The 281,160-nt window shown below is 52.0% G+C and overlaps 9 protein-coding genes and 1 long non-coding RNA gene across 25 annotated transcripts in view; 4 read left to right on the top strand and 6 right to left on the bottom strand.

Moving 5' to 3' along the window:
- The window catches only part of SERPINA10 (serpin family A member 10), a 9,090-nt gene extending 6,611 nt beyond the window's left edge, over positions 1 to 2,479 (top strand). For both annotated transcript variants that reach the window (XM_045823107.1, XM_045823106.1), the window contains exons 4-5: positions 1 to 14; positions 1,165 to 2,479. The exon at positions 1 to 14 is cut by the window's left edge and continues 137 nt beyond it. In XM_045823107.1, the coding sequence (XP_045679063.1) occupies positions 1 to 14; positions 1,165 to 1,356 (206 nt within the window). In that variant the 3' untranslated portion in view covers positions 1,357 to 2,479. The remainder of the gene's footprint in view (positions 15 to 1,164) is intronic.
- A 5,121-nt stretch (positions 2,480 to 7,600) lies between these two features.
- On the bottom strand, positions 7,601 to 91,390 carry PPP4R4 (protein phosphatase 4 regulatory subunit 4). 3 transcript variants are annotated; one of them, XM_045822901.1, is made up of 25 exons: positions 91,144 to 91,390; positions 89,526 to 89,599; positions 65,260 to 65,362; positions 49,062 to 49,209; positions 48,281 to 48,354; positions 46,163 to 46,269; positions 45,045 to 45,152; positions 42,552 to 42,673; positions 39,654 to 39,776; positions 38,235 to 38,404; positions 37,785 to 37,904; positions 35,277 to 35,354; positions 34,310 to 34,393; positions 33,530 to 33,712; positions 30,874 to 30,979; positions 28,456 to 28,603; positions 24,486 to 24,630; positions 21,863 to 21,904; positions 21,691 to 21,765; positions 20,382 to 20,451; positions 19,865 to 19,948; positions 19,474 to 19,567; positions 16,783 to 16,853; positions 11,112 to 11,259; positions 7,601 to 8,695 (listed from the first exon to the last, which is right to left on the bottom strand). In XM_045822901.1, exons 1-25 carry the CDS (start codon positions 91,264 to 91,266, stop codon positions 8,671 to 8,673), a joined length of 2,625 nt encoding a protein of 874 aa, XP_045678857.1. In that variant the 5' UTR covers positions 91,267 to 91,390; the 3' UTR covers positions 7,601 to 8,670. The 3 variants fall into 3 exon arrangements, with proteins under 3 accessions (XP_045678857.1, XP_045678858.1, XP_045678859.1); XM_045822902.1 differs by lacking the exon at positions 65,260 to 65,362 and having other exon boundaries at positions 91,144 to 91,183; XM_045822903.1 differs by lacking the exons at positions 65,260 to 65,362; positions 89,526 to 89,599; positions 91,144 to 91,390 and adding an exon at positions 83,256 to 83,296.
- A 32,457-nt stretch (positions 91,391 to 123,847) lies between these two features.
- On the top strand, positions 123,848 to 125,683 carry LOC123808445 (interferon alpha-inducible protein 27-like protein 2). The gene is made up of 4 exons (XM_045823094.1): positions 123,848 to 123,989; positions 124,165 to 124,194; positions 124,715 to 124,876; positions 125,466 to 125,683. The coding sequence occupies exons 1-4, from the start codon at positions 123,983 to 123,985 to the stop codon at positions 125,663 to 125,665; spliced, it is 399 nt and encodes a 132-aa protein (XP_045679050.1). The 5' UTR covers positions 123,848 to 123,982; the 3' UTR covers positions 125,666 to 125,683.
- Positions 125,684 to 133,929: 8,246 nt separating this feature from the next.
- LOC123808533 (interferon alpha-inducible protein 27-like protein 2) lies at positions 133,930 to 148,682 on the bottom strand. Of its 6 annotated transcripts, none has more exons than XM_045823240.1 (6): positions 148,544 to 148,682; positions 142,791 to 142,932; positions 142,227 to 142,370; positions 135,763 to 135,792; positions 134,686 to 134,847; positions 133,930 to 134,150 (listed from the first exon to the last, which is right to left on the bottom strand). In XM_045823240.1, the coding sequence occupies exons 2-6, from the start codon at positions 142,861 to 142,863 to the stop codon at positions 133,951 to 133,953; spliced, it is 609 nt and encodes a 202-aa protein (XP_045679196.1). In that variant the 5' UTR covers positions 142,864 to 142,932; positions 148,544 to 148,682; the 3' UTR covers positions 133,930 to 133,950. The 6 variants fall into 6 exon arrangements, with proteins under 6 accessions (XP_045679196.1, XP_045679197.1, XP_045679200.1 ...); XM_045823241.1 differs by having other exon boundaries at positions 142,791 to 142,947; positions 148,544 to 148,668; XM_045823244.1 differs by having other exon boundaries at positions 142,791 to 142,884; positions 148,544 to 148,629.
- A 125-nt stretch (positions 148,683 to 148,807) lies between these two features.
- On the top strand, positions 148,808 to 164,310 carry DDX24 (DEAD-box helicase 24). 2 transcript variants are annotated; one of them, XM_045823446.1, is made up of 9 exons: positions 148,808 to 148,905; positions 150,331 to 151,050; positions 154,368 to 154,901; positions 155,889 to 156,042; positions 156,571 to 157,086; positions 159,001 to 159,076; positions 160,534 to 160,722; positions 161,945 to 162,074; positions 163,763 to 164,310. In XM_045823446.1, exons 2-9 carry the CDS (start codon positions 150,336 to 150,338, stop codon positions 164,005 to 164,007), a joined length of 2,559 nt encoding a protein of 852 aa, XP_045679402.1. In that variant the 5' UTR covers positions 148,808 to 148,905; positions 150,331 to 150,335; the 3' UTR covers positions 164,008 to 164,310. The 2 variants fall into 2 exon arrangements, with proteins under 2 accessions (XP_045679402.1, XP_045679403.1); XM_045823447.1 differs by having other exon boundaries at positions 148,809 to 148,859.
- Positions 164,311 to 166,172: 1,862 nt separating this feature from the next.
- On the bottom strand, positions 166,173 to 182,681 carry OTUB2 (OTU deubiquitinase, ubiquitin aldehyde binding 2). Of its 2 annotated transcripts, none has more exons than XM_045823785.1 (6): positions 182,479 to 182,681; positions 174,027 to 174,122; positions 172,585 to 172,703; positions 169,807 to 169,891; positions 169,015 to 169,209; positions 166,173 to 168,471 (listed from the first exon to the last, which is right to left on the bottom strand). In XM_045823785.1, exons 1-6 carry the CDS (start codon positions 182,479 to 182,481, stop codon positions 168,262 to 168,264), a joined length of 708 nt encoding a protein of 235 aa, XP_045679741.1. In that variant the 5' UTR covers positions 182,482 to 182,681; the 3' UTR covers positions 166,173 to 168,261. The 2 variants fall into 2 exon arrangements, with proteins under 2 accessions (XP_045679741.1, XP_045679740.1); XM_045823784.1 differs by lacking the exon at positions 182,479 to 182,681 and adding an exon at positions 177,682 to 177,879 and having other exon boundaries at positions 166,175 to 168,471.
- An 8,271-nt stretch (positions 182,682 to 190,952) lies between these two features.
- CCDC197 (coiled-coil domain containing 197) lies at positions 190,953 to 200,083 on the bottom strand. The gene is made up of 7 exons (XM_045823565.1): positions 199,989 to 200,083; positions 198,671 to 198,753; positions 196,928 to 197,118; positions 195,319 to 195,429; positions 194,379 to 194,498; positions 193,997 to 194,113; positions 190,953 to 191,151 (listed from the first exon to the last, which is right to left on the bottom strand). Exons 1-7 carry the CDS (start codon positions 200,081 to 200,083, stop codon positions 191,005 to 191,007), a joined length of 864 nt encoding a protein of 287 aa, XP_045679521.1. The 3' UTR covers positions 190,953 to 191,004.
- A 14,295-nt stretch (positions 200,084 to 214,378) lies between these two features.
- Positions 214,379 to 251,564, top strand: ASB2 (ankyrin repeat and SOCS box containing 2). 3 transcript variants are annotated; one of them, XM_045822748.1, is made up of 10 exons: positions 214,379 to 214,762; positions 225,166 to 225,444; positions 233,048 to 233,146; positions 236,215 to 236,381; positions 237,204 to 237,359; positions 239,386 to 239,631; positions 242,551 to 242,722; positions 246,506 to 247,070; positions 248,146 to 248,299; positions 250,927 to 251,564. In XM_045822748.1, the coding sequence occupies exons 2-10, from the start codon at positions 225,239 to 225,241 to the stop codon at positions 251,061 to 251,063; spliced, it is 1,902 nt and encodes a 633-aa protein (XP_045678704.1). In that variant the 5' UTR covers positions 214,379 to 214,762; positions 225,166 to 225,238; the 3' UTR covers positions 251,064 to 251,564. The 3 variants fall into 3 exon arrangements, with proteins under 3 accessions (XP_045678704.1, XP_045678705.1, XP_045678703.1); XM_045822749.1 differs by lacking the exon at positions 214,379 to 214,762 and adding an exon at positions 215,776 to 216,019 and having other exon boundaries at positions 248,146 to 248,295; XM_045822747.1 differs by lacking the exon at positions 214,379 to 214,762 and adding an exon at positions 215,776 to 216,019.
- LOC123808232 lies at positions 229,605 to 234,503 on the bottom strand. 4 transcript variants are annotated; one of them, XR_006783775.1, is made up of 4 exons: positions 234,285 to 234,503; positions 231,447 to 231,610; positions 230,748 to 230,864; positions 229,605 to 229,970 (listed from the first exon to the last, which is right to left on the bottom strand). It is a non-coding gene; the product is annotated as an uncharacterized LOC123808232 (long non-coding RNA). The 4 variants fall into 4 exon arrangements; XR_006783774.1 differs by lacking the exon at positions 234,285 to 234,503 and adding an exon at positions 234,118 to 234,266; XR_006783776.1 differs by lacking the exon at positions 231,447 to 231,610 and having other exon boundaries at positions 230,748 to 230,839.
- Positions 251,565 to 255,053: 3,489 nt separating the features above from the next.
- On the bottom strand, positions 255,054 to 256,933 carry FAM181A (family with sequence similarity 181 member A). Its single transcript, XM_045823484.1, has 2 exons — positions 256,871 to 256,933; positions 255,054 to 256,137 (listed from the first exon to the last, which is right to left on the bottom strand). Exon 2 carries the CDS (start codon positions 256,049 to 256,051, stop codon positions 255,173 to 255,175), a length of 879 nt encoding a protein of 292 aa, XP_045679440.1. The 5' UTR covers positions 256,052 to 256,137; positions 256,871 to 256,933; the 3' UTR covers positions 255,054 to 255,172.
- Between the last annotated feature and the right edge of the window lie 24,227 nt (positions 256,934 to 281,160).

The following is a 281,160-nucleotide window of genomic DNA, read 5'->3' as shown; positions in this document are numbered from 1 at the left end:
TGAAAGTAACTAAGGTAAGTCCCAGCCCTTCCACGGGACCCAGCGCGAAGTAGGAATGGGACCAAAACCAACAAATATTTTTGCAAATCGCTCTGATGTTGATAAAATACCACGTTGTAGCAGAAATCTAGATTTCAATTCCCAAGACTTGAAACAGCACCCAGGTTGGATGTTTTTTGGGTTTTGAACTACTTTATTGAAGCGTGAGTTCAACTGATTTATTTTCCCTTCGGTAGAGCCTCCCCTCTTCTCTCCCAAATGCTCAAGGGGAAATGTACCCCTGAAAGGGAACAGATTCATTTAAAATGATGAAGTTACACCACTTGCAAGACGAAAGAAACCCCCAGAAGTCACCTGCCCGACTTCCCGGCCCATGTTGGAATCCCCTCTATAATAACCCTACAAATATCCCCTAGTTGGTTGGGTCCTTCCCTCCCTCCCTCCCTCCCCTCCCTCCTTCCCTCCCTCCCTTTCTCTTACTGCTTCCAGTGACGGGGAAGTCAACGCTTCTTTGAAAAGCATCCCAATGCACAAGCAGCTAACATGTATGTGGGTTTGGGACCCACAAGCAGCTAACATGTATGTGCGTTGGGGACCTGTAACTCCTCCCCGACTCATCCTCTCTGACCCTTGTTCAGCCTCTAAAGCTACAAAGAGCTTAGCCACCGCCCCCGCCCCCAAGGAGCCCCTTCAGATCGTGGGGTCTCGGGGGAAGCCCTGCTGGTCTGGGGTCGCGCACTGTCCGTTGTGCGGAGCAGCTCTGGGCCTCGCAGGCAGCCGGTCAGCATTCCGGGGCGGCTCATGACCGCCAGCAGCGAGCCCCCAGCCATGCTCACGGCAGAGAACATGCCCCGAAAATGCCATTTTCCAAATGGCAGCTGCACCTGTGCTTTGTGCCGCTGATTCCTGAGCAGAGCGGGTGTTGCGTGTTTCAGGTTTGGGTGTCCGGGGTCTCCTGGTATTAGTTCCGGGGCTTCTAAGGCGAGCCCCTGGCGCACCGCCAGACCACTCCAGTCAGCACAGAGGAGCCTCGCACCACCCACGCTGAGCCTGGCCCTGGGGGCAGGACCACAGCAAAAAAAAAAAATGTCATGGGTGGGGCTCAATGAACTGCCTCCTGTCCACTGGCACCCAAACGGTCTTCCACATTATCTCCTTTCCCAGGTTTTACAGAAATCAGTGATCGAGGTCAACGAGAAGGGCACCGAGGCCATGGCGGGCACGCTGTCAGAAATCATCGCCTACGCCTTGCCCCCCCTCATCAAGGTGAACCGGCCATTCCACTTCATGATCTATGAAGAAGCTTCCAGACTGCTTCTCTTTCTGGGCAGGGTGGTGAACCCCACTCTGCTGTGAGGGATGACGCGCCCGCGTTCGACGTGCACAGCGGGTGCGGAGTGCGAGCCGTGGGAACCCACACACGACACCGGCTCCGGGCGGCGGAAGAGAGGGGCCCGGGTCCTCTGCGGGTCCGAGCCGCTCCTAGGTAAACCCGCATAGTACATGCAAACTTACCTGAAGGGGATGTTCGGACCACCTGCTTGGTATTTTAAGCCTGTTCCTAAGGACTAGCCTGGTGGAGTGTCTTTACCTTTCTCTGTTTCTCACGCATCTGGACTCCAAACATGGTAGACAAGGACACTGTTCCCAGAGGAAGCCTCTGGGAGGAAGAGTCGTCCACACGCTCCATGAGTCACGCGCTCGACTCTTTACTTCCCTCTGGTGCACAGTGTTTTCTCGTAATCTGGGGTAGAATCATTTCTTGCTGACTAAAATCGTGGAGAGCAGGACCAATACAATGTCACTGGTCAGACCAAAAGAGCATAAAGTATAGAAACCAAAGTGGAGTCACTCGTGTTAACCAAGAGGGCTGCCAGTCAGCCATGACACTTTGGCTCAAGAGGGAAAACACCTAAGTCAGCGCAGACACATCTGGCAAGGAGACCCACCTAAGGTATCTGTCTGCACATGTGGTCAGAACGGCCGTGTCTGCAGAGCGGGACCGCCCCCAGATGGGCTCCTGGGGAAGGTCTGTACTTGCCATCAGGGGTGCCAAGACCCTTATCAAAGGACCCAGAAGCGTGGAGTGCGCCACTTTCAAGGGCATAACCGAGGCAGGCCCCAGACCACTGCCGAGACACCAGAGGGCTGCTCCACGCCACGCTGGTCTCCCCTGGCACCGGCCACCGGAGGCTCTGCCCTGCTGGACTGAGGACTTCGCCTGCCCTGCTGCCCGCCCGGCTCCAGAGACCCTTCCTTACAAGACGCCGACGACTCCCTTGTTCCCGTGCTGCCTCCCCGACCTGCAGACCGAGACTCGGGGACTCGGGTTCGTGATCCCCCACTGATTGCTGTGTGTGTGTGTGTGTGTGTGCGTGTGTGTGCACACGTGTGCGATATTTCTCCTGGATCGTTAGTGTGGGCCGGATATTAACGTGTATTGATGAATCTGCCTTCAATAAAAGCTGAGTGAACGGCATAGTTACCATGTGCGACTCTGGTCTGGCCCTCGGTGCCCGGCTGCTCAGCGGGCGGCGAGCCGAGCAGCTGCCCAGCTGACTTACAGGAGAGACTGGATGGTGAACACACGCCCGTGACAGGAATTAGAAAAACACGGCTGTCATCTGTCCTGATCGCAGCGTCTGTCTCAGTGTGGCCTGGCCCACTCCATGACGCACTCGGTCATTTGGCAGAGACCTTAACGGAGCCACAGGTCCCCTCGTCCAGCGCCTTCATTTCACAAAGGACGCAAGTGGGGAACCAGAGGCAGGGTTACATGATGACTCTCACGGGCCCAGGCACTTCTGGGGTCTATCCTCCATAAAAGGCATACACGTGTATTAAACATTATATGTTATGACTGCATAGGTATAATAATGAATATATATGCACACACACAGCTATTATGGATTGTATTTCTCTTTATATCAAGGCAGTCAAAGTGTCACGGCCACCGGCCTGCAGTGACCGTGGAACGCTGCAGATGGCTCGTCGAAACTAGAGAAACACACACAGAGACAACCAGGTCCTGTGGGAAAAGGGACGGAACGGCCACTCTCTCTAGTGGGGATCACCATGGTCACCATCCCCAGGGGAGAGCGCCCCTAAGGGAGAGCACCCCATTCTCCCACCCAAGCAGGCTTTTTATTGGGTTCATTTGCATAAGAATTCAGGTAAAGCTCATTAATCATTGCCGGGAAGTAAGGATCAAATAACAAGGAACTCTGAGGGCCTATTTTGAGTCAGGATCAGATATCTAAAGAGTTGTAAAACTTTGAGGAGCAAACTTACTTCTTCCTTGGACCCTTATCATTTAATTGAGAGCATTCTAAACAAAGCAGGTTTCACAGAATTTTCCATATTCTTCCTTAGGCCTGATCACCCAGGGAACCCGCCCTTTCCAGCACAGAGCTGCACCACCCTCTGTCATTGTTTCAGGCTTAGGTGGAGCAAGGGAAGTAAGGCAGCCAAGAGATTAGGAGATTTTCTCCCAGATGATGAGGACTCAGGCTATGTCAAAGCCAAGGGGCGAGGATCCATCACCCCCTTTTGCTGTAGCCCCCAAAGTCCTTCCTTGGGGGCCTCCCATGTGATCGTGCCTGTCTTAAGTCGTCCCCCCCCTTGGGGAATCTTACCCGTCATTGGCTAACCGACCAAGCGTTGGGGGCCAGTTATGGATGAAGTAGCAGAAGCAGCGCTCCTGCCAGGGAGATAATAAACCTGTCTCCTTGGTGGCTTACGGTCCAAGGTCAGCCTTAGCCTTGGCGGGGGTTACAACTCCTGATACCAGGCAGGGCAGTTCCCAACAGTCAAAGTACATAACTTGCTTCACTGCAAGAAGTGAAACATCCTTATGGGCCCCACGAAGCATCACGGACCTGAGGCACGGGGCCTGCCGCATCGAGTGGATGAGTCACACGGGACCCCTCAGGGGAAGGTGCCCAGGGCAGCAACGGCAGGGTCGCCGGGCTCCAGCCCCAGGCCCATCGCACTTTCCCTCCTTTTGGTCTAGACCAGCCGGCGAGGCCCACCCACACAGGCCGAGGCCCACCCACACAGGCCGCACGCGCTGCCCCCTCGGGTCCCCACTGTGGTGGAATGGAATGTAAGTGCGGACTCTGTCTATGCCGGGATTGGAAGGGAAATAGAAAATACCCCCGAAACTTTTTGTAACCAGTCATGTTCTGTGACAGAGACAAGAAAATACTTTAGGAGTAAATTCTGAGACCCATCAATAGACCTAATCTTGAAGCGTCAACTAAATGCCTAATTGGATTTCTATCTGTTTGATACCCAATTTTATACCTCAAATCAATCTGTTGATGAGTCCCTTTAACTAACATGAATCAGAGTAATGTGTGTGTCCTATCAGTGTGAACAGGTACCAATAACCAGCAGCAGGATCAAGACTGACTTTTCATCCTTCTAAACCCCGGATACTCATGCATTCCTCGGTTCCCCCCGGGGCACCCGTGGACAACTGCAAGGGCAGGGCAACTCTCGGGCCTAAAAAGACAGGCAGAAATAGAGGGCTAACTCCAAGGGGCATTCCTCAGTGACTTGTCAGTGTTCAGTTTTCATGGAGAAATACTAGAAAGAAAAATAAAAGAGGGTTTGATCAAATGACCTACTTTCAAGAGATGAAATTTAGAGAAAAAATGTCTACAAAAACAACACCCTCCGACATAAATGTGGCCAAACTGAGTTCTGGGAAGTTTCATTCTCATTAAGGGATCCGCAGAACACACAGGCATATCCCCTGGTCCCCCACACGCACAGTAGCGGCATCACGACTCCAGCCAACACGCTGCTCTTCAAGGCGGGAAATGGCTGATCCCATTTTTAAAAATATTTTTAATATCCCCCACATATGCTTGGAGAAGCTCCTAAAACACTAGGTTTCAGACTTTCCAAGTATATTCGTACATGCACGGTGGAGAAATGCATGTTACAGGGTGCAGCCAAGAGGGGGGACCCCAAATGGGCATTTGAAATGGGGTCCAGAACTAAGGTATCCAGGAGATTTTAAGATGTCTCCATCCCCCCCCCCCCAACCCAGGGTGTGGGTTGGGGGAAGGGACAAATGGAGCAGGGCCATTGAGATCTGTTTTGCATAGCAACAGCCTTGCAGCTACTCTCTGGTGTGGTCATTTAACATATCTATAGCCTTTGGCTGGTTGCATGGATATGTTAAATAGCTGTGATCATCTCTGAGCCAGGGGAATAGAAGTAACTTCCCCACCAACACGTGACTGGGGGCAGATTCCCCCAAGCTACAGCGCCTGCGTGGGAGCTCGGAGAAGATTGGCTCCAGGACATGGGGCCACACCTGCCCAGACTCATGATGGCAGCCCAGTAAAGCTGGAAGGGTATGAATTCTGGCAAGTGAAGCCGAGTGTGGGAGGAGTCGGAAATGAGGCTGCAGAGGAAGATTGGCCGCGGGGATTTAAAACCCAGACTTGGCGGCCATTCGGAGGGAGAACCACGCGGCTTTGACGGAGTAGAAACTCCTGCATCCCAGAGAGAACCGTGCTGCTTTAGGAGAGAGAACCACGCGGCTTTGGCAGAGTGGGGACTCTCCCCTTCCCGCAGCCCTGAGAGGGAGAACCACGAGGCCTGGACAGGGCGGGGACCCCCACAGCTTTAGAAGGGGAACCACCACCTGGTTTTAGCAGAGATCCCGGCGACTCAGCTGAGGGTGCCGGGAACCCAGGGAGGTCTCCCAGTCGAGATAGAGGACTAACGAAGAACCAGAGGACTGTCTGAGCCATGGACTTCATTTTCCTTTCCTGAGATACGGTACTCTGGACTGGGCAAAGGGGGAAGGAAGGAAGGACTGTCTGTTTGTGGGTGCTTTAAGGGACTTTAGGATTTTTGATAAAGACATTAGGTCATTACTTTAAGTTTGTATAGCATTAAATAAACATTTCCTTTCCTTTTCACAAATCTCTGGCATTGAGAAACGTCTTTCCTAGGGCGGCGGACAAAACGGACCCGGGGCCTTCTTTCAATAATAGTATATCGTCCCAGGCACCCCCCTTGTTGTGTTCTGTAACATGCAGACCAATGAAAAGTGTCATTAATGATACAAAAAAACACATCAAGGTCTCTACTGAGGGGGAAAAATCTGCACATTATAACAAGGTGTCTCTATTTGTAAGTGCGAGGTTTTAAAAACTTCCTACACAGACACCCACACAGTCACTCCCACATGCTGTAAAAATTAAGAACAGATTATTTAACTAAGCTAATTCCTTTTTCCTCACTGTAAAACTCCTAAGTAAGCTAACTGCCTGTTCATTTCAGTTCAAATATTTCGTGTTTGCCAACTAACCGCAAGGCAAAACGGGCCCGTCCCTTCCAGAGTAAGGTGCCTGAGTGCAGGAAGTCAAATAATGGAAATGATTTCCAAATACATGTGAGGTTGTGGAAGAAATTTTCTATGTGCTCCATAAATTTCTGTTTTACCACAATGAAGTAGAACCCTTCTCAGCTCTCCATTTCTGCCAGTAAAACTGAGGTCCGCACATCTGTTTTTCACTTGTAATGCTGACCCGTGAAATTCGAGAACCTACCCTTAAACATGTAAGTCTCCACAATTCACGCACAAATGAGGCGATGCCCCTATGTCCCCGCAGTCACAGATGGAGGAGATCTTTCTTTGCCCTACAAGCAGTTTAAAGGAACTATCTGGTATGTCGTTAAACTAAGGCTTTTTACAGGAGTATCAGTCTCATTTCCAGTGTGGATATACATAACTGTCACCGAATTGTTTTTTTATTGTGTTATATATCTATTTTTGGAAATTATATAATTTTAACAAATGTTTCAACAGTTTTAGAAATGATCGTGATCTGCAAAAAATAAAAAGGAAGAAAAACTTCTGAGCATAATTTTTATTGACTGTCTTCGTTGACGACACGGTACCCGTGGAGGAAGACTGCAGCCGACCTCTGCGAACCCCCGGATTCTGTAAGTGGTAGAGATGTTTCTCTGTCCAATCACCTTCTTCTTCTCTCACATGCAAAAAGGAAGTAAAAGCTCCTAACTGCCAAACGGATTACTGAACAAATTAACTGAAATTCTCCATTTATTTAAAACAGCAGAGTCGATGCTGATTACGAATCAAAGCGCTGGGGAAACTGGTGTCACTCTGAGTCCCATGCGCGCACCATAAAAACTCTCTCCCAGATCACAGAGCTCAAGTGCACGTTAGTGACGCTGATAGGAGACCTCATGACAACAGTTCAGTGAAATCCGCAAAGAATGTACTGAGGTAGCCTGAGTATATGGTCAGGCTTCTGGCGCCTACTCAGTTTCTGAGTACTGACAAGTGGGTAGTTGAACAATTCCATTAACCTATCCTTAAAGGAGACATACTAAGAATCACTAAAAATAGCCCCCCAAAAGAGCCAGCTGTGAGGAAACGGGGGCGAGAAATGGCATCAAAGTTCCACACTGAGTGCCTGTCCCTGAGTAATTTGTAGCTGGTGTTGGTATGCTTCTGTCACTCATTACTTAAAAATGAGCTGTCTTACTCTTTAATTGTGGAATAAAAACTGCAGAAGAGTATTTAAAACTTTTTTCACAAACACAGGTATCTCGTTAACCTATGTTTTATTTTGAGTAAATTCACTATTCATTATTTTACATTATAAAAAGTAACCACACACGCATATGCATTCACAAATTAGATCATCTTTATCATACATCAATATATTAAAAAAAACAAATATTTCCTAATATCAATATAGTTATATGCTGATTGCATTTTGAAATAGAGAAGCTGACAATAGCTTCATACAGTATATCTCAAGAACTGACATTTTAAAATTAATAATCATATATATTCCACAGGCAAATTTCGATGGAAATATTAGCATTAGTACAAATAAATGCTGTTGACATAGCTTAAGCATGATAGCTTGGAATAACAACTGATTTAAACTAGATTCATCATTTTTAATTAAGTAAGGACAAATACAATCTAAAATGTAAACAAAGTATGTATAAAATAAATCTTTCTAGGAAATAAAGGAAATCATCAATCTATTATTTTGAAGGTACTTGTGGCTAAAAGGTATCAGAAAACTTTGTGGAATTTTCATTGCCAAATTTAAACTTCAGAATACCCTACGGCACACTGTCACCACTATCGGACTGACAAAATTGCGGACAGCTAGCTATTGGTGCCCTTTTCGGTGGGACTTTTCAACTGCGCTTGGAGATTCTTGAGAAATGAATGTCTTGTCTTTCTAACTCCCACGTCCCCCTCCAAGCAATTCTCCAGCTAGGGCCGTTTCAGCTGATACAGGCTTCCATGTAATTTTTAAATGCTGAAGCTCTAGGTCAAGTAAATAGATGGTTCCCTGCATGAATACACGCAGACTTGTCTCTTCTGCAGCAGTAGTTAAAGCGATACTAAAGTTGTTTTTCATTACACTCACTATAACGGTGGAATTCCGTAACCACGTTAGTATTTAAGAAATATATATTATACCTCCTAGGGAATCTAATTTCAGATATGGAACTTTAGCAACACCAGCTGCCATAATGTAGCTCTTCCCATTCGTTTGAAAAAAAGAAGCCCCAGCCACTGCGTTAGCTTTTGTCCACCAATTGTATTGTCTCCACTGGTCTTTGTTTTGCTTCCTTCACCAAGCGGATGATTTAAGGATTGGATTTCCTGGATTTTCTTTGTCAGGAAGGAAGGAAGAGAAAGAGAGAGGGAGGAAGAGAAGAAGGAAGGGAAGGGACGGATGGAAAGAGGGAAGGGAGAGGGAGAAAGAAAGAGAGAAAGAAGAGAGAGAAAAAAACAAAACATGAAAAATGTTATCCATATAGTGTGTACAAAGTAAATGAATGTAAGTAGAATCAACATTGAATAAACCTAATACATGAGAATTCTGATTAAGTGAAAAAATACACATTAAATATTACTTGGAATTACCTTTAATCACCAAATCCTGTGACCACAGCATTTGATTCAATTCATCCTTTTCCTACATTCTTTTATTTTGTGCACAACTATAACAGAAGTTAATGCAGCTTAAATATATCAATCATCTGCCTTGAGAGACTTAAGACCTGGTGCGCTCCCATGCCTCCTCTAAGACCTGGTATCCCAGCTACCGGAGCTGCGGGTCATCTCTGTGACACTCAGAAGTCAGAGAGTGGACTGCACAGAACGTTGCTGAGCAACAAAAACAGGTAGTATCTTCTGAAATCACTTCCGAGGCTCATTTTAAGTGGGAAGGATCTATTTTCATTCGGACACGGCAGGGTGCCGAGCCGTGGCCAGCACTCCCCAAAAGGCAGTGGAGCCCACTGAGCGCCCGTTCCAGCGGCTACGCACGGTGCGGGGGCGGGGGAGGAGGCTTGACAAAGCCCAGAGAGCAGCACGTTCCCCGGAGACACAGTCACAGACGGGAGACCTGGGCGCGTGGTTAAAAAGCAGCTGTTGTGCCAACACCCCCTCCTTCAGCGTATTCCGAACAGAAGAGACAAGTGATGTGACTTGTTAGCAGAGTGTTTGTTTCTAGATTCCCTTTTCAAACAACCAATTAAGGATGTAACTGATTGTATAATTATTAGTACAATTATACATCTGTTGAAGAAGAGAAAGTCAGTGTATAAATAGGAAAAACATGCTCAACAATGGGAGAACAGATGAAGACAGTAATCTGAAATAAAGAAGAGCTGATACGAATATACGAAGTTTCGATGGTCTTTATGTTTGAAGAGTGCCCGTGGGGCTGAGAAAAACAAGCGGAGAAGAGAATGAATGGCCGTCTGATGAACTCTAGGGCCGTCTTCCGAGAGGAAGAGGGCGGAGAGTGACAGGGCGATCTCGGGTCCCAGAACAGGAAGGCACCTCAGAGGACACGCCCATAGGCAGCCCTGTCACTTCGCTGATGGGGTGATGAGGCCCAGAGTGCCGCGTGGAGGCGTGGAGCGTCTGCAGCTCTCTGGCTGCCACTGGACCCAGGGCACAGGGCTCCAGCTCCGTGCCCTCTACACACCGTGGCCCTGTCCTGGCTCCGCCCGCACGGCCCGTAAGTGTCCTGTCCACAGTGTAATCACCAGAGCGACTGTATCGAGCAGCCTTCTCTGCAAATGAGAGGACCCTCTGTAGCAGCACTACTGATCTGCGATAGCAAGATTATTCCCTTCTACTTCCCACTGCTTTTCCCATGATACTTAGTGCTACCCTTTCCTGAGCCCCTTTCCATAAATTTGTGTCTAAGTTCTGAATGAATCTTAAATACGTCTATATTTGTGCATGCTGATGGCCAATAAACACCGAGAGTAAGCTACAGGATGGTTCAGCTCCTCAAAGGGACACCACTAAAAAACGCATGTCAGAGCCCTTCCTGGAAAACATTCATGAGTGCGTCTAAGAGAGATCTGAGCCCTGTTTAGAGCCTGCGCTCATCAGGAGAGCAAACCTGCAAGCACCGCCGAGGCAGCCGGGGAGGATCACTCCTACGTGACGGGCTCTCTCCTACGTGACGGGCTCTCTCCTCATGCCGACTCTCGCGGGACTACCCCCTTCGATGTTTAAAGTAAACGAAACAAAGGCTCCGGCTGCCCAAACAAGGCGCTGAGGGCACAGGAACAGGAGCCCGGGGAGTGGAGAACGGAGGCCCTCCAATCCACAACCTCGCCTGTAAGGATGCACGCACGCAGCGGGTAGGAGTCTCCAGCTCACTGCCCCACGACTCTGGGCTCCGCGCTGCAGCGACAGTCAAGTGGGCGCGGGCATGCCTGTGTTCTGAGCCCTGGGCGACGAAACACTGTCCACTGAAGCTGGCCCCTCAGAGGGCTGCAACTGTCCTCTCAGATCGAGTCCCTGAAGGCACACCTTTCACAGGACAGTTTGGAAAGATCTCGGATATTGGTGGGAGCCGTTTCAAGTTTCGTGCTGATTCCCTACAGATCTCCTTATGGAGAGTATTAACGTTACAGAGGCACGTGCGACAACCGCCCTTTCCCTTGGAACACGTCCTCCCTGCGGACGCTTCCCGTCCTCTGGAAACTGAGCGGGAGGAAAGCATGCCCAGAAACAGAGGAGGGTGCCGCACTCAGCGGTTCGCCCCCGGGGTACTTACAGGGTGGCCTTGCGTGGCGGCGTGTCCTTGCTCCCACTGCTCTTGGGATCAGCCGAGCTCCCCGCCCCACGGGAGGTGCTCGGGAGGGGCGCCCCGGGAGAAAAGGACGCCGGCAGGCTACTGGCGTTGCGCGTCCGGAACGAGTCGTCTGCAAGTGACACGTGCACAGTCAGACACAGGGAACACACTGAGGCAAGAAAGGTCAATGGTAGCTGACATTTCTTCTTCTTAATCTTTAGGGTGTAACTTATACACAGCAAGCTGCACAAATGGAAGGTTTTCACATGTGTGCGCTCGGACCATCGCTGCGATCAACAGCTAGCACACCCGTCTCGACCACACGCGGCCTCCTTGAGAACCCCCCCTGCTCCCCACTCACAGGTAACCACGGATCTGCCTCCCGAGAGTCACTAGAGATCAGTTTGCATTTTCTAGAATTTACATAAGTGGAAGCATACGATATGTCCTTTTTTTTTTTCGGTCTGGCTTCATTCAGCACAATCATGCTGCCGGTTCCCCACGTCGTCGTGTGTGTCGCTGTCTCACTGCGTTGTATTGCTGACTGGCATTCCACTGTGTGGGCGCGTCCACGTTTGTCTGTCCGTTCTCCTACCGACAGACGTCTGGGTTTTTCTGGTTTTTGACTGTTAGGAACAAAGCGCTACGGATGATCATGTACCAGTCAGTGTGTGGATACAGGTTTCAATTTCCCTTCAGTAAAAGCCCAGGAGTGGAACGGCTGGATCACACAGTAAGTGTATATTTAACTTCCTTAGAAACCACCTCATTCCGTCCGAGGTAGCCGAACCACTGACCTGCAGCCGCAGTGTCCGGGAGTTCCGGAGAGTGGCTCCGCGTCCTCCTGCACGCCTGACATCGCGAGCCTCCTTAACCGAGACTTTCCAGTGCACGTGAAGTGGCTTCTCCTCGTGTTTTTTCTCACCGCTTTTAATCTGCATTTCTCTGATGAGTACTAGTAAGTATCTCTCTGTGTACTTATTGTGAAATGTATATTCAGATTTTTTTGCCATTTTAAAACTAGTTGACTAATTACTTTTAAAGATTTCTTTGTATATTCTGGATACAAGTCTTTTGTCAGGCACGTGTAATATGAATATTTTCTTCCAATCTGTGTCCTGCCGTTTATTTTTTATGATTTATATCAAAGCACAGAAGTTTTAAATTTTGATGAAGTCTAACATGTTAATTTCTTCTTTTGTGATTTGGAGAAACCTTTGTCTATTCCAAAAATTACAAAGACTTCTGCCTGTATTTTCTTCAGAAATATCATACTTTTAACTTTTATGCTTAAGTTTATAAAACATTTTGAGTTAATTTTGTATATAGTGCAAGAATTGAAGTTCAGGGTTTTAAAAAAATATTTTATTTATTTATTTTTAGAGAGGGAAGGGAGGAAGATAGAGAGAGAGAGAGAAACATCAATGTGCGCTTGCTGGGGGTCATGGCCTGCAACCCAGGCATGTGCCCTCACTGGGAATCGAACCTGCCATACTTTGGATTGCGCGCAGCTGCGCGCAATCCACTGAGCTACGCCAGCCAGGGCTTGAAGTTAAGTTTTTTTTTTTAAATATAGACACCCAGTAATTCTAGCATCCCTTTAAAACATGCTCCCCCCTCACCACTGACTTTCTTTGGAGCACTTGCTGAAACCCAGTTGGCCACACAGGTCTGCGTAGGCCGCATGGTCTTGGTTACCAGAGCTTTGCAGAGAGTGTAAAAATCAAATGGTTTAAGCTCTCCAGTTCTTCTTTTCAAAATGGTTTTGGCTATACTCATTTCTGTGCGTTTCACTGTAGACTTTAGAATCAGCTTGTGAATTTCTACAAAAAGGCTGCTAGGATCAGCTGCTTCTGATCAGGATTGCACTGAATTTCTGGGTCAATTTTATAAAACCAACATCATAACAACATGAAATTTTTCAACCCATAAACATGGCACGTCTCTCAGAACGCCCTACAACGGCGCACTGATTACTTTGAATCAGTTACCTGGACAGCAGCCACTGCCGGAAGGGCACCCCGACCCTCTGGTTGTCTTGCGTGCAGGAACACATATGCCACGTGAAAAGCTCCCTCCCCGCACCTGGAGACACCCTGCACCACTGACAGGAAACCACTCTGGCCAGAGGCTCCGTACAAGCAAGACGTGCCGCCCCTTTTCTCATTCCCTGTGTTGTTGGACCCCCCACCGACAGACACCCAGACCTTGCCTGTCCTCCTTTCTGGTGAGCACGGCCTTTTTCCCCTCTGTCCTGTCCATTTCTTCACAAATTTACTGTTTCTTTGTCTAAAAAGTGTTAAGGCCTGGCTGGCGTAGCTCAGTGGATTGAGTGCGGGCTGCAAACCAAAGCATTGCAGGTTCGATTCCCAGTCAGGGCACATGCCTGGGTTGCAGGCCATGGCCCCCAGCAACCGCACATTGATGTTTCTCTATCTCCTTTTCTTTCCCTTCCCTCTCTGAAAGTAAATAAATAAAATCTTAAAAAAATATATTAAAAGGCACTTGGATGGATCATTCTTTGAACCTCATTTTGTGATCTGAGTATCATACTGTAATTATCCCATGTGTGCATATTAAATTGTTTTTTCTCCTGTTAATCTAGTCTTGTGCCAATTTTATTATTTTATTATTAACCCAGCTATAAGAACTTCTTAAAGGAAGGGAGATTCTTCCCCTACTCAACACCACATTTTTTAGGTCTTCCTTAATTTCTTCCAGCAACATTTTAAAGTTTTTAGTGTACACTTAGCATGTATTTTTAAAAATTAATCCCTGAGAATTTAATGTTTTTGAAGTTGTTGTAAATGTCATTTTTAAAATAGACTTTTTTTTTAGTTTTACATTTTCAGGAATATTGAAAAGACAGCACTAAGATTTCCCATTTATCTCCTCACCCAGTTTCCCTCGTATTAAAAGCACTTCACATTATTATGCTAAACTTGTTGACAATGGAGGAGCCAACAGTGATACATGATAAAGTAAAATCCACGCCGTGTTCAGATTTCCTTAGTTTTTACCTGGTAACATCTGTCTCGGGATTCTATTCAGTGTACCACATTACTCGTTCTTGGCTCTCCTTGGCTGTGACAGATTTTCAGCTTTTCCTCGTTTTTGATGACCTTAACAGTGTTGAAGGGCACTGGCCAAATACTCAACAGGACGCTCCACTACTGCAATCTGACGCCTTTCTTACATTAGACCGGGGTTGGAGGGAGGATGACAGAGGTAACGTGCCATCTCCATCACATCGTATCAAGGATACACACTGGGGCATATTTTTATCACATTTTATTTTAGTGCTTCCTGACAGTTCACTAGAAATGGGATTTTTTTGAGTCATGGGGTCCTTTTTAAATCTAGGGTTCTTGATGAGCTTTACCAAACTGCTTGCTAACACAGCCCCATTGCTTCCCACAGCCACTAACAGTGGACACGTGGCGTTTTCCCCTGAACCCTCCCCGGCATCCCTTCCGCACCTCCCCAGGTCTGACGCGCCCACGTGATGCGCCTTGGCGCGCTGAAACTGGAGACAGGGAGAAGTCACCGCACAGTTAAGGATGGGCTCACGTCAAGCACAAAGCATTCAATCCGACCTTCCAAGCTATGACTCCGATCCTTCCTTTCAGCTTCATTGAACTCTGCTTCCCCTTCCACGCGCTCCACGCGCCGGACTGGCCCACCGCCGCTCCCTGGAGACACGGCCCCCGCTGCCGTTCAGGGCGGGAACTCTGCGCGGGGCGTCACTCCGCACCCACCTCTGCCTGCCAGAGCCCGGGCGCACCTTGGGGCCCACCTCACAGGACACAGTCATCTTAAAGGCTGTGTCTCGAGTCCCACACACAGATAAAATCTCTTCTCTACGTGAACACCTGGCACATTTTTTAAAATTTTTTTTATTTTAATTGTTGTTCAAGTACAGACATTTTGCTTCCATTTTCTCTTTCCACCTCATGTGTAACCGTATAGTGACTTTTTCCTCAGTCTGCACTTCACTAAGTAATCGATATGTAATAAGCACATTTTTCTAACAAAGAAAACCAGATATTTCATTAAAACTATATTCCATCTCTCCAAGACAATATTGAACACTTAAGACAGATTATTTTTCAAATATTTTAATAAAAGATTACCCTTATAAATATGTGCTTTTATTTAAGTTTGTGGACGTTAAGTTTTAGGGTCTGTCTATATATACTCTCCTGATTCTCAAGATAACTTAGGAACTAGCAAAATAAAAACTGAAGAAACTAATGCACATAATTAAAACTTTTAAGAACCAGTTCAGCCCTGGCCAGGGAGCTCAGCTGGTGAGAGAGTCATCCCAATACACCAAGGTTGCCAGTTTGATGCCCGGTCAGGGCACATACAAAAATCGACCAATAAATGCATAGGTAAGTGGAACAACAAATCTCTCTCTCTCTCTCTCTAAAAATATAAACAAACACACAAACAGTTCAGAGTCCATATTCTTAATGATTTAGGCAAAGAAATTTCGGGGCAAGAACTGTTACAAGTTCCTGAGTAAAAGTCTTCGTTCACAGCTGGGTGAAGCTAACTCCGAGAGGCCGGCAGGGACCCACCCGAGTCGGAAGGACCCCTTGTGGAAGCTGTGAGCATCTGCACCGTTAGCTCCGAGTTGTCTTTCTATACAAACTTGCAACTTACAGCAAGTAAGGTCTTCGGGATTGTTGCGGTGCCTGTGGTACAGCTTGTGGAGCCAGCCTACATACTGTGTGTGAATGTAAAGCTTTAGCGTCAGAAAGGTCTTCTGCTCTGGCAAATGAACACACACTGTGTACGGAATAGTCAGTGAGTGTGTATGTATTCTCCGTGAGACTATAAAGAACACAGTCAGAGGCAAGAGAAAGACAGACCACTCAAAACACAACCTAAACGGGAAACATAATGACTAAAAATTTCAGAACTTCAATTTACACTAAAAAGTTGCCATAGGTCAATATTACAATTTTCGACGGATATTTCCAGAGCAAAAAATCTGCGTTCTATTCCCTACGCCGGAAGCCAGCAAACTGCGGCTCGTGGCTGGATCTGCCTGCCGCACGTTTCCGCGGGCAGTTTCCCTGGAACTTTCCCTGGAACACGGCCACCCTCGTTCCTTGCGTGTGTCCCCGGCTCCTTTCACTCCACGGTGGCAGAGCTGAGTGATGCGACAGAGGCCAGAGTGGCCGACAAGGCCTCAAATGTCTACTCTCTGGCCCTTCCCGTAAACAGTTTTCTGACTCCTGGTATAGTGTCACATAGGTAATACTGCAAATGTTTAGCTGCACGTCATCTGCACAAAAACATTAGCAAAGCCCTAATGTTTTTAACTAACTTAAAAATACTACAAAAAAATTCAGTCTATGCCTCAGCAGGTCTCAGGCTATGGTAAAACCTATCCTATCACTGTCACTGTGTCCTTTTTCTCTTTTAAAAGTAGTAAACTCCAAGTCTTGACACAGAGTGAGAACGGAATAGTACAGTCAAATGTGTTCTCAATTGCTAGGGAAAAGTTTAATTTCTTAGGTATTTGATAAAGATATACATTTAGGGAAAATCCTGTATCTAGAAATTTAAAAAGCCGGTCATTTAGAGAAAATCGTATTTTATTACATGCAACAATATCTTGAGCAGCTCAGAGTTTACTCACCGGCGAGGGAAATCACAGACGTCTTCGCGAAGCCTGAGACAGAGGTCGTGTATGCTGCTGCAGAGCTTTTACTGGAAAAGAACAAAATCAAGTTGCAAACACAAGAGCGTGTGTGTTTCAACCCCACTCATCTAGCACCTGGCCCTTTTTAATCTTTGATTTTAAATGCTTTCCCTACTTGTAATAAAACATGCTTGCTATTTTTACTTCTCATGTATTTTTTCTATTCCACGCATCACAGCAACTACTTTGTCTAAAACTTAGAAGCATTTCCTTAAACTTTTGCTGAATTGGAATAACAGTTAGTCTTTTGATGATCAGCAAAGACGGGTAATATGATGACATTTTCTTGCTAACAACCCATCTTCACTTCTAATCCCTTTTGTCCAAACAGAGATCCCACTATTGGCTAGGAACTCTACATAGACCTATTGATAAGGTCCTAACATAGAGCTTAAACTCTGACTAAGCTAGTCTTAATAAAAGAAACACATGTTTCTCCATAACATATTTTTGATAGATAAATAAATACTTTAAAAAATACTTTTAAAGACTTTATGCCTTCTTAAAATCACTTTGCTTGTTGGTTGATGTGCAGCTGTTATACTACATGTCTGTAACAAAATCTCATGTTCATTTAATTTATTGATTCTCTCCTAGTCTTAACTGTTTATACTTTTGTCTGCTGAGCCGAGGGGGAAACTGGACACTCTTTTGCTGCCAGAACTCTGCTGTGGTCAGTGCGCCACAGAGATGCATCGGCGGCCTCTCACAGCCAGAAACAACAGTACGAAGAGCAAACACATGCCCACAGCCGTTCAGCGGACGGGGCCCGTCCGCACCCACGTGGAAGCTGTCTGGCACATGGGACACAGGGCCACCTTCCTCATGAAGCAAGACAGGGGCTCTGGGAGGCCACTCCACGGCTGTCCCGCCGTGGTCGCCCAGACCACCAGGACACCTGTTCCGAAGCAAACTGGTAGACTGCTATTTTCTAACAAAGTCTTTAGAGAAGAAACCTAAAAAATGATTGACCTATAAAAAACCCCAAATTAATGCTGATTTTATAATACTGTAAGTACTTCACATACATAAAGATGCGAGACTATAAAATAAAAGTTGAAACGTGAACAGCTACTTCCGGACAAGATGAAGGTGTAGGTGGAGCCACCATACCTCCTCGCACAACCAAGATAGGGACAACAACAATTTATAAACAGAATAACAACCAGAACTGATAGAAAACTGAAATGTAAGGAAGTCAGACAGCCAAGAAGTTAAAACAGACCCGTTCATCTAGACCGGTAGGAGGGGCGGAGTTGGACACCCAGGTGCGGGTCGCAGTGGGAGGGCAGAGAGCGTAGGACCAGGCACGCAAGGCATCTGGGGCGCACAAGACCGCAGCGGGTGGACCCTGGGCGTGCAAGCAGCAGCTGGCAGACTCCCGTGAGGGGTGGCAACCGGCAGACCCAGCGAGGCCACAATTATGAAGCAAGGCAGTGTGCGCAACCCAGGGTCCCAGCGCTGAGAAACAGAGCCTCGGGACACTGACTGAGGACACCTGTGGGGGTTGAGGCGCAGGGAGAGACTCCCAGCCTCCCAGGAGAGGTCCTTGGAGGGTCGCACAAGGAACCAATAGTGATGGGAAGGAAACTGGGACTCAAAACAATAGAGTGGACCAGAAGGAAGAAAGAAACAACCAAACAGAAAAGAATGGAGAAATAAGAATTCAAAAAAATGAGGAGAAACTTAGGAACCTCCAGGACATCTTTAAATGTTCCAACATCCGAATTATAGAGGTACCAGAAGGAGAAGAGTAAGAGCAACCAGTGGAAAACTTATTTGAACAAATAATAAAGGAGAACTTCTCCATTCTGGCAAAGGAAATAGACTTCCAGGAAGTCTAGGAAGCTCAGAGACTCCCAAAGAAGTTGGACCCAAGAAGGAACACACCAAGGCACATCATAATTACATTAGTCAAAGTAAAAATGGAGAGAATTCTAGAAACAGCAAGAGATAAAGGGACAGTAACCTACAAAGGAGTTCCCATCAGACTGTCAGCTGATTTCTCAAGAGACCTTACAGGCAAGAATGGGCTGGAAAGAAATATTCCAAGTCATGAAAGGCAAGGACCTACATCCCAGATTGCTCTATCCAGCAAAGCTTTCATTTAGAATGCAAGGGCAGATAAAGTGCTTCTCAGATAAGGTCAAGTTAAAAGAGTTCATCATTACCAAGCCCTTATTATACAAAATATTAAAGGCACTTGTCTAAAAAAAAGAAGATAAAACATGTATAGTAAAATGACAGCAAACTCACAATGATTAACAACCACACCTAAAACAAAACAAAACAAAAAACAACTAAGCAAACAACTAGAACAGGAACAGAACCACAGAAATGGAGATCACATGGAGGGTTAGCAACAGGGGAGTGGGAGGAGGAGAGAGGGTATGGAGAATAAGTAGCATAGACTGTAGGTAGAAAATAGGGGGAGGACAAGAATAGTATGGGAAATGTAGAATTTAGAGAACTTATGACACATGGACATGAACTGAAGGGGGGGAATGTGGGTGGGAGAGGGTGTGCAGGGTGGAGGGGAATGAAGGGCGGTAATGGGACAATGTAATAGCATAACCAATACAATATATTAAAAAAAAGAAATGTGAATAGCTGACAGATCATACATACCTAGTACACTTGTCTAAGTTGCCATATTTTGCATGAAAAGTTTGATTATTAATAGACTGGCTCCGAATCAGTTTGGATTTCTTGATTTCTTTGCCTAGGGTAACAAGCAGGAAAAAAACGTGACTGTTCACTTCATCGTTAGATGCCCGACCCCACGCCCTCTCCAAGCCCCAGCGTTTTCAGAGAAACACGGAGGGGGGTGTCCAGCTTCCTTTCCTTAGCTGGGGCTCCTGGAGCGCTCTCATGCCAGCTGCCCACGGAGAACCACCGAAACAAACTCTAACGAAGGAAGAGTGGTGCTCGGGCATAGTGGACCTCATCCGAGAGTGACTTTCCCCCGTAAAGAACTTTGATAAAAGGAAAGAAGGAAACCCAGGAAGTTGTCTCTTACTTGTCGATGGGGCGCTGGAAGAGGGCCCGGGAGCAGAAGTGGGGGTGCTCTTGGGCAGCGTTGTTGGTGTCTTGGCGTCTCTACCTAAAACAAACTCTGGGTGAAGCACCACTCTTTCCCGCGGGCTCCGATCCATCTACACACACACACACACACACACACAAGACGACCCAGGGAAAAGGAAACACTACCCCTCGTGAAGCCGCGCACTTTCCCAAATACTGTTACTTTGCATATTTACATATTTCAATCTTAATTATTCAGTGACAATTTCATAACTTTATTGCTGTTATCGCTTTCCTTTGAAGGAACTAAAGCTCCACAGGATTCTCATCATTTATTCATGTATTCTTAACAGCTATGCAACATTACACAGCCAGTTTTGAAAATGACTTTTAAAAGCAAAAGAAAGGCAACTTTTCATATAAAATTCATCACTCAGCATGGTCTTTCGGCACTGCCAGGATTAAACATCGATTGTGTGACTGAGCGGTGAAGACATAAGAAAACTACTTACGTTTCTTTTCGTAGGTTTTCTCACTCATGGGCCTTCCCTCACTTTGCTGCTTCTCCTTCTCTAGTTGTTCCTGTCAGTGAAACAGCATCTTAAGCATTCAAGGTGAGCGTAAACAAACTTAGAAAAATGTCCTAATGAGAAATTACCCCAAGCTTTAGAAATATAAATCTTGTTCACAAAAATTGCTGAAAAAAGTACTTTTATTTTCCAAATTAGTGCCTAAAGAAGTCCAGTTTCTTTCACATTTGTGTTCTTCTAACATCTACAGAATTGTGCCTTTGGGGATTTGTTAAGCTATTTTAAAAAAAGGAGTTTCGTATCATTGTGGTAATGGGCCTTTATTTTCTTGAAGGTATTTACCGATTTTCATTAGCACAAAAAATTTGTTACTATTGGCCATTTTCATTTCTGATTTGTGAATAGCAAAATAATGTCTTTCTTTAAAAGACTGTGAGAAAAGGCAATGATCTTTGGGACATTTTAAAAATGTTTATTGAGATATAATATACATAGAGAAAGTGCAAAAATTCTAAGCGTACAGCTCAGTGACTCTTCCCAAAAAGGAGCACGCTGACACAGCCACGCCGGCTCCCAGATCAGGGTACGGAGCACTGCCCAGCCCCGGTCAGTGCGGCCCAGTGGTTGGCGAGTGGTCTCGCAGATCCGAAGATCGGTCACGGGGTCGATTCTGGGCAGGGCACACATCCGGACTGCGGGTTCAATCCACAGTCAGTGCGCACACGGGAAGGCAACCAACTGATGTTTCTATCTCACGTCAGTGTTTCTCTTCCTTCCTCTCTCTCTCTGTCATTTCTCTTTGTCATGAAGCATGACAAAAAGATCAGGCAATATATTATTAAACTGATATAAATTCTAGTCACAAACTACTCCGTAGTGACAGAGACTAGGTCAGTGGCTTCTGGGCGCTGGAGGAGGAGATGTGAATCATCCAGGTGCAGAAGGAAACCTTCAAGGGAATGAGAATGTTGGGTGTTTTGACTGGTAAACGTTTGGTGGTGATGGTTTCACAGTTATGCCCATATGTCAAAATTCATCAAACTGCACACTTAAAATGTTCATTGAATGTCAATAATACTTCAATAAAAACAGGCTTTTTAAAACCTCTCAAGTGTAGTTTTCCCTGCAGTTCATAAAATAACAGCTTTCAAATAATCAGGATTCCAATTTAGTTGTTTAAGAAGAAAAAAAGTAGCGTGACACTGAAATGATTTATTAGGCTTAATAGCAAAGCACAGGTAATACTGGTCAGGAAAAAAAGTGTGTGTTTGCGCATGGGAAAACAACATACCATTTCCAAAAGAAGTAGTTCTTCTCTCTCTTTCTCTTGATCCAACAAATCTTTTTCATAAAACTTTTTCTGAAACTAAGTGTAAAGTTTAGAATGAAATTGTGAAACACCCGTGACGAGTCTGTGCCAACTTCAAACACCCCTCCCGCACAGGCAAAGAGCAGGCACTCACAGCGTCCATGGACATCTCCATCCGGTCCAGCTCCAGCACCGTCTGGAAGGAAAGCGTTCGAGGTTACTCAACAGCAGTGAGGTCAACCATTATCTTAGCAAACGGACTCCTTTCTGCTAAATTAGAAAACTTTTAAAGTTCTTCCCAATTCTACCTTTTATTAATCAGCTTCTATAGGTTAATGCCAGGTAATGCCAGGATCTATTCAAAATTTTAAAAGTTTTTTACTTTAAGAAGAGCAAGTCTAGAGAAATATTTTAAATTCTAAACATATGCAATTTAACTAATTTCTAATCACTCACTCCCAGTGCCGCTTTTCTGAATTTTCAGAAATACAGTAAAATTTTTAATTAAAAAAATCTGTTGCCCTGGCTGGTGTGACTCTGGTGTGGCTTTTGGGCCTGCGAACCAAAGGGTCATCGGTTCGATTCCCAGTCAGGGCACATGCCTGGGTTGCTGGCCAGGTCAGGTCCCCAGAAGGGGGTGCGCAAGAGGCAACCACACTTGGATGTTTCTCTCCCTCTCTTTCTCCTCCCTTCCCCTCTCTCTAAAAATAAATAAATAAAACCTTAAAAAATATTTCAGCTAAATACATATGAAGCAATCATTTGGCTTAAAATTCTTAATTCCTTTCTGTTCCACAGAAACTTCTGATCGTATGACACCCTAACCAATAGAAAGGGTCTTAATCTCAAAGCATTCTTTCAATTTAGTGCTTGTCTTTCAGAACACATTACCATGAGACAAATTATTTCACTCCAACAACAGTCCAAGTGCCCCACAGTCCTGTCTCTGACAGAGAACAGCACTTCTCTGCAGAAGTGACTCAAATGGCCAAAAGGAGGTACACCTATACAGGGTCTGGCACCAGTAACACCCCTGGTTTATTACAGGCTCTTTTACTGCAAAGTCATAAGCATGTAATTCTGTGACATAACGATATCACACACACACAGAATGACATTTTAGGTGAAATGTTCAAATTTAAACTATGAATTATTACACCCACGTTATTACCCTGCCAACCACACTCAAGCAGGTGCTACTTCTGCCGGACCCAGTGCATGCTCATCTGCCAAAGCTATCCATTGCAAACATAATATTTATTTAAAGCTTTATTTTTATGCTGAAACTTATAAAAATTTGAAAATTTATGCCATGAAATACCGCTTTTAAATAAAATTACTTCCCATGTTACAAAAATGACCAGAGTCAGCAAGTCCATTTTCATCCAGAAGCGTTGTGCGGCTTCTCTGGAAGGGGCCCACGCTGACACCCAGTGCGATAACATTGCACTACGGAGTCGTCATGGGAAAGACGGACTTCGTACTTAAAGTAAGAGCTGTACTCCGGAATAATCCATGGTAGGTTAGTAACCCATTAATTTAATTAATGATAGCATTTCTGTAGCTATTTATGGGGTTTGCTTATATTATCTCAAAGCAATTCAGAAAAGTAACTAACTCTCTCATGTGTGTTATTTTGACATGTTAACTTCATCAGCTAAACTTCTGTAATTAAATGCAAGGTCAGAAATATCTGGTAGAAACCACGGTGTGTGTATGTGTCTGTATATGTGTATACACATATGTGTGTTTTAAAAATGTAGACACATGTCCAGACTCTGGGTATTTCTGATTATTTTAGTTGATGAAGAATTCACATTTCAGTAAAATAAAATTATACTAATAAATACTAGGCTATCAATCACTTTATTTAAAAAGTTCCTCATGTAACATCTGGCAATGATTTCTAGGGGGGAAAAAGCAAAGAATTCTTTTTTCCCCTCATATCAATGCTGTTATTTAAGACATTAATAAATTAATTTCTCTCACTACAAATAAATTCTCAAAGACTATGTGTCCTGGAGTTCACATCCAGATTCATAAAAGCAACCACTTTAAATTGACTTAATCTTATAAAAACATTAGTTATACTCGCATATTGAGCAAAAAAAGTTCTTGAAGACTAAACTACTTTAAGGTTTGACTTCACAAATCTATATTGTTTTAGTTTTCCAACATTCCCAAATAATCCATATCATAAAACTACATACTAAAACGAAACAAAATAAAACAAAAACCATACGACAGTGATACACTACTGAAAAAAGAATGCATTTAAGGTAAGAGATCTATATTCTAGTCTTATTTCTGTCATTTACTAACAAGACCTTGAGCAGACACGTAGTATTTCTGGGTCTAGACTTTCTCTGATGTCAAACAGATGCTGCGTTCACTCGGGGGGCCCCTCCACGGCTAAGTTCCCGTCCAATGTGACTTTCCCAATTTTACCAACAGAGCGCTCCCAGATTATAAATTGCTTGTAAATAAAGTCTGATAGCAAAGTGTCCATTATTAGTTGAACAGTGTTGACTGAGCACCTAAAAGGTGCCAGGCTCTCTCTTGTGGAGTGTCTATTACTAGCAACAAAAGTTAATGTCTAAGTGTTTCCATATCCGATTGTAGAACACATCGACCAAATCAGTCACTAAGTCTTATTAATCTAGCAAGGATATAAATATTGTAACATAGTGCCATCCCATCAACCTAAAACAGCGAAGATATAATGAAGACTGTCTTGATGCGAGAAATGCCAATGCTGCGGCAAGTGTGACACTTACTCTTTTCACAATAGCCAGGACATCTTTATCTTTCTCTTGACACAGAAGTTTCCTCACACACATCTCTAACTGCTGAAGGAGATGCTTATCTGCCGGCATCTTCAGAGTGGACTTCACTTTGGGTAACAAGTGGCAAAGTTTCATTCTGTAACAAATGAAATACTATTCACTTCTGAGTAAATTGTGACTTAGATTTAATAACTGATAATAGCAACATAACACTGAAAGAATATTCAAACTGTGGAAAGCCTGAGCATTCATTTATTATGCAGCAAATGTTTATGGAATGCCTATGATGGTCCAGCATTTCTTGTTCTGGACGCTAAGATACAATGGTGAATAAGGGCAACAAGATCCTCTGCTGTCCTGGAGCTTACATGCTAGTGTGGGTGCAGGGAGAGAGAATGAGCTAAGTGAAATGACTGTTAGGTAGTGGTAGGCGCTGTAAAGGAGAATAACATGGAGAAAGAGGAGAGGCAATACTAGAGGAGGGGGCGTTCCAATTTTAAAACAGGCGGTGAGAGAGGGTTTCAGAGAAGATTTCACTGAAAAGATAACATTTAAGCAAAGACCTGAAAAAAATGAGGGACTAGGCCCCACGAATGTCAGATCATTACAGGCAGCAGCTGCAGTAAGAGCCTATGCCCTCTAGGGGCAGGTAGCCTAGGTGTGGTTCCAAACTGGAAAAATCAGCTACAGTGGCTAGAAGGGGGCAAAGGTAAAATTAGCAGATCTCTGAGCAGTAAGTAGTAGGAGACCGGCTTTTAAGTGCAATGAAGGCCATGGAGGATTTGAGTGGGGGTGGGGGGCGGGCAGTGAAATGATCGGACTTATGGTTCTGCAAGTATCATCTGGCTACTGTGTTGAGATTAGACTGCGGGCAGTCAGGACAGAGGAAAGGAAACAACGGGGGAGGCACTTCCGATAATTCAGGCAGGACTGATGGTTGTCTGAGCCAGAAGGCAGCAGCTGAGGTGGTGAGAAAGTGGCTGGACTCTTGAGTGTGAGAGATGGGGGTGGAATGCCAGGTAGGAATTAAGGTTTTGACCTGAGCAAAAGGAAGGATGCAATGGTTGCTCCCTGAGATGAAGACCTCAGGAGCAAGATGCAGGGGTATTTCTGGACAGATTTCAGAGGTGACTATTAGAAGTGCAAAGTGGGCGGTCAGCTCAATGAGCCTTCTGTTCAGGGTGGATGTCCCTGCAGGAGGCACCGAGTCGGGAACCTTCAGCAAACACAGGATTTGTAAGCCAGGGTGCAGCAGAGAGGAGGAGATAAAAGGACAGAGTCTAGGGCACAGCCACAGTCTAGAGCGAGCTGATAAGGAAGCAATGAGCAGCCTGAAGACTGCCGAGAGGCGTGAGGAAATGCAGGGAAGAGCAGCAAACCTTCCTAAGAGGAGGCGCTTCAGAGGAACGTTCTGCCTGGCTAAGCTCAGACAAACTCAGCTGCTTTGCTGGAGCTGGCCGTTTCAGAGAGGGACGCCAGGCTGCTGTTTCCACTCATTCACCTGAGTGCTCTCCAGATGTCGTTATTTTTATTTCTGCGCCAAACCCTGTGACAGCCAAGTCCCATGCCTACAGATTTCAGGATGCTTTGTCAGCTGAGCCTTCACTTAAAGATTCTTCTCGTACGACAAAATGTGCTTTTTATTCAACCAAAAGAGGACAGCTCCTCCTCTAGAATGTTCAGCTCTGCAAATAGCTGTCATGGCCTCAAACTCATGCAGAGCTCACCACGGGTACTGCAAGCCTGCTGATGCATTAACTAAGGCGTCCCAGTCCCGCAAAGAGAATTTTTTTCACTTTTCACAGCTCAGGAGAAGGCTTCTTTGAATACCAGTAATACTTTTTCCAGCCTTGATACTGTCTAGACTCCATGAATTTAAATTTTAAACACTCACTTAACAAAAGACAAAAACAACAATCTATGCACACTTCATTCTTTATCACCGAAGTCAGGTCTAGGAAACATACACTCAGCAGAAGCTATACAAACTATAGTAATGAAATTTATCTCTAGGAGACCCCTAGGCCCATGAAATTATAAAGATTTTGAGATTAGGAATGACACCTTTCTGGTAAATGAACTCTGTGTACAGTATCTCTGGTTTATTTCTCAGAAGCACAGGGAGGTTCTGTAACTTGTCCAAAGACACACAGCAAGTGCAAAGCTGGAAATCAGCTGAGGTAGTGGCTTCGGAAACTCTCCGCCTGACTTGCAGGATCCTTGCAAGGACCCTTGCCTGGGACAGCTCCTCTTCTATCTGCCCGTCTCTAAAGCACCAAGCAAAGGCTTTAGGACCCAAAAGCCAGCTAGTATATGGTGCTGCTCGACCCATTTTTGGGGTGCAGCAGCTGCCTAGGCAGGAAGTGGGAACCAAGACAAACTGCCATACAATGATCTCTCACCCAAAGGCATCACCCAAATCCACAGAGCAACATCCAATCAATCTTCATTCGGTTTCGCGCTAGCAGGCTGCTTTGTCTTAGAGCCAGCGTCACATTGTTAGTCACCCGGCCCAGAGTGGAGGAGGTTCCATTTCCTTTCAAATGGTTTTTGTCAACTGCTTGGCAACTGACAATTCACCACATTGAAAGCCACTTTTCTAGAATCACAACTTCAGTTTGCAAAATGGCAACAACATGCTCAGATCCATCACTTACTTAGCAAGAGCTAAGTTCTGAAGAATTATCAACAGGTTCTTTAAATGCACGTTAAACCTCAAGTCAAGGAAACCTCACCTCTCATTCACGCAGCACAGACAGGACGCACAAAATACCGAAGCCAGCGCGATCGTGCTTTCTGTGTCTTCTCACGCTAATGACAGAACACAGAGGCCAATCTCTGGGTCTGGTCACCTTAAGCAATGCTCACAAAGCTCACAGATTGAACTTTTCAGTGTTTTTTTGACAATTCTGGTATATTTTCTCTCAACAGCAACACTGTCGGTCTACACATATTGCCTTGGCTGTTCTCCCTGTTGATAAGTATTAGGATGCGCGACACGCTGACCACAACTCATGCCGGCCGGTTATAAAAGAGGCACACACGTCACACAGCATCAAGCCAGGGGTGGGGGGCATGCGAAAACTCAGCAGGGAGCTCCAGAGCTCTCTTCCGGGAAATCTTGGCCACCTGACTTTGCCTCTCTCCCTCCTACAGACCGGAGGTCCTCAAGTTCAGAACAGAGACATGAGCACAGAACACAGAAATCTAATGGCTAAGCGGTTAAAATCCTCCTCAACTCATTATGCAATGCACTAATAACTCTCACAGAACAGTATGTACGTACTAAATGCCACTGAACTGTTCTCTTAAATTAGCAGATTTTATGTTACACATTTTCACCACAATTAAGGAGAAGAAATAACATGCTTATTTGGGGAGGAAAAAAAGGCAAAATATATTTATCCCCCCCTCCCCCAATTTCCAAGCAAGGCATTTTCAGGCCTGCTCCATCTAATCGAACAGTTTCTTAGCCAACTGCAATGAACACCTACTGGACTTCAAAAATGTAAGACAGCTGAGCACTGGGAAAGGCCAGAAAAAGACTTCAAAGCAGCCATATTTCTATGAATAAACAGGGCACTAAAAGTGGACAGATTCTCTCCAATTCAATTCTGAACTACTTTTTCTTTGTCTTAGAGGATAAATAAATTACGCATATCTGCTCAATCATTTCGTGAAGCCTACGTGTGTGACCAAGCGGCCAGAGAAGGCTACGGCTCTGGCTCTGACTAACTGCTCTCTCACACACATAAATAAGACTCAAGACGGTGTTAAAAATTGTGCTTCCCAGTCCAACTGAAGCTCAGCCATTGAGACCACTAAGAGTTTCAAAGCAAATATAAATCCTTTACTTGATTTTGTAATTGACTAAGAAAAAGATTTTGCATATATTCATTATAGCGCATACATTAAAATGTCATTTTTTTTCCCAAATATTTTCTTGGATTGATAACCATACCTCACATTTGCTACTGGATCATGTATCAGTTCAATAGCAGGTAGAAAGAAATATTTACAGAAAAATGATTTGGAAAAGATCTCTATAATAAATTCACAGGTATCCAAAAATCGAAGTCTATTCCAGTAGCTTTTTCCTTGGCCCAGTTCTAGAAACAACAAACAAAAATTATCATAAGTTTAACTTTTCCTCCATGAAACTACGTGACAGAATCAGACATACAATCCATGTCTTTTCTTTATACCTGTAATTGTTTAGCAAATACAAGAGATAAGAGAAAAATTGTATTGTGTTACCCCAGGTTTGTAGACCCCCCAAATTAATGATACCTCAGAAAACAGAAAAAAAATTATTAAACATTGCATTCAATCCCATTAGCATTTAGTACAAATTGAATGACTATATTTACTACTTTTGATCACCAACTATGTGCTAAGTACTCATGCAATACAATGGGATAAGCACATAACTTTCCCTCCTAAAAGATAAAGGTACTGAAATTCAGCGACATTAAAGTCACAGAGCAGGTAAATGCAGAGCTAGAATTCAAATGCATATATGTACCGTATTTTGGCGTGTATAATGTGCACCCACATTGTGTGCATTATACACGGGATCATTATGCCCATGGTATGTAATCATTATACCCATGTATAATGCACATCCTTATTTTCCCTCAAAAATTTGGACAACAAAAGTGCACAATCATACACAACAAAATAAGGTAGTAGTATAACTTCAAAATCTTTTAGCAGTCAAATTAACTATTTTCTTTCTCTTGTTTCCTTTAAAAATGCCTTGAAGTGGAAGTCATATATTAACATGGGATTATTAAAATAATATAGATTGTATCAAGAAGATAATTTTCTCCCTCATTATATAAATGTTCCAAAGCAAAATTCTTCATATTTATAACCAAGTAAAATCTTCTTTCAAACCAAAATATTTTAAATGTAAGGTCAGCCCTGGCTGATGTGGCTCAGTGGACTGAGAGCCAGCCTGCGAACCAAAGGGTGGCCGGTTTGACTCCCAATCAGGGCACATGCTTGTGTTGTGGGGCAGGTTCCCAGTAGGGGGTGCACAGGAAGCAACCACACAACCATGTTTCTCCCCTGCTCTCTCTCCCTCCCTTCTCCTCTCTAAAAATAAATAAATAAAATCGAAGAAAAATAAATAAACGTAAGATCTTACCATTGAAAAATAAAAATTTAATTTAAAAAGACTAAAAAAGAAAGATTAAAGTACACTAAGTATAATTTTTCTTAAATAAAATTTTACATACTCTAATTTTTTTTTTGAAAAGCAGCAATCTATACTTAAACTGGTAAACTCCAATAACCAGAAACCCCATTACCCATCTATGCTGGGTAACAGTTTAATAAAAGCTTTAAGACATTGTGGCCAAAGCAAGTAGATATAGTTGTAGGCCACTATTTTTAGAATTAACACTTTCACTAAAAGTTTTTGTCTTGATTTTGATCCTTAGCAAATTAAAATAAATTTGCATTTGTTAATTGACCTAATTTTAAAAAAAGATTTTATTTATTAATTTTAGAGAGGGAAGGGAGGGAGATAGAGAGAGAGAAACATCGATGTGCGGTTGCTGGGGGTCATGGCCTGCAACCCAGGCATGTACCCTGACTGGGAATCGAACCTGCAACACTTTGGTTCTCAGTCCGTGCTCAATCCACTGAGCTATGCCAGCCAGGGCAAATTTGCATTTGTTAATTGGCCTAATTTTTTAAAAGACATTAAGACATAGCCCTGGCCAGGTGGCTCAGTTGGTTAGAGCGTCATCCCATACACCAAAATGTTGCAGGTTTGATTCCCGGTCAGGGTACATACCTAGGTTGAAGGTTTGATTCCCAGGAGGTAATCGATCAATGTTTGGTTCTCTCTTACACTGATCTCTCTCTCTCTCTGCAATCACAATATATCCTCTGTTGAGGATTTTAAAAAAAGACATTACAAACTACTTAGGTTCACCAGATTCACATTTATGTGTACTATCAACTCTATTCAAGAAAAAAATAAAACCTCACTGTTAATATTTAAGATAGAAACATAAATACATGCTTAGATTCATGGACATTCTGTTTACATTTTAGTTTCAAATTCTATTTCATTAGGGGAAAAACTAGGCTTTCAACAGATATATATATATATTTTTTAATTTCTCAAGTATAGAAATTCACCAAAAAAAAAAAGGCCCACAGTAATTATTACTTCCACCATCACAGATCTAATCCTATCATAAGGTTTCTAAAACAAACCAAAAACTTAACCCATAAAACTCAAATATGAACACTCTCTGGGTATTCACCAACATCAGCCTAATTATTCATAGCAAATGATATAACTAAGGCCAACCACTTTGTTTACTTCCTTGTTTCAAAGTAAGTGTTTACAGTTACTTACGTTCGATCAATTTCTGAATGACCTCATGTCTCTGTTCTTGTTTACGGTTATAGCGCAGAAAAATGCACAGAGTTCGTGAAGCTGCCTTTTGGACAGGTAAGACATTCTTGAAGAAATAAGAAAGGCAATTAAACTAGTCAGTTAGTATACAGTCTGAATAATTTGGCCCCACGAATCTAGGTTATTGAGTAAAAAGTAGGAGCAGTGTTATCTGCTTCTCAAATCACTGTGCTTCTGGCCCTCTGGAAGTGTCTTCATAATCTAATGTTAATATAATTCAGGCAAGTCAACTAATACATCACATTACAAAGTTATTTTAATTTGGCACAGTCATTTAAATCACCCAGACTTGATTCATATTTAACTGTCATTTCCTTGCCACTTCATCGTAAGTGACAATCTCCCAAAACACACCTTGGCCACCCATTCTCTTAGCCAGTCCCTGGACCTTGTCACCCACTTATCCAACGAGCTTTTGCTAGACCCTTCCCTGCATCAAGTACATCACCACACATGTTCCACTTCTAAAGTGTAAATTTAGAGATCCCATGGCTTGGTATCCTCCTCAATCCTCCTGGTTCACTTCTAGCTCTTCAGCCTCAATGTTATTCAATGAGGCTCCCGGTCCATGACACAGATAAAGCTTAGAATCAAAGGACACCACGTCAGTCTTACAGTGTTTGAAACACTGTTGTCCTTTGAATTTCTGTCATACCAGTGGGAACAGCTTTAACTCTAAATGAGTTCAACCATCCATTTCCACTGGGTTTGGATGCAAGGTATTTATTAGAGGAAAATTCTTAGCCAGACATACTGTTGTGTCCAGTGTAAGTTCATGTTCAGCATCTTGACTTACATATACATATTATAATATTCAATTCCTGAAGATTCAGATGTTACAATGGGGAACTTTGAAAACTCAAGCAGAATAAAACATTACATTGCTGAGAGAATACTGCCTGCTCCCTCGTCCCATTATTTTACACAAGCTGTTTGCATTGTCTGGGGTACTATTCTGTGTGGTGTTTTTAATGTACTGAATGTCAAAAGAAAATGTTCTCTACGAGTAAGCACAGGAAATTTAAGAAATACACGTAAACAGAAATACCACTGGAATTTAAAAAAACGAATTTTGGATAAAAGCATGGTGTTCTATTATTTCATTTTGTGTCTACAACAGAACTTCAAATATATTCTAGTCATATGAAAATGCATATGTTTTGTATCTTGCAGTATATAGGATGTTATAAAAAGTAAATTATCTTCGGGGCCAGAAATCAAAGATAAATGCCATCATCTCAAAAGCACACAGAAGTCAGCTTGAAGCTTTTGGGACAATCCGAGGGCACAAAAGATGGCCGCCACCAATGAAAACATCACTCCATATAAAACATGAGTCAAAAAGACGAAACCGAAAATAAAACCCATCTGTCATACAGAAAGTGACTTCACCAACTCCTAGCTCTGAAAATCAATAGGGGAAAATCAGGAAGAATTCATCCTGTGTTTTTAACATTTCAAACTAAATCCAATTTGGGTTTTTGAGATGGCTGCTAGATTTCATTCTCTCCTTTTTATTGAGAACAATGTGAATTTAAAGTACTTTTTAACAGTTTCTAAAATGTACACATTAGGTGGAAGTTGTGATACTTCAGAAAACGGCAGCAGGACACCAGGACACCATATTAAATGTACAGTGAACTGTGGGCTAAATAATCCTCTCCGGGAATTCTCATGAGCAAGGCAGACAACTTATTCTACGGGGGAGTTTGAGTACAGCTCTTCCCCCACCTGCCACTGCTTTTGACTCTAATTTTAAAGTTATCCCTCGTGGGGCACCATGTCTTTAGTATAAACGTCATCCGTCACAGAGCCACTCTTTATAAAAGTGACCAAACTAGTGTCAGGGGGACGACGGCAGGCCTTGGCGAAGCGGCACAGCAGAAGCAGGCCCTGGGGCCACAGCACGTAAATGGCGAGCGTCAGAGCAAAAGGCACACGTAGCAGTGGGGACCTTGAACTCTGGCGAGCCTCCCCCCACCAGAGAAGAGCTGCACCAGGTGCGAGGTGAGTCTGCCGACCCTCTCCCTGGACCCTCTCCCTGGCAGTGCACAAACTCGGGGTCAGCGCGGGCGCCACCAGTTCATTCCTCCCTCCCGCTGGGCAGAGGATGGTCAAGGGGAAACCCAGGGGAAAGCAAAGGGAAACGTGAGTTCCCTTCTAGGGACCTGGGAAGAAAACATCCTTCTGGGCAGAACGGAGTGAACTGAGTTTGTTGTAGTGTGGAAGGAAAAGAAACCTGCTCTCTGTAACACTTGCAATTAGGTAAGGTGCCGTCACCAAGGCAACGGCTGGTTATCTCAAGGCCACTGACCTTGCTCCTGCTTCTGAATGCTTGCTTTCAGCAGCTGGTTCCCCCTCCCTTTCTGCCTGTGTAACTGGTATATAAAAGGACTCCCAACCCAGCCTTTTCGGCTCAGAATTTGGGGATTTAACCCTCTGGGCCCCCCGGGTAATAAAGTTTGTGCTTCATCATCTTCCCCGCGTGTGAGTGACTTTTCCGCAACAGTAGGAGTTCAAGAACGTAAAAGATTTGGTGGTAACTCCAAACTGAGGTGTGAGTTCCAGAGAACAAGATCAAAGGGTTTGGGCTCACGTTTGTCATCATGATTGTGAACATTCTTTGTAGGAACCGGTAATAAATCTGATCACTTGACATGACGTGCGGCAGACAGGCGTATTTCTGGAGCAGCTTCTCGTGCGTTCTCCATTTTAAAGAGGCCGCAGCTCGCTGCTCAGCAGCCGTGAGGGCTGGAATCAAGTCGGGCAGAGAGGACAACTGGAAAAGAAAACGCACCGAGAGAACCAGGCAGAAACACGTCAGGCGCCGGGGTCAGTCAAATCATTCCGCTGACAACACACTGGGGAAGGAAAGGCTCTCGTTCGTGTCACAACGCGGGGGCATCTCAGTTGTTACAGAGAGATAAAAATGGGATTAAACCAAATGCTTCTTAAAAATCTCCAAGTAAAACTTATGAATTACTGGAAACCAAATTATGAAATACAGACTGGGACTCTCACAACCCTTCCAATTAAAGTAAAATCCATTCTATTTCACTGTCAGCAAACTTTGACCTTCTACATTCCTGCCGTTTTGTCCTCACCAGTTGTTATTCTTGGAATAATAATTAATGTGAATAAAAACTGAGAATAATAACGTAAACTCCAAGGACAGCGAGAGGAGTCACGGCAGGATAAGAACCGCAGAGGAAACTCAAGCTGTGCCAGCCCCAGCAGACATTCCCCGAGCGCCGACTAGGCGGCACGCTGGCTTTCAGAGTTTCCCCAGCACCCCCTCATCCTTCCTCACGGCAACTCGGTAGAGGACAGGCAATGTTTTACAACGTTCAGAAACTTTTTGATATTTGGGGTTTACCTTATTTTCTTGAATATTGCTTTCTCCACCGGCAGACATAAGTTCCAAGATTTCTGGAAGATGGTCTATAAGAGCATCTAGTACCTTTTAATAGAGATATTGATTACTCTTAGGACAATTACAATGTTTTTTTTAATGTTAGGTCAGTTAACTTCACATGTCAGCTCCTACACGGAAACAGTGTTATTTACCCAACAACACTTTGGAGGTTTCTGTTTTCTTACATCCTCTTGCTGGAGGGTCTTAGAAACATGATCGACTGCCCTGGTCAAAGCACCTACCCCTATCAAACTATCAAACTATCAAAAGAGATTAGTGTACCTGCCTCTTGATTTTATTCAAACAGTCTAGATCTGAGATAGCTACTCCTACACAGCCAACACGCTCAAACTCTTTTAAAACGCAGAGTGTGAGCCAGACAACACCGCAGTGACGTCCAGGTGCTGAGAGTTGCACTTGAGCAGGCTAGTAGTCATTTAGGTGACTGGAATACACTAACTATGGCACCAAAATTAAGTATTTCAAAGCCTTCACAAGTATACTCCCCAAACAATGTTAAGAAGAAAAAATGATGTAAAATGTGATATAACATACGATTACAATTATGTAAAATAAAAATCCTTATATAGAAAAATAGAAAATGAACAAAATATAACGAAACAGTAACAGTGATTGGAACTAAAGATACTTGCTCTTTTAAAAGTCTGTCTATTTTTTGGGATTTCCAAAATTCCTGAACAAATATACATATATATTTTAAAACTAAATGTATCTTTAAACCTAATCTGTTTAAAAGACCTTCCCAGCTTCAGCCTGTGATACAGTGGTACACTGACCTAAGGCTTCTGGGCTGGTCAGCGGAAAGAGTTCATGCAATTCCCCAGAAGGGGAGGGGGCGGGGGGGAAGGATTGGGGTATTCAGATTTAACATAAAAGAAGTAAAAACCAAAGAGTAAGAAGATATTACCTCCAGTGATTCATCTTGTAATAATGTTATTAATTCTTTATGAATTAAATATACGCCAGAATTCAGAAGTTTAGACACCTAAAATGTAGAAGTGTAGAAATGTAATAAAGTCTCTCAGATTTGAAGACTACTAGACATACAAAGGTTATAATAATAATTTTTAAAAATACACTCCTGTTAATTACCTCTTCTAAAATAAGACCAGGTTAAAGCACAAACATAAAATTAGATTCCTAGAAAAATTACTTGCATACATAACAAGCTTTTCAGTCTGCTTCACAGCACGCTGAATTGTGTATCGATATGAGGGACAGGAAATGAACACACAGCACTGAACGTGCAGAGAAAGGGACTCATCGGTCAGGACTTCGGCATCACGAGCAGTCACAGGCCTGCAGATGCCTGAGCTCACAGGGGGAAGGCTGACAGCAAGCAGCCACCGGGGTGGGACAGGGTATCTCAGGCTCTGAGTGTTCATCCCCGCTCAGAGCTTCTGAAGGAGGCAAGTTCTCCCGAAGGCCCACGGTGACAGGAATAGAGAGAACGCCTAAGCAAGCAAAACACGGAAGGCTTTTCCCATCCGAGACTACGGTCCGCCCCGGCTGGTGTGGCTCAGCAGACTGAGCACCGGCCCGAGAACCGGAAAGTTGCTGGCTGGGGCGTGTGAGAGGCAACTGATCAATGTGTCTCTTGCATATTGATGTTTCTCTCCTTCTTTCTCCCTCCCTTCTGCTCTCTCTAAAAAAAAAAAAAGTAAATAAATAAAATATTTAAAAAATAAAAATAGACTGCAATCAGCATGAAAGGAGAGAGAGTCTAGACTAATCCAGCTCCTTTGTGAACAGGTATTGTTTTCCCCTCCAGCCAAACACAATGGTAGATACACTGGTTTGCACTTACTTACTTACTTACTTATTTGTTTGTTTGTTTATTTTTACTATTGGGCCTCTAAATAAAGTTTAATTTCAAAAAAGCGGTTCCTGATTAAAAAAAAGGTTTTAGAACCTTTGTTCTATAGGGTTGCTCTTGGCTTGTCGAAAATATTTTCAAAATAAACACAAGAACAAAGTTAAAGCATACTAAAGTAAATCAATGGAACCTAGAAATAATACTGCTAGGAAAGTTTAAATCCACCAGTATAGATCAGAATATCACTATTAGCCCACTTACTCGGTATGATTGGGAGAGTACAGAAACTAGCTACCCAGCAAATAACCATATCAATAATTTCCAAACTCATTTCTATCAGTGGAATATTTTTGTGTACACATCTCCACATATTTATTTTTATGGTGTTAACATATTATGTCTACTTTAAAACACAAATAAAAATGAAATATTAAAGGAATGAGGTAAAAATAAATAATTAGACACTCTCATATTGCATAAATATTGCATTCTCAGACTCTAATTTCATGCAATCATCTCTGGAAACCACTAGAAAAATACAAGCATGCATGATAACCACACCTAAATACCCCCTCAGTGCATATGAGAGACAATATTTCACTCAGCTGGCCCGTGCCTTCTGCCCTCCTCCTCTAAAAGCATATTTCTGTATGTATATTTACAAAGATGATTTAACTGTGCAACAGTGAAATTACCTAGTTAATTATGCGATTTAAAGGGAATATTTCCTAGATTTTGCACAATGAACATTTATTTCATTCATATCAGGAAAAAAATGTTACTCAAAAGAAGTTAATCTAACGATGCTTTGACGCAGGAACACAGTGCAAGGAAGGGTGTGAAGTATTCACACCGAGGATAAGAAAACTTGTTTCACCTCTTACAAAGAAAGGAAATCATTCCTTGTGCCACTTATAAAGAGATTCCTATGCCACAGGTGTTAAGCTGACAAGTCACCGTGCACACACACGTGTTCCCCGCAGCCACAGCTCACACATACTCGCTGCACTCACTCAAGAAACACGCCCCACATTTCAAGCTCGGCAGTTAAAAAATTAGTTAGAGCCATCAGAAAAGCTTTAATTCACTTTTGTTTTCATATTATGGAGAGTTGTTATAATAGCTGAATGTGAAAGAGAGTTGTTATAATGGCTGTATTCGTGAAACATGATACATTTGCAGTAAAAACAATACATTTAAATAATTAATCTCAATTTCCCACGTGTTCTCAAGTTCTTAAGTTTAGGTACAAAGTTAAATGTAAATGCTATAAAGCATATAAAAACTGATTTTATTTCCAACTCTGCAACACCCACATTATACCACAATGTGAGCTTAAAGTAAGCACTTGGTATAAATACTCATATACTGAATGAATGGATTAATATATAATAAAAATATATTTATGTAAATGAACTCTATAAACATTCTAAGAAGAGAATTATGAAAATTTTAAAATGAGACTTAGGACTAGACTGTGGAAGAGATACCGAGCCTGTATTTTACAAGCATCTGCAAACGGAAGTGCACAAACACCAGATAATCACCGAGTGCACACGGACAGAATTAACAACAAATGTATCACTTCTTCGGTCTTACCTCATAAAAGCAAATGGCGATCGTGTATCTGACGGGTACTTCGGGGTCGTGACAAAGGCAGAAGAACGTGGAATAGAGTTCCATGTGGAAGTTTTTAGGATCGACAAAAACAATCATGGCCTGGCGGAGGTGGGAGGGAGAAGGTGAGTGGGAAGGAGGGAAAAACGTGCACCGATTCCTAATACTACAATCCTTTCACTTAAACTGAAATCGTGTCCTCTGAATCAGAATTTAGTTAGAAATCACATTAGGAAGATCCAAATAGATGCCTATGATTGTAATTTATACATAGAAGTCAACATAAATTTCACCAATATTTACTAGGTATCCACTGTATATTCCAGACATAATGCTAAACAAGTGTCAAATATGGCAATATTTTTAATGCTGTCCACATAATTTTAAGTAATAATCAAAATGTTTAATCAACACAAATATATATTTTATTACCGGAAAGTTGTAAGCACAGTTCTTCCGTACTGAAATATATTTCTTCTCCTGCTCTAGGATCTGGGGTGGAATCTGGTTTTCATTGTGTCCATTTTCTTGTTGCAAACCTAATGTACAAAGTTTCTTATAAAACTCCAAAAATCTCAAGTGTTGATCTGGAGTAAAAATCCCTACAAAAAAATTAAAACATTTGTTCAACATATTAATTGAAAACAAAAATTGAAAAGATAAAAGCAGACACAATAAAAACATATCTCGAACCAAATATTTAAATAAATGGTTAGAGTTCATAAAAAAACAGCAAAAAGGAGGAAAGAATAACTGCTATAAAGAAATCTAAAGGTTCTTCTGCTTCACCTGAGGTTAATTTTTAATAGTGTTTTTTTAAAGATTTTATTTATTTATTTTTAGAGAGAGGGGAGGGAGGGAGAAAGAGAGGGAGAGAAATATTGAGTGGTTGCCTCTTGCACGTCCCCTATTGGAGACCTGGCCCGCAACCCAGGCATGTGCCCTAACTGGGAATCGAACCAGCGACCCTTTGGTTCATAGACCCACGCTCAATCCACTGAGCTACACCATCCAGGGCCTAATTTTAATAGTGTTTTAATTTTAACAGTACACATCATGCGATGGCAGAATTACACCTGCACTAGTTTCTGCAGCACACGTCACACTGCAGACTTGACAAGTCAGTATAACAATAGTGTGGCCACTATTGCTATTTACTTATGGTAAGTATTCTAAAGTGCTGGCAGAAAAGACAGGCATACGTGTCTTAGGGGAGCTTAAAAATTGAATCTGAAAGATGGCAAAGTAAACTCAAAATATTTTTGGTCAACAGACTGGTTCCACATTCATCAACTATCTTAGGGAGCTGGGAACTCGTTATGAATTCCAATACATTTTCAGTCACCCATTAAAAGCCTACAATCCACATAAAATTATTTTACTATGCTAGATGGTTATAACTTAATTGATGCTTACATTATTATAGTAAGCTAAGAACTGAGTAATATATTCAAAATGCCAAGAGTTATGGGTGTTATTCTACATTCTAAGCTAAATCTCTTATGTTATATATTAATTATTCAACAAATGATTAATAAGGGTATTCTTACTATGTACCAATAGTTTAATATATCTGAGCCACTTTTATTATATACCAACTAACACATAAAATATTCAGAAATTTAAAGGGTTACCCTACTTTGCTCTGTCATTGTTCTTTCAAACAGCTTCCTATTAGTGAAAAAGTTATCCCTAAATGTTTTCCTAAATTATCCTACTAAAATTCTAAGATCTCTTAAGATTTTACGCACTTAAAGGATAGGTTTTATAACTGAATAGCTGAAGTTCGGTGACTAAGGTAGGAAAAAAGGGAATTATCCGTAATCTTGAAATTCTTAGGGTACATCATACCGTATAGTCCATGGCATAGCTTTCCTAAGTGGAAAGATAAGGAAATAAGAATGGATTCATCAGCTTTGAAAGATTTTTCACAAAATGATTTCACTAAGGGAAGTATAGTTTGACTTCTGTCATCTGGGAAAAAAAAACAAAAACAAAATAAAACACACTTTAGATCCACTGTCCACACTATGCACTTAAAATTAATACAGACCCACAAATACCAGAAAGAACCATTAAGATGTCAGCCACACAGTAACAGGAAACCTCTGAAAACAATGATGATGCAGGTGTACAGTGAAGAAGGGGTCAGAAGAGGGTTAAAATGATCAAAAACTTTAATACCAGGTTGAGGAGGCTGGGCTTTATATTGTGGGGCATAGGTAACACAGGGCACATAAAGTGATTACAAATTAAAAAGAACACACGCACCCCTATGTTCACGGCAGCGTTATTTACAATAGCCAAGGTATGGGAACAGCCCAAGTGCCCATCAGCAGATAAAAAAGCTGCAGTACATTTACACAAGGAAATTCTACACAGCTGTAAACAAGCAGGAACCCCCGACCCTTGCGACAGCACGGATGGACCTGGAGAATATTGTGCTGAGCGAATAAGCCAGCCAGAGAAAGACAAATGCCATATGATCTCACTCGTCTGTGGAATCTAAGGAACAAAATAAACAGACGGACAACATAAAGCCAGAGGCGCGGATGCAGGGGAAACGGACTGCCAGATCTCACTGGGTGGGGGGGGGGGGGTGAGCCGAGAAGAGAGTAGCCAGAGAACAGACACGCACGTGTGCACAGCCCACGGCCACAGACTACAACGTGGGGAAGGGAGCTGGGGCGGGGGCTTGGTGGAGGGGGCAGGGGGGAGAAATGAGGAACAAATGCAATAGTGTCAATTAGAAAATTTTCAAAAGAACAAAAAAAAAAGCTAAACGATTGAGGTTTTGAGTCTGAATAACTGAAAGAAATCTACCACCACTAATACCAACAGATGAGGAAGCGGCACAGAGAACTCGTCTTACTCTCCCTTGCATCCATCTCCTACCGTTCTGCAGCTTGTTAACTGAAATTAAGTTAGTTCACAATACGCTCCATACAGCGAATTTCTTTACTTTTACTTCTTAGATAACTCCTGTGATCACTTTTTAAGTGTGTCTGCGTAAGTCAGAAGTTTCTGATATGTTAGTAATATTTGTCTTGATTCTAAATATACTGAGTTTCCTATGGTTCTCTTAAACTTTCAGAAGTGAATCAGTGTTTTATTAAGGGTCTGACAATACTAAGTAAAGTGCTGTAGTAGTAGTATTAGTATTATTAGTATTATTATTAGGCTTATTAGTATTATTGTTATTATGGTTATTATGATCACATTTCAGAACTACATCTGTTTTAACTAAATGACATTCTTTCGAGAAACATTCATTGAATTTTTATAGAACCGTATACTAAGTAGAAAGATGAATCATAAATGATCACTGAACTTGAGAAACTCAGAGCAGAAAAGAAGCCAAAACAAAAAAATACCATAAAGCAATGTGACTGGCCGCCCTCTTTGTAAACTTCCTAGGCTTTGCAGTTCATGTGTCAAAACCACTCCACTCTGCCACTGAGCAGAAGAACAGCCATGACAGCACATCGAAAAGAGGGTACGGCTGTTCCATGAGACTTCACTTACAAAACCAGGTGGCGGCGGGACTCGGCCTGTAGGCCATCGTTTGCCGACACCGGTATAAAGGATTTGGAAAGATGTCAGAGAGGAAAACGTATTAGAACTGGACACTGAAAGAGAAGAAGTAGCTAGGAGAAAAACAGAGGGAAGGGAGAAAAAGCAAGAAGAGAAAGAGCATGTGGAGAGGCTGAAGGTGTGGAGAACTTGGGGTGTCGGGTGATGGCAAGTGGGCCGGAGCAGCGGGAACCACGGAGTGGGGAGGAATGGGAGGCAACGAAGCCACGAACACAGGCGAGGCCCGAGCTGCAGATAACCACGCGCAGGGCGGAGAGGGGGAAGAGATCAAGGACGACACCGAGTTTCTAGTCTGGACGCCTGGGGGCGCCCCATCATTAGGCCAGGGAGACCCACTTCTTCAGTCATTCACGGTGCATCACGGGCTGTTACGCCGCTGGCTCACCGCGCAGCCTAAATGATTATTCCATAACATTCACACATAATTACTGTCCACATCGCAATCATCTTTGAGAGGCTCTCATCGTTCAGATAAAATGTTGTTAACCCAAGTCAATGTAACCCTACAATTAATTACACAACAGTTTCCCACCTGAGTGCCTGACATTTAGCCCTCCAAATTTCATCCTGTCAATATGGCTCATCTTTACTGAAAAACTGAAGTCCAGCATTAGTCCAGAGCCTAGTCATACACTCAGGAGAGAAGCTAATTGCCCCCGTGATTTAATTTGCATGACAGAGTGAAGTACCTCCTTACCCATTCCCATTTAAATGCCCCCTCCCAAATATCTCCTGTGGGCCATGAGATTTCTAGCATTAAAACAGGAAAGAGCGGAAACTAATTTAAATATTGGTTTTTTAAATTTTTATTTTAATCATTGTTCAAGTACAGTTTTCTCCCAATTTAAATATTGCTTTAATCAAGATCTTTCTTAGGGTCAATTAGCCGAGCAAGTGAAAGACTAATGCATGCCCACGCTAAATTTCCAGGCCTACGTACACGTCAGTCAAACCGTGACGAGAAGAGAGGTGCAGGGCGAGGAGCAAGGGCGGGCGTTGTCAGGGCCGAAGGGGCAGCCGAGAGGAAGGACAATCAAGAGAGAGATGGGAAGGGAGGTGTGACAGCCGTCATGAAACCTAAGAAACTCTGTCCTGCCCCCACCTTCACCCTTCAGTAGCCACGCAGAAGCAAAGCCGTGCCCACGGGAAGGTTACCTGTATCGAACACGTCAAGCAGATTAACCAACGTCTCAAACGCCGCCAGACGCACACTGCAGCCTTCGTCCCTAGAGAGTTCTATCAGTTCGGGGAGCACCACGCTTCTTGTCAGGTCTGTCCTGCACAGCAAGCAACGGGGGGGAATGAAGCGAGTCAAAGGATCTGCAGCAAGAACTTAACTGAAACAAGGCACTGGGTTAGAAGTAAAATAAAAAAAAAATCATGAAGCTACAGCTCCTGCTTTACGGAGACTTGCAGTCTGGTTGGGAAAGCTTGACATGAACATAAGAAACGTTAATAGTAAATGCAAAACTATTTAAATCAACTTCAGTTCCCCTGACGCAATATTATTGCCTACAGAGACCTTAAAACTGGTTTACATTAAACTACGAATTATAATATAGTTTTCCACTTTTAAGCAACTTCAGCACGGCAGGTCCACGATTGCCTTTGCCGGGGCAGGCTGCAGAATTTAGATTTGACGGGGCCGATGGCTGGTTCTTGTCCCCGGTCCGTGCTTTTGTCTTCTGTCCGACTGGAAGGCTGCTGATGGAAGGGAGCCACTCAGGAGAGGCTTGAGTGAGAACACGGGAGGCAACTTCATCTCGTGAAGAGAAAGACGGAGATGACTGGGTCCCCGGCATTTCTCCAGGCCCAGTCTCCTTAGAGCAGGCCGACGGAAAAGAAACAAACAAATGAGAAAGAAGGTTTCTCGAAATGCTGGTGCTCTTCTGCTGTCTTGGCCCACCTCGAACGCAGGATCATCTTCATCAGCATTTCAGCCGGAGCAGACAGCTGACCCTCAGGTGACCGCAAATCCACAGCCAGCACCTGGGTGGACTTACATCACTCAGCCAGACCCCGGAGTTCCTGGCCGGCCGTCTGGGCAGGCTTGCGTGTTTCCTTCATCTCCTTATCCCTGACCGTGTATCTTACTCCCTTGTGACATCTTGGAGGGTTAGACTGTAACTACTAGCATCTAGACTGACAAAACCGGACTTCTACAGAGGTAATGGGATCAGGACATCCTCAGAGTTCTATGGCATACACTTAAATGAGAGATGATGGGTTTTTAGTAGAAAGGATTATAATCTAGAATTCTGCCCCAGCCATGGTGCAATTTACATGTGAAGGCAAGAGAAAGATACTCTCATAACACACTTCTTCCTGAAAAACGTCACTCAGCGACAACCCAGTGTGCTCAGAACTAAAGCAGGAGGGAAATGCTTGCATCCCATCTGTGTAGGTCTGCCCATGATGCCTCATTTCCCCTCGACTTTTACAATGTGACAAAGGGGCAAAGCCAATGACCATCTACTTTATAAAGAAGAAATACAAGTGGCTAATAACCATACATTCAACCTCATTAGTTGTCAGAGAAGTAGATTCACTTACTGAATATGCATGGGCAACGGCCTTACGGATGCACTGGATTACATATGTGCGCCTAACAATAAAAACGGTATCATCCTGTCTCCCCGGTGCTTCAAGTTCAGAAAAAGATACAGTCAGGTAGGCAGACAGTTATTGAATACTCTATTTGCAAAACCAATAGTGAAATGCTGCTTTTGCCAATGAAATTGGAAAAGTTAATGATAAATCCGCATTGCTGGTAAAGGTGCAGGGAACATTTTCGTGTCCTACTGGGAGATGCATAAACTTAGTCTTTTTGAGTTATACAAAATACATAAACTTTTTGCTTGCTTTTTACCTATATTATTCTAGTTTTACAGATAAGTCTAACAAATTAGTTGTCTATATAAGAATTTATGAAATAATAATAGGAGTAAACACTTAGCTAGTGTTTATGAGGTGTTAGACATTACTCAAAGCACTCTATGTAAGTAGATTCTTTCGAGTTTTGCTTTTATAAATTAATCCTTAAGCAATAATCCCAAATTAATTTCCATAACACTAATTTGAACACACAATGACCTGTCCAATTTTAACAGTAGCCAAATATCAGGTGACAAAAAACAGAATACAAAAAACTCCCAACGACAACAGTGTACTCTCGGAATAGGTTTTGACCCTGGTTAAAAGGCACCGATCTGCAGGAGACTGAACTAATAACTGTGGCTTGCAATGACCCAGAGTCCGCCTAGACTTACAAGACCTATCACAAAAGGCTGGTTCTCAGGTCAAAACCAGAGAATTGGTGATTCGTAAGTACAAGTGCACACACAGTTTATACTGGTGCCTTTTCCCTCCCTAGATTTAGGCATTTGGAATGATAAATAAGTTCGTAAGTTCTCACTTATGGTGAGAAGGAAAGGAATTAACATTGATTGAATGCCTATCACATTGCTAAGCGTTTTCACTTTTATTTCTTTCAATCCAGACTCATCAGGAGGTACTTGTTACAGTCATTCTTACAGATAATATCACGTGTAGCCTTTTCATAGCATGTTTCTATGGAATACGGGACTGAACATGCGTGTCTGACTGCAGAAATTAGAATATGACATAAGAAATGGAAAGTGTACTTACCCAATGCCCTGAGCTATATTTTCTAATTGCCGACACATACAAGATCGAACTTCATATTCTACATCTTGACAGAGTGATTTTACCAAGGGAAGTATTTCTCTTTTAATGCTTAGAAAGAAGGAAAGGAACATGCAAATAGATGAGTGTTTTAGAATAATTAATATTTTCAAACTATGATCAAAATCTTAGCCTAATAACAAATTTACTTTAATATAAAGCTTTATATTTTCCAGCATATTTTTACATAAGTGATTACATTTGGATATCATCAGCTACTTGTAAATTATGTGTGTGACTGAGTGTCTTTAAAAGAATGGTTAATTTTGGCCCTGGCTGGTGTGGCTCAGTGGATTGAGCAGTGGCCTGCAAACTGCAAGGTCACTGGTTCAATTCCCAGTCAGGACACATGCCTGAGTTATGGGCCTGGTTGATGTATCTCTCAGACAATGATATATCTCTCCCTCTCTTCCTCCCTCCCTCTCTAAAAATAAATAAAATCTTTTAAAATTTTTCTAAAAGAAAATAATGGTTAATTTGCATTGACAGTTAAACGTTTAGCTAAGATAAAAAGCTGTAGGCAAGTGGACTAATTCTAGCAACCATCAACCAAAATATCCTTCAATTTTACATTTATTCTTGTGTCATAATTGCACACCATTGCATCTCTCCATTTGGCATTTATCCCTTGGGCAGAGGATAGCATGCAAACTATAAATGTTCTCTATAAAACCTCAAAAATAAGATGCATTGTTCAAAATAACAGATTCATAACAATAATGGAAGAAAAGAGAAGATCTATCTTTATGTCATATTTTACCAAGTTTTGAAGTCTATAGAATAATGCCATTTTAACCTCAGCACCACACTGGGTATGGATAGGAGAGATTAAGATGGGAAATAGAAGAAAAGTTAACCTTATTGATTTTGAAAAGCCATGAGATCAAGAAGAAACACATCTGAACAAGTAGACTTCCAAGAATTCTATAAAGTTAAAACAGCTAAATTTGTAGGCAGTATAGAATAATACAAATCGAATGTAATTATTAGTCACACAGTTATTACCCACTTTAATCAATTTAATGTAGTGAAGTAGACAAAAAGGTAATGCAGATACTCACGTATGGGCATCAAATTTGTTGGTCAATTTTCCTAAAATTTTACAACTAACTAAGCGAGACTGGACTGTCTGGGAAAGTTGTGCCTTGGAAACAAGTGGATTCAAAATCTGAGGAGAAAGATCCAGAGAACAAATTCACAATGTTTCATATATTCTTAACACTACTATCAGCTATGTTCTTCAAAGAACATCTCACTGGTCTGAATGTTTTTAAAGAATCTGAATGACAACAGGAGGTGTGTGGCTGTCACAGCCTAGACCGCCTTGTCTGTCTTCTCGTTTATTGTCTATTCGGTAAGGATGATGATAAGTCATGTAATTGAAAGAGGATTATGCACAAAAAAGACTGAATTAAAGCTCATGGTGAACTCTGCCATGATCTGTGAGTACAGAAAGTATAACTGTGAAACACACATTTTGAAAAGGAAAAAAGCAAATTAATTGCCAGTTATCCTTAAGTTTATTTTTATTCCACACAGATTTTTGCATTTATCCTAATGAGATGCAAAACATTATAAATTTTAGCTTCAAATACATTCTAGTAAGAAATTCTGTCATTTGAATATAGTGACCTAAGCCTTATACTGTATCATGTATATGCTAAGCACTGAAAACCGCAGCAGCAGGATAGACTGTGGAGAACTATGAAGATCAAGTCCCGATTCTAGTCCCAGCTCTTTCATTGGTCCGAGCCAGCTTGCTGTTTCTCATCCCGAGGTTTCTCACTTACTTAAAATGGAAATCAGCATATGTCATACTAAGATCCCTCCAAGTTCTAAAGTTCTATGGCTCTAATAAAAACGTCCACTGGTTTTATTCCTCTCAACAAAGTAGCCAGAATTACTGAATGCATCATGTGAAATATAATTTGAAAGTGAGATATTTAAAATAAAATAAAATGCATACATAAAATCTTAAAAATCATGTGAAACGACAGAAGGCATTCTAGAGTAAAACCTGCATTCTACCACCTATCACTCTTCACGAAACCATAGATAACCCACGTCAACGCTACAGTCAACATTCAACGCGGGCCCTCGGCTGGACGTTGCGCATCAAGCACCCCAGCGTCCTTAGAGCTGGGTCGGCCTTCCCATTTCCAAGCAAGTACTTTGCCCTTGAGAAAGGACCCTAAACTGTATGAGGGCAAAGGACAAAGACACTTCACAAAATCCACAGGGGGCCTTTTACTGACAGACAACTGCTTTTTTCAACCATGACACATTTGAAAAGAAGGATATATAGGGTTAATGTTCACAAGACGAAAAATCTTTTCATTACAGAAAAAAAATTTTCTAATTTGCCTATTCTCTCATCTTAATTTACTAAAACTTTTTGAGAAGGGTGTATGGAACAATGCTGAAAAATGAAAACTGAGTAACAAATTGGCAACATAATAAAGGACTGGCAACCTTGATCGATAACGAGCACAGACAAGTAGTGATTCATGATACTGTTAGGTAATTCTGAAAGAATAAATGAAATCGATATAATCATAGTATATGAGAAAATATACAATAGCCTCATAATTTTTAAAATTCCAATTAAAATGTAATTCCATTTTTTGGCTAATCAGATTAAATTGAAACACTATTGCTGATAAAAGTCCAGGGAAAAGGGCATTTTCACATATTGCTAGTTAATATCCTTAAGGATATTAATGCCCACTGACCCAGTAATTCTACTTCTTTAGAAGCTGTAGTTAAGGAAATCATCTGAAAAACAGGAAAAGCTTTACAGAGATGTTCAGTACTGCCTTGTGTTGATAATAAAATTCTTAAAACAGGCTTAAATGTCCAACAAGTAAAATATTTTGTAGCTGCTACTCCATGAGTTTAAAATAACATGGGAAAATAATGCTATACACGATCACTATTATGGCCAAACAGCAAACACACATAGGCAGACAAATCTGCAATGGAAATATATCAGAATGTTAAAGTGACTAAGCACAAAATTATGACTTAAGTACTCATTTCTGTATTACTCAGATTTTCTATAATGAGCCTGTGTTGCTTTCAGAGTAGGAAATAACTTTACCATTTTTATTTAAAAAAAAAAACCCAAAATCTTAAAAGTGACTTATGACTATTTACCGAAAAAAAAAAAAGGGGATTACCTCATGCCTTAGGGTCTCTTTGGGCAAGACTTCAATCACAGACAGAAGCGTCTCCAGCCATGCGTTGCTGACACCTGCAACACGCCAAATTAAATGTCTCACAAGTTTAGTTTCAACTCAGCCATTAATAGTTGTAGTGTTTAATAATAAAATGGAATACTTATTTTACTAATAGTGTCAAGTTTCTCTGTTTTTCATCTTAGCCAACATCTAGAAAGCATTTATCTTTAAAAATAGTACTGGGAGGCGGGGGGGCGGGGTGGATCCTGGCCAATGTGGCTCAGTTGGTTGGACATCGCCCTCCAAAACAGCGACCATTCATTCCATTCCCAGTCAGGGCACATGCCTGGGCCCTGGGTTCGGTCCCAAGTGAGGGCACACAGGAAAGGCAACCAATCAATGTTTCTCTCTCTCTCTTTCTCCCTCCCTCCCTCCTCCTCTCTCAAAAATAAATAACTAAAATCTTTAAAAAATAATATTCGGGAGATACCTTTAATTGTGCATTTTTGCTCATATTATAATATCATAAACACAGACATTGTAAAATGTTTAAAAATCTAAGAAGTATAGAACGTAAGACAAACTAACAGATCTTCAGCTGTCAGGGACATGGCATCCTGTAAGGAAACAGCCAGGGCTATTTTCGGTCCCCCTGAAGATGAAGTCCTGGGCGACAGGGCCTGGTTCGGCGGGCCGCACCAGACTCACAGACGCACGGGGCACCGCGACCGCGCACGGGCAGCAGTGAGGAAGCACACAGAGAAGCGTGCCGGGCCCTGACCTGCATCCCTGTGCTCCAGGTGCAGAAGGATGACTTGGAGGAAGGAGTGGGCGTAGGTGTGAACTGACACCGACTCTTCCTGGAGGATGGTCAGAAACGACCCTGCAGCCGTCAGCTGCATGTCCACGCCTGCGACGTGCAGGGCGTCCTGTGCAAGCAGAGAGAGGCAGCCATTACACGGATGAGGGACCACAAAGGCCAAATTCTAAACACCCAAGGTCAGAGAAAACACAGTCACATCCCACAGATGACTGCATATGGCTTTTAAGAATATGTAGGATTGCTTTATTTAAGAAAACTATATTATTAATTAACCTGCTCCTGATCACTGAAGTCATTAGGCCACATAAAGTTTAAATGCCTTGGGAAGTTATAAATAAAATAACATTCTATTGCTTTATGAATGAAAATTACAAAAGTACATAAACCTTTAATTAATAGAATAGGCATTTTTATAAGATTTCAATTTACATTTTGCTATTTGTATTGTACGGTTTGCCATCATACCTAGAACAATAATGTCAAAGCTCAATCACATGCTTTCATTACTTGCAATTCTGTTGCAAAAAAATAAACATTATACATTTTACTATAAAAAGAAATACACTTAATATTGTACAAATGTATTTCCCCTTTAAACAACTGACAAGAACATAAATTACTATAAGTAAACTACTTTTAAAAGTAGAAATTATAAGATATAGGAATGTTTCTTAAAAGTAATTATATTCATCGCTATCTCCATTCAAAATTTAAAATTTCTTAAATGTATATTCAAAGTTGAAGCCTACGTGAGAATTTTAAGTTTCAACACACCTAAAAGTAAAAAGAAAAAAAAAAACCTTACACACAAACCTCATCAAAGATATTAGCTATTCTCCAGAAGAGAGAAAGAGTATGTGCCATGTCAAGGTAGCTAAGAGAAATACTGGACGTTGTCTAACCAATTATGGTAATGATAAAATTGAATGCCTACTTTATAACTAACATAATAAAGTCAGCAGAACAATGTGGAACTTGCAGCCACAAAACAAAGTTTCATACCTGGAATCTTAAGAAAATTAATCTTTCTGCACCTTTCCTAATTTATAAAATGCAAATTACGATGCTATCTTCTCAGAGATTTAAACCACTTCAGTGGAACCTTTGTGACTTACCACTTTGTGCGAACTGAGCAGTAAACAATGACCGCTGCACTGCACGTCCATCCCCCCACTCCCTCTCTGCCCGAGGCCGTCTCCCAGGACCTCATCTTGTCCACACCTGAGACGCTGCCCTCCCAAAACGTCCTCCTCCAGTTTTCAGTAAACAGCACACAACAACTCTGCCCTTCCAGCTGTCAGGCCAAACACTTTGTGGCGATCCTTAACACCTTAGTCCCTCCCACACCACAATCCAGTGGCCAGCCAATCCTGGCCCAGAATCTGACCATTTATCACCTCCTCCGCTCCACGCGGATCCAGGCCACCATCGTTTCCAGCCTGAATTACTCCGATCGCCTGCTGACTAGTCCCTGATCCCATCACTACACAGCGGCGGCCAGAGACATTCTCATAAGTCAGATCAGGTCACTTCCCTGCTCAGAACTCCCCAATGGCTCCACATCCCACCTACAGGCAAAGTCAAAGCCCATTCGAAGACTTACAAGATCTGTTCCTCAGGTCTCCCCTTTTCCCAGATTTCCACGTGGTTGGCTCCCTGGTCTCTTTCAAGCCTCTGTTCAAATAGCACCTCTTCAATGAGCCCGAATTTAACCTGAAAGCTACTCCCTTGCCCCGGCTCCCACAACCCCCTTTACAGGGGCATTATCCCCATCACCTAACACAGTCCTTTGCGCGTGGTCTGTCTCCCACATCTGGAACGCAAGCTTCCTGGCTGCGAGGATCTGTGTCTCTTTTGTTGACTCTCTTGACCCCTAGCCCTCGCACACAGGTGTTTGGTGTCAACAGCTGGATGACAGAACATCTCCTCCCCTGTCACCTCAACTATCTACTCTTGATGCTCTCTCCCTTCACACACATTATCGACACCTCCTAAAAGGTAACTTCAAGAGATTTTTGAATCTTCAAGAGATTTTTTGAGTCCTCAAGATTAGGGATTGGTAGAACTAGACACAAGGCAAAACAACAATGGGTCTCATAGAAATGCATCCTCAATCCTTACTATCATAGAAATGCATCCTCAATCCTTACTATCGTGTCAATGCGGAGGGGTTCCTGGCATCTCCCTCCCCAGCATCTCCGTAACCACGATGTAGACCATGGGCCCAGTCTCCGTGACTCAGCAGGACTGGACCACCGCCAGTCGCTGTGCTAGAAGACGTTCTGCAGAATGTCATTCCACGGCACGACAAGCAACTTCAGATCCTCAAGTATCGTGCTGAAGGCCAGCGAGTCAGTAACCGGCAGTTCGAAGACTTAACCCTTGTCTGCCTGATGCCAAGTCCAAGCACCGAGCTCTTCCTTACGGATTCTGCACGTCCGCCCGTCACTTACTAAGGCCCGGCTTCCACCAGCGCCAAGCCCTCCGGGGGGCGCACAGGACACCGGGCAGTGGCTGCTGTGGCGTGTGTTTATGTGGTCTGGCTCGTTCCCAGAAAACCTGTGTCACCTATGGGTGGCTCAGTTTCGTTTTGTTTTGTTTTAAACTTCTGTATCACATGCACAAACATTACTTTCCAAGTTTTTTCAACCAATAGTCAACTATGCATCTTGGGTAAAAGAAAGAGAAGAAATGATAAGGCGTAAAGCAGAAGCAGCAATTGGCCTCTGAAATCAGACCCTCCGATATCTTCTGGTTTTACTGCTTTCAGAACAGACATTGATCCACACTCATAATGCTGGATTTGGAAAACACTTTTAAGAGGCTTGATGTGGCCAGTCTACATTGCTTACAGGTTTCAGAAGGCACCGCTTTTATTTAGAAACAGAAAGTACTTTGAGAAGACGTATTAAAATAAAGGGTGCTACAATGTACACTCCGGGTCACGTGAGTCTGCTGTTTTAAGTTCCAAGAGAGGTAATTCTGCCTGCTCTCAGACAGTCACCACAGTCCTGGGCTGCACGTACGCAGCCTACACGCAAAAGAAGGCCAGGAGAAGCCCTCCAACTTCTCATCTTCTTTCTGTGCTACTTAGCCTTGACTCCCACAGAAACATCTGCCCCGACTATTTTGCATTTAATTTTCCAAAAATCCTCAAGTCTCATCAGGATTCGGGTTTTTCTCTTGTGCTGACTTCAACATCTGGGACTGTGCACTGTTAAGAAACCAGCACAGACTAAGAGATTTTATCACTGCTAAAAATCATCTGATTTCTAAACATATTTTTCTGAAACATGATACGGTAAGAGTCTGACACTTACCCATAAGCACTCCCCTCCACCCAGTCACACCTCCTGGACAAACACAGGGAGGTCCATACTCTCTGGGGAAACAAGTGTGCATCCTCATGGACCTGGGAAGACACTGAAAAGTAAACTCTTCTATTGCTTAAGTGCATGCCTTAATGCCAGTTCCCCTTCCTCTTAAATACTACTGGATGGCTGGCATTCCAACCTGAATCCTCCGAAAGGAAGTGAGATAGTTTATAACCTGAGTTCAAGGTACATGTCCAAATTTCAAAATCTATTCCAGTTCAAGGATGGAAACATACTAGACACTTCGGTGTTTAATTCACTCTTCAGTTAGCATGAATGGCGGGAGAAAGCATTTTGGAAAACGACGTAACTCAGTCCTTGCAGCGGGAAATTGCTCCATTGCTCTCCCTCCAATAAACCCGCTTACGTGCACCAAGAAGAGATTTCTCTTTACACTGCACAACGTGGAGAACCAGGAAATACGTCACTGGCTTATTTCAAAAGAGCAAATATTTAAGATTCACACATTTGGAAACTAAACTTACTGAACAAAACTGGTAAACACATTCACCGTAAGTGGTTCTGGTTAAAGGTAAGAAAAAGCCCTGAAATTACAAAGTATCCTTGTATACTTTTAGAAATAACATCACTGACTTTTTTTGAAGTTAGATAATGGAGATTTAAACATGAAAATAATGAAGATCTAGGACATACGAAACATCGGGTTCTGAGGGTCACAAATGTGGAAAGTGTTAGCAACAATAATATTGAACAGCTCTTTTACTATAAAATGGTAACATGTATGAAAGACCGTACAACTGGGTTAAACATGAATAATTGGAGCATGGCGACTCCAAGGCATTCTAACAATGAACTACCATATCTTAACCTTTTTCCTGTCACTGACTGCCACGTTCCCCACTGAGATAAAGGGCAGGGGAAAGGAGTCAACAGCCCTGAAACTCAAACTGTGAGAGGGAAAAGGAAGTGGAGACAGGAATCAAGGGGCGTGTTTTACTGTTCTGTAAACCTGCATTCCAGTGCTCTGCAAGGTTCATGAGGAGGTGCACATAAAAATACCCCACAGGCCTCTTCCCACTGAAGAAACACCAGCACCAGCAGGACTATCGTATCACCAGGTAAGCGTGCAATGCGGCATCCTGCCGCGCAAAATCGGGACCACACCGAACACATCAACACGCTCCAAGGCAGTGGTTTGGAAACTGAACTGCTAGCTAGACTTAGTCTGCCACGCCATTTTAACACACAGTGAGCTGGAGTCATGTGTTTCATGATTTCGACTTAAAATGTAAATAAGCAACTTGCGTTACGAAGATGTGCATGTCAAAGGAATATCTATTTATTGCATCCAACAGCAATGAGCAACCATTTCACATGATCCATTGTAGCTCTATTTCATTAAATTTTTTTAAGTATGAACTGTGCCGTAGGGGGTTGGGGGCAGTAACGGAAAGTGTGGCAGACTTCCATGAGCAAGAGGAAGCAGGGCTTCCTTCCCAGCCAGTCAGGGCAGCGTGCTGCTCCCTCCTATCCTGATCTCCCTCTGAAGCAGCCCAGGGAAAGTCTACGTCTGATAACATGATTCTAATTTCATCTACAGCTATTTATTAAGTGCCGGAATCCTACAAAGAGCTCCGGGGAACTGGAGGAAAGTCAAAGACAGGATTGCCTACCTTTGAGGGACTACCATTGCTTGTGTTTAAATATCCAACAAATATTTATTGAGTCGCATTCAGGGCACGGCGTAGGGGCTGCAGACGGAGCGACGAACAGGACTAGCCCTGAGCCCGTGACTGCCGTAATTAGAGCTGGACAAGAGCTCCGGGCGAGAAGTGCCAGGTGACATAAGAACGTCTAATGAGTGACCTGATCCCTTCGAGGAGGGGCATCATGGAGAAGTAACAACTGGCTCATGTAAAGAGAAAGAAATAACTAGACAAAAGCTGGCACAGGGAGGCAAGAAAGCAGGAAGAGCGAGAACGAACGGATTCCCGGCCCTGAGACGGGTGGGGCCCGGAAGCAGGTTCAGGAGGGGACAGGGGGTGAGAGTGCCTGCAGCACGGTCGTCGGGCAGGGGCTCCAGCTGGTGAGACAGACGGAGCCCACATTACCCAGGGCCTTGGGTCAGCATTCACCCAAGCAGGAGAATATTCACACTGTAGCCATCAATGCTCTGAAATATCATGCTGATGATAGGGATAAAAATGAAATCGGAAAGTAGTGAGGTGGGGTGGGGTGAGAGGGAGGGAGGAGTGGGCAAGGACCACCTGAGAAGCTATTCCCTTCTCTGAGCAAACCCTCAGAGTAGCTTGGACGAGGGCGGAGGTAGTGTCGTTGGAGAGAGGTGGATGGATTCAGAAAATATGTAAGATATAAAGTAAGAGGATTGCCTAAGCAAGTAGCAAAAGAACAAATGCTATCTAGGATGACTCCCAAAATCCTGGCTTGAAAAATCAGATGAATAACACTGTTACCCATTAGGATAGGAGACACTGGGGGAAGCCCGAGGTAGCATAGGAGACACTGGAGGAAGCCCAATGTCAAGGGGAAGTACCAGAAGCTCAATTTTAGACGTGTTAACTTGGAGATGCCTTTGAGGCATCCCAGTAGAGATTACAAACAGGAAATTGTATTTACTGATCTGATACTCTGAAAAGATCCGATATAAATAAGAGAATTTATATAAAATAGGCAGAAACTATATGGATGATTCTTAAAGGCTTGGGTGTAGATGGCATTGCCTACAAAGAAAACATAGGCTATAAGTGGATTATCTCTACTGCAGACATAATTTCACCTCAATAAAATAAGGACGTTGAAGAACTCAAAGTTTAAATACAAAGTTCTAGTGGAATATTTAAGTTCTGGGCTATTGCTAGCACAGTGTTAGAACACAACCCACTGGTTTGTGCAGGGCGAGGGTGATAACGGTGTGGCGAGAGGCGGGGGGTTGTATGCAGGTGTGCATACAGAAACATTTGGGGTTAATATTGTTTTGATATTAACTCAAGAAGAAAAATAAAAAGGAATGGGAACTCCTCTTTCAGTAATGGCAGACTAGGTCATTCTAATCAGCTCTCCTGATGAGGATCATTTAAAAAGCTGGTAAAAATCATCTGCGTACAAGCATATGGAAACTAACAAGATTACTCATCCAAAAGTAAAAAATTACCCATCCTACGTTACCCATTACTAGAAAAATTACCCACCCAGGATCTAACAGATAATGGAATTCCAGAAAGGTGAGCATGCAATTTGGAGCCTGTTTTTTTCTCTGAGGACATTTGCTGATTCTAGAAAAGGCTCCCGAGTGGCCAAGAGCTTACGTGACTTTTTTGACAGCCTTGCAGAGGCCCTGGTAAGCCCCCCGGGACAGGAAAGGGCAGTCCTGCAGCAGACTGACCTTTGCAGGGAGAACAGCCCAGCCTCCAATCATCCAATACCTACAACGGACTAAGTGAGACTTGACCGCCTCCGCGGTTCAGTGACTGCCAGTAGACTGTATATTCCTTTCCAGAGGAAGATGGCATCCTGGGCCTCAAACTACTTCTACAGATAATTATGAGATCAAACACACAACCAATGATATTCAGGCGCATGAAGAGATACAATAATTAGAGCAATAACCAGCATAAGCAACAGAAACTTACAATGCACCAAAAGGAGCTCCAGGTATATTGGTGTTATCCGATACACGCCTGGGTCAAGGTGATAGAAGGCACAATTGAAAAATTCAACAGAAAATTCTAAGATGTAAAAGAAAGGATGTGGCAGACCTTCAAAAGAGCTAAACAAAAATTCTATGCCAGAAAAATATAATAAAATCAATAACAATGAATCACAAACAGAAAAGGATGAAAAAGATAAAAACATGTAAGATACCATGGAAAGGTCTAATATGTATGAACTTGGGAGTCCTAGAAGGAGAGCAGAGAGAAGATTAGACAGAAGCAAATCTGAAAAATGTCTAAAAAGATAATTGTCGTTTCTTTAGTACAGATATTCTAACAGGTGTATGGATGTATTTGCATTTATCTAATGACTATGCATGCTAAATACCTTTTCTTATGATTACTGGCCATCCACAAATCATCTGTGGTGAAGTATCTGTTCAAACTTTTGCCTGTTTTTAAGAACTGGGTTTTTTTTTTATTATTGAGTTTTGAGAGTTCTGTATGCAGCCTGAACACATATCCTTTATCAGATACATAATTTATAAGTATTTACTCCCATTCCATGACTTGTCTTTTCATTCTCTTAACAGTGTTTTCTGAAGAGTAGAAGCTTGTATTCTTTATTTTAAGGAATTTAATCATGCTGCGTGTGTGTGTGTGTGTGTGTGTGTGTGTGTGTGTGTGTGTGTTTATCTTCTTTGGGATCCCCTGGGCTTCTTGGATCTTTGCTTTGTTGTCATTCACTAATTTCAGAAAAGTCTTGGCCACTATTTCTTCAAATAGTTCTTTCCTGATCTCTCTTCGGGGACTCCAATTGCACATGTATCAGTTCACTTTACACTGTCTCAACGCCGTTTAATGCTCTCTCTCTGCTTTTTTAAGATTCTTTGATTCATTTTGAGAGGGGGGTAAGGGAAGGAGAAAGAGAGGGAGAAAAAAACATCAACTGGTTGACTTTCACATGCCCCCAACGGGGGACCTGGCCCACAACCCAGGCCTGTGTCCTGACCACGAATCAAACAAGCGACCTTTCAGTTCGAAAAACGACGCCCATTCCACCGAGCTGCACCAGTCAGGGCTCTCCTCTATTTTTTTTTTCACTTTTTTCATCTTTGTGTTTCAGTTTGGATAGTTTCTACCTTCAAGTTCACCGATCCTTTCCCCAGCTGTGCCCAGCAGCGTCCAAACTGCTGCTAGGCCCATCGGAGGAATGTTTTGTCTCTGACAGTACCCTTTTTATTGGATCATTTCATAGTTTCCATCCCTGCTGAAATTCCCTATCCGTCCGTGCTCACAGCTCCCAATACGTGGGCAGTGCTGTGTTCCTGGCCCCCGGCAGCAGCCAATCACTGCCACGCCTGCACTGGCAAGGCGGACTCTCTCCGGTCCCCCGCGTGCGAGGAGTGCACGCTTCCCTGGTTCCTGGAGCTCCAGGTTGTCGTAAACTGAGATGCTACCCTGCAGTCAGCCTATAGAAACCTATCACCATGCTCACTAACTGTCTTCTAACAGTCCTTTGTGGTAGACACTCCTTCCTCCCGTATCTGTTAAAGACAGCGTCCCTGAGTCCCCTCCTTCCTCAGAGCAGCTGTTGCTCTTTCTAATTCAGTTCACCTGGTTGTCTTATAACCACCTCTGACAGGCTCCAGAAAAATCACAATTGTATGGATTTTGTAAATAACCCACCGTTGCTAAAATGAGAGGGGTGTTTTTATGAGTATCCCTGCATCCTCAGTAGAAGTGGAACGGGCTGATTTGTATTCGAGCCCTAAATAAAGCTTGTAAACTGTTACAAACTTAACTATTCATTTAAAAGAATGCTTATTGAACTTTATCTCATTTCCATATGTTCTAATTTGGGAAAATTTTCTAGGATATTTAGCTCACCACACTGCCAAAATGTTAGTTAATCCACAAAGTTTTAAGTCAAACATTATAGACCTTTATTACAGTAGAGAATGTTAATAACTTCTTTGTTTCATAATTTTGCAAGGATTGTAAAAAAAATACCTATAAATGATCCTTTGTATCACTCAAATGCCTAAAGTCAGAAACAATATTCAAGTAGTAACAGTGAAGTGGCCCCATTATCATGGAAATAAAAGAATTTTGATTTAAGAATTTCAGAGGCTCCGGTTCATCTTTATTATAAGCAAGGCAAAAGTAACAAATGTCTGAATGATTAAGAAGCACACGTGAGAATACTGGTCTCCAGCAGAATTTATTAAAAGGCAGTATCCCTAGGTCTATTAGAAATATTAGCAAGTGTAACATTTTATATATGCCCCCCAAAACTATTTACTCAGCAAATGTTTCCCTTAAATTTAATTATTATTGTAAAATAATTAATGGTGTTACTCTGTTTTGCCCTTAAACACAAATAGATCTACATAAAAAAGAAAAAGGCATAACAGACATTATTTTCAAAATGCGTTGTAGTCAATGTGCTTTTTTTTTGAGCTGTAAACAACAGAAGAAAGTAATTTGTATCATCTGTTCATGCTCTGTAATTCCTTTGGTTAATACTACCTCTTTTTTCTTTTTCCTAGTTAGTGAACTAGAAAAACAGTTATTTCATTTTATGCTTCCTAGCCCACAGAAATCTCCCACTACGGTCAATTCTGACCCTAATGATTGTTTTTCATCAACGTACATCATGGAAAATATTTCACCTTCTTCCCCACCTTCCTTCACAGCGGGCAGTCCCTAAATGCTTAGCCTGTGGTAGAGTACTCTTCTCAGCTGTGGGCTTTTATGGTAGGGCGTCTGGAACACCATGTTCTGCCTATTATGTACAAATGTGTGGCTTTCACAAAAATCTTTTTGCTTTTCTCAGAACTTTTAACTTGAAAAACATCACCTACAGTGAAGAAGGCAGGTACTTTTATTTACGAGCTGTAAACAAAAAAAAAAGAAAAGCAATTTGTGTCATCGGTTTATGCTATTTAATTCTTTTAGTTGAGGAAATTTCTTTCTTGGGGAACTGTAAGAATACATCATAAAATTTCATGTTTTCTGGAACAAAATACCCACAGTCAAGCACTGAACTTGTTAGGTCTAGATTTTCTCAGCTGTAAAGTAAGAGTGTAAACACATCACGTGGGACGGTTACAAGGCGTTGAAAAGGGTGCGTCCGAAGCACTGAGCAGGGCCCCTGGCCCACGTAAGGGCTCCTCACGTTGCTCTCATCTGTCCACACGTCTGTGCCACTTCAAATAGGACTGAAAGGCCCAGAAAAGTTAGGCTTTGTATCCACAAATATCTTTATGTGCCCAGTCATGGCTTTCTATAAAAATCTGAAAATAAGACCATTTTTAAAAATAGCTGTATCACCAGTAGATATGAAATACTCTAATAAAAAAAAATCATCACACTGGAAGAAACCTATGTAATTTTTTTCCTATTATTCCCATAAGTGAAAGTAAAGTAACACAAGATTAGTAAAAGTAGAATGAATCTTTTCAGAATCAGAAGATTGGTACACCGTATTTACTAATCTCCAATGATCAAATGTCATGTTGATTGTATCTCTTTTGTCCCTTTCTTGCTATGTTTTCTCCCACTCCCCCAGCCGGAAAGGTCTCTCTAGGAGCACACATCAGCACTGTGTCACTCCACCGAGACCCTGTTTATACTTCTGGTCCCAGAATGCCGGCAGTGGATCAGGCCAGTGGGCCACTGCCCTTTCAGGTGGAGACACTGTCTCAGAATACTCAGCTTAATTCACGCTCACTTTTGTACTATTTTTGAGTGCCTACTATTTTGCCAAGCACCGTTCTAGGTTCTGGGGACGCTGCGATAAACCAGACTGACAAAGAGCCCGCACTTCTGTCAGACAGGAAAAAGAACGGTCGAGATGAGGTGAGAAAGCTAGACGGGCGCCTTTAAGGGTACGGCAGAAAGCTTTGTTCGATCTGAAATGGAAAGCCACTTACGTTAATTTCGTGTGACTGCCAGAAACTGAGTGCCCTGTAACATCAGAGATTTGTTTCCCCAAGTTCTAGATGCCATAAGTCTAAATCAGTATCACGCAGCCAAAATCACAGTGTGGGCAAGGCCACAGCCCCTCCGGAGACACGAGGGTAGAGCCTGCTCTTTGCCTTTTCCAGCTCCGGCAGCTGCTGGTGGTTCTGACCTGTGGCTGCACCGCTCCAATCTCCGCCACCGCGGCTTCCCGTGGCCTTCTCCCCTGTGCCCGCTCCGCCTGCCTCTGCTCTCCTCCGGTGAGGATGCTGGCATCCAGGGCCCGCCCAGATAATCCAGGATAATTTCTTTGTCTCAGAATCCTTAACCACACTGTCCAAATAATGTAACATTTATAGGTTCCAGGAATTAAGACCTCGTATCTTAGGGGGGGCAAACATAATTCCCAGGACCACATCACTGAAGCAATTTATAGGAAAAAGATACGACTAATGCTTTTAAAAGATCTCTCAGAAGAAAAACACAAGGAATTATGTAAAATGATAGATGTATATATTAATTGTGGTAATCATTTCACAATGTATACATATATTCAATTATGGTGTACACTTTACACAATTCTGTCAAAAAATTTGCCGGTTGTTCCCATACAAATAAATAAATAATAAGTAAACTCGCTCTCTGCTGGCAGAGCAGGCTCTGGGGCAAAGCAGAAGCAACAGGCCCAGGGAGGAGGCTGCTGCGGTGACCAGACGAGAGACGGCTGGGCTGGAGAAGTAAAACCGCACACTGTACATCTGTAACCGCCATGACTGGCTCAGGAAGAGCTTGCACTGCAGTCAGAAAAAGCGGGAGTCAGACGCCCTGTGCAAACTAAGTGCACCACCTGCCAGCTTTGTGACTTTGGGCAACTCACTCAACTCAGCTGTTTCTTCCTCTGCCAAGGGGCCCTTAGGGAACTGCTACGAGCATTCGCAGAGACAAAAACGTGTAAGATGTTTGATCAAGTGCAGCACCTGACACGCAGTAAGACCTGAATAAATGTCAGCTACAGTTATTTTTGTCTGTTGCCGACATTGCACGTTTTTCTTACTTTTTTATTGTTGTTTAATCACAGTTGTCCCCATTTTCCACCATTCCTCTCCCCTCTCCTACCCACCCCTCATCTCCCATATTTTCTACTATATAGTTTTATACCATATATCTTAATTTGCAAAATAAGTTTTTAAAAAAGGGATTCAATAACTCAACAGGTACGAACGTTTTTTGCTCTCCGTTACAAAGGAGTCACCAATATTATATGGTGTAATTATATCATTACCACTTTAAATTTTATAAAAGACCACAATACTTCAAGAAATTTATCTTGACAATCAAATTCTTTCACTTTACATAACTAAAAGTTCAAATCAAACATTGAAATCTAACATCTAAGACTTCAATTTAATATAGTGTGGAAAAGAATTCAAACTTAATAAAGACAACAGAAAAAATGTGTCATAGATAACCTAGGATTAAAATCATATAACATGGATATATTATAACAACTATATTTAAAAGTGTCTCCATACCTAGGAAATTTAGAATAAAGTTCAAAATATTTCCTTTCTGGATTCTTCTTTAAATTTAACCTTGAGACATGTGACCTAATTACATTATCATCCACTGCCCCCTTCAGATAAAAGTCAGAAAGTAAACCTATAGAAATTGCATGGCTTAGCTCAGTTCTAATCCTGACTCGGTTTCTGCCAGTTCATTTTTAACCTTAAATTCCTTCATCTCTAAAACAGTGAAAATTGTGCCTTATTTATTTATTTATTTTAATCCTCACCCAAGAACATGTTTACTGATTTGAGAGAGAGAGGAAGGGAGAGAGAAAGAGAAGGAAAGATCTATCAGTTCTCTCCCGTACACGCCCCGAACAGGGATCAAACCCAAACCTAGCCATGTGCCCTGACCAGGAATCAAACCTACAACCATTTGGTGTATGGGATGATGCTCCAACCAACTGAGTCACCTAGCCAGGCAACATAGTAACCTATTTTAAAAACCATTTTTCTCTTAACACCTTATTGTAAGCATGAAACACAAATGCAATAAAACAAAAAAGTAAAATATCATTGGTGAAATTTCATCTGGTGTTCTTTAAGGTAAAGGGTGAGTTCTAAAAGCTGCTTATACTACTGTTATAGACATGATAAGAATCTTGGGAATGATTAGCTTCTTACATAAAATGCTTATTGTTCCTATCATTCACAGAATGATCAGTATTGGTAAGTACTCGAACTATTCTTCTCCACGGGTTTAACAAACCAGTAACAAAATACTCAGAATCAGCAGAACCGTACAGATGCTCCGAGCCTGGGCTCTGGAAGTCAGCGCTCACTTCCCACATCCCATCCACTGGGAAGTTTTGTTCATGCCACCTCGATAAATGCATCCCAGATGAATCCCGCTGCTCTCGCTGTCTCAAATTAGCTGCCCTAATCCAAGCCACCTTCAGACATCACAAAGACCAGTGCTGCGGTTTCCTAGTTCTCCCACTCCAATCCACTCGGCACACAATTATCAAAAACGAACGCAAACGGGAAGGAAAGGTCACGGCTCCGCTTAAGCCTTCAGAGGTTTCCCACCACCCTAGAAAAGGGCAGCTCTTGCTTGCTCTGTCACCGACCATCGCTCTAACGTCTTTGAAAGCCACGCCCTCCCCAGATGCACGGGCTCCAACCAAACAGGCGTCTTTCAATTCTACAAAGCTCTTTCAATTTAGGGCCGCTCTGCTGCTCTCTCCGCCTCCACGCTCACTCCTGACCCTTCAAATGTCTGCTTCCTCCTCGCCTGTCAGTTTCTAGCTCCACAAAAAGGCTTCCCTTGCCCTTCCAGTGTTCCCCCTGTCACTTATCCTGATCTTTACACTCACTCACTTGTTTTCTGTCTATTTCCCCTCCGGACTGTCACGTCCTTGAGCACAAGTTCTCTATTTTGATCGCTCTATTTTCTCGGCGCCCAGAGCAGTGCTCGGAACTGGGAGGTATTCAGCAAACATTTACATATAGATGAAAATGCCGTTATTACTAAATGCTCACTTGTACTACAAGATTTTGTTTTTATAAAATTAACTAAGAAATTATGACTGTGGCAAAAGTGAATACAGTGGCTATGTGTGACTTTTGTCATCGTATTTATCTTTGAAAATAACCACTCACAGAAGGAAGGCAGAATTGGAGAAGGTGCTGACTGTAAGTACAAAGACATCTTAACAATGTATGAACACAATGATTTAAAAATGATTTGCACATAATACAGGTTTTATAATTTGACACGGGGTTGTTTACATGTATAGCTGCCTACATTATATAGCGAACCCTCTACAAAAAATCATCATTATTGCCTCCACAAAGTCTCACCGAGTTGCTTAATCCTTCGGCATGTTTACATAAAGTCAGAATCACAAGACTCCTATGTCTGTTCTTCAATTGTTTCCTGTAGGTTTTAGGCCTGCCTGGCATGGAATCGAATCTGGGACTCAGTTTCATCTTTTTCGTATGCTTGATGATTAACTCAAGAAATGAATGAAATCATTTCATCTAATAAAGGTTTTTCTTAGTACATATTCATTAGTACACATTTTCTTTATAGTATTGTAACTCTTCATTCCATTAATTTTCTATATTATGGATTAATTTTTATTACTTAAAGGTTATTAAAATCATCTTTATAACTCAGTTATAAAGCACATACAGTATTTTACTGTATATTATTGCTTACACATTCTCATGAAATTAGGATTTGGGGGGGCATTATTATTTAATAAACTTTATTGAAACCTCATTAGCAAAAGAATTTTTCAAAATAATTTTGAGACCTAAAGGTCATTGTCTCTATCCTTCATCTTTTATTTTTACTTTATAAAACTTTGGACATTCAGTATGCTATCTGTGGACCAGACTTAGTCTGCTCAGCACATGTGTGTATAGCACACGCAGTACTTTTAGCTTTAAATCTAATTCCCTGGCACAGAATAACTCTTAATCAAGATGACCTAACTACTTGTTGCCTTCTAATGCTAACTGGCACTTGGAGGTGCTAATGCTGACAAGCTAGGTCAGCTAACATCACTGAAGTTGAATGTAAAATTAAAAATCTAGACTGTATATACCTAATTCCATTTAAATTACAGCATGAATCTGGGACAATAGATGTGAAAAAGTTTGATTCACTTTTGAATCACACACAATGCTAAAATAAACACCTCAATTCACCATTGCAACTAGCAAAAAAAAAGAAGAAGAAAACCCACATATTGCCTGCATAGACGTGGCTGTCTTGTAAAAACAACATAATACTACATCACAGTAACTGAAACCATGCTATAGGTGCCTAAAAATAAAACTCAAGGACACACTAATAATTACAGCATCTTAAACACATACTAATCTAAAAGTTATGAAAAAGTTATAACCAAACAGAAAGCCAAAGAAAAGTACACAAAACTTTTAGCAAACATAATCCCCATTAGTAGGCAAGTTCCCTAAGGACACGGACTGATGTCTGTTTTGTTCATTCAAGTTCTTAAAAACACTGCTTTGCACACAGGTACAAATAAATAATAAATACTATGTATTCAATATTTAACATTATATATTAATAATCAAATACTAAATAGAGGAAAGAATGTTCTAGAAGATCAAATATTTTTGCTTATGGCAAGAAAACTAATTCTGAAGAACCTAGGAAGTAATAAAATAAATATGAAACTAAAATTGTGATCGCTACAATTCAAACTTTAGTTGATGATTCTTTAGACATCACACCACAGGGCGATTATTAGGCATGTAAGTAAAATTGAATATTATCAATGTTGTAGAATACTATTCATATAAATTTAAGTCAACAGAACACCAAATAAGATAGCTAGCTATGGTTTTGTAAGACTATTTAAGAGTCTTTTGAGCTACTGAAAAGCTAACTTTATTAAAAACTCTCTGCTCAGAAAATGACTAAAGAAATCTTTACAATTTGAGGTCTGGATTTCTCCATTTCCATCAGCCAATGTCTTTAAACATTTTCATCACAGTTTAAAGTGTGAACCAAAATCCTTCCTCCTCTCAGTGAGCAAGTACAAAAGATCAGCCATCAAAAGCTCGGAAGTTTTCTCCTGATGATAACATGCTACTGGAGGAAAGAAAAGGTAAATTCAAATCTTATTTTGCACCAACTTACTCTAACTTTTGGCAAGACTCTCCGAAGTGTTTCAGCAGGATTCTGTCGCATCAAAAATGGAAGATTTGCAATCACACTTGTTCCCTGGATATCTTGACCAGCACTTACAAAGAAAAGACAAATTTGAAATGTGTAATTATAAGCTGAATTCCTGGTTTATGACTATAAAAGTAGAGATTCATTTGAAAACAACTGCTTTTAATGACAAACACTCAAACTCTGAAAAAGTGGTAAACTTTAAAGATATCATTTAGATATAAAAATAAAGCCAGAACTGAAATTTCATTAGGCAAATCTTACAAGTGCATGAAGATATTAATTATGCTAATTACTAAAAACAAGATTATCTACATACATGTCTTAAGTCTAAAAGTCTTTAAGATTATTAAATACTTACTTTAACATTCTACCTCATTTTTTCCTGGGACCTGTTAATTTGCTGTATTTTATAAAAATATACACGGCAAATTTTCATTCCAGTAAACTATTAATAATCATAACAATGGCAGGGACAGCGACAAAATCCACTGTAACAGAATCACACAACCACTTGCTTCTGGTATGATGAAGTGACCTGCGGCTCTAAACAGGCTCAGTGAGTTGCCAAAAACTTCTTCAAGCAATACTCAATATTCTTAAAGGTCAGTAGGGCACATTTAAATAGTGCTTCTTGACATACTATTCATTAGGTCACTAAAGCTTTACCAGAATAACCTCAGTGATACTCTAGTGGTCTAAATACCTTAGAAAAGGTGTTCAGATTCTTCTGGAAAAAACTGTTCTATACAAAAGTTCTTTGTTTTTAATACACAAGCTAAGTGACATAAGAAGTCCAAGCACTTGAGATATATATATATATATATAAAAGATGCTAGTGAATGTAGCATTGGTATTTGGACACCAATTTAAATGCTAATCACTGATGCCATGTTTATTTATCTTAATTAAAATAATGTTTAGTTAGCTCTTCAAATGGAACTATTGTTATTATATATGTAAGACTTTAATATGGTTTTTAAAGATTTTTTTAACATTACATTTATTTGCTTCAGCTTTCTAAGTTCCGGTAGGAAGAAGCATGTTCCAACCCTCAGCAGAGCTGCCCTGCTATGGAGAAAGGTGCTTCCCCTGTTGCAGTAAGCAGGCTGTGAACTCCAGGCCAGAACAACATCCCACCAGTATCACCGCTCTCTCAGCAAATACTTTAAAAGGCGAATCAAGAAAGAAAGGAACTGAAATAATGGACACATGCCAAGATGGGGAGGAGATCAAGAAAAGGGAATTAAAGTTGCACATAAAATTACTACTTCTAGTAGGTCGAATGGTGCCCCTGCTACCCCATAAAATACGTCTATGCCCTAAGCCTAGAACCTGTGGTGTTATCTTAATTTGAAAAAGGACCTTGCGATGCACAGATCACTGTGGATTACCCAAGTAGGCTGTAAGCCCAGGAAGAAGTGTCCTTAGAAGAGACTCAGAGGAGCAGGCAGACGGAAGGGAAGGCACTCTCACCGCAGAGCGGAGACTGGGGTGACGCCGCCACCGGCCGAGACTGCTGACCGCGGCAGTAGCGGGAAGAGGCCAGGAAAAGGTGCTCCCTGAGAGCCCTGCTGACAACCCGGCTCTCACTCAGTGACACAAGCTCAGAGTTCTGCCCTCCAGAACTGTGCGAGAATAAATTTCTGTTGTTTTAAGCCATGCGGTTTATGGTAATGTGCTCTAGCGGCCACAGGGAACAAATACACTAGCAGAGAACTGAAAGAGAACAGCAGTGTCTGCAAAACTAATGCTCATATGACAACTTCGGGGCCAGAGCAGAGGTTCAGTAAATGTATCTGGAAAGGATGAACGATTGGATGGCTCACTGGGTGAATTTGTTACCTTGATATTCAACTGATTATTAATGGGAAACAGGAGCAAAGGAATTTAGACATTGAGTTTAATAAATGGGGAAGCATAAGCCCGTTTGCTTCACCAGGAAGCTACGGTTTTTCGCACTCCAGGGGACCACAGCATTGCTCCACCAAGGGGAGTAACGCGCCTGCGCTCCCTCCTCCAGAGCCAGACCGCTGGGGGACACGGGTGGTGCTGGACCACAGAGGTCTGTCCGTCTAACTAGGGGGTGTAAACCCATCCAAAGCCCGTGAAAGCTTAGGAAGTTGATTGGTTCTTTTGAAAAAGCACCCAAGCCCTGACCAGTGTGGCTCTCGGTTGGGCACTGTTCCTCAAAGCATAAGGTCACAGGTTCAATTCCTGGTTGGGGCACATGCCTGGGTGACATGCTTTCTTCCCAGTTGGGGCACATGTGAGAGGCAACTGGTCAGTGTTTCTCTTCCTCTCTTTCTCCCTCCATTTCCCTCTCCCTAAAAAAATAAATACATGGGATCGTTCTTTAAAAAACGCCAACTATACTTAAAAAAAGAAAAAAGAAATAGCAACTGGCCCATCCCAAGCCCAAGCTGATTGTATCCCAAGGGAACAAAGGAGAGCTCGCTCTCTCTCTCTCTTCTCCGCCCCCCCCCCCCGATGATGCACTCCCCAGGTCATTCATGCACTCTCTTGCCTGGGAACACATGACCGTGAGGGTCTAGCAGCTACCCTGCCTGCAGCAGATGGTGCCAGCTCCAAAAGGACTAAGCTCTCTCTCGTGCTCAGGACCCGCACCTGCACGGTGCATGTGCCTGTTCTCTTCATGACCATGTGGCCCTAGCAATCGCAGAGCCCATGGCCATGGGATTCCACATACAGGCTAGAGGAGCCTGCATACCGCAGTAGAGCAGTGGATGGAAACACATGCTAAGCGAGCCAGATGCCGGACTGGGCTGGACTTTAATATGGTACAGAACCTCTGGACACTGGCTTTTGTCTTGGCCTTGGTGAGGACACAGTTGGACTTTTTCCACGGCCAGATGGACAGAGATAGGGCATTGGGAAGTCAGGAGGGAAACCCTCTTAATATCAATACCCTCTTACAGTATCAATAAACCATCCGTCGGAGCCCCACCCTCCCGTGTGGGTCTCAGGACATTCTCTTCTTCAAGGCATGGCAAGAACTCGTTTTCCACTGATAACAAATTGAAGTCAGTAAAATTTAGCACTGAACATTCAGTGAATTTTATTCACTAACTTTGCAGTTAAAAAAATATACAAGAAGAGGGAACCCAGAAATCGGCCTCCACAAATATACCCGACTGATATTTGACAGTCGGGAAGGCAATTCAAGGAAGGAAAGACAGCCTTTTCAGCAAACGATGCTGGAGCAACTGGACACCCAGAGGCAAAAAAAAGAACAAATAAAACACCTTGACCTAAGCCTCATTACTTCAAAATGAATCACAGCCTTATGTTTTACTGAAATGTAATCTATAAAACTTTTAGAAAAAAACATAGGAGAAAATCTTTTAGATTTTAGGGCTAGGCAAGGAGTTCTTGACACCAGAAGCATAAAGAAAAGAAAAAAACTGATAAATTGGACTTCATCGAAATTAAAAACTTCTGCATTGTGAAAAGCCTGGTAAGAGGATGAAAAAGAAGCCATGGATCAGGAAAAAATGTTTGCAAACCACATGTTTGACGAAGGACTAGTATTTAGAATATTTTTTCCAAACCCAATAGCAAAAAAGCATGCAATCCAGTTAGAAAATGGGCAAAAGATATTTCACCTTAGGCGATCACCATTGCAAATAAGCACATGAAAAGATGTCCAACATCGTTAACCATTAGGTACACGTCAGGTAAAGTCACAATGGAATATCACTACACGCTTATCAGAATGGTTGAGATAAAAAACAATGGTACCACCAAATGCAAAGAGACTGGAGCACTCATTCATCACTGGTGGAAATGGAGGCAGGGACAGACACTCTAGAAAACAATTTGGCAGCCTGTTAAAACTCAACGTGCAACACATACAACCAAGAAATTGCACTCTTGGGCATTTATCCTGAAGACATTAAAGCATATATTCATGCAAAAACCAATGGATAAATGTTCATAGCAGATTTATTTGATCCAAAAAAAATTATAAACCACCTATATATCTTAAATGGGCAAACGGTTAAACACACTGTGGTACGTCCACGCCACGGAATGCTACTCGGCCGTGAAGAGGAGCAGAGTATCGACAGATGCAGTGACCTGATGGATCTCCACAGAAGTACACGGAGTGAAAAAGCCGAGCCCAAAAGGTTACATATGTATGATTCCACTTACACGGTGTGGGGCAAAGTAGGTTTACAGTTGTTCATATAGAAAATAATACAGTGATTAATAAACAACAACACAAAATAAACTCTGTGTCTCGTGTACTCACAACTGCAAACCTGCTTTTGCCCACCCTGTATAACGTTCTTGAAATGTCAAAATTATACAAATGGGGAAGAGAATGATTTCCAGGGGTTAAGATGGATGGATGTCGGTGGGGGAGAAGGGGAATAGATGTGACTATAATGATGTAACCTGGGTAGTGATTAACTACCTTGACTGTCTTGATTGTATCAATGTCAGTAAACTGGTTGTGATATTGTACTACAGTTTTTTTAAAAATTTACTATAATAGGAAACTGGGTAAAGAGAACATGGGTGTCTACATGGGGGGGATGCAGAAAAACCGGAATTATCTTCTGGAGGGCGGGTCCATTATAGTATGGGCTTCTCCCGCTAGGTGAGTGTTCTAGGAGCCCATCTTTATCAGTGTACTAGCTGGTGTTGTTGTGAGAGGCTGCGTTTGGATTCACCGGGTTTTTTTAAAGACTTGAATTTCAATTCATTTGCCCATTTCCTTTTTTTTTTAAAGATTTTATTTATTTATTTTTAGAGAGGGAAGGGAGGGAGATAGAGAGAGAGAGAAACATCAATGTGCGGTTGCTGGGGGCTGTGGCCTGCAACCCATGCATGTACCCTGGCTGGGAATTGAATCTGCGACACTTTGGTTCGCAGCCCGTGCTCAATCCACTGAGCTATGCCAGCCAGGCTTCATTTGCCCATTTCATGACGGGTGATTTACAAGCGCACCTGCCCACACTGCATGCATGCTTTTGACCAAAAACAGCATGACCCCTGTGCCCCACCTGTTCTCACCCCGAGTGATGTTTTTTTGTTTTCCCAGATGAAAGAAAGTCCTCAAGAGAAACATTTTGCCCACGTGAAAGAGGCGAAACAAACAATGGCAGAAGCACTAAAAGGCATCAAAATCGACGAGTTCAAAAATTGTTTTGAGCAGAGGAAAAAACATCTCCATAGATGTACTGCATCAAATGGAGAATACTCGGAAGGTGACTGAAGTTTAAACATATAAGAATAAATACACAATTTTTTAACAAATAAATTCTGAGTGTTTTGTGTCTCCCCTCATATTATTTCTTAAAAGTGTATGTGAATCTATAATTCTCTCAAAATACAGAGTTTAATTTTTTTTTAAAAAATCAATATGGCAGACTTTTAAAAAAACACACATGAACATCTCAACCAATGAAGCAATCTGACAAATCCAACACTCATCGTGATTTAAAACTATCAGCAAACTAGAAATAGAAGGGAACTTCTTCAACCAGATAAAAGGCACCTCTGAAAAACGTAGAGCTAACATCACACTAATGGTGAGAGAATGAATGCTTCCCCCCGATCATGAGCAAGGCAAGGGCGTTCACTGTTACCACGTGCACGCACACAAAATGAACAAGCAGGACAGAGACAGACTCAGAGCGACAGAGGACATCTGACGGCCGCCAGAGGGGACTGGGTGAAGGAGGTGATGAAATTAAGAAGTACAAATCGGTGGTTACGAAACAGTCACAGGGATGTAAGTACAGCGCAGGGAATATAGTCAATAATATTGTAATAACTATGTGTGGTGCCAGGTGGGTACTGGGAATACCAGGGGATCACTTTGTAAAGTATTTCTAACTGCTATGCTGTATACCTAAAACCAATACAAAGTGATATTGAAAGGAAACTGCAACTGAAAAATAATTTTTTTTAAATCTTACTTTAATTAGTATGATCAATTCATGTCTGGCCCTTTTCCCACTCAGAGAAAAAAGCAGATGCATTTGGGTGGTACCCGGGGAATCAGGGCTCAGGAGGGGAAGCAGCGAGGTCAGCTAGTGGTTCTCCGCTGGAGTGCCGCGCGCCGCGCCCCGCCCCCTCCCCCACCAGGGCGCACGTGACAACACCTGGAGACATTTTTGATCACCACCATTTAGAATCCAAGGGACGCTGCTAAACACCCTGCAAGGCACAGGCCAGCTGCCCCTAACAGAGAATGTCAACGATGCACCAAGGAAACGTTTAAGAAATCCTGGTTTGCACAAAGTAACTATTAGTTGAACCATACAAAATTGCCAACCTGAGAAAATTATTGACCTAAAACAATGGCAATCTCCTATTTCCAACCCATGCACCCAGCTTAGTGGGAATACATTGCCAGACTTCAAGGAAAGGTATGCACGTTGGTAAGCACAGTCGGCTACAGTGGGGTTGCCAAACTGCAACGTGAATCGGAATCCCCCCGGGAGCACCGGTTAAAGCTGCGCCTCGCCCCAGAGATTCCGGGTCAGTGGGTTTCGGTGGCGCCTGAGAACTTTCTCTCTAACAGGTTCCCAGGTGACGCTGAGGCTGCTGCTCTACAGACCACACTCTGAGGCCCACCACGACAGAAGAAGAGTGGGAAAAAAATGGAGGCGCCTGCAAGTTCCCCCCGGTTTCAGACCCCGGGAGCGAGCGAGCCAAGGGCGCAGTCGCAGTGTGTCCGAACGAAGCAGAAGGGCCGTCTGACACGGACTGCGTGCGTTCACTCCTTCTGTTTGTCCTGGCAACGGGGCTCCTCTTCAGGATTACCGTGTTAACAGTGACACGGCAGAAATCAGCCAGCAGAGGCGGAGAGCGCGCACCAGAGGACAGGATGCGCAGGAGCTTGGCCCCGGGTGGTGCGTCAGACAAAAACAGACACGCACAAGAGTAGACTTGGCTACCCAGCACGCTCGCATGCCCGGGAACCCCTTGGGCGCTGTGGACCTACTGTTACCTCCTGCTGACTCTGATTGCAATCAGGAGAAATAAACCAAATATGTGTGAATCTATGCCACTAATCACTTCATGGAAGGAACCCAAAAACAATCAGCAGAGGTTTCAGCCAACAGTAAAAAATTTACTTTATTGCTATTCCATATGGTACATGTCATTTTAAAAGAAATGTTTAATAAGTATTTTATTTATATTTTTAATTTTTATTTTAATTTAATATGATTTATTATTTTTTTTTTTTACAAAATAAGCTGCCTGGACTTCAAAACTTAGAACTTGCAACTGAAAGGCAAAGGGATTAATCATCCTGGCTACACCACAAACTATTCCTTTTCGCCCTAATTGTTCCGTGGGATATGTTCCTTTTTAGGGTACTCACGCAAAAAAGGCACAAGCCCACTCAGCAAGCCATCCCTCTAAAACTAAAGAGAACTGGGTTAATCATCTAATCTGTGCGCCGGTGGCTAAAAAGGAAAGAGGAAGGGACTAGTTAGATCAATGAATTTAGGACAGCTATCATTTGAATTCTAAATTAATGTTACTAATTATTTTATTCCCATTGGGAGATGCGCCTATTTAAGGAGCCATTTATAGTGGTATCTTAAGCCAATGGCAAACAAGTCAACCCGCTCAAGCACTTTCTGCGACAATGAAAAGTCCCGCACGCTTCGCTGTCATCTCAGCTGCGGCCGCTGCCACGCTCACTTCGTCGTCCCCGTGAATGACGCATGACGCCTGGCTGGTTCCTGACCCCCTCTAACCCAATGACCTTCTGTCCAGATTTCACATTCTGCAATGCCTAGCACAGTACCTAGCACACAGTAAAGGTTCTATACATTTTTTATTTACAAGGAATTTGTCTCCCCATCAACAACCATTGTCTAAAGCTGGACAACCGTTACTGGAAATGCTCCATTTCTAGAATCTCAAGTTCTGATCTCACTTGCTGACTATAAACGCTCATCTTTCTATTTTATTCATTGCTAAATTCATTTTTTTACCCTCATCCCATTGCTAATCCCTCAATTCCCTCTTATTCTCCAGGTTCTGATATTCCTCCTACTTTTACTTTCTTACTGGCCAGCCTGAACCTCCTGACTATTACTTCAATTATGGTCCCACCAATGGCCTTCCTTTTTCAATCTCCCTCCTCCTAATAACAATAAAAGTCGTACCTAATACACTACATACTAGGCATGCTGATAATAAACACCTTATCTGCAGTCATCTTGTTGATTCTCACAGTAATCTTATGAGGTAGATTAGATGTCGTGGCTAGCTCCATTTTACAGATGAGCAAATTAGGACTTGGAGAGCCGAAGGTATTTGCCCAGAGTCACCCAGTCTGGACGACTCCAAAGCCCACGCACTGGCCATTACGCACGCCGCCTCTCTTCCAAACGGCGCACCCAGCCAACGCCAAACCCTCCCATCTGCTTTTTCCACCGCACTCCCGATCCGGGGCCATGTAGCACCGCTAGAGAAAAATGTGTGACTGTGCTGCTTAATGCTTTTAAAAACATAATTCCAAAAAGAAAGCTGGTTCTCAGTGATGCTGAAAGGAAACAAAATGACAACCAATTTGTGAGAAACAAACAAAAAAAAAGGACCAGAGACACTTAGTGTATCGTATCGCCCAAAGCACTTCCAGAAACATTATCCTGGTCTCTAGAAACAAGGCAATCTGTGCTGGTTTATGAAGCCCCGCGCCCTTCCCCACAAAAAGGGTAAGCTGCATGGTAGGCCAGGTCTAGACAGACACTGACAGCACTGTCTTTCTCTGTCCTTATGCCTTGCTTCTAAGAACTCAAAATCTAATGAGAAAAACAGATTCACACACTAAAAATCCCGACTGTAGAGCAAAAGGCCCTTCTCTTTTCCTAGCCAGACACACTCATAGTTTACTGAATCCTAAAACAAGAAAAGGGAGAGGGGGAGGAGCATACGCTACCCACAAATGACAACATAATGTAGTCAGAGAAATTAATCCGAGAATTCTAGTTTGCTGCTGCTCACGGACGTGCAGGATGTGAAATGATTTGTGTGTGCAGAGCCTGCGATCCTAATTCTAGCAGCTTTCATTTCAAAACCCAGAATATAACACGTTAAGCTGCTGACACGGCTCGAATTTAGAACAATGAAGCAGATGCCGCACACGCCTAGCCATGGGTCTGCAAGGAAAACTCAGCTTTAAATAGTCGATACTTAATCATTTCTTTACTCCAAGTAGATTATTAAGCAGTATATTTTAATGAATAGAATAAAATTAGTCAAATAACTAGCTTAGAGAATTACACTTCCAAGAAAGACAAAAAATTTCTTTTAAGACACAGATGACTCAGGAATAATAAGCAGAAGTTACTGAATACCAACCCAAAATGTCAGTAATTTTGCAAATGTGGCTTATTTTCATATCAGCACTGCAAAATTGAATCCTTAATAATGTTAAATCTTCAAAACATCGCCTTTAAGAGGTTTGCGCACTTAGAGAAGCATTCAACTCTGCTTCTCTAAGTAGATATCATGCTGAGCATCACAGAGAAACAAATTACATTTTTAATAGCACCAAAGAAAGAAAAAAGAAAAATGAAGATTTAAGGGCCTACTATGTATGTGCCTGGCAAGGCACTTGATACACATTTATTTTCACATTCATCTTGACTTTACATATATATCCTATCCGTTACAGTTGAGGAAACTACGTCCCAGGAAAATAACATGAGATTTACCCAAAGCCATCCAAGTACTGAAGGTGAGAGCCAGGATTCTAACCTACAATTCTAAGTTCATGACCGAGGCTACCACAGAACCCACGGTGACAGTCCCATCATAAGAAGTGGCTAAACTACGGGCCTAAGAATGTCTTCTAGCCCTGACCAGTGTGGCTCAGGTGGCTGAGTTCCACAGAGCAAAGGGTCACCAGTTTGATTCCTGGTCAGGGCACGTGCCTGGGTGCAGGCCTGTCCCCAGATGGGGTGCATACGAGAGACAACCGATCCATGTCTCTCTCTCACTACAAGGTTTCTCTCCTTCTCTTTTTTCTTCCCTTCCCCAACCTCTAAAAATAAATAAGTAAAACCTTTAAAAACTGTCTCTAGTTTAATAACTTAGCAAGAGAAGTTTCCACGTGAATTACTTAGTAATGTTCACACTATGATAAATGCTTTTACTAATAATTTCCTCTATATATCTTTTGCTATCCTAATTCCATGTCAACTTAGTATGTAGAGGTTCCGTGGTCATTGTGAAGAAGATACAAACGCCTCTTTTCATGAAACCAGCATCACCAGTTACAGAGAGGGCATTTCCTTCTGAATGGCTCTTCAACTTCCTATAGCAAAAATTGAGCTCACTTTCCTCCTCCCTCTTTTCACCAAGAGAGGTACAAACAGCCCTATGATTCTCCAGGACACATCTCAGAACTGCATCACCCTCTTTCTTCTCCTCACAGCCCACCTCCAATCTCGCGAGAGCATGTGAGACGAACACTAACTATGCTTACTGGCTCTGGAGCGGAACAAGCCTATTAAGGGGCAGACACACCTGTTGCATGAATAAATCTTTCCTTTAGTTTTTGTACTGCTTATTTGGGATTTTTCCATGTTCTACTTCAACATTAAGATTATATTTGTTGTTAACGTCCGTGTTTTTAATTGATTATACCCAGAAGGATAATTATCAACAATTAGTGTCAGTTATACATACTAGTACACATACACAAACACGTGTATATTCAGGTCACAATTTCAAATGTATTCCTTATGCTAAGCACATGCTAGAGTCATGCTAAAAACATTTGAAAACCATATTTCTACAGTATTTTGCAAAGAATTAAAGGAAATATTACAAGAATATTGAAAGGTACATAAATCACCAGTTCAGGAATAACTACATACATTCGGAAGATGTCTGGAAACACTGTAACCTCTCCCATTATTTTTTTAAAACCAGCCTTTCTATTTCCCCATGAACACACAGCAGTAAACATCATTTTAAAAACACATTAAAAATACAGGAATATAGAACACAGCAGGGGCAAGGAATCGCTAAGAAGACTGGGTTTACAGAGCAGCTAACCTGGGAAACGAGGAGCCCGGGAGGGAGAACAGAACAGTAACCGACAGCTGCATAAAAAAGAGACGAGATCAGGCCAAATCCCTGGAACCCGCGGGAAGAAAGGATGGTGAACAGCTATGATAGGAAGGGGACGGGACTACCAACTGCCTAACCTGTGGAGGACAGGTGGGCTGAGATTCAGGTAGGCTTTGTTCAGGACCTGCTGCCTGCCAAGCACTGGTCTGGATTCTCTGGTAACGCTTTATGCCTAGCCACAGAATTTGTCAGGCAACAAATATTGACCAAGTGCTTATTACCTATTAGGCACTGAGCTAAGCCCTGAGCAGGGACGTGGTGGTACACACAGATAAGGCCCTGCCCTATTAAGAGCTTCGCAGTCAGGGAAGACACATATTAAACAACAACAAAAATCAATTAAACCATCCTAAGTGTGCAAAGACCTATAAAGGAACAGTACATAGCACTATCCAGAACATCACCCACTTTGAAGGTCAAGGGGAGACTTCTCTGAAGAACTGAGGTTTGAAAAATAAGTAGGAATCGGTGAAAACAAAGTGTGGAAGGCACAGTATAGGTGGGATTTATTCAATCATTTCATCAACATCTACTGAACAGTTATGAATTGCCAGTCACTGAGCTCTGGAAATAGAAAGAAAATAATAAAAGCAAAGCCCTCTGCTCTGTGTATCTGAATTAGAATCGAAAGGAAGAAATGGCATCTTGCAGAAATAAAATCAATAGGACTCGATACAAAACTAATTTCTGAAAGAAAAAAACATAATGCAAAGTTATTCCTAGATTTCCCTCCAGTGTAATTTAAAGGGATAGATAATCAGGCTTCCACACTGAGTGGGGACACATTTAGATTTAAAATGAGGAATTCAAGTTCAGGCACGTGGAGTTTGGAAAGCCCATGAGGCATCATGGTGATGCCACCCAGCAAAGCAGCTCTGGACCAAAGTCGGGGAGCAAAGCCCAAGGCCATAGCCACGGATTTGGAAATTATGTCCTGGAGACAAAACTGAAATCTAGGAGTGGCTATCTGACCCAGAAAGAGAGTCCCTAACAATGTGCTGTGGCTCCTCTCTGCTCGCTTGACTATTTCACACTATTACTGTGACTGGGCCACTGAATCAGAAGAAACACAATACTGTACACGAACAAATCAATACTAAAATTTCAGTGTTCATCAGTCAAACAAAAGTCAGTCTTGTAAAAGCTGTGTGAAACGATGATTCTTTTTCTCTGGCGCTAAAGATACGCTAGGAGGGGAAGCTGGAGTTGAAGAAGGCCTCAGGCCTGCAATTCACCTCCTCACATCATGACAGTGAAGAGGCCAAATGATGAGACCAAGGTCACACCGATTCTAGTGGCTCTGCTCCACATTTCTTAGCTACAGATCTAAAAAACAAAACAAAACAAAACAAAAAACCCCAGAACATACATTATATAGCTCTCACTGCCTAATAAAAGGAAATATGAAATTAGTCTACAAACTGATTATAATACACATATTTCTTAATAGTGAGTAAGAGACTAGAGCTGCAAATGAAATATATGCCACTTTGGAACATTAGGAAAGGAGGCCACATGGATTTGCCCACTCGTGTATCAAAAGAAATGAGCGTTCTCCAAAGTAAAAACACTATACATTTGACCCTCCAGCAGGTTTCTGCTAAGCAAAGGTTGCAAATCATCTTGACTAAACCAATGTGGGTTTTTTTTTAATGTACAGCAGAATACAGAAACCCTGTGAATGATTCTATTTTGTACAAGAAAGATGTAATCTGTTTAAGTAGCAGAGATGAGAAACAGGCGAGAGTGAGGATACGCCCAGGTTTGTAAGCAGTGACAGTAAGCAGTACGTGGCGGTGCCACTTATCAGAGACAAGCTTGAATAAAGATCAGAGCGAAATGATAGCGCCAGCCAATGTAAGTGTCTGAGGAAACATTAAAAGCAGCGGGAACAGTAAGTACAAAAGCCCTGAGGTCGTTGCGCACTCGGCATGTTTCCCCAACAGCAAGGCTGGCTGCAGTGCACCCCCAGGGAAGAAGGGAACAGGAAGAGATGAAATCGGAGCTGCATGGGGAAGGAGGAGGGAGTCAGACACCAGACGAAGCACATTCTCAAACCATGATGGAACCAGAGATAAGTAACCAAAAAATCTGGAAAATCCCCAGATTTGGAAATTATACAACACACTTCCTAAATGACTCATAAGTTAAAGAAGTCCCAAGAGAAAATTTTTTAATTTTTTAAATTAAATGATAAGGGCATAACGTATTAAAATGGGTGGGATGCAGCTAAAGCAGTGCCTAGAGGGAAACTTATATTATAATGCATTTATTAGAAGATCTACAATCAATAACCTAAGCTTTTACCTTAAGAAACTAGAGAAAGAAAAGAAAATTAAATGCAAAGCAAGCAGAAGAAATAATACATGTTAGCATGAAAATCAATGAAATGGGAAACAAAAACATTAGAGAAAAATAATGAGGCCAAAAGCTGGTTCTTTGGAAAGATCAGTAAACTTGATAAACCTCCAGCCATGTTAAACGGGAAAAAAAGGAAGAAGATGAAAATTACCAATACCACAAATTAAAGAGGGGCTATCACTACTGATCCCACAAACATTAAAAGGGAAGACTAGCATAGCACGACTGGATGCCCAAGAATTCAGTAACGGAGACGGAACACCGGCATACCTAGCGTACAGCGCAGGCGCAGTTCCAGACCACTGCAGTAAAGCAAGCCACAAACTTTTGGCTGGAGGAGGGTCTTGCCTTCAGTTTGTAAAAAAAGCAACACATATAAAGCACAATAAAATGAGTGTGCCTATACCTGAAAGACAAAAACTACCAACACTCACTCAAGAGGAAATATCTGATGGGGCCCTGGCCAATGTGGCTCAGTTGGTTGGGTGTCATCCTGCAAACCAAAGAGTCATGGGTTCAGTTCCGGTCAGGGCACATGCCTGGGTTGCAGGTCCTCAGGTGAGGATTAAAAATAAGTAAGCAAGCCCTGGCTGGCGTAGCTCAGTGGATTGAGCGCCGGCTGTGAACCAAAGTGTCGCAGGTTCAGTTCCGGTCAGGGCACATGCCTGGGTTGCAGGTCCTCAGGTGAGGATTAAAAATAAGTAAGCAAGCCCTGGCTGGCGTAGCTCAGTGGATTGAGCGCCGGCTGTGAACCAAAGTGTCGCAGGTTCGATTCCCAGTCAGGGTACATGCCTGGGTTGCAGGCCATGACCCCCAGCAACTGCACATTGATGTTTCTCTCTCTCTCTTTCTCTCTCTCTCCCTCCCTTCCCTCTCTAAAAATAAATAAATAAAATCTTTTAAAAAAATAAAAAATAAGTAAATAAATAAATAAGTAAATAAATAGCTCTCTTTTAAAAGACATAAATACATGACTGAAATAGCCCTATATGTATTAAATAATTGAATTTTAGTTAAAAACCCTTCCAAAAATATTCAGGCCCAAATGGTTTAACTGGTAAGTTCTATCTCACACTTAAGAAATACCTATTCTACAGAATCTCTTCCAGAAAATTGAAAGCCACATTCCAAGTCATTTCATAAGCATTCCCCTAAAACCAAAACTGGCAATGATATTACAAGAAAATAAGAATGCAGACTGACATCTCTCATTAAGATGAATGCAAAAATCCTCAAAAATATAGCAACAAATGGAGTCTAGAAACATATAAAATGACACATACATCAAAACCAAGTAGATTTTACCCCAAGAACGCAAGGCCAGGTCATTTGAAAAATGATTGGTGTAATTCACTATATTTAAAAGTTGAAATAAGGAAAGGCATATATCATATGAATAAACTCAGGAAAAAGAGCGGTTGACAAGATTCAATATCTATTCAAGACATTTAAAAAAGCTGTCAGCAAATATTAATAGAGGGAACTTTGTTAACTTAATGGTCTCTATGAAAACCTACAGCCAGCATCATACTTACTGGTGAAAGACGGAAGGCTTTGCTTTCCCCCCAAGACTAAGACCAAGGTTAGGGGGTCCTCTCTCACCATTCACACAGAGGAAGAACCTGGCCGATACTGCTCTAACCCCGCAATCAAGATTAAGATCACCAGTGATAAGTCATGCTGACAGCATGTACCCCCTAAAATGATGGGATAATAAAGGCCACTTCAAGTGTATGACAGTCTTTCCAACAACCCATAATCCCAATCTAATTAGTAAGAAAATATTAGACAAACACAAGTTGAGGGATATTCTACAAAATACCTGACCAGTATTCTTCAAAATTATCAAGATCATGAAAAGCAAGGAAATACTAAGAAATTGTCACAGCCAATAGCAAACTAAGGAGCCATGACAATTAAATGCAATGTGGTATTCTGGATTAGATGCTGAAACAGGAAAAAAAAACGGGCACTAGTTTAAAAACTGGTGAAATCCAAATAAAGTCTCGAGTTTAGTCAATAGTGATGTAACAATGTTAACCTCTTAAGTTTTGACAAATGTCCCACAGATATGTAAGAATTTAGCTTTAGCCCTGGCCAGTGTGGCTCAGCTGGTTGGAGTGTTGTCCCATAAACCAAAAGGTCATGGGTTCGATTCCCAGTCAGTACATATGCCTAGGTTGTGCATTCGGCCCGCAGTTGGGGTGCATATGAGAGGCAATCGATCAATGTTTTTCTCTCACATCAATGTTTCTCTCCTTCTCTCTCTCCCTCCCTGTCCCTCTCTCTAAAAATCAATAAGCATGTCCTTGGATAAGGATTAAAAAAAGAATTTAGCTTTACGGTAAGCTGGTGAAAGGCATACAGGAACACTGTGAACTATCTTTGCAACTTTTCAGGAAATGTAAAATAATTCCAAAATAAAATTTAATTTTTTTAAAAAAGTAAATTGGTCTGAAAAGATATACTATGTAAATACTAACCAAAAGAAGGCTGAAGTGAGTATATTAATATCAGATAAACTTCAAAACAAACAATATTTCTAGGGGCAACATCACATAACTATAAAGGGATCAATTCACCAAGAAAACATGATAATCCACTAGAATGGCTTAAACTCTACATGTACCTAACTACAGATATCAAAAATATATGAACCACTAGTAAAAATGATAGATTTAAAAGAAGGAGTAGCCCTGGCTGGCGTAGCTCAGTGGATTGAGCGCGGGCTGCGAACCAAAGTGTCACAGGTTCGATTCCCAGTCAGGGTACATGCCTGGGTTACAGGCCATGACCCCTAGCAACCACACATTGATGTTTCTCTCTCTCTCTTTCTCCCTCCCTTCCCTCTCTAAAAATAAATAAATAAAAAATCTTATTAAAAAAGGAGTAAACAAATCCACAATTACAATTCAGAGACGGCACTATTCCACTCTCAGTAGTCAATAGAACAAGCAGACAGAGAGCACCCTTAGAGATACAGAAAGTCTGAAAATACCATCGACCAACTTGACCTACTTGACATATAAAACATTACACATGACAGCAGAATGCACATTCTTTTCCAAGGTACATGGAACACTCACCAGAGTGACATGTTCTGGCCAAAAAAACAAACCTTAGCAAGTTTAAAAGAACTGAAGTCAAGCAAAGTATGTTCTGTGACCATTTACAGAATTAAACCAAGAGCCAATTTAACAGAAAGACATCTGGAAAAAATTCGCCAAATAATTAGAAAGTTGTATGAGATAACATTTTTCACCCAGAAGTTATTCACATCAAATCGACAGTGTGCAGAACTCTTTAAATATTGTTCAACTCTGATATATTTTAGTTCAGCAAAATGAACAGTATTTGTGGTTTGATTATAAGATTATGGCATCCAATCCTTGCACTTTCAAATTAGGAATATCTACCTTACAAGTGACCCTTTTTTAAAAAGCTCTGAAACCGTTCACTACTCAAGGACTTCCTGCCCTTCAGGGACGTCCATTAGCATCTCCTAGCGGATGAACTAAGAAACGGGGGTTCAGTATCTCCTTCCTTTCTTAGACTCGAGGATAGCCTGCTGAAGCGACATGGAAGCTTACTTTCCATTGGACCCAACCCATCATATCATGTGGAGGGAAGTGCAGAAAACAGAGCCTGAACAGCTTAAGGGACTTGAATGTGATCACAGAGACAGGCGCCAGGCACCCTGGTTTTTACAGCAGCAAACTGGCCCTTCCTGCTGCACAATACAGCCACGTGGGGGCAGGGAGGGTTAACCTCAACACTGCACACAAAATTTAACTGGAGACAGATCACGGATCTAAAATTACGAGATAAACCTTAAACCTTCTAGAGGGAAATGGAGAAAATATCTTAGTGATCTAGGACTTGGCAAAAATTTCTTAAATACAATATTAAAAAGTACTAACTATAAAGAGAAAAGCAATCCATTAGACCACAGAAAAGCACAAAAAAGAAAAGCATAAAATAAAAAACCTGCCCTGGCTGGCGTAGCTCAGTGGATTGAGCACTGGCTGCGAACCAAAGCATCACAGGTTCGATTCCCAGTCAGGTCACATACCTGGGTTGCAGGCCACGGCCCCCAGCAACCGCACATTGATGTTTCTCTCTCTCTCTCTTTCTCCCTCCCTTCCCTCTCTAAAAATAAATAAATAAAATTAAAAAAAAAATAAAAATAGAAAACCTTTGCTCTTTAAAAGATACGACACTCTTTATAGATATGAAAACGTAAGCCACAGACTGGGAGAAAATATTCACAAAGCATACATCCAACACAAGGGCGACAGACCTCACCAAACATGCTACGTGGCAGGCACATAAACACATGTAAAGATGCTCGACATCCATTGGTCATCTTGGAAACTCAATTACAAATACAATGAAATACTGGTGCACTAGACCATTAGAAATACCACCAGAATGGCTTAAACAAAAAAGTCTGATCATACCAAGTGTCAGCGAGCACATGCAGCAACTCAATCTCTCCCTCACTGCCGGCGGAAACATAAAATTGCACAATCACTTTGGAGACAGGTTAGCAGTTTCTTAAAAATGTAAACATACACCTACGACATGACCCAGCCATTCCACTCCTAGCTGTTTACCAGAGAGGGATGGAAAGCACGTGTTCACACAAAGATGTGTACGTGAATGTGGAGAGCCATTTGGTTGTGTAATAGCCCAAAACTGGAAATTACCCAAACGCCCATCAACTGATGAATGGACAGCCGAAATGTATTATAGCCTTAAAATGGAATAATTATCAATAATAAGAAGGAATACACAATTGACACATGCAACATCATGAATGAACTCCAAAATAGTTACGTTGAGTAAAGAGGCCAGACAAAAGGGTAGCTCTTACACGGTTCATTTGTATAATATTCTAGAAAGTGCAAACTAATCTATAGTGACAGGAGGCAGGTCGGCATTTGCCTGAAGTGGAGGAAGGGATCAGAGAAAGGGGAGAGGACATTGCAAAAGGGCACAAAGTGACTTTTGGGGGTGATAGATATGTTCACTATCGTAATTGTTATGATGGTTTTATGGGTGTGTCTATATGTCAAAATTCATCAAACTGTACAGTTTAAATATGTGCAGTTTCTTGGGTATCCATTATACCTAAATAAAACTGTAAAAACTAAACATAAATAAATAAATATGTATACACATACACACTCACCAGAGAACCCAGCATTCTATTCTTATACATTTACCCATGAGATACGAAAATGCATGTCTACATCCTAGACAGGAAACAGTAATCCACCGTGACAAAAGGCAGATCACTGGTTAGCTTGGGTCAGGGTGGAGGAGTAACTGCAAAGAGGCACCACTGGAGAGAAAACTTTATGACCACATGAAGTTTCTGGATGGGGATTTTCCTGTACATCCAAAGTAAAAGAGGTTCTGAATTGCAAGCAGATGATTTAGAAGGCAGGTCCTAACCATCCCCTGCTGAACACAACTCTGCACCAAGCGCTGTGCCCTCTCCGTAATTTCCTCCACCCCTCCTAGCAGTCCTATAATGTAGGTACTACCACTCCCAGTTTAGATTAGGAGGCCTGGACTCAGGAAAGATAAGGAACTTACCCAAGTAAGTCTCTCAGTGAGTAAACGAGCAAGACTCGGCCCCAGGAATCAATCTGGATGTGTCTTAACATTTCTGACACAGAATACGCCTTCTCAATGCCCAACACACTCGGTAATTGGGGGTGAATTCTATACTATTGAAATTTAAGAAAAATACATTTGCTTTCTTAAATGAGTGCTTCCTTGAACACAAGTATCTGCTGGTACAATGCCATTCACTCTCCCCAGAGATGCCTAACAAATAGTAGGTACTCAACAAGTTGGTATCATTCTAAAGTAACTGTTCATTGAGAAACCAATAGCTCGCATTATTAACATCTCTGATCTGGATGAAAAGTCACCCTGTAAGTCACATGCACACATGAAGCTGTGACAGATTTTGCCATTATTTCTGACATGATTACCACGTACCAAAGGATAAAACCAAAAGCGGTGCCTGTGGAAAACTAAGTCCTGACCCTTTCTCCACGCCTCCCACATCTTCAAGGGTTGAATACCCTTCAGGGAACCCTAATTCTAAGAAAGTGAGGATTGTTACTGCTTGATACAGTCAGACCCTTACTTGTGTTTATTTCCAGGTTCGGCTGTGGAATTCTCGCTCTGCGATAGCACTAGGGGGAGCACATACTCCTTACAAAAATAAAATAGGAAGAGAAAGAAAAGGGAAAAAGTTCTAAAGATGCACTTTCACCCAGACCGTCCCTGGACAGTCAAGTGCAAAATGTTTTCAAATTCACAGTGCAAAGTGAAGAACAGTTTCAAAGTGACGAGTGACTGCAAATGCAGGCAACATAAATGTCAGGTTTGGTATGGTAACCAGCCAACACGTTTAACACATAATGTGCATAGCAAATATTAAGGTCAAAAAAGTCTGCAACACAATCTGACCTTAATTCTAACTCAAATTATAGCAGTTTAAAATGCTATAATTTGTGAAGATTCTGGTTTCTGATAAATACCACTAGCAAAGAAACTTAATAGACATTTATCACAAACTTCAGCTCATATACCCGTCACCTTGTTACTTTATTAAATTATTGGAAGGTAAAATTAATACTGTTATGCTCTTTTGAAGTTTGAAATTTACTTCGAGCACTTAAGTGGTAAGGAAGCAGGGAAAGGTGACAAAGGGAATTAACACTAATTAGGGACCTAATCTGTGGCAGGGGCTCTACACATGTTGTGACAACCTCAAGGGACAGAAATGATTTCCATTTACAGACGAGAAAACAAGGGCTTAACAACCCTAAGTAACTTGCCCATAGTCACGCAGATGGTAAAAGGCAGAATAGGGTATAACTTAGAAAATCCGTCTGATTCTACCGCATATGATACAAAAACCTCAGAAGTTGCTTAACCGGCCTGGCATTTTGGTCATCTTCATACAAACACATTATATTCTACCAAAAGGTACATATTTCTATCATAGCAAAGAACAAGAAAGAACCAGAATGGCAATAATATAAAACATGGTTTGTCCTCCAAGAGCTTGCAGTCTGTTAAGGAAAATATATACCACACACTCACACACGTTAAGGAATCCAAAATAATAATTAATTAATTGAGGGATATAGCCAGTAAGTGATATGGGAGCTCAAAGAAACCCAGGATCCGTGTGGTTTCAGCAGTCGAGAAAGGCCTTATGAAAGATGCAAGATTACAGCCGGATCCCGGGGATGGAAACTGTTGGAGAGGTACAATACAAGGGTAGTCTGGGATGGGGATGGGCGGAGGTAAGGACGAGCACAATGTATCTAAGCGTCAGAGAAGCGGCCAGCACAGCTGTTGCAGAAAGGGAAGGGCTGGGAGGAGACAACCGGAGTCTCCACCAGCTGATGAATGAATGAATAACAAAATGGATGGATATACCTACGCAGCAGAACACTGCTCACCAATAAAAAGGAATAAAGTACTGATTCTTCTTGCTACACCACAGATGAAACTTAAAAGCATGCCAAGTGAAAGAAGTCAGTCACAAAAGGCCACATGTGATTGAATTTACATGAAAGGTTCAAAACAGGCAAATTGATAGACGCAGAAAGTAGACTAGTGGTTCCCAAAGGCTGGGAAGGTCGGGAAGAAGTACAGGGCTACTGCTCACAGGTACAGGGTTTGTTACTGGGGCAATAAAGATGTTCTCAAGTTGACTGTGGCGATGGTTACACTATTCTGAATATACTAAAAACCACTGAACATTAGACTTTCAATGGGCAAACCGTATGGTATTCGAACTACATCTCAGTCGAGCAGCTAAAATAAAGTGAGGACCTGGTGGGACACCACACTGCACAGCTAAGATGGAGTCACTTATGCCAAGTTTACAAGTCTGAAATGATTTATCTTATGCAACTAGAGATATGAGTAAAGATATACCTCGTGAAAGCACAGCATATGTACATACCTCTAACAAAGTAATTCAAATGTTTTAAGTACATTCCTAAAATACATGCCAAAATTACAAATAAGACAGAGAACAGGGAAAAGATGTTGTGGTATGGTTTTGACTAATCCACAAGCTGTGACTATTAGGAAAGTCGTTTTGCTTCAGCGCTAAATGCCACAGATGAGTATATCAGCATCATATTTATGCAAAACCACAAACTCATCCGTGTCAAATCTTTAAATACCATAATGTTCTACACTTAATTGTGAAAACAGCATTAATAATTGATCTGCCATACTTCAGGGTAAGATAACGAACAGTGTCATTTGTTTTTCCTTGGATGACAGTGCTCTCTCTATGTTTTTTTAAATACCAGATTCAATTGAAATGCTATCAGAATCTCCATCAATATAAAGTATTTCCTACTGATGCTGACACATTCGACTAAATACTAATTTAACATAATACTCCAAAATAGTTTTAATATACAAAATAAGAGAGCTAGAGAAACAAATCTGATATTCAAAAGCAAAGAGAAAAAGAAATCTGGATATTACAGATCGAAAATCAACCTGAAAATCACAGAGAGAGGAAACAATACAAAACAGGACTCAGTATTAGAGTCCACAGCACTGGGGAGTGCAACTTTTTTAAAAAGGAAAAACTTGCATTTAAAATAGCAGGCTCATTAAAAGGCCCACTGGCTGTGAGCAGACGAGGTTCTAACAGGCAAAGTTTGGAAAACGCCTACAGACAACCCCACGGCCTCCCCCTGAGTCCCAGGGAAGAAAGAGCCTTTCAGGCAGTCTTGGGGTTATCCCTGCAGAATCTGGCCCCGAGGTGAAACCCCGCTTTCCCCCAGGAGGTGGTGAGATGTTGGGCATACAAAAGACGCACTCGGCTGGAGACCCAGACACAAGCAAACCAGTGTTCGCCTTCTCAGTCACCTTGCAAACCTCCTTCAAGGTAGATGAGCCACAAGAAACTAAAGGAGATACCGGATCTCTTTAAAATTCTCTCGTCTGAGAATGAGAGGACACATCTGTCTCTATCGCGGCTTTGTCAGTTGCAGGACTGGATGAAACTCATGTTCTGTGGCTGAGAAATACTGACAACTCAGAAGGCCGGGTTCGCTAACAAACAATGAAAGTAAAATAGAAAACAAATAAGCTATCCTAAAAGAGCAGCCTTGTCGCTGATATCTAGAATAAGGTATCTGCTGTCGCAAGTTAAGTAGAGCAAGACTCTCCATTTCCTAATTGTAAGCCAGCGTTTATACAAAGAAAAGAATTCAGTAGGAGTAAGCAGGAACTTATGTCAAATCATTAATGGCTGTATGTTAAAATACACTTATCCAAACTTGCACATTGTCTACCTACCAATCCAAAGAACTGCGGGAAAAGACAGATGCTTGTAACTACTGTTCACCATGTTGGACATGTTAATTATTAAGGAATAAAGTACTTTGAATATAACAATAAAATATCAACATAGGTTAAATGTCGAGTTATTCTCTATGTAAACACCAAAACAGATACTGTTGATTTATACAGCAATAATACAGTTCTCTTTTAAATAAATAGGTGAAAATGATGAGAGTGTGCTAACAATAACAACAGAAGGTCCGAGATCCAGAAACCCTTTAAAGTGACAGAATTATTAGAGAAGACAGTCTAAATTGTAAGCATGCTGAAATTCTGATTAAACTAAGAACAGAGCCCCAAGATGCCACTATAGGCTAAAGAATCATTTTTATAATGGGTGTCAGAGACAGGGGATTTTTTTTACAGCACCCTTGGATGAATAACACAGGATAAGAAACATGATCTATAGACAAGAAAGAAGAACAAGTAACCTGCCAGCTCCTGAAACAGGTAAAGCAGACCTAGGCTGAGCCAACAAGGATGACAAGCATCCCGGGGGAGGGGGGGAAATAATACCACTTTTCAAAATCTGGTTCTGAAAAACAAAAGTGAAAACTAATCGGCTAAAACAGGGAAAACATACTGTTCAAGTTAAAGAAAAAATTTAAAACCAAGGTATGCAAAAAACCTTAGGAAATTTTCTGTTTCTGAAGTATTTTCATAGACATGTTCATTAATGTTTGTCGTATTAGCTTTTAAGAAACTAACCCCACAATTTTTTAAATCATGGAGAGAAATCTTGTATTTGCAATAAACATTTGCCTTCAGCAATTCTATAGAGCTTGGGAGATGAAGCTTAAATGAGAGTAGATGCAATTACATTTTAAGATCTCTCAAGCATTATTATAAAGCTCACACAGCAAAAGTAATATGAGCAGTATATTCTGAGCAACAAATTGAACTGGTGGAATTTTTTCTATATAGTAAATAGTATATAAGGTTCACACTCTACGATTAACTTAAATTAATCCCTAGATATCCTTCAGTCTCATCTAAACTTATTGGATGTTACTGGAGGACCACCAAAGCTGGAAAATAAAAAAAGAATGAGATTCAACTCAAACCATGAACTCTATTCCTCCCCTTCCAAGCAATATTCTTTAAGTCAGGTATCTTATCTGATTTCAGTTCTCAAATGTATAAGCCCATACATTTGGGGTCTTAATTTGTAACATGACGAAGGGCTATGCATGCAAAAACGCCCTTGTTCAAACGGCTAGGTAAACCTGAACAGAACTGAACATGACATTTCAGGAGGCGTTCATCTGTGCAGCCGCAGGCAAAGGGCAGCAATTTCACAAAAGGACATTCGGAAATACCTGAGCAGATAAACAGCCCTTTCAATATCACTGAGGTCTTCATCAACTGTCAGTCTTTCTATTTCTTCTGGTGTCTGTCAAGTGTAAAACAGAAAGTATGCACACGACATCCGTCAGTTTCGCCTCCCCCCTCCCAAGGCTGCCCCCGGGGCCCTTATACATATAACTACTACCGACGGACGAAAAAGTTTCCCCATTGATTCAAGCGTTACCACTGAAAACTAAGCAAGGGTCTGAGGACTCTAGGTGACTACGCCAACCAAGGGGGTCTCTCTAATTGTCTCTAATTGTTGAGTTCGGGTTGTGGAGGTTTGGGGTTTGGTTTTTGTTTGTTTCTTCTCTCTCTCTCTCTCTCTCTCTCCCTCTCTTCTAGCTTCTAGATTGAAGCTTGAGAATCACATCGTGACTTCGGAACATTGCTGAAATCAATTGTATATGCATATATAGAATTTATACATACTTTTTCTCCCTAATACCCCAAGGCTGTTTCTCCACCCAGGAAACGCTCAAAGGGTGATGGATGAGGACTGCAGCCCAGTGGGAATGAAAAAAAAAAAACTAAATCTGTGGGGCTGGGGGGCGGGAGAGGGAATAAAATCTGGGGCTGGAAGGAAATCAAAGACTCGAGATATTGCGGCAGGTGGGAGTAGGAAGAGCTGAGGGAGCTATTAAGAGGATGGCTGGGGGCGGGGGGTCCGTAAACTAGGTTTGCCGGCAGCGAGGGTTGGGGCCTCTGGGAGGCTGGGGAGGAGGAGGACTTCGCCGGGTGGGGAGCCGGTGGGGGTGGGGGGAGCCAGTGAAGGTTGACTCCCTCGAGGGGGGTGGGGAGCAGGGTCCTGACTGGAATCGTGGAGGGGCAGGGAGGGAAGGAGGGGAAGGACCCGTGGTGACTCAGGATGAAGACGGGAAAGGCCGACGGAGCTTTGAAGATCGGTAGCAGGACGGCCCCGGGCTGGGTGCCGGTCGGGAGGGGAAGGGAGGCCCGGGACGACTCGGGGGCAGGGGGACCTAGGCTCGTTCTGATGGGGAGAAAGGGGGATGAGATCTGGGGTGTCTCAAGGAGAGTGGGGGGCGCGCAATCGCGGCTGTGTTCACTGAGGAGTGTGGGACTGGGGCCAGAACCGCGGCAGCACCAGGGGACCGGGAGGGGCACCCCGGAGAGGACCCAGGAGAAGCCGGCTGCGGCCCCGAGGAGGAGCTCCTGCAGGGGCGGGAGGAAGGGGGCCGCCCCTTAGGGGCCGCGGCAGCCCGAGAGGGGCGGCGAGGGGCCGGGGAGACGCGGGCTGGTCCGAAGGACCGGCTCCGCCGGCCGTTCCTGGGGCAGGTTGGGGACGGGCATTGGGGAGCCGCGGGTGCCCTGGAGCCGCGGGGCCGGCCCGGGTCAGGGGAGAAAGCCAGCGGCCCGTCCCTCGAGGATGGGGGTCCAGGCTGGGAGAACTGGGGATGCGTCGAAGAAGGGGCCCCGGGAAGGGCCGGTTTCGTGTGACACGGCGACCGGAGGAGCACCGAGGGGCCCGCCGAACACCGAGAGGGGGCCGCCTCGGGACAGGACGGGGGTCGGGGCCGGGGCCAGCCTCCGGGCGCCCTGCGGGCAGGTCTGCCTCCCCGGGACGCGCACCTTGAGGCTCCGGCGGACCGGCCTCTCGATGATGGTGAGCTCCTGCAGGTCCTCCATGTAGCCGAACAGGCTGTTCTGACTGAAATCCATCGCAGCGGCGGCGGCGGGCGGCGGCGGATGCATGGACCGCCGGGCCCCCTCGCCGCCCGGGCCGGAGCGGCCCCGGGATGCCGGACGCGCGCAGCCCCGCGGGCGCCCGGCAGCAGGACTTTCTCCCGCTCTCGGCCGCGGGAACCCGGCGGGCGGCGAGCGGCGAGCCAGCAGCTAGAGCAGGAGCGCGGCCGCCGAGGGGGCGGGGCGGGCTCGGCGAGGGGGCGGGGCGGGCTCGCGGGCGGCCTGAGGGGGCGGGGCTAGGGGCGGGGTGTGCCTCGGCTCCCGCTTCAGTCCCGCCCCCTCCCCGGAGCCTCGCGCTCGCGGGTCGGACGCAACCGCCTCACAACTTGGCGGCCTGGGCCCCCACCGTTCGTCTGTACTCGCAGCCCTCCGCCGAGCGCGCCCCAGCCCGCCGCGCGTGCGCAGAGCCTTCCACTTTCCCTAACCGGCGGAGGCCAGACTGGGGGCGTGTAGTGGGCGGGCTGGGGGCGGGGTACTGGGGCCAGGTTGGAGGCGTGTAGGGGCCGGCTGGGGGCAGGCGGTGAAGTTGAACCGTTGAAAGGGGAAGCGAAGGAGAGGGGAGGTGGGCGGGGGTCTAGTTTAACCAGCTAGACTGGAGTAACCTACCAGTTATTCCTGGGACCTCTCATCGCCCCGGGGATAGTTCAGCGCTAGCCCTGGGGGAGGGATGTAAACCCAAAATAAGCAGTTGCACCGAGGCTTGCACGGGGGTGATGGGGAAGGGGGTATGGAAATGAGGTCCTGAAGAGGCTGGCATTTGGGAAAGCGCAGCAGGCAGGAAAGGACTTCTGGAGGGGAGACACTTAAACTGAAACTTAAACGATCAATAGGATTTTTCCAGGAGAAATAAACAATAAGTCTAAAACGACTGCGGACTGAAGCCTGGACGTGTTGTGGTTGTGGGACTTCCGATCAGAGCAGAACTTGGAGTGCCTGTGGTGCTGGGAAGCCAATGCTTGGCAAATGAATGGAAGGGAGGCAAGTTCTTTATGCAGAGAGGCCCTACTCTGGGCAGCCACGTTGAGTCACTTGCATTTGATTCTATTAAGAACTGGAAGGGATGACAGAACGACTAGGGCGAGTGTTTGCACCTGGTTGATACACTCTTCAGCTCACAAGGGTTAGCAAGGCTTGCGCGCTCTCTATTTTTTGTTTTCCGCTCATTCTCTCTCCATAGGTCCATTTTCTCTACCACCCATTTGCACCCTCCCAGTTTATGTTTATGTCCCAGTACAAGTATATATCCTGGAAAGATACTGGTTTTAGTTAATGTATCTATTTTTTTAATCCTCACCTGAGAATATGTTTACTGATTTTAGAGAGAGAGGAAGAGAGAGAAACATCCATCAGTCGCCTCCTGTAGGCACCCATACTGGGGATTAAACCTGAAACCTAAGTATGTGCTCCGACTGGGGAGTGAACCTGCAACCTTTGTGTGCACAGTAAGATGCTCCAACTAAATGAGTCACCTGGCCAGGGCTATGTATCTATTTTTTAATATAAATGAATGGTCTTGTTCCTAGAACTCACTGTTTCTTGTTTTTCCTCAGCACAATGCTTTAGGGATCTATTCATGGGGCTCATGGATAGTTCATTAATTCCTATCATTGATGGAATTGTATTTGTGCATCTAACATATTTTACATATCAGTTCCTGAAATAATGGACAGTTATGTTGCCAGCAGTTCCTTGGTACCACAGATAGTTCTGGGATGGGACACGTCTCTTATGGACCACAAGAAAAATGGAATCGCTGGGTCACAGAGTCTACAAGTGCTTAGTCTCACTCTGCCACGTGTTGCTCTCCAGAATGGCTTTGTCGTGTTGCACATTTTGACACATAAAGGTAGGAAGATTCCTGTTTCCCCACTCTATACAGTAACATTTGGTATTACCTGATGTCCCTATTGATATCAATTTGACATTGGTAGAGTAATATCACATTGTAATTTTCATGTGTATTTCTTTGATTAGTGATGGCAATCATTTTTCCGTATATTCTTAAGAATCCTTGAGATTTTTTTTCCTTCTGTGAAGTATCTCTGGACATTCTTTGCCTATTTTTCTACTGGATTTCCTATTATTTTTTGAATGAATTGAAAGACTTATTATATATTCTAAATATTAATCCCTTATCAGGCTTGGGCATTACAAAATCTCCCAATATTTCATGCATCCTATTAACTTGGGTTTTGCTATCTTACAGACAGGGGAAATCCTTAATTTCGGTGTAGCCAAATGCATCCAATTTTAGCCTTGTGGAATATGCTTTGGGGTGTTGTTTAAGGATCTTTTCCACCCACGGTCGCAAAATATTCTCCTACATTTTCCCCTATTTAACTTCTTACTCTTGCCTGTCACCGTTAGGTCTGATACTGAATAATGTTTGCAAACCTTACCCTGTTTCAGCTAAAAGGTATTATTTTATATTTGGGCTTTGTAACAGCATCATCTGAGGTTCCGTGAAATCCTTAACTACAGGTGATCGGACCCATAGAAACATGGCTTTGACGCCGGCTGTTCCGGCGCAGGGGGCGGGTGACGGAGAACGTGCCCTTGGACGACTGCGATCTCTACCTGCTGCAGTTACCACCCCGTGGTGGAAATGGCCCACCCTCGCCTGGCTGCGGGGAAACCTGAGTCCCGGTCCTGCCTCTGCCAGCAACACACAGTGGAACAATCTGGGAGCCTGCTTTCCTTATCTGAACGGCTTCCTTAAGACTTGTCTCAGCATGCCCTAGACGCAGCCCTGTGATGCACGGAAGACATGCACAACTAATCCAGTTCTACAGGTAATGAAAGTGAGGCTCAGAGAAATGACATGACTTAGGCTGTGCCACACACCTAACGGAAACTAAATGTATTCACTTGATTAGTTCATTCAGCAATAGCGTGATTATTAAGCACACGGAATTTGGAGCCCAACTCCACATTCCTGGGGGGTTTGCCACTGCCTACTATGAGCAAGGAACTTAACCACTCTGTCCCTCACTTTACTCGTCTCTAAGGCAAGACTATAAGTAGCATGGAGCACCAAGGCGTGTTGTAAGAATTAAATGAGATAATATGTGTACAATGCTTAGAGAAAGTCCTGGCACAAAGTCAGCACTCTGGTGGTGAGGACACCCCGGGGCCAGTGTCCTCCCCTCACACCCAGCTTCGGAAAAGATCTAATAAAGTGTGCTGAATCGATTGATTTTTGTAAGAGACCGAATAATGGTCTCCCAAAGATGTGCGCATGGTCACCCCTTGAACCTGTGACTGTGTTAATGTGTATGGCAGAAGAGACTTCGAAGATGTCACTGACTGAACAATCCTGAAGCAGGACAGACTATCTTGGATTATCTGGGTGAGCCCGATGTAACCACCAGGGTGCTGATGCGTGAAAGGGGAAGGCAGGAGGGTTCGTGTCAGAGAGGCGAGGCGAGAGAAAAGGGACTGGCCACCTCTGGCTTGGAGGACACGGGGGCCCCGAGCGCGCAGCCCCTACAATCTGGACAAAGAGAAAACCGAAAACTCCACACCCCTGAGAGCCCCCAGATGGAAATGCAGCCCTGCCAACGCCTTGATGTCAGTCCAGTGGAACCCAGTTCTCACTGCCAGAACTGTAAGATGATACATTTGTCTTGTTTTAAGCCCCTAGATCGATGGTGAATTGATACAGCAGCGATCGGAAACTAATGCAATTTTCCATGTGAGAAAAATATTTGAATTCGATTTCTGCCTCAGACCAAACACAAAAATCCATTTCAGGTGAATAAAAAAACTAAACACAAAAGACAAATCTTTCGACCTTTCGGAAGAAAATATAGGAGAATCATTTTATGACATCAGAATATGGAGAGTTTTCTTAAATAAAACAAAAAGCACATACTAGACAATAAAAGAATGATAAATCTAACTACCTCCAAATTAAGAACTTACATTCATCAAAAGACACCACACAAACAGTGACAAGACAAACCATAGACTGGGGAAAAGATATTTATAAGAAATTAATCAAACAAGGATTGCCGTCCAGAATCAGGAACTGCAACAAATCAGTAAGAAAATAACTAAAGAGAAAAATGGGCAAAACATACAAACAACCAAAATACAGAAGAGGAGTCACCAATAAACTTAGGAAAAGAAGCTCAACGTCATCAATAATCAAAGAAAAGTCAATGCACACATTCATCAAATAGGCAAAAGAGCGACAACAGAGAGACCAGGTGGGAAGTGACGGTAGCTTGGACTGGCGTCGTAGCGACAGAGATGGAGCAATGTGACCAGGTTGGAGACATTCTGGAGGAACTGGGGACGTGTGCCAGGAGGCAGAGGTAGCCAGAGGTCAGGGAGGCAGAGGCATGAGGATGATTTCCAGGGTTTTGGCTTTTGCAGCCGGATGAACACTTCACCCACCCGCACTCATTCTGGGCTTTCTTTAGTGTCTGAGTAGATGGCAGCTGGGGACAGTTGTCACAGAGCTCCATCTACAGCCCCAAGTGGACCTCCCGAAGTCTGCCTCCACGTCAGCAACTGCTCCCAGCAGCTCTGCTGCCTTCAGCTTAAGTCTGGGCAAACAGATGAGGTTCCTGGTGGGCCACGTCTGTGGAATCTCCCAGGCACTTAGTAAGGGTTCTGTCGATGTTTATTGAGAAAGTAGAGCCTTGGCTGGTGTGGCTCAGTGGATTGAGTGCTGGCCTCAAACCAAAGGGTCACCGGTTCAATTCCCAGTCAGGGTACATGTGGGGGCATGTGGAAGGCAACCACACATTGATGTTTCTTTCCTTCTCTTTGTCTTTCCCTTCCCCTCTCTAAAAATAAATAAATAAAATCTTTTTTTTTAAAGAGAAAGTGGAGAGAGAAAGAGGGAAGAGGCAGGAAGGGTAGAACAGGGAGCCCTGAATTGCAGAGTAGATCTTCTACCCCCGTGGTCTGAGTCGTCACCATTTCTCACCTGAATTAACAGAGCCTCCGCTTCTGCTCTGCCACTTTTAAAGTTGCTTCCGACACAACCAGGCAGGTCCTGTTAACACAAAAGTCAGGCCCAACCACCTTAGGCAGTAAACCAGGGCTTCCCAACCTTGTTACTGTGTGGGCTGCTGTGCTTCTTCGTTGGCAAGGAGGGGAGACCTTGCCCTGGAGGGTATTGAGCCCCATTCTGGCCTCCACCCACTGGATGTCAGTACCCTCTCCTGACCTCTCCTCACTCCCCACCCCCTCGCCCCGTTGCGACCATGGCTAATGGCTGCAGGCATTGCCAAATGGGACATCTAGGGACAAAGTCCCCCTTTCCATCCCAGCTGAGAGCCGCTGCTATAAACCCTACCGTAGCTCCCCATCTCGCGCAGAGCACGTCTTCCCACACCGTCTCTGACTCCGTATCTCCCGTTTCCTCCCCGACTCACTCTGCTTTCTGCCTCGTCGCCCTCCGGCAGCGTGATCCCGGTCAGAGGGTCAGAGGCAAGGTGCCCACCGGCCCCTCCGCCAGGGGGCGCTCTGCCATGGCACTTGCTGATGGCTCGCTCCATCGCATCCTTCCGGGGGTTCCTCCAACGGCACCTTCCGGGTGAGACCGGCTCAGGATACCTTCTACGAAATTAAAACCCGGCTGCGTTAGTTTGCTAAGTCCTTCTTAACAGAACACCACAGGCTGGGTGGCTTAAACAACAGACATTCGTTATCTCACGGTTCTGGAGGCTAAAAGTCAAAGATCCAGGTGCTGGCAGGGTTGGTTTCTCCCGAGGTTCACAGATGGCCCGCCACCTGCTGGGGTCTTCTCTGCGTGCAGAGGCGCCCCTGAGTGTCTCTCTGTGTGTCCGGATGCAGAGGCACCCTGGTGTCCCTTTGTGTGACTGGATTTCCCCTTCTTGCAAGGACACCGGTCCGATTGGGTTAGGGCCCGCCCTAATGACCTCATTTTCACTCAGCCGCCTCTTGGATGTCTCTGTCTCCAAACACAGTCACGTTCTCAGACACTGGGTTTCGGACCTCCACGTGTGCATCTTTGAGGACACAGTTCAGCCCGTAACACCCACCCACCACCAGCACTCAGCAGCCTAACATTCTGCATGTGTTACTTATTCATCTCCTATACAGGCTTTTTTTTTCCTCCTATAATCCCCCTCTCAAATGTTGTGTTTCATAAAAGCAGGAGTTCTGAGCCCTGGCTGGCATAGCTCAGTGGATTGAGCACGAGCTGCGAACCGAAGTGTCGCAGGTTCGATTCCCAGTCAGGGTACATGCCTGGGTTGCAGGCCATGGCCCCCAGCAACCGCACATTGATGTTTCTCTCTCTCTCTCTATCTCTATCTCCCTCCCTTCCCTCTCTAAAAATAAATAAAATCTTAAAAAAAAAGCAGGGGTTCTGTCCATTTTATTCACCACTACATTCCCAATGACTAGAATAATGCCCGGCACACAGTAGGTGCACATTAGTTATTCGTTCGAGTAATGAATGGCCACAGCTTTTCCACTAACTAGAAGCCCCTTAATTCCTTGGGGCCTCCGCTCCTCTGTCAAATGAGGGGATTAGGCTAGAGAACACAGCAGCAGAATTCTGTTCTGTCTGAGTCGAGGTGCTGATTTAGACCAGACACCCTGGAAAACAGTTGGGGGCCAAGCTTAAGTGCTAACCCTTCCTTGGGACCTGCAGCCCCGGGGAGGCCAGAGAGAAGGGAGGCGGGGCAGGATGGCAAGCAAATCCCTGCACTGGCTGCGGCAGGGGCCCCCAGTGCGTGAAGAGGCTCAGCCGGGGGCGTGGCCACACAGGACATCTCCAGACTGGCCGTGCAGAAGCCCAGGCCTGGGAACTCTCCGGGGGAACGGGGCAGGCAAGGCCCCTCTGGCCTTCTGCTTCCCGCTGGTCAAAGTTGGCTCCTTGGGGAGTGAACCCGCTTGTGCTTGAATGGTCCCTGGAGAAGCCAGATCCCAGTCCTGCAGGAGGCAGGCTGGAGGGGCTGGCCTTCCACTGCAAGGACGGAGAAAGGAGGGTATTCAACACAGCAATCCCTGGTCCCCAGGGCTGAGCACGGAAGTGGCTCAGAGCCTAGGAGATAGGTGAGAGCCAGAGAATCTGACACGGCCTCAGATGTGTCCAGGATGGGGGATGAGGGATGAGGGAAGGACTAGGTGAGGAGGGACGCGGCTGGGGTGTGGGGGACAGAGGTCGGGATACAGCTGGTGGAAGGCACTGATGGGCTGCCCCAGTTGAGGAAGGAGCTCAGACCAGCAGGCGGGGCACTTGGGTGGCCCCTGGGCCTGCCGAGCTGGATGGAGTTGGCTTTTCTGAAGTCCTGACGGGGACCCCATGGCCCTAGCAGCCTGGCCTCCTGACACTGTGTTGGTGGGGTCCCTGAAGAGGGCGCCCAGCCTCCCCACCTGCGTGGTCAGACTCCAGGTGTCCGCAGTGACGGGAGCCCTTGGGTTTGCAGCCAGGGAGCTGCTTTGTCTCCCCGGTCCCCCTCCCTGTTGGCTGCCTCAGCCCTTCTTCCGATGTCTCTCTGCAAACTCTTCCTCGACTCCAGCCGCCCCCTCAGCTGTCTCTGGAGGGAGAGAGGACGTTCACTGCCGTGGCCCCCCTCCTCCCAGAGGGTGTGGTTTTCCCCCACGTGGGCCGTGGGTTGTGTTGTGCCCCAACTCGAGGGCAGATTCCGCCCCCCCCCCCCCCACCGAGGTGACGATACACGCGGAGAGCAGATTGCACATTTGTCTCCCGGGAGGCTGTGGGCGAGGGAGGCAAACACGGTGCGTGAGCATGGGGAGGAGGTGTCTGCAGAGCCGTGATGGGGGGGGGGGGGTGAGCCCAAGGAGCAGGGGGCTGTCTGACTGTCGCCGTTGCCTGCGTGCAGAGGCCACGGGAGGCTGATTATAGGCCTGGGTCCGAGGCCGTGGATGTGGGTGCAAGGAGCTGGGTATGCACTTGACTGTCAAGGTGGGGGTGATGGTTACCCTGGTGACCGGGCTAGGAAGTGGGTTGGCCTTGTAGGCAAAAAATGCTGGAAAGAAAATAGAATAAGCGCTGGATAAAGCTTCTCTCTCCCTCTTCTCTTTTTCTTCAGTGGAACGCCAGCGTGACGGAGCCTTGTCATCATGCATGAAGGACCACTTCCAGTAGTTGGGCTCAGCGGGTCCTGTTCTGGTTCCCGGTGAACACTCCTCGCCACACCTCTGGGCCCCTAAGCTGGCGTAGACCTGGCTCCCGGTCCTAACTAAGCCTGGGACCGGGGCAGGCCACTTCCCCTCTCTAGGCCTCACTCAGACCAACAACCTCCAAGATGCCTTTATACTCTGATTCCACGGCCCCCACCCAAGACATTCTGGTTCAGCAGACCTGGACCTGCACTGAGGAACCTGCATTCCGGTCACCCCCCCCCCCCAACACACCCCCAGGGACACTGTCACTGCGGTTCGGAACCACCGCCACTGGGCCTTGAGAGCAGACTGCCGGCCACACAGTGTTATCGTCAGAATCAGCCGAGATGCCGCAGCAGCAATGCACAGCACAGTGCCGGGCGTGTGAGGAGGGTCCAGTGACTGTTACACTTTTTAGCTTATCATTCTGTTTGAATCTGTAACATCTCTACTGTGCTCTTCCCTTCCCAGCAGCTCCCTTCTTTCTGCTCCTGCTGCTGCCCAGTCCCTTACCCTGGAAAATTATCTCTGCAATGAGCAAGGAGTCATCAGGCGGAGGAGGAGAGGACAGGGCAGCAGTGCTCACAGCTGGGGCCCTCACGCCCAGTTCCAACTTTGTTTAATCTGTTGCCATGACGACTCCTCGCTTACCATCTTCTGTGGAGTAAAATGACTTCCTCCGGCATCCGGGCATTCTGGATGCGAGTGGTCATTTTCCCAAGGCACCAGGAGATGGGAGGGCTCCGTGCCCCAACGCAACCACCACGATTTTATTTCAGGATAAACTGGGGGCTTTTCTAGCATGAGGACTCAGTTGAATTTCACTTCGAAGCCCCAGCACCTGATGCAGTGCCTGGCATACAGTAGGCACTCAAGAAATGCCGGTTGTGGATAAACAAACGTGGCGTACAGCTGATTTTCTTGACTCCATCAACAGTGAGCTTCATGGGAAACTGCAGTCCAGCCTCTTCTGATGGCCATTGTATTCACCTTGACCTCAACACGTGAATGCAAGGGAAAGCCCAAGGCATGCAGCTACAACTCACCCCTGCCCCCCGCCCCCAGAGTTCTGAAGTAGTGTTGCCTCAACAAATTTGTTCATCTAAGCTCTTCTGAACCAGAGTGGTTATTAATGTATCAAATTCTACACACCATGAAAATTCATCTTTCCTTGGCAGGGACTCGCCTCCCCCAACCATGAATCTTTCATGCCCTGTGGACTTGCACCCTCCTCTCTCTCAAGGACTGCCTCTCTAGCAAACAACAGAACTGATGGGACTCAGATCCATTCAGGATAGCAGCTGATTAACACATGTCAGAAAGAGAAAGAGATTAAACACTCTCGGCTCAGAAGTTTTAAAAAAATGATGAGAGATTAATACGTGCATATATCTATTCTGCCTGCCATTAGTAGACAACTGTGAAATAATAAATACATATATATATATATATATAGGTCTCTGCCCCTGGTTCCCAGCACAGTGCTCCTAAAATCATTGTCATTTCCTAAGTGATGAGAACACCAGGTGCATCCCTTGTTGTAATATTTGTCTTTGAAGACAAAGACCATATGGTTTTGCTTATCTGTGGAATATAAAAAATAAAGTAAATGAACAAACAAAACAGAAACAAACTCACAGAAACAGAGAACAGATTGCTGGTTGTGGAAGGGGGGGGATGCCAGAGGGACGGGTGAAAGGGCATTGAGAAGTGGTTACACACTCGTGGAGATGTAAAGCACAGCATGGGGAGTGCCGTCGATAATGTTGTAATAACCGTGTATGGTGTCAGGTGGGTACTAGGTTCTTGCAGTTATTTTGTAAGTTGTATAAATGTCTAGCCACTATGTTATACACCTGAAACTGATATATGTCAACTATAATTGGAAAAAATAATTTCTTAAAATTATAAAATTAAATCTATATTACACACACACACACTCACACGCACACACACACACGGCCTGCCCGGAAAATTGTGAATATAGTGAGAACGGTTTGCGTGACATCGATGGAACCTGGCAGCCAGAGAGAGTGGACTGGAATGCGCATGTGTGAACAATGACGACATCACTGCACTAGTCAGTGGGGGAGGTAGAGGCTGTTGAGCAAGCACGTGTACTGTGTGGCTGTCGCATTCAAAAGGACTGAGGGAATAGAGCAATGAACCTGCACTCAATTTTGCGTTAAGCTTGCAGATTCCTCCGTGGAAACTATTGGGATGATTCAAAAGGCTTTGGCAAGCAATGCAGTGAGTGCAGTGCAAATACAAGCGTGGCACAAATGCTTCGAAGACGGTCAAGAACCTGTTGACAGTGACCCACGTCCTGGAAGCCCTGCAACAAGCAGAACACCTGAGAATGCTGAACGTGTACGGGCTGCAGTCAACAAAGATCGGCTACTGACAGTGCGAGAACTAGAAGCTGATCTGTGGATTCCAAAATCTACTGTATCCAAGATTTTGATGCAGGATCTTGGCATGAAACGTGTTGTGACAAAATTCGTTTCGCAGCTTCTGCTGCCGGAGCAGAAGGAACATGGAGCTGCACTTGCTAATGACTTGATTCAAACCGCTACCAACGAACCAGACTTCCTCAAGAAGGTCCTAACTTTGAAGGAGACGGAGGCATTATCATTGTCCGGTGTTTCTTGTATCTTCTTCAGTAAACATCTTTTTTTTTTTTTTTTCAGTGTGTGGCTGGATACTTTCAGGACAGGCGATGCCCACGCACACGCACACACACGTAATCTCTGACCCCGTCTTTGACAACGGGCTCCTAAATCTTCTGCGATTTCCTAAGCGATAAGAGCACTAGGACCATCTTTTGTTCTAATGGGGTGATGCTCGGTGGGCCCTGGCTGGGGGCTGGGCCCCACAACGACCAAGCCCTGGTGAGAAGCTGAGCATTCTCAGCCCACTGCCACCCTCCGGAGAGGGGAGAGGGTGGGAATGGAGTTCATCCCTGATCACACCCGTGTGAGGAAGCCTCCGGGTTCGGAGCGCCTCCAGGCTGGTGACCGGCGAAGGGTCAGGAAGCGCGGCGCACCCGGACAGGCGCGGAGGCTGGGCACTTCCTCCCGTGCGCCTCACCCTGCCCATCGCTTCCGTTTGGCTGCTGGTCTGTATCCGTTTATAATAAACCAGTTAATGTAAGTCAACTCTTTTCCTGAGTTCGGTGGGGTGCTCTAGCAAATTAACCAAACCCAAAGAGGAGGTCATGGGAAGTCCTGATTTACCGTCGATTGGTCAGAAACCCCAGGTGACAGACCTGGGTGAGCAATTGGCCTCTGCAGTGGGGGCAGTCCCGTGGCACTGAGCCCTTGCCCTGCGGGATCGGATGCTCCCCCCGGGCAGACAGCGTCAGAATGAGATACATGTAGGCCGCTCATGGAGCACTGCTCTTGGTGACGTGTGGAGGAAATGCCCCCACATGATAACTGGGTCAAATGCCCCCACATGATAACTGGGTCCTAGAGCCGTTTCAACAACTGAGCTTTTTTTTTTTCCTGGTTTGAAGATAATTTATTGTTGGTGGTGTTTTTTTTTACCCTCTTCCACTCCCACCCCCTCTCCTCCCACAGCTGAGCTTTGGTTCACGGGGCCTGTGCTTGCGAAGCAGCGCTTCTTTACTCATTAACCAAACATGTACCACGTGCCAGGTGGGGCCCGCTCCACGGGCTTGCAGCCCGGACAGGCGCACGGGGAGGGCCTGGCGCGCGGAAGGGCCCCGCGCTTCAGGTTTAACGCTTTCTTGTCCCATCTTAGCGACTTTACCTTGGGCCTTGTGTTTCATCAGTGAAGTCCGGTGGGACGCCAGAGTGGGCTCCTGAGCGGGACATGAGCACAGCACGTGTCGGAAGGCGAGCTCCGCTGGTCCGGGGGTTTCTCAGGCCAGGGTCCCCATGCCCGTTCGCCGGGAAGCACGTGGTTTTGTTTGCAAGGTGGGTTTCCAAGCTCAGAAGGAAAGGATGCCGCCCGGCTGCCACCAGCTTCACTACTTTCTGTTGGCCCGTCCCTGGCCACATCACACATTTGTTGTTTGTCCGTGTGTTTTTTATTTATTTTTATGTCTGTTATTGCCTGTGATTCGGTCATCAGTTCCTTCCACAAGCAGAGCTGAAAGCTGCTGTTGGTCCCTGGCCTGCCAGCTCAGCTCTGCTGCCTAAAGAAAGCGACTCCTTTGTTCGAACCCAATGTGAAAAACGTGTTTGATCGAACAGCAATATTTATAAAGCATTATTCCCCTTGCTGTGCACCACGCTCTGGGCTGAGAAAGAACAAAGGGGGTGGGGGGTGTGAGGGAGAGGCAGACCCTGCCCACAGGAGCTGATGATCAAAAAGGAGAAACAAGCCTGGTGGAACGTTTGACCCCGCCCAAACTTCCAGAGAGACTTGGGGTCCACGCTGACCCATCCGCCTGGCCCCACGTGCCAAGACCAGCTAGGCTTCTGGGGCAAGAAGGGTTATTATTGGCCATATAGACACAGCACGATTATCGGACCAATAAAAAACATGATGATATTCATCCTGCAAACCAAAAGCATGCATAAACGTTATGAGCTCCTCAAACCCAGGGATGTTTTCCGAGCATAGGTGTTTTGGATGGGACCATTCGGCACGGCCCGAATGTGTTCACGGGTGTTTTGGACAGATCCACACTTCGGAGTCCTTACGGCACGGCCCAAACGTCTCCGTGGATGTTTGCACAGGGCCAGAGATCCACTAACCAAAACAACATAAACAATTAACGAGTGCAGCTTCATACAACAACCATATAAGTGTTTTAAAACCAACACTGATTGTAGTTACTCAAAAGTGACTTTTAAGCCCAAGCAGGGGATGAGGTATGGAGGAGAAAAGGTGTGATATAATTCATGTTCTTTTGTCTGTGAGTAAGTTACATTTTTTAACTACTCCTTCCCCTGGAAAAGAGGTAGAAGAGGGAGCAAGACCTAGGATGGAGGCTCACTGTTTGAGCAGATTGCACCAGTGAATCTTTAGCCATCGGAGGCGTTCCTGAGCCACGTGGCAGTCAGGAATCAAAGTCTCCTCCCCGGAGAAAAGGAGGGAGAGGAGAGGGCACAAACCCTGAGCAATGGAGGAGCGGGGAGACTTCGAAACACATGTCGAATATTCAATATTAAGTGGTCGGCATTGCTGCGTTTGAAAGGCTCCTCCTTTGCCAGTAAATTTTCAGTAAAACCTGAGCCACAAAGACACCACGTCCTGCGAGTAGGGCTTCCCGGCCCTGAGGAATGACATTCATTTCACATCTCCCGGTTTATCTGGCTCTTGGCAAGACAGTGATGAGCATTCGTCCTAAGAGAGCAAACAGAAGAAGTGCTTCACAGAGAGACACAAATGAGAACACGAAGGAGGGTCCGCTCACACGGGGTTTCTCTAGCCCTCCCATTCGGGGACCGCGAGGAGATCCGGAACGCGCAGCCAGGTGCTGGCAGCGGCCGTGGGCTGGACGAGGGGATGAGGCAGAGCTTTGTTCGTCTATATTTGCAGGCCTGGCTATAAATAGATGCCTTGGCCCAAAAGACTCAAAGCACCTCGGAAGGAAGGCTATATCAGAATGGCCCACATTCGGGATGAAACGAGCGGGTATCAAATGCTTCCGCACGGCGTCTCAGCAAGGCAGAGCAGGGACCTCGGCGGGCGCCGTGCGCTGCGGCCGAGTTCGCCTTGGCAAGCGGAGCCCCAGGCGGTCCGTTGCCACCTGTTCTGCCGCAACACCTGCTAACGCTCCCTCCTGACTCAAGCTGGCTCACTGTTTCATAAGAGGGGGGCAGCTCCGCTTCTCTCCCCATCTCTACAGTTATCAAGAGCAATAATTTGAACAACGCGAACTTATAATCCTTTTCTAACATGCCTAAGTACTGTCCTTTGCAGCAAAATAATCTCCTGAGTATTGGGTGATGGGAACCATTATGTTCTGCTTCCGTTGGCATGGCAGGGGTAAACCTTGGCTGTGAGTGCAATTAGAATCACTCACTCATTCTTTCCTTCATTCATTCATTCAGCACATACTAATAGGATACCTGTGACGTGGCAGGAAGTGTACCCCATGGAGCCTAGAATCTGGCTTTGTTCCACACCTTGATCCAGAGGAAGGCCGCGCCCAGAACAATAACCATTTGATGCTGGGCCCTAGGCAGGTGATAACCTGCCTCACAGACACCCAAAGACACTCTGACTACCGTTTTTAAGAAGACACTGTGTGAGGTCGCCACGCAAACCAGAAACCTCCTCGACATCCCACAGACAGGACACGGGACCCGCATCCCAGCCCTGCCTCTCGCTAGCTGAGAGACCGAGGCCACGTTTCCTCTCCTCTCTGAACCTCTGCCGCAGGAGGTGAAATAGAAATAAAGTATCCTGAGATCATTTGAGCAACAGAAAAAGGAGGGGCTGATGGATTTAGAAACTAAAGCAGATCTTTAAAATAAATAGTCTATGCTACTCCAAACAAGTTGCTGTGACTCAAAGCGTAGCACACATGAAGTGATTGCATGAACAGATAAGATGCTTCTTTAAAATGAGCTCCAGCCCTGGCTGGTGTGGCTCAGTGGATTGAGTGTTGGCCTGCAAACCAAAGGGTCACCGGTACGATTCCCAGTCAGGGCACATGTCTGGGTTGCAGGCCAGGTCCCCAGTGGGGGACATGCAAGAGGCAACCACACACTGATGTTTCTCTCCCTCTCTTTCTCTCTCCCTTCCCTGCTCTCTAAAAATAAATAAAAATCTTTTAAAAAACAAAAATTTAAACAATTTAAAAAACATTAGCTCCAGACTCTTAAAACAATTTCAAGAATGCTACAGCCTTTCAAACTCTTTGCACTAGAATCTGGACAAGAAATCACTGTGCATCCACCTTCAACCGTGATGACAGCTCTTGATACATGTGAACTTAGACACAAACAGGACTTACTTCACACAGTTTCTGGTTTGTTGCTAAGAAACCACGGCTGCCTGGCATGAGTGTGACCACTCTGTCTTGTGTCAACTCATTATGCTAACATAATTAGAGAGAGCCTCATGCTGGAGAAGGAAACGCAGGCTCGTGTTTTTCATCACCTAAACAGGCAGTCTATTATTGTCCGCGGGCCCGAAGGCCGTTTCCCAGGGCCGGGTGGGAGAACAGAGAGGTCAAGGAAGAATTGAGATCACGTGGAGGGAGGGAGGAAACTTGATTCTTTACATGACTGCCCCATAAAGGCCCCCACTGGGTGACAACCATTCATCTTCTGTCCCGTATTTCTTTCCAGTATGGCACTGTCACATCGGTCAAGCATGGACAGCTAGGCCCTGATGTCGTGATACAAGCAGAAGAGTGAGGGCCAATGTTTCCACAGTTAATGGTCGTCATCACCACCCTAAGCCACTTCTCTATCCCGTTGTCGGTGAACAAAGGCTGGTGGGCACCTGGCTGCCTTCTCCTCCCCAGGAGTGAGAGGGTCAAAGGTGACGGGCATTTCTTCCTAGTGGCTCAGCCCCACCGTCCAGCCTGTCCCCAGTGGCTGGGCATCCATCTGCCTGTCGGCGGCTGCAGTTTCTCAGAATTCCACAGTCACCCTGGAGCCCAGAAATGGTCTCAAGATAACTCAAAGTTATCCATTCACCTCCTCTGAGGGATTGAAATTCCCTTACCCCGTTTCACTGGTTGATCAATTTTTTTAAAACATCAATCCAAGCAATGCCACACTAGCCCTGGAGAGAGCGCCGGGGACCGTTAAGTTAGCAAGTGACGATTCAGTGCGGGGAGCACAGACTCTGGGAGCTTTGGGCCCCCTGGTGAGGCGGCTATTCCTGAACCAGGTGGTGTGTGTGTGAGTGTGTGAGTGAGTGTGTGAGTGTGTGTGTGTGTGTGTGCGCGCGCGCACGTGCGCCAGAGAAGGGTCCCTGACGAGGCGGTGTCTGGGAACTTTCATCTGTGGCCTCCGTGGTCTTTGCCTCTACCCAGTGCCTAGCACAGAGCCTCACACTTGGTGGTTGTGCCATGACCATGCCCTTGAACTACCGCTTCCTCAGGCACCTCAGATGACCCCTTCCAATCGCAGCCCTGGGCTTTCTCTTTCTCTAGCTTGCTCCTTCCCTAACCCCTTGGTTAAGTCCATGTATGTCGGTTTAACTTGGATTTGGGAATTCCATAAAGAGCAGCTCAGAGCACCTTCTAGGCTCTCGCCATGTCTGGGGAGAGGAGCTCTTCCACTCTGGGTCTGAGCGGAGCCTGGCACGCTGGGCCCATCGGGCATCACCACCCCGAGGCCCCGCAAGCAGGCCCCCCTTGTCAGCCCCTGCGGACGGCTCAGCGCAGTCGGGGGCCGATGGCAGGGCCGGCTCCTGGTGCCCGCCACCCTGCACTGCCAAAGCAACAGGGCTCCCCCCTCCACTGCTGCGTGGGCACGCACACGCTCGCGGGTTTTGTTTGGGGGCAGCGGTTTTCCAGGAAAGTAATACAAGTGTCAGTTCAACTCATTAAGCCAGAAAAAGGAAAAAAACACCTACTTTATACGTTAGCCACATTTTGAATGACAGCCCTTTTTAAAACATGACAATGTGTTTAAAAGCCACTTATTGTCAATACCTAATTTACAGAGCTGTGTGGCAGGCATTCGTCCACGTTTTGACTGTGGGGGTCACTGGGTACCTCGGATGTTAATCTTCCTGAATCTCTGCTTTCATCGTGTTACTTTTCCGTTTAAGAGCCTGACCTCATGTCTCAGTCCCATTGCAGCTAGTCCAGAGTCTCGGCCCCCATAGTTTTTTGCAGCGAAGTCCTGCCCCCCGCCCCCAGCAGAGCCTCCAGCTCTCCCCGGCATTGCTGCCCCTGCGTGCGCTGTAAACCACCCTCTCGGGCGCCCCCCTACGCCCGGTGAAGGTGTCCCCGCTGTGAACACTCTGTCCTTGTTCTCCACGAAGAGTAGTAATTCCCCTTGCCTTCAAAAGTTAAACTTATGTTTGCTGTCCTCCAGGAACTGTCTTGGATGATCTTGACCCTTGACTCCTCCGTCCAGATGCCCCGTCGTGCACACGCATGGTCTGCTCCAGCCTCCTGCGCTCCGTGTGCTTGCTGTCTGCGTTGCAGCTGGGGGAGGCACCACGGTGCCCTGGGAAGCTCATTGGGTTTGGAATTGAGCCTCAGCTCTGTCACCTGTTACCTGTGTGACCTTGGGCAACTTACTTAACCTCTCTGGATCTCAGTTTCTTTGTCTATTAAAAAAAGACAGTACTATCTACTTTGTAGGACAGTGTTAACTATTAGAGGCAATGCATAGAAGCACAGATAATGATGGCCGCCGTTGGTGTTGATGATCTCCAAGGCCTCCTTCTTCTGGCCTGGGTGTTTTCTTGAAGGACATGGTTGGAGGGACCTAGCTGGCTGCTGCAGGGGCAGGAAGGCTTGACTTCTTCCTCATCCCAATCTTGCCTGGACACGCAAACCCCTCCTCCCTCCTTCCTCCCCTCCCCCCTCCCCCACCTGGCACCACACACAGAATGCCCTTGTTGACTCTGGGATAAATTGTGCATTTCGATCCGGGAGTGTTGGCTGCTCCTCCTTGTGCCTCCATATGGGGAGTTCACCTGCAGGCGTCCTCCCGCAGCCACCCCACCCCCACCCCCACCCCACCCCCACCCCCACCCCCGGAAGGCCCAGCTCAAACCCACCTCCTTTCTCATCTCTTCCATCCAAAGCTGCTTGGAGTGCCTCCGAGTCCTCACCCAGCTTCCTCCGTTCTTTGCTCACAGCCCCCCGAGGATTACACAAGGCAGCCCAGGAAGGGCCCTTAGATAGAGTAATCCCCGACTGAGAGCAGTCACCGTGCAAGTGTTCGCTGCTGCACCTGTCATCCTCGTCCCCTGTCACCTACCGTGCTGTGGGCCCCTCCAGACCCCGGCTGTCCACCCGGAGGCTGACTCCCAGGCTCCTGGCCTCTGCTTCCTGTTGGGCGAGGCTTATCCAGGAGCCCCGAGGAGGCAGAGGAGGAGGGAGGCGAGTGTTGTCAGGGTGCGGTCGTCTTCTCTGTGGCTGCGGACAGCTGGGGCCACAGAAGCCCCCCTCTCCCCAGCTCTCTTCCAGTCCAGATTCTGACAATGGCTTCCTCCCTTCACCCCCTCGGGCTCCCTGGGGTTACTAGCCCCAAATCTCCATCTGGCCCCTTTATTCAATTCTCCTCAAATTACCCATATTGGCTAGGTCACCTGTTTCTTGCCAGGACCCTGATTGAGACACCTACCTTATATAACCATGTTTGGTTTAGTAAAATGTCATAGGTCAGTCAGGTTCCTGGAGGCTCTTTTGAAGTTGTTTTTTTTTTTTTTTTTAAACTATCGTATTCCCTGACCTGTGTGGCTCAGTTGGTTTGGCATGACCCCTCAAAGCAAAGGTTGCAGGTTCGATTCCCGGTGAGCGCACATGCCTGGGTTGTGGGTTCAGGCCTGGTCGGGGCACATTCAAGAGCCAACCGGATGATAGATGTTTCCCTCTCTCTAAAAATAAAAAAAAAAGTCGCCCTGGCTGAGCACTGGCCTGTGGACCAGAAGGTTGCTGTTTCTGTTCCCCGTCAGGGCGCATGCCTGGGTTTTGGGCGGGTCCTCAGTTGGGGGACTGCGAGAGGCAACCGATTGATGTTTCTCTCCCTCCCTTTCTTCCTCCTTTCCCCTGTCTCTAAAAATAAATAAAATCTTTTAAAAAATAAAATAAAATAAAATCTTTTTTTGAAAGTATTGTAAATACATATGTATTTTTAGGACTGTTTAAAAACTTGACCTTGAGGCTCCCTGAGACTGTGCCAGGGACTGCTGGGATCTAGAGGGCTCTTTGAGAAACCCAGCAGTGCCCTCATGGCCCTGGATGAGAGTGGCTGAGGGATGCTAGGAGGCCATTCTACGAAGGCCAGAGCTGGAGTCCTGAGGCTGAGCTTCCTGAGGCTGAGGCCCCAGGAAAGGCTACTTCCTGTCCCCTCCTCAGAGCCACGGGGCCCCTCAGGGAACAAAGCAGCGCCCCCACCCCATCCACAGCCCTGAGTGGCAGAGGGCCCCTCCCCACGCTGCTCTGAGCTGCACAACCTGGGTGTGCTAGAGAGAGCCCCACAGAACGACCAAGGGTCAGCCTGTCCCCGTCCTTGATAAAGGCAGCTCTGAGCCAGGGTGGACTGGTTTTTAAAAATAAGGAAATGGGACATTTCTTGAGCCTCAATGTTGTGGCAGAGACGGTGATTGTCACCCCTCTTATTTCGGGGAGAGGCTCCAGACAGTGGCCCTGCAGAACAAAGGCCTGATTTCCCAGAATCCCTTGCAGTTAGGTGTGAGCAGTATGTCCACAGTCTGCCCGTAAGGAAAGGGGCATGATGATAGGAGTTTGTTCTCACTCCGCTAGCTCTGTGCAGCCCCCGCGGGTCCATGCTCCTTCTATCCCTAGGACATCGCCTTCATCTGCAGGGGCTGCAAGGGCTTCCCGGTAGAGGAAGGAGGCGGCTATAAAGGAGGAGCAGGAGGACATTAATTGGGATGAAGGACCTGTGATGGATCTCAATTATAATGAGGGTCACACAAACCTACAAACATGTTAAAATGCATAGAACTATGCACCAAAGGGGGTGAAAAGTAAATTTTACTGCATAATTTATTGATTGTTTTTGTTTTTGTTTTAGATTTTATTTTTTATTTTCAGAGAGGGAAGGGAGGGAGAAAGAGAGAGAGAGAGAAACATCAATGTGCGGTTGCTGGGGTCATGGCCTGCAACCCAGGCATGTGCCCTGACTGGGAATCGAACCTGCGACAGTTTGGTTCGCAGCCCGCACACAATCCACTGAGCTACACCAGCCAGGGCTACTGCATAATTTAAAGAATGGAATTAATACACATACATACATGTATGTGGGGGGCACATACACTATTTATACACGTAGTGTTGAGTTGTGCGCCCGATGCACAGAAAGTGCTACTCAACGTGTGCGATGCAGACCAGCAGCCACAATTATCGCGAGGGTCCTTACAGGGCCTCTTGCTGGAAAAGCAATCAGCTGCTTTGCTAAGCCCATGCTTTAGGCTGTAGCCAACTTTTCTTGTTGAAAGGAAGACTTTCTCAGTGAACAGTGGGTTGATTTATGTTCCGATGCAAGCTCCTTCTGTAGAAGCAGATAGGCCCTTTGAGTAGCACTGCTCTAGAACGTGTACTATGCTAATATCCATGTTATTGACATACGACCATGACACTGATCTCTGGGTGGCCCGTGCAGGGCACAGGACCTGGCTGGCAGACAGGAGATGTCAAATCGTGTTTGTCGGAGAAGCAAACAAGGCCCTGAAAGGAGAAAGACTTTCACACACACAGCTCTCTCATTCATTCCACTGATGAGTTTATCGAGGGGCAGACAGATAAACAATATACTCGAACACGGGGCCTACAGAAATGCCAGCTGAATAATGGCCCGGGGAAAAGTCCTGCACAAGGACCCAAAGGGGTGACAACCTGTCTAAACGTATATCTTTCCCCGATGCCAGAAATGTTGCCTTTTTCCTTGTGCGTCCCCAGGATGAGTCCTTCTCTCCAAGGCTCTACAGTGTGCTGCCCTGCGGCCCCCTGTGTAAAATCCAGAGCCCCTTGTCCTGCTCGAGAAAAGGCAGACAAGACCTGGCCCATGAGAAGGCAAAGGGGTGAAGCAGGGGAGAGACTACAGCTCACCAGCCAGCACCCCGGCCCCGCTGCCACCCACAGCAAGCAGGCTGCCCTCGGGCAGGAGTCCCGGTCTAAACGCCTCTGTTTCCCCGGCTGCCTGGCCGATGAGCTGGGCCCTCAGACTTCCTCACCTTCACCCCTCCTACCCCACTGTCTCAGATTCCTTGGGGCTGACATTGTCACTCGTTGATTAGACCCTTTTCGTCCTTCTTTCCCTGCCCTGGATCTGCAGCGTTGAGTATACTGGTTCTTTGCAAAAAGGCCATCAAAGCTTGGACCACAGAGAAGAAAGAGCACGTGTCCCTGCTGATAGGAAATCCAGACGCCGAACGCCTAGCCTCAACTTCGCCTCCCTTTCTGAGTTCTCTCAGTGCCCTTGGCACAGCCCCCAGTCCCCGGGCCAAGAAGTCCGTCATCTCTACCATCACGGCCCTTCTGGCGGATTGCAGCAGCCTCTGTTATTTCAATGTATTATTTATACGGCCCATTTCCACGGCCAAGGACAGCCCGCGAAGCACATTTGATCCCGCACACGGAAACCACAAGCTCTGCCCTCTGAGACATGCGTGCTCTCCACCTACGTCCACACGCAATGCCACTGAAGTCTTTTGCTTTCCTGAGGCACCTCACTAGGCCAGGAACAATGGGATGTCGGAATAATAGCACAGTCCCTGCAGTTTCAAGGCTGCTCCGAGGCAGCGGCGTGGGCGACATGAAACACACAGGGTGGTTTGCAGCTGCTGCCAAGTTGTACCTGGCAGGCTGGAGCCCACGGCTTCATGCTGCTACATCTTAGAGTCGGCAGCGTGGCGAACCCAGCATCAGGTTCCCAACCAGGAGCCTGAGTCCCAGTTCCTTGCCGCTGCCTGCTACCCAGAAGGCTCCAGGCTTGTCAGGCCAACCCCCTGGATGCAGCCTGCTCACCTGTAAAATATAAGTGTACCAGCTCCGCCCTGCCAGCATCACAGGGTTGCAGCAAGGGCCAAGAGGGACAGTGGAAGTGTAGACGTTCACTGCAAGACACTCTACTCCGGCTACTCAGTGTGGTCCCTGGATCAGCAGCATCAGCATTACCTGGGAACCTGTTAGAAACGCAGGATCCCAGGCCCCGGTCCAGACCTGCTGAACCAGAATGTTTCTTTACCAAGGCACCCAGGCGATTTGTGTGGGAAGCACACCGTATGCAAACACAGATGTGCTTGGGGGCAGGGGCGGGGGCGGGGTGTGCAGTGTAGAGCTGGGAGCTCTGAGTTCAAACCCAGCTCCGCCACTGACTGCCTCCGCGGCCTTGGGGAAGCCGCTGGGGCCTCGGCTCCTCAGCTAGAAGACACTGTCAGGACGCTGTAGCACAAGAACGTGGGATGCGGAAGAGAGCGGGCAGAGGGCAGAGCACCCCGTGTCCCCGGCGGGGCACAGGGACAGTAAGGGGTCATGGAGGAGCGCTGCAGCCTGATGGGAAATGGAGAAGATAAGACGATGGAGATGAGCCGGAAACAGATCAGTGCTTCCTCCGCCTGCCCTGTGTCATCTCTGCCTGGTCTCTTTTTCCATCACCAAAGCCACTTGACATGGATCCTCAAGGTAGCTATTGACCAAAGGAGCTGGAGAGTGGACAGCTCGCACTTGCTGCTGTCGGATTGCCAAGGGGACAACCGCTGCAGATGGAAAGGAAAGGCCCCAGCCTGCAGGAGTCCCCAGTTTCTCCAGGAGGGCTGGCGGATCTTCAGCCTGCCCCCAGGCCACGGAGCATCTCCTATGTGGCACCTGGAGACCCAACACTGAGGTCAGCAAGTGACTGGAGGGTGAGGAAACCACGGAGCAGACCCACCCTCCAGGTGGCAAAGGGCACAGCCAGGGGGGTCTTACAAGCTGTCTCAGAGGCATTGCCTGTACATTTAGTGAGCGACGTTCTTTTTGCTCTGAATTTTCTATTGAGCGAACTGGACGCAACTGGACACTGAGCGTACTTGACCTGTGCCTCAAAATTTTCCAGCAATGCTGGGAAATGGACCGCGTCATGCTCGACAAAATGCCATCCAAGTAATTACCCCGGGAGGGGTATTAGCATCGCACAGATGCAAGCGCTCCCTTCGGCGGGGTTAAAAATACCCATGTCCAGAGCTGCGGCAAGCTTTCAGGGAGATAACGCACGGGCCGCTGTTGGAGAAAGCTCCTTATTAGTCTCTTCCCCGAAGTCTGGCGAGTGAACTGAAAGCTTCCCTCTGGCCCAGAGGCCTCGTGCTTGGCCCCAGTCCTGGCAGCAGCACTTTAATGGCTCTGCTAATCAATGTTCCCGGCCCACGGGGATGGAGTCCCAGGCCCTGGTCCTAAAAGCCCCCGACTCATTGCTGGTGGAGTGTTTTTGGTGGTTGGCATTTGTTTTCGGAAAAAGCTCCTCAATTTTTTTTTTTCAAGGCCACAAGCAGCAGGCTCCTCTGTGCTCTCTGCCACCAGAACAGATCCCTTGAGGAGATCAGGTCAAAGAAATCCTCACAGTCGTCAGTAGTTTGAAATGCCCCTGAGTGCTCCTCCCAAACCTACAGAATGTCCAGGTCAGCATGAGGGTCAGAGAGACAGGTACGCCCCAAGCACTGACCAGGTGTGGGAGATGGAATGGCTACCCCCAGTTCTTCACCCCTGCCTGGGTTCACACTCTTGCCCCGGCCTCCTTTTGGGCAGGGCAACTCCACACTCCTTGATCTGGGGCTTGACCATGTGGCTTGCTCTGGACAATGAAATGGAAGGCCAGATTCAAGCCTAGGCCCTAAGAAGCCTCCTATGTTTTCTGCCTTTGCCATAAAAGAACTGCCCCTGGGTAGCTGCTGCCCTACCAGTCTGCCACCAGAGGGTGCTCACGACCCAGAATGGAATTCTCCCAAAATCCTGTCCTCAGAATTGGGGCTGCAGTAGGCCCAGCCAGGTTAGCTGCCCGCATTCTGAAAGGCAGACTGAGGCTATGAGAGGCTGGAATCCAGATCCCAGCATCCGTGGCCTGCTGCCCAGCGCTGAATCTCATCTATTTAACATTTAAGGAACGCTTATTTTTTTCAGGTTTTCTATTTCTTCTCAAGTCAATTTGTTAATTTCTCAACGAATGTCCATTTCTTTATGTGGGCAAATATAGGCATAAAGTTGCTTATAACCCTTCCTTATTATCCTGCTAACGTGATAACTACTCTTTTATTCGTGATGATGGCGATTTTTGTTTTCTCTCACTTTTTTCCTTCATCAAGGAGAACTCTAGCGAGGGCTTTAAAAAGTGTGCTAAAAGTTAAGATTGTTCACTTTTTTGTCATCGTGTTTGTTTTCTATTTCATTGATTTCTGCTCTTATTTTTTTATTTGTTTTCTTTCATTTACTTTGGATTTAATTTTCTCTTCCTAATTTGGAATAAGACACTTTATTTTAAATCTTTCTTTTCTTCTAATATAAACATTTAAAGCTACACAAAAACATTTCTATACATTTCGGTGTTTTATCTTCATTCACTCAAAAATATTTTCTAATTTCACTTGTGATTTTTTAATTTGTCCCATGGATTATTTATTTTTTTAAAGATTTTATTTATTTTGAGAGAGAGGGGAAGGGAGGGAGTAAGAGTGGGAGAGAAACATGGATCAGTTGCTTCTCCAACACCCCCAGTTAGCCAGTGTGCAACCCAGGCACGTGCCCAGACTGAGAATCAAACTGGTGACCCTTCGGTTTGCAGGCTGGTGCTCAATCCACTGAACCACACCAGCCAGGGCTGTGCCATGGATTATTGAGAAGTATGTTACTTAATTCCCATATATCTGAGGAATTACTGTTATTGATTACTAACTTAATAGCTCTGTGGTCAGATACTGTATTATATATTTTTGATCTTCTGAAATTTATGAGACTTATTTTGTGGCCCAGCCTATGGTCTATCCTGCTGAGTGGTCTATGTGCATTATTCAGTCCCATGACCTCTGCTTTTTGCATAAAGCATTTAGTTCATGGATATTTAAGTAATTATCAATATGCTCGGGGTTAAGACTGCCATCTTGGTTAAGTTTTTCATTTGTCCCAATGAAAAACTCGTCCTTCCCTGCCTTATTTGGGGCGAATCATGTATCATGTAGTATGCCATTTAGTTATTTCATTAACCTTTTAGCAAAACTTCTTTGTGTTGATTTTAGTGTTTTTTTCCAGAAACTGAAACACTTTTAACTTATCACATTCCGTTTTTAACTAGCAGCGTTCTCCGTCACGACGTCAGGAACTTACAACACTAATTTCCATCTATCCCCCCCCCCACAGCCCCGGCTTTGTGCCCCTGTCCCGTCCTTCGCTTCTGTGTGTGTTACAACCCGCAATACCCGGGCACTATTTTTAACCATTATTTTTGAGATTACATTCAAACATTTGTATAAAGATAATTCGAAAGGTCTTTTACATTAACCCACATATTCACGCTTTCTTACGCTCTTAGTTCCTTTCTGCACCTGCAGGCCTCAATCTGGAATAAGTTTCCTTCAACCTGAAGACATTTCTTTGTTTTAATTAATTTATTTTTAGAGAGAGGGTAAGGGAGAGAGAAAGAGAGGGAGAGAAACATCGATGTGTGGTTGCCTCTCGCACCCCCACAAAGGGGACCTGGCCTGCACGTGCCTTAACTGGGAGTTGAACCAGCAATGCTTTGGTTCGCAGGCCTGTGCTCAATCCACTGAGCTACACCAGCCAGGGATAACAAACTGCTTTAGAATGTCTTGAAGTGTGCATCTCCCGGCAAAAAAATTCCCTAAACTTCTGTTTATCTTAAAATGTATTTGTTTCTCTTTTAACTTTGTAAGATATTTTCCCTGGATATGGAATTGTAGATTGATAAAGTTTTTTTTTCCTTTCAATATTTTTAAAAGTCATCATTCTTTTATTTTCTGGTCACCACAAAAATAGTGTATTCACTATTTTTGATTTTTAAAAGTTTGCTATTAATCTTGTTGTTTCCCTATACAAATATTTCTTTTTTTTATCCTCTGGGCAGCTTTTAATTATTTTATTTCAATATTTGATTGTCAGAAGTTTGACTATAATGTGTCCAGCTGATTTATCCTCTTTGGGGTTCAATGAGCTTGTAGGATCAGTGAGTTACTGTTTTTGTCTTTATCAAATTTGTAAAATTTTTGGCCAATATTTTTTCAAATATTATTTACCCATTATTTCTCTTCACACCAGTTACATGTGTGTTTGGCCACTCAATACTATTGCACAAGTTATTGAAGTGTCAATCAATTTTTATTTCTTGTGCTTCAGTTCGATTATGTTTATTGACCTTTCTTCAAATTCTATTCTCCTGTTGTGTCCAGTATGCTGCTAATCCCCTTCCATAAATTTATAATTTTATATATTCTATTTTTCAGTTCATGATTTCCATTTAGTTCAATTTTGAGCACCTAATTTTCCTTGAATTTCGAATTTTTAAATTTCTTACATAGTCTCGATTCTTATATATATTTATCAAAATAATTTTAAGGTATATTTCTAATAATTCCAACATAGGAGTCATTATGGAATTGTGTCTATTAACTGACTTTTTTCCTTTTTAAAAAAAAAGATTTTATTTATTTATTTTTAGAGAGAGGGGAAAGGGGGAAAAAGAGAAGAAGCGAAGCATCAATGTGTGGTTGCCTCTTGCACGCCCTTTACTGGGGACCTGGCCTGCAACCTAGGTATGTGCCCTGACTAGGAATCGAACCAGAAACCTTTTGGTTCGCAGGCCAGCACTCAATCCACTAAAATCAACCAGGGCTGATTTTTTTTTCTTGACTACAGGTTACACTTTCCTACTTCACTGCATGTCTTGTAATTATTTTTTATACCTGACATTGTAGCTGGGAAGGGTTTATCTCTGGACTTTAGTTATTTTATATTTCATTGTCCATAGCTCTTTGATGACTTTAAAACAGAGGTGACCAATGACAGCCCACAGTTCAAATCCAGCTCACAACCTGTTTTTGTACAGATCATGAAATAAGAATGACTTTTACATTTTTAAAGGGCCCGGAAGAAGGAGGAGGAGGAGAAAGGAAGAAACAAAGACCATGTGTGAATTTAAAGTGTTTACACTCTGATTCATACAGAATATTTGTCAACAGTGGGTTTAAAGAAAAAACCACTTTGTTTGTTTATCCACTGATTGCTTGCTTTTCAGCAAGTAACAAAGGTCTTCCACATCCTTCCACATCTTAGCCAGAAGCAGAACTCATGTTGTGGCTTTAACTTCTACTTCCTGATTCACTGAGACTGTGCATCTTTTTATGTTATGTATTGCTTATTCGAATAGCCACATGCTTTGTTTGTTTAAGTCTCTTGCATGTTTTCCTACTAGATAGTTTGACTTCTTTGATTTTTTAGAAGTGATTTATGTATTCTGGATATCAGTTCTTTGTTATATTTGTGACAAATATTATCTCCCATTGTGTGACTTGACTTTTCATTCTTCTCATGATGACCACATTGAATAGAACCTCTTAATTCTAATGTATTCAAATTAACGTCCTTTTCTCTTATGCTTAAGGGTTTAAACTTGTGGTCTTCATTTGCAAATTCCAGAAAACCAGAACCGACCCAGTTGGCAAGGTGGATGGTAGGCATTGATTTTTGAGGTTATCTGGAAAGCAGCTTTTATAAACAGCAAGGTCTATTTGTGGCTTGGGTTTTTGTTAACATTGAATTTATTGAAATAAAAATTAAAAGCTAATATTTTTAAGTTTTTAGGCTTAATTAAATCCTTAATATTCTACATATAAATTTGAAAGAGTCTTCACAACCTAGTTAATCAAATCCCTTAAATATTATAAGTTGAATATATATTAACATAACCCATTTTCTTTATAAGTTTGTATCTACAATTAATTTTATTCTTAAACCCTGAAGTTGGTTCTGACAAGCAAAAGTCTTCTTATGAACATGGTGAATTTCATAAATCTAATAAATAAGCTTATATAATTTTGAATGTTTCATCTTTATAATCACAAGATTAAATCTCTTACTGAAGCACACTATTAAAATTAGAATAATCGTAATCTGTCACATGTACCAAATTCCTATGCACAAATAAAATATTCAATATACACAAATTATTCTAAAACCTTCAAAAATAATAACACCATTTATTTTATATATTTTCTCTTCAGATAATTATAAACATGCCTAGGTTTTTAAGTTAACTTCTAAGATGGTAGTTTTTAACAGGGATAGTACTGCCCCCTAGGGGACATTTTTGAAATTAGATGATATGTTTTTAGTAGTAAGCGATGGAGGGGTGCTCTAGTATTTAGCCCATAGGGGTCAAGGTTGCCCGACGTCCTGAAATGCACAGGACAATTCCACACAACTAAAAGTTATTCCATACAAATTTCCAATGTCCCCTCATGTAAGTGAAGAATTCATAATTACCTGTGCCTAGAATTTCAGCACGTTTTACATATATTTTTTGCATAGTTTTCATATGGACTGAATTTTGCAAGAACTGTGATTATCTTGCAAATCAGGTAGAGACTGTACTTTGATATGTTCTGAACTTCACTGAGAGTCACTGACCGTTTCAGAAAATTGTGTTGTGAGGAGCAATGTCTCGGGGCCTGAACCAGTCCGCCTGCACGGCGGTCGTCACGTTGGTGGTGATTAGATATGGATCTTCGGATAGGGATATACAGATGTATTTCTTAACCCCTTGTCTTGAATGATCAAGTATTTTATAACCTCACCGTTTTCAGTTGGACATTGTATTATCTTAAATCTAAACTTAAGAAGCAATTTATTATATCTTCTGCTAAAAGAGTACTTGAACATACAGTATACGTATTGAAATTTATACTTTTTGTTATAAGTAACTTCCTTTTATTTCTCTTTCACACTACAGTTGGAGCGGTATATCATATGTAAGTGGATAATGTTATGTATGAATTCCATTTCAGGATAGGAGTGACTATTACAGAGTTTTTAACCCCTTCTTCAAAAATATGTAGCCCTGGGTTAATCGTTATGATACTGCCATGCTGTACACTGGAACTGAACACTTAGGTGAGCAGATGACAGGTAAAGGGAGCACGCGTTTTCCTTCCTGAGTGGGGAGGAACAGGTAAGAAAGGGGAGAGAGCTAGAATGACCTACGTGGTGATGAATTAGAGCTGGAGACATCAGTGTGAACTCCTGTTTAGCAGAACATCAATACAGGCGGTTAGAAATATGCACAGATACGTGTATGTACCGGGGTGAGCACACATCCGCGCGTTTCCTGGGTGAGAGGAAATGCGTGCGTGTACAGACGGAGGTGAGAGGGCCGAGAAGCAGCCACACCCCCGTAACAGTGGGCACGCCCAGCTCACAGATGTTGACGTCAAATACCGTGCTCTAGTTAAAGGGACCAGGCCCCCAGTTCCAGGACTGGGACAAGACACAGACGAAGTAAGCCTGCAGCATCACATAGTGCGAGAAGGTAAGGAAATCCTGGACACACACACACACACACACATCATGATGAGAGTGTGCCAGAGAGACACAGGAACCAACAGAAAGACTCACAACAGCCAAAGCTGAAAATACTTGAGCAACAAAATAATTAAAGTACTACTGGATTAGACACCAAAGTATAAAATAAGTATCAATGAGTCCATACTGACTTAAACAAATGATTATATAAACAGGAGAGAGGAGAGAAATGTCCCATGCAGAAGAATTCCACATAATTTTTGAAGGTTCTCCACTCTCACAGAGGTGGAGTGTACCTGCCCACTCCCCACGTGTGGGGAGGTTACGGCAGTACGCAGTAACCTCCTTCCAAAGAGGACCGTGTGGAAAGAAGTGTGGGGCAATCACTTCACAGTGGACACGCGCAGCCTCAGCCGGGTGATCAAGTTCAACATCAACATAAGTCATGCTGACAGTAGGCGCCTTGGACATGACGTAGTAAGAACGGCGCTTTACCTCTGTGGTCTTCCTCCCCTGAATCCAAACACTGGTCTAATCATGAGAAGAAATTCGGATCCCAGTGAAAAAGCATCCTCCAAAACACCTGACCGGTCATCCTCAGAACCGTCGAGGTCACCAAAATCAAGGAAAGTCGAAGAAACTGTGACAGCCTTGAGGAGGCGCTAGCAAGATGACCAAGTGTCATGTGACATCCTGGATGGGGTCCTGGAACAGAAGGACATTAGGTTAAAACTGAGGAAATCTGTGTGAAGTATAGACTTCACTTAATAATAATGTGCCAACAGTGGTTCATTAATTGTAACAAATATACCCTACCAATAAAAGATATTAACAAAAAGAAACTGGGTGTGGGGTACACTTGACCTCTACTATCTTTGCAATTTTTCTGTAAATATAAAACTTTCTTAGCCCTGGCTGGTGTGGTTCAGTGGACTGAGTGCTAGCCTGTGAACCAAAGGGTTGCTGGTTCGATTCCCAGTCAGGGCCCATGCCTGGATTGCAGGCCAGGTCTCCAGTTGGGGGCACATGAAAGGCAAGCACACATTGATGTTTCTTTTCTTCTCTTTCCCCCCACTTCCCTTCTCTCTAAAAATAAATAAATAAAATCTTTAAAAAACTTGCTTAAATAATCAAGTTTATTTAAAAATATGTAGTGTAGTTCTTATAGGCAGGCAACTACAAAACTTAACCAAGAGATACAAAGGAAAAATTGAATAAGTTATCATCTTCCTCAATGTAAAGAATAGGCTTTGTAAAGATAACACTCCCTAAATATTTATTCCAAAATTTAGCTCAATTTCAATCAAAATAGCAAAGAATTTTGGGAAAAATTTAAAAATATTTCTAAAGTTCATCTTAAGAATTATCAGGTAGGAAGAGCAGGATTTTTTAAACCTTAATCAAAATTGGCACAGTCAAATCGTAAATCAAATATTAAACTAATAAATATTAAAACAGTCAGTTATTGTTGCAAGAAGACAGAGCTCATTAGAACAAAATAGAACATTCTAAAGTAAGTATACCGGTACCAGTATACAAATTTTGAATATGAAGTTGGAATCTCAAAGCAAAGAGGAATTGAAAAATAATTTAATAAGTGGTGTTCGAACAACTCACTAAGACATACAGGGAAAGTGTCCTATATGTACCACATTAAATTCCAGATGGATTAACAGTTCATTTTAAAAAGTGAAACCCCAGGCGAACCTAAAGAACAAACAGGTGATGAAGAATCTCATAACTAGCAGAAAGAGCCTTTTTACGCACAAAAGGACAAAAACAATAAGCTAAAATGTCGGCAACTTTGCATAAATGGTAATTCTTTTCTGTGTTTTAAAGAAAACAACCTTCCCCCCGCCCCCAAAGAAGCAAGACAGTGATGAACTGGGAACTTTGCAACACCTGAGAGAATGGATTAATATAGTTAAGATCTAACACATTTCTATATACCTGTAAGGGAAAGAAATACTTCAATGGAAAAAAAGTCCAAGAACATACGAAGACAATTATAAAGTAAGGACTGAATTTTTACAGAGAGGGGAAGGGAGGAGGAAAGAGAGCCAAAGAAACATTTGATCAGTTACCCCAGCTGCCTCTCAGATGCGCCCTGACCAGGGACCACACCCAGAACCCGGGCATGTGCCCTGCAGGCACGTGCTCTGGCCAGGAACCCAGTGGGTGTCCCTTAGCTTTGCAGAGCAAAGCCCAACCAGCTGAGCCACACCGGTCAGGGCAGCAGGGGTTTGGGGGTTTTTTGTGTGTTTGTTTTGTTTTTACAAAGCTAATAGTTAGGAGTAAAAAAAAAACCCACCACAACAAAAACATAGATTCTCCCACATACTTTTATGGGGAATGTAAACTGATACAATATTTTTGTAGGGCAACCTAACACTAAGTAACAATTGCCATAAGAAATGCGTAGTTTCTGACTCAGCAATGCCACCTCTGGGAATATATGATCAGAAAATACTGTGCACCACGCCATAAACACTTCATGCCAGGATAACTCATAAAAGCAAGTATTAGAAAGAATTTAAATTCCAAAAGAGGAGCTGATACAGTGAGTTCTAGGGCATCCGCAGGACAGAATGTTCGATGAGTGAAAATCATGTTGAAATTCTGGAAAAGGCAAGTGTGCAGGGAGGGCAGGAACACGGATCAGTGGCCCCAGGACCTGGGGTGTCCCAGGGTCTGGGGCGCCCCGAGGAGGGGCGGACTCTAAGAAGCAGGAGAGAGCTGGGAGCCGGGGGAATGGGTGGTGAGAATGGTCTCCCTGTGAGCGGGTTGGTGCAGGGCTGTGAGTCCGTCCAGACTCCCAGAAGCACGCACTGAAACACTGTTTTACTTCTTGTGAATTACACCTCAATAAACCCAACTAAAAAAAAAAATCCTGTTGAAGAATATTAAACAGCCTGGGGAATAAATGAAATAAAATCAGGACTTTGCAAAGGAGTGTGAGCAGAGAGATTGGAACTTGGTGTGTGTGGTGGGGTTACACAGTCAGAGAGTGACCGGGATGGGGAGGGTAGACTGAAAGGAAATGCACTCAAATGAAATTAAGTGAAATCAAATAATGTTTTTCTCTTTAAGTTTTTGGGGGGGTTTTGCTTCTTTTTAGTGGTGGTGAAGGGGGTGGGGACTGGGAGGGTGGGGGTGGGTACAACAATTTGGAACCACAGCCCACCGGCTTTGATGTCCAGGTGCTTTAAACTCTTTTCGGTAGAGCCACCCAGCAAGAGAGGAAGCCACCCAGGGAAAACCGCCAGGGGGCAGGAGGACGGGAGCGGGCTGACCGGCGAGTGGGGCGGGGATTAGGGGCGGGCAGAAGGCGCATTAGTTCCTGCGTTGCGCCAGGGATGAGGAGGAGCTGCGAGGGACCAGCGGTGTCCCCATTGGTTCGTCTGGGAAGTAGCATCCGAAGGAGCAGAGTCGTTTCCTGAGCGAAGGCTGGACCAGGGAGGCCTCACCATGATAAGTGAGGCTTGCTTTGCGCCGGGTCGGGGAGTAGGGGGCGCTGGGCAGGGGGCTGGCCTCCCCAGCTCCAATCCAACTCAGGAAGGGCCAGAGGACTAGCTGGCTACCTTCCTTCACTGCCTCAAACAACTAACTGTCGTCCCTCTGCCCCACCCCACCCAACTCTGTTTCCCCAGAGACAGCGGCGGCGGCTGCAGTCGGAGGAGGTGAGTTACCTGGGGCCCTCCTCCTGCGGTGGGTGGGGCACTTGACTGGCCCGGCACTGCAGGCCCCGGAGCACCGCTTCCGCTCCCGGAGCGGCTCGCGAGAGTGAGTTTTGGGGGAGAGAGCAGTGCTCTCGCGGATCCCTGACCTCGCTGCTCTTCTAGTGCTTACAGGTAACGAGCATGCAGACAAGGCTTTATCTGAAGGGGGGGGGGGGGTCGCCGCTAAAACTGCAGTGGTTTAACTCACCCTCCCCATGCACACACACGCACCACCTTGAGCCCAGGGAGAGGTCGTGACTTCCCCAGCGTCGCACAGCAAGTTAGAGATCCAGCCCAGGGCTGTGCCTGGACCTCCTCCGATGATGTCTCTGCCCATCCCCCTCCTCCTCCCACCCCTTCGCCTGGGCACCGGTCTCCAAGCTGCTGCCTCCGGATTACTCAGAGTAGACACTGTCAAGGAATTCCTAAGGGGGTGCACTCCCCTGAGCGCACCTGCCGACCCGGACCCTCCTCCCCGCAGCGGTGGCCGTGGGCGCGGTGCCCGTGGTGCTGGGCGCCATGGGCTTCACCGGGGCGGGCATCGCAGCCTCCTCCCTCGCGGCCAAGATGATGTCAGCCGCCGCCATCGCCAACGGGGGCGGGGTTGCCGCCGGTAGCCTGGTGGCTACTCTGCAGTCTGTGGGTGAGTGTCCCGAGCAGGAGGGGGAGGAGGGGAGGAAGGGGCCAGGACGGGATTCGGCCCAGAGGCGGAGCCTGAGGGGAGGGCCTGCCCCCTCCCTCCAGTTCTATGTCATCCCGTGCCCCTGGTCCTTGGTCTCTCCCTGGCTCTCTTCTTTCTGGCTCCTTCTGAGGGAGGTGCGGGGTGCAGTGGAGGGGTGAGAGGTTCTGGGAGGGAGGGGAAGGGAAGGAGCCCAAGGTGACTGATGTCCCGGCTGTGGGTCCAGATCTACCCAAATCTGACACCTGGGGAGCCTCAGTGGGGCCCCTCACTCTCGGGCCTCTGTGACCTCCTGTGTAAAGTGAGGGGACCAGAACCTCAAAGCCTGTGGTGACTCTCCTCTGCCCCCCCACTTCCCGTGAATTCACCCTGTCTCCTCTTCTCTCTCTGCCACCGTCCGCATCCTCTCCTCGGAGCTGCATCCTCTCCCCGGAGCCGCAGAGCCCTGCAGGCTTCAGGACCCAGAGGAGAGATCTCCCGGCCTCAGACCTCCCGCGGGGCCCCGGCCACTGGCCACTGTGTGTTCCCTGTGCTCACCCTCTCTCTCCTGCAGGGGCGGCTGGGCTCTCCACGGCATCCAACGTCCTCCTGGCCTCCGCTGGATCCGTTTTTGGAGCCTTGCTGGGAAGTTCAAAAAACTCACCTCCTTCTGCTCCAGCTGGACCCAGAGCTGAAGGGGATGGGCCAGGAGAAAAGGCATCCCAAGTCAAACCTCCGACACCCCCACTCAGGTCAGGGAGGCACGAGAAATAAAGAGCACCTGCACACACACCTCCCTGTCTCCGCTCCTTGCAGCCCTGGCTGCGATGCTGTGAGTTAGAGGGCCCTGGTTCTCCCCACCCTCCCGGCCCGCCTTGTCGCGGAGCGGCAGCGGGGGTGGCAGGCTGGTCAGGCACAGAATCAGTCAGTGGGAGGCTTTGGCTGGTCCTAGTCTCACAAGGGATGGGCTCTATAACCCAGGGCCATTCATGGCCCTTCCGTGGGCCTCAGTTTACTTCTCACTCAATGGTGGGGTTGATAAAGCTTCCCGTTGGGAAGCTGGGCTGAGGGGTAGCCAGGATGCATATTGAGCCACTGACCTGGGAGCCCCTGGCCCTTCCTCCCGAATGGGCACTAGACGACATCCAGAGATGAGAGACACCGGCCTCCCCTGCAAGACCTCAAAATTCCTGTGGGGGAGCTGGCGAGCCCACCGCCAGGACAGCTGGTGCGCTAGGTGTTACACGGGCTCGGGCACTTCAGGGGCAGGAGACCGAATCACACGCCTCCGCGCTGTGCCTGGGAAATCGAACAGGAACTGACCCTCACCAGCTCCTACCCTGGCGACAAGGGCTTTTGGGTGGCCCTAAGTCTCTAATCACCTCCAGGATGAGGTCTTTTTTCCTGCCAGAGAGGTGTCATTCTGTTTTTATTTTTGTTTTTAAGAATGAGGTGTAAAATAAATAAAAACAGTTCTAAGACTTCTTGCATCCAGTAGATGGTTTTGAGGAGCCTCAGGTGCACCCGCTGCGTTTTGCAGACCCCTCCACGGCCTCGCCGAGGAGAGGACTGCCCAGAGGGTAGAAAGCTGCAGTAAGAAAAGTCCAGACCACGCACACAGTCACAATTCTTCTCGAACCCCTAAGAGAGCAGACGTGGCCGGGCCCCCCCCATGGCCTGAACTCTCAGGAAGTCAGGTGCCTGCGGGGACAGCACCGGGCTCCCCCTCTGTGTTCAGCACCCCCCCCGGGGCAGAACGCAGGAGGGCGGGGGAGCCGCAGTGCCAGCTGGTGCGGACTCAGCTAACCGTCTGATTGCTCAAGGCCAAGTGTGAGCTAGCGTGAGGGTGTGGGACCCTGAGGAGCCACAGACCCACCTGCAGGTGCTTCTCAGAGGACCTGCTGGGTGCCCCCAAGAAAGATTAAGGGCAGGCAGAGACCCAGAGAAAACTTCCCACACTGAGGCAAGACCTGAGGCCCCCGCCTTCCTTCTCCCGGGGAATAAGCCTTTCACTGCTGAGGGAAAGGCAGTAAACCCTGTAACCCACCCCACACCCCACAAAGCACGGGTGAAGATCACGGCAGATGGGAAAGAAAACAAGAAAGAAAAATCACCCCTGAAGTTGGGGTGCAGAACCTTCTTGGACCAGACAGAACCCGCCCACCACCAGGGGCGCTGTGGGGCTACGGAGAAAGCCCCGCCCCCGGCCCACTGTGCCTGCCCAGACTCAGGGGGGCCCAAGGAGAACTCCAGGGCCCTGAAGGTGTGCAGATAGTCCCGCTCCAAGATGCACACACGAAATGGAAACCTAAAGCTCGGGCTGGAGCTGACACCGAAGAAGCAGGAAGCACAAGCCACACTAATTGAAGCAGGCGGTGCAGGGGCAGGAACCACCGCGACTACAACACCCGAACCCAGCTCCATCGACCCTGATGGGATTGGCCGGGCCTCCCACGTACAAGCCCAGCGAGCGAGGCTTGCCTACCTCCGCCATACATACCGCTCTCCTCTGTCCCGGATTTGTGCCACAGACACTGGTGGAGACGTCCCCCCACGTACCCCTGACACTCCCAGTACCCGCCTGCTGCCCCCGCTAACCCCACCTGTGACTCCCTCCCAGAGCGCAGCCTGTGAGGCCCAAGGACCGGCTGGGAGTATCAGGTGTCGGTCCCCGGGGGATGGCCGTCCACCAATGATGGGTTTTAGGCGGGAGATGGCCGTCCTCGGGTGGGACAACTCTGAGGCCAGTTCCACGGTGTCTCCCAGAGGTCAGGAGGACTGAGCTTCGGGTGTCCGCAGTGCAAACTCACTCATTAATGGGCCCTTTCTTGGCTGCCTGTCTGTCCCTGTCTCATCCCCGGTTCCCGCTCCCTGGAGTCACCTCCCAATAAACCATTGCACTCGGGTGCTTGTTTCGGGGTCTCGGCCCAAGATGGCTTCTAGCCCCACGCAGCCCCAGCACCCTGTTGGACTGAGCCTGACATCGGGCTGGGTTCGGGCCTTGCCCCGCTCCTTCCTGCAGGAGGAGGCGCAGACAGGGACTGTGTCTCAGAGCGGCCCACCTGGGGCCCCGACCCCAGGGCTGTCGGCATCCCCGCAGAGAACACAGCCCAACGTAGGGTCTGGCCCCCAAGCCGGGTGACCCTGCACAAGTGCCACAGGCCGAAGGCCATGGGGTAAAGTACTCACACCAGTGGACTGTCTCCAAGTCTTTGCAGTTTGTCAGGGAACGTATTGCACAATTCCAGTTTGAACAGTGTTCCTTCTCCGTTGCTGTTGCCCCTGTCACCCGAGGTGCTCGAGAGCGTCGGGCTGGCTGGGGCTGGCCCGCAGGCGGTCAACCCTGACGACCCACTCCACCCACCCCGCGCCCTGGTTATCTTCCTCAGCGGGACGCTGTTTGATTCACGAGGGAAATACTCTTATCTCCCTGAATGCAGGCCGGTCACAGGAGGAGGCTGCCAGGAGGGAGCAGGTGGGTGCAGGGCAGTTCAAGGCTCCACGCCTGGAAAGAACCCAGGAAATGGGCCGCTCCCCGCCTGCGGCAGGATGGCCAACGTCAGGGCCGGTGGGAGGTGGGGGCTTTGGGCCACTTCTTACAGGTTGATTGGTTTGTTTGTTTAACGACATCTACCAAATGGGTGGCTCCCCCTTTCTCAGAACAGTGTGTAGATTTTCTGAGAGGAGCCACGGGAAGGGTCTTGACCGCAGTAAATACCTTTAGTGTCATTTTTACCCTCTTACTGGCATCTTTTAGAGTCGCTCCAGGAGCCACCGTCCAGGGTGCCCCAGAAGTTGCCGTGGACCCAGGAGGACGGTGGCGGGGCTCCTGGGGAACAGAAGCCCTCCCGTCCCTCCCCCAGTCCAGCCACCATGGGAGCCACGGCACGTCCACCCACCTCAGGACCCCTTTCTGTGCCCGCCACTTTCCGCAACCACCGACCAGCGCCATGGCTCCCACCTCGGGTCCCTCTCAGAGGGCGGATGCCCAGGATGGGTTAGCGGTGAAGCTAACCAGGGCCTGGCTTCCCTGACACTGGGGGCTCCTGCGGGTGGGCAGGGACCCCGGAATCCCACAGGGGCAGGACCCTGCGTCCCAGGGGTCCGCGGGAGCCAGAAATTTCTGTAATCCTGGGGCTGCCAGAGTATGTTCAGCCAGCCCCCGAGTGAATAACCCTCAGCCTGATAGATAGAGAGAGGGCATCAAGGCTGTTTCCTATTCTGCCTAAGGAATTATTAAACATTCAGGAGCTTAGCCCTGGCTGGTGTGGCTCAGTGAGTTGAGTACCAGCCTGCAAACCAAAGGGTCGCTGGTTCGATTCCCAGTCAGGGTACATGCCTGGGTTGCAGTCCATGACCCCCAGCAAGCGCACATTGATGTTTCTCTCCCTCTCTCTCTCTCTCTCCCTCCCTCCCTTCCCTCTCTAAAAATAAATAAAATAAAATCTTAAAAAAAAAAGAACCTCCACTTCGTAACGTTTGCCAAGAGGGTATGCTAAGAAACTATGCAATTCATTATAAAAAAATGTACAGGAATTATGCCCTGGCTGGTGTGGCTCGGTGGATTGAGCACTGGCCTGCAAACCAAAGGGTCACCAGTTCAATTCCTGGTCAAGGCACAGGCTTGGGGTGCAGGTAGAGGGTGCGCAAGAGGTGACAAGCCGACTCATGTTTCTCTCACACAATCGCTGTTTCTCTCCCTCTCTTTCTCCCTCCCTTCCCCTCTCTCTAAAAATAAATAACTAAAATCTCTAAAAAAATTGTAAAAAGTAGAGGAATTAATTAGAGAATTGAGATTGTAGAGGAAGGGAAGAGAGAGGGAAGAAGAACAAGAGTGAATGGGTGGGCTGTTCCTCCCCAAACCCTGCGGGGCAGGGAGGGAAAGCGGTCTACCCACCAAGGACCCCCTTGGAAGGCTTGACATGAACCACTTGGAACCTGAGGGAAGTCAGGCAGGTGTCTGAGACTGTGCCTTCCAGAGGATGAAGGGAACCCAGGAGGGGTGGGCTATCGGGCAGCAGCAGCCAGCACAGAATTAGAGGGACGGCTACCCCTTGTCCGGACCCTGCAGGTGAGTGACCCCTGCTGTGAGGACACAATAGCTTGCAAAGAAAGAGAGCAGTTCAAATCTTCCCCAGCAGAGGGCGCCACAGACAGAGTGCAACATCAGCAGAGAGTCTGGTGCAGGCACTTGCTCTGGGGTTGCTTACATTAACCCCATTACATTTTAATCCTCACGACAGCCACAGGAAGAGGCACAATTATCCCCATTTTACAGATGTGCAAATGAGTCATGCAGAGGGTTCTCTGGACCCTTTCTCTCTCCCTGACACACCCACCCTCCACCCCTGCATCCACTGCCTCTTTCTTTACGGGGTCTCCACACCTGGGCAAGCCCCATTGTCTTTCTAAGCTTCCATGCAGCCCTCAGAAGTGCAGCCCCCTGAGGCCGCCCAGCTCCAATAGTCTGTCCTCCACCCACTCATTGTGGACCCACCACCCTAGACAAACTCCTCCAGGCGGGCAACGGATGCAGGGTCAAAGATCTCCCACCCTACCCGCCGTGTGTCAAGAGAGGAACCAAGAAGAGCCAAAACACCTGTCGGCCCCCATGAGCAGTCCAGGAGGACACGGTCCCCGTCTTACTGACCCATGTGTCACAGCCCTCAGAGCTGGAGTGGACACCCGACAAATATTTGCTGAGCAAACCCCCTCTGGGCCATGTTTCCCAGTGAACCCTGAGCCGCCCCTACAAGGGCTGGACATGGGTGTTAGGTGCTGGGAGTCCCGGGGCGGAAGAGCCACACTCTTACAGCAAACCCCGGGGGGCATGACCAGCAGCTGTGTTTGAGAGTGGGGTCTTTGTCCCCCGCTGTTCTCGGCTTTGAAGTGTAAGCCACCATTTCTCCCAAACACAGAACCTTTAAACATCCAGCTACATGAGCATTAGTGACATAGGGAAAAGGCTGAATAAAAATGTGGTGTATTATCACCTTGGAATACTACGCCGTAATTAAAACAATGGAAAAGATGTACAGAACTGTACTATAAAAAGGCACACAGCAGCACTGTGTACAATGTGTTCTGCAGAGACACCTACTCCCTCTGCCTCTGGTCTGTCTACCCGCCGTTCTGTCAGCTGTCAACAGAAACCACTTTAAAGGGGCGTGGCAAGCACTCACCAAATCCAGCAGCGGTGACTTCTGGGACTGAGACACTGACAATGGGGGAAGACAGTCACTAGATCCAAAGAGACTTTAACCGTATCTGTAGCAATTTAGATTTTTTAAAAAGATTTTATTTATTTATTTATTTATTTATTTTTAGAGAGGGAAGGGAGGGAGAAAGAGAGAGAGAGAGAGAAACATCAATGTGTGGTTGCTGGGGGCCATGGCCTGCAACCCAGGCATGTGCCCTGACTGGGAATCGAACCTGGGACACTTTGGTTCGCAGCCCGTGCTCAATCCACTGAGCTACACCAGCCAGGGCGCAGTTTGTATTTTTAAGAGCAGAATATTTCTTTTTTTTTTTTAATAATAATTTGCCCTTTTTTTTAATAAGACTTTTTTTTTAAGATTTTATTTATTTATTTTTAGAGAGGGAAGGGAGGGAGATAGATAGAGAGAGAGAAACATCAATGTGCGGTTGCTGGGGGTTATGGCCTGCAACCTAGGCATGTACCCTGACTGGGAATCGAACCTGGGACACTTTGGTTCCCAGCCCGTGCTCAATCCACTGAGCTACGCCAGCCAGGGATAAGAGCAGAATATTTCTTAGATAACATTTTTAAAAGAACTTTATTTTTCAGAGCCATGATAGGCTCACAGGGGTTTTCCCCTGAGCTCCTTGCTCCCCACCCCCCCATGTAAAGCCCCCTCCCCCACTGTCAACACCTCCCACTTCAGGTAATTTAAATGCAATGAAATGTTGGTTTTCATTAGAAAATGTTGCAATCCCATTTTGTAAGATTAACAAATAAAGCGACAAGCGCCTGCGGACGGCCTGTCCGCGGATCCACCAGCCTCCCCGAATCGCTGCGGCAGCAGGCAGCGTGGAGGGAGAGACAGAGAGAGACGCAGGCTGCCTGGCCCGGGGACGGCTTGGGTTCCCGCGGGGCCCCTGGAGGCCCGGTCTTCCCTCGGAGGGCAGCCCTCAGGCTGCCTCTGGAGGACAGCCCCTGTCTTTGTCGACTCCTGGTCCTCTTCAGGCAGGAACCTACTTCTCAGGCACTGGGAGCCCCTGTCTTGACCTCAGGCTCGTCCAGGCCTTGGGCCGTCTCTGCAGCCTCCAAAACTGAGCCCAGGATGACTGACACCATACTCACATCACACCTTTGGGCCAAAGCGATTGGTTTAGGGGTGAAGAGAACAGGAACCTTTCCCAGAGGCTTCTGGGAAAGACACTTGCTTGCTCTGCAGCAGAAGGTTCACAGAAAAAAATGCTCTTTTGGGGGAGACGTGAATAAAGAAGCAGGTGGCCTCCAGGGCCTGCCGACAGCCGGCTTGTAACCATGAGACTCGGCAGTCACGGGATGAAGCTGGTAACCCAGAAGCAGAGAGGGACCCAGACAAACGGGTCCCTGGCATCAGGGTTGAGTTGCTGAACCCACCTTGACCGAAGCCTGCTTACTTTTGCCTTTCACTTCAGGAAGCCAATCAAGCCCCTTGAACTCAAGCCCATTGTAGTCAAATTTCTATTACTGATAACTACATAGTCTTCCATGAAAGGGCACCTCCTCCGGGAAGCCTTCCTAAATAGCTACAATTAGAATTAATCTCTACTTTCTGTCCTCCACGCCATAGAGCTCGATCCTCTGAATGTATCGCACACATTGTGTTATCAATGAGCCCTCACAACACAGGGGCCGATTGCAGCCGAGGAAGAACAGGTGTGGAGGCCAGAGGCGGAACCCGCGCGGAGGTCCCGGAGCCAGTAGGCTGCGACCCGAGACTCCAGCCTCAGGTGGGAAAGGCCTCTCAGAAGCTGGGCGCGGGCCATCTGCACGGCAGGCAGCAGCAGGCGCCGGGGCAGTGCGCACGGAGCACCCGACACAGGGGCCGGGGCCGGGCACACGGTGGGCCTCGGGAAAGCAGTGACCCGCGCTGGCCCACCTCTTGGGAGCCCCGCCGGGGGAGGGAGTCCTGTCTGTCCGTGCAGACGCTGGCCAGTCCCTTGTGGGAGCCGATGACCCTGGGTTCTAGACCGACGGGGACAGAGCTCCCTGGAGAAACGAACACCTCCACTTCCCCGGAGAGCCCCAGGGGCCACCCGGCCAGACAGACCCAGTGTCCCTGAACTTCAGAGCAGCAATCTCCGACCGGTGTGCAGCAGGAATTTGTAGTTTATTCTTAAGTGAATGTATCGGGGCAACTCTGGTTAATAAAATTATATAGGTGTCAGGTGCACAGTTCCGTAATGCATCACCTGTGTATGATACTGTGTGTTCTCTGCCCCAAGGCAAGTCTCCTCCAGGAATCCTTACAACACGCAGGGCCTGACTCCTCAGTCGGGCACACTGACCTCTTCTCCCTGAGGCTGGCAGAGTGATGGCGGCCAACACGACAACGGCCGTCTGGTGTGCGTGAATCAAAATTACACCGAATTCTTTTCTGTTAGGTCCGCAAAAAAATAAGTGTTTGGGTATGCTGCAGAGTTTTAGTGGTCAGTTCATGTGTGCCCTGAGACGGAAAAGGCTGGAAACCGCTGCTCTGGGGTCACCAGCCAGACCCTGCGTCTCCAGTGGGGCGGGGAGGGGTTGATGATGCCTGAGGTCGGTAGTGCCTTCGCAGCGGAGGGTCAAGGGCTCACACGGTGACCCCAGAGCCAAGCTGTCCTATCACGTTGCCCTGGCTGAGACCTTCAAAGACACTGGGTCTGAGGCCCCACCTGAAGAGCAGTAAACGGAGGCTTAAAGGGGAGACAGGGCATTCTCAGGGTCACACGTAGCTCCCAGTCACGGAGGACGTCGGGGCTCGTCCTCACAGAGTTCCTGCGGCCCGCCCTGCCCCATTCACGCCAACACAGTGCGGACACCTGGGGAGAGTCACGGCATCTTGTCTTTATTTCTCCTCCTTCTCTGAGTGGTTTTGGGAGGCAGGGGGCTTGTCAGTGGAGGGGCTGCCATCCTGAGAGTCGCCTCCACTGGGTCCAGCTGGTGGAGAGGAAGGGTCTGCCTTTTTTGAACGCCCTATCCAGGCCCCGATACAGGACCCGGCGAGGCCCAGAAGGGCGTTGGATGAGAAGGAGAGTCCAGCTGCCCCTGGGGAAGAAGAGAGTTTGACAGCACGTGGGAGAGGTGGCCCCGGTGGCTCCTGGCAAGGGTGTGGGGTCAGAGATCCCAGGGACCCTCAGGAGGCCAGAGGCCCCAACCTGCTCCCAAGCCTGCTCCCTCCCCCACTTCCTAAAACCCCAGGACGTCTGCACTGGGGCAGGGGGCTACCCAGAGAGGACACCTGAACCCTGGTGGTGACTCCACCAGTGACAGAGAGCAGACCCTCTGAGAAATGGCAGGCACTTCCCCTCCCATGGGACTAGGCTGGGGCCTCGAGAGAGGAGGGGGCCTGCCCAGGTTTTGTAGGGTTGACTGGGAATGCAGACCTGCCAGGCTACACCCCAGGCCCACCCTCCAACCCCCAACCTAAAGAGGGAACAGGGAGGGAGAGACCAAGGACCAGGGGCACCGGACGACACAGAACTGGAGGGAGGGGCAGGCCCTCCCCTCAGGCTCCGCCTCTGGGCCGAATCCCGTCCTGGCCCCCTCCTCCCCTCCTCCCCCTCCTGCTCGGGACACTCACCCACAGACTGCAGAGTAGCCACCAGGCTACCGGCGGCAACCCCGCCCCCGTTGGCGATGGCGGCGGCTGACATCATCTTGGCCGCGAGGGAGGAGGCTGCGATGCCCGCCCCGGTGAAGCCCATGGCGCCCAGCACCACGGGCACCGCGCCCACGGCCACCGCTGCGGGGGAGAGGGGTTTGAGGTTGGCCACGGGACAGACTGCCCTCGATCTCCCTGACATCTTCCTGGGGTCTGCTTTGTCCTTGAGTGAGGCCCAGGGCAGGGACAAGGACCCACACGAGGGAAGGCCGCCGACGAGGACACAAGGAGCAGACAGGCTCCCAGGAGAACGGGATCCCAGGCTTGTCCCGGCACCCGTGCCGCTGTCACGCCCCGGGACGCGCCGCCCTGGCCTGGGCTGCCCTCGTGGACCATGAATTACGCTGACAGGAGCAGGGGGTCTTCAGACCTCTCCCTCTGGCAGGGAGCACAGGGTCCTTCCCCCAGGCACAGAGGGAACCCCAGAGCTGCTCTTTTGAAGGAGTAATGGGTGGGGGCTTCTGCCTGCTGCCCCTCAGGGCCCTGCAGGGGGTGGGGCGGGGCGGGGCGGGGGTGCAGTGCTTTCCCCTCCTCTCTTACATCTGCAGAGCAGAGCAGTCACGAACACTCTTCAGTGATGAAAATCTCTGCACCTGCCCTGTCCAACACTGCAGCCGTGTGTGGCTGTCGAGCGTTGAGATGTGGCTAGTGTGACCGGAACGCTTTTATTTTCTTTAATTCTGGCCACTGTACTGGAGGACGCCGCTCTAGAGCACAGATGGAAACCTCCGGGCTCACCGGATGAGCTACTGGGTTCGCAGAACAGTTGCGGGGAACCAGACGGAGCTCAGCTTACAATTCGGGAACCAAGCGCCCCGCAGGGCCCTGAGAGCCAGCGGCCCTGCTTCCTGGGGACAGATCTCGGGGCTCGCCCTGGGTCACAGGTTCGCACTTGGGGCTCAAGGGAATCCGGGGCTTGGTCGAGGTAGGCTCCTCCCAGAGAGGCCCGAGGCCAGGACAGGTGGGGGGCTGGGGCTCCTTCCCAGAGAGACTCACCTCCTCCGGTCACAGCCAGACCAGCCATTTCTGGGGACACAAAGAACACGCATGAGTGCACCGCACTGGCCCTGCCCCCCCCACCCTTGTTCTCCGCTCCTGCCCGCAGGGGAGAGGGGTGCCCTGCAGCTGGGTGGGAGGAGAGAACAGCCCCGCCCGCCGTCCCGGGAAGTCTGACGCACTGAGCAGGCTGGGGTGGGTGCGGGTGCCCAGAGCTCAGAGAAGCTCCGGTGGGGGAGTGCCCCGCCTTCAAAAGGCTCCACCCTGCTGTTGAAGCCAGTGCCTTTGGCATCATTGTCTCAAAGAAACAAAAACAAAAAGCAAGAGAAGCACACTGTTTTTATTTGCTGTGGGATAAACTGACCTGTCTGCCCTCTCCCTCTTCCACAAACCCTGTGCGCATCCCAGGGTCCCAGGTGGAGTGAAATCCCTCCGTCCTCTGGGGCTCAGCCCACTTGCCACATTTCAGCATAGGTGATATTTCCAAGAAATTCACTTCCAAAAAGTCTTTGTCCCTATACCCCACATGGTCATACCCTAGGCCCATGCTGCCCGCTAAGGTAACCACTAGCCACATGTACCCACTTCAATCTTAAGCAATTAAAATAAAATTAAAAACTCTGTTGCACGAGCCACACCTCCAGTGATCAAACATCACTGTGGGGGGAAGGGGGGGGTCCGCCTGTAGAGCCTCTCCGTCCGCCACAGATGAGAATAAGTCTACCAAGCCATGATCTGCTTGGGGAGGAAAGGTGGCCAGTCTCTCAAAGGAGAAGGGCTTGAGCCTGTTCCTCAATGGACTTTTATTGGGTTCAGTTCGCACAGGAGTACAGCTAAAGCTCATCATCGTCAGGCAGTGAGGATCAAACAATACATAACGTTCAAAGAACTCTGAGGGCTTATTCTCATAAGGGTCAGATAGCCAAAGGGCCATAAAACTTTGGGAAACAAACTCATTTTATGCTTGGACCCTTATCAGAAAATTGAGGGCATTCTTAGCAAAGCAGGTTTCACAGGATTTTGTGCATTCTTTCCTAGGCGGTCACCCCGGGGGAATTGCCCATTCCTGCCCAGGGCCGCACCCACCTCCGGCATTGTTTCAGGCTTAAGTCAGGCGGGGGAAGTGAGGCAGACAAGAGATTAGGAGACTCCTTGCAGACAGAATGAGGACTCAGGCTATGTCGAAGCCGGGGGGTGAGAGTCCATCACCCCCTTTTTCTATAGCCCCCCAACTCCTTCCCTGATGGCCCCATTGTGACCATGGCTGTCTTAGGCCGTCCCTCCCTTGAGGAATTTTACTCATCATTGGCTAACCAGTCATCCTCCTGGGGCCAAGCAGGGTGAAGTAAAGGGGGCAGAGGTGGTGCCCCTGCTGGGAAGATAAGCTTTGTCTCCTTAGTGGCTTATGGTCCCAAGATCCTTTACTCAGCCTTAGCCACGGGGGATTACAGCTTCTGAAACCAGGCAGGGCGGTTCCCAACACGTCACCTGTGGCTAGTGGTCACCACTTTGGACGACGCAGAGAACACGCTCATTATTGCAGAACGTTGCCCTAGACCCTGTCGTTAACAACAATTGCCCCCTCCCTATGGTCTGCCTCCAGCAGTCCCCCAGGGTCCCTCTCCTCTTCCCTTTGCAGGCTCTGACCCCAACACAGCCCGGAACAAGTCTTCGCCCTGGCACTTCCAGTATCTGTACAGCAGCGGGGCTGCTGTAACCAGGTACCACGATTCTCTCATATTCCAGTTGCGGAGGCCAGACGTCTGCGTTCAAGCTATCAGCAGGGCCGTGCACTCCCTGGAGGCTCTAAGGGGAGGCTCCTTCTCCGCCGCTTCTTAGCCTGCAGTGGCGGGCCAGCCATCCTTGGCTTACGGCCGCATCACTGCCATCTCCGTCTCTGTCCTCACACGGCCTGCTCCCTGGGTCTCTTCTCTTCCCAGAAGGACACACGTCACCCCCCACTCCAATAGGACCTCCTCTCAACTTACATCAATTAAAAAAATATTTGAATGCCTTTTCAATGCCAACTACTCCTTTTTATTTATGTATGGATAAGATAGAAAGAGAGAAGGAAGGAGGGGAGGAGGGAGGGAGGGAGAGAGAGACATCGACTTGCTGTTCTGCTCACTTATGCATCGTGCCCTGTTGCATGTGCCCTGACCGGGATCGAAACCGCAACCTTGGCGTATCAGGACCACGATGTAACCAACGGAGCTACCCCACCAGCACCTCAACGGACACCTTTATTACAGATACAGGCACAGGTGCTGGGGGTTAGGATCGCACGCATCTCTCTGAGGGGACTCAATATAACCCACAACTCCGTCCCTCATTCATCCCACGACCTCCGTGTCTCCCTCGCCCACGCAGATTCCATCCCCGCTCACCCTAAGTGCCCCTCGCAGACTCCCCACGCTCTCCGCTCCTCTCTCTCTCTCTTGGGCTCACGCCCTCCGGGTTTTCCTGCCCTCTTCGTTCCCCCACTCTGTGGGAACTCCCAGCATTCGCAGCTTCTGCCCAGTCTCCAAGCCTACTGCACCTGCACCTTCCCGCATCCCCCACCTTCCTACTCCACCAAGAAAATCAAGGCCACCAGAGGAGAGCTTCTGCGTGCTCCCTGCGGCCGCCACGTCTCTGCCCCCTCACTCCTCTTGCCCGCCTGCCTCTGCGTGGAGCGGCGCCTGCTCCTGGCCGCCCGTGTGCGCGGGGCCGGCCTGCTCTCTCCGACTCGAGGAAGCGCGGCTCTAGCCTTCCTCCCTGGCTTCCTCCCCATCAGTGTCCCTCTGTTCTGGACCATTCCCAACAGCGTCCACCCAGGCTCTCCCACCCCCCAGCTGGACAATAGAGGCAGCCTCTCCCGCTGCGCCACATCTTCTTCCAGCTGCCACCTCGCCTGGGCCCATTCCTTACGGCAAAGCTCCGCAAAACCGTTTTCTACGTGGAGGGAGGGGCGGTCTTGCACGGTGGTCAGGCGCCTCGGCGCATGAAGCCAAAGATGACCTGGAGTGACGCAGCCACAGACCAAGGGACAGCCGGGATTTCGGGCAGCCACCGGAAGCTAGAGGAGGCATGGGACAGGTTCTCCGCTCAAGCTTCCAGAAGCGTGACCCTGGGGACACCGTGATTTGGGATTTCCAGCCTCCAGAACCGTGGGAGGGTACATGTCTGTGGTTTTAAGCCACTACGTCTGTTTACGGCCATCCTAGGAAACATCTTCCTCACCTGGCCTTCAGGGACCACCCTTTCCCAGGAAGGCATGTCCTTCCTGCCCCCCTTGCCTCGCCTTCCTGGTCCCCTCTCCTCTCGTCCGCCCGCCCGATCTCTGACGGCGGCACGTCCAGGGCTCAGTCCTGAGATCCCCGCTCCACTGCAGTTGCCCCGCTCGGCTGCCCTCGCCCAGCCCCATGGCTCTCGGGGCCGCATGCGCTCCGACACGGCCAGCCCAGACTGACTCAGCAGGTCCGCTGGGTGTCTGAGAAGCACCTCAGACAGATGCAGGGAGCTGGGCTCATCTCCCTCCCGCAGCCGCTCCTCCAGTGGCCGTTCCGCCCCAGGGAGAGGCAGCACCAGGCTCTCGGCAGCCCCAAACACGCAGCCAGGGGTCGGTTTTCTCCAGTTGCCCTCCCTGCACTCCAACCTGCCCACAACTGCTGCTGAATGACCTTCAATAATACCCAGTCTGACCATTCTTTGCCTCTCCCGTCCCAGGCCAGGCCACCGCCAGGATTCCTGAGTTAGCAGCTTCCTCACTGGCTCCCTGAGTTTCCACGCAGCCCGGCACCATCCTCTCAGCAGCCAAAGTCGTGGAGTCCTCCTAGGACCCACCCCCCCCCTTTCTCTCTCGCTCCACCTCTGGCCTGTCAGCGGCTCCCGCTGATTTCACCTCCAACACAGGTCAAGAATCGGGCTGCCCCTGTTACCTCCACCATTGCCGCCCTGGTCGGCATCACCCCCCCACTGCCCACGATGGGCGATGTGGACGTCGCACGGAATGAGACGTATCTGCTCGCTGCTGGGGTACGGGGAAGAGCCACGCGGTTGGAAGCCCTCCCTGGCGCCGGGCACCGGCCCGTGAGCAAGGAGGAGCTGGGTGAGAGTGTCAGAGAAAGAAATACAGACCAAGAGCACGCCTTTGCGTGTCGAAGGACACGCTCTAGTCTGTGTGTTGTGTTCCCAATTCACGGAGTGAAGCCTAATGCCCCATGGGACGGGATTACGACATAGGGGGGGAGCCTTTGAGAAGCGGCTGGCTCTTGAGGACAGAGCCCTCACGGCCGGGGTCAGTTCCCTTATGAAAGACCCCAGAGAACCCCTTTGCGCCTCCCGCCGCGTGAGGTTACCGCAGACAGATGGCCGACTAGGAAGCGGACTCTCACCAGGCACTGGTCTGCCGGAGCCTTGACCTTGGACTCCCCCACCCCCCTGCCCCCAGAACTGTGACAACTAAACTTCTGTTGTTCACGATCCACCAGGCTATGGCATTTTGTCATAGCAGCGCTGACTAAGGCAGAACACAACCGACAGGAGGAAAAGCAACCTGCAAGTCAGGTAGCTGATAAGGAGTTAGCGTTCAGAATATACAACGAATCCCTCCCACAACAACATACCCAAAGAACCCAGTTAAAAATGGGCAAAGAATTTGGATAGACATTTCTCCAAAGAAGATATACAAATGGCCAATACACATAGGATAAGATGCTCGGCATCCCGGGTCATTAGAGAAATACAAATCAAAACCACAACAAGGTATCATTTCATACCCACTACTGTGGCTTCTACCTAAAACCCCCCAGAAAATAACCAGTGTGGGCTAGGAGGTGGAGCAACTGGACCCCAAGCGCTGCTGGTGGGAATGCGAAACGGTGCCGGAGCTGCAGCAATCAGCAGGGCGGCTCCTCAAACAACTGAAGCAGAATGCCCTTGACCCAGCAATCCCACCTGTGCGTGCATGCCCAGAGGAACTGAAAGCGGGGTCTGAGAGAGGTCCCTGCAGTCCACGTTCATAGCGGCATTATTCGGGACAGCCGAGAGGCGTAAGCAACCCAAGTGTCCACAGGCGGATGCATGGATAAACAAATGTGGTATCTGCATACCATGGCGTACCGTTCAGCCTTACGGTGGAAGGAAATTCTGACACATGGCTGAACAGTGGGGCATTAGGCTAAGTGAAATTAGCCAATCACAGAAAGACAAACACTGGACGATCCCACTGTGGGCGATAAAAGGGGTTCTATGGAAAGTAATCTCACAGGGTGGGCTGATCTTAGATCCCTAACTGGGCAGGTCATGGTGGGGAGGCCTGTGACTTCTATAGTAAAAGCTTTTAAGCCAGCCGGGTCCCTTATCCTGGTGCATCTAGGTTAACGCACCTTCGAAATACCAGAAGTAACACCCCGGAAGGGCGTACTGACCCTCGACAGAGCACATGATCTCGTTAACTATCCTGAAATCCAGTCCCCACTGGGCTTTCCACAGTCTTTCTTATGTCCCCTCCTTAATTTCAAAAGCTCAACAGATGGTTAAAAAACTGTTACTCTCGGCAACATCTGAGATCTTGCTTCTCGGCATCTGTCACCGGTTGGACTCATGAACTCTCGTGAAACTCTCCTCAGGTTTGGATATGTCTGCAGTCAACACCACTCACATGACATCCCCAGAGCGGTCAGATCCGTAGGGATAGAAGGCGGAATGCTGGGTGCCAGGGGCTGAGGGGCAGAGGGCGTGGGGAGTTAGCGCTGAACGGGGCTGGGATTTCAGTTTGGGGAGGTGAAGAGTTCTGAAGACCGGTCACACGACAGTGCAAAAAACCCTCAACGCCACGGGACTGTGCACTTACAAACGGCTAAGTTGGCAGGTTTTATGTGACATGTAATCTGCCACACTAAAAAAAAAAAAAAAAAAAAAAAAAGCAGAGTGGATCTTTTGCTGGCCTGTCCCCGGGCTGGCTGCATCTCAGCGGTAAGACTGCTCTGCGAGAGTGTGTCCTGGGAGTAGGTTACCAGCCCCACCCTGGTGCGTCGGGGAGGAGCAGTGGGAGAAATGAAGCTCAGCCTGGCCTGGGTGCTGTGGGGCCCACAGGTCAGGGCACTGGCCGTGGACTTGAACGGACAAAGAGCCAGGCCTGAGCCGTGGCCCCTGGCGGACCAGAGCCTGAACAGCAGGCCTCTGTGAGGAGCACAAGGCCGTTGTACTCAGACACAAACGGATCGGGGCTAAGGGATGGCGTGTGTCTGGCTCGGGGTCACTCAGCAAGTCGGCCACAGAGCCAGGACCCGAAGGGCAGTCCCTCTGATGCTAGCGCATCACTCACTTCCTTGCCCATACACACCGTGCCGCTTCTCTGGCAATGTGGTGTACCGGAGACTCCGGCAGGGACGTGTGCCTTTAGTGCTGACAACTCAGAAGGCCCCTGAGCGGTGAGGGAGGGGGGAGGTCTGGGAGACCGGCACCCGGGGAGCAATTACTTGCATAGTGGAAGAACTTCTCTCTTCCGTGTGTGGGTGGGTCAGTGGAGTCCGAGCCAGGTCCATCGGGCCCCGACGGGGACCCCTGAGGAGGACCCCCCGGAGTGGAACCAGCAGAGGATGGCTGGGAGGGTTCTTCCTCCTCTGGAAAAGAAGCAGAGAGGGGAAGCCCACAGTGGGTAGGCAGCTGTGGGACCAGAGACTGCTGCCCCAGGCCCCTGAGGGGGGCATGAGAGCCCAAGGCCCCAGACGGCACCCTCTGCCATTGCTGGACGCTCTCGAGAACTTTGGGACGGGGAGGGGACCTCCGCAGCAGCTGTGCTGAGCGGTGATGGAAATGGAGATGGGCCCGAGGAGAAGACAGGGAGAGGGAGACATGGCCACTGAGAGCTGGCAGGTCCTTCACCTCACAGAGGGGCAGGCCGAGGCCCAGGAGGGAAGAGACTCACTCATATGATGCACCTTAGTGGTAGCTCCAGGCTGGAACCCAGACTCCCGTGCTCTGGGCCATGCACCCCAAGCCCCGGGCCACCGGTCCCTCCAGAGCCTCCTGAGGGCACTCACCATCCGACTGAAACTCCTGCAGGAGCGCATCTGCCACAAATCCTTCCCCGTTCTCTATGGCTTCCACTGACATCTTGGTGGCGGTGCGGGAATACTAGGTGCACAGCAGTACAGTCACCACTGTGTTTCCCGGAAACAGAGTCTGAAAACCAAAGGGCTGCACCTGATTTGTGATGGACTGGGGGTGGGTGTGGCACCTCTCTGGAGCCCGGAGCTCGGAGCCCCGCCCTCCGTGGGCCCCTTCCGGCACCCCCCCAAATCGGCACAGACCCCAGCTTTGTAACTTTAACGACTCTGCCTGGCTCCCTGGTCTCCTGGGTTCTGTTCATCTGTCCCCTCACCACTGGCCCCTGCCCACCCTGAGTCTTAGGGCAAACGTGGGGCTCAAACCCCTTCCCTGCACACTCACCTCTGATCACAGTGACAGCAGCCCTGGATGGCAGCAAAGAGGGACGATGCGAGGGGCAGTCTCTCCCCTTTCGCACCTCCCATGCCTCTGCCTACTTTGGAAAGTAACTGCCTGAGAAGGCAGAGCTGTGTCAAAAGTCCTGTGTGTGGTGAGGCTGTTGAGGCCTCCAGCAGGATGTGCAACCCAACCCCAAGGGTCACGTGAACCCAGTGAGTCACGCTCGCTCCGGGCTCAGAGCCAGGGAGACGCCACCTCCGCCTTGCTAACGCCAAGACGGGGTGAGTGCGGGCCAGTCTGCAGGATAGCCTGATTTCAACACACCACAGTGCCCCATACGTGACACTCAGCTTCTCGAAGCCCCCTCCACTGGTGGCCACCTGGGCTGCACACCAACATGGTAAAGCTGGGGTGAAGTCGGCTGCAATGACCAAATAGACCGAGGCATATCTGGAACCCTCCTTCACAGGGAGGGACCAATTTACTTATCTCCCACCGGCTGGGAGCACTGCTGGACAGTCCCAGGCTCCTTCCTCCTTCGGTAGTTGCCTTTGCTGTTGTTTCGCGCACACAGGACAGGCTGCTACTGTGTTAACCAAGTCACTGTATGTCAAGGGCAAATGGCCATCCCGCCCAGATAATGCAGTGGCCGCTCCCTGACACACCCAATCAGCCGTATCCACTGAGGAGTCGGTTCCTAGGGCTGGTACTGGAGCTAGGGCATCAGCTTCCTGATTGCCGGGGGGGGCGGGGTGTCAGTGCTTTATGAGCCAGAGTGTGGGAAGCAGGACTGCCTCGGGCTCCTGCAGGTGGACCCAGATGTCTATCCACATATCCTGATCCCACGAGGGCTTACTCATGGTCACTGACGCCTTTGCTTCCCATTTTCTAAGCCACCGGGTTCAGCCCAACTGCCAGAGCAAAAGGTTGGCGGCCAGAGCTCACCCTCCGAGGTGCATAACTGCCCAGGGGAGACGGGAATCTTTGTCCTGCCGTGGAGAGACATGAAGCTCCTCATCGTCGCTCTGCCATCGGGGACAGCTCCAGTCTTGTTGTCAGACTCCTTCAGGCACCACCAGGACACAGGCTCTGTGCCACCCAGACACTTGGGGACACACTGGCAAAGTCCCCCAAGAAATGAGTTAAGTTCTGTCTCATGGTGGCTGCAAGGGGACAGGGAGGCTCACACGACCTCAGCTTGGTGATCTCCCCCATTTCCTTTAGGGCAGTGGTCGCCAAATGACGGGCCATGGACCAACAGCGGTTCAGGGCCTGTTAGGAACTGGGCTGCACAGCAGGAGGCGAATGGTGAGCAAGTGAGTGAAGAGGCATCATCTGCATTCACAGCGGCTCCCCGTCACTGTCATTGCCGCCCGAGCTCCACCTCCTGTCAGATCAGCAGCGGCGTTGGATTCCCACGGGAACTCAGATCCTCCTGTGAACGGCGCATGCGAGGGATCTAGGCTGTGTGCTCCTTGCGAGAATCCAATACCTGGTGCTCTGAGCTGGGGCCAAGGCGGCGATGCTAGTGCTGGGTGTGCATCTAGCGTGTACAGATGCTAGTGCTGCCTGTGTGGGCTGCAAACACAGGTCACTGCCAGCAGAGAGGTCCGACCGCACGGAGACCGTAGTAAGTCGGTTGCTCGCAGACTCACGTGAAAGCCTGTCAGGGAGTGGCGAGTGACAACCAAGCTGCATCTGGCGGCAGGCTTTAGGTCAGAATCCGACGCTCATTTCAGCCCGCTGTGGCCCACCCATCATATTTCGTACCGCTTCCACCCGCCCCTCCTTCCCGCACTGCGCGCTTGTCGCAGTCACAGTTTCGGTGAGCCCGCGCGCTAGCCCCGACCAAAACGAGCAAAAAACAGACGTCGCTGGAGGGCTTCTTTGAAAAGGCAGAAAGACCCAAGGATGAGACAGCAGAAGACTCTAAGACTGCCAACAAAAAGAAAGCTGCATTTCAAAGAAAACACCAGAGTTTTACCTAAATTACGGGTTCATCGCAACAGGGGACTCACCTTCTCCAAGCCCGCCCTGTATAATATGTGATGACTGGCTATCCAGTGAAGCCACAAAGCCTTCAAAACTGCTTCACCACATGGACACCAAGCACCTTGCACTGAAAGACAAGCCTTTGGAGTTTTTCAGAAGAAGAAAACATGCACAGGAAGGACAGAAGCGATTACTGGAGGCCGCCCCTTCACCGAAGGCGTCTGCACCGAGAGAGAGCACCGTGCTGGGTGGCCGCCTGCATCGCTGAAGCCGAGAAGCCCCTCGCTGTCGGTGAGGACTTGGTCCTGCCGCTGCTGCCGAGGACACTCGTCCTGAACCCTTAGGAGAGGCTGCAGCTCAGAAGGTGGCACGTGCCCCACTTCCACCCAGCACCATCACGAGGCGACTCGACGAAATAGCAGAGGGTATCGAGGCACAACTGTCAGAGAGGGTTAATTAATGAGGCACCGTGGTCCGCGGTCTAGGTTGACGCGTCTTGTTTTCATGCGATACGTTTTTCAGGAGGATGCGTCATGTGCTTCTGTTGCCCGCCGACGCCTCCACTGCAGGACCGCTCCCGTCTGTGAGGGTCCCGCAGCAGGAGGACTGCACTGCTCACTGTGTGTCGGTCGGTGTGTGCACGGACGGAGCAGCTGCCACGGCCGGACGGCTTTCTGGTTTCGCTGCTCGGGCCGCAGAGGTCGCTTCTGAGTGCGAGTCTGTGCACTGTGTCACCCACAGAGAAATGCCGGCTAGCCGAAGAGTGTCACCTGACCTTAACAACGTTCTGCAGGGTGTGATTAAATAGAGGACATGCCCATAATTCGTGTCTGTTCACGCAGCTCTGTGAGGAGATGGACGCAGAGCACACACGGCCTCTCTTACACACGGCAGTGAGACGGCTTTCTACAGGTTGATCGCTGGTCAGAGTTTGGGAGTTACGAGAGCCATTCCAGAGAGTTCTTTTAGAAAAACAGTCACCACTGGCAGCACATTTCAGTGACACAGAATGGGTCACAAAACTTGCTTACTTGTGTGACATATTCAACCTGCTCAAGAAACTCAATCTGTCACTTCAGGGGAGAGTGACAACTGTGTTCAACTCAGCAGCTAAAGGGGCTGCATTCAAAGCCAAACTGGAATTATGGAGGTGACAAGTGAACATTGGGATTTTTGACACGTTTCAAACATCAGCACAGACTTTGAAAGAGACTGAGCCAGGGCCTTCTCTCTTCCAGCCAGTGCATGAGCACCTGTCTCAGCTTTTAAAAGAGTCTGAGCATTGCTTCCCGACCAAAGAAGACCCCCGAACTGGGAAGGAATGGGTCCGCGACCCATTTGTGAATCAACCAGGTGAATCAGCTTTACAGGTGCCTTTCGGCATAGGTCACACTACTAAGACAGGGGGTAAAAGCAGCTCTGCCTAATACACAGAATCAAACACAGGGAGGCTGCTAAATTGAAGAAGAGAAAAAGAAATATGGCCCAAATGAAAGAACAAAACAAAACCCCAGAAAAAGAACTAAACGAAATGGAGATAACCAACCTATCAGATGCAGAGTTCAAAACACTGGTTATCAAGATACTCAGAGAACTCCCTGAGTACAGCAGAAAAATAAAGGAAGAAATGAAGGATACATTACATGAAATAAAGAATAATCCACAGGAAACCAAAAAGGAAAGGAAGGAAGCTGGGATTCAAACCCACGATTTGGAACATAAGGAAGAGATAAACTTTCAGCCAAAACTAAAAGAAGAAACAAGAATTCAAAACAATGAGGATAGGCTTAGGAGCCTCTGGGATATCTCCAAACATGCCAGCATCCTAATCATAGGGGTGCCAGAAAGAGAAAAGGAAGAGCAAGAAATTGAAAACTCATTTCAAAAAATAATGAAAGAAAACTTCCCTGATTTGGTGAAGGAAACAGACACAAAAGTCCAGGAAGCACAGAGCATCCCAAACAAGTTGGACCCAAAGAGGACCACACCAAGCCACATCATAATTAAAATGCCAAAGGTTAAAGATAAAGAGAGAATCTCAAAAGCAGCAAGAAAAAAACAGAGAGTTATGTAGAAAGAAATTCCCATGAGACTATCAGCTGATTTCTCAAAAGATACTGCAGGCAAGAAAGGACTAGCAAGAAGTATTCAAAGTGACAAAAAGCAAGGACCTACAGCCTACATTACTCTATCCAGAAAAGTTATCATTTAGAATAGGAGGGCAGATAAGAGCTTCTCGGGCAAGGTAAAGCTAAATGAGTTTATCATCACCAAGTCCTTATTACAGGAAATGTTAAAGGGACCTGATCAAAACCACACACATCAAAAAGGCAACAAGTTCACCGCTATCAACAACTGAATCTAAAAAAGAAACCAATATAAAACAACAACAACAAAAACAAACTAAGCAAACAACCAGAACAGGAACAGAATCACAGATATGGAGATGACATTATCAGCCAGGAGGGGGAGGGGGGAGAATGGGGGAGAAGGTAGAGGGAAATAAGAAGCATAATTTGTAGGTACAAAACATACTGGTGGATGTTAAAAATAGTATGGGAACTGGAGAAGCCAAAGAACTTACACAACCCATGGCCATGAACTAAGGGGAGGAACGCTGGGGGGAAGGGAGATACAGGACAGAGGGGGGCAAAGGGGTAAAACTGGGACAACTAACAGCATAATCAATAAAAAAAAAGTATGTTTGAGACAACTTAAAATCTCCATATGTTCTGGATTAAAGTCAAGGCAGAATATCCTGAGATGGCCACAAAAGCACTGGAAAGCCTGCTTCCATTGCTAACATCCTTTGTGAAGCAGGGTTTTCTGCAGTGACAGCCACCAAAACAAGATGACAGAATAAACCAGACATAAGCAACAGACTTCAGGTGTCACTGTCTCCCCTCATTCAGGTGGAACCGTCTAGTTGTAGGAAAACAGGCTCAGGGCTTGCACGGATTCTGCATTATGGTGAGTGGCATAACTGTCTCATTATATATTACAATGTAATAATAATAGAAATAAAGTGCACAATAAATATAACGCACTTGAATAATCTGGAAACCATCCCTGTCCCCCACCCCCAGAAAAATTGTCTTCCACAAAACCGATTCCTGGGGCCAAAGAGGTTGGGGACCGCTGCTTTCGGGCTTCCCACAGTTCCCCAGACTGGGAAGCCGATCTCTCTGCATGTAAGAAAGGAGCCAGTTTAGCTTTGTGGTTCAAGCCTGGGCGCGGACCTGCCCTCACCATCAGTGAACAGGCGAGGCAAGAAAAAACTGAGGAAACAGCACCTCCAATGCAGGCTGGTGGGGTTGCAAATTAATTGCTAAAACATTTGCAAGGTGACACTCACAGGTAAGCAGCTGCTGCACTACAAGTTGAAAACAACCAAGCTTGCGTCCCACCGCCGGAGCCGGCTGTTGGAGCAAAGAGACCTTCCCTTGCCCCGCTAATCGAGGGAAGAGCAACGCCCTCCAAACCCTGAACCTCCGCCCTCTCCACTCCCACATTGCAGAAATCTTTGTTATCAACCGGTAGCGAATCAAATGACTGTGTCTAGAATGGGGGCGGGACTTCCTGCCGCTGAGAGATCCCGTGCGCCAGAAGAGGCTCCGCCCCGGAACTGCGGTTGGTGTTGCAGCTGAGACAAGACTGTGTCTTCTTTTGAGGTTTGTCCCCCGGCATCGGAGGGGTCCTCGGCGGCGTCTCCACACGGTGCGTGTCGGGGCTGGGGAGGAGCTGGGGGCAGGCTCCCGGGGACCCATCGCGGGCCTCCCCCGGCCCCTGGATTCTCGGGTGCAGAGAGGGCGGCCGACTGCCGACCCCGCGCGGGGGCCATTCGGGGGGCGTCGATCTGCGGCCTCGTCTTCTCTGCTTCGTTCTGCTGCCCGTGCGTAAGACGAGTGGCGACGCCAGTCTCGGGGCCAGGCGCCGCGAGGAGGGACCCGGCTCGATCTGCGGGCAGCGCTCAGCGTCCCCACGTGCGTGAGCATCGCGCACGCCTCTCGTGGTGGAGCTCGGGTTGTTTGTGCTCCTGGTGAGCTGGTTCGGTGGGCGAGCCCTCCAGTGGGCCGCTGCTCTCATCTCGCGAGGCGCCCTGCCGTGTGGCTTTTGACGTGCGTCACCTTTTTGTATATGCGTCAGGATCCAATGAAGCCAATAGCCTTATCGCCCCCATTTTACAGACGGGGAAACTGAGGCCCAGAGATCATCAGTAGGACGAGCACAGCCTCAGAGCTACGAGTGCGTCCTGCTTTAAACCGGGTCTCACCTTTGCGTTTCCTGCAGGACGCTGTATTTCTTAATCAGTTCACATGTAATGAAAAAGGTGGATGTTTTTAAGACGTTTGGCAAAGGCCGGGAATGGTGGGACAGACATTTATTTGCCGTCTTGGGGCAAGACTTGGGAAGGAAGAAAATTCTGTTCACTTTCAATAAAGGGGTCTCCCCTCAGTTACCGCCCCCCCCAAAAAAAAAACCCCCAGATTTTTATTCTGCCTTCAGAATGGCTTGGGTGGGGCAGAATTTATCCTCCATGCTTTTCATCAAACATTCTGTGACATTATTAGGTCCTTCCTCCTTTCTAAAAGATGAGAGCACTGAGGTTCGGAGAGGATGCGGCAGGGCTTTCCAAGGCACACAAGCGGAATTGGATCTGGAATCCAAACCGGATCTGTCTCGTGTGTCTGCTCCACCTTGTGTGTCCCCCCGTTCCAGGCCAGGCTGCCTGCTTTGAGGGTGTAGTTCAGGCCTGTCAAACTCATTTTCACTGGGGGCCACATCAGCCTCCAGGTTGCCTTCAAAGGGCTGAATGTAACTTTAGGACTGTACAAATGTAACTACTCCTTAACTGTTAAGTGAGAGTTGGGCGCTGCCACTGGGTAGAAGCAAAGTGCCAGGCCGGATAAAACAAGGTAAAGAGCTGGATTTGGCCCGTGGGCCTTGTGTTTGCCGCCTGTGGTATATTTCTTTCCTCCTTTGATCTTCTCTAGTACCTGCGGGAGCCTCAGTGGTAGAGCCGGTGCCGTGTCCTCACTTCCTTGCAGTGCGTGATAGTCTCTGGGCTGCTTAGAAAATATTTGTTGCCTCAGACCCCATGCTTCTCAGCTGGCAACCTAATGGAACATTTCTCCTTTTCAGCAACCATGAAGTTGAAGGAGACAAAATCAGGGCCCAAGTCCCGAAGCTGTGGCAAGTTGCAGATGAAGGGAATCAAAGTTGTGGGAAAATGGAAGCAGGTGAAGATCGACCCAAGTGTATTTGCAGATGGACAGATGGATGACCTGGTGTGCTTTGAGGAACTGACGGATTACCGGTTGGTTTCCCCTGCCAAGAATCCCTCCAGTCTCTTCTCCAAGGAGGAGCCCAAGAAAAGAAAGGCCCAAGCTGTTTTGGAAGGACAGGAGGAAGGAGAGTGTAGCTCCTCAAAGAAAAAAATGAAGTTGAAGAAGAGGAAAGACGTAGACACCGAAGGACCCAACGCCCAGAAAGAGTTTCAGGTCAAAGATGCGGAGCCAGAGCCCCAGGGAGATGGCCCGGCGTGTCCAGAGCCAGAGGTAGGGGAGGCGGCGTCAGGAAGCCTGGCCCTGACTGCTCTGAAAAAGAAGAAAAAGAAAGGGAAGAAAACCCCAGAGCCTTCCCAGGCTCCTACTGCGAAGGTGCCCAAAAGAGTGAAGACGTGGCTGCCCGAAGTGCACGACCAGAAGGCAGACGTGTCGGCCTGGAAGGATCTGTTCGTACCCAAGCCAGTTCTCCGCGCGCTCAGCTTCCTCGGCTTCTCTGCACCCACACCCATCCAAGCTCTGACCTTGGCGCCTGCCATCCGTGACAAGCTGGACATCCTCGGGGCTGCTGAGACAGGTGAGGCACCCTTCTCTGGCCAGGGCGAGATTGCTTCCGGGTGTAGCCTGTGGCTGCTGGGAGAAGAACCACTAAATCAATGTTTCACGGAGGTGATTGGAAGTCAGCCAGCTCAGGGTTGCAATCGGCCAGTTCCGATTGGTGCCCTCGGCAAGTCACTTCCTTTCTCTGAGCAGTGAGTGTAGGCCCTGTTATAAAATGGGAATAACAGCAGTACCCGTTTCTTGTGCTCTGGGTTAAATGTGAACGCCACAGTAGACTAAAATGTACACAGTCATTGTAAGTGAGCTGCAAGTGGTAGTTTTTTCCTGTTCTCCAGCCTTTTCCGAATGGCTCAGGGTTAAAGTAGGGCCGAGATCAGCCCTCTGGAGAGGTAGATCTTCGTTAGCATACAGAAGAAGTGTCGAATTCTGGAGTTGTCCAAAGGTGCACAGGACGACTTTGGGAATTGGTGAGTTTATTGTCATTGGAAGGGTCTGAGTGTGTGGTAGGTAACCACATAGGCAGATTGGGCGTTAGGTGACTGCTAGGACTAGGCTTTCAACGAAAGCATCGCCTCTCCGGGCCATCCAGACTTTGAAGAGTGACAGGTGGACTCCCTGGGTGGACTAAACTAGGGGCTTGGGGGGAGGAGCTCGTACCGCCTGGATCTGGTAGTCCAACTAGACCAGCAGGAATATATGTAAACAGGAGCCACGTGCATAGTTTTAAATTTCCTAGGAGCCGTGTTAAAAAGGTACAGAAGAAGAGGTGAAATTAATTTTAATGATATATTTAACCAACAATATTAAAAACTTCTCAGTATGTAATTTATGTAGAATTATTTATGAGCCCTTTTACATTTCTTTTTTTATTATTTATTTTTTATAAGAGTGTATTTGAGCCAAACTGACCACATATATGGAACTAAGATCTCAAATGCTCCAGAGAATAACCTACATTCCTTTGTACACGAAGTTCTCAACATCCGATGTGTATTTTGAACTCGCTGCACAGCTCGAATTAGAGTAGCCACATCCTCGGTGCTCGATAGCGCTATGCGGCTAGTGACTGCTGCATCGTGTGGCCTGGAACTAGACCAGCTCCACACTTAGTGCCTCCTGGAAGGAGGCTCAGGAGGTGGGGGGCAAGGTCCTGTGTTCGAGTCACGCCGCCAGAGGAGCCAGGAGAGCCCACTAAAGGGAATGGAGGTGGTAACGACTCAGACGCTGACTTGGCATTTAAAATGCGCCAGGCTGTGTGTTAAGTTCTCACATCCGCCCCGGGTAAATTCCATTATCATCCGCATCTTGCTGGTGCGGAAACCGTGCATGACAGAGGGTGAACGCCGTCTCCAAAGCCTCCAAAGCCGAGTCGCTGGCAGCGCCACTGCCCGCATTCCAGCCCGGGTCTTCGTGCCGTCACACGTTCGGCTGCAGGGGCCTGGAAGTAGGTGTCTGGAGGCAGAGAGGCAGGGTCGTTGTGGGCCCCTGTGGCTGGAGCCTGACAGTGGATTTCCACCACAGCTCTTACCAGGCCCCCCGCATGGAATGTTGGGAGCCTGCAGGCCGGAGATTCAGAGAGATGGGGGCTGTGGGCAGGCCGCTGCCTGTGGACGGTGCACTTGCCCATCAGCTCTTCGTAATCCCTCCTTCCCGGGCCTCCCTCCTTTTTGTCCCCAGGCAGCCTCTGATATTTCTGTTCTCGTCGTCTGTGCTTTTTTGTTTCGTGCGTTATATATGTTAGAAATCCCAAAATACATTTTTGTTATTTTTGCTTTCACTGGTCAACTATTTTAAAGGGAAGTGTAAATAAGAAAATTACATCTTTTGTATTTGTTCATGTTACCATTTCTGTGCTCTTCATTTTTTGCTGGTCCAGATTTTCTTCTGCGTGAAAGGCTTCCTTTAATATTTTTTTATAGTTCAGGTCTACTGGTGATAAATTGTTTTAGGTTTTGAATGCCTAAAAAAGTGTTTATTTTGCACTTATTTTGAAAGAGATTTTTGCTGAGTGTAGAGGTCTAGATTGTCAGTTACTTTTTCAAGTCTTCAAGGACAAATGTTGGTTACTCTGTCTTCTAGTTTCATTGTTTCTGATGGAAAGTGCTGTTTTTCTTACCTGAAGTATTGTAGGTCTGTTTTTGCCCTCTTTTTTCCGTCCAGGTCTTGCTTACAGTAACTAATTTCCTTGTGGATTTTTTAATGCTGAGAGCTGCTCCTTTTCCTCTGAAAATTATTTTTTTATAATTTTTTTGAGGCCTGTGATAAAGAGTTTTTCTTCCAGAGCTCATTTATTTGTTTCTGCTTAGGCTTTACAACTTTGGAACTACGGTACTTTAAATTCTCACCTTGAGGTATTTTGTTTTTAATACTTTTTAAAGATTTTGTTTATTTTTTGAGAGGGGGTAAGGGGGGTAGAAAGAGAGGGAGAGAAACATCGATGTGTGAGAGTTACATCAGCTGGTTGCCTCTCACACTTCCTTAACGGGGACCTGGTCTGTAACCCTGGCATGTGATCTGCATCGAACCAGTGACCTTTCAGTCCACAGCCGGCACTCAATCTACTGAGCCACGCCAGCCAAGACTGTTTTGTTTTGACCACCCAGGTGATACGAATTTGGATTCCATATATATTTAAAGGCCGGGTTGGTGATGTTTAAGCATAGACCACCTTCTCATGCAGGTGGTTAAAATTTTCTCATCAACTGAACAATTTTTAAAAAATATTTATTTACTTTTAGAGAGGGGGGAAGGGAGGGAGAAAGAGAGAGAAACAACAGTGTGTGAGAGATACATTGATTGGTTGCCTCCCACACACCCCTAACTGGGGATCTGGCCCACAACTCAGGCCTGTGCCCTGACTGGGAATTGATCTAGTGACCTGTACGTTTGCAGGCTGGCACTCAGTCCACTGAGCCACACCAGCCAGGGCAGAATGTTTTCTTAAACCCCTCCTTCTGCACCACAGAAAGGTCTTGGGAGAATAGGATGTAGATTTCCATTATTTAATCCCCGCCCCCTTGTGTGGTTCCTTAGCAACAACAACAAAACACACACATGCACAACTTTTCCATGTCTTGGGGCTTTCATTGCTTGGACGTTTGTCTGTAGTCCATCGTTGGTGACCTCAGGTTTCGATGCCACTTGGCACGGTTTTCTTCAGGCTCCTAAATTACAGGTTCAGCGCTGTAAGGAAACTTACGTAGGGTGGAGGGGCTTTGGGTGGCACTTTGCTGTTTCAGGGGTGCCTTATTCTGTGTGAAAGAACGAACCCCAGACAACAGTATGTGCACCTGCTGATACACACTGTTTTTGTTTGCTCGTTTGACTTCTAAGGAAGTGGGAAGACGCTGGCCTTCGCCATTCCGATGATCCATGCAGTGCTGCAGCGGCAGGCGAAGAAGCCTGCCCCACCTCTGAGGGCCGCAGCGGCAGCGCCTGGCGAGACTGGCGCCGAGGAGGGACCGCCAGGCGAGGCCGGAGCTGAATCTGCAGCGTCGTCCGCTGAGCTTGGAGGTGCAGGTGACGCGCGGCCCGGTGAGGCTGGAACGAAGCCCAGAGCACCACCCGGCAAGGCAAGAGCCGAGCCCGGAGCTGCCGCCTCAGACCAGGTGCTGCCCCTCCGTGACGACGATGCTGGCGAAGGACCTTCTTCCCTGATCAGGGAGACGCTGGCCCCCAGACAGGACAAGGACAGGCAGGGAGAGCTCGATGACGAGCGGCCTGGAGAGCTGGAGCAGGAGTCGGGTGGCGAGGCTGTGGCCTGCAGAACGCATGCGAAGCGTCCTCTGCTTGGACTGGTTCTGACCCCCACGCGAGAGCTGGCCGTGCAGGTCAAGCAGCACATGGATGCTGTGGCCAGGTTTACAGGTGAGCTTCGGTTCTACTTACTAAACGTTCCTGAGAGGGTCCTGGTGCTGGGGTGGCCAAGGGGGACGGGCTCGGCTTCTGCCCTCCAGGGGAACCTTCCTCGTCTGTCAGAGAATTCAGTCCTGCAGAAAACTGCGTGACGCTTTCTCGGTTGTCCCAAGAAGGACACACAGCTAGTGCCGTTGTCGATGCACAGGAGAATAATCTATGGGATACCGTGTATGCTTAGGGCAGGGTTTGGCACACTGCCTGCTTTTGTCAATAGAGTGCAGCCACGCCCGTTCATTTACACATCGTCGTCGGGGGTGGCTTCGGTACCACCGAGGCAGAGCCATTTAGACCACAACGCCAGAGGTGTTCACCGTTGACCCTTTAGGGAAAACTTGGCTGACCTCTGCTTTAGAGCCTCAGGACCTAATTCTCCCGTGGAACTCCTTTTGGGCAGAACTCACTGCTCAGTGGGAATTCGAACTGTATAGTAAAAGCAGCGGTTAGTTACCAAGCTCCTGCTGTGCATGAGGTACTCTTCTGAGCACTTTGCGACCGGGTGTGGCTCTCACACTGGGTACCTTGAGGGGCCCTCCACGAGCGAGGAGGAGAGCGGTCGGCGTCAGAGGAGATTCAGGTTGACTCTGACGGAGGCGGCGGGCAGGGCTTCCTGGGGGAGGCGTGTCACACCCACGAGGAGCGCCATTCCAGCGTTGGTTGCGGTGGGGCGCTGCCCAGTTTTCTGGAGCTGTGGGTGTAGGCACGCCCAGGTTCAGATGTGTCCTTTCCATTGTGGTTGGAGGGGAGGGAGTGGAAGGAGATGAGGCGGGGGACATAGGCAGGGCCCAGTGCATAGAAGACCTGGGAAGTCCTCGGGGGTGGCACGAGCAGTCCCCCCTGGAGAGGGGAGCTGTGCTGGTGGTCACTGACTGCCTCTGCTAACCCGGGGATCCTGTGTCAGAAGGAGCAACAGTGTCCCCTATGTTTTGTGTGTCGTAGGCATTAAAACTGCCATTTTGGTTGGTGGAATGTCCACGCAGAAGCAGCAGAGGATGCTGAACCGCCAGCCCGAGATCGTGGTCGCCACTCCAGGCCGGCTGTGGGAGCTGGTTAAGGAAAAGCACCCTCATCTGAGCGACCTGCGGCAGCTCAGGTGGGAGGCAGTGGCTGCCCCCCCCCCCCCCACGTTCTGAGGCGGGCCTGAGGTGACATGGCCGTGTGCGCAGTGCCTTCTCCCTGTCACAAAGTGCCATGGGGTGGTACTGTACGGCCAGACCTTGGCCTTCAGAAAGCCGAGCGTGCATGGGGGAGGTTAGTTGAGGCCCCCGCATGGTGGTGGTGCTAGTGGGTGTGTGTGTGTGCGTGTGTGTGGAGGGTGGGGGTGATGGTAGATTGCCCTAGATCAGCAGCCCCCAACAGTTTTGGCCCTAGGGACCAGTGTCGTAGAAGATAATTTTTCCACAGCAGGGGGGTTGCGGGGGAGACAGGAGGACGGGAGGTGGTGTTTGGACAGTAATGAGAGTGAAGCTCCGCTCGCCCGCCCCCTGCTCACCTCCTGCTGTGCAGCCCGGTCCCTAACAGGTGGCAGAGCAGTGCTGGGCCGAGGGCCGTGGGCCGGGCACCCCCGCTGTAGATGGCTCTTCTTCCCGGCTGCTAATGGATGCGGGCGTCCGATCTGCAGGTGCCTGGTGATTGACGAGGCTGACCGGATGGTGGAGAAGGGCCACTTCGCTGAGCTGTCACAGCTGCTAGAGATGCTCAGTGACTCCCAGTACAACCCGAAGCGACAGACACTTGTTTTCTCCGCTACACTGACCCTGGTACATCAAGCTCCTGCTCGAATCCTTCACAAGAAGCACACCAAGAAAATTGACAAAACTGCCAAACTTGACCTTCTCGTGCAGAAGATTGGCATGAGAGGCAGGCCCAAGGTCATTGACCTCACAAGGAAGGAAGCCACCGTGGAGACGCTGACAGAGACCAAGATCCACTGTGAGAACGACGAGAAGGACTTGTATCTGTACTACTTCCTGATGCAGCACCCCGGCCGCACCCTCGTGTTTGCCAACAGCATCTCCTGCATCAAGCGCCTCTCGGGGCTCCTCAAGGTCTTGGACATCATGCCGCTGACCCTGCACGCGTGCATGCACCAGAAGCAGAGGCTCAGAAACCTGGAGCAGTTTGCCCGCCTGGAAGAGTAAGTCCGGCCTGTCCCTAGGGCCCCGCCCGCCTCTAGCCATTGGGGCCAGGTTGCCAGGGTGACGGGGAGATGGGGGGAAGCTCCCTTCTGTCTCGGGGGCCTCGTCGGTAGAAGGTGCCCTTTGTTTGCACGGCGGCGTGAGGCAGGCTCACCCTCGTCTAATGCAGCTGGCTGCAGGTGATGCCCAGCAGAAACGTCCTTGGTAACGAGCAGTGAAGACAGCAATACCCAACATAATGGACACTTAGCAGTAGATTGAGTACCGTGCTGGCATTGTAGATCCATTACTGCACTCACTTCTGACGGTCTTGAGAAGCAGCAGAGCAGATCGATGGTTGCGAGTGCAGACTGGAACCAGACTGCCTGAGATCAGATCCTGGCTGTGCCACGTTTAGCTGGTCAAATTACCACTCTGTTTCAGTTTTCTCATGATTAGTGTAGTGATAGCCACCTCGGAGGGCTGTTATGAAGACCAGTGAATTTACGCATATGAAGTGTGTAGAACGATGCCTGGCACGTAGTGTGTACTTGCTGGATGTTAGCTTTAGTATCACTTACTGTCGTCATCCTCATTTTATAGGCGAGAGAAGTAAGCTCTAGAGAAGCTAATCAGCCTGGCAGAGCGGGCCTCCGACAGCCCGGCAGGCCCCCGAGCTCACGCTGTGCCCTGCATGCTGTCATTGTCCCGTCTGCTTCAGAGCCGGACTGGTGCCCGGGCAGCAGGGGGCACGCTGGCAAGACGAGGGCCTGGGAAGTTGAGGCTGACTCTAACTGGCGTTTGCCCACAGCGGTTTTTGTCAGGTTGCTGGGTGATTACTTTTAGAACAAGTGTCTGGTTTACCTCCTTCCGAATGTTGTTGGTAGGTAGAGTTCATGGTTGACTGGACCGGGGGTTGGCCAACTGGCCCATGGGCCGGATCCGGCTCACCGCCTGTTTCTGTAAGTAAAGTTTGATTGGAACACAGCAAGGTTCATTAATGTATTGTTTGCACCTGCTTTTGCACTAGAACAGCAGAGCCGAGTAGTTCCAGCAGAGGCTAACACCCACAAAGCCAAGAGTAGTTTCCAGTCTGGCTGTTTGCAGAAAAAGTCTGCTGGCCTTGACTTAGAACAATGGTCTCATGTTTTACAAACTTTAGTTTGCATCATATTCAGCTTTCCGTCTTCATAGATATAAGGAGTTTGGATCTTGAAGGGCCCAGGATCTTAAGTTTTTAAAACAGACCTCAGGTGCTTTCTTGAACTGTGCACGCACACATTAAGAAACATCACCCCACACGTATTACCCAGTGCACACTTTGCAGCCAGGCGCTGGTCTAGGGGCTGGTTGCAGCACAGTGGATAATACAGAGTCCCACGGAGTTCACACTCCTGCAGAGGGAAACAGTAACTTGAGAAGCAGGGTGCTACTAAGTGTTGAACCGTGGAGTTGTGTGGGGAGCGCAGGCTGTGCGTGCGGCCAGGGAGGCCCCTGTGATCTGGTGGGATCTGAGCAGAGAGTGGGAGGGAGGGGGGAGTTGTGAGTATCTGAGGAAGACCTTTTAAGACCTAAGGTGTAGCAAGTTCAAAGGCTTAAAGGCAGAGGGCATGTGTGGCATGTCTGGGGAAGAGCGAGGACATCGTGTGACTGGAGGGAGGTGAGCAGCCACCAGCCTGGACTGTGCGTGGCTGCACTTAGTCCACCGGAGGTGGTCCTCAGTGTCGCTGAGGGCGGCCTGTGGGTTGCGGCCGCGTGTGCCTTGGGCAGGTGCCTCTCTGGGCCTGCTTCTGACTCCATAAGAGGGAGAGAAACAGTATCAGCTCACTGGGTGTTGGTAAGGGTTGTAGTGTTTAGAGTGCTTGGCAGGTGGTAGGAATTTAATTAGTGGCAGCTCTTAGGTGTTATTAATGAGCTTGCTTTCTCTCCCACAGCTGTGTTCTGCTGGCAACCGATGTGGCGGCCCGGGGCTTGGATATCCCCAAAGTCCAGCACGTGATCCATTACCAGGTAGGGGCATCCGGGAGCTTGCAGGCATCTCCCAGCATCAAGTGGGGAAATTTTTTATTTTTTTTTAAAGATTTTATTTATTTATTTTTAGAGGGGAAGGGAAGGAGAGAGGGTATGCCCTGACTAGGAATCAAACCAGCAACCTTTCAGTTCACTGGCTGGTGCTCAGGCCACTGAGCCGCAGTGCCCCGGGCCCAGTGGGGAATTTTTTTTTTTAATATTTTTAAAAAGATTTTATTTATTTATTTTTAGAGAGGGAAGGGAGGGAGAAAGAGAGAGAGAGAAACATCAGTGTGTGGTTGCTGGGGGCCGTGGCCTGCAACCTAGGCATGTGCCCTGACTGGGAATAGAACCTGAGATGCTTTGGTTCACAGCCCGCGCTCAATCCACTGAGCTACGCCAGCCATAGTGTGGGCCCAGTGGGGAATTTTTAATGCAGAGGCTGGGGGAGGGAGGCAGGATTGTTGGTCCTGAGGCCTCGTGCAGCAGAGAACACCGCCAGTCAGCTGCTGCCATTGTCGGGACGCTCGGGTGAGATGTATTTTCAGAGCCTTTTGGCATTGTCTGATAGCAGAGAGCCTCCCCGCCCCCCTCTGACTTCGGCAAGCAGCACGATATGGGCAAGTTAGGGTCTTAGTTTCTTCCAGGAAATGGGGATGGTTTAGCATGGAAAGTGGTTATCGTGGTGTAGAGTAGGAGAAAGGTGTGGTAGTGACGACCTGCCTGGGCTTAAATCCCAGCTGTGTGACCTGAAGCGAGTTATGTGGTCTCCTTGTCCCTCGGCGAGGGCCCCGGGAGAAGGCTGAGACCGAGCCGCGGTGTGTGCCGTGGGAGCGGGGGCGGAGCACTTGTCAGCGCCCGTGCCGCGTTCTCTGTGGTTGGTAGGTAGAGGCGGCTGGCCCCGGGGATAACACCGTCTCTGGGGCTGGACTGCTTCAGTTCAAGTCCTGGCTTCACCACTTAGTTGGGCAACCTAGGAGGATCGCTTAGCATCCATTTCTGAGGAGTGAGGGGGGTAGTACGTGCAGAGTGCTTAGAATTGCCAGGCACATTGCAGTAACCCGCAATGCTGGTTGCGGTTACTGTCGTCAGCCGTCCGTGCAGAACTGACGAAGAAGCAGTGGATGTTTTAGGGGTGTAGAGGTCAGAGCTCTGACTCAGGAGGATGACGCTCGCAGCCTCGGGCTGGGTCCGGGAGCGTGGGGAGGACTGGAGACCAAGCAGGACGTGCCTGCCATTTTCCGCTCGAGTAGCCACGAGGGCCTGACCCGGGGCAGGGCGCGTGGGAGGGCAGCGCCTGCACGGGGAGCTGGCAGTGAACCCGGGGACAGTTTGCATGTGGGACGGGAGGAGGGCGGGCTCGGCCCATGGTGCTGGAGAGGGTCCTGGCTGCCGGGCCGAGAGGGCGGCTGGCCCTGGTTCCGGCCACACACGGACTCCCGGTTCTCCCCCCGCAGGTCCCCCGCACCTCGGAGATTTATGTCCACCGCAGCGGTCGGACCGCTCGGGCCGCCAACGAGGGTCTCAGCCTGATGCTGATCGGGCCTGAGGACATGATCAACTTTAAGAAGATTTACAAAACCCTCAAAAAAGATGAGGACATCCCATTCTTCCCTGTGCAGACAAAGTACATGGACGCAGTTAAGGTAAGAAGTTAAAAGCCCGTTGCTAATGAGGGGAGGGGCCGTGCTGCGCCCTCACCTTGGAAGTGTAACCCTGAGAGCCTACAGAGTGGCTCTGCCCGGAGCGCCCCGGGGAGATTCATAACGACACGGAGTGGGGCACTGCTCCGGGCACGAGGAGGGGAGGGCGAGTGGCCGAAAGGGAGGAACCTCCTTCCTGAACCACCTTCCCCTAAAGCCTCCACCATCACCCTCCTCCTCCGGACGGGGGCGCTGCCACCTGGCCATCCCGTGCGGTGGTTGCAGGGGAGCGAGGTCAGCGTGTCTTGTGGGGCAGGGACTCGAGGTCTGTCACGGTCCTGAAGCGGGTGCCAGTGGTTCCTACCTTCAGGGTTTTGTTTTACCTTCCTCGGCACTTCCCGGGGGCCCGAGTGCGCCAGCCAGCCGGCGGTGCATCCTCCATGGAGGTCCCCTGGCTTGCAGGGCGGGCCAAGCCCGAGCTGACGTCCAGGCACGAACAGAGCACTGGGGCTGACCAGCGGGCGCGTGGCCGAGTCGGTCGGCGCTGAGGTTTTCTCCGAGCCTCCTCTGGGCAGAGACGTGGAGGTGTGAAGAGGAGGTGAAATTCCAGGAATTGAGGGGGCAAAAGCGCGGAACGTTTCAAGGACTTCGGGGAAACGTGGGCAATGAGATGGAAAGTGGGTACAGAGGATTCCCGTTAGTGAGGAGGTTGGGGGCCGCCTGGCTGTTCGTGGCTCCTTCCCCTCGCATCGCCAGGTCACTCCTTTTTGTCTGGTATGTCCGGTGACCGCTGTCTGGCCCCAGCACCCACGAGAGGGGCATTGAAATGGTTTTCCAAAAGCACGGCGTGGAAGAGAGGGAAGGCAGTACCGTGCGTTTGTGACCCCCGCGGTCGAGGGCTGGGGTGTCTCAGGGTCCCGGCCCAGCTGCAGAGGCCAGCGGCGGTGCCTGGGAAGGGCTCCCTTCGGACGCCTGGAGATGGGCGGTCCAAGCCACGTGGGCCTCCGGGAGAGGCTCTTCGGCGTGTTCGCCAGCCCCTGTGGTTGGAAAGCCGGCCCTTGTGGCCTCCCGTGTACACTCACATGTAACGGTCGCCCTCTGCTTTCTTATCAGGGACCGCTGGTCCCAAGAGCGTTTCTTAAAAAAACCCCACAACCTGGAAGGACTCTGGTTCCCAGAGGCCTGAGCCCCTGGGCAGACGAACACTGTCTGTTCCTCCCGCCAGGGGCGGATCCAGCTGGCCCGGCAGATCGAGAAGGCGGAGTACCGGAACTTCCAGGCGTGCCTGCACAACTCCTGGATCGAGCAGGCGGCCGCTGCCCTGGAGATCGAGCTGGACGAGGAGATGTACAAGGGTGAGTGGGCTGGCGGGAGGGGAGCGCGGGCGCATGGTTTGTTCACGCCCGTGTTCCCGTCAACCTCTGTCTTGCGGGAACCTCCCCACTGCCAGGGGTCCGGTCAGAATGGGCAAGATGCCTTTTCCTTCTCTGCGCCAGGCCCTCCTCCCAGGGGAACCTCAAACCCTGAGCCTTTGCTCCCTCTGTCTGGTCTGTCTGGGCCTCTGGCTGCCACCCACGTGTGGGGGAGAGACGGTGACTTTGGGAGCAGGCTCCGTGGCCAGGCTGCCCATGTCCAAGTGCCGGCCCGCTCCCCCAGCTGGCCCTGTGACCAGCTGACCTCTCGTCCCTGGGCCGTCCTCCTGTATGAAACGCAGGTCGTAAAGCACCTGTCTCCTGGGGCTGTTGCCAAGAGGGCCTGACTTAATAGTTTTGAAGTGCTTGTAACAGTGACTGGCAAGTAGAAAGTATTTGATACATTTTAAGTTATTTATTTGTTTATAAAAAGATTTTATTTATTTTTACAGAGAGAAACATCAGTGTGCGGTTGCCTCTCACGCACCCCCTACTGGGGACCTGGCCCGCAACCTAGGCATGTGCCCTGACTGGGGATCGAACCAGCGACCCTTTGATTCACAGGCTAGCGCTCAATCCACTGAGCCACGCTGGCCAGGGCTTAAGTTATTTGTTGTCATTGTCATTACTATACCTGTCTTCTAAGCTAATGAAGCACTTTGGCCATCAACTCACCTGATGTCCACACGCTCACGACAAACAGCAGGAATAATCACCCTCTTACCCCTGGTCAGTAGGGGAGCCAGGGGCTCACAGGGGAGAAGCAGTTTGTGTAGGAGAGCAGCTGCACTGCCGGGCACTTCCTGGGCCCGAGGCTAAGGATTCAGGGGTGAATCTGTGCAGTCCCTGCCCCAGGAAGCTCCCGAGTCTAAGTGGCAGAGCCACAACTGGAGCTGACACCACCAGTTAGGCCCAGTGCTCCTTCCAGCCCACAGGTGAGCGGCCCAGCAGGGATGTTGGCACAATCAACAGTGCCAGAATCTACAGACTCGGAGGCAGGTGTGCTACTGTCTGCTCCGTGTGGAAGCCGGAAACCAGACCGCTGGGCTCGCTGGCAGTGAGCTGGTTCTCTGGTAGCGCGGGGCTGGGGCTGGGGCTGTAGGTGCACGGGGCTCTGGCCTCCCCTCCCGAGGACAGGCTGGCGTGGAGCCCTGCGGTTGTGCCCGCCTCTGCAGGGGCTGGCACAGGGCCAGTGGGAGGGCGTGGGAGAGCTGGGCAGCAGAGACGGCGTTTCCTCTCTCCTGAGGGGCTGGCTGCGGTTGAGTTGTTAAAAACCTCAGGCTGCAAGCAGGTGGGTCGTAGGAGGAAGACTGTTACTCAAGTCCGGAGACTTGGGTTCCCATCCGTTTGACAGCTGGCTCTGTGACCTCTGGCAGGCGACCTCTGCATTCCCTGGGCTGTAGTAGAGTGGAGATAATTCCCACCTCGGAGGGTTTTCGGGAGAGGTAAAGGACAGAGCGGCCCCGAGCGTCTGTCCCTCTTGAACCAGGTTGGAATCGTCAGCACCAGTTTTTGCAGAGAACTCTTGACCTCTGCCCGTGCAAGAGGTCCAGAGCATTTTCCATCGCAAGCATCTTCCATGCAGGGAAACGGTCTTCTAGTAAATGGTCTTTTTCGTGCTGTGTCTCAAGGAGGGAAAGCCGACCAGCAAGAAGAGCGCCGCAGACAGAAGCAGATGAAGGTGCTGAGGAAGGAGCTGCGCCACCTGCTCTCCCAGCCGCTGTTTAGGGAGGACCCGAAAACCAGGTACCCCACGCAGTCTGGCCAGCCCCCCGCGCTCAGGCCCGCCCCCGGACACGGGGAGTCCGCTCTGAGCTGCCTCTCCAGACAGAAGAAGAAGAAGAAGAAGCCAAAGCCACAAACGAAGGGGCCGTAGGAAGAGCCACGGTCCAGCACGAGTGCACGTTAACGGCCCCCGGTCAGAGTCGGCCAGTGACCACGCGTCGTGTCTCTGCCCTGCGGTTACAGGGGGAGTGCTCCATCTTTCCTTTCGTTCCACTTCCACCCGATTACAGGGTCTCCCTTTCCCACGCCACCCCCGTGGTGGGAGCGACCTCATGCAGATCTGTGGTGTGTTTTGGAGTAAGAGTTCTTTGCAGCAGCTTACGTATTTCCGTGTATGTGTTTACAGGCTTGTATGTAAACAACTCGATTTCCTTAATTAAAAGCAGTTGAACTAGCATGTCATCCTGTGTTTTTAGCTGGAATATGGGGGGTACTGTCACAGTCCCCCGGCTGCAGGAGGCACATGGCGGTGTCCCACCCCACTGGGCAGTGTGCATGGAGCAGGAGGCCAGAGCATTGCAGACCACTATAAACCGTGTCTGCCCAGGTCCTCAGCATTTGTTCCTGCTTTCCCCCAGCAGAACCCGTAGCTCCCGGGCTCCCTACCGCTCGCTGACAGCTGCTGTTTTGTCTGAGCCGCTCCGGGAGGCGGGCCAGGGAGAGGTCACCGTCCCCAGGTTCCGAGGGAGCACAGGCTGCTTTAACGTGAGAGACGCTTGTGTGCCAGGTTGTCGGGACCTGGTCCTAGGCCGTTTCTCTGGCCTCGCCTCTCTGCCCCCTCCTCTGTGACAGAGCTGTTTGCTTCCTGTGCTCCGATGCGCCCCTTCTCTTGTCCTGAGCCCTTGCATAAACCTTTCCTTCGGCCCGATGCCTCCCCATCCTCGGGCACTGCTTCGTGTCCTCCGGGTCCCTGCGGGCCCTGGAGAGTGTGTGTGCCCGCTGTGGGCTCCCGAGGCGCCCTGCTCACCCTCCTCATTCAGTGCTTGCCGCACTCGTGTCTCGCGGGTACCGAATACTAACAAGCCAGGACAGAAGTTGTCCGGGAAACCATTTTACAGCGAGGGAATGTTCTCTCCAGCTGCCCTGGGAAGCCGTAGGGCACGGGTGGCAAACGCGAGTCCCTGCGCCTTGTTTTACCCGCCCGACACCTTGTTTCTACCAGCAGCAGCGCTGAGCTCCTTGCCCCTGGTTAAGGAGCAGTGACGTCTATACAGTCCCGAGTTACATCCGGGCCTCTGAAGGCCACCGCTTGGCCGATGTGCCCCCTGGTGAAAAGGAGTTTGACACCCCTGCTGGAGGGCCTAAGGCCCCAGAGCGGCCACTCAGAGCCAGGACCCCCACCCCCATCTCTGCCCAGCAAGGGGCTGTGTGTGGGTCTTAGGTCTCTGCTGGGGAGGCCACGGTGCCACTGGCGAGGTGACATGCTCCCCCGCCGCCGCCCTTGGGAAGGGCGGGCTGGGTGCGTGCCGGGTGTGGAGCGCTCACACTCACTACGTGTCGGGTCTCCGTGTCGGGTCTCGTCGTCGTTTCCACACACAGCCCCGTCCCCTCGAACTGGTGCCCCGGGTGTGCAGGCGTCCCGCTCACGTGGGACCCATCGGGGCGGAGGGTCTCGGCCAGGTCACGTAGCTAGTGAGTTACAAGGTTGGGATCCCAACCCAGGCCGCCTCAGGAGCTACTTTATGCTCAGACAGGGACCCGGTCCAAAGCAAGGACAGTTGGTTCTTTTTGTTGGTAAATATTTCCACTGATTTATAACCTTTCTTTGGAAAGAAAGTAATAACTACGCAGTTGTGAACTCTCAAAGCAACAGTCCTCCCAGCTTTTGGTCTGGAGAGGGGCGGCCCCACGGGGTGGGGCGGGGAATTACCCGGGGGGAGCGGCTGACAGCGCGACTGGGTTTGGACAATCGGTCTGTGCCTGACTCAGACTTTTTGACTTCCTGATAGTACGAAAGTGCAATGCACACATTCAGTGGAAACCGTATTTGAATTCTGAACTTTGCTCTTTCCCAGCCTGGTGTAATGTGGAGAGAGGCTCCGCTGCGATGCGGCGGCGGCGGCATCAGCGAGCTGCAGCTCCGGGCCAGCCGCGGGCTCAGGGGGGCAGGTCGCCGGCACTTTCCGGATACTGTGTTTCGCTTTCTCATCCCACCCATCTATGTCTCCTTCTGCGGAGAAGAGAAAGGCGGTTCTCGAGATGAACCTCAAGGTAGTTGCCCAACTGTAGGCCGAGTCTTCTGAGCACATGTGAGGTAGGCTAGGCTGAACTGGGGTGCCCAGTTGGTGAGGTGTATTAAATGCACTTTCCACTTGAAATACTTTCAACGTAATGGGTTTATTGGGACATAACCCCGACTTTAGACAGATAGCTACTCGTGTGAGAGTTCCACTGAATCCTGCCACTCTCTCTCTGCAGTGCTTTGCCATAGAGAGAGGAACTGGGCCCGCCTCTCTCGGGCACTCCGGCTCTAAGCTGGTGGGATCTCTCCTGGGACCGGGGTCCCAGGTGAGCACTGGTGGCCCCAGGCCTGGAAGCACAGTGTAGGTGAGTCTCGGAGGGGACTTCTCCAGCCAGTCTGCCGGAGAGAAAACTGCTTTCGTGAGCGCTACACAGGCCACACGTGCAGAGAAGTGGCAGCCGGTGCTGTTTACGCGGTGCCGGGGTGCCTGGCCGGGGCTGAGGACCCACCGCACCACCCTCCGAGCGGCCACGGGCGTTCCGCCCTGTGTCGAGTGTGCCCGCTCCTCAGTTTGGGGGTGGAGGACGCCGATACTCACACACTGTGTAACACGTCCCCCGCTCCAGTGTACCGTCACAGAGCCCACGCTCCTGCCCACAGCAGGGCAGGACGCTGAGGTAATTCGGACGGAAGGGTCAGATTTATCGTCCAGTGGAAAAGTGACGTGTCACTCAGTCTGAGCCCTTGGGTTCAAATTCCAGCCAGCGGCAGGACAGGAACCTGCGTCCCTGCCTGGAATTCAAGCACCCTGGCGCGACCTTTGTGCCCAGGACTCAGAGCAGCCTCCCCCCCCCAGCTCTGTGCTGTGCAGTCTGGCCGGCGGCAGAGGCAGATGCGCCCTGCGGCGCCAGCAGGTTCTGACGCGTCCCTGCGGAGTGGGGCCTGGGAGGAGAGGGCCTTCGGTGGAGGGAGCAGCACACAGGGCAGCCCCGTGCCCTTGCGTTGTTTCCTCCCGCAGAGCAGGAGAACTTGCTAGCAGAGCCCTAGACTGGCCGGGGCTCCGTGAGGTCCTGGGGCAGCACGGTGAGGCCGTTAATGGGCGTGTCCAGGTGGATGAATGAGGAGGCCGCCAGCCAGGGCTCTGGACTGCCAGGCGGTCTCCACCACAGAAGTCCCCCTCGGTGCCAGCGTCTTCGGCCCGCCCGTGTTCTTCCCCCTCGCCTGACCTCTCGCAGCCCGTACACCGAGCAGCAGCCGGGTGCGGAGGGGAGAGGAAATACGACAGCCTTGTGACACGCGTCCGTTCTGCTCGGCTGGAGTCCGGCTGCGCGTGCAGCCAGAGCGCCTGGTTCTCCTTCCAGGGCGCGCCGGGGGTGGACGCACAGCCGCCAGCTCCCAGGTTCTCCTCTTCCTTGAGCAGTGGTCCGAGCGGGGCTGGCGGAGGAACCCTGAGCGGCCGGGCAGGCAGTCCTGGCCCTGGGAGAGGTAGAGGGGCCCGACAACGTGAGCGTCCCACTCAAGTCTGCTTTCTAGGCTTTGGCATAAAAGTCTCTTTCCTTCTGAAGTTAGGGGTGAGAACACACTCCCGCTGTGGCAGTTTGGAACCACGTCGAAGCCCGTGCATCCAGGCTGGCCGGCGCGTCACCCAGCCGCCCACCAGCGTCCAGCCCGACAGGTGGTTAGAGCTGATTCGTTTTTATAGAACTTGTACGTCGCTTAAGACAGTCGACCTTGAGCTTTTCCTCCCTTAGAGGGAGGCGCTGTCCGTGGTGAAAAGACTGACCAGAGGGCACTGGCTTGTTTTGGTACAAAAATAGAATGTCGGCGCTGGTGGAAGGCTCCGGCGGCGGAGAAACAGGCCCGGGGAGGGGAGGAGACTGACCCGCGGTCTCGAGGGACCCGGAGCAGAGCCGGGGGGCCCTGGCCCCCGAAACCCGAGTTAAAGACCGTTTGGTCCTTTATGAGAACGAATACTAAAAATATCACCAAATTACCGCAGTCCCTAATCGGTAGGCCTCACTCCCAGGGACTCTGCCCCAAAAGTCCGTGTGTGCTGGTTTCTCTAACTACAGTCTAAACCGCTTAAAAAAACTGAAAAGCCGTGACGTTCCATTCAGAATGCAGTCCCCGTGAAGGGTACAGGCTCCACTTTGTGGCCTAAAATCAATCACGTTTATCGGCTGCGTAAAGGATGTTGTAGTGGGAAGTTTTATAGAGCAGGTACACGGAAGGGGCGGCGGCCTCGGGGAACACGTGGTGGTTCAGGGCCGTGTCCGTCTCGTCCACGTACTCCACCTGCAGGGCGATGCTCAGCGCCTGCGACAGGGCCGTGATCTGGATGTGGTCACACTCCGTGGCCATCGGCTCCACTTCCTGCGAAGGCCACAGTGAGAGAGAGAGAGAAAAAAAAAGAAAGAAAACTGGTTTAGGAAGGAGGCGTAGCAGAGGGCCCGTGGGAAGCCAGCCCCCTGGCTTCCGTGGTCCCGGGTCGCAGCGCGCTGGCCACTTGGCTTCTCCGGACGGCCGCCCGCGGGAATGAGCCTGGGGCTGGGTCTGCGCAGAGCGCCCAGCGTCTGCATGTCGGCGAGGGGCGAATACCGTGCATGGTCAACAAAACACATCTCGGGGCAGATGTGACTCCTTCATTATGTCACGGTCTCGTCCAGAGCCCCTTGTCTCAGATGGCCAGTCGGAGGCTGGGGGAGAGAAGCGACTTGCCCAGAGCCACACAGTTCGGGCAGCTCAAGCAGGGCCGCCTCTGGCTGGCTCGGCTGTGCCCTGGGAGCCGCAAACACGGAGCCCTGCCCGCGTGCCCCCGGTGGCCAGGATGCCGGTGCTCCAGTCTCCCAAGCAGAGGGAGGAGCGGAGCCCGGGGCTGGAGCCCAGGCCCCGAAGCCCGAGGCCCCGAGGACCTACGTGAGTGCAGAAGTCCTTGATGTCCATCTCCTCGTCCACGAAGTGTCGGAAGAAGTCGGCGCGGTTCCTGATGAAGGCCGAGGTGAGCAGGCGCAGGAACTGCACGATTCTGTCCGAGGCGCTCTGGTCGTTGAACACCCTCAGCAGGCTGGCCACGGAGCCGTCCTTCTCCACCAGCTCCACCACACTGTAAAACTGGCCCCCGCAGGTCAGCCAGGGCGGGCGCTGGCCCACACCGCCCCTCCCAGGGCGCTCTTCCCTGAGCTGGCACTTCTAAATCTCCAAGTCAGGGTACCGAACTCAGTCAGTCTGAGATCCCCCCAAAGCTAAGTCACGGGGTAGAGTACAAATACTCTAATGAGTGACTTGGCCCGGAGTCATGTCTAGCAAACTGCAGTTGGGGTCTCCCCCCACCACTCTCAGGCCGAGACGCTTACTTAGGGAGTCAGGATGGAGAGGTTCCCCCTGGCCCTCACCCTTGCCCTCGCCCTCGTTCATGGGGTCAGGGGGTGGGCTGGAGAGGAAACGGCGGGAAGGAGGTTGGGCAGGAGTTCCCAGCCTGAGAGCTACCCTAAGCAGTCGCCTCCTCCCAGAAGGAGGGCAGGGCCCTGGGCTCCCCGCCCCCCACGTCTCCACAAGCAGGAAGCAGCTCTCAGTTCCCCCGCCCCAGAGAAGCAGGGGAGCCTGGCGGAGCCCAGAGCCTTGGGCTGTGAGGGCAGCACACCCACTCCTGTCTGCCCTGCCAGCGTGGAGGGCCCCGGTCCCTCAGCCGCCGTGCCCAGGGCAACTCACAGCATTGAAGAAGTTTCGGAACCTGTGCTCCTCGAAGCCGGCGGCCAGGAGGTCGTTGGGGGTCTGTAGCACGCGCTCTTTGAACCTGAAGGGGAGACCGGCGCTCACTGGGGAATGTCGGGGAACGCCGCAGGGACTGGCAGCAGCCACCCACTCCGGCCAGCTGTGCCCAGCACAGTGAGGAGGTGGACGTCACTACCGAGTGGGGGGGCTTCTCTGCCTCGCACGGCACTTGCGTGGGGGCCACACCAGGACTTGTCCTGTCCTGTCCTCACGGTGCTCGACCCCGGGACGGGGTATCACACCAGTGTCATGGAGACAGAAGTGAGGTGTCACCACCTGCCCGAGACAAAGGGCTCTTGGCTCCGTCCCTCCTTGCTGTCCCCGGGGCTCACCACCATCTCCGGCCTAGGCCACGCCTAGGCTTCCCTTGCTCCTGGCCCCTTCTGCACAGGGACCCCCGGGGGACCCGCCACAGCCTCTCCCTCAGCACCGGTGCCCAGGAAGGCCCCCCGCCTAGCTTGCCGGCCTCGTCTCGTCCCGCTGCAGGGCCCCTCCCGCCCCACGGCCATGCGCCGCATGCATTTTCCCTCTCCTCACCCACAGCCAGGGAGTGGGGGTTTGCACTCACGAGAACTAGTTGTGAAATTCTCGAGAATTCAGCCAGCTGTTATTTAAAAATCAAGTTATATAAACTCGAAATCATACAAAGTGTGCTTTGGCCGGGGCAGGTGGGAGTGGCTGTGCTGGGGGTCAAGGTCTGCTGTGTTGCTCTCGGGCCGAGGGCTCCCCCTGTGTGGTGTGGGCGGTGCGGGTGCTGTGAGGGTCCCTCTGGTCACTGTCCCTGCAAGGCGGTGGGACGAACAGCTCTGCGCCCCCTCGCCCAGCTCTCCTGCCCCCGTCCCTGAACGCCAATGCACGCCGCTCCTCACCAGTGACTGCCGGCCACACCGTGCCGGGCACTGGGGACACGGTGATGAACGACACAGGGGAGCAGACACCCAGGCCAGGACGCGCCCCCACGACGTGAGGGAGGGGGGTGTGGCACTGCGACTCTCAGCTGGCACCGGTTTCCGTGTGACCTTGGGCTTCAGTGTGACCTTGGGCAGGTCGTTTAACCTTTCTGAAGCTCGGTTTACTCGACGGGAAAGTGGGGGTAACACCGGCCTCGCTCATCCTGCTACCGGGGTTGCGCACCCCCCTTGGTGGCTCACAGACATTCCAGACTAGGCACCCCCATACGGAGCTCCCGACCCTCCCGGCCGCTCTGCAGCAAGCGGCTTCTCTGTCCTGGTGAGTCTCGGGCCGAACGCCGGGCGGCAGTCGCGCTTGACTCCCCGCTCCACTCACAACACACGCCACGCAGCCCGCACTGAGCCTGCGCCGTGAGGGAACCCCGCCGGCACCAACTCCACAGGCATCTGGAGCCTGACCGCTTCTCTCCTCGGGGCCTCTCCCTGAGCACCCCTCCTTGCTGCTCCCAGGCTGCGCCGGCCCCCACCCATGTGGACATTTAAGGTCCTTAGGGAGGCCCACGAGGCCCCACGTGACCTCGTCTCCTTACCGCTCCAATGCTCCCCGCCCCCGGACAACCTGGCTGCCTTCCCTGCCCCATTGTTTCCCACACGCATCACCATTCGCCCCATCAAATACTGTCCTTATGGACGGTCCGTCTCCCGCTAGGATGCGAGCCCTGAGGCCGGGTGTTTTGTGTGCTGTTCCCCGCTGCATCCCCAGCGCCCCACCAGGGTCCTGTGTGGCGCCCCGCTGGGTGAGGCTGCAGGGGGAGGGCAGGGGTGAAGGGGAACAGAGCCGGCAGGGCAGGGACAGAGACACAGGGGTGAGCTTTGCCAGCATTGCCATGCTCAGTAAAGACAACCTCCAGAACCAGGCAACGTTATCTACCTTTCACTGATGGGGAAACGGGCTCAGAGAAGTCAGGTCACTTGCCCGAGGTCACACAGCAAGTAAGCAAGAGAGTGAGGTGTGACCTCAGAGCCCAGGGCCTCTGCATGTCCCAGTTCTGGGGGACACGGCTGGTGGGGAGACCCACTCTCTGTATGGCCTCTTACCTGCAGGGCTGCAGGAAGGTGGGGGTGGGGAGTGACTTGAGAAAGCTCACTCTCCCTCAAAGGGGCTCAGCCAGTGGGTCATTCAGGAAATGATATGAATGACCCATTCAAAACAAGGAACAGGTAGCTTAATTTCTATCCGCTTTGAGGTCATCCATACTGGGAACGGGAGAGGACAGCCTTAACCTGGCAGTTCTCAACCAGGCTCGACCAGGCCCCACCCCCCCAGTCCCCCCCCCACCCCCGCCCCAGGAGATAGCTGGCAATGTCTGGAGACACTTTCGATTGTCACGGCTTGGGGAAGGGGGGTGCTCCCGGCAGCGCGTCGCTGGAAGCAAGGGATGCTACTAAATGTCCTCCAAGCACAGGACAGAGGACAGCCCCAGGACGAGGGAGCCCGCCCCGGACGTCAGCAGGGCCACCACCGAGAAACCTGCCTTGGGGTTCCTGCCGCCAGGCCCCTCAGACCAGCCCCGAGTGCTCAGGGACTATTAGGTCCCGAGCGCCTTCCCCCGCTGCCTGGCTGCCCCGTCCTCCGACCTGGCAGGCTGCTGGGCACTGCCGAACATCAGCACCGCTGCCAGGCAGCCCTCCAGCTCACGCCCTGGGCCGAGCAGTGTGTGCCAAGGAAAACCCTCGAAGTTCAGCGCTGACGGAACAGAGACCGCGGCCTCCGAGTCAGGGAGCCCGCCCTCGGCCCACTCACTTGAGGATCTCTCTGCTCTTCCCCAGCAGAGACTCCAGGTAGGAGTAGCCCAGGGCCCGGTAGAAGCAGTTCCCGTCCCCCTTGGTCTTGCGGATCGCGGTGAACATTTTGCTGAGTTCCTGTGGGGAGATCGGGAAACGTGGGCCATGTCTGCGGCGACACCCCCTCCCGCTGTGTCCTGTCAGGGCCGGGCCCCTGCCACCCCCAGGCCCTCACCACCCCCAGGTGACCCCAGCTCCCCCGCAGCCTGCCCGCCCCTTCGCTGTCTCCCAACTCGCATTCATCCCACGGATGGAAACTCTGAGCCAGTCCTGTGTCCAGCACTGGGGGTGACTGGGGGCCCCCAGCCCTGCCCTCAGGCTCTCTATGGTCTAGCGGGGTGAGGGTGGGGGTGCAGCCAGGAGATCTCGGCAGGAGGACAGTGGAAGCATGGGGCAGGCACCGGGGGTGGCTAGGAGCAACAGCTTTTACACCAGCCTTCGGAAGAGGAGCAGGAGGGCTGGGCGTGGTACAGGCAGACAGAACCAATGAGGCGGAGACGGGTTCAGCGTGGCTGCGTGGCGGGCCTGGGGCTGCAGAGCCAGCTGGAAGTGCCTTCTCAGACATAGGAAGCAGTCTGGCCCGCCCTTCAAATATGCCTCAAAAGCTGCGGTACTCCCTGTGACACCCCTTTTTTTGCATCCCCCACTGTCTCGATCTCCCTCTGAAATGGCCAGGAGTGCCCTTGGCTGCCTCCCTCATGAGGCTCCAGTTCTAGCAGCAGAGACGGTTTCCAACAGGTTGTGCAGTCTCTTCTCACCACGGACGGGAGGGCTCGGAGCCCACGGGCCCACCGAGGCAGGCCGGCAGGGAAGGACGAGAACGCCCCAGGGGACACCCCAGGGGACACGAGAGTCGGTGTGCTGCCCCTTCCGTCCTTGCTCCTGCCCCGGACACGGTCCCACCAGGGCGCAGAGAGAAGCAGCCCCCTGCGGCCCGGGGGCCCTGTTCTGTGAGCTGCGCCTGCTCTGCTCTGGCAGACCCTCCGGCAGCCCCGCTGGAGCTGGTGCAGCGGAAGTGACCAGGCTGCGGGGACCACATCCCAGCTCGGTCACGCACTAGCTGTGGGACCGTGGGCCTGCTATTTAACTTCCGCGCCTCGGCTTCCTCCGCTGCAAACGTGGACCATGCAAGCGCTGACCTTCAAGGTTGCAGTGAGGTCTCAGTGGGTAAATAAAGCACGTAGGATAACAGTGCCTAGCTTAATTTTTTTTTGTTTTGCAACTGAAGGATTTCTCACGAAGGCAAACGCCCAGCATCAAAATATTCTGGGAGCCCTTGCATTTGCCCAGGAACCTGGTTCACGTGCTAAGCCTTTGAACCTGCAAACTGGCACCGGCTCCTCTGCTCCGGTCTCCAGCCCGTGTAATCTAGGACCCGCTCCTCCCCACCCTCGGCCTCACCTGGATTTTCCTCTGGTAAATCCTGTTTTCAGGGTGATCCCGGAGGATTGATAGAATGTCACATTTTTCCGATATTAGGTTGAAAGATGTTTCACTCTGAAAGACAAAGAAGCAAAGCTGTGACAATTTCAAAAGCAACTGATGGGCCTTCACCACGTACAAAGCCTCCGGACTGCTGGCTGCCCGACACAGTGACCCTTAGCTCCCCACCAAAGGCACGTGTGGCGTGACGAGGACCCTGCACGCCACGTTCCCGGGACAGGGAGCCAGGTGGGCCCCATCACGGAGAGGGACCATCCTGTCACTGCGGAACAGATTCCTTTTATAGAATGCAATGCCTCAGCCCTAGTGCGCCTTCATGTGGAGTGTGCCCTGTCCCTCTGTCTCCTCTGTCCTTCCCGTCTCACTCAGACATGCCTTCTTAAATCCAACAATTCCCCAACATCCAGCCCGCACCAGGCCCCATGCTAGAAACGCGGAAGCGGTAACACCTGGCCGGATGCACCACCTACTGGTGGAAGTTTGCATTGCAGCCCAGCTCGGAGTCTAGGTCAATTCCTACCCAGAGGGATTAGCCTCCAGGCCCAGAGTCTGGGACTCTGGGAGCTGAGAAGTCACCTGGCCGGGAGCAGGTGCGGGCGGAGCCCTGGAAAGTGCAGGAGATGGATATGTCTGAATAGCCAAACCCCCTGCAGCCCATGTCCCTGGCTCACATTTTTCCTGCCCAGACTCGAGGCTCGGACAGGTGGGAGATGCACCCGGGCCTCCGACCCACCCCAGGGACAGCTCTGATTGCAGCACAAAAATAATGTAATTGAATTGGAGTTAAAGCCACTGGTAGTTAACAACTTAAAATAGGGTACCCTGACCTATGGCCAAGATGGAGGCGTAGGTGGACACACTGTGCCTCCTCGCACAACCAAAACTAAGGACAACAAAAATTTAGAAACAAAAAAAACAACCAGTACAGAGAGAGAGAAATGAACTGTATGGAAGTCTGACAACTATTCATCCAAACCGGTAAGAGGGGCGGAGGCGGAGGCGTGCAGGGGCGGTTGATGGACCAGTGGCAGACCCCGGGCGCGGGAGGCAGCTGGCTGTCTGCAGTCACACATTCACACATTCACACGCAGATAAACCAGGCGAAAATGGGCAGTGACGCAGACTGCGCAACCTAGGGCCCCAGCTCCGGGAAATAAAACCTAAAAGCACCGATTGAAAACACCTGTGGGGGTCGAGTTGCTGGAACAATCTCCCAACCTCACAGGAGAGTTACCTGGGAAGACCCACAGGGTCCCAGAACATACACAAGCCCACCCGCCTGGGAGCCAGCAGCAGGGTTCAATTTGCTTGTGGGAAGTAGCAGAGGGGACTGAAGTCCTAGAGAGAGCAGAGAGAGAGCAGAGCAAGCTCCATGGTTCCCTCTCAGACCTCACCCCCACATACAACGTCACAACCCAGCGACTGGGTTGTCTGGCCCTGGTGAACAACTAAGGCTCTGCCTCTCAATACGTAACAGGTGTGACCAGAACCCCCACCCCCAAATGGCTCAAACAGAACAAATCAAAACCCCACAGCCAATACTTTTAAGCGACCAAAAGATAGCCAACCTATCAGATGCACAGTTCAAAGCACTGGTGATCAGGATGCTCACAGAATTGGTTGATTTTGGTCACAAGTGAGATGAAAAAATGAAGGCTACAATAAGTGAAATGAAGAAAAATGCACAGGGAACCAATAGTGATGAAAAGAAAACTGGGTTTCAAGTCAATGGAGTGGACCAGAAGGAAGAAAAAAACATACAATCAGAAAAGAATGAGGAAACAAGAATTAAAAAAAATGAGGAGAGGCTTAGGGACCTCCAGGACATCTTTAAACATTCCAACATCCAAATTATAGGGGTACCAGAAGGAGAAGAGGAAGGGCAACAAGCAGAAAAATTATTTGAACAAATAATAAAGGAGAACTTCCCCAATCTGGCAAAGGAAATAGACTTCCAGGAAGTCCAGGAAGCTCAGAGAGTCCCAAAGAAGTTGGACCCAAGGAGGAGCACACCAAGGCACATCATAATTACATTAGCCAAGATTAAAATGAAGGAGAGAATTCTAGAAGCAGCAAGAGATAAGGGGACAGTCACCTACAAAAGAGTTCCCATCAGAATGTCAGCTGATTTCTCAAAAGAGACCTTGCAGGCAAGAAGGGGCTGGAAAGAAGTATTCCAAGTCATGAAAGGCAAGGACCTACATCCAAGATTGTTCTATACAGCAAAGCTGTCATTTAGAATTGAAGGGCAGATAAAGTGCTTCTCAGATAAGGCCAAGTTAAAGGAGTTCATCATCACTAAGCCCTTATTGTATGAAATGTTAAAGGGACTTATCTAAGAAAAAGAAGATAAAAAATGTGAACAGTAAAAAGGCATCAAACTCACAGTTATTAACAACCACATCTAAAACAAAAGTAAACTAAGCAAACAGCTAGAACAGGAACAGAACCACAGAAATGGAGATCACATGGAGGGTTAGCAACAGGGGAGTGGGAGGAGGAGAGAGGGGGAAAAGGTACAGAGAATAAGTAGCATAGACGGTAGGTAGAAAATAGACAGGGGGAGGGCAAGAATAGTATAGGAAGTATGGAAGCTAAAGAACTTATGACACATGGACATGAACTAAAGGGGGGGAATGTGGGTGGGAGGGGGTGTGCAGGGTGGAGGGGAGTGAAGGGGGAAATTGGGACAACTAATAGCATAATCGATAAAAAAAAGAAAAAGAAAAAAGATTAAATAAATGAAATAGGGGGCCCTGGTACCTGCACACGACCCAAGGAGACAATTCTCACGCATTTTTGCAAGTGGAAATCAGTTTCAACAGACCGCCTCCGACCACAAGAGCCTTTGCAGGGCAGCCTCCCGGGCTCCTGACCGGCTAGACCGGAATTCAGCCAAGGCCGCCTTGCTCACGGTGGAACCTTTTTTTTAATCCTCACCCAAGGGCATTTTTCCCCCCATTGGTTTTAGAGAGAGAGGAAGGGTGAGGGGAAGGGAGAAAGGGAAACGTCGATGCCAGGGAGAAGCACCAATTGATTGCTTCCCACCCACGCCCAGACCAGGCGGGACCAGGGATCAACCTGCAACCTAGGCCTGTGCCCTGACTGGGAATCGAACCCACAACATTTTTGGTTACAGGATGACGCTCCAACCAAGGCACACGGGCCAGGGCTCACAGTGAACCCTTTGATGTTACGAAACCCTTTCCATCTGGACAAATGTGTCTGGATTTTGGACGACTAGGTTTCTGCACAGCTCACCACCAGAAGCACCAAGTGACCTAGGGTTACCCCCGTCTCCACACCAGTCAGACTCCAGACTGCTACCCAACAATGAGCTCCCGTGGCCCCGTTTCCTGCACCCAGCATCCGGGACAGAGGAGAGGGCCTGCAACTAAGGAAGAGCATTTCTGGGGCCTGGATGCCCCTACCCACCAAAGTGTCCAAAGCCACAGGGGCCTCCCTTGGCCCAGGATGGCTTGTCAAACCCTCTGAGACCTTCTGCCCACCTGACTGATTCCCCAGGGCCCAACGCAGGGCCTGGATCAGAGCAGGGGACGAGATGTTTGTTGAATGAAAGAATAAAAGCTGCCTCCCTTCTGTACCCACTCACCTTCCAGGAAGAGACTCCACCTGGCCCTTGCCCATGCCTCATTGTCACTATCCAATGGCTCCTCAACAGCCAGGCCCCAGGCTCACACGTCTGCCTATAAACCACCAATACGCCCTTGGTGACTCCGTGAGCATCCTCCAGCCCAGGCTCCGAGGCGCTGGCAGGCCTCTCACGGGCCCCCGGGGCCCCGGCGGGCAATGCCAGCGCTGGGCCAGCCCAGCCTCCCTCTGAGGCTGCTCTGCAGGGCTGCCCTGGGCTGTGAGTCACCTCGTTAAACAGGCCCAGCCACCCCGAAGCCACACTCATGGCGTGGCCTGACCTCCAGCTACCAACTCCTTCCTGGTAGAGGCCAGAGCCTCCAGCCTCACCAGCCAGCACGGCAGGGCCCAGAACCTGGCCACTGTCCCCTCCCAGAAGGTCCCTGTCACTTCCAGAGGCTCCCAGGGGCTCCAGCCCTGGCCTTGCCTGCCTGGGGCTGGGGTCTCCAGAGCGGGCCGGTTCAGCGACTGAAAGGAAATTGCCATTACAAATGTCTACTTGAGAGGATGATGCAGAATATACAAATACGTGGAATGATCAAAACATTTTTACTGGGGTGAGTCATCAAAAATATTTGGAGGCCAAAGATTTAGGAAGCCGGAGAGCCCTGAATGAGTTTCCTCTCGCTGCTGTAACAAATCAGCATGGCCCAGGAACTGGAAACAACGTGGACTTACTACTACCTTGTGGTTCTGCATGCCGCAGGGGAGAACACCTTTCCTTACCTCGTTCAGGTTCCAGGGGCCGCCTGCATTCCTTGGCTCACGATCCCTCCTTCCTTCCACCGTCACAGCTCCTTCTCACTCCCACCCTCCTGCCGTCCCCCTTATAGGGACCCCAGCGACTGCATCACTGGCCCACCTGGGTGATTCAGGGGATCTCCCCACCTCAAGACCCTTAACTTCATCGCACCTGCAAAGTCTCTATTGCCTGTGAGGTTTCCTTGTCACAGGTCCCTGGGGATTAGAACGGGGATATCTTCAGGGGGGCTATTACTCAGCCCACCATCCAAATGGCCCTTCTCTGCTGTCCAGTTCAGAAAATAGGGAAGACCCTGCACCTGGGTCCCCAATGGTCACAGTCATTGGCTGGCCGCCTTTCATTTGATGCCTGAACTTGCACAGCCTCCTACTGACGGACCCTCGGAACTTGTCTCTGGCTCTGACCTCTCCCTGGAGATCTGGCCTCAAACAGCCACCAGCTGCTGGGAAGTCTGACCAGCACCCCCGAATTACTGCGCCCCCAACTGCTCTCTCACGCCACCCCTGCCTCCCCTCCCAGGTGCCCCCAGCTCCCCCAAGGGTCCCTCCAGCCAGCAGGGCTCACGCCAGAGGCCCAGGAGTCCTCTCTCCCCTCCTTTTCTCCCGTCAGCTCTGTTCGCAGGTCCAGCCTGAGCTGCCACCAACTCTACCCTCCATGGAGGCTGCCACAGGGTCCCACACTGACTCCTGGTCTCGACTCCTGTCACCACTGTTAAGCAGCCAGGGCAGGTGCTTAACGTGTAAGCCCGCCGACAGCACGCCCTGCCTCCACACCCCCCAGGGGCTTCCCTCGATCTGGGGAGGGCAGCCCCCCGGGTCCTACGCCATCTGGCCTTGCTCACCTCACTCTGCCTGAGCTCCAGCCACATGACGCTCTGTGTGTTCCTCCGACGGGACACACGTGTTCCTACCTTGCAGCGTCTGCGCCTGCTCCTGCCGCTGCCTCTTCACGTGACTCAGGCGACGTCACCTCCTTGGAGAGGCCTTCCCTGACCACCCCGCCTCTACTGCCTTGACCTGTCTTATTGCTTCTGAGCATTCTCTGGCATGCGGCTCCCCTCCCCGACTTGCATGCTGCCTGCCCCCCTCCACTGGAACATCAGCTCTGTAAGGGGATCCAGTCACGTCTGCCTGTCGTGACTCGATCCCCAGTGCCTGGCACCCAGTAACACTCCGACAGCATGCTGAGCGGATGGCTGAGCGAATGGACGGGCTGGTCTCAGTCTGCAGCCTGGCCACCGCCAGCCCTGCGTCTACTCCTTTGCCAGAGAGATCATCAAAGTCAGCCGTCTCTTGTCAAAAATCGGTATGCTTCTCCGCATTAGCAGAATGCAACCCTACTCCATGGCACGTGAAGCGCCTCACAGCACCGGCTGACCCCACCTACTTTCTAGACGCCACTCCCCTGTCCCCCCCAGCTCCCCGTACCCACACGGGCCACCACCTTTTCCTAGCACGTCCCGTTCTTAACCAGATTTCCAGGCCTTCGAGCGTGCTATCCCACCCTGCCTGGAACGCACCCCTCCCGCGGCCCTTCCTGAAGGACACACCCTCCCACACCAGTTCCAAGGCCCTCCTCCATGAAGCCCTGCCAACCCTCCCGCTCCCCCAGAGGGCGCCGGCTGCCCGCTGTGCCCCTCGGGGCCCTCGGTCAGACTCCTCAGACCATGGCCAGTGGCTCAGGAATTGCTTGTATCCAGCTCTGTCTTCACCAGCAGGCAGCGGCTCCCGGGAGAGGGCAGGCCGGCCCTGGTCCTTCTCATCAGTGCCCGGCACAGGGCCTGACTAGATTCCTGCTGGGGTCTTGTCTGACAAATGGAAGAACACAGCCACTGCTGGGCCCTGGGATGTGCTGCTTGCTACGGACACTCCTTCCTCCCCCGCCGGCGCTGCATGCACTGGCAGTGGGCCTGACACCCTTCGCTGCCTGCGGCCCCCGCCAGTGGCGGCTCCGGGCCCGGTCCTCACCCCAGCCCCCATTGTCCCCAGGGGTTCTGTGTCTTCTTCCTGGGGCCCTTCCTCAAGCTTAGCCCATGACTTTGAAATGGGAAAGGAAAGAAGACGCTGTGTTTTCCAAAAGCATTCTCTTCTGTGCACCACATACATACACACACACACACACACACACACACCCCCCACCGTCTACAACATGCAGCCCAGGGTCCACCGTGGTGCCTGGCAAACAGCAGGTGCTCAATGAGTGCTGAGTGAATGGACAAGAACAGACCCTGCACATCCTGGGCCCCCCATGATTTGAGAGGCTTGGGCCTTGGGGACGTCCTGCTCAGTGGGTTGCTCCCTTCATCCCTCTCCAAGGCGCCCAAGCCTCCCAGTGACCGGGTGAGGGTTTGGTGCTCCCGACCCACCTGCATTCTAGGTTCCGGTCCCATGAGTCAGGGCAGACGGGGCCAGGGGGTGATCAGAGGTCTCACGGTGCAGCACAAAGATCAGAAGTTGGGGTTCCAGCCCCCACAGTCCCTGCTGTTTAATGATGGCAGAAGGCATGCCAGCATCCAGCTCCAGGGTGGCTAAACCCATTATTACCCAACCTCAGGTGACCCCCTCGTGGGTGACGCAGGAGCACCTGGGCCCCTTCCAGGAGCGGCAGAGAAAGGTACACCCTTGAGCATTGGAAGCAGGAAGCTGGTGCTTCCAGATGCCCCAGAGGCCTCAGCCATACCCCAGCGAAAAGCTGGTTTGTCCAGGACAGCTCTGGTGCAGGTGACCTGGCTGCCCGTGCCACACCCAGAACATGTGGGGCCATGACCTGGCCTTGACCCATGACCCTGCCCAGCAGCACCCAGGAAGTGGTGACCCATTTCCATGCCCAGATGTGGGAGGGAAGGGGCCAGGCACAAAGACCCAGGCACCTTGCACACCTATTTCCAGGACTCTGTTGTCAGAGGAAAAGCTGTGTCACCTCATGTGGCCTCATAGCAACCCACCGCACAGATGAGCAGAGTAGTATCAGGGAGGGGATGGACCAACCACTGCCTGTCAGCTTCCCAAGGGGTTGAGAGGGGATTTGAACTCAGGCTGTGTGACCCAAGCCGCCATAAGGGTCACCAGCCCTTATACTCTACAGGTTCCCTGGAAGAGGGGGGTCAGGGTGAAGGGTTTTAGTCAGTTATACCCAGTCCCCAGAAGACTGCCCCCCCGCTGCCGGGGAAGGCCCACTGATATCACTGGACTATGAGTCCAGAGCCTTGGGTTCAAGTCCCAGGTCTACCACAGTCAGTCCCAGCCCCGTTCCTGTCTGGGCCTCAGTTTCCCCACCTGCTCAGGCCCTAGGTTTGGCTCAGCTCAGAGGGACCCTGGAGCCCTTTCCGCTCAGACAGGACTCTGAACCAGGGCTTCCTCTAGTCTTTGCTTCGCTCTAACACCTAATTCACCTGCCTCACAACTTGAGGCGGCCTCTGCCCGTGAGTCCTAACTCCAAACACCTGCTGCTGCTGACCGACGGAGAGACTGTTCAGGGACCCGGCCGTGCGTGCACCCCATTGGGTCCACTCGTGGGGCTTGGGATGGGGGTCTCTGATGGCTGAGCTGCCAACTGGGGGATCCTTAGCAAAGAGGGTGCAACTCTTAGCCCTAGAGCCCCCCGCCCCCCCCCCGTGCTGGTCCTGTTCGAGGGCACCTACCTTGCGCCGGCAGGGTGGCACCCTTTCGACACTTCAGAGGAACGCGCCGGGAGTGGGGGGCGGGGGGTACAGGGGCCGAGCTGGGTCCCCTGTGCTGAGGATCCATGGGGGACGGCAGGGTGCGTCCCGGGCCCTGTAGGGCCTTCCGAGGAAGGACGGGGCGGGGGGCGGGGGCCTCCAGCATCCCTCACGACTCAGCACTCCCGGGGTCCTAATGCCACGGGTCCAGCGGTGGGAGCTAAGCCTCGCGCCCGAACCTAGTCCCGCGAGTGCACGTGCGCCACAGCGGCGACCCCGCCTACCTCGCTCGCCCCCTCCCCTTTCTGCTCTCCCGGTCTCCCCCCACGACCACTGACCATAGTGACCGGAGCTGTTGGGCCAGGTCCCGCCCCAGCGAGGAGCGATCCGGTGCGGGAGGGCGCCGCAGGAGCCACTGGCTGGTTTCGCCGATGGGTCTGGCGGCGGGGGCTTCGAGGACGTGGGGGCCAGGGGAGGAGAATGCACCCGACCGCTCCGAAAACCAGAGCTGAGACCTCCACTGTGTCCCAGCAAGACACACGCCCCGCGATTGACGTCTGAAGCGAGCAATCAGAGGCCGGAGCACTAAACGTCACAGAAAGTGGGTGGGACTTCATGCGCCTTCAGCCTATGCTTTTGGGTCCATTTAATAGGGTACGGCCCCCTTTTAAAGACACAGAAAGCTTTTAACTAACGAAGGAGTTAGCACAATATAGAAAAAGAGGTCTTTTTTGTGTAAAGGCCAAGAGGCTTTTGACCAAAACTGCAAATGGAGGTCTTCTGGAAGCGTAGCTGGCCCTCATTGATTCATAAAGGAGGTCATAAAGTATTGTTTGCTCAGGGTCAGAGGATGGACACTTAGGGAACACGTGTCTAAAACACTGACTGCCCTTGTGTAGTTTCTAAATAATGTTTTACCCCCCTCCAACTCATGAACCATTAGGTTGCCAGGCACTCAATTAATGTTTGTGGAATTAATGGATTTCCCGAGTGGTGGATTCCGGGCCTCTGGAATTGCGCGGCTGTACCTCAGGACCAGGTTTGTGACTCACGCGGCCAGCTCGTTACTACTAAATATCAAACAGAGGAATATGTGTCATTTAAACATTTACTCACCAGCCCTTGAGGTGCATTGTTAGGTGGGGGGAGGGGGGAGGGGGAGAAGGTTTGTGGGGAAAGGGACTACAGAGCATTACAAGTGCCCTTTACAGGTGTTAATACTTCCAGGAGCAGGTATTGAGCAGCTCCCCACCCCAGTCTCACCGCCTGGCCCCAGGCGCCAGGCTAGTCTCTAGGGCAAACAGACACCATCTTCCAAGTGCATCTATCTCCTAGGTGGGTAGGGTGGGGCCAATGGAGGCTCAAGGAGCAATAAGACTGATAGCTAATTTTTACTGAGCACCTACTGTGTATTAGGCATTATCCTAAACTCTCAACCTATATTATCTTTCTTTCTTAATTTTCTCACCTCTGCTTTATGGGGGCAAATTCACACAGCACGCAGTAGGAGTCAATCCAGGCAGCCCGACTCCAGAGCTGGGTTTGAAATCACCAAGTATGTGACTGCAGGAGGGGTGGGGGTGGGCACTGGACTCCCCTCACCCCTAATTGCTTTGGGAGAGCGTCTGCACTTCGTGTTTTACAGCCCAGGAAGCCAGAGGGGTGCCCGAAGCAGCCCATGCTGCTCACTCAGCATGGAAGTGGCCCAGCTGGGCTGGATCCCCGGACTCCTGACTCCTCACCTAGTGCTCACGCCAGGCTGTGCTAGGCTTCGCTTGGCGGAGGAATGACTGAGTCAGGTGTGGTCACGTGGGGTGCGGATGCGGAGTCCGCTGGGGAGAGAAGGGAAGTGCTTGTGGCGGCGTTGCCTGGGGCCTGGTCTCAGCCCACACCCACGGCATGCGGCGTCCCCAGGAGGAGGATCCTGAGTGAGTTGAGGCCTCTAGGGAGGAGGATCCTGAGTGAGTTGAGGCCTCTAGGGACCCTCATGCGGGATCACACCAAGCCCTGAGCCCGAGGCCCACTCTCCTCCCAGCACGACCCGGCTGTGGAAGGAGCCCTGGGCTGTTTTGCAGCAACGCTGAGCCCCAGGCTGGACTGATTATGCCACTCGATGCTGTGTGGCCTCAGTTCACTTCCATGCCCTCTCTGGCCTCTGATTCCTCACTCAATGAGAGGCTTGGACAATCTGGGGGGTTAAAAAAACCCCAATATTTAAAGAACTTTTTAGTAGTGATGCTTTTAAACAAAACAGCCTTACCCAGGATCTCAGTATATGCGTAATAGAATCTTTCCTCAACTACAGCTCAAAAAAACAGGGGGAAGATGTCATCTCTGGGAGCTGTTACACAGATTTGACACTGAGCCATGGACTCCTGCCTGCTGTTCATGATTCATAGCATGGCTACGCTACCTTCAGCCGGTGGCACCAGCTCAAGGGAGACAGACGTGGCACCTGGCTCCTGGGCTGTGTGGCCTCAGGCAAGCCTTCAACCTCTCTGAGCCTCCATTTCCTCTTGGGTGCAGTGGGGGTAGTCACTCTCACTGGGCTGGTATGACGGCTGCCTCAGTGGCAACAAGCTCAGTGAGGTTCCTGGCACACAGCAAGTGCCCAGTGCACGTTACCTCTATTTACACCAAACTGTTTCCAGTGCCAGTTGTTCCCTGGGCATCATGGACTTGAGTTAATGTCCCTGCTCAGCCTCTGGTACCTTGGCAGAGCCACATAACTGTGCTGAGCTACAGCTTCCCCCTCTGTAGTATGGAGCTGGGGAGACACTGCTTCCTAGCTGATGGTTGCTGGGAGGAAGGACTCGGTGAGCACAGTGGTCTCCGCATTCTGAACCATGGGGATAGCCATCAGGAGCCTAAGTCTTGGTTCACTCACGTGCACCCATTCGTCCACTCCCGAACACCTGCCGTGTGTGCGAGGGGGCCCCCAGAGAGGGAGGCACGGAGAGTGAGGGGCCAAGGAGACGAAGCTCCAGCCTACACACTTCCTCATCCACGGTGCAGTTGGGGAGCCAGGGCTCCTGTCTCTGGGGTCTGAACACAGCAGCACCTCACTTCGTACTGAATTGTGCAGACAGCCCGAGCAGCTGGCAGCCAGGGATAAGTGAGCTTTGGCACCAAAGGGCATGGAAACCTTGTAGCATCTTCTAGAGACGCCTAGCAGGAACAGCGGGGGACACACCAGGGCCAGGTAGTTCAGGGTTGAAGACATTTGAGACGTGCCCGTGGGCTGGCCACATTTCCAGCCTCAGAGCACAAGCCCCAAAGTAGCCTGGCCATTCCTGGGTCAAGAGCAGGGCTGGGCAGGGCACGTCCCCCAGATGAGAGCCTGGGAGGAGGGCTGGAATGCCCAGTACCTCTACAGCTGGGGCCACGGCAAGGAAGCCCCTTCCAGATGTTTCCCGTCATTCCCGTCTGGCCAACCTCCTCACCTGGAGAAGGGAACTCAGATGGGGACGCCATGTTGTACATACGGCTAGAGACACGTGGAGGAGACCCATTCAGAGAGCGGGGCCACGTTCAAGAAACCAGAGCTGCCACACTTGAAGACAATGTGCAGAGAGCCAAGAATCTGGCCTTCAGAGACTTGAAGACGCTCCCGTGGGTGAAGGACTTGATCATTAGTTTGTCCTTGGAGACACCGAAGGTTAGGATCAGTAAGATGCCAAGAAGAGTGGGTTTCCAATGAATTTTCCTCATTTCTGAACAAAGCACTTTCTCTGGTTATAAAGTTTAAGCATACTCATTACAAAATCGTTGGAAAAAATAAATAAGGGAGAATAAAAACAATTGGGATTCCACAGTTCAGAGCTAATCCCTGCCGACTAAGCACTGTGGTTAGCAGCGCTAACCACTGCTGATGTCCATCAGGTTGACTGGTCTCCAGAGGCTGGTGATCCTGGGGTCCGAGGGGGCCCGGGATTTGGGGTGCTGGTGTATCAGGCAGCTATCGCTGTCACGCTGCACGACAAACAAGCTCGGACTTCACTGGCTTCCCATGATAAGCATTTCCTTCTCCCTCTGGCCTGCAGGCTGGCTGAGAACTGGACGATTTCGGTGGACGTATGCTTCGGGTTGGGTCCTTATCTGCCTCACGTGGCTCATTCCTCTGGAACCAGGGGGCTTCCCGAGGCTCGTGACTAAGCTCATGGTGGCGGAGCCCCACTGCACAAGGATGTTTTAAGCCTCTGCTTGAGTCGTAAGCCACTACCACCCTATTAGCCAAAGGCAGACACGTGGCCAATGCAAAGAGGGGGTGCTGAATACTCTGCCCACCATGAGCCTCTGGTGAGAACGTGGATGTGGATGCCACCACAGGGGGGTGGGGACCTGGGACCACTAGCCCAATCTCCCCTGCCCGGTGGGTCTAATGCTTGCCCACTCCTCCCCAGGGTCAGGCTTCTCCCATCTGGAAACACCGCTTTAGTCTGGTTCTCTCTTCTCTTTTATACAGATGATTTTTACCAAATTGGGTGTAGAGTCTACTTTTTTTATTTTTAAAATTTTTAGAGTAAGTCTGTAATGATTTTGAATCATGTCAGCTCACTTTGGTTCGTGTCCCCGCCCCACTGCCCTACGCATCCCTTCATTCAAACAGTATCAACGTGATAGAGCAGAGATTATAAAGCAAAGAAATGGGACTCGACTTACTTCAGCCGAGCCATCCTAGGTAGACAGCTGGCTGTTTTAACTTCTGCTTACATTTTTTAAATTTTTATTTTTTGATCACAGTTGACATTCAGTATTAGTTTATATTAGTTTCAGGTGTACAACAGTTATATCATTTCAGTGATTCCCCCCACAAGTCTATTTTATAGCTACCAATTTGTGCTTTTTCATAGTCTACTTTTTAAAAATCCCCCCCTTTTTCACTTAGTTTACATCCTATTTTTCCTTACGTTAAGTATTTTGGGGTTTCTAATTTATGGTTGCAGAACTATCATTTCTTGAACTCTTCCTCTGAGATATCTAGGTTGTTTCCAGTTTGGCTACTATAAACCACACCGTGGCGGACACCTTTGTAGAGCCGCCTTGTTGCATCTGCACCAAACGTCTTGCTTTCGCTGGTGGGCTCCAGGCCCCACCTCCCTCTGATGTCCCTTTGGGGGACCTGCGCCTGCCCCTTCCTTTCAGTCCATGAAGTTCATGTGGCGCACACCACGGGCCCCAGGGGAATGGCCTCCAGCCATTTGTCTCACTAAAACTCAAACAAAAATTTGAGCCAGGTCTGGCCAGTCAGAGCAGGGAATCCCTCCTAGTGACAGAGATTGGTTAGAATGGATGTGGTAGCCTAGGCCTGGCCAATCAGGAGTTTTCTTAAAGGGAGGCACGTGACCCATGATCATCCAATCAGCATGAACTCTGGGACTTGCCCGGGGACTTACTGGGAAGAGTCACCGTCTCTTCCTCTGACTTCATCTCTTCCTCTGACTTCATCGTTAGAGGTGCCATCGTTTACACTGAGCCTGAGAATAAAGCCAATGTGTAGACAGCAGAGCCCAAAGACAAAGACAGGCCAGATTCTGTTGACAATGAGCTCCTGAATTAACTGCATGTGAGGCCGGGGTCCTGGCCTTTCAACTTTAAAACCCAAAGCAGCCCTGGCTGGTGTGGCTCAGTGGATTTAGCGGAGGACTGGGCTTAGGGTTGGGGTACGTTGTAAGGCAACCCATGGATGTTGAGGTTTCTCTCCCTCTCTTCCTCCCTTCCCCTCTCTCTAAAAATTAATAAAATATTTTTTAAAAATCCAATGCCTTCTCTTTTTGGCTTCAGCCCAGTTGAGTTGGGCTTTCAGAACCAAACAGCTCTGGTTTTACGAACTTGAATTTCTTGACCTAGAATTACTGGGCCAAAGACAGAAACAGTGTTGAACCCTCTAGAGACCTCTTATCAAACTGCTTTCCAGAGAGTTTATTCGCAAAGGGTACCACAGGGTCGGAGAACCTCAGTTATGAGCAGTAGTATTTTTGCTTAAACATTTGAGATGGGCAGAAATTACATGCTTTAGTTTTATTTTTAGCGGGCTGAAATGTCTCTCATGTTTATAGGCTATTTTTACTTACGTTGATTTGCTGAATATGAACAATTCATGTCAAAACTTGTTCCTTTTTCCAATTTCTCAACGTGTCCCTTCAGTTTATTGTCTTTAAGTATTTTTGTGTGCTCTGAGGTGGATGTATGTTTAATTTTTCTGTGGTCATATTTTCAGGTGTCACTTCTGCTTTCGTGCTTCCAAAGTCATTCCCAACTGAAGACCACGCAAATGTGGACCAGGTTTTCTCCTTTTCCACGTTTCGACACCCACTATTTCTCACCTGTTGCTTGGAGACACATCTGCATCAGAACCACCTGGGACCTTGTTCAATTTAGGTTGATGGCCCACCAGGGCCACTGGCACACCGGGTGTCTGTTCTGATCATCCTGCTTCCCAAGGAGTGTGACAGCCCATCTGAACTTGCCCTACAGATGCACCACAGGTGCACGGCAGGTGGATGGCAGGAGACAGGGGGACAGCCTGCTTTCCACAGAGCCCTGGCCGGCAAAGCTACAAAGCCGCGATCCAGGCCCTGGGCCCATAAGGGGCTGTTACAGCCAACACCTTGCAGGGGGTTAGACAGTCCGATGGAGTGGGGGTGGCCCTCCCAGAATGGCAGGCCCAGCCCCACCGTGCAGATGGGGGCCTGGAGCCCAGGCAGGGCAGATGTGCTCCAGGTGGCTCAGACCCCCGTTTTAGGCGTTGAGGGTTGGCCGTGACTCTGAAGCAGCGGTTCTCGAAGTGTGGTGCTGGGACGGGCAGCGTCGGCATCACCTGGGATCTTGCTGGGTCCCAAGCCCCCGGGGCGGGGCCGCACTCTGTGCCGTGACGAGCCTTCCTGATGGGAGTTCACATCGAAGAATCACTGGCCTAACGTGTACCCACGGTACAGGGAGGTTAACGGGATACTTAGATCTCCCTGGAAAGCAGAGGTTGTGGGGAGAGAGGACTGGGGGAGTATGAACTAACGTGAGAGGGTCTCTGCAATGGACTGAATGTTCCTTCCCCCCCCCCCCGCCCCAGCTGATTCCCTGGAACCCTTACCCCCGATGTGCCCCTGGGGCCTTTGGCAGGTGGTTGGTCCTGAGGGCTCTGCTCTCATGAATGGGACTAGCGCCCTTACAAAAGGGCCCTGAAAGAGCTCCCTTGCCCCTTGCACCAGGAGAGGACACAGCAAGAGGACAGTCATCTGTGAGTGAGGAAGCAAGCTCTCACCAGACACAGGACCTGCTGGTGCCTTGATCTTGGACCCCCAGCCTCCAGAACTGTGAGAAATGCACGTCTGTTGTGTAAGCCACCCCGTCCACGGTTTTTTGTTATAGCAGCACAAATGCACTAAGACATCCTCGTGTGTGACTAGAGGCCAAACCTCGTGGCCTGGCCTTTGGGACCCCACGGGGGTCTCCCAGCCCACCTTCTCGGACTACCTGTCAGGTTCTTCGTCCTGAGGCCAAACTGGAAGTCCTTCCTCCTGTGTTTCCTTCCCTTTCTTCCTCCCTCCCCCACTTCCTCCTTTCAAAACCTGACTCAAGCCCCAGCTGAGATATCCTCTTTGCCACAAAGGCCGGTGAGACCAGAAACTCAGAATGATGCTGCCTCCTCAGATCCCCTTTGTTTCAGCTGCTCTTAAGACCCGGCCACAGCCCGGCTGGGGTGGCTCAGGGGATTGAGAACCGGCCTGACCACCGAAAGCTTCCAGTTTGATCCCCGGTGAGGGTGCATGCCTGGGTTGTGGGCATGCACCCTGCCTTTCTCCCTCCCTTCCCCTCTCTTTAAAAAAAAAAACACGTGACCACACTCAGCCACCTTTATTATATTTAGCTCCCTAATTAACTCGGTGGACAAGTCCTGCTCCCCCTCCGAGCCTCCCGTTCCCCTCTCCCACCTGCACCTGGGTACCACGGACCCTCGGTGTTAGCTCGCTGAGTAGCAGCACCTTTTCCAAAACATCTCTCGGAAAGTTAATTTGCTGACTCAGCTCAGCTTGCCATTCAAATGTGGCTCTTAGCTCTGAACTTCTACCTGTAGGAATTAACATCAGCAGACCTCCAGCGGTGAATGCTTTTCACCACTGCGGCGGTTGCTAGGATGATTCTACCCCAGGGACACAATGAAACCAAACCAGTGCCTTCCACGCAGACTAAGCTTGTCCAACCTTGACCTAGACCATCAGCCTGGAGAGGGGACTCCCTTACACATCCTCTCCCCTGATTGTGCAGGTGGGAAAACCAGCCTGCAAGGGGCTCCACCTTGCCGGGGCTTCCCTAAGAATAGCGTTCGGTCCAGGGGCTCTGGGACCCTCCAAGGTGTGGGCAGAAGGCTTCAGCTTGGTGATGAAATGCTCCCACAAATTCAGTGCTCCCCATCTGCTGTGTGCAAGGCGAGCTCCCGTGCATCCTGCAGCCCCGGGTGGCTCATTATGAGAGTTCTTGTGCCTCAGACACTCCCTACATCTGAAGCACCTGGGTCTCAGATGAACCCACCAATGACAGAAAGGGAGGCCCGGCTCCTGGTGCAGGTCTCCAACTAGGACTTCCCGCCTGGCAGCTGCCTCCAACTCAGGAACCCCTCTTTCTTACCCGTGGGCCCAGACAGAGCTCACTTTAATCCCTGCCAATCCCCCAGTGTGGGGGGCGGCACCCGACACACTCTCACTGCCCCCGGGCTGGCTCCCACCCACCCAGGGGCGCTGGCAGTGAGAACAGGAGGCCAAGCAGGTCAGTAGGCAGTCGTGATGCTGGCAGGCCTGTGTCCGCCGGCGGGTGGGCACCGGCCGGAGCCCTCCGAAGTCTGGGTGCTGGGAGGGGTGTCCTTGGGATTAAATCTTGGCTCCTCGGACATTTCCTGAAGGGTCTGGGGTGACTTCCGAGTCCCTGGCCCTCGGGGCTCTCACCTGAGCAGCACACTCCGGGTTCCATGGCAGTGAGATAAATCTCATAGTCTCCTTTTTGTCCAACATAAATTCCTGGGGGGAAAAGCAAATCTCTCACCTGACGGTTCTTTACATCCTTGACACCACTTCCAAGGCACCGTCAAAATCTGCTTACATCTCCTTTAGCTTCCGCAAGGGCCCTGAAGTGGGCGTGGTCCCGGTGATGACTGGCAAATGAGCAAACCTAGGGCAGAGAGGCTAAGAGACTTGCCTGAGGCTGCGCGGCCCAGTGCGGGCAGAGCTGGAGGACGCAGAGTTGACGTTGCTGTGTGGCTTCTTGAGTGTGGTTGCCTCTGACCCCTGCTTCCTCCACGGAGCACACTCTGACTGCCCTGGCCCCCCTCTCTGAGCGGCGTTCATTTCTCAAGGACAGGTGACCCTGTATCGCCCGCTCCCCCCTCCAACGCTTTGCCTGGCACGGTGCTGAGCACGGGCAGGTGGCTCTACACCTGGGCTGAGTGATCATTACAGGAGACCATGCTCCGGGAGCCCCGGACATTCCTCCTTTTTCTTGGGGAGGAGATGAAATGGATACACTGTGACTATTTAGACAGACGCGCCCTCATTCAAAATTGCATCATTCATGCCAGGAGTGAAGCCCCAGCAGATGCTGCTGACAGGCTCTGCCACACGGTGGCCCTGACACAGCCTGCGACACTCTCGTGACCAGTCCTTGTCGACTGGTTGGGCTGCAGGCTTGCTCCCCGCTGACTGCTGCTGCTGGGCAGCGCGGGGTCCAGAGGAGCCGGGGGTGCTGTCTGAACGTCTCCACTGAGCCCGCCTCACGCGGGGGAAAGCCAGTTATGACTCAGGGGGACGCCCAGGCTGAAGACGGCAGACACGGGAGGGTGGCAAGGCCGGGGCCTCAGGGGTGCCGCTGACCTCGGGTCACACCGCGCCTGAAGCCCAGCCACCACCCATCCACACGTGGTGTAAGACACGCGGGCCTGTTAGAAGAGTCGAACAACCTCAGAAACGGAGAACTAGGCCGTCGGACTGGCTCCTTCTGATTTCAAAACTTACGACAAAACTTACAGCAGTCAAGACAGTGCGGTACTGGCGTGGGGACAGACAACCAGACCAGAGGGGGACAGACTAGAGAGCCCAGAGACAAACCCACACGGATGGCCCACTGATTTTTGGCAAAGGCGAGGAGGCAATTCCATGGAGAAAGAATAGGTTTTTTTTTCAACACATGGTATAAGGACTAAACATCCTTAGGCAAAAGAATGAAATTGGATTCCTACCTTGTAAAATACGCAAAAATAACTAAAAATGGATCGTAAACCTAAATAGTAGGGCAAAAACTATAAACTTGTTACAAAGAAACGTAGGCATAAATCTTCACGAGCTCAGATTAGGTAAGCAATAGGTTTTTAGGTTTGATGCCTAAAGCGCATGTAAACAAAAAACAGCGACATCAGATTTCAAGAAAATGAACAGCTTTCTGCCCCATCAATATGAGAAGACAATCCACAGAATGAGAGAAAATATTTCAAATCATATAAGGTATGAGGGACTTGTATCTAGAATAGACAAAGAATTCTTACAACTCAACAATAAAGACAAATGATCCCATGAAAAACTGGGCAGGGATCTGAATAGGTATTTCTTCAAGGAAGATATACAAACAGTCAATAAACACCTTATGAAAAAATGCTCAACATTGAGTCATAAGGAAAATGCAAATCCAAACCACCACGAGACAGTACTTCACACCCATCAGGATGCATCGGGATGGCTAAAGTACAAAACACAGACAATACCAAGTGTTGTCAAGGAAGCAGGGAAATTGGAAGCCTCATATAATGACCATAAGCTTGTAAAGTTATGTAGCCACTCTGGAAAACAGCATGGCAGGTGCTTCATATTATGTTAAATACAGAGTTACCACATGACTCAAATTTCACTCCTGAGTATGTACCCAAAATAATTGAAAAGACATGTCCATACAAAAATGAGTTCATGAGTGTTCATGGCAGCCTTACTCATACTAGTCAGAAACAGCCCAAACGTCCGAGTAAACATAGCGTGGGCTGTCCATAACAACGGGCTGTTATCCAGGCACTCACGGGGGTGGAGGGCTGCTCACGCTGCCACACGGACGGACCTGGCAGCCACTCTAGGACGGGAAAGCAGCCAGGTGCAAAGTGCACTGGGGGGTGATGGAATGTCCAGGAATTCGATACTGATGGTGGCTGTGCAATTCTGTACTGAAAACACTGAAGTGAGAAATGCGATGGTATCCGAATTATAGCATAGTAAAACTACTAAAAATTGTAAAAGGCATGCTCTGTGGCCAGAGGACGCTGACCTGGTCACCTGTTCTCTGTCCCGGCAGCATCAGCATGATGAACGGTGGGGCTTCTCCCCGGGGGGGTGGCGCCCAAGGAGGGAAGGTTCCTCCGACTTCGGTTTAAACGGAGCACCCTGCACACAGGCTCCCCCAGCCACTGAAATGCCCCCTCCCAGCACGCACACGTGTGAATGCATGATGTCTTCCGTGTGCATTTTAGTGCATGAGTTCACAGGTGTGTCAGTGTATGGTTTGTGTGTGTTGTTAGGTGTGCAGAGAGCACACGGGCATGTCTTTAAGGGTGTGTACACTGTGTGTGTGTGGTGGGGTGTGCCAGGGTGGGCTTACGCATAAAGACCAGGCAGGCCAGGAATTCCTTGACACCCACCTCCGACCCTGCACCTAATGGGTGCTCATCACGAGTTTGTTGAGAGACGAAGAGAGGCCTGGAGACCCATGGCACCGGTTCCCCGTGAGGCTGTGGGGGGAGGGGCTGAGAAGGGGCTAAACGCAAGAGCGCCAGGAGCCCGGGCCCAGGACAGGCTGAGGTTGGGGCCGGCCTGGGAGGCAGAGAGTCGTCACCTGAATCAGGTCCAGCTTGGAGAAGAGGCCCATGCTCTCAGGTAGGACGCGGGCAGAGGAACAGCACTGCTGGGCCATGTTGTTGATGACTGTGTGCAGGTAGTTGAGCAGCTGGTTCTGCAGGAGGAAGAGGAGGGGAGGAGGAGGAAGGGGAGGAGGAGTTAGAGTGGGAGGGTGAAGAAGAAGAAAAGGAGGAGAAACAGGAGGAAGAGGAGGATAGGGAGGCAGTGGCTCAAGCCCTCTCCCGGCACCCGCTGGTCCCTGGCCCCAGTTCACTCGGGTCAGGCGTCCTGGAGCCAGGAGCACCTTCTCATCCTGGTCCGTGCCCCACCCCCAAAGGGGCTTCGATCAGCCCCCTCCCCCCAGGGTCTGCGGTCCCTACCTGGGGCAGGGGCTGGGCAGGAGCCTGTGGGAACCCAGCACTGCCCACTCCAGGTGGCGCCAGAGGGCTGGACTTCAGGCCTCCAGGGTGGTGCTCAGCTGCAGCAGCCTTGCTTCCCACCTTAAAAAGACCCAGAACCAGAAGGGGCTCTAGAGACTGTGGCCAATCTGCTCCCTGTCTAAGCTCCGTGGCTGGAGGTCAGCAGCCTGCAGGCCCCAACTCTCACGGCTTCCAAGCTAGGATCCCACGGGCCGGAGGAGGCCTTACATTTACACGTGCCGACCTGCCCAGGCAGAGGGTGCCCAGAGCAGGCCTGTGCCCGGGGCCTCCCTCTGTGTCCTCCCAGCAGCCCCTGAGGCTGGAGGACTAGGTGGGGCCTAGGGGCTGGGCAGGTAACTGGTTCACATGTCCAAGTCCAGGAAAAAACAGCTTGAGAGCTTGAGGTCAGAGATCCTGGCCCTTAGTCGTGAACTTCAACCATGGCTCACACATCTGAGCATAGCTTTTCTCATCCGTGCAACAGGAATGGGTAAGAATCAAGACCAGTCAGGAGTGCCTATTTTGGGGTAGGCCTAAGCACGCCCTGGTCAACGAGGTCCAAGAATTACTGAAGATAGTGCACAATAGGCACTCACTTAAACGTTATTATTTTATTATTAATCACAAGCAGGACAGAAGCGCTGAGTAAGCACCCAGCACATGCCAGACCCTGGGACAGGGGGACCAGCTCTGGTTCTTGGTAGAGCTGGGTCCATAACTATCTGCGGCCCCTGTTTTCCCATCTTAAAGTAACACTCACCCCATCTTAGAGAAGCCCTTTGAAAGCTAATAGTCACCATGGAGAGCAAGTGGGTAAGTGTGGGGAGGGAGGTGTTGGGGGGTGAGGAGACAGCAGCCCCCAGCTCCTGCCCCCACCCCTGGGCCAGCTCACTGGACTCACATTACAGCTGCCCGTGTCTTTCTGGTAGGTGACATCTTGTGCTGACTGCCACTGCTGCCACTGCCTGCGGTCACACCTCCTCTGCAGCTGACACAGCTGGACCTTGAGGCTCTGCGGGGAGAATGGCCAGGTCACTCTGGTGCAGCGAGCCCGCCCAGGTCCCAAGAAGCACTGCCCAGGGTGGTCTGCGTGATGATGGGTGTGGGAGGCAGAGAACATTCTAGGAGGTCAGGGCCATTCAGGGCACAGGAGACGCGGCAGGGGGCACATCCAGGCCGACGGGGTTGGAATCCCAACTCAGCCCCAGAGCGCCTTATCCCCCGTCGTAACCAGAGCCACGGCCTGTGCCCTCCTGGCCTCAGGGGTCACTGGGAGGGCCCTGGGGGCCAGGCTGTGCCGAGCACAGTCCCACCTCCAGGCCTCACGGGGTGTCTTCCAAAGACCCAGGACAGACTCAAGTGTCCTCACTTCTCTGGGCCTCAGTCTCCTCTCCTCGAAAGTGGCAAGAACAGTTTGGCTGGGTCTGAGGGGCAAAATGTAAGAGGGTGTCAAAAGAAACCCTCAGCCATAAGATAAATATTTTAATGCAGTGTTATTTAAAAATCAAAGTTAATGCAAAAAAATGTCTGTGATGAACAAAATAGTGACATTTTAAATAAAAATGGGACCTAACTCCGCACTAACAACACTGCCCTTGTCTCGGCCCTCGGAGTAGGAGCACCTGCCCGCAGGTGCTGGGGTGAGGCCGACATGAGATAAAGCATGTAAAATGCTTGCCCAGGGCCCCCACCCACAGAGGGGCCGGTTCTCAAAAAAAAAAAAAAAAAAAGTACAGAAGGGTGTAGGTTTCCGTGCTGCCACCAGGGGGAAGAGGCTCACTGGACATGTCCTGCAGTGGTCCTTTGCAAGAGTCAATCAACCTGTCATTCTTCCTCTCCCTCTGGTGTCCCCTTCGCCTCTGTCCCCGGGCCCCGCCTACAGCAGGCACATTTTTCATGCCATGCCTCTGACGGAGCAGTGTCTTCTGCCTACGACGCCCATCCTTCCTGGTAAAAGTTCTGTTTATTACAAGATTAACCAGAATGGAGAGAGGGGGAGAGGGAGAGGGAGGGGGATGGGAGAGGGAGGGAGAGAGAGAGAGAACTCCTCGGGGGGGCACTTACTTTGATACAGTTTGACTTCGCTATCTCTCAACAGCCTAGCCGCTAAGCTGCACTGCCTCCACTTGACAGAGGAAGAAACTGGAGGAACTGAGGCCCAGAGAGGGTACAGACTTGCCCAGGGTCATGCATCTAGTCAGAGGCTGGGCTGGAATTTGAACCCCGGTCTGTCTGAATCCAGAACTCATGGCTTTTCTACCACGAAGAACACCTTTGAAACATAAGCTGAGCCTCAGGGGAAACCCCCAGCCAGCCAGCAGCGGGGGAGAGAAAAGCCTCCGGAGCAAGTCTCTGGAGTGGCAGCCCCACCCGGAGCCGCCCAGCAGCCCACCACTGCTCCAGGCCTTCCTGAGGGTGCAGGGGCGGGGTGTGGGGGGTGTGGGAAGGGGGTCCCTATCACCCCACTTCTCTGGGCCAAGGGGAATGGGCCAGCTGCAGGTGGCTGTTACCGGGATAAGAGCGTCATGGCTCTCCTCTAAGGCCTCCAGGCTCTGGTGGACGGCCCGGCTCATCTTGGAGAAGGCCTCAAGGTGCTTCTGGACGAGCCGGCTGACTGTGAAGAGCTTCCCATAGTGCTCCACCAGGGCCTCCACCAGGCCCTCCTTCGGGGCCTCCTCCGGCTCCTCCCCGTCACTGTAGCCTAAGGAGACAGCGCCATGGGGGATGGGTGGGCTTCCTACCTGCCCCCTGCAGTGGCTGATGCTAATAAGGTCGATGGGACTTCTGCTGTTGCCCCGGAATTCCAGCCGGAGCCCCAGAGTGGAGAGATGCCAGGCAACCGACACTAATGGGGCAGGGCTGGTCCAGCAGCTACCTACCTCCCGCCTCTTCCAAAGAAGCATCAACATTTGAAAGGCTGCCTAGTGGGGTCTCAGATTCTGCATCCAGGCTGCCCAGGGAGGTGGGAGACTGCCCCTGAGGAGAAACTGCTGATTGGGGGAGCCTCGAAGAAGGGGACAGGAGCTGTAGCCACCCTGCGTGGTGCAGTCTCCAGCTCTGATAGTCACGCATTCTGGGTGGGTTGAGGTGCTGAATTAGGAAGACCCTGAACCAGGAAGCTGCCAGAAGCAGCACTGGGTGCTGGGTCTGCTTGAAGCCCCATGCTCGGCCTGGAGCCCTGCACCCCTCCTCGGCTTGGTGCCCAAGGCTCTTTGGTGCTACTCCACCTTCCCGGCATGGCTCCCGGCAGCCCCTGCCAGGTTCTGGCGCTCCAGCACACTGGAGCTCACCATCCCCAAACCCACCTTGCAGGACGTGACTCCAGCCTAAATGTGTGCTCTTCCCTCTGCCCGAGGTGCCACTCCCCTTTGTAGAACTCCTCGGTACCTCGGTACCTCGTACCTCCTGAGAAGCCGCCTCCTCCGTGAAGCCTTCCCTGACCTCCAGGGCTGAGCTCTCGGGGCTCCCGCAGCTCCACAGCACCTAGTGCAGTGGCTACGAAGTCAGACCCGAGTCTGAGGCCCAGCCCCACCACTTCCTGGCTGGGAGACCTTGGGCAACTCCCTTAACCTCTCTGAGCCCGGATACACAGTTCCCAGAAACTCATATGGCAGAGTAAAACAAGATTTACTAAGGAGTTTAGCACAGATTAAATATTTAGTAAATGGTGATGGTTATTTTTACGATTATTGATGATGTTAAAATGATAATATGATGACAGTAAAAATGTGTGTCTCCCCTTCCCTTCCCCACCCCCCAAGTTTCCAGCACGTGTCACAGTGGACTCTGGCATAAATCAGGATAATGCAACACAAAATACATAAATGCATTCAGATGGCTGTGTAATTTTAGTCGACAAGAGCAAAACACAAACCAAGCCCAAAGACAAACGAAACAGGAGGGATAACAGTGCGCGCTTACTGGGCGCTGCCTAAACGCCGGGCCCCGTGCTGCGTGCGTAGGAAGGGTGCGCTCGCCTGGTGCCCCTCCCTGTGGCCGTTCCCACTGTCCAGCTACCGAGGCCAAGTCCCCGGGAACCTGCCGCGGGCCACGTGGCCGGCGCTGGCAGGCCTGGGGCTCCCCGGGCAGGCTGGCTCAGCACCTGTGCGGTCCTAAACACGGTGGCATCGGCCTCCGTGGACGCCTATTCCGACTGGAGCTCCAGGCTCGGGAAGACCTCGGCCGGTGCCCCGGTCCTGAGCCCAGGAAGGGGCCAAGACAGGACAGGCTTTCTGAGGAAGCTGCGGACATACCCTTGGGGATTTTCTCAAGGACCTTAATCAGAAAGTCTTCAAAGAGCTTGTGCTTCTCGACCTCTCGCTTCAGTTTCCTCTGCCTGTGGAGACATTGGGGGGGGGGGGGGGCGGGGGCGAGGCGTGAGCCAGAGTGGGAATGCGGCTGGGAGGTTTCCAGATCGGGACCCCTGACGAGACCGTCCTCTGTGGCCTCCTGCTCAGAGCTGTGCTGGCCGGCCGGCCACGGCCCGCCATCAGGGGGCCGCTGGCTTCAGCCTCCCCGTCCACAGGTTACTGCCGAGCGGGCTGAGCCACAAAGCGGTAGGGACCCGGGGGGAGTGGAGCCGGGTCATTCTGGTGCGGGGGCCTGCGGTGCCTCTCCTGGAGACCGAGCAGGTGGCGGGGGGCTGAGCCCCCGCTGGCTGGTGACCTGGCAGTGTTTCACCTCTCTGTGCCCTTCTGTAATGGGGGGTCATGAGAACCCGTCCCTCCCAGACTGGCCAGGACTCCGTCCAGGGAATCGAGCACACCGTGAGCACTCAGGCTGGAGTTGGGGGTCCCAGCAGCCCCAGCCGCCTCTGACTCTCAGGGGACGCCCTTGGCTAGAGGAATCTCCAGTCTGAGCGGCTCTGGGCCCGGTCGAGAGCAGCAGTCAAGGGCAGCGGGCGGAGCAGGCCTGCCCCCGCGGGTGGGTGGAGCCAACATGGGGGTGTCTCTGAGTGAGGGCAGAGTGACCCAGGGCCAGCGGCTGTTCCTCCCAGGCCCCATTTTCTCACCCACACAACCCTGGAAAGGCAGGAAAAAATAGTCTTTTCCTACAAATACTGTGTGGGGCCCTGTGAGCCACAGGCCAAGCCGTACTGGGGCCGGGCGGCCCTTACAGAGTCTGATGGAAGGGTTGGGCCGGTTTCCTTACGAATGGCTCAGACACGTCCATTTGCACCTAATTCAGGCACCTGTGGGCAACCTTAGACTGGGGGGCCCCCAAGGGTGGGGGGCGTTGGTTAGGACACAGGTCTCCACTAGACCCAGGTGACAATCTTGCAGGTTGATTTTATGGGGGCTGGGCTGACAGGGGCTCAGGGGTGGACGCCCACAGCCCTTCCATCCCTTCATGACGGGAGACGGTGCCTGAGCAGGGCTGAGACTGGCCCAGGGCCTGAGGTCACAGGACAGGAGCAAGCCCCGCCCCCTCCCCTCGGCAGCCCCTCCCCACTTACTTCCAGGCACCAGGCGCCTGGCATTTTGGCTCAGTCCCAGCCACCCAGAGCCCACTGCAGGTGGTGCTGGGACGGTGACGGAGGGGGAGGGGAGCGGGGCCTGGCAAAACTCGTACTTGGCCTGGAGCTGGCAGAGTTCCTGCAACAGCACCTGCAGGTTTGTGTCCTTGTCACCAGCGTCGCTCAGGCCCGCCCCCTGGCCTGTGTCCATGGTCCCTGGCATTGCCCTCACCATCCCAGGCCGCCCTGGAGGACGAGGGCCATGTGGGCCAGGCAGGAAGAAGGTGAATGGGGACAGTGACACTCGGGGCAACAGCTTTGTCCTTCTGATGCTCCTGACGGTCCTTGGAAGCCAGGTGACACTGCCCCTTCATAGAAAAGGAAACGGAGGCTCAGAGGGGATCCAGTGACCAGCTCAAGGACATGCAGCAGGCCTGGACTTGGACTTGGGGTTCAGTGAATCCAAAGTCTGGGGTCTTTGAGCTGCACCCCAGCTTGGGAGAGGCCAAACACACCAGTCCCTAGCGGCACTACAGCCCTGCTGCCCAGGAGTGGGGCAGACACACCACCACCAAGCCCCAAGGGCACCCAGATGCCTGGGACCTCCAACAGGTGCTGGTTTCTGACGGCATCCAGGATTGAGTCCCAGTGTCAGGGCTGGGCGCTGGCTCGGAAAGCTGCCCCCGCAGAGAGAAGGCACCTGTGTTACCCATCCCCACGCCCTCCCCTCTACCCACGTATGCCTTTAACCCACATCACAGAGCAAGCTAGACTGGAGACCGACACGGACACTTTGAACAGGCTCATGGTCAAGCCGGGAAGGTGGCCTAGCGAACAGGCAGTTCTGACCCAGGCTTGCAAAGAGTTCCTGGGCCACTCGCCTGAGTCTGGCTCCCAGTTATGACCAAAAGAAGTCTCCCTAAAGGTGCCACCCACTGGCCATCTCCTGGACCAGCCCCAGCCCATGGGAGGAGCAAGGAGAGAAGGGGAGGGGCCGCATGCTCAGCTCTTCCAGTCCCCAAGCATCGAACGTACCTACGTGAGCACAGGGAGGAGGAAGGGGCCCGGGTGACTCACTCACAAGTCCAGGAGCACAGAGCCACCACGGGGCCGTGACATCACAATGCCGGCCCCTGGGCTCCTGACAGGTCCGCTGCGGGATCCACCTGTGGGCCAAGGGCCAGAGTCTCTGTGGCTCTGGGCTCCCCTTTTTTCCTGCCTCCGGGGTGCAGCCCCTGAGGAGAAGGGGCGGAGAAGCGTTGGGGACTTCGGGGGAAACGTGGGCTGTTTTTGTCCTTTCTCTCCAGCTTGGTCACGGGTAGGCAAGGCGGGGTCGTTCCTGATGCCCCACGCTGCTGGCTGCCCACTTTCCCTGGCCTGTGCTGGCGCTCGCCCTTCGACCTCCTTCTCCCTGATTCTGGGTGGCTGCCGCTGGGGCGTGTCCCTAGTCCGGGCACTGAGCAGTACCCAGGGAGTGCTGGGGCGAGACTGCGGCTGCTCCTGTCGGGCCCTAAAGAGTGACTGTCCGAATTGCCAGGGATGGGCCCCATCACGGACTCGCCCTGCCTGGCCCCCTGCCTGCAGCCTCTCTTTTACATCTCAAAACAATCCTCAAGGGAGTGGAAGTGTTGCTCCATTTTGCAGATGAGGAAACCGAGGGCCCAGAAGGCAAAGGAAGCTGCCAGGGGCACGAGGCCAATGATAACTGGCGGCAGGGGCCGGCGCCCTATTTTGTGGGGCCCGGTGCACGTGAAATCGCTGGGCTCCCTGTTCAGAGAATTAAGAATTTCTGGTCAGCAACGCAGAACGTGAGCCAACTGTGGCTCCTCTGACCTAGGGCCCTGCACCTGCCGGGTCCTGGGCTAGGATTTGAACCCAGGTCTGCAGACTCCAGAACCTGCACTTTAGCTCCACCTCGTTCCTTTCCTCCTCTACTTCCTGCCTCAGAGCCCCCCTCACTGCTCTGGTTCTTCCTCCTCCTCCTCCTCCTGCCCCCACCCCCTCCCCAGCCAGCTACAGACTCCGCCCTCCCCGTTTAGGTGGGGAGCCAGGGGTTCATGCCGGGGCTGAAAGAAACTTTAGGAGAGAGAAGACCAAGGCCGAAAGAGGCGGGAACTGCCAAGGTTGCAGAGCTGGTGAGGGGCCCAGGTCTCAGGCCTCCCAACCCTCCTCCATCCCCTGGTCTTGTCTGTCCAGACAGCTGGGAACCTTGGGAGCTGGGGGCCCACTTCAAGGGCACAGCCACAATTCAATGACAACAGAATTCGCCTCCCTTTAAAAACACCCATCTTAACAAGGACTCCTGGGGCTGGAATTTGACCCCAGAGCTTGAGTCTCGGGGCACAGCAGAAGGACGGGCCAGACAGACCAGGCCTCCGGCCCAGAATTCCAACCCCCACAGCCCTGCGGCCCCAGGACCCCCACCGAGGACCTGGCGGGCCTTCCCCAGCAGCCAGAGAGGGCGAGGGCGAGGGTGCAGAGCGAGTCTGCAGAGCCAGGCCGGACGACCCGCTGTGTGACCTCAGGGAAAGTACGTAAGCTCTCTGAGCCTGAGCTTCCTGAAATACAACGTGGAGAGAGTGGCACCTAGGATGAAATGAGATAATCTACATGTAACACTTAGCATCATCTCATTTTTAAAAATTAACGTGTGTGTGTGTGTGTGTGTGTGTGTGTGTGTTCGCTCAGAAGAAAGTCTAGAAGGGTATGAAGAAAATTTTCAGGCTTTATCTTAGGAGCAGGGGTTGAAGGGAAACATCTATCATCTCAGGACCCTTTCCTGAGAGAGTTTTGACAAAGGAGGGGCTGAAGCCAGGGAGTGCAGTTGCTGGGGTCAGCCCCCAAAGGCAGTTTTGCGGGGGTGGCAGGTGTGGGGGCTGGGCGCTGGCCCGTTTATTCAGCTGGAGAGGTGCTAAGACCTGACACTGCTTAGATCCCCGGGACCCTCCACTGAGACAGACTCTCAGAGCTCTGTCCCTTCCCCTTCTGTCCACCCTGGGTACAGGAGGAGGCGAGTCCCAGGGCCCAGGGGGACTCTCCTCCTGGGAGACCCCCCAGCCTGGCTCCTCCACCCCCATCCTCGCTCTGCACCAGGGAAGGTCTCAGCAAGGCCCACTGGTTCCGCTTCCAAAATCACTCAGATCCATCCACTGGCCCACCCTGGTCCCAACCCCCATCTCTCCAGTATGGACCAGTGCAGCTCCTTCCCTGCTGGTCCCCCAGCTCCTCTGTCCCCTGCAGGCCGCTCCCCACCCAGCGGCCAGAGAGAGCGCTCCTAAAGTGCAAACCCAATCTCCCATTTCCTGCCTACAACCGGTGCTGTGCAGGTAAACAGTGCAGCCACCCCACAGACAGAGCATGATAAGCGGTGTTTGCCACTTTCTGTGGTGTAAATGCTCCCTCTGAGACTGATTTCAAGCTGCTAATTGTTAACACCTGCTTGCAAAAGTCTTGGAGATTTAAGAGGTGGTTTCTGGAGCTGGTAAGAGTTGCCTGTAGCGCATCGCCGGTTTAAAATCCTCCAGTCACGGCAAATGAGGTGGAACTCCATTCCTCCCCCACTGGCCTTCCCCTGCTCCACCCTCCCCAGGCGCTCTGCAGCTGTGGTTCCCTGTGCCCAGAGCACGGCTTGCCCAGCTCTTCATCCTGTTCTCTGTGCTTCCTTGCCCTTCAGGTCTCAGCTCAGGTGCCACCAGCTCCAAGTGGCCGTCCCTGGCCGTCCCGGATCGCCCTGACCCCAGCTCACTCTCGGCTTCCCCTCATCCTTGTCTGGTTCTAGTCCAACACCCACCGCTCCGGGCTGTCTCACTGCTCCTGGAATGTGACCTCCCCAGGGGCGAGGACCAGGACTCAGTGGTCCCTGCCGGCCACACGGCAGGCGCTCAGTAGATGTAGGGTCCAAGCCGAGCTTCGGAGAGGCACAGGTCTGGGTGTGAGTCCCGGCTCCCCCACTTACCATCTGCATAACCATCTGCGGGTCCCTCTCTCTGAGCCTCAGTTTCCTCATCTGTAAGCTGGGGACAGTAGTGCTCACGTGATAGGGCGGTGAGGACCTAAAGATGACCTAGGTAAGGTGTTCAGTACCGTGTCTGTTATTACTAGGGCCTCAGAAAATGAGAGCGGCCTCTTCCCTTGTATACGTTCATCGACAGGCAGCTCCCTCCCTCCCAGGGTGGCCATGTTCCCCACCGGGCCACTCTGACGGCTAGAACAGGACCTCTACCTACCCTTCCTTACGCTGCATCCAAATATGTCTCCTTGTAATGCTCCTCCTTTAGTCCCAGTTCAACTGCTTCCCCACATGGAGTCAGTCTCTTGCTATTATAACTACTTACTAGTGTTAGATGGAAGGAGCCTTATTGCAGCACGGCAGAAACACTAAGGGGTCACAGATGCGACCCCTGCTTGTCAGCTCCTCGCCAGTCCGGAGCTGTCTGGCCTCGGGGAGTCCCTTAGCCTCACTGAGCCTCAGTTTCTCCCTCTGGGAAATGGGGTTAACCACAGGACCTTCCTCGTAAGTATAGTCGTGGTGTTAAATGAGCTGACAGACGCATTCACCGCGCACCTGGCACATAGTAAGCGCGCCAGAGGAGCCGCCATTGTTACTAGTATTGTGCCTGGTGCCCTTCCACCCCCAGATCCAACCGCTGGGCCATCCCCAGGGCCCCCCTTGTTTCCATTGTACTTCAGGCCAGGCCGGGGCTTGAACACTGTCTAGCCAAGCTAGAAAAGGGGCCAGTTCTGCCTGGGTCACCCCACCCCACCTTCACCCCCAGCTGTCAGAGGGTGACTCAGCACTTTCCAAAGTCTCCTGGGAACTACCTGACCCGGGGTGGTCACTCCAGCCCCTAGGACACAAGCTGCCCAGCAGGGGCTGACCGTCCTCAGCTGGGGTGACTTCTGCCAGCTCCCTGGGTGGCCCGGGCCCAGCACGCTCTTATCATTTTTTAGAGAGTCCCGATGTTCTTAAAAGTGCTGGCGGTGGGGTGTGAATGCAGGCAAGGATGCCAGCAGTGAGGAAAGGAGAGACCCAGGAGGGCGCGGTGTCCTGAGAGCCAGGAAGAGGGGGAAGGGGCGGAGCGGTTCGTAACCCTGCGCCAGGTCCCCAGCTGGGGACCGGCACCCACACTTGTGATGGTGTCACGTTTCGTAGCAAAGGGATTCTGCAGATGCAGTCAGGGTTCCGGATCGGTGGGCGGTGGGACAGGGACACTCCCTGGGTGGGGCCGATCTAATCCCATGACACCGACACCAGGAAAGGCAGGGAGAGCCTCTTCTGGGGCTGGTAGCAGAGCGACACACATCCGAGTGACGGGAGGGTGTGAGAGGGAGTTGGGTGAGGAGGCCGTGATGCAGCGCTCAGGAGGCAAAGACCCAGGCGGCCTCTGAGGAGGGTCTGCCCCCCAGCAGTCAGCAAGGAAACGGTAGGTGACTCTCTCGCTCAAGGTCTCTAGCTAAGAAGCTCCTGACCTGGGCTCCCGTCAGGTCGGCGGACCCCGAGCCAGGTAATCAGCCAGCCCCGCGGCTGCCCCCAGGCTCCGTGGCCCTGCATTGGGGGGCCATGGCAGACGACATACATGGCCGTGGGTTGGGATCGACCCCTGCTCTGTCCCTTCAGGACACCAATCAAGAGAGTGAGCCCTGCACATCTGCGGAGTGTAGCAGACCCGGTGGTGCCCCGCTCAGGTCTCCTGCCCTGACCACTCAACACACACCCCCGGGGTTCCGCCCACTGAGCCTGGAGAGGCCACCAGGGCCAGGGGATAACGCCCTCCCAGGAGCAGCCGTCAACCGCCAACTGATGTGGGGGGTGTATAAACACCCCAAACACCCCCACCCCCTCCTTTAATGGGACTACTCTGAGGCTCCGCTCCACACTGGCTCCCAGAGGTCCCTGGCAGCTCTGGGCTGCAGCCGCCCATGGAGGTAGCAGCCTAAGAACATGCCCTGTCTTAGCTGACTCCCTGCTTCTGTCTCTCTTGCCTCCTCCTCTGCCATGGACGGTGGGGTCTCTTTCCAACCTGCTGTGTGCACGCGGATCCTTGTCTCCGGGTGGGTCTGCTCCTGGGCCGGAGCCCAAACCAAGGCTTGCGGCCTCATTTCTTTGGGGCTACCAGGGGTCCCCTTTCCCCGGGTCCTCCTCCCAAACTCTCCAGGGCCATCGTTTCTCTGGGGCAAGAAGGACTTCTTCCTGAGAACAGGGTGGGAGACCTCGCTCCGCCTGCTGCAGTTAGATGTGGCCAGGAGACCACGTGCTGGCCAGGGTGACAGGAGGGCAATGTCTACTTTTGCCACGCCCGGCCGGCGGGAATTGTCCCTGCTGCTTCCTCTCCTGCCGGAATATGCTGGACATGGCGACCTTGGAAGTTGCACAGGGACAAGATGGCAGAGCGGGCCCCTGGGTCGTCATCGCGAGGAGAGCCAGTTGCCGACAAAGAACACCGGCTGGGTGTGAATTTCCGAGACAGGAAAGGCTGCGCTTGAGCCGGTGGTGTTTGAAGTTTGTTACAGCAGCAAATCTTCACTAACTCAGAGGGCGGGAGGCCGAGCCACGGAAGCAGGCAGGCCTCAGCCCGGTGCTGACCCTACTGTTCTGTGTCCGAGGGCCACGAGCAGGCCGTTGGCTAACCTCACTGCAGGCCGCCTTGGAGCAAGGGCTGTCCCTGTTTCACGGATGGGGAACCGGGGCCCAGAGTCCCATGGCTGGAAGGTGACAGAAAGGGAATGCAGTCTGACCCCCACACCCAGTTCACAGTTTGCAGAGGGGCCCCAGGTCCCTCTAAGCCCCCTCTCTCCAGTTGCCCTTGTCCTGGCTGTCAGCCCCTCTGGACTCTGCTGTGACCCAGAATGCCTCTGCCCCTGATCCCGGGGGCAGTTTACCGGTTGATGCCAGACAACCGGGGTGACACCTCAGTCCCCCTCATCTCTAGGCGACGGCTATGTTCCTGTCCCCTGGGAAGCCTCCTGCTGCCCCCACATGAGCAAGCAGCAGCCCTGAGCCCCGTCTCTGCATGGCATGGTGCCGCACCTAGAACCCACGGAGGCCTCTAGCCAGAGGTGCCTGCAAGTGCCCCATGACCTGAGGGACACACAGTGGAGCACCCTTCTGGGGCCTGCCGATGGGATTACCAGATTCAGAACGAAAAATGCAAGATGCTCAGGGAGACGCAGACGCCCTCGCCCCACAGGCCCCAGACCGCCTGGGTCAGAGACCGGGCCCCTGGGCACGGCAGCCGGGAGATTATCTTCGGGCCCCAACATTCTGTCTCCGCGACGTGCAGACCGGCAGACACCCGATCCCCAGGCCCGGCACTGTGGCTAATTATAGGCCCGGGGGGCCCAGGGCCAGCCGGCCAGCCGAGAAGGGCCACAGAAGAGGCCCTGCATCAGCGTGAAAAGTCAGCGCTCCTCCCGGGAGCCCGGGGCTGGCGGGGCACAGGCCTGGCTGTCGGCGGGCCCGGTGTGTGTCCAGGTCACACGCTCTGCCAGGCCAGGCCAGCAGCGATGACAGTGCAGTTTGGAGCTGACGCCGGTCAGCGTCGACGGCACCAGAAACATCGGGAAGGAAGGAAGGAAAGGAAAGGACAGAGACAGAGAGAGAGAGAGAGCTTAAAGTCCAAGCCCTGTTTTAACAGAGTGAACTTGGAAATGGGTCTTACGGTCTCTGGGCCTCAGTCTCCTGGGCTGTGACACGGGGTGGCCACATCCGCCCCTCAGGGGGTGTGGGGCGGCGGACACCCTCACCTTCCTCACCCCTGCTCCTCTCGTGCCAGGCGCCCCCAGCAGCCTCCCAGAGGGTCCGCTTCCCCGGGCGTGCACAAGGCCACGTGCGTGCATGAGCGTGAGGCCGTGTCCACGTGCACAAAGATCAGCAGCAAACACATACATAATGGGATTCTGCCCGACAGCCGCTCCTTTGAAATGACCTAGGATGGGAGGTCGAATACCAGGATTCAGAGACTCTTCCCAAGTCACTGTTACCCCATTTTTTATTTTCTGGTGTTGCGAATATTTAGGTGGGTTTGACTCGAATTCCAGCTGATTCACAATTAGAGTTTTCGTCTCAGAGGGCAGAGGTGCGTGAGGGGCAGCAGCGTGCAGCCGCTCGGTCTGGTGAGAGAGGCACTCGGGTTTGGAGGGGCCTGTGTTCTTGGCAGCCCCACCATGCAGCCCCTTCCTTCTTTTCTTGGGGCCCCAGGCAGGAAAACGATTTCCATAGAACTTTCCGGAAGGACCAAGGCGGGCACCCTGGTGGCTAGGCCTCAGCTCTTGTAATGCGTCAGGCGCCTCTCGCCCCACACGTGCACCGAAAAAGAAATGGAGACCTTTTTAGAAAACGAGAGCCTTCCACGGTTCTTATTTTTATAAGATTTCTTTGTTTGCCAACTGTCTCGCCAACTGGTAGATCACATTCATCTCCCTTCCTGACTTCAGAATGTAAGCTATGCGAGGGATCTAAGCATCGTCGGAGCCCGTGTGTCTGGGGGCCTATGCGTGTGCACATGTGTGCATGTGCCAACTCCAGCAGGGGGCCTGGCCCTCCCAGGGCAGAGACCCACCAGGACCCCCCCCCCCTTTTTCTGCTTCATGGAAGAACTCCAACCTTCACGGTGACCGCCAAGCCCATCCACTCTGCTTTGTTCAAGCCCCGGCTGCATTTCCCTCTGCCCGTGACCTTCAGGACTGGTGACGAGCCCTGGTGATGGCCCCTCAACGAGCCATCCCTGTCCCAGTCACAAGCATTGGAAATCCAAACACCTGGACCCCCAACAGCAGCTGGCCCTGAAATCCACAGGTGCCCTCAGCAATGGAAGGAGAGCACAGTCCCCCCATCCCCGCCGCCCTGGCCACCCACGTCCTGCCCCCCTCAGTGCAGACTTCCTTCTGCTTACAAGGCCTCCCCCACTACCCACCCCTCCTCCGGCCAGGCCTTCTCCCCGGTGGCACCGTGGACATTTGGGCCGTTAACTCCATGTTGTGGGGTGGGGGCGGGGGTCCTGTGCATCGTAGGATATTTAGAAGCACTCCTGGCCTCGACCCACTAGATGGCCAGTAATGCAACCCCATCCTCAGTTATAGCTACCAAAAAATGTCTCCAGGAGCTGTCCACTGCCTCTAAGGGGGAATTGTCCTCCGTTAAGAACCATTGTTTCTGACCGACCACCACCTCCTCCATTTCTATCAGGATATTTAAGGTAATAACAACCTGTACCATTCTGTAAGTCTTTATTTTAATATATATGTATATATAATATATATTAATCATTGCAACCTTCCTATGAGACACGGTACTGTCCCTTCCTCTCATTTTACAGATTAGGAAGCCAAGGCTCAGAGAGGTTAAGTCAGTTTTCCAAGGTCACACAGCTTTCAAATGGCGGAGCTGGCAGGTGATTCCAGTCTGGGCTCTTAGCCACTGGGCTGGCTCCACAGGGACGTCTGGAGCAGCCACCTCACCAGGGAGCCTTTGCTGGGACTGACCTAGCTTGACCTCTGGGAAGGGGAACAAGGAGACAGAACGACATTGACACCCCAATTGCTCGTGCTTGAAGTCTCAAACTGCTCCCCAGGGCTTGTGGTCTACTGTAAACCACAACCCCCCACCCCCAAGCATTTCTGGGGGTCTCCAGGGGTAGCAGGCATCTTAAATGTGCCTGCAGGAGGTGCAGCCTGTCTTCCGGACCCGCCCCCCTCTGGCATGGAGGAGTTCCTGCCGGTTGCTCCAGCACCTCGGTCTCTAGAGTCCACGACATGAAGGGGCTGTCAGCCACTGAGATCACCCCGTCGGCTTGGGCGGGGGAGACGGGAAAACTGTCGTGAATTTCTGGAACGTGTGGCTTCTGCGAAGCCAAGCCCAGCTCTCCTCTCCCTCCAGGCCCAGTGTCCCTCTCCTCGGAAGCAGCACACTGGAGCAGACGGACCCCGAGCCCCTGCCCGTTCTGACAGTCTGCTTGCTGCCCTTCCAGGTCCGTGGGGTCAGAGGCTCTGTGGACCGGGGGGGGGGGTCACCGTCACGGAGTCCCGGCAACTCCCAGAGGGGCTTCCCTCCCATGATGGCCATGCATGGCCTGGGTCCCCGGAGGGCCGGCAGATCAGGGCATCTGGCCATCCCACCCACCCCCTGATGCCAGGACCCCAATCCTCCTGCTGCATGCCCAGTGCGTGCACACCCAGAACCCCGGCCCTCCCCACCACAGCTAGTGCAGGGCCGTGCCCGGGCTGCCAGGTCTGGCTGACACGTCTGCAATGTCACACCACGGCCCGCTTTGGATTCCCCAAGGAGCAAGGCCAAGGTAAAAGCCGAGGCCTGAGAGCAGTCAGCCCCCCTTCAGCTGGGCACCGCCCTGCAGGTGCCAAATGGGTGACAGCTGCGGATCTGGAGCAGCGACTTTGCTCTCCGTGAGCTGTGCCCCAGAGCGGCCGGGCCGGGGACGGCGTTCCAGGGTCTCTGCCTCCTCCTGTCCACCGCAGTTACGGAGTGCACGGCCCGAGGTGTGGCCCCGGCACTGTCCAGAGGACCCAGGGCCAGCCAGGAGCCGAGGCACCCAGCAGGGCGTGCAGTGTCCCCACGGCCAGGGCCTGATCCCCGGGGAGGGGTGGGGGCTGCTGTAACCCCTTCTTTCCCTCCAGCTCCGCTCTGAGCATGTTTGCATTCATGCAAAACCTGCTCCCAGCGGCTAACTGGGGCATGTGGGCCACGCAGGGTCTAACTTCGTTCCCCAGCTCCAGGGGGTGACTCAGGCACGGCGAGATTAAGCCACAGAGACGCCAAGTGAACCAGCTGGCCCACAGGGGTCATGGTCTCCAGGTCGGATCCAGACCCCCCTGACCCACAGGCGCTGCCTCCTCCACTTGGGCCCCCACAGGCGGGGTGGAGGAGGCCCCAAGGGTGTGCGTCTCCTGAGTGCTGGGTCCCAGGTGGGCTGTGTGAGCCCCGGGGTCTCACCGAACCCCTCTAACAGCCATGGGGGAGGGAGTTGTCACCGCCCCCCTCTCCATCTCCGAAGATGAAACTGACTTTCAGGAAGGTCCCCGGCTGTTGCGTGGGCCGCTGCAAGCAGGGAACGAACCGGGGTCATCTGACACCAGAGCCCATGCTGGGAACAGGACGAGGTGGGGCCCATTGTGCCTGCACGTGGGCAGCACCTCCCAGCAAGAAAGAAGTCACCGGCCCAGGGCTGGCCACCAGGGCCCAGCATGTCCCCATGAGGCCCAGGGCACCTGCAGGGGCAAGGCACTCATTGGAGAAAGTCAGCGCTCACACACGGACGGCGCCGGGGCCAGGGTTTCAGCTGCAGATGACTCCACACCGAGGGCTGCAGCCCCGGCGTGGACCTCGAGGATCCCACTCCGCCCCTGGGGCGGGATAACTCCTTGAGCTGGTAGGTCGGGATGGTTGGAGATTCGCACCAGAGGGAGTGGCATTTAGCGCACGAGACACTGGTGCTGGCTGAGGCGCAGCCCTGGCCTTCTGTCCTGACCACTCTTGTCTGGACGGTCAGCCGTGACCCAGGGCTGCAAAGAGCCCAGTGTCCCACGAAGGGATTTGCACCTGGGACCTGCTAATGGTGATGAAAACCGTGATCGAGGCCCCACTGGTCCGCCCTCCACACTCACGCTGGGTATTGGAGAGGACTGGGCCAGGATCCGGCAGCGCTCTGCCCGTCCCCAGGGACCCTGCTGGTGGTGACAAGTCATCCCAGGGGTGTGACCCCCACACCTGGGGGGGTCATGGGGCATGCGGCTGACCTGGCCTTCTCTCCTGCCAGTGGGGCAAATGTTATGCCTGAACTCTCCTTGCCTTTAATGAAAACACTGTCTTCTCTCCCTGGAGTTTGCCTCGGCCCTCTAGGCTGGGGGGCGGGGGGCAGGGGGGCAGGGAGGGTTCTAAAAGTCCCAGAAGAAAGACACTGTGGGTCCACCACACCCCAGAGGGCACAGGGCTCATTTTAAAGAAAGGAGAGGAATGGGGACTTCTCTCTGCCTCCCTCCCTCCCTCCCTCCCTCCCCCCAGGACTCGGGGCCTTTGTGTGTCCTCCCCACCCCCGCCATCTGCTGGCTGTCCTCCCCCTCCAGCACGCTGCCCGTGTCTTGTCTATTCCCCTTCATCTCTTAAAACCAAAATAAACTGATAGGAGAGGCAGCCCGGGCCGGGGGCCAGGGCCCAGGGCTGGAGGGGTGCTTATTTTAGCCGGTGATATTGTGTTGCCTGGTTGGAGCTGTCCCAGCTCCTGGCACGGACCCCAATCCCAGCTCCACCCCCCAACCCCCTTCCTTGGAGGAGGTGTCACCTCATAAGGAAAATGTGCAGGGTGTGGCTCCCTTTCTGGGCCTTACTAGTTGTGGGGTTCAGTGAACAGCTTCCCCAGTGCGCGCACACACACACACACACACACCCTCTTATCCACGGGCATTCAGATGAAAGTAAGCAGGAAGGAAAGCCTGGTGTGTGTGCGTGCACGCGCGTGTGTGTGGCCGACAGCCAAGCAGAGGCTGATAGACAGCGCCACAGCCCACCCCAAATCACACCCAGGGGCTGTGTGGCCCCGAGTGTGAGCACACCCATGCAACGGTTGCTTACTGAGCACCTACTATGTGCCAGGCACTGTTGTAGGTACTGACAGACAGCAGTGAACACGACAACTATCCTAGACGGGACAGACAGGCAACAAGCTCTTGACAGACACGTATGTACCAGGGGAAGCGGGCTAGAGAGTGAGGGAGGGGAGGTTCCGGTTAGGATTCGGGGCGCAGAGCCCTGCAGGGGCCACGCGAGGGTCCCGGGGGCTCCTCCTTGGGGATCCCGTCCTTCTCGCTCCCGTGCACGCGGGCCAGTTGTGTGGTTGCTGCCTGCGCAGCTGTCCCTCACTGACCCCCTTCTCTGTCCCCACAAACACCCTCCCCGGGGGGTCCTGTATTGCAGGACCACCTCTGAGGCCCATACAAAGTTGGGGACCTTGGGAGAGTTCCAGAGATCACAGAGGCCCGGGCTTCTCAGGTGCCCGATGTGATCTGTCGCCGGGGACATGTGAAGCACAAGGGCAACGAGATGCCATGAAGGCCCTGCAGCGAGGCCTCTGTGAAGAAGGGTGGAAAGTGCCCAGTGCTTGGGAGGGCGTGAGGCTCTTACGGCTGGTGGGGACGTGCGTTCTCGGCAGCTTGGGAAGGCTGCCTGGCCGTCACGCCGAAGCCGAGCCCAGCTTGCCGCCCGCCCTGCGGCCCAGCAAGGCCCTCTCGGGTGTCCATCCGGCAGGAATGGGTCCAGTCACTCGCCAGAAGACACAGACTTGGACGTGCCTAACTGCCCCAAGCTGGGAGCTACCCAGATGTCCACCAACAGTGGAATGAGTAGGTTGTGACGTATGCGTAGCCCGGAATACCACGCGGCAGTGAGAAGGGCCAGCCCACGGCTACCTGAAGCGGTTGCGGACGAGCGCGGTGATGGGGCAGAGACAGGGGCAGGGGTCAAGGGCAGGCACCGGGGAGCTGGTGATGTTCTCTCCCCGGTGGGCTCGGATGCTGGCTGCGTTCAGTGCGTGAAACCCGATGGAGCCGCGCACTCCCACGCGCTTTCCTGTGCGTGGGGGTGTGTTCCCCCTGAATACGAGGAGCTGGGGGTCCCTGTGGGTCAGGCCTGGGCTCCGACGGGTGAAATCTGGAATCTCTGAGGCAGGAGCGGGTGTGGCGACACGCAGTCAGAGGTGGGACCCCCAGAATTAGCCCCACCTGTTGCTGGAGGCGGCGAGTCACCTGGGACGGCAGCCGCAGGGCCAGCCCACCTTTGCCGTGCTCCGGGGGCCTGTACCTGCAGCACCAAGCTTCCCCCCGAGTGAGCAGAGCTAAGGGCTGGAGGGAAGCACCTAGTCACTGATTTGTATTCGTAGGCTGGTGAGACCCCTTTTTCTGCCCCAACATTTGGATCCCCTGAGACATGGTGGGTAGAGCTGTGGATAAAGCGTCGGCTTTGTGGCAGGCAGACCCGGTTTAGGTCTAAACCATCCCTGGTGCCTTGTGGGACTATGGACGGGCTCCCCAGCCTCCCTGAGCCTGGCCGCCCTCATCTGTGAAATGACGACGGCACTAGCCGTGGAGGCCGTGTGAGCGCCGCAGGAATGACATTGTCGCTTATCGGTCACTGTGCCTGGCCGGGCCCTCCTCTGCTGTCCACATTCCCCGTGACTCTTCACCCACAGTCTGGGCTCCTGAAAAGCTGAGTCCAGGGATATGTCAGCAAGATTTGCAGAGCGAGTTTCTTCAGTTCTGTAGACTTCCAGAGGTTCGTCTGGCCTGGGAGGGAGAGGCAAGCAAGGCAGAGGGCCACCTGAGCGGGGGGAGGGGCCTGCGACAGCGCAGAGCATCTGTGCCCGCCCCCAGCGGGGAGCCGCTGAAGCAGCAGGACCCCAGGGACGCACTCCACAGAGCCCACTAGAGCTTCTTATTGCCAAGGAGAATCCCCAGACAGTGCAGAGCATCGGACGGCCCCTCTCCGCCCTTCCTTCGTACCCCAACCATGGCGCGTGGTCTGGGCGGGGGCTGAGCCTGAGCTAACCTTCAGGGGACTGTCCTAGCTGGAGAGATGCACAGTTCAGCAGGTGCCAGCGTAGCTGGGGGACAGCCAGGGACAGATGCTGTCCTCTTGTCCTCAGTACCAGGTCCGACCTCCAGAACCTTGGCCTGACCCCAGGGAACCCTGCATTCGCTGAGATTTATTTTCCAGTGGAATATTCCATGTGAGCCTAAAGGCATCCTGGATTCTACTGAGTCTGAGTTGCTAAGAAATCACTTGAATGGACAGGAAATCGTAAATCCTCCGAGGGGAATGGGGCTTTGAAACTGAATTCCTTCCCATTGAGAGGACGGGACTCCAGACCCGAGATGCACATGTGGGCAGGTAAGCCCCTGGAGCGCTCAGCGCACGCTCCGGGGCACTCACTGCGTGTGGCTGTGTGTGCTGCCTTGGCCACTTGGCACTGGCATCACGTGCCATTGGCTCCCTTGCAGAAACAGGGGATAATCTCCCCCAGCCCCCGCGGGAGGGCTCCCTGCCGCTGCATGCCCCCCCGCCCCGGGCCGGCCCCCAAGCTCGTGGGCTTGTCTGTCTGTCTGTCTGTTCCCCCGTCCTCTGTGGCTCCAGCCCCACGTCACAGCATCCAGCAGCTGGGTGCCTGGTCCCTCCAAACGTCAGGCCCTGCCACCTGCTACGCTCCCAGCGGTTTCTGTGAAGGCCATTTACCCTGAATCCTTCCCTTCCTGCTTCCCCGTCTCTCCTTGTCTCTCATTCAGTCCATCTTCCCTCCCGCCTTCTCTCCTCCCCCCAACACTCAGTGTCTCTCCGTCCCCCTTCTTCCTCTCCCCAACCCTCCCCGTCTCCCCCCTCCCTTTGATTTCTCTTCCATCCCTCTCTCCTCTCCCACCCATGCTCTCTTTATCTTAGTCCTTCTTCTCTCTCTTTTCCTTTATTTTTCTCCTCCTTTTCACCCCTTAACTGGTCACAGTTTCTCTCTTTCTTTGTCTTCCCTGGTTTTCCTAATTTTCCTTTCTCCTTTCTTCTCTCCATTTATTCCCAATCCTCTCTGTTTTCCACCTCTTCCTCTCCCTTTTTTCCCTCCATCATCTTTCTTCATTGTTCCTCTTTCCTTTCCCCCTGTCATCTCTCCCGCCCTTACACTTGTCCCTTCACCCCCCGTTCTGTCTCTCCAGTCCCTGTTCCCTTCTCCCTGTCTCTTACCCTCTGCTGCTCTCTCCCCTCTCGCTCCCCCCCCCCCCCGGGGACTTCCAGAAACATACCCATATAAGGCCTCCATGTCAGGGATCACAAGTGGTGACGTCACGTGAGGGCCAACGCTCCGAGGTGCTCTCAGAGGCGAAGTGTGGGGCTGGTGCACCCCGCAGGGGCTGAAGGCAGGACCACAGCTTCCTCCGTGCAGCCTCCACACAGGAAATCTGAGATTCACAACATCTTACACTTTGGCTTGCTATCGTTGGTCATGCGGTGGGCCCGAAATAAACTCCCGGCTCCAAGGGAGAGCGTTTCTGAGCTGCCAGGCAGAGCAGCCAGGCGCTCAGGGAGCATGTGCTGAATTAAGGCGCTCTCAGGAACATCCTCTTTCTTACCCCCGAACGGTGCCCTTGCTTCCGAGCCTAGCAGGTAACGCATGCTTTCCACTTGCTTACGCACGCAGACCTGGATGGAGCGAGGCTGTTGGGCCGGCTCATTCAGAGCCGCTTCTCGTCGAGCTCCTTTCTTGCGTCTCCCTGTCCTGGTCCTTGGGGTCAGAAACCACGCCGGTGACTTTCCTCTCGGATCCGGGGGACAGCCGTTTGCATGTGCTTACCCGTGCTCGTGGACGGCCGTTGTTCTTCAGAAACCACTCCGCTGTGCGCTTCTAAAAATGGAAATGCGAAGGGCGTTTTCAATGATGCCATTGTTGGTTCGCAGGCCTGGGGCAATATGTATCAGACAAATGACTTTCAGAAATGCTTTTTGTTTTGGGTGAATACATATGGTCACGCATGGGTGCACCCATTCCGTGTGACATTTATGGAGCGCCTGTGCGTGCCCAGTATCATGAGGACAAGAGCCACCAAGTTGCCATGGGCTGTGCCTCCAGTGGCTTGGGGTCTGGGAGAGGAAAGAGAGTTTGGAAAGAAAAACCACAGCTCAGTGTAAGCAAGGAGAAATGCTGTGTGGGAATGCAGAGATGCAAGAGTACTGTGTGTGCGTGTGTGTGTGTATGTGTGTGTGTGTGTGTAAATACGAGGGCACGTTCAACCAGGAGAAGGCTTTTGAAAGGATGGGAGGGATGTCATCAGGCAGAAGGGCGGGGAGAGGGACTCACAGGTGGAGGGACAGCTCGACCCAGGCAGACAGTCAGGCGGGCCTGGGTGTCGGCCGATAGTGCAGTGTGGCTCCGGCAAAAGCCCTTGGAGGTCAGAAGTGGGGGTGAATCTGGGAGGGGGAGCTGGGGGCAGAGGCAGACCCCTCCAGGTCAGTCAAGAAGATGGAACATATTCTGACTGGTTTTTTTATCCCCCACCTGAGGACATGGTTATTGATTGCAGAGGGAGGGGAAAGGAGGGAGAGAAACATCGGTGTGAGAGAGAAACTTTGGTCTGTTGCCTCTCACATGCACCCCCGATGGGGGACCAAACCCACAACCCAGGTGTGTGCCCTGACTAGGAACCAGGCCCATACCCTTTCGGTTTATGGGGCGATGTTCCAGCCAACGGAGCCACACCGGCCAGGGCATAACCTGATCGGTTTTGAGCGGAGGAAGGGCAGGCGGGACCTGACTTCAGGAGGCCAGGGGAATGGACCGGAACGAGGGGGCAGTGAGGCGTGGCTGTTAGGGCGGACAGGTGAATGATGGAGACCTGAGGCCGGGCGGGGCCGAGCCCGCCCCTGCTCCCGCACAGGGCAGAAGAGCCACCTCCATGAAGGGAGAGCTCGTGCACGAGGCCAGTGCTGGAGGGCGCGCACAGGGGTCCCGGCTGAGCCAGCGGGGCCAGCACACCAGCTCCAGCCCTGACGTCTGCCCTCAGAGGCCTGGGGCAGAGCGCAGGGCGGCAGCCAGGGGCCGACGCTCCAGCCGCTGTCACAACAGATGGATGGGTCCCGACAGCTGGTGGCAGGCCTGTTTATGGCACGCCCACCTCGGGGGCTGGCAGGGGCCTCCACCCGGCACCGTGCTGGTTGCATCACCTGTTCTTGCACATGTAGGCCAGGCCGTGAGTGCCTGTGGGGGAGGGGGTCCTCTTTCTCCTCCCCCAGGGTACGGGCTCCCTATAACCCACCCCTGGTGGCCTTACAATTGATCATAACACAATCAGCATTCATGAGCATTCACTAAGCCCTTGCTACCAGCCCGGCACGGGGCCCCGAGCTCTTCCTGAAGGCATTAGAAGGGAGTGTCACTCCCATTTTCCAGACGTGGAAACTGAGGGTCTGAGAGGTTAAGGGTGTTTCCTAAAGCCGGGACAGCTAGGAGGTGTTGAAGCTGGGGATCCAATCCTGGCCTCTGGGTCTACTAGCCCCCAGTGCCCACGTTCAAAGCCACGGCCCCCAGCAGCCTCTCAGGGGACCGACACAGCAGTAAAAGACCCGTCCCTGGCACAGACTGGGCATCCTAACACGCCTGCAGGTCAAGGCCAGGCTAGATCCAGGAGCGCCTTCCCGGAGGAAACCCAAAAATATCTCTGGACCTGATCAGCGTCCTTCCATGTCCGAGCTGCCGAGGGTCAGGCTGCCTGGAGGAGGCAGCTGTCACAGGGCTGTCGGCATCTTGACCTCTTACCCTTAGCGCCATCTCTTGGGCCAGTTAATGCCCAGGAAAATGAATGAAGCCGTTCAGAGCTCAGTGGCTGGGAGAAATGCTGGGGAAGGTAGTGGTGACACAAAAGTCAGTGATTCAGAACCTGCCTGAACTTTGTAAAGAAAAAGAACACGGAAGAGAGGGGTGGAAAAGAGAGGAGATAAGGAAAGCAGAGAGAGGAGAAGAAAAGAGCTAACTAAAGGCAGATAAGGGCGGGGACAGAAAGGAGAGAGATCTTAGATGATTTTCGTGTGATCTCGATGTAAAGATTTGCAGCTGGCCCTGCAGTTGGGCCTGGGGCGGGGGGGGGGGGGCTGGGGAGGGCAGCCCTGCCTGCTCCACCCAGGCCTTCCCATGCTGCAGTCTGGAGCTAGAGCTTCTAGAACCTTCTGCCGCCCAGGGGCCAAGGTGAAGGTCCCTGCTCTCCTCATGCCCAGACAGGGCCGGGCGAGCTGCCCTGGGGCTATGGGGCGGGGGGAGGGGCGGTGCTGCTGGAAGCTCACCCTGGACCAGCAAGCCTGGTCCCTCCTCACGCCCACCCCAGGCCGTTGGCACCGATGTGATGGGGCTTGGCACTCCCCGAGCCCTGGGCAGACGCCGGGTCAGGGGCCCGGAATCCTGCGCCCAGACCTGCATGTGGTCGGACCCCGCGGGTGGGTCTGGCTGCCGAAGGAGAAGGAGCAGGAGATGGGCCAGGAGAGGTGGGGGAAGGGTAGCTGTGTGGGGCCCAGACCCCTGGGCCGGGAGGGGAGGGCAGTGTCCTCCACTTGGGGCCAAGGTTAGGGTGACCCACGGGCTGGGAGATTCAACAGCTTGGGGCCCAGAGAAATAAAATGGAAACTTGACATTCATGGAGATTTTTCTTAGCTGGTACTCACGGCAATTCCATTTTGGATGGAGTCTTGGGTCAAGGCTCTTCCTCCCCCCCCACCTCCCCTCACCTCCAACAGGCACAGAGGGTGAGGAGCAGAACCAGCTTCGGACAGGTTCAAACCCCTGGTCGTCACCTCCATCCTGGGTGACCTTGGGCCAGTCATGACCCTTCTGTGGGCCTCAGCTTCCCCTCCAGCCACCAGGGAGCTGGACCTGCATCGTGGGGTCAGCTGAGGCCTGCAGCCCCGAGCAGACCCCCCTGGTAACATCCAGCAACCCTGGCCCAAGCTCAGGGGCCTGAGGTCCTGGCGCCTGAGGGAAGCCAAGAGCTTGTAACCAGCATCAAAGCCTGGGATTAGTGATGCTGGGAGGAGCTTTTCAGCATCTTCAGAGGCCTTACAAAAGGCTTAAATGCCCAGCAGCTGTGAGGCCCTGGACCCCAGCAGCAGAGGCCTGGCCAGGACTGCCCACCCGGGCCTTTGACCCGGGCCCCCTCTGCGGGATGGAGAGGTGGTGGTCAAGTGAGGTGGACTGGATTCCCCTCTCCCTCCCCCCAAGGTTGGCTCACCCATTAGCCAGAGCAGAAACTTCCAGAGTAACTAGCTCCTGGCCGCTGCTCAAATATTCGTTGTCAGAGGGCCTGATGCGAGGAAGAGCAGGCAGGCCTGGCCTCCACCCACTCTGCCACTTACAGTCTGGGTCTCATTCTTCCCATCCGGCCAATGGGAAGAATCTTATTCTCCTACCCCCCTGGGGGTTTGAGAAGGTCAAAGGGTACAGCACATGAAAGCGGCCAGAAACCGTGCAGGGGCCCATGGGCACCAGCTATGCTTACGGTTTAGGTTTTAAAGCAGTAAGACCAGGGAGGGATGCGAGCACGTCATTGGGTTACTGCCACGAGCCATCCAGCAAGCAGCGTCTCCTCAGCCTCCTCGGGACCCTCTCGGTCTCAGGGAACAGCAGGTCCGAATAGCTAAGCTTCAACATAAACTTCTCGGGCATTCCAGGGAATAGGGTCGAAGACCGTGGGGGCGGAGGAACAGCCCAGGTCAATTCCCCACTTCTTTGTGTAGCCCAGGCAAGACCAAGCCACTGATTGTTAGGACTGTCTAGATAGATAGATAGATAGATAGATAGATAGATAGATAGACAGATAGATAACTACATATAAACTGTTCTTTAGAAGTTCCCGGCTCTGTAGGGAGACAGGCCAATAGCAACAGAATGCAAGTGGCGCCCTTGGATGCAGCTCAGGGTGCCTCAGCCATCAAATCGGGGGGCTTCCTGGTGGAGGAGGTACATGAACTGCATCTGGAAGGAGGACTGGCCAGGTGACCAGGCAGGGAAGGGAAGAGGAGGGAAAGGGAGGAGAGGGGAAGGGAGAAAGGAAAAGGGTGGGAAGGGGGATCGGTAGCCTCCCCCTGCAAATGGCCCGAGGACAGGAAGGGGCTTGTCCAGGCTCACACTCCTGACCCGAGTCCCTGGTGGAGGGGGCACTTGGTGTCCTGGAGGACGGCTGCCAGTCCCTTCTTGTCCCCCCACCCTCCCAGCCGTGTTTCCTACCCTCGATTTGTTGATGAGACACCCAGCGAGCCACTTCTCCCACGGAAGCCCCCCAGAGAGCCTCAGAGACCCCACCCTGCCCGCTGGGGCCGGCCCCCACTGCCCTGGCTGTGGGCGCGTCCGGATTTGAGAGGGGAGGGGAAGACATGGGGGGCGGGGTGGAGGAAGGATCGCTTCTGCAAACGCTGTTATTTGACCCTCAGCGCAGCTCGGCGAGGGCCCCGTATCCATGCCAGTTTCACAGACAGCGAAACTGGGGCCCGACTTCAAAGAACGCTCACTGTGCTGGGTGCTTTCGTGTGTCAACTCAGGGAAGCCTGTCCCAGCCACTGCTGTCCTCGTGTTATAGATGCCAACTGGGTGAGGCGGGGACCCCCCTGGAGACCACATTCGGGATGCTACGAAGGAGGCAACAGAGGAGCCCCCCAGGCCCCACGGGTGGCCCCCTCTTGCTCGTGCACCCCGAGCTGGCCTTGAGAGGGCCACGCTTGAGCGCCACCCCCTCTGCAGGCAAAGTCCGCTGCGCTCTCCCTGCCCTGGGAAAGGCTATTTTTTGTCCCCATCAGCCTGCCAGAGGCCCCCTGAGAGTGCTGGCCTCTCTCCAGGACTCGGGCCTGGAACCCAGCCCAGCTCCGAGCCAAAGGCTTCAGAAAGCAAGCTGGGCGGCATGACGATGAGGGGAAACTGAGGCCAAAAGAGGGGGAAGGCATCACCCAGGGTCCGTATTTCCTGCCCCACCCTTACCTCACCGTGACATAGGAATTGTTGTTATGCTAACTTCCCAAGTGGGAAGTTGAGATTCTAAGAGGTCACGCAGCTAATAGCCGGCAATGCTGTGATTTGAACCTGGTCAAGCTGACCCCACAGGTGACGTCATAACTGTCCACTTGTGCTAAGGCTGAACTGCCCCGTCTGCCCTTGGGGAGAGGCCCCCAGGCCCTGGCAGACGCCCCAGCCCCCAACTGCGTAGGCCCAGCGGTGGGGGCCCCCCAGTGGTGGGCGCCCCCCCCCCAGCAGTGAGTGTCCCCTCCTGAAGCAGGCTGGCGTCACACGAGGCCCAGCACTCAGCCTGGGCACACTGAGCCCTCTTGGTTCTACCGCCAGCCCTAGAATAACAGCACTTGCCACTACTGTCTCCATTTTGCGCATGAGGATTCTAGAGGTGGGCAACTTGCCCAGGGACCCTCAAGAACTGAGGATCTCAGTGGGGAAAGCAAGAAATGGCCAAGCGCACCATGGGGTAGGCCCTCTCCCTCAAAGCCTCTTCAAGGTCAGCCCTCACCTTGTCCACCTGTATGGGCCGAGACCATGGTGTGGTGCCCACGGCACAGATGTAGGCCCGGCAGCCTGCCTGGACGAGGACACCCATCTGCTCAGGCCCCGTGTGTGTGCAGCCTGGATACACACGCTGCATGTGCCTGTTACTTGGACCTGTGTTCCCGGGATTCCCAGAAAGAGCGCTGGATTTGAGTTAGGAAGACGGGGGCCCCGGATCCCATCTTTCCAGCCATCTGTCTTCGTGCAAACCCTTCCCTTCCCTCCCTGGACCTTACATGCCTCATCTGTGAAATGGGAGCATCAATTCCTCCTGGGAGGAGTGGCAGGCTTGAAGAATCAGTAAGTTAATTCAATAAAAAAAATGCCCTTCCCTTCTAGGGCTATTGTCAGGGCAATGCCATGAAATTATCGATAAATGGAAAAGGCTCTGAATGCTGTCCTGGACATGGGGGAAGGCCAGGCAAGTCTGTGATTGGCTGCTGGAGATCGGCTGCTCCGGGCGACCGTCCGCTGGCCGCCCTTACCTCCCTTAGCATCTGGTCAGGGGAGGGCACAGCAGCTAAGTGCTGTCCATGAGCCTCTGCTCGGCCCACAGCAGGGCCGACCGCTGCTGTGCGGTGAGGGGATGGAGGGGTCCCCATCGACGGCGTGCTTTACCCCTGTAAGCTGCCCACACATGCCTCAGCTCATGAATTGCTCCTACACCGTGGGGAAGTGGGTCATCTCGTTCCTATTCTTACTGATAAAGGAACGAGGCCCAGAAAGGGGAAGTGACTTGACCAAGGTCACATAGCCAGGAAGTTGCAGAATTGCAAGTCCAGTCAGGACTTTAGAGTTCCTGACATCCATATCTAAGATCCTTCCACTCCTGCGGGTTCCCTCTTCCCTCATGAACAATGCTCAACTCTGCACATACAGCGACCCTGTTGAGGTTGCCATTGGGGACCCCCAGGGACAGTATTTGGGGTTCGATAGCACAGAGCTAAACCAAAGAGCTCAGTGAGATGCAGAAGTTAGACCTGGAAGAGCTCTTGGACACCTGTGAGCCCAAGTCTTCCTTTTGCAATAAGAAAACTGAGGCCCAAACAATGACAGGGACTCACCAAGGTCACCCAGCACCGCAGTGCTGCCAAATGTAGCTACTAGTCTGACTTCTAGCACCACAGTCCAGGGTTGCCTGCTGTTGAACTTCATGTAAATAGAATCTTGTGTCTATGCCCTTTGTTATTGGACTTCTTTTGCTCACTGTGGTCGGTGACATTCATCCTGTCGTGTGTAGTGGCAGTGTGTCTATTTCATTGATGTGTACTACCCTTCACGGGAATACACACAACGTAGCACTCTATCCAAATGTTCATGGACATCTGGGAAGTGTCCAATAGGTTTTATTATGAACAACACAGCGCTGCTACCAGTATTCTTGAACTTGTCTCTCGGTGGACATATGTACACAATTCCCTTGGGCACAGAGCTAGGAGTGGAACTGGGGAGTCACCGCACATGGGTATGTTCGGCGTCAGCAAACGCCATTGATTTTCCGGTGGGTTCCACCGTTTGACACGCCCACAAACGGAGAGGGCGTTCTGGCTGCTCCCCGTCCTTCCTGACACTTGCTGCTTCCCGTCTTTGCACCTGGGCCATTCGGGCGGGTTTGCAGCGGTGCCACACTGGGGTCTTAATTCGATGTTCCCCCAAACTGTCAGTAAGTTAATCACCCTTATGTCTGGTTATTGGCCATCGGGCTATCCTCTTTGTGAAGAGCAGGGACTAGTCTTTTGGGTACCAGTTAATCAGAGCCACAAGAATGCTGCACACAAAACACCCCAAAGGAGCATTTATTCTCATGCCCTGGGGCCACAGGTGCACCACAGGCAGGCCCTGCTGGGCGGGGCTCCCCTGTGCAGGTAGGTGGTCGCTCAGGCTGCCCTAGGTGGGTTCACCCTGGGGCCCAGGTCAGGGCCGTGCCTCCAGGGGGCGCTCTTCTCTCAGCGATGGCAGAAGAGCAGGCCCCACTGCGCAAGTACAAGTCGAGCAAGAGGCTGCTTTATCATGTCCACCACATTCCCTGGCCAGAGCAAGTCCACGGTCAAGCCAAATTTCAGTGCGGAGGGAAGGGAACTCTGCCTCCAGGGAGAGGGGTGAAGAGTTGTCAAGCAAACCGAATTATAGCACTGGCATTTTCAAAACACCTCATGTGACTCTAATGTCCAGCCAGGGCTCAGAACCACTGACCCAGCGTCACGCTGCCCGCCAGCCAGGCAGAAAGAAAATTGGGCTTAGCTGCTTTCACTCTATTTCCTAAAAGCAGTTGACGCAACCCGAGTCCATTTCTCCTTGAAGCAGTTTTGGGCGGGGGGTTCTTTTCTTTTCTTTCTCTTCCCTTTCTTTCCCTCCCTCCTTTCTTTCTTTCTTCCCTGGAATGAACGTGGTGAATTATTTTAACAATTGATTTTACCTAGACCCGGAGGTTTTAAGTAACGGGCCCGTGCCTGACTTGTCTCTGACACGCTCAGCCCCAGCACAGGGCAGAGGAATGGAAAAGTGACGGGGTGGGGTGCTGTTGGCTAGTTGGAAGGAAGGAGTGTAAGCGCCGTTGAGTAAGTGCCATGAGGGCAGGGATTTTTGTCTGTCAGGGGTCACTGTTGCATCGCCAGCGCTTACAAGAGTGTCCGACGTAAGTGGGTGCTCAGTGAGCAACCTCTCAGGTAACGAAGCATGCACACGTGTATGCAGAGGCCGTGTGGAATGGAAGCAAGAGTGGCGGAAGAGCAGACGGTTGGTCAGATGTATAGCGGGGTGGACGGGAGGACGGGTGGAAAGCAGATGGGTCGGCGGACAGATGGGACGGTCAGAGGGTGGATAGCGGAGGGATGGGTGGACGTTGGGTGATTGGACAGACAGGTGAGCAGATGGGGAGGAGCATGGACGATGGTGCAGATGGGTGACTAGATGGTTGGATAAATGGATGGATACGTGGACAGATGGGAGTGTGGACGGATAAATGACTGGGTGGGTGGACAGATGGGTGCATGGGGGGTGAATAAGTGGACAGATGAGTGAGTGGTGGGGTGGGTGGTTGATAGGTGGGTGGACTGGCGAACGGATGGATGAGGACATGGGTAGACAAATGAGTGCTTAGGTCATCCTGTAACAAAACGAATGGATAAAAAGTGTGCGCTTGCCAGAAGATAGCACAGCCTTCTCAGCGGGTAAACGCAGCTCTCTTGCAACACTGTCGGTGACCAGGATGCTTTGGGTCTCCGCACAGGGCTTTCCGATCGGCTGCCTCCTCCTCCCCACTGAGGGTCTCCCCCGGAGGCCAGGGCGAAAGGCGCAGGAGGATGGCCACGGAGGTGAGCGCCCCGGGCGGACAGCGCGCCATCGGGAATGAGGAGTACAGCCTGTACAGCAGCCTGAGCGAGGATGAGCTGGTCCAGATGGCCATTGAGCAGAGCCTGGCCGACAAGACGCGGGGCCCAGCCACTGCCGAGGCCGCTGCGTCCACCCGTGCCAACCGCCAACCTGCCCATTTGTGCCCAAGGACCAGGTAAGCAAGGAGAGGCCGTCTGGGGCCTGGACAAGGGGCAGATCCCGAACACTGTTAACCCCAAACCAAGCTGTCCTGGTCTCTAGGGTGTACTGTAAAGCCTTAATGACTACAGTTATCATCTAAAGTTACTGAGCTCAGGCAGGGCCAAGTACCGGTCAGGGGCTAATGCACTTTGCCTCATAAGGACTTTCTGGAGGATCTGGGCTGGATCTGCACTTTACAGATAAAGAAACTGAAGCTCAGGGCTCAGCAGCTAGTCCAGGGTCACACACTGAATAGATGGTGCTGCAGAGATTGGAACTGCCTGGTCCCAGAGCCCAAGGCCTGGCCCTGCACGGCTGGCTGTAGGTTTGAATGCAGCGGAACCGACATCGGAGTCTGTCCGGAGCTTCCAACCCCGTCTGCGCTGCCTCCCTGGGAAACGTGCTGGAGGAGCGAATGCCGTCCACTCGGCACGGCCATCCTGCCCCCTTGCTCCGGCTCCCCCTGTCTCAGGGCGACCCCACGACCCCCAGCAGCAGGACCACCCCGAGCAGCGTCAGTCACACCAGGAGAAGTAGGACTCGGGCCACAATCACAGCTCCGCATACATGCCATGCTGCCTGTCTTAATAGCCACACTGACAAGTGAAGAGAAGCAGGCGAGATTCATTTGTGCCTAAAATAGTATCGTCTCCACGTCATCGATATAAAAATGACGAAAGAGATGCTCACACTCTTTTGTTTTTTCATAGCCAGTCTTGGGATCCCAGCGTGTGTTTGCACTCACAGCACCTCTAACCCAGACGCCCACTTCTCAAGGGCTCACTGGCCTCGGGTGGCCTGTGGCTGCCGTACGGGACAGTGCAGATCGAGGGGCCACCTTCTTTGTAGGGGACGGGAGCCAGAAACATAATTAACCATTGACCCGTAAATGCTTTTAGAAAAGAAATGCAAACATTTAAAAATGCTTCTGCCCATCCCCGAGTCCCAGTCGAGTGTGTACTGGGAAGTGGGGACAGGGGGACGGGCACGGCTGGGACAATTGTGTCTGTGCTATCTTGGGGCAAGGACCTCAAGCCTCCCGGCCTCCAGCAGCCAGCTGACTCCCTGTGTGACCTCGGGCAAGTCACTTCACCTCTCTGAACCACACTTTCCTTCCCTAATCGTACTAGTAACAACGGCAACAACAATAAACTGGCCCTTCCCGACGTCCAGCCCTGGTTGGCCGGGGTGAGGGTGGGTGATGGTGCCTCTCAGCCTGCCCCCTGATGAACCTACCAGGGTGGTCCCCCAGCGACTCCCAGTTACAGAGGCTGGGCCACCTCTGCCGGGTGGGCTGCGCGGAGGCCTAGGATGCCTGTCACCAAGGAAGCTTCTCAGTGGGAAAGCAGGCAGCCTCCTTGGGCAGCTGGAAGGCTCCAGGCTCCTGAGCTGCCCCCGAGGATGTCCCCTGTGGGGACGCAACCTGAAAAACAGAAGCCCAGAGCCAGGGGCTCCTGGCGACCTGGGCCCTGGGAGGCCCTGGTTCCTGTTGGGGCCAGCTCAGTCTACTAAGTCAACCACAGTTTCCTCTTTCTCAGGAGGGGGTCTGAGAGAAGGCAGCCTCCCAGGCTTCGGCCCAGGTCGGCGCTTCCTCGGCCTCTGCAGCCTTCCCCCCGTGTGGGGGCCCCACCAAGGGGTCCTGCCCGCGCTTCCGACCTTAGAACAGAGCAGGCCCTGAGGGCTGGGCCCTGATCTCTTCCTTCCTCTAGTGAACAAGGAAGTCGGGACCCACCGGGGGCAGGTGCAAACAGTCGTCCAGCCTCCTGAGAAAATAAGCTCGTAGAGAGAAGTAAAATGACTTACCCAAGGTCATGTGGTCCTCTGCTAAGACCCAGGCACAACCAACACAGAGGGGCGAGAATCCAGCCCTGCCTCCTGTCACTTTTTTTAAAAGATTTTATTTATTAGTTTTAGACAGAGGGTGAGGGAGAGAGAAAGAGAGGGGGAGAAACATCAGTGTGTGGTTGCCTCTCACACGTCCTCCACTGGGGACCTGGCCTGCATCCCAGGCATGTGCCCTGACTGAGGATCGAACCAGTGACCCTTTGGTTCGCAAGCCCATGCTCAATCCACACTGAGCTACACCAGCCAGGGCTTTTTTTTTTCCCTGTCACTTTTTAAAAAACATTTTATTGAATTTATTCGGGGTGACATAGGTTAACATAATTATGTAGGTTTCAGGTGTACAGTTCTGTAACACATCATCTATACCTTGTTTTGTGTGTTCACCACCCAAAGTCAAGTCTTCTTCCATCCCCATTTACCCCCTTTTACCCTCTTCTCCTCCCCCACCCCCTCCCTCTGGTCAGCACCACGCTGTTGTCTGTGTCGGAGTTTTTTTCCTTTGCTTAATCCCTTCCCCCCTTTCACCCAGCCCCTCCCCCATCCCCGACAGCTGTCAGTCTGTTCTCTGTGTCTATGAGTCTGTTTCTCTTTCGTTTGTTAGTTCTGTTTGTTCACTGGAGTCCATCTAGGAGTGAGGTCTTGTGGTGCTTGTCTTTCTCTGACTGGCTTGCCCCGCTCTCGACGCGACCCGAAACCTCCCAGGTTCAGCTCTGTCTGCCCCTCGGTCTCTGAACGGAAGCTGGGCCCAGTGGGCCCCGCTGGGGCAGCAACCCCCACCGACGTGATTTCCCGGTGACTCCCCTCCTCCCCCAGGACTCTCCGTGCCGCCCCGTGCGCCCAGCGCACAGCCGTCCTCCGAGTCCTTGCAAAGCCCCGCGGGCCGGTGCGCCGCCGGTGTTCCCGTGCCCGTTTCATGCGTGAGAGAACGTGGGCGCGGCAGGGCCGGGAAGGACCCGAGTCTGCCCCGCTCCGGCATCCTGGCCCTCGGCCGGCTCTGCCGGTTCTGCCATTCCCTTCCCCCCCTCCACCTCAGACAGAGGTCTGGGTTTCCACCTCCCACCCACGGAAATTCGGGGGCCCCGAAGACGAGAGACACACGGACGGCACTCACACGCAAGACACGGCATCACTCTTAGGAGCCGGTAGAGTCCTTGTTCACGTGTGTCCCCAAAGATCGTAGTTTCCACCCGACCAGACCCAGAGCAAGTTTAGGACAGGACGTCACACGTGTCCCCAGGGTGCCCACAGGGCCAGCTCCTCCTCATCCTTCAGGCCTCAGATTGAATGTCACCTCCTCAGCAAATCCTGCCTGTGCACCCGGCCAGGCCAAGTAGGTCGCCCCCTCACTCACTCGCTCACTCGCTCGGCTGTTTCCTCCCTGACTCCGACTCACAGTGTCCATGTTTCGGCTGTTAACCTGTGCACCCCTGGAGGGCGGGGCCCTCCCGGGGTTCCTTCACCGGCGTGGTGCCTGGCCCGGTGAATCGGTGATGAATGAATGGGTGGATAAGGGCCTGAACGAAGAGGCAGCAGGGTGGAAAAAGAAGCGGGTTTGGAGGTTCGAATCCTTCCCTTACCACTTACTGGCTGTGTGACCTTGGGCAAGTTATTAACCTTTCTGAGCTCCAACAGCGTTCTCTTTAAAATGGCAACAACAAAAACTTGCCAAGCCCAGCTTGCAGGGCTCCTATGAAAAGCAAATAAGAATAAGATGAGGAAGGCATGGGAGCCCGAGATCCTGCTGCTTGAAGTGGCCTCTCCCCACCTCTTCCCCGAGTGCCCACCGCACGTCTGCCTCTGCTTCACGGACAGACAAACGTTTGTGTCACCCTAACGAGGCATCACCTGGCCTCCCGAGAGTGTCCCCAGCTACACTGTGTGACCTCCTTGGGGCCAGGGGGCAGCTCTTCCTCAGCGAGGAGCCTGGGTCATTGTAGGCGCCCAGGGAACGTTTCCAGCCAGTGAGTGCACTTCGAAGCCAACAAAGTCCTTTAGGAGCGTAAGTTATCATTATTGTCTCATGAGCAAAATGACAACTGCGGACGTGAAGGTCACCTGAGTCTTTGGGATCCTGGAAACGAAAGCCAGGTCACAGCCCAGGAAAAAACATAACGTGAGGGTCATCTTCCAAGCCTCGGCCCACTGAGGGCTCCCTGGAAGGCAGACCCGACTTCCTGTCCCACGGAGAAGTAGGGTGCGGGCGCCGCTGGCCAGGGAGGGGTGACCAGGGACCCCAGGGTCACCGCGATGGACCAGCCAGAGCGGGTCCAGGAAGCTGGGACTTCAGTCTTCGAACTTCTGCATTTTATTTAAAGTTGCATTTCTGAGAAGACAAAGGAAGAAAGCAGGAAGCAGGAACTTGCTCGGGCTGCTGTGTGCACCCGGTAAACAATTCACCGCACACTTCTAACGTGGCACATGCCCGCTGGCTTCTGGGTGTGAATCAGGCCTGGCCCTGCCCTCCCTGGGCTTGAAGGCCAAGGAGGATGAAGGCACAGAGAGAGAAGAAGGGTGCAGCGAAGGGGCTTGTCTCCGTTTCAGAAGGACACAGAAAGGGTCTCTTCATTTAGCTCAAGAGGTGGGCTTTGCAGGATGAATAGGAGTTCACTGAGCAGGCTGGAGGAAGCAAACTTCTCTGAGACTCAGTTTCCTCACCTGCAAAAGGGAGCCAATTACATCACCTTCACAAAGTAGACACACGGGCTCAGGACGAAATGAGATGCTTCGTGCCGTGTGCCTATGACAAGACTTGGCACGTAGCAAGCGCTCAATGAATCTTAGCTATGCGTGGAAGGCAGACATTGCGGCTGGAATTCCTGCTCTCCCCTCTGAGTGCGCTCTGGCCAGCCCAGCAAAGACAGCTCGGCCAGTGGCAGAGCGAGAAGCAATGCTCATGGGCGGTGGGCTGATTCCAGAGACCTGCGGGAAGGGGGTGGAGGTGGCTATGCCAGGTGAACCCTTCCTCTCCCTGCCCGGGAGGGCCGACACGCAGCCGCACCGCACTGAGACCACCATATGGGACGTCACCCTTCCAAAGGCTTGGCTTTGTTTGTTTCGTTTCACTCATTTAAATGCATCAAGTGCCTAATGTGTGCCGGGCCCTGTATTCCTGACCCACGTAGGGCTGGGGCCAGGGCCAGAGGAGAGAACAGACACTGGATGCGGGCACAGTGGCAGGCAAGGGCGCACTCTCCTGTTTGTTAACTTCCTCCCCTAGTAAGTTGCCCGAACGCCACCTGCGCAGTTGAACACCTTCCTGGGGCTGGGCCTAAACGTCTCATGAACTCAGGCCGGGCTCCGGGAGAGGCTGGCGGGCATTGTCATCAGAGCTCCGCTCCCTGCTCTGCCCGAGTCTGAAGCCAGGGCCCGCTGGACTGCAGGACAGTTCTGCTGGGAGCCGGAGACCGTGCTGTGCTCCTGACCCGCCCCTACCTGGGCCTCTTCGCGGGCATGACCTGTGCCCACATCCCGCCGGGCTCCTCTCACCTCCAGTGAGTCAGCCAGGTGGTTTCCCCGCCGCGGGCCTGAGAAGGAAGTGGGGCCGCACGGCTGAGAAGAAAGAGCACAGAACCCAGCTGGGGCCCGGCCCCCCCTGCACTTTCGACTCTCTGCTCAGAGGCGCGGAGCCCCCGGCCGGCCCGCCCGCCCCCGACACCCAGTGGCTGATGTCCAGTTTCAGGGTTCCCAGGACGAGTCCTCCTGCCCCTGTCTCGGCTTCGGCCCTGGGGCCCTGTGGGGGCGAGTGTCTTTGTCTCCCACCCCACCCCTTGGGGTCCATGAAAACAAGCGTCCCACTTGCCTGTGCCCCAGGCCAAAGCACGGGGCTGGGAAACGCTTGTTGAGTAGAATTCAGTTTGTCTGTTTCCTCCTCCGCAAAGTGGGAACCGTGCACCCCCAGCCTCCATCCTGGTGGCGGGGACGATGGACCTGCGGCATGATCCCTGGGGCCAGCACCGTGGCCGTCTCGCTGCCACCCGCCCCCACCTCGCTGTCTCGCTGCCGCTGTTATTACTGGGCCACCAGGGAGAGGGCCCCGTGCCGGGCTGGGGTCTGCTCTCTCCCGGTGCGCACCACCCCGCTGAAGCCCCCCCGACTCTGGGAGGGAAGGCGTTGGGGTTTGTTTCTACAGACCCGCCTGTGTTAGATCTTCACGGGGTTCTTTGTTCTCGCTTTCTGGCTGCACAGGTGCTTTGCCACGGTAGAGCGAAACGCCGGACACGGAGAATCCACTCTGTGTGTCCGGTACATACTTCCGTCATTAGCAGCACACGGCACCGTGCCTTGGAGCTTAGTAACTGTAGTGAAATTTCATTGATATTTTACAAAATGGGAGGCCACACATGGGCCCATGATGACGGGGGCCCGGCCCCCAGGACCTCGTGGAGACAGAAGCCTGCCCAGCACGCCGGCACGCTTCCCTTGCCGGGGCCACAAGCAAGCACAGAAAATAACCCTGAACCTGAGGGCTTTCAGGGCCAGGGGACTCGGTCTCTCAGATCTGCCCGACATGCTGACTTTCCGCATGAGGTCGCTGCAGCAAAGGCTCGCCGGCTACACCAGCAGAGGGGAAGCCCCCGGTGTGGTCCCGCAGCCTCCTGTTGCGAAGGAGGAAACTGAGGCACAGACAGGGCCGAGGGCTTGCTTCAACCTCAGGGCCTGTCGGTGTGGCGGCCTGAGAGCTGCAGAGAGCTCGAAGGGTGTGGGGAGACGGGGACCCTGGGGGAGGGAGCGTGGTGTGGGGGGCTCTGCTCTGGAGGGGCGCAGGAGACCAGGCTGGGCCTGCAGGGGGCGCCCGTGGTGCCAGAGTCTGACCCCTCGGACGTGGGACCAGCCTGGGCCACAGGCCCCGTTCTCAGGACAACCCCAGCTAACCCAGATCGTGGAGTGGCCGCTGCACCTCCTTTCGCCCCTTCTGCCTTCACAACAGCCCCACGGGGTGAGGGTGCTGAAGCTCGGAAAGGCGAAACCGTGCTGACATTGGTGGTGGGCAGGATCGAGTCCCCCTGTGCATAGCCCTTTGCCAAGCGCTTCATTCACACCGAGCACTTCGCCAGCCCTCTGAGACCGGCCGTTCCAGACACCAAAGCCCAGAGAAGCTCAGCCTGTCCACGGTCGCACAGCCAGGAAGTACCAGGGCCTGGATTTGAACCCACATGGGTCTGACTCCAAGCGCTGGCCCCAAAGGCCTTTCTCGGGCATCATGTGCTGGGACCTTGATACTGTTTGTTTCCAGCCCTGGAGCCAGCGAGGCGGGGGCAGGGACAAAGACCGGTTTGCCCGTCCAGCCTTGTCCCCTTGTGCCCCCTCCCCCCCCATGAAGCTCTCGCCCATCCCCGAGGCCGAGCCCCTTTCATCCTGGGACCTGCCGCTGACACTTCTCACATCCTCCCGGGCGAAGAACGTCACCTTGCTTCATATCTGCCTCCCGTGTGGTTGGCTGGGGAAGGGGGCCGTAGGAGCGGGGTTGAGGTTAACCTCATTGTTGTCTTATATGGTCATTTAAATCTCCCAGGGCTTCCTCCAAGGGCCAAAAATAATCTGAGACACAGCAGCTGTGTCCAGCACGCAGAGAAGACCGGGCCATCTGCTTTGGTTCAGAGCCCTGCGTCTGTCTGTCAGTCAGTCCCTCTCTCCCTCGCGCTCCCTCCGTCCTGGGCCCTGCCTCTGGCCATGACCCGCTTCTCATATGCACAGTACTTTTCCCTCTTTCACTGCTGCCCTGCTCCCTCCAGGTCCACGGTGCCTCCTGAGAACCCACCGGCCTTGGGCCACTTGGGCCTCTTCCAAGGGGTCATGCAGAAATACAACCGCAACAAGACCTCCCAGCTGGCGTAAGTGACCCCGCGGCCTGCCCCCCGGACCATCCCAGCGCGCTCTCCCGACGGGGGTTGGCGGGGGTGGGGGTGGGAAGCAGGCCTACAGTCCCCAGACAGGGGGGTCACTCTGAAGGGACCTGCCAGGCACAGCCCTCCCCGGTATGTGGTATGTCCCCCTGAGGCCCAGCTGCTCCTGCTGAGCTGGGCTCGGTGGTCACAGACACTGTCCTCAAGCAATTGCCAGCCACGCTGTGATTGTAACGAATGCTCAGTGCTCCCAAGTGAGCCCTGTGTGCTGGAGTGGCCCCAGGGGGCTCTGAATTGGGGGACCCAGCAAGAGGGGGCTTTGGGGGGATGGCCCTGGAGCTGCGGAGGCCCGAGCAGCTCAGAGCTCCAGCTCTGTTTGTCTCAGGTTCTCCGCACCCCCTGCTGTCACTGCGGGGTTTGTTTTGCTTTGTTGCCTCTGTTTGTGCCAGGTGCTAAAATCCAGGCATAAACTGAGCTATATGGGAGGGGTTCTGTTTGCTGGCACCGGGGTGCTGGGCTAGGTGTGTCCACGGGAAATAGCTCTGTACTGTTCGCTTTTCTGCTCCCCACGCTGACCCCAGAGGAGGCAGCTGAACGCAAAAGAGGGGCCCCATCTCTGGAACCCCCATTCCCTTGCCCAGTTCCGTCTCAGGGAGGGGAGGAGGCCACTGGCCAATGCCTGGTCTCCCCTCCCCAGCCTTTCTCAAGCCCCCCCGCTTCCTTGGTGCTGCAGGTGGGACTTGCACTGAGCAGAGAAGCAGGGAGACCCAGGTTCTGGTCTCCGCAGTGCTGAGGTTTGCTGTGTGACTGCCTGCGAGTCTCTGTGCCTGACCGCGTCTCCCTTCCGTTAGAGAGGTTGGAGGGGACGGAGTGGGCTCCAGGGGCCTGTTCAGCTCCTTAGTCTCTGAGGGTCTGCTCCCCCCCGCCCCCCACCCTCCCCAGCAGCCACTCCCACTCACAGGGCGGGCACTTCAGCTGAGCAACGGGGAGAAGCCATCAGCGGAGGGTGCCCGAGAGCCCCAGGGCCCTCGGACCACGGCTAGAGGAGACCCGGGCTGGGTGGCGGGTCCTGCGAGCGTCCTCATGATGCCGCACACCCCCGAGGCCACAGGAACGGCCAGCCTACCTCCGTTCCGCAGACGGGACACACCCCCCTCTGGGGCTTTTCCTGCCCCCACCTGGGGCTGCTCTGGCCGCTCGCTCGTAACAGGAACTCATCGGGGTGACAGTGATGGCGCTGATGGGGACTTCAGGGCTTATCTGGTCAGTTACCCACGGTCCTTGCTGGGTCTGTAACTCAACCGGCACCGATGCTCTGAAGCTATGAATAACCGGAGAGGCTGAGAGTCAGGAGGAAGTCTGCTCACGCTGGAGGAAGCGGCGGAGGGTAGAGGGGCTGGCCCTGGGGACCATCCGGGCCTATCCCGGGCCCCGACAGGGGTGGGGCCCTGTCCCACTTCTCCAGCCGGGAAATGGGACCGTGGATGCAGAACGTTCCCCAGGAGCGGATCGCAGCCCTGGTCCTCACTGACTCCCCAAGGATGGGGGGCAGGGAGCTCAGTGAGTGCCGGCATGCATGGGCGAATGAATGGATGGGTGGATGGATGAATGAATGAATGAATGAATGAACGCACGAACAAATGAAGTGGTGTTAATGAGCCAAGCAAAGAAGTCATTATTTGTATCAACCCTCTTTTTGGCACTCAGAGTTTAAACTGCGAAGCCTTCAGACTTATTAATCCTTCAAGTATTTCAGTCTTTCAGCTGCTAAACGTGCTGCTGCGGTTAGGATAAAGGCCAGGAGCAAGGAGGGGAGGGAGCTGGAAGACCTTAGGGAGAGGTTCGCGGCAGAGAGCGCCCTCTGGGGGGTCTGCGCCTTCACTCGGAGCCGCTCGAGCAAAAACACCCCCCAGGTGAACGTGCCCGGTCAGCGGTCAGCGAGCTGCGCTCAGGGAAGGGGTTGCATTACGGCTAACACCCACCTCGGGGCCAGCTGTCCACCCCTTTGCAGGCTGGCACCGCATGCCTGAATCCTCCCGGTGGAAGTGGTCGTGGTGTAGCCCCCGAAAACCACAGGGACAGAGGGGTCTCCGAATTCTCTCTCTGCCACCAGTGAGCTTTGTCTAAAAGGGACCCTCAGTTTCCACCTGTGGAGGCGAAGGGGCTCCCACATGGCACCGGCTTGGAGATGAAAGCTGTGGGGCCGCCCCAGGGCACTCCGGGGGGGCGTTGGACAGCAGCAAGGCTTGACCCAGACCCCCCGCCTTTCCCTCTGTAGGCCCGTGTGTCCTCTGATGCTCTAGGGGCGCCACCGCAATGGACATTTTTAAACAAGATATAAATACAGTTCCCAGAGAAGCAAGCAGAACTCTGATGAGAGAGAGGCTATCTTTTGGGAAATAGAAGGGGATAAAGATGTGAAATAATTGTTGGGGTTCCTAGGTTCTGAATTCTTCCTTCCTTTCCCCTCCCCTCCCCTTCCCCCCCTCCCCCTCCCCTTCCCCTTCTCCTCCCCCTCCTCCCCCTCCCCCTCCCCTCCCCTCCCCCTCCCCCTCCCTCTCTTTCTTTCTTTCCCTGAACAAAATATTTATCGAGCACCTATTATGGACCAGCCCCTGAGCTGGGCCCTGGGAATTAAGTCATGAGAGACAAAGATAGAAAGATGCTGTCTGTCTTCTTGGGGCTGTTAGTCCAGCGGGGGAGACGGACAGTGGTCGAGGCTGTAAAGGCCAGCGGTCACGTGAGGGGTTATGACCAGAGACAGGGGAAGACCGACCTGGGCGGGCAGGCCGAGGAGAGGGCCAAGGTCAGGGCCAGTTCCCAGGGCACACCCACTGGGTTAGTAAGGATTTTTCTCTGTATGGACTGAGGACACTGGCTGCAAGGGGGCTGGGCACCTGCCTCAGACCAGCAGGGACCAGCAGGACAGAGTGACCCCCATAGCTGACTCCACTCCTGGCCACCAGCAGGCCCTGCGTTCCCACTGGGAGAGAGGCCGCCCGTCCCAGCCCCTCCCCCGCCGGGTCCTAAGGACTGGCCCGCCCTTGTTTCCACAGGCCCGTGGACCCTGTGCTGAAGGCCATCAAGGAGGACGATGAAGAGGCCTTGAAGGCTCTGATCAAGGTGGGGAAGAACCTCTCCGAGCCCAACAAGGAGGGCTGGCTGCCCCTGCACGAGGCGGCCTACTACGGCCAGCTGCGCTGCCTGAAGGCCCTGCATCGAGGTGAGGCGGCTGCTCTGGGTGCGGCCAGAGGCAGGAGTGGGACTCAAGGGCACAGGCTCCTTCCTCCCAGAGCTTCGTGCTCTTCGCCCCACAGCCTGGGGGGGAGGGCAAGGCACGGCGCTGCTTCCGGGGCAGAGTTCAAGTCGCCAAGCCGGCAGAGGGAAAATGACTTGTCACCCCCCTGCAAAAGCCTCCCCCATCCCACCCAACCTCTGCAGGCCTAATTCTTAGAAAAGCACTGAGGCAAGGTTGACTTTTGGGAGAGCAACTGCCAGCTTATTCTAGAATGTTCCAGGGACTGAATTGATGTGGAAAAACTGCAGCCATGCCTGTGCTCACCGAGACCGTCCCCCACAGCTGCGGGACCCTGGGCAGATCATGCCTCCTCTCTGAGCCTCGCTTCCCCCCAGAAGCCAGATGTGGGTGGGTCACACCTGCAGCGGCACAGACCCCGGACAGCCCGCCACACTCCGGGCCAGAAACAGCTGCACAAGACTGAGCTTCCAGCAGCGGCTGGTGGGACTGTAAGGGAAAGACAGGGTAACTCACAGAAGGAGGAGGCCCAACCAGGGAAGGCTTCCCAGAGGAGGTGGCCTCTGAGCTGGACGAATATGACCAGGAAGCTGAAAGAGCCCTGTGAAAGCTACTGAGTCCAGGGCCAAGATGACAAAGGCAGTCTGGGTGGTAAATTCAGGCAGATGTCACGCAAGTTTGTCCTTGGCATCAGGAGGACACTGTGACCACCTGGTGTGGGGTGCAGGGTGGTTCGGAGAGAGGCAGGTACCTTCCTCCTTTGCTAACGTAGTGGGCTGCCCTCCCCAGAATACCCAGCAACCATCGACCAGCGCACCCTGCAGGAGGAGACAGCTCTTTACCTGGCAACGTGCAGGGGACACCTGGACTGCCTCCGGTTCCTGCTCCAGGTGGGGGCCGAGCCCGACATCGCCAACAAGTCCCGAGAGACACCACTCTACAAAGGTGAGCCCCCCGGAAGGCTTCCCTGAGGAGGCGTCCGGAACCTAGGTGGGCCCTTGGGAGCATTGCTCCTGAGGTGAATAAACCCCTGCCCCCGGGGCTACTTCAAAGGGACAGCCTCTTTTGGATGCATAACCCAGGTAACTGGCTCTTTCCTGTGGGCATGTATTCAGCCAACAGTTCCCAAGTCCTCCATGGGCTGGGAACGGCTCAGTGAGGCGAGCTGAGGGCTCACGGTGGAGAGGAATCGTCCACACCCAGTGCTCCCCCAGTCCAGGGGGCACCTGAGGGCGGGGCGGAGCATGCCTCAAGACACCTGGGAGCTCGGGCAGGGGCCCTGCCGTGAGGGACGGGCGCCCACAGGAGGGTGTGCCTGTGCTGAGCCTGGACAAGCAGGGGACGAGCATAAACAAAGACAAAGAGGTATGAGGGAGAATTTGTTTATCCAGGATGTTTAAGAAAACCACGAACTCCCGGCTGAACCCACACATCACCCAAGGACACTGGGTACCCTAGCAAGTGCCCCGAGTCAAAACCTGAATAATCACAGCAGCTGGCATGTACTGAGCGCTGACTACATGCTGGGCACTATCCTTTCACTCACGCTCGTATCCATCCTCGTAGGAGGTGGGTGCTGCTAGCATGCCCACGTCACAGGGGAGGTACCCAGGAGCACACCCAGACCGGGCAGACCGGGGATTTAAACTCAGGGAGCAGGGCACCAGCCCCACGCTCTGAACTCCTTCCTACCTTCCAAAGCATCTGATCCGTGCCCCCATGCTGAAACAATCAGCCACGGGTCTTACAAAAGGGAGATGGCCTTTACACTTGGAAAGACTGCAGAAATCCCTGGTTTCCCATGGGTCTGGTATCCGGCACCTGGAGCACTCGGTAGGCAGAACGCCCTGGGTAGCTGGCGGCCGGGTCCACTGCAGACCTGTGGTGGAAGTGTCTCCCCCGGGACCCGGGTCCACCCAGCCACCAGAGCCATCCCCTGGAGCCTCAGCTGTCCCAGAGAGAGCTCCTAGGACACTGGGTGATGCACAGCTGAAGCCTGGGCCTTGGTCCTGCATGAGCTCCAACGGTATGCTAAGCACCATGCTAGAACCTTCCATGCCCTGCCCCACCTGGTCTTCCCACAGCATCTTCTCAGGAAGGTGTTGTTATCTCTGCTTTCCAGGCGAGGAAACCATGGCTTGGGGATTCGGAGAGCTTTGTCTGGGGTCCTGTTTGGAACACGATGCAGGCAGCCCCCACTCCTTCTCAGCAGCCCCCTGGCTGACCCGGAGAAGCTTCCAGGGGTAGTGGGTTTGGACAGGCGCCCAGGCTCCCTGGTGCTAACTCTGAGCAGAGCCAAGAGTACATTCGGGGTCTAGAGAGGGGGGAGGCTCCAAAGGGAGGTTTGCGCGGGTTGAGAGAGACTCGCACTGTATGCAGAAGGTCAAGTTCACCCCAGATTAAGTGAGCAGCCTTTGAGGAGGGGCTTTGAACAGGAATATGACACCGTCTTCCTCCTCCTCTTCTGTCTGGGGCAGAGGACTAAAGCAGGTGGCACTGGAAGGGGGTATGAGTTCAGGGCACCCTGGAACGTTCCAGGGGACAGAGATCTTTCCAGACCCAACCACCTGGGTTCAAATCTCAGTTCTGCCACTTGCTGTCTGTGTGACTCGGACAAGTCACTTAACCTCTCTGTGCTTCATTTTCCTCGTCTGTGAAAAGAGATAATAACACAGCATATTTTAAGGATGGTTGGGAGAATTAAATTAGTTAACCATGTAAAGTGTTTAGAACAGAGTGCCTGGCACATAACCAAGAGTATGCGCGTGTCAACAAACACCATTGCTTGTTAGCATGGCTGTTACTTTTCGTTGCGTATCCTGTGCGGGGACCGAAACTTAGTGCAGAGTCAGAGGATATTTCCTGAATGAATGGCCGATGCGTGAATGAGTGAACGGACAAACGAATGAAGACTTGGTCGGCCAGGTCCTGCCAGGGGCCCTGCTGACCGTCTCGCTCCTCCCCGGCACAGCCTGTGAGCGCAAGAACGTGGAGGTGGTGAGGACCCTGGTACAGTACAAGGCAGACACCAACCACCGCTGCAACCGGGGCTGGACGGCTCTGCATGAGTCTGTGGCGCGCAACGACCTGGAGGTCATGGAGATCCTGGTGGGCGGAGGCGCCAAGGTGGAGTCCAAGAACACCTACGGCATCACCCCCTTTTTCGTGGCCGCCCAGAGCGGGCAGATGGAGGCGCTGAGATTCCTGGCCAAGCACGGTGAGTGCCAGGGGTTCCCTGGGTCAGGGATTCCCCGAGGGGCACGGCTGGGAAGGACATCAGAGGTCAGCTCTCAGGGCAAGTTCAGGTGTCCCCCTGTGGCCACACGGGGACTGAGCACCTTGCTGGGGCGGCGAGGAGGATTCTGGGGCTGTGTCCGGGCCCGGCGGGAAACACTTGAGATCCACCGGTGCTGCCTGAAGTCGGGCACAGACTTGGGAGCGGGGAGTGGGACATCCGCCACGTATTTGCAGTCTCTAATCTAACCCACCATCCTTGTTTTACAAATGAGGAGTCTGAGGCCCAGAAAGGGAGAGCGAGTTCTCTGTAGTCACACAGCGAATTAGTGGTAGAACCAGCCAGACCCTCGGTCCCCTGACACCCCACCTACTTTTCTTTCCACCGTGTCCTACTTCAGGGCCAGCAGGAACTTCAGACAACATCTAGATCACTTCCTCACTTTATCATTGGTGAAACCAAGGACCAGGATGGGAAAGTGATTTGTTCCAAGACACACAGCAAATTAGTGGCAGAGCTGGGATTTGAACTCAGGCCTTTGTACTCTTTGCCTGTAAAAAAATGTGTGTTCACTTAACAGAGGGAGTAAAACCATATTGTCTTATGGCGTCCCAGGAGCAGAAGCCCCTGAGACAATGGCAGATGTTTTTTTGGGTAAAGAACATTATATTCTAATCTCCCCCAGGAACACCTTCGATTTCTTTCCTTTTTCTCTGGGAGAGGACTCTCTCTCTCTCTAGCAACAGAGGGGCCAGAGGTAAGGCAGACCCAGGGACAGAGTTGGAATACTTTGCTGAAGACTTACTATGCGCCAGACACTATGCTATGCATGAACACAGACTAGGCCGATGTGGTTTTCTCCGTAGCCGTCGGGGATCCCTTCTCGCAGACAAGGAGACTGGGGCTCGGAGGTTGAATGATTGGCCACCGTCAGAGCCTGGATTCCGACCACGTCCGTCCGACCCCAACCTGCGTGTTCTTTGCACCCCGCCTCCACGCAGCCCTCAAGAATGGCCGTTGTGGGACTTTGTTCAGATACGTGTCCACTTGGCACGGGCCTGGGCAGCGAGGGGAATAGGCCCAAGGCGCTTCCTCACAGCCGGGCGTGAGGCTGGACGGACCAGCTGGAGAACAGAGGGGCACGGGCAGGGTCCTGGGAGCCCAGGCAAGGCACCCGGGCAGAGGACGGGTTGCTCAATAGGCGGGGACCGGACTAACTCCGCACGTCTGCTGGGCTCTCCTGCCGGCACTCGGGGGCCTGGTCTGCTCCCTTTATGGGCTGGGTCCACTTTCGAACCCAAATATTTTCCCGTGTGAGCCGTCGGCTGCGCCGGCGGGCCCCAGGCTTCCAGGGAGCCTGGCTGCAAGAGCTCCTATGGTCCATCAGGGCCGGCTCTCCCTCAGGGATTGGGGTGGGGGGGTGTGGTGCTGGACCCCACCCTGTGCCCAGACCCCTCTGTCCCCGAGCACGGCCGGGTGCCGAACGCCTCCTCTGGGCCCGGCACTGTGCGGGACACCGGTGCAGAGTCTGTCCGGGCTGCTCTAACGGAACACCATGCACCGGCTGGCTCTAGAGGGCAGGAGCTTATTCCCCGCGGTTCCGGAGGCTGGGCGTCCAAGGCCAAGGTGCTGGCAGATTCGGTGTCTGGTGAGGGCCTACTTCCTGGCTCACAGACAACCGCCATCTCGCCGTGTCCTCACGTGTTGGGAAAGGGAGAGACGCTCTGTGGTCCCTTCGATTAGATGCAAGTCCCACTCACGGGGACTCTGGCCTCGGGACCAAATCAGCTCCCAAAGGCCCAGCTCCTGACGGGTCACACTGAGGGTCAGGTTTCAGCACGGGCGTTTGGTGGGGGGAGGGGCACACCGGGCCTGTGGCAGATATTTACTTAGCTCTTGCAGCTACCCCACATAGTAGGTGTTATGGTTCCCGGTCATCAGGCGATAAAGTGGGGCCCCTGCAGGCTGTGCTCGGCCGAAGGCGGGGGTGTGAGCCAGGACACAGCAGCTTCAGCTGGTGCTTGTCAGTCACAACAGTCTGTGCCCGTCCCAGCAGACCAGAAACCAGTCACCAGAAATCAGAAATGACCAGAATGCCTGAGATAAGCAGCGTGCCCTGGGAGCGAGGAGCCATGGGGCTTTCGGCGGCAGCCCTTCCTGACCGTCCACTGCTGCCCCAGCCCTGCTCCCTCCCCGAGCGAGGAGGGACCGGCCAGCCATGGGAGGCAGCGAGCGCAGGCCGGTCCTCCGCCTCCCTGCCAGGAGACGGAGGAGGTGTGGGCGATGACCGTCCCCGGCCCGGCTCCCACACCTGTGTGCCTAGCGCAGCGCTGCGTTCAAAGGGGACAGGAAGTCACCCCTTTCTTCTTCTTGGGGCTCCGCACCCTAAGAGCTGTGAGGGCCTTCCGTGTGGCAGGGCCTGGGGCCTTCCCCCTGGACCGAGGGTCAGGAGCGCGGCCCCTGCCGTCGGACGGTCTCCGGCAGCCTCTGCCGCCAGCCTGCCTGGATTCACGTTCTGGCCCTTCGCTTGTGAGCTGGGCGGCCAGGGGCAAGTGGCACAGGTTCTCTGTGCTTCGTGACACAGAGACAAGAGCAGAGCTGGTCCCACGGGCTTCCATGGTGGACTCAAAGAGACAACAGGTGTAAAGCACGGTGCCCAGCACGTAGTAAGTGCGCAGGAAGCGCCAGCATCACCGTGGCAGCTTTGCCTCACCCAGAGGCCTCCGCCCGGGCTGGCAGGCCCCCCCCCGCCCCGGGGTCTCGGTGTCATGGAAGGGAGCCAGGGGTCTTCCGGATGGTCCCCTCCTTTGTAAGGATCCAGGGTGTCACGGCGGTCAGCGCAGCCCAGCCCAGCAGGGACAGGGACCAGGACCGCCCTGATCACCGCCCCTCCTCCTCCAGGCGCAGACATCAACACGCAGGCCAGCGACAGCGCGTCGGCCCTCTACGAGGCCTGCAAGAACGAGCACGAGGCGGTGGTGGAGTTCCTGCTGTCGCAGGGCGCCGACGCCAACAAGGCCAACAAGGACGGCATGCTGCCGCTGCACATCGCCTCCAGGAAGGGCAACTACAGGTCAGCCCCCGGGCCTCCGGCCGCCGCCCCGCCCACCCTGGGCCCCGCCCCCCGCCCGCCCCAGCGTCCCGCCCACAGGGCCAGGCAGGCTCAGGTCAGAGAGCAGGGCACCATGGTGGAAACAAGGAAAACGGTGGTAACTCAGCCGTTAGCGAGCTAGCGCCAATGCCCGCAGCGACAAGGACAGTAATAACCACGAGAACGCACGGCACCGACCGCCACCTTCTGTTGTTAACTGATTCGGTCATTTTGGCGGCTCCCCTTCTAACGACCTTTTTAACAAACCTACTGAGGCAGACACCGTTAGCTCCGTTTTTCAAACGAGGGGGGTCAGACACAGACACAGCACACTGACAGGCAAGTTAGTGTCCCCATTAATGAAAAGGGACACTGAGGCTTGGAGCCTGGGCACAGGCCACTTCCCCCCGCCCGGTCCCCCGCAGGGAGCTGGTTGGTTGCCTGCGTCTTCTGGGGGAAACAAGCAGGGCATGCGTTAGAGTGTGGCACGTGGGCCACCTGTGCAGCCTCCCAGGCCCCAGACAGCAGGGCCCAGGCCTCTGCATTTTTAGGGATTCCCTGAGTGATTCTGAGTCACCCTACGGCTGTCTGAATCCTCAGCAAGCCCCACTCCGAGTGCCTGTCCCTCCTTCACGGAGGACCCGGCCCCTGCTCCAGCTCCCGGCCTCTCCCAGAGAAGCTGCAGCCCCCTGCTCAGGGGTCCCTGTGTGTCCTTGGGAGCACCCTGGGCAGGTGCCCCACTGCGGGGGGTGCTTTGCTGACTCTGGCACGAGCATCACATGGACTCAGAGAAGAGATAATCCTCCCCCAACAAACACACATTCTCTCTCTCTCTCTCTCTCTCTCTCTCACACACACACACACACACACGGCAGGGCTGACACAGTGCGGCTCAGCGGTATTGGCAGCAGAGCCATCCGTGGGCGGGCGGTTCCCTTGTGAAAGTCTAGCTCACAGTCAGATTTACACTGAAGGCTGACAAAGGTCACACCGCTGTGACCCGGTCACACAGGACGCCGGCACATCTGGAGCGGCAGCGTAGTGTGCTACATGCACCCTGGCGGCCAGGAGACCGCCAGGGACCGTTGTTGTGAAGAGGAGGTGAGATAAAGTGCTCAGCTCAGAGGGTCCGCTCCAGGGTTAAACGCGGTAAACGGGTAAAGCACTTGGGCGGGCCTGGGACGCCGCAAACGCTCAGAGATACTATGGCGACGGTCGGTTAGGAAAGAAAGGCACACACGACAACAGGCAGGGGGTCCTCCGTAAAGGGTAACTGTCATTCTCACCCTCACTATTACTACGTTACCCCTCTGTTGTAGATGTAATTCACAGAGGTTCAGTGGCATGGGACGGCCCAGCGCTGAGGAGCAGAGCTGGTGGGGTTACCCGGGGCCACTGCCCGGGGCGGCCCCCCACATGCTAAGGACCATCTGCTTGGGCTCGAAGCTCGCTGCTCTGTCCCCTGCTGCTGGCCTGGGTTTCAGGCCAGTGGGCAGCATGGCCGGGCAGCCGCCTTGGGGAGATAAAAATCCTGGTGGGAGTCAGCTCCTGGAGCAAAGAAAGTGGGGTTCAGTGACTGGTGGGTCCCAAGAACAAGGCAGGGGCTTAGTTATTGGGATTGGGGTCCAAGGTCACCTGCTGAGCAGCTGCTCAGGGCCCCCTTGAAGCAGCCCTGAGCTCGGTCTGCTCTGGTCTCAGGGCCTGAGCGGGTAGTGTGGCCCCGCCTCCCGCCCCCCCCCACCCCCCAGCTGGGGAAAGGAGGAAGGGCAGGGAACTGAGCCTCTTAGACACTGAGGGTTCTATCAGGCAGTGGGCCCCTTGCTCCTCTCCATAAGGGGCACTTTGAGCAGTAAGCACTCTGTGGTCCCAGGTCCTGCCCGTGGGAGATGTGGGAAGGCCCCCGGCCTGTCCTCCAGCCCGCCGGATGGGCCAGGGGAGGGAGGTGACGGCGTGGATGGATATTAGTAGGGCCACCAGCAGGGTCACTCCTGGTGTCAGCGGCATCATGGAAAGGCTTGGCCCTGGGCGTGCTGGACATCTGCATTCTGGCCTGGCTCCAACACCTGCCTCCTGTCCAACCTCACTCTCATTCCCACCCCACACCCGGGCCTCGGCGCCGCCCTCTGTGGAGTGGATGGTGGACACAGTGGTCTCCAGACATTTATGTGCAGTCCTGCAGGAGCGCGGAGCAGCGAGACGATGTGGCTGTGTTGCTAAGAAGGTGCTTCTGGGAACCTGGGCTGTGTCCAGTCACGTCCCCACATTTCTCTGCCACTCCCCCTCCCTGCAGCAGGGGGGTGTCGGAGAGCAGCTGTGACCTGCCGGAGATACCAGCCCCATCTGGCTGGCGGCCCCGGGCAGACCCTCTCGCTGTTTTCCTCCTGAGCTTGGGCAGGTTATGGCTGTTAGCGAGCATTTGTTGCCAATGGCCTCGGTCCAGGGTGAGCCCCCAGCCCTGCCTTTGACCAGCACCTCTCCAGAGCCAGGTCAGGCCCCCTGTGCCTGCACAAATAGAAATTAGTAGGCAATTAGCCCCCCTGTGTGCGAATTTCCTTTTGAGGTTTTAGACGCATATTTTAGGCCAATGCAGCGTTACTAACAATAATAACATTTTCCACGGAGCTCCTAGAGGGAGGTCGCTGGCACCAGATTTCCAGGAAGCAGGGGAGTCAGCATGCCAGGAGGCAGGGGGGCGTGGGAACAGGCCTGGTGGCACCAGCTGGCCTCGGCCGCGGCCACCTCCTTGGAGACCACATGGAGCCATGAGGTCACCTGTCATCAGGGATTAGGTGGATTAGGGTATGGAATCGTGACAGGAGCTTGTCCCTGCAGGTGGCTGGGGCCCAGGGGAAGACAGCAAAGGCAAGGGGTCAAGAGTCCTGGGGTCAAGACCCCAGAACTGCTTAACCATCTTCAACCAGTCACTTCATTTCCCTGAGCCACGGCAGTTAGGAGGGCACCGCAGACCTGCGCTGGCTACCCCGCAGTGCTGCAGGGACGGTCCGGTGGGGCGGGCCAGCTGAGGCGTCGCCGTGAAGAAAGCAAAGCCCGGTGACGTATCTGCTGTCACCCCGACTGCTCCACGAGACGTCAAGGGGTGGTTGAGAGTCGGGCCCTCCCTCTAGAGGGGATCAGACCACCTGGGTGCACGTCCTGGCTCCATCACTTACTGGCTGTGTGTCCCTGAGCAAGTCCCTTACCCTCTCTGGGCTCCTGTTTCCTCGTCTGTAAAGGAGGATGGTACTTGTTCGCGCCTCGCAGGGCTCTTAGGCATAACAGATGCGTGCAGGTGGCGTGCTGAGAGCGGTGCCCGCTTCCGCAGGGGAGTAGCACCAGGGATCTGCAGCCTCAGCCGGCAGCGCCTGGCCAGCCCACTGCAGGCCACACGCAGGGCCGGGAGCCCGGGAGAGGCTCTAGTCAGGCTTCAGCATAAGGCGCATTGAGACTTACAGGACAGGGGAGGGGACTTCATGGTCACTCAGCCCCACCGCTACCTGGCTATGTGACTTTGGGAAGGTCTGAAGCTCTCTGAGCCTCGTTTCCTTAACTGCGAAGGAGGGCTAGCCGCGGACCCACCCTCCGCACAGCGGTAACTGTGAAGGATGGTTGGCTCCTCAGCGCCCCCTGCCGGTGGGCCCGTGCCTCCCTGTACAGTAGCTGTGAGTGGTCGAGCCTGGCCCCTCAGCACCCCCTGCTGGAGGGGCTGGCCCCGCTGTGCCGGCCGCTCCGTGACTCTGACTCGTGCCTGCCCGCCCCGCCTTGCAGGATCGTGCAGATGCTGCTGCCGGTAACCAGCCGCACGCGCGTGCGCCGGAGCGGCATCAGCCCGCTGCACTTGGCCGCCGAGCGCAACAACGACGAGGTGCTGGAGGTGCTGCTGGGCGCGCGCTTCGACGTGAACGCGCCGCTGGCGCCCGAGCGCGCGCGCCTCTACGAGGACCGTCGCAGCTCCGTGCTGTACTTCGCGGTGGTCAACAACAACGCGTACGCCACCGAACTGCTGCTGCTGGCCGGCGCCGACCCCAACCGCGACCTCATCAGCCCCCTGCTCGTGGCCATCCGCCACGGCTCCCTGCGCATCATGCAGCTGCTGCTGGACCACGGCGCCAACATTGACGCCTACATCGCCACGCACCCCACCTCCTTCCCCGCTACCATCATGTTCGCCATGAAGTATCTGTCGCTGCTCAAGTTCCTCATGGACCTCGGCTGCAACGGCGAGCCCTGCTTCTCATGCCTGTATGGCAACGGCCCGCACCCGCCCGCCCCGCCACCCTCCAGCAGGTTCAGCGATGCGCTTGCGGGAGACAAGGCACCCAGTGTGGTCCAGGTAGGGGATGTGGGGGCCTAGGGAGTTTGACCACGGCCAGCGCACTTCAGAGGCTGTGCGGACTGCATGGGCTGAGCTTCTAAAGCATGGCGGTTCGTGGGCCTTGGAGGGAGTGCGGTCTCGTAGTTGGTGCGCTTTGGAGGGCGTGTAGACTAGTCGTCGGCACACTTTGGTGGCAGTGGAGCCTGGTGGTTAGCGTGCATTAGAGGTAGCAGAACTTAGGGTTCATGCGAACAATGAAATCCCTTTTTTTGGTTTGCTGTCTTGGAGAATTTAAGGAAGGGACAGTGGAGCAGGGTACCAGTAGGGAACACTGCAAACACGAGGGAGGGGTTTATCGCCCCCGCCCTCACAAGCCTGTGCCTGGGATGGAAGGCTGAACCACCAGGATTGGGATGCAGGTGAGAGCAGGCTGGTCTAAGGTGCGATGCGGAAAGTCAGAGCACCTGCCCACGGTGATGACTGCAGAAGTCAGAGCCTGCCCCAGGTGGTGTGGCTCAGTGGATTGAGCTCCCACCTGCCAACCAAGAGGTCTCCCACACACGGCTGGGTTGTGGGCCCGGTCCCCAGTTGGGGGTGTGTGAGAAGCAACCAACTGATGTTTCTCTCCCTCTCTTGCCTCTCTCCTCTCCCCTCTCTAAAAATAAACGCAAAATTCTTAAAAAATAAAAAGTCAGAACCTAAAATGACAAGGAAGTTAGAAATACCCTTCACTTGGAGATCATTATAGTGCTAATGGCCATCATTTTGGGACCCTACTATGTGCAAAGTTTGTGTTCATAGCACTTTAATTCTCACAAACCCTTGTGGCTGGTGTTATAAACCCATTTCCTAGACAAGGAAGTCGAGGCTGGAGAGGCGATGTGACTGGCCCACGTTGCCCACCTCCCACTTTGGCAGCAGAGGCCTGTGTGGATAGGAGGAGGGACCGGATCCCAGCCCTGCTGTACCCAGCACCTACCCTTGCCCACGCCCCCTGCCCTGAGCAGCCTTAGGTTGCCACCTGTGGGCTGAGTTTGCGGGGGCAGTGCCCTTGGTTCCAGGTGACTCAGTGCGGGTGTGTGCTCTCTTTCAGTTCTGCGAGGTCTTGTCTACCCCCGAGGTGAGCCGCTGGGCGGGGCCCATCATCGACATCCTTCTGGACTACGTGGGCAACGTGCAGCTCTGCTCGCGGCTGAAGGAGCACATCGACAGCTTCGAGGACTGGGCCGTCATCAAGGAGAAGGCAGGTAGGGGCTGTCACCGATGCTGGCCGGTCTCCCTGCCTGGCTCAGGCCCCGCCCCCGGGCTCGGGGCGTGGGACCGTTACTGACATTTGGTGGGCGCCTGCTCCGTGCCAGGCTCTGTGCCGTGTGTCACATACAGTGTCTCTGTGACTCCTCGTTTTGTACATGAGGAGGCCGACCCTCAGAGACCATGTCACTTGGGCCAAGGTCTCACCGCTAGTTAGTGGCAGAACTGGGACTCAAACCCAGGTTTGAGCCACCCGAGTCCCTCCACTCAGTCTTTCCAGGATATTTTAAAGAATTTCAGCTCTCTAAGCTACAGTGGTACCTCGGTACTCGTCGTTAGTTCATCCCGGAACTCGTGACGAGCGCTGAGACCTGTGAATACTGAATGCGGTGAGAGGTGAAGCATTTTCTCTTGTGGGGCGGTGCCGTGACTCATACGAGTTCTAGCAAGTGCAGCGAGTCTCGAGCAAGCGCTGGGGGCTGGAACATTTTTTTCTCGTCAAAATGCGACGAGTACAGGGTTTGGCAAGTTTTGAAACCGACGAGTACTGAGGTATGACTGTATCCCTGGAGTCTGGAGTGAGCTGCCCACACCTGTGGGCCACTGAGAGGCAGCAGGGTGAGGTCCAGGAAAGAATGATGACATCAGAGTGTCTCACGCTGCAAAGTGCATTCGAAGCACGCAGGCGTCTTGTCAGAAATGCAGGTGCTGAGCCAGCAGGTCCAGGCAGGGCCCAAGGGTCTGCACTTCCGCATGCCCCCCCACCCGCAGTGGCACCAGTGCTGCAGGCTCACAGGCCACCCCTGGAGCAGCGCCGGTCTGGGAGGCAGGCCCCTGAGCTCGCAGCCAGGAGCTTGCTAGGTGACCCCACCTCAGCGTCCCACCTGAACGGAGGAGCCTGAGGTGCCTGCAGCGGTGGGGGGAGGGGTGCTGGCGCTGGGGGCATGGCGACAGTCCAGCTGCTGTGTGTGGTGTCGACGGGGCAGCCTGGCTAAGCCAGGCTGAGAATCCCTCTGAAGCACTGTGGAGCTCACCTGCACAGGTGAAGCAGAAGCAGTGGAACTGGATGCTGACCCCCTACTGAGAATTGAGCATCTGCCCAGAGATGTTCGAGCCGCCCTGGGCGGAGACTGGCCCGTGGTGAGCTGTCACCCTGCCACTGCTGCAGTCCGTCACCCGGTGGCTTATTGCCTGTCCAGGTGCCCCGTGTCCCAGTGCCCCGACTCCGACCTGCCACGTTTCTCCTTGGTCCCCACACCTCTTTGAACTGAACCTACTGCAGGAGTTTGCGTTCATACAAACGCCTGGGAAGCACTTGAACTGAGAGACCCTTGGTGGAGTTCCTGGGCCGGCGACAGGGGAGGGAGGCATTGACTTGAGCACAGCTCTGGGTGCTCCGTGTTGAACATGCAGCTCGGGAATAATCGGTTGTGGGCGCCATGACCCTCCACGGCCACTAGAGGGCGGAGCAGTCCACGCTTGGATGTTGGCCTTGCCTCTCGCGGTCCCCGCCTCCTGTCCTCCCTAGAGAAGGCTAATCCCTTACAACTAGGGCAGGTCCCAGGGAAAAATGAGCAGAACTAAACATTTAGTAGCAAGGAGAACAAATCGTTCTTAACCAGTGCCTATTTTAGTTACCGGAAAGCCCACCCCCCATCTGCAGAACACTCCGTGTGCTGTGTCGTCCAGGTTTGTGATGTTGGCACTGTTATCCCCGGAGGAAGGGCCGAAGAGGCTCTGAGAGGTGACGTGATGGGCCCAGAGTCTTCTAAGGGGTGGCCGGTCACCAGCTCGGCCCCAGTGGCCCTGGGTCCTCTGCACACCAGTGGCCCGTGCCCTCCTCCCCACAAGTTGAGTCTCCGCTCAGCTGAGGAAGGGGCTGCCCTTCCCGGAGGGTGGGCTCTGCCCTGCGTGAGATGCACAGGCAGCGGAAGTGTCGGACATGCAGGGACGGCACGTTGTCACCTGGAGAGGCAGCACCGCGGCTGCCTGGCCTCTCTGTCTTCCTCCCCTGGCACCCCCTCCGGACCCCAGTCTTCCCTGGGCGGCCCCGGCCTCCTCAGCCTGGCGCTGCGGTCTCCCCTGCTTGGAGGGCCCTTGTCTCCCTTCCCCTGGCAGCTTCCTGCCCACCTGGCAGGACCCCATTCGGGTGGCGGTGTCTGGTGTGGAGCCTTCGAAAAAGGCCCCGGGCCGGCACCTCTGGGTCTCAGACCTGAACACGGAGCCAAGCAGAGCAAAGGGGTCGGCCTGTGTTTGTTGAATGAATCAATGAATGGCATTCTCTGATTCAGCAAACGCCCACCCCTGGGCCAGACCCTGTGCCCAGGGTTGAAATCAACGACCTTATTATTAGTTGCAGCCGGTCCCTACCTCACCCCCAAGCCCCCAGTAGCTGAGGCAACTCGTGTATGAGGCGGCGTCCCCGCTGGGATTCTGGGACCTGCTGGGAGCTGCCTAGTCCCCGCACCCCGCCCCGGCCTCTCTGCATCACCCGGAGGCCAGGCCCGACTCCCTGCCTGTGGCTAAGGGCTGCGTTGAGGTCAGCCTGCGTATGCAGAGGAAGGAACAAACCCTTTGCAGATTGCGAATGACAAACCATCATCTCTCTCTTTCCTTCACCCAGAGCCCCCGAGACCTCTGGCTCATCTCTGCCGGCTGCAAGTTCGAAAGGCCATCGGGAAATACCGTATAAAACTCCTGGACACGCTGCCCCTCCCAGGCAGGCTGATCAGATACCTGAAGTACGAGAACACCCAGTAACCGGGGCACGCGGGGACGGAGTGTTCCTCAGACTGTTTCACTGAATCTCAGGACGGGGGTGTCCCCAGATCCAGGGGGACCTGGTGATGGACGAGGCCGTGGGCTGCTCCCACTGAGCTGGGGCGGCCACTGGGGCCTCGCCGGGCCTCTGGGCCAGAGCCGTGCCCGGAGCAAAGGACGGACTGTGTCCAGGGGGAAGAAAACCGTGCTATTTTCCGATGGACGAGTAGGTCCCAGACCTGCTGTGCTGTCAGGAATGGCAGGGGCCGTCATTCCTGGGGCAGGAGAGGCCAGCAGGGCAGAACTCGGGGCAGGCTGCGGCCGGGGCATTTCCAGGGGTGAGCCTGCCTTTCCTGGACAGCCTGGGCAGCCTCCCCACGGAGCTGGCCCCGCCCCCTGCTCTGTGAAACTCTCCCCTTGACTTCCGATGGGGGGCGAGGAGACCCTCGGTCCCAGAGGGCGTCTTTGAGTACAATAAATGTTGCACAGGTGCCCCCTTGTCCAGGCAAGTCCCTCCCATCAGGCCCCCCAGGGCCTAGGTCCTCAGCACTGCTCACGGCAGGAGTGGGGGTGGGGACAGGGCACACAGACCCCTGAATGCGTCACCTTGGTTTGGGCTTCTGAAAGACCCCAGAGGGTGTGTGCTTCATCCGCCGGGGGAGACCCACAGCCCGAGAAGGGGCAGCTCCCTGCACTGTGGCCAGAGCCATCGAGGGCGGTCTCTTGTCCTTGGTCAGTCACCAGGGAAACGGGAGCTTCCCCACAAACAGGGTCTCAGCACCCACAGGTCTCCTGACGGTTGTCCCCAGCGAGCATGATCCCGGGCACTCTGGGTCCCGCTCAGTCCCGTGCCGGCACGGAAGTGGAGACACTAAGGAGGAAAACCTTTTATGTGCTGGCCACTGTGGGCCAGGTGCTGGAGCGATGGTCCTCATCGGCCCTTGCAAGGTCGAGGACTTGAGAGGCATGAGGCCCCGCCCCCTTCTTTGCCTCCTCCAGCCCCTCGCGGCCCTGGGGGGGTGAGCCAGGCTGGAGCTGCCCACCCACCTTCGGTGGGCAGGTGCGAAAGCGCCTCCTTGTCAGAAGCCCCCCCACCCCCACCCCGCGCTGAGGCCCGCATGCCGGTTTCCGTGGCAGTTGCAGCGACTCACCGGGTGTGACCGAAGCCGGGGCAGGGGCACCACAGCAGGCAGGCCTCCCTGGTGGGAGCCTGTGCGGGCTGCCGCGGGATCTGGAAGAGTCCTCAGCCGGGTCACACTGTGTTTCTGGACCTCGGAAAGTGAGCAGCTGGGGGGGTGGGCGGGGCGGGGGGCCCTGGTTGCAGGCTCAGCTCTGCCTCTGGCTCTCCCCTCCAGGGCCGTGGGCTCGTGGTCGCTGGGGCCCCTGACAGCCTTGGTGGCTCCTACTCTGGCTTTCCGCAGAGCCGGCAAGTCCCAGGGTCTGCCTACAGGGGGCTTTCCTAGCGACACTCCAAAGCCACGGGCCAGAGGGAGTCAGCAGAGCCCTGCCCACTCGCCTGCGGCACAGAGGGGAGCACAGGCCCAGAGAGGGAGGGCGCTTGCCAGGCACACGCAGCAGTCCCCGGGGTTCCAGCCTGTGCGTGGTCACGGTCCCACAGGGCCTTGCGGTGCTGGCCCTGGAGAAGTCCTGACGGAGACCTGCATCCTCCCAGACCGAGGGTGTTCAACCCCGGAGGGGCCAGGGCAGGGCAGTCGGTGACGAGACGGAGCAGAAAGGTGTTCAGGTGCACTTGGGGGTAGGGCTGGGAGTCAGGTACACTCTTAGTCCACGGGGTGTGTCAGGGCCTGGCGGGTCCTAACAGGCTGAGGCCCCAGGCACCCCGGGCGGTGTGAGTGAGACGCCCCCTGGAGGAGGTGGGGCTGAGGAGGCGGTGGGAGAGGTAGGAATGGGGGCTCGGCCACTGCCTGTGGACGCCATTGACTTACAGGAGGTGGGACCCGTGGGCCCGGGATGTGCTGGTGCCGCCTCTGGGTTCTTGGATTATTCGTGTATGTCTGTGTCGGTCGGTCACAGCCACTGGTCGGGGCCCCTTCCCCCCAAAGTGCCTTCCCCACCTGTGACCTCCTCAGTTCCCCGCCCCCACCTCCCACAGCCCAGCGGCCCAAGGGTGAATACCTGGCCTCGGGCCTGCTCCCAACGGTCCTTCTGATTGGGTGGTGCCTAGGCTGTGCGATTGGTACGTGTTCCGACCACCGCTCGTTAATTCTACAGCCGTCGCCCTCCACAGAGACCCCCACCCCACCCCCAGAGTCTCCCAGCCCCAGGGGGGATTTCAGCCTCCTGGGGGATATCTCTGCAGCGTCACCCAATGCTTCAAATCCCGAATGGGGTTCTGCCCGTGAGCAGGAGCGCGGCGGGCCTGGTGCCGGGACTGAGGCTGCGTGTAGGGGGTAATTTCCGGGGCTTGGCCTCGAACCAGCTCAGTGCCCTTTTTGGTCAGGGGAGCATCGGCATGGAAGCCTTCCGAGGTGTGCGTTTTCCCTGGGTTGCTCCCTCATGGGGACGCGTGGTGGCAGGTGGCACATGCAGTAAAGGTTTCTGCTTGCCGACGAAGGCCCCAGGCGTCTGGATTAACTTGCACCGGCAGCTTCCCCCTGGGAAAGGCTGGGGGGAGCCGGGCTGCGGGGCCCCAGGCGCAGCGCACTGGGGCAGCGCCCACCCCGAGACATCACACTTCCCCCAGGGGAGGGGCCTTGGGAGGCGCAGGTCCTCGTCCCCCAGGCAGCAGTCCTTGGAGAGCCGGGCACTCACACCGTCCCGCGACAACCCGAGAAGCAGGTCTGCGTTTGATCACATTTTTCTGATGAGGCCATTTCAGCACAGAGAGGTCGAGTAACTTGTGCAAGGTCACACAGCCTAGCAGGCGGCAGAGCCTGGATTAGCGTTTTTAACGCTGCTGTGCTGTGTGGGTCCGGGGGCCTCTGTGATGATGTGCAGGTAGGGGGAGAGGACATGTGCACGCACCTGTTCCTGGTCCCTCCCTGTTCTTTGGGACCCGAGCCGCCTGAGGTGGAGGTGCTGGCTGAGGACTCCCCGTCCCATGTGCCAGGCAACCGCTCAGAACCCTTCTGCCCCTGCCGCACGGCCTCTGTGGCTCCGAAGCCCCAGAACATCCAGTGGGAGCCCCTCCCAAGTGGGCACGCCATCCGAGGGCCCCTGGAGGAAGCCGGGATACGGGCAGGCAGAGTGGGAAACCCTTCAGCGCTCGCTAACCCCAGAGCCTTATGTTGGGAAGGACTCTGAGGCCTGATCAGGGTGGCAGGCACCACAGAGGGGACCAGTGTCGCCCCAGCCCTCATCCTGCAGGTGGCCCGAGGGGGCCCGGAGGACAGGCCCAGCCCCATGTCCCCCAGCAGAGCCAGGACTGCTGCTCCGCCTCCCCTGGCACCAGCCTCCCTGTTCTCCAGAGCAGTCGGACCTTCCGAGGATCAGGGCTCCCCCCCCACAGCCTCTGTCCCCGACACGGAGAACCAGAACACCTTCCCTAGTGGCCCGACCAGCCCCCATCCCCAGACTCCGCACAGGCCCTCGGCCCCCCCTGCTCCCGGCCCCTGCTGCTAATCACTGCCACGAGCAGCCCTCCCCCCCGGGCGCAGGCAGTAGTACTTCCAGGGCCCACGGACCCTTCAGCGTCACGACGACACCCGAGGTGTGGAAACTGCAAAAGAAACGTCTTTATTCTTTTAACCTTAATATGTACAGAGAACAACAAGAACAGAACTGAGACTGGCTTACAGTGGGTGGCGGATGGACAGATGAGGGGCCCAGGCTTCTGGGGCGGCTGGCAGCCCCAGGCAAAGCTCGCTGCCTGCCCGAGGTCTGCGCGGTGACGGCGGGCGGCGCAGTGATCTGCTGGGCCCCGGCCTGGCTGGAGAGGGACCAGCGAGCCCAGCCCCGCCACTCCCAAGGCGACTGCCCGCCCGAGCAGCCGGCGCCCCACCACGCCCCGCTCCCCAGTTTGCACACGCAGAAAAGGAAGGTTCTCAGGAAGCCACACCACTGCCCAGCCCACTCCCCTCAAGGAGAACTCCCCGGGTCCCCCAGCGCTCCTGCAAGGCCAGAGGCGGGGCCCAGCCCTCCCGGCCCAGCTAGAGGTAGCCGAAGACGTTGAAGATGGGTGGGGGCATGGCCGGCTTGGTGGGGATAGGCTTCAGAACCACGGGTCTGTATACTTTCTGCCCCGGGCCATCCACATCTTTGCAGAAATGGGCCAGCTCCCCGGGGGAAGCTGGGCTTTTCCTCCACAGGCCCAGGCTGGGGACGGGGCCCTGAGGCAAGGCCCCCGGAGGGCCGGGGTAGACGGGCTGTCCATGGTACTGGAAGGGGCAGCAGCTCCAGGCATTGACCCGGCCCACCAGGGTGACCCCGGGCATCTTGGGTGGCTCCTTCTCCCCCGGTGCCCTCGGGGACATGGGCACCAGGGCCATCTCAGGCCCTAAAAGCTCCAAGCCCTTGCAGTGTTTCTTGCCCTCACAGGGAAGTCCCTCTCTGGGGCCCAGGACCCCCTCCAGCCCCACGGGGTAGCTGTGGGTGGGCCGCGGCTCTTCCCAGAAGGAAGCGGGCAGCTGTCTTTTCCTCATGGGCACCTGGCCAGGCCTGGCAACTTCTGGATTCTGCCCCTGCAGGGCCTGCTCCTTAGAGAGACACTCCACCCCGTAGGGGTTCCCCAGAGCCTTCTCCTTGCAGTCCCCACCACCAGCAGCACTGGCGTCAGGGCCAGAATTGAGGGGCAGCCTCCCGGGCCGGTCCTCAGGCCCCCTTTTGAGGTGAGGCTCGGGCCCGCGGCCGGGGAGGCCCCGCGGAAGCCGGGAATACTTCTGGGAGAAGCGTTTGAGCTGCTTCTGCAGGTACTTGCGGTGGTCCACGGAGCGGCGGCACGGCGCGGACTTGTCCAGGGCCGCCTTGATGTCGCTGGACGCCAGGTTCACGAAGTTCAGCAGCATCTTCACGTCACTGTCGGATGCCATCACCAGGGGGCCACTGCGCGGGGCTTTCCATGAAGAGGGCGGCTCTGCTAGCAGGTGGCAGCTCCGGGGAAGGGCACAGAGCTGACCTGCGGGACACAGAGGCCATTGGAGTCTCCCTGAGCAGCCTGCTCGGCCCTCCCCAAAGGCTGCACAGCTGTAGCGGTGGCCCCGGCCCCAGCACCCCTCGGCCGCGGGCAGAGGGACACCCATGTGAGCGGCTAAGCATCTCCTGAGCAGCTGCGATGCAACAGGCTCCGGCACAGTCTTCTGGAGTCTGTGGCCCTCCGCCGGCTGCCGAGGCTCAGAGAGGTCAGGTGACTGGCCCAAGGTGACCCAGCCACCAGTGCCGTTGCCGGGGCTGGAGCACAAGTGCCCTCGCTCCCAGGGCGGGCGCCGTGCCTCCCACACAGCACGCCGCCAACGTGTTCGACCTGCCGGCAGCGTTCTCCTTCTCTGAGCAGAGATGACTGCTTCACTGCCGAGCAAAGCCAAGCCCCTCTCTCCCTGGTGGTGCCCTCCCCCTCCCACCCCCACCCCCAGCCCCAGCCCCGCCAGCATCCGCCCCCCTCCTCAGGCGCCACGCTCCACCCCCAGCTCTCACGCAGGACAGGCAGGACCCCTGTCTGGCACTCAAGCCCGGGCCTGCCTGGCGGGCTGAGCTCAGGCTGTGGCAGCGGGAACTCCCCCCCAGAAGCATCTGCCGCAATTTCATGCCTCCTGGGCCACCTCCCACAGCCCCTCGCCCCTCCCCTGGGCCCCTGCCTGCCCCATCCCCCCCCCCACCCCTGTGGAGCCCAGCGTCCCAGCCTCCCCACTGACCGAGGGTGCCGGTCTGGGCCCTGGCCGCCAAGGTGGCCCCGCTGGCTCCGCCACAGACCCGGGCCAGGCCCGTGCGGCCGCAGGCTGCAAGCGTCAGGCTGGAAGCAGTTGTGCCGCCCTCGAGTGGGCTGAATGGAGGACAAGTCCCCAGAGCTGGGGGGCCCCTCAGGCCAATCAGGAGCGCCTCTCCAGATACAAAGCATCCCAATCAGGCGGCAGCGCCCCGTTCCCACATTCTTTGCCGTCACAAATTGTCACCATGGGGACCATCACAAAAAAGACAGCTCCCAAATGCAATCATTTCCCGGTAAATTTCTACCCTTCAGCTCCACTCTCCCCTCGGCCTCCGTGCCCTCCTCCCCTTGACCCCAGTTCCCCGGTTTCTCGAGGGGGCAGCGTGTGCGCGCACGCACGCGTGTGTGAGTGTGTGTGTGCATGTGTGTGTGTTTAAAAAGTCCAGGACGCGGAGGAGGGGCCGGGCCCAGAAGGGACGGGCTTGCCGTCCTCCCCCGGGGCCCCGGCCCGCAGCTGCCATGCTCCAGTGCAGACAGACAATCGGACGGTAAGCCGCTGTCCTTGAGTGTTGAGTGGCCCTCCGCTCTCCCCTCGCTCTGCTCCCCACCCCGCGCCCCGAGGCCCGCGAGGGCCAGCGGCGCGCCGCTGCCGCCGGCAAAGGTAGCCGGGAAGGACCGCTAACGAGGGGCTGGGATATCCATGGGAAGGCGGCCGGAGCTCTCAGGAATCTTGTCTTTATGTTTGCTTCCTCAATTGAGCTGCACAAAGCCTGAATTGCCCATTCAGCGCGGCCGGACAAAAGGTTGGCGTTGCACGGCCCCCTTGCATTTGTAGTCAAACAGTTAGGGACTTAAATCGAGTCGTCATGATGGAGAAAGAGGTGGACAAAGCCCATAGAATTGCCATCAGCAAACATTTTCCTGTGTCATATTAGCCAGTCTCCATGGCTCCCCCTGGCCTGGGGACAATGGCACAAGTTTGCACACTTGGCTACTGTCACCGTGCCAACGCCGGCGGGGCCGCAAGCAGGGCCGCTCTGAGCAAGCAAGGGAGCCCGGAGCGGGCCGCAGGCCCTGCCCACCAGCTGGCCAGAGGGAAGGTGAGGCCGGCGGCGGAGGGAGGCTGCGGGGAGAGTGCCGATGGTCGGTCGAGGCCTCCACGCCAGCCGGCCTGGCGGGCCCCCTGCGGCCCCCGACTGTCTCCTGATTCTCTCCTTTCTCTTCCTTGCCTTCTCTTTCCTCCGCTACCTCCTCCTCCTGTCCCTTGGTTGGATGCACGGCTAGCGGTCTACACACCAGCCCAGGCCTTTGCACCACAACCTAAAATGCCAGGGACTCCTCTCTGGGGTCCTCCCTCCCAGACCCGGAGCTCTGACAGGGTGGGGCCCAACCTTAACCAGGAGTGCTGACCTCACCCCCTCCCACTGGCCAATAGACAGCTGCTCCAAGGCCCCTCCCCCTCTGGCCTGAGGGTCCCCACAGGCAAAATGAAGGGTTTGGCAGAGATAGCCCATCGTGGGTGGTGGGGTTGGGGGGGGGCATTCCCCACACCCCCGTCCCCTGCAGTGGGGATTGGGGAAGCGAGGACTGAGATGGAGGTGACCTTGGACTGGAGCGTTCTGGGTCACTGGCCATCACATGGCCTAGAGACTGGCAGCAGCCTCTGCATGGATGAAATCGGCCCCCGAATTTTAGGGGTTACTTGTTTCTGTGGCATAACCCAGCCCCCCGCCCTGCCGACTGGGACGGGCAGGAAACGTTCTTTCTGTTCCAAACCGCACGGCGCACATAGCTGGAGGAAACGCCCGAGGTCACCGGGTCAGGCTCTGGTGTCCCCCACCCGCTCCCCCCAGCCCCAGCTCCAGCTGCCTCCTGCCTGGGGGCCAGGGTGCACTGGGCCAGCACAGGTGCCACCCGGTGGCAGGTGGCTCAGCCCCTTCTTCACCCTGCTCTGCTGGGAGACCGGCCGCAAACCATCCCAGCCACATTCCCACGCTGGCTTCCTCTGCATCCTGTGTCAGCCCCTGCCGCTCCCTCTCTCGGGGCACCCAGACTTCTCCGTGCCGCTCCACGTGGTCTCGGCTTTCCGGAGATTCAGTGGCACCTGCGGTCGCTTCCGCTCATCCCGACATTGCCCACTGGTGACATCGTCCCCCAGCTTCTCAGCCCATAGTGACACCCACAGCAGGTGACACTGGTGAGCTCTGTGGGGGCCACGTCTGCACCTTAAAAAACCTTCCCCTGTCTCTTAACACGCACTGTGCTTCCCTTGTGTTCTTCCCACTTCTTGAGGAAAGAGGGAAAGAAGAAAGGAAGAGAAGGAAAGAGGAAGAAAGGGCAGAGAAGATGGGACGAATTAACTGATACCTTCTGGACACCTAATGTGCACCACACCCATGACCCGTATCAGTACGCGGAAGACCTCACCTGACCCCACGAGGGTGCTCTCGTGGCCTTTCACAGTGAGGAACAGCAGGTGGAAGTCACTTTCCCAAGGATCACAGCTAATCGCTGGCAGAACTTGAACTTGATGCAGGCCTGTCTGCATGCAAAGCCCGTGGGGGCCCCACAAATGCCACATCGCTTCCCTGACTCTTAACTGTCTTCCAAGTCCAGCTCAAGCAGCTTGGAAGACTTGCAGCTCCAGCGTTACTCACGACTCCCTCTCCCAGCCCTGTGTTTACAGATGCAAAGAAAAAGTCTAACCTCCTTAGCTTAACACAGACAGCCCTTTGTAATCTGACCCCTCCTGGCGTCTTGCACAGAGTAGCTTGTCACTAAGCGTTTCATGCGTTGAGTACTTGGCCCACTCCGCTGAACCGATTTTTTTTCTTGTGGACTGGAAACAGCTGTCCCCTGACTTCCTTCTCACTTACTGTTTGCTGCACCCAGCCACCCCCACCCATGTGTGCACCCCGGGAGAGCGAGAGTGGGGAGTGTGTCTGCTGGTTCATCCCTCCGTCTCCGGGGACCAGAGCGGCCTCGGCACGGAGCAGGCCCTCATCGACCCTTGCGGCTGCTGCGGCTGCACTTGACGGCGAATTGCTTCTGTTTCTTTGGGACTGTGGGGGCTTTGAAAGCAGGAGACGCCGCCGTTTCACAACTGGATCCGCTGTGGCATGGCAGGAGTTCTAGAAAGCTCCATTAATGGCAAAGAAGTGGTACTGACTTGAACCTGAGACTCCCTTCCCGACTGTCGGCCGGCCGCCCGGCCGGCGTCCCGGGGACCTTGACTTCCCAGCTGCTTTGAATACCTCTGTCTCAGAGGTATTCACGCCACTCAGCGCCAGGGGCTCCCCTCAGCGCCTCCTTCGTGCCAGGGGCCGGGGTGCAGGGTGGGCTTGCTTGACTGGCCCCTCTGCCCCCGAGGCAGCTTGTGTGTTGGAGGGGAGATAGACTTTGTCTGGATGACTCAGGAGCCTCCTGCTCCCACCCGCCCACCAGTGAGACAGAGCCACAGGCCCTGGCTGTCCTTGGCCTCCCAGACCAGCTGCGAGGAGCCGCCCGCTCAGCACCTCTGGGTGGTGCTGGACACGCTCCACTTCCAGGGTGTAGCCGGCACAGATGCGGGCGGAAACCGGAGGCGAGAGGGGGCAGCGGACAGATGACGTGCCCCGGTCCAGCCGAGGGGCTGGGGAGGCGTCAGGCGGCAGGCCTGCAAGCTGCTTTCCTGCAGAGAAGCCCCTTTAAAAATGAGGTGCCCAGCGCAGCATGAAAACCCGTCGGAGCCACGGGCTGCGAGTGCCAATTCATGTAACACGCCCAAAGGCGCACTTTCCACGTGTTTCGCAGTCAACAGACGAAAACGAGGAAGCTGTTTGGATGACAGAGAACTTCGACACCAGAGGCTATGGACTGCAGGCTGGTGTCAGCCCTCCTTTGTTGTGGCTGCAGAATATTTAGGAAATCCTGACTGAGAGAACAGCTGAAATGCTCATCTTTTAAAGTCTGGCTTGCAGCCTCGGCACGGCCATCGGATGCCTGCCCAGAACTCGCCACCTGGTCGAAGTCGGTAAGGCGTGTCAAGTCCTGTGTCCTTCCCAAGTCACCGTGACCCCTGTCTTCAGTGGATGAGGAAACTGAGGCACAAAGCTAAAGAGCCTGCCCGAGGTCCCCTGGGCAGTCAGTGACAGGGCTGGGGGCTGGGTGCCGGCAGCCAGAGCCAGAGCCAGACCCCGGGTCAGGACCGCCATGCTCGGTGCTGCCCCCTGCTGCCCCCTGTCCCCGGCACACATGCCCGGACTCCCCGGCATGGGGCTTTGCTGCCCGGAGATGCGGACGTGCTGGCCCTGCCAAGTGCGGTCCGACCACCGGACTCAGACGGGATGCCCCGGGGACACAGCAGCCTGGCCAGAGCCTCCGTGGACGAGGGACACAGATGTCACAGGATGACTTATGTAACTGACCCCGTTACGTAAGGGGAGTATTTCGGTCCCACACCAGCCCGAGGCCTGCCGTCAGCTGTAATCAGAGTGGACAGGTTTCCTCTGGACGGGAGGCTGAGGGTTGAGATAAGCCCCGCCCACTGCCCGCCGAGGGTGTCCCGCCCTGGTGACCTTGCCTCGGGACTGAGGCTTAACGCCAGTGTGGCCGTGCCCTCAGAGCAGCCGGAGACCGTGACCCAGAGGTGTCACAGCCCAGCCCGGCCGGCCGGCCTGCCCCTGCACCCCTGGCTGCAGCCCAGCTGCAGTCACAGAGATGCCATCATGGATGCCCCCCTTCTCCTCCCCTCCGGCTCCCAAAGCTGCCCAGGCGAAGCCCGTCTCGGGCATGTCTCACCTGTAAAAAGGGGCTCGCGGGACAAGAATCATGTCCCTGTGTCCCTGATGGGCGTCCCCAGTGGGCCACTGGCCCCCGCCCCCATTCTCACCCTGCCCTGTGCTGGTCCCTGTCCCCCGCCACGTGTTCGTCACCTCCACTGTGTCCTCCGGTGCCTCTCCGACGCGTCTCTCCACCTGACCGGGGTGCTGGCCAGGAATGAAACGTCCGTTTAATCTCAACTGCCAACTCGGATTTGATTAGCGATGGCTGGCGGGTGCCCATGGAAAGATTCCGAGGGCCCTGCAGGGCTCGGCAGTTAGAGGGCCCTGATCGGCTAGTGCTGTCTTCTGCGGGTGTGGCGAGAGGCGGGCGGGCTGTCCGGGCCGGGCGTCCCCGAGTCCAGGTCAGAATCGTGGGGTGCAAAGCCGGGGGTGTGAGGCGAGGCATTCCGGCAACCCGCCCCGTGATTTTAACCAGGGAAACAGTGTCCTGGGGAGGGGCAGTGACGCTCCTGAGGACGCAAGCGCCCCCACTTCCCCGGCCAGAGTCCATCGGTTCAAGTCAACAGACAGAGCCCGGGGCAGGGGCGGGGGTGCCGGGCGTTCTGGAGAGTGGGGCTGTGAGCATCTGCTGCGCTGGAGGCAGGAAGTGGCCACAGGGAGTGGGAGGGGTGGAGCGAGGGAGGACGGCTGTCCTCCACGCATGTTTGCATGCAGTAGGCACATAATAAAGTCCCTCTGCATGAATGAATGAATGAATGAATGGATGAATGGAACGTAAAGTGAAATGACTGGTCGGCTTCTGAGCCGCCTTGGGGACTCCAACAGCCAGCGTCGGGGCAGCTGCAAACAGCAGGTGCCGCCTCTGTGCCCGGGCTCCCAGCTGGCCGCAGCTCTCCCGCGACTGCTTTGCACAGACAGTGCCCTCCGACCCTCAGAGAGGAGCCCTCGCCTCCAGGGACGGATTTCCTACAGGACGTGTGACAGGGCAAGGGCCTAGCTACCCTTGGACACCACCGTGTGCGGGGAGTGTTGTGTCTGCCCTTTCATGTAACCCTGAATGAGTGCATGCATGCATTTGTGAATGAGTGAATGGACGAACCAAACGTGTTTGCGGCAGCGGGCTCTGCCTCCCCGTCTGGCAGGTGAGGAAGCCGAGACCGGGGAGGTAGAAGCATGAGCTGCTCCTGGTCGCTGAGCTGGCGGCAGAGGGGCTGGGGTTCGCACTCCGTCCGTGTCCACTCCACAGCGCCCCTCAGAGAAGGGGGGACAGGCCATCGGCCCCTCTTGCCTGTCCCCTGCCTCGCAGCTTCCCCGTCCGGCCCCTCCCAGCTGGAGCGCCCCTCCCACTTTGGTAATATACAAAGGAATCCCTTTTTTTTTTTCTTTGACATCTGACTTTCATTTCCTGCCCTCTGATCACAGCTCTGTCTGTACCCCAGATCCAGCACCAAACACACTTTCGGAAAATTCTCTGGGTAACGTTTTGCCCCCAGACAGGGACATTTGCATCATCAGCCAATGGCCGTTCAGGCCTGCCTGTGCGCTCTGTTCCTGGGGTCCCGATCGGGTGGCGGGGGAGCAGGGAGAGTTACTGCAGTGAAGCCAGCAGCCCCTCACCTCCACCCCGAGCCAAGCCTGAGCTCTCCCGCCAGCCTGGCTCCTGTGGGAGGCATTCCCGTGGGCTCGGCACGTAGCAGGCACTCCCAGGGGCAGGTTTGCCACTTGGAAACAGGTAAAGTACCTTCCAAGTCAGACAACTACATGGCAGGCCTGCCTCTGCCAATCTGGGCAGGTCCTTTCACTTCCCTGGGCCTCGCTTTTCTCATCTGTAAAATGGGGTGATTCTAGTCACCCTTCTGGCTTGCTGGGACCATAGAGAAAGATGGGCTCAAGGGTGACTGGAGGAGTTGGGGCTGACCAGGTGGTGCCAAGAGCTGGACCACAACCAGCCCCAAGTTCAAAGACATCCATGAGGGGCATCCATGGTAGTTCCCATCAGACCCCGAGCGAGGACCAAGACTTCTGGATGACAGGGGTGGTGACAACAGTGCCCCAGCTGCCGCAGACCCCTTCTCTCGGGCTGAGGGATGAGTCAAGGCGGCTTTAACGCTGTTGGGAAGGAGTGGAGGAAGTTCAGGGGGAAGAGAATGCAAGAAAAGGAGGGAGGTGGGGGGGCACCAGCCGTGGGCTGGGCGATGCAGCCCACTCCAGGGCCAGGGCAGCAGAGGGGGCTCGGCCTGCATCCAGTGAGGCCAGGACGAGCCCCCGGCTCCGAGCCTCTGCTGCACTCAGACCCTGTGTGTGTCTCGGGCCTGAAGGACCACCTGTGGGCCCCGTTCCAGTCTCCAGCCTGGCCCTCTCCCACGAACCCCAGAGTCACACCCGGCAGGCTCCCCCCACCATCTCCCCAGGAGTCCCACGATTCCCCAGCTCTGCACGTCCACACCTGAGCTCCTGGCCCCCAACCCACCCAGCCCTGCCCCCTCCCCCAGTGTGCTCATCTCAAAGGACGGCAGTCCTGCCCTTGCAGGTGCCGGGCCCCAGACCTCGAAGCCATCCCCGGCCCAGCTCTCAGGTTCGCCCACGCCCACCCTCTTGGCTCTACTTGCAAACTGCATCCAGAACCTGACGCCCTCCCCCCCAAAAAAAGGGAGTCTAAAACCTCATCTCTGGGCGGGCTTCTGACTCCCACTGCCTGAGGACGCCCTCAGGTGCGCTGGCGAGTGTCTGCCCTGGCGTCTGCTTCACCCCCGTTCCCTCCCAGCCGCATCCCTGGCCCGTCCTGAGCGAGGCTCTTCGAGACCAGCAAGCGCTAGTCAGAGCTTCACGATCACTGTGCGCCGACATGCAGGGGCTCAGACTCACTCACCAAGTCCTCTCCCTACACTGTAGAGAGCCTCTGAGTAGCCCCCTGTCACAGAGGGGAAACTGAGGCACCGATGATTTGACCCAGGCTCACGCCACTGGGAACTGGCCGACCCGAGACCTGAGCCCAGGTGCGCCTGAGCTCAGGGGCTGCTCCTCTCTTCCCATTCGTATCTTCCGAAGGACCAGCCCTGGGGAGAGGCACCAGCCCTGGGGGGAGGCACCAGCCCAAGGAGCAAGGGGGAGCATCTATTATAAACCTCACTCCGGCCAGCCCATCGGAAATGCGGGTGTGCCGGGTACACTGAGGCAGCATGGGGCAGCGGGTTAGGGCTGAGTTCCGGAGTGGACCAGGCCTGCCCAGGGTCAGCGCCTGGCCCAGAGAGCATCGCTCTGAAGGCCGGGAGGGTGGTGGCCACGACTCCCTCCCCTGCGAAGGCTGCGCCCTCTGTGAGGGAGGTCACTCTGGGCCGGAACCTTCTGTCTGAGTCTCACTTCCTGTCCTGGCTGCCTGCCAGGACCCTGATGGCTCCTGTGAATTCCCTCTCTCAGGAGGACACCTGGAACATCAGGGAAAGATGGCAGGGACCCCGGAGACCACGAGAAACTCCAGGAGAGGGGGCGCTTCCGAGTCCCAGGCCTGGCTTCAAGCCCCACTTCTGTCACTTAGCAGGTGACCAGCGGTAGGTCTCCTAACCTCTCCAAGCCTCAGTTTCCTCCTCTCAGGCAGCACCTGCCTACTCCATCCTCAAAGGGGTCAAGGTAGCACCTGCGAGTGCCTAGCCCAGGGCTGGCCTATGGTCGGCGTTTCCACCTGTGAGAGCTGTTTGCGTCATCTAATCCCTTTGTTAGTCAGATGGGGAAGTGGAGACCGGCAGGTGAACAATTCGCCCACAGCAACCTGGCGAGTGAGCGGCATGGTCAGCACGAGCAGCCTGACTCCAACCAGCCCTCCCGCCCCCTCTTCAGAGCCCACCTTTTGCACCCTTGGCCGAGAGGAAGCGCAGGATTCTCCCCTGAGCCCTTGGCCTTGGCCTCCATCGGCCACAAGAGGGCGCCCTCGGGATTGCTCCAGGTGCGCAGAGTTTCTGGACCAATTAGCCCTTCAGTCCGTGGCCCCAACACACGGCCAGCAGCCCACCCTCCTGCCCTTTCTGAGTTCTGACAACACCACACCCCCCACGCCCAGCTCCTTGAAGGGGTTCCACAACCCCTGTGCTGTCCCCCCCCCCGCCTCCACCCTCTGCCCCCCACCCGGGGACGATCTAGTCTTTTTTCCCTGCGTAGACCTGGGATCCCCTGAGTCCCCACATTGGTTTTGCCAGGCAGGGACTTCACAGCTGGCTTCAGCATGACAGGGAGGTCGTTTGGTCACCTCTTAGCACCACCCACAGTCCCATCTGTCTAGTCACAACGCCTGCTCAGCACCCCCGGCCGGTGGGGATGGGCCGGGCCGAGGAGACAGTGGGGGACGGGGGGAGGCGATCCGTGCCCGGGTCCCCGTCTCATGGAGGGTGCCCTCCAGGGGGGACGGACTTGGTCATCACACGCAGTGACAGGGCACACTTCATCCAGCACGTTCGCTGGAGAGCAGGAGGGCAGAGGGTCAGAGCCCGGCCTGAGTCCTAAAGGAGGCAGAGACGTCGACCAAGCCCAGGAGGCCTGGTGTCCCAGAGCCTCCACGAGGGGAGACCACCCCCTCCCCCGCCTGTGGGCGAGGACCCGCCATCCGGCAGGGACTGGACATGGGAATGACACCTACTGCGTTTTCCCCAAAGAATGAAAGAGGGTTCAGTGGGTACAAACGGGGGCCGGGGTGGGGACTCTGAAACACCTCGCCAGCGTGGGGTCGGGAGCTCCATATCCTCTTCCTTCCCGAGGCATGGGGTGTCTGTGGGCCTTGGGCTCTACCCTGTGAGCTCCCCCCGAGTCTTCCAGCCCATGCACTTCCTCCCGTGACCTGCTCGCACTTGGCTGATCAGACCGCTAGGGCTCCTGGGGCGCTAGCGAGAGTCCTCTTGGCGCTGCGGACTGCCAAGGCCAGCCTCCCCTCTTCCCATCTTTTCAGATGACACAAATGACACAAATGACAGGCCGTTTCCAAATTTCATCTCCACGCAGAGTCCTCCTGGCCCGGGGCAGGGGCGACTGGGAGGTGAGCCCCTCGGACGCTTCAGCCCCCCCCTCCGCGGGCCCAGTGGGCCACTGTAAACATCCTCTCGGGCTGCGCACAGCCAAGGGTGTCGTCCACTGCCCCCCCCCCCCCCAGCATCCTCCAGGCTGGAGCTGCTTCCTTTACACTGACTGGGGTCTCAGCCAGGCAAACGGGGACCACCAGGAGCCCATCGGCCTCTCTGGGGACTCTGGTCAGCCCTGCAAGGGACCCGCTCCCCTCCCCGGGGGCTGGGCACTGCTGGGGGGCCTGGGCTCTGGGTCCAGGATTGGGTGCTCAGCAGGGGTCAGGGGAGGACTTCCCCTCCCCGGCCCAGGAGGAGCGGGGCTGCCAGCAGCAGCAATGAGAGGCTGGAGGCCCACTGTGCCCCCTCCCCAGACCGCTCTCCCTGGGGGCTCTCCTGCATGCCCGTTTGAACCGGATTTCACCGGATGTGAAGGCTGAGGTGGTCAGGTATGCCAGGATGTTCTAGAAGTCTAACAGGGCCCAGTGCTACCCAGGATGTGGAGAAGAAGATGCACCAAGGAGACACACTGAAGCCTTGTTCGTGTGAGTGTAAATTGGTGGTGATGCTTCGGGGGCATTTTGTCCATTTCTGTTACCATATGGAACGAGTCTGCCCTTAGACTCAGAGCACAGAGATCCAGGCGTGAGGATGTTCGCAGAAACGCTGTTCGCAACTGCAAACAAGCAAGCAAACAGAAGCAAAGGCAAAAAACCAGACTCAGAGCTTACACACTCCAGTGGTGGTGCTGGAGCATGGAAATGTTCCACAGCCATGGGAAAGGGTGACGGAGACCCACAGGTGCCGACTGAGGCGGGACTTAGGATGGGTGGTCTCGTGAAAGAAAGAAAGTACGGGATTATGTGTATAGTAGGACCCCACTCATGTGAAAAAAAAAAGGAAGGAAGGAAGGAAGGAAGGCAGGAGGGAGAAGAAAGAAAGAAAGAAAGAAAGAAAGAAAGAAAGAAAGAAAGAAAGAAAGAAAGAAAGAAAGAAAGAAAGAAAGAAAGAAAGAAAGAAAAGAAGGAAGGAAAGAAGGAAGGAAGGAGGGAAGGAGGGAGGGAGGGAGGGAAGGAGGGAGGGAGGGAGGGAAGGAAGGAGGAAAGAAAGAAAGGAAGGAAGGAAGGAAGGAAGGAAGGGAGGGAGGGAGGGAGGGAGGGAGGAAGGAAGGAAGGAAGGAAGGAGGGAAGGGAGGGAGGGAGGGAGGGAGGGAGGGAGGGAGGAAGGAAGGAAGAAGTAAAAGAGGATGATGCTCAGAAAAATTCGGGGGGATGCACCCCAGAGTGATAACCGGTGGTTGGTGAAAGGAAGTGGGAGGACAGAGGACTGCAGGGGCTATTTTTCAGTTTATAAAGTTTTCATGCGTTGTTTGACTCTTTCCTCAGTGAGCACATGCGCATGTACAGTGTTTTTGTCCCAAGTAAAACATACATATATACCGTTTCGCTCCAGGGCACCCTGACCTCAGAGTGGTCCTGCTCAGAGCCTCTGAAACAGGGTAAGGCAAAAATCATTTATTCCACCGACATTTTCCACCAGAGCCCCTGTGCTGGGTGCTGGGACAGGAGAGACGTGCTCTCCACAGGGAAAGGCGTGCGAACAGGTAAGGACCTTATCGCATGACAAGGGAGTGATGGGGTTTTCACGGAGACCGTTTCCCTGGGTGAAATAAGGGGAGGCTTCCTGGAGGAGTGGTCCTTAGTAGTCTTCGAGATGGTGGCAAGTGTATCAGAGGGACCAGTGAGAGGAGAAGCACTCCAAGGGGGCAGATGTGGACGTCTACCACACCTGAGGGTGCACAGTGGGGAGTGATGGGAGATGGGACTTGGGAAGGGGCGGGGGGGACCTGTGGCTCACCTCCTTTCCTAGTGGGTGCTCAGGCAGCAGGGACTCAGCTGGCTGCCAGCAGAGGGCGCTTGAACCTCTTCGAACTGCAGAGCGGAGCTGCTGGAAGAGTTGGTCAAAGCGCTCTCTGTGGCCTGGGGTGGGGGAAGCTGGGTTCTCAGGCCCCCCCCTCAACACCACCACCCCCCCCCCCACCCCGCGCTGGGAGGACTCCGGTCATGGGGGCGTGCGTGAGACTCCATCCCAGTGTAGGGAGCAGGGGTGAGAGAGGGCGGCAGCCCCACCCTGCCCAGAGGCTCCTGGGCCATGGGGTGTGGGCTTAAGGCAGGAACTTGCCGTTGTTTCCAGAGACCTTGGTGCTAATTGTCAGCACTGCGAACAGAGTTTTGTTCTGATGTTACTTTCAGCTCCTGAACCTGTGCGGCAGCTGTAATGAGACTATTTTTGGTGCCACACTCTGCCTTTTTCTTTCCCCTTACTTTCGTTACCCAGCTATGTCAGGCAGAAACTTGCCATTAAATAGAAGATTCTCTTTCTGTTCCACCAACCTCCATCTTTAGAGCTTTGCCTGGTCGGTGGTGAGCAGTAGGACCCCCCCCCCTGCCCACTACTGGTTGGGTTCAGTAACAACATGGGCATTCCGAGCTTGGCTGTCGGCCAAGAAAAAGAGGAAACGGATTTCTGCCGAGCAACAGCCATCTCTGCACAATCTCATTGGCTCTCATAGGTCACATGACTATCATTTACTGAATCTACGCGTGTAGTGGTTAGTGTTTGCTGAGTAACAAGCTGTCTTGGTTTCCTAGGGCTGCCATAGCAAAGGACCACTAACTGGGTGGCTTAGAACAACGGGACTTCTTGCCACCACCGCTCTGGAGGCTGGATGTCTGAAATGAAGGTGGCAGCAGGGCCCCACAGCCGCTGGAAGTCCTAGGGGGAGCGTCCTTCCTCACCTTCTCCTGGCCTCCGATGGCTTTTGCTGTCCTTAGTGCTCCTTGGCTCGTGGCCGCGTCGCTCCAGCGTCTGCCTCGGCTGTCACGTGGCCCTCTTGCTGTGTGCCTCTTCCATGTCTCTGTCTCCCGCTCTCCCTCTGCTTTCTCTTACAGGGACGCCAGTCACTGGCTTTGGGGCCACCCTAACCACTATGAGCTCGTCTTAATTTGGTTACATCTTCTTCAAAGGCCCGATCCCCAAATAAAGTCATATTCACAGGTACGGAGGTTAGAACTTCAGCGTCTCCTTTTGAGAGACAATTGAACCCATCACACAGCCACCCAGGCTTCTCCAGGACACCCACCCTTTCCACCATCCCACACTACCTGTGCTGGGCAGGCAGCACACCCTTGCTGGAGACCCCCGACTGCCTCAGGAGCCAGTGTGGGTCTCGGTGGAGGAGTCCACTGCTTGAACCCAATTCTGAGGAGTGAGCACCCCATCCCTGGAGGTGTGCAAGTCAAACTGGGTTGGGAAGTGGCTCAGTTGAAGGAACTTAATTCATACTTATTAACAAACGTTTTCCAAGTACTACTGGGCTAAATGCCAAGAACAGAGAGGTGATCCCGCCCTGGGGGGAGATGAACAAAGGTAATTGCCTCATAATGTGATAAGTGCAATAGTAGGAGCGGATAAGCATGAAAGGCTAATACAAAGCCGGAGGTGGAGGACAAGGGGTGGCTGGGGAGGCTTTCCTGGTGGGTAGAGTGAACACACGAGGCCAGGGGTGCAGAGGTGGGGCTGGCAGCAGCCCACACCAATGGACAAGGCCATCCCCCAGGGTCAGAAACCAAAGCTCAGGGAGTGGATGGGCCACGAGGGAGGGAGGGAGGTAGAGGGAGGACAGGATGGCAGGGGAGGGAAAGGAGAGAAGAGGGAGAAGAGGGAAGGGAGAGAAGTATCTAAAGACAGGCCCACGAGAATAGAGTCCTCAGGGCAGACTGGGAGACCAAAGCAAGTACAACATGTCGTAAACAAAGCACAAAATGATGCTGTGTGTTTTCCACGAATTCATCGTTGTGCGTGAATGCATTCTACCTGGACTCGAAGGGCCGCCGCAGACTGACAACAGTGGTTTCATTGGCGGGGTGGGGGGCTGTCACTGGAGTAGAGGGGGGTAGACAAGGGGGTTCTAACTGTATCCGTCGTGTTTCTGGTTTTGAAGGAGAGAATACGTACTTGCTGTTTGTCTTGCTTCTTTAATGCACACAGAACAAAATGTCTGGGAGTGAATACCCCAAAGCAGCAGCAGCGGGCAGTTCTGGGTGGTGGTTGTTTAACTTTTACCCTTTTAAAAGAGCATGTATCACTTTTAATGAGAGAGAGAGAGCAAGAGAGAGAGAGAGAGAGAGAGAGAGAGAGAGAGAGAGACTGAGATTTTTCTTTAAAAAAAAAAACCTGGAAGCAAAAATGCCAAAATGTCACTACTGACATGTGTGGTTGTCCTTTTCTTATCAGGGTTGGTCTGTTTGTCAAATTTCTCCAGATTAAAATGGGGCAAAGGGCTTGGACCCCAGCATTTGGGGGAGGGCAGAGCCCAAAGCAACCACAGGGGAAGGTGGGGGAGGGGAGGGGAGAGGATCAGGAAGGGGGGGGGTAAGGGGTGCCTCCCAGGACAGCGGCCCCCTCTCCAGGATGGGGAGGGCGGGGCCTGGCTCGGACCCCTCAGGCAGAGCCTTGCTGGGGACAAACCATCCCTTCTTCCCAGGTTACAAACCAGTGCGGCCTTTCCCCACTCGTGGCTTTCAGAAGGAAGAGGACACGGTTCGTCTTTGCCCATGTGTTTGCCTCGTCCCAGGGAATTCCCCGGAACGGGGCAAGGACCCGCGTGGCATTTGTTGCAGCAAGAAGTGGCAGCAGAAGAAAAAGCCCTGTGAGCCGGACGGCGCCCGGGTCACAGGGTCACAGGGGACAGCTCTCTCCCTCGGCTCTGACACCTGGTGTCAGCACGGACAGAATGACCCTAGGCCACCTGACTAAGTCAGCAGCCCTGGGCCCTGCCGCCCCTGGACCTGGAGTTACAGCCTCATTTTTCAATCAGGTTTAATTTGAACCTCTTCAAAAGCTGCCTGGCGGACGCGTGAACCCAGGAGGGTGGCGGAGCATGCTCAGCCGGTCTTTTCCTCCCCACCCCGCCCCCCCGAATGGGCAAACCACATTTCCCAGCTCAAGGCGTCTGGCCCCTCTCTCCGCAAATCCTGAAACTCAGTCTTGAAAAAGGATTATTTTAGCCCCATCGCTGCATCATCAGTGGTCCCTCGCCCTAACACAGAAGATGTTCATAGCGGAGAGGATGCCCTAGAGATAGACGTAACTCAGTCTCTTTGCTGACAAGTGGGGAAACTGAGCGAGGCCCAAAGGAGCCCTCCCTGGCTTGGAGCCCAGCCTGACCCCACTCGGAGACTCTGGAATTCTAAACCTGAGTGAAAAGGAGCGAGCCCCTCAGGTAGGCAGGCATGGGTGCCTCAGTGTATCCGTCCCACCACCAAAATAAATGGAGGGGCCTGTGCCACTCAGCGGCACCCCGGTTTCCTGGGTACCTGCCTGCAGTTCCCAGAGCCGCCACCAGGTGGTCCCAGCTATTGCCAGTCACAGCTTCACCGTGGGAACAGCCTGGAACCTCAGGTCTTCCATTTTCAGAAGGGGCAGGGGCGGGGGGGGGGGGGGTGGCGGGGGGGGGTGGTGGCGGGGGGAGTCATCATGGCCATGACGGATGAGAAGCCCAGCGGGAATGGTGGTCCCGAAGTCCAAACCGCAATCAGGCTCCCAGGAGCGGGGCTTGGGGCACAGTCCGGGGGCACAGTCTGGGGCACGGCCCCCCAAGAGGCAGAGGCAGAGGCAGACGGTCTAACTCAGGCAGATCCTCGGTGGGTGAGGGCCCTTCCCGTGCTCAGGCACGCGAGGGGGTGTGGTGCATCTGCCGTATGAGCACAGAATACCAGCGGAGAAGGGGTCATCCCGGCCCTCAGCCCTGGCCCAGAGCTCTCCCCACCCCAGGGAGAGCTGCTGCTGTCTTCCCTCCACAACACCACGAACACCCGGAAAGTGGCGACCCCACAGTGGGGACACAGCACACGTGGGCTGCTGCAGTCTGCCGGGAGCACAGGGCGAGGCAGCCGGCACCGACCCCTGTCCAGAGCCCGGGGCTTGTCGGTGACGGACGCTACAACGAAAGCAGATTTCAAGTTATTCCTACATGAACATCATCACTCGTGTGACAGTCTTTCTAGAATGTTCCGGGGTAGAGTTATCACAACCACGCAGAGAACCGGACGCAGCCCTTGGGCATGTGTTCTGTCGAGACGGCCCCGGGGCCGCGGGAAGGACGGGTTCCTTGTGTTTGGGGCCTTTCGACCACAGCAGGGGAGTAGGGGCTGACTCTCAGGGGAGGGGGCGTCTGAGCTGGGTCTTCGAGGGGGAGGAGGAAGGGGATGCGAGGGGGCTCCGGGAAGCGGGAGTGTGTGAGAGCCTGGTGAGGGCCACAGATGTTTGGCCGCGGTTGGAGAGCGGGGGCAGGCGGTGGGTGACGGGGGTGGGGAGTTCTGTGGGGGCTCGTTCCGGAGGGGCCTCCTGAGCCACGCTGAGCTGTTCGGATGCTACACAGAAATCCACAAGGACCTCTGAAGGCTTTTCAGCTCCGCAAGTGCAGGGACTGGGGGACAAGGAGGCTGGATCCTGGCCACTGCTGTCACCTGGGGAGGAGCCGGCGCCAGAGCAGAGGAAGCAGAAGCAGGGGTGGGAGGCGGCACCTGAGGCCTGAGGTATTGGGTCGGCCACAAATTTTGTTTGTTTTTTTTCTGTACGCCGGCTCTAGTAGCACTTAGCGGTCTATCACTTCATTCGAAACAATTGTGTTAGATTGTATTGTGACAGCTGTCATATCAGCATTCATTAGAAAAAATCAAAATTGGTGAATTTTTGTGTAGTTATTTTAATATTGAAGATAGAAGAAAAGAACATTTTTTCAGCTTTATTATTTCAAGTTAAAAATGCAACTTAATCGCAAAAAAATTAGTGCAGCATAGGGAGAAGGTGCTGTGACTGACTGAACACGTCCAAAGTGGTCTGTGAAGTTCCGTGCTGGAGATTTCTCACTGGACGATGCTCCGGGGTCCGGTAGACCAGGTGAAGTTGATAGCGATCAAATTGAGACATTAATTGGGAACAATCAACATTGCACCACGTGGGTGATAGCCGACATACTCAAAACATTCAAATCAGTAAAGTTATGGGTGAAAATAAAAAAAGATGTCTCTTATTTCACGGAAAAAAACTCACGGACTTTTTGGCCAACCCAGTGCTGAGGTTGCGGGATGTCTGGGACACAGGCCACGGCAGCAGCAAATGGACCAAGGACCGCAGAGCCCCAGACTGGCCGGAAGGAAGGGCTGATGCAGCAGGAGCATCAGCAGGGAGCAGGGGGGGAGCAGGGGGGAGCAGAGGGCGTCAGCAGGGGGCAGGCAGCGAAAGGCATGTGGGAGTGCCAGAGCCCTAGGTCTGTGCCTTGGTCATTGGGGCTCCAGAAAGGCCCCTGAGGAGGTGACTTTGGGGATGCAGGGAGGAGGAAGGATTGGCAGGAGGAGCTGGAGCAATGGTGGGCTGTTGGCATCAGGAAAACCCCCTCAGCGGAACGGATGCAAGAGGAGGCGGGCACGCATCCAGCGGAGCAGGGTGACGGGTGGGCTCCAGGGTGACTGAAACCTCCAGGGCCGCCGCAGGGGCTGCAGAGCAGCGGGGACCAGTCACTGGGCGCTGGCAGACAAGTCCCTCCTCTTCTCTCGGCCTCGGTTTCCTTACTTATGTAGTAGGAAAAGGGCGGCTGAGCTAGCCTCCAGAGTCTCCCAGTGTGGGCCTTCCCGAGGTGTCGAACCAGGGCATAGCCCCTTTCCTTAAGGAAGCACCAGCTCCCAGGAGTGATGGGGATACCCCCCTGTCTACGGGCCTCTTCTGGGGGTGTGCTCTCAACAGGAGAGCCTGTTTCGTGCACAGCTCAGCTGCGTTCATTGCACAGGCTCTGCTCTGCGCCTCGGCAGACCCTGCCGTCTCTTCAGGGTACGACGGAGCCATGCAAAGTGGCTGTTCTGCTGACAGCATCCTGCTGTTCCACGGACATGGCACGTGCACAGCCCTGGAGTGTCACCTTCCCGGGGCCTGGAGACTGTCCCCTAAATGCACCTGGAGAGAAAAGGAAGAACCCTGAATCAGGAAACCAAGGAGCTGAGTTCCAGGCCGACCTGCTGTGTGGTACATGGCACAGGGCCTCTGTCCCTTTATCTGCAAGTAGCCAGGACAAGCTGGTGTCTGAGGCCTGTCCAGCCTCTGTGTGCCCACTGCCAGAACCACTCACCTCTGTGGACTGGCAGCTGCACCCACGTGACCAGTAGGGGTCATGATCACTGCCGGGGTCACTCCTCAACAGACTCCGGCGTCACTGCCTCTCCCGGCCCTTCTCTGCCCGTCCCGGGAGCCAGGACTTTCCCGTGGGCCTACCCGCTGCAGAGCAGAGCCTGCTGGGCTCAGTCCAACCCCTGCACCCCCCGGGAGCCCCAGGGCTCATCTCCCACATCACCTGCTCCCTCCTGGCCATGGCTGTAACCCCGGACCTGACAATGGTCCCTGCTGCCGGCCGGGTGTGGATGTCTGGGCTGAGCGGGCTGCGCACCGCAGCACCTGACAGCAGGGTGGTCCCTGTTCAAACCCTCACTATCCCCTTTAAGTCCCACGAGTAAAACGTCTGGGTTTGCTGCTGGGGAAAGCAGACAGGGCATCATCATCTTGGGCACTTTTCGGCCCAGGGACAAGGTTGGTGAGCTTCATTGCTGTGCAGAAGGCCAGCCCCATGAGAGGGCACTAATGCACTTAATGAATAGCACGTCCTCCACACTCCGCAGTCCACGATTCCCTTTCCGTGCTTCCTAAGCCATTCAACAGACACGAGAGGCCCGCTCTGGGCCAGCCCTCAGAGGCCATGGACATGAACCAGCCCCAGGTGTTGCTCAGAAGGGCTCAGAGCCCCCTCCCAACACAGCTCACAGCCCATTGGAGTCTCACAGCCACCCTGTGATGCAGGTTTCATTCTTTCCCCAGCGGTGCGGAGCGGGAAGCTGAGGACAGGAAGATCAGGCGACGTATCCACAGCTCAGGGCTAGCTACACCCCAGGCCAGACACCGGCCCCCAGGCCCTTTGCTCCACTCAGGGGCCGCAGCCTGCGGGCCAGCCCCCTCCTCCTGGCCTCGGCCGGCTCGTCTGCACAATGACAGGGAGGGGGTGGTGACCCAGCTTTGGTGGGCACAGGTCCTTTGATCCCGTGTCGGCGGGGCAGTTGCCTCCAAATATCAAGTTGGCAGACCTGGGGCTTTAAATCAGAGAAGACCCTGTTGGACCAGCCAGCTGGGCAAGCAGGTGTACAGGCAGAGCTGGAACACGCACAACTCACCCTTGGAGGCTACGAACACACGGCCATCCAAGTCCCCGCTGCCCATCACCAGGCCAGCAAGCTGCCGCCTGCGTCCCCAAGTGGAGCTTTGGCCTCGATGCAGATACTCGTCTCTCCCCGCAGAGCCCCAGCTGTACATCAGGGGCTGGGTGGGGGTGGGCGAGGGGGGCTGGCTGCGCTGGACCCGGCCACCTGGCAGTCCACAGGGGGTGGAGCGGCGACAGCCCGCAGGTTGTGTAGTAAAACGAGCTGGCCTCCCCAACAGCAAGGGAGCTCAAGGGGCCCCATCCAGCCGGTCACCGTCACTGCCCACGGGCCCCAGTGCAGAGCACACGACCACAGGCGGTGGGGCTACCAGAAGCACAGCGGGACGCTGTCACTGAGAAGGTGCCCGTCGGCCCCTCCTACGCCCCTCCAGAGCCAGCCCCACACTCCCTGTCCTCTGGTGTCCCAGGAGGGCTCTGGCTGGGTGCCCGCCGTGACTCCCTGACCTCTGCTTCTCAGTGGTTTCCCACAACGGCGGGCACGGCACGGGATCGGAGGACTGTGAGGGTGCAGGTTCATTCCTCTGGCTCTTTTCCTTCCAATGGCGGCAGCTCCGCTCAGGCTGCCCCCTCCTGCAGCCTGTGCCCTGGTGGTGGGACCTGCTTCCTCTCCTCGCCCGTCGGGCCTGGAGGGGACAGCAGCTCCCAGGGGGTAGCCCCGAGACGCCGCACCGTCCCTTGCCGGCTCCCCGGCCCTGCCCACAACTTTGGAAACATCCCCTTTATTAAACCAGTTCACGTGCACCACGTGCTGTCGACCGATGCAAACATTACAGCACCTCGCAGACTGCAGCGGCGTCAACTTTAAGACACGCTGTTTTTCCTCCGTCCCACTAAGAAGGAAGAAACCTCCACCACCATGATGACACAGACGAGACCCAGAAATGAGGACACCTCTCTTCTGTTTTAAATGTTTTAATTTCATATTTATCGAGAAGAAAACTGTTTCAGACTTACTGAGACCTGGAGTCTTTTTAAATCCTGTGTCACCCTTGTGCTCATGATAAAAGAAAAATAGAAGCAAAATATGTCAGCGGAGGAACTCACAAACTGATCCACACTCAGAGCCCGCCCTGGGCTCAAGATCACGTGGGTGCACCTGGGCCTGCGCCGTGTCACCTGGCACCACCACAGGCACCGGTTCTTACAGGTGCGCTCCAGTGTCGCCTCTCAGATTGTTTTCCAAGCCACCGGTCACGTCCGCAGATGTTCACGTACCTGTGCAGGCAATGACCGCTCTCTTATGGCCGTCACCTGTCAGTGTCACCTGTGAGGAGCGCCTCTGTTTCACAGGTGATAAAATGCATGTCTGTCAGAACCGATAAAATGTGAGTTTTAACGACACTGGTGTCAGCAATTCGGTTTGCCTCTCGGGCCCTTCATGGTTTCGTTTGTAAAAAGGCGCATTTGCCCAACCCGATCTGTAGATTCCATGCAATTTCGATGGAAATCCCAGCAAGCTCTTTTGTGGATGAGGACAAACTGGTTCTAACGTGCATTTGGGAGATGAAAGACCCGCGAGAGCCAACGCAACTCTGAAGGAGAGGAACAGTCAGAGGGCCGACGTTACCCAGCTTCGAGACTTTCTATAAAGCTACACGAACCGAGACAGGGCTTCACTGGTGAAAAAATAGATAAATGGGTCAAAAGAACAGAAGGAAGAGCCAAGAAATAGACCCATATAGTCTCACTGCTTTGCAACAAAGGAGCAAAGCCAATACAGTGAGGAAAAGATAGGGTTATTTTTTTTTTCCCAACAAATGGTGCTGGGACTAGATACTCACATTTAAAAAAAGAATCATAAATCTAATGTAAAGTACAAAGTATAAAACTTGTAGAGATAACAAAGAGGAACTTGGGTTTGGTGATAACTTTTTAGAAAGAACACCAAAAGCATGACCCATGAAAGAATAAACTGACAACTTGGACATCAGTAAAATTATAAACTTCTGCTCCACGTGAGGATAAAAACACTGTTAAGAGAATGAAAAGACAATCTAGAGACCGGGAGAAAACGATTGCAAAACGTATCTCTGATGAAGTGCCCGTATACACAATGGACAGATAGCTCTTCTTAAAACTCAACAAGAAAACACACTCCGTCATTCAAAACTGGGCGAAAGATCTGAACAGACGTCTCCGCGAAGAATGGGAAGAGATGGCAAACGTGCGTGCGGAAGGTGTTCAACATCCCATCTCATTAGGGAAACGCAGCCTCGGGTAACGGCGAGAGACCCCTGCGCACCCGCTGGAGGGCCAAGTCCAGAGCTCCGACAGCACCAGGTGCAGGTGAGGCTGCGGAGCGGCAGGTGCGCCCGCGCACCGCCTGGGAGGCGGTCTGGCGGTTTCCTGCAGAACCGAACATGCCCCCCCGCACGGCCCAGCAGTCCTGCTCCTTGGTATTTACCCAGAGGAGCTGAAAACACGTCCACACAAAAACCCAGGCGCAAATGGTTACAGCAACTTCACTCCTGTGTCACCCAAACTGGAAAAAATCAAGATGTCTTTTTTAAAAGGTGAATGAGTGAATAAACTGGGTCGCCCAGGCAACGGAACATTGTTCGCCTATAAAAAGAAAGGAGCTACAAAGCCACACAGGGACATGGAGGACCCTTAAACGCATATTGCTCTGTGAAAGAAGCCGGTCTGAAAGGCCAGGTGACATTCTGGAAAAGGCAAAACCAGACCGGATAAAGACCAGGGGGTTGCCAGGGGCTCGGGGGAGGGAGGCAGGAGGAGGAGCTGGAGTGTGGGGGAGCTTTAGGGCAGTGAGACTGCTCCGTGCGACACTGTAGTGGCGGATACATGGCATTATGCATCTGTCAGAACCCCAGAGTGCACAAGCTAGCGAACCATGCTCAGTGTGAACTATGGACTTCAGTTAACAATAGTGAACCCGACCAGCTTATCAGCCCCGGCGAGTGTACCACACTCCTGCAAGGTGCTAGCCACAGGGGAAACCACGGGAGCGAGAGGGCACGTGGGAGATCTCCGGATTATCTCGGAGGGATGCTGAGGTCGCACACGCCCAGGAGGCCAGTGCCCATTCCAGAGGGGTGGGCACACGTGTGCATCAGGGTGGGCAGCCCGTCGGAGGGGACCTGTCCAGGGGCCAGGACCTTGAGAATGCTGATCCAGAAGCCGTGACATCAGGGAAGGCATGGCGGGGGGTGGGGGAAGGGGGGTTTCCAAGGTGCTCTCTGATATGGCCCGAGAGAGGAGAAGCCTGGCGTCTCCCCCCCCCAAGAAGTGCTATCTTGGTGCTGCGGTCAGTTCTCCACGCTCCCCCACCTCCCCAGCCACACACCCCAGACCATGTGGCTTTCTTTACATTGGCCACATGAACTGCTTTCACCAACAGAACATGGCGGAAGCAGCACAGTGTCAGCTCTGACCCTGGAGCTCAGAGGCCTTGGGTGCTTGTGCCCTCCCGGAGCACGGTCAGCACCCCTGGTTAGTGTGCCCAGGCTGGCCTGCTCGAGCTCAGGTGACCACAGGTGGCCGAGATGGGCCATCCTGCTGAGGTCCTTGCAGACCAGCCAGTCTCGGCCATCCTGCCGGGGACCTCCCAAGGCAGGAACGGACCAACGCCACAGCCCAGCCAACCAGCTGCAAGGAAGAATAACGGTTGGTTGAGCTCCTAAAATTAGGGGTTCTGTTTAAGCAGCCATGGCTACCTGATTCAGGTGTATTTGCTGTCTCTCATTTGCATAGCTGTGACTATATAAACTCGGGTAACCAGGTAGTCTACTTCACTTTATAGCCTAAGCATGTGTCTATGCAAGTACATGTTTTTATACCAATCATGTTACTAAGAATCTAATAATCAATGCTGAAAACTAGAGGTTGGCAAACCGTGGTCTGCAGGGCAAATGCCGCCCATCTCCTGTTTTTATAAATAAAGTTTTATTGGAACCCAGCCATGCCCATGAATTTGCACATAGTCTGTGGCTGCTTTCCAACTACAGCGGCAGATTGAGGAGTTTCCACAGAGACCATGTGGTTCAATAAGCTGAGAATATTTACTCTTTGTCCCTTTGCAGAAAATATTGGCCAACCCCTGTTTTAGACATGCTTTTGAGAAACTCTTTTCAAAAGGTTTGTCACAGAACAGTGTCAGTCTTTCTACATCCGAGCAGCCCTTGCTGTTTGTTTCTGTTTCAATTTTTGCAGGTATTAAAGTATAATCTTGTTTCAGTGTGAATTTCTTAGGTTACCAGTGAGCCTAGTTTTTCCATTATTTACTTCCTGAACTGCTTCTTTTGTCATTTGTCTCTTGCTGATGGATGTACTGGAGGATTGCTTTGTTTATCCATTTATGTAAGCTCTTTATGTAATTATATATTCATCCATTTCTGTCATATTTGTCACAAGTGCTGACAAACTCTTGCAGAGGCATCCCTGTCATATTATTATTAATTATTATTATTAATCACCGATAAGAGCAGCTGGCAGACACTGAAGCATCAGATGCATCCCGCCTGCCTCTGGGATGCTGCAGGACAGGGGTCCTTAAATCGTGTTCCACGGACCCTAATGCAGCGGCCAGGCTGCATTCACTGACAAGTGAGAAAAAGCTCAGCTCACACAGGCTTAAGCAAAGGAAAAGAGCCTTTGGCTCAGGTAACTGTGCAGCACACGGCTGTAGGTGCGGTCAGAGGCAGGAGTCCAAATAAGGTCCCTGGGACTCGCTCGCATTCTCACCGTCTCTTGCGTCAGCGGTCCCGTCTGGCCGTGTTACAGGGAGGCTCCTTCCTGCGGATGCCGGCAGCTCCTGGCTTGCACTCAGCCAGCCCAGCACCCCCACCTCCCACCCCCACAGGCACAAAGCGCAGACTCCTTACTCAGTGCTTCTAGGAGAAGTGCCAAGGCGATGCTCTGGACCAATTCGGTCACGTGTTCTCCCTGAGCCAACCCCTTGGGCCAGGGTACGACCCTGGTTGATTGGCCAGGGCCGGGGGATGGAATCCCTGCCTGAGAATGGGTGAGGGGTGGGGGGACAGAGGGGAATCGGGTGCTGTACCAGACAAAGGGGCATAAGTACCGGCAGGCCGAGCACCACCCTCTGCAGGTGCCCAAGGGACCACCCCGGGAGCCCCGGGGCCAGAGGCTGAGGGGCTCTGCTCTCCTCCCCTCACTTCGGCCAGACCAC

The sequence above is a fragment of the Phyllostomus hastatus genome, unplaced genomic scaffold (genome assembly GCF_019186645.2).
Source record: "Phyllostomus hastatus isolate PE091 unplaced genomic scaffold, TTU_PhHast_1.1 phas_scaffold_501, whole genome shotgun sequence".
NCBI lineage: Eukaryota > Metazoa > Chordata > Mammalia > Chiroptera > Phyllostomidae > Phyllostomus > Phyllostomus hastatus.
The sequence above is the reverse complement of the archived record's forward strand: the minus strand, read 5'-3'. Positions and strand labels throughout refer to the sequence as shown.

Excerpts from the sequence above, each read along its gene's own strand:
- PPP4R4 (XM_045822901.1), bottom strand. The coding sequence starts at position 91,266 with ATGCATCCGCCGCCGCCCGCCGCCGCCGCTGCGATGGATTTCAGTCAG. Across the intron at positions 48,355-49,061 it reads CCTGGAGCACAGGGATGCAG|GTGTCAGCAACGCATGGCTG; the intron begins GTCAGGGCCCGG and ends GGCGTGTTGCAG. Across the intron at positions 8,696-11,111 it reads CCGCCACGCAAGGCCACCCT|AAAATCCAGGAAATCCAATC; the intron begins GTAAGTACCCCG and ends TTCCTGACAAAG.
- DDX24 (XM_045823446.1), top strand. The coding sequence starts at position 150,336 with ATGAAGTTGAAGGAGACAAAATCAGGGCCCAAGTCCCGAAGCTGTGGC. Across the intron at positions 151,051-154,367 it reads CCTCGGGGCTGCTGAGACAG|GAAGTGGGAAGACGCTGGCC; the intron begins GTGAGGCACCCT and ends TTGACTTCTAAG. Across the intron at positions 160,723-161,944 it reads AGTACATGGACGCAGTTAAG|GGGCGGATCCAGCTGGCCCG; the intron begins GTAAGAAGTTAA and ends TCCTCCCGCCAG.
- OTUB2 (XM_045823784.1), bottom strand. The coding sequence starts at position 177,723 with ATGAGGCATGGGCAAGGGCCAGGTGGAGTCTCTTCCTGGAAG. Across the intron at positions 169,892-172,584 it reads AAGAGCAGAGAGATCCTCAA|GTTCAAAGAGCGCGTGCTAC; the intron begins GTGAGTGGGCCG and ends TCTCCCCTTCAG. Across the intron at positions 169,210-169,806 it reads TCCGAAACTTCTTCAATGCT|TTTTACAGTGTGGTGGAGCT; the intron begins GTGAGTTGCCCT and ends TGCGGGGGCCAG.
- ASB2 (XM_045822748.1), top strand. The coding sequence starts at position 225,239 with ATGGCCACGGAGGTGAGCGCCCCGGGCGGACAGCGCGCCATCGGGAAT. Across the intron at positions 237,360-239,385 it reads AGAGACACCACTCTACAAAG|CCTGTGAGCGCAAGAACGTG; the intron begins GTGAGCCCCCCG and ends TCCCCGGCACAG. Across the intron at positions 247,071-248,145 it reads AGGCACCCAGTGTGGTCCAG|TTCTGCGAGGTCTTGTCTAC; the intron begins GTAGGGGATGTG and ends GCTCTCTTTCAG.
- CCDC197 (XM_045823565.1), bottom strand. The coding sequence starts at position 200,083 with ATGGACACAGGCCAGGGGGCGGGCCTGAGCGACGCTGGTGACAAGGAC. Across the intron at positions 197,119-198,670 it reads CCTTGAGAAAATCCCCAAGG|GCTACAGTGACGGGGAGGAG; the intron begins GTATGTCCGCAG and ends CTGTCTCCTTAG. Across the intron at positions 191,152-193,996 it reads CCAAGCTGGACCTGATTCAG|GAATTTATGTTGGACAAAAA; the intron begins GTGACGACTCTC and ends TTTTCCCCCCAG.
- FAM181A (XM_045823484.1), bottom strand. The coding sequence starts at position 256,051 with ATGGCATCCGACAGTGACGTGAAGATGCTGCTGAACTTCGTGAACCTG.
- LOC123808445 (XM_045823094.1), top strand. Across the intron at positions 124,195-124,714 it reads GGCGGCTGCAGTCGGAGGAG|CGGTGGCCGTGGGCGCGGTG; the intron begins GTGAGTTACCTG and ends TCCTCCCCGCAG. Across the intron at positions 124,877-125,465 it reads GGCTACTCTGCAGTCTGTGG|GGGCGGCTGGGCTCTCCACG; the intron begins GTGAGTGTCCCG and ends TCTCTCCTGCAG.
- LOC123808533 (XM_045823240.1), bottom strand. The coding sequence starts at position 142,863 with ATGTCAGTGGAAGCCATAGAGAACGGGGAAGGATTTGTGGCAGATGCG. Across the intron at positions 142,371-142,790 it reads GCAGGAGTTTCAGTCGGATG|AGGAGGAAGAACCCTCCCAG; the intron begins GTGAGTGCCCTC and ends CTTCTTTTCCAG. Across the intron at positions 135,793-142,226 it reads GAAGTTCTTCCACTATGCAA|AAATGGCTGGTCTGGCTGTG; the intron begins GTAATTGCTCCC and ends TTGTGTCCCCAG.